This window comes from Mesoplodon mirus (assembly GCF_964341445.2).
Source record: "Mesoplodon mirus genome assembly, chromosome: 3".
In the NCBI taxonomy this organism is placed as follows: Eukaryota; Metazoa; Chordata; class Mammalia; order Artiodactyla; family Ziphiidae; genus Mesoplodon; species Mesoplodon mirus.
Genome location: NC_138978.1, coordinates 71,438,256 through 71,705,372, shown reverse-complemented (window position 1 = coordinate 71,705,372; position 267,117 = coordinate 71,438,256). Strand labels below are relative to the sequence as shown.

At 37.4% G+C, this 267,117-nt stretch overlaps 6 protein-coding genes across 28 annotated transcripts; 1 reads left to right on the top strand and 5 right to left on the bottom strand.

The window, feature by feature from the left end:
* Window positions 1-29,781: 29,781 nt before the first annotated feature.
* Window positions 29,782-40,692, bottom strand: DNAJB4 (DnaJ heat shock protein family (Hsp40) member B4). The gene is made up of 3 exons (XM_082613681.1): window positions 40,224-40,692; window positions 32,364-32,932; window positions 29,782-30,985 (listed from the first exon to the last, which is right to left on the bottom strand). Exons 1-3 carry the CDS (start codon window positions 40,432-40,434, stop codon window positions 30,752-30,754), a joined length of 1,014 nt encoding a protein of 337 aa, XP_082469807.1. The 5' UTR covers window positions 40,435-40,692; the 3' UTR covers window positions 29,782-30,751.
* Window positions 40,693-68,147: 27,455 nt separating this feature from the next.
* On the top strand, window positions 68,148-102,458 carry FUBP1 (far upstream element binding protein 1). Of its 16 annotated transcripts, none has more exons than XM_082614264.1 (22): window positions 68,148-68,378; window positions 74,646-74,736; window positions 75,562-75,624; window positions 76,430-76,468; window positions 77,440-77,479; window positions 78,025-78,074; window positions 78,162-78,233; window positions 78,358-78,415; window positions 80,059-80,221; window positions 80,321-80,419; window positions 80,544-80,645; window positions 80,892-80,994; window positions 81,093-81,193; window positions 81,576-81,717; window positions 82,336-82,496; window positions 85,321-85,472; window positions 85,558-85,637; window positions 88,954-89,082; window positions 91,086-91,160; window positions 97,037-97,096; window positions 97,177-97,322; window positions 97,708-98,100. In XM_082614264.1, exons 1-22 carry the CDS (start codon window positions 68,259-68,261, stop codon window positions 97,714-97,716), a joined length of 2,055 nt encoding a protein of 684 aa, XP_082470390.1. In that variant the 5' UTR covers window positions 68,148-68,258; the 3' UTR covers window positions 97,717-98,100. The 16 variants fall into 16 exon arrangements, with proteins under 16 accessions (XP_082470390.1, XP_082470388.1, XP_082470389.1 ...); XM_082614262.1 differs by having other exon boundaries at window positions 88,954-89,091; XM_082614263.1 differs by having other exon boundaries at window positions 78,022-78,074.
* A 100-nt stretch (window positions 102,459-102,558) lies between these two features.
* On the bottom strand, window positions 102,559-161,536 carry NEXN (nexilin F-actin binding protein). Of its 3 annotated transcripts, none has more exons than XM_082614251.1 (12): window positions 160,909-161,536; window positions 136,601-136,679; window positions 134,701-134,779; window positions 134,467-134,615; window positions 129,060-129,101; window positions 127,445-127,642; window positions 127,175-127,351; window positions 124,383-124,571; window positions 119,659-119,859; window positions 110,137-110,358; window positions 104,204-104,389; window positions 102,559-103,943 (listed from the first exon to the last, which is right to left on the bottom strand). In XM_082614251.1, exons 1-12 carry the CDS (start codon window positions 161,085-161,087, stop codon window positions 103,575-103,577), a joined length of 2,070 nt encoding a protein of 689 aa, XP_082470377.1. In that variant the 5' UTR covers window positions 161,088-161,536; the 3' UTR covers window positions 102,559-103,574. The 3 variants fall into 3 exon arrangements, with proteins under 3 accessions (XP_082470377.1, XP_082470379.1, XP_082470378.1); XM_082614253.1 differs by having other exon boundaries at window positions 160,905-161,028; XM_082614252.1 differs by lacking the exons at window positions 129,060-129,101; window positions 160,909-161,536.
* Window positions 157,412-160,897, bottom strand: LOC309800243 (uncharacterized protein). The gene is made up of 2 exons (XM_082614270.1): window positions 160,142-160,897; window positions 157,412-158,335 (listed from the first exon to the last, which is right to left on the bottom strand). Exon 1 carries the CDS (start codon window positions 160,830-160,832, stop codon window positions 160,518-160,520), a length of 315 nt encoding a protein of 104 aa, XP_082470396.1. The 5' UTR covers window positions 160,833-160,897; the 3' UTR covers window positions 157,412-158,335; window positions 160,142-160,517.
* A 9,353-nt stretch (window positions 161,537-170,889) lies between the features above and the next one.
* Window positions 170,890-266,138, bottom strand: MIGA1 (mitoguardin 1). 6 transcript variants are annotated; one of them, XM_082615676.1, is made up of 16 exons: window positions 266,118-266,138; window positions 262,774-262,887; window positions 232,527-232,704; window positions 230,935-231,071; window positions 228,970-229,096; window positions 225,242-225,375; window positions 224,375-224,498; window positions 197,056-197,156; window positions 184,594-184,712; window positions 184,248-184,335; window positions 183,125-183,211; window positions 181,614-181,712; window positions 178,523-178,657; window positions 177,375-177,428; window positions 174,347-174,463; window positions 170,890-172,602 (listed from the first exon to the last, which is right to left on the bottom strand). In XM_082615676.1, the coding sequence occupies exons 2-16, from the start codon at window positions 262,870-262,872 to the stop codon at window positions 172,384-172,386; spliced, it is 1,818 nt and encodes a 605-aa protein (XP_082471802.1). In that variant the 5' UTR covers window positions 262,873-262,887; window positions 266,118-266,138; the 3' UTR covers window positions 170,890-172,383. The 6 variants fall into 6 exon arrangements, with proteins under 6 accessions (XP_082471802.1, XP_082471800.1, XP_082471801.1 ...); XM_082615674.1 differs by lacking the exon at window positions 266,118-266,138 and adding an exon at window positions 265,834-266,084; XM_082615675.1 differs by lacking the exon at window positions 266,118-266,138 and adding an exon at window positions 265,834-266,084 and having other exon boundaries at window positions 184,263-184,335.
* LOC309801458 (2-iminobutanoate/2-iminopropanoate deaminase-like) lies at window positions 250,227-250,723 on the bottom strand (the record flags this gene model as incomplete). The annotated part of the gene is made up of 1 exon (XM_082616306.1): window positions 250,227-250,723. Exon 1 carries the CDS (start codon window positions 250,656-250,658, stop codon window positions 250,227-250,229), a length of 432 nt encoding a protein of 143 aa, XP_082472432.1. The 5' UTR covers window positions 250,659-250,723.
* Window positions 266,139-267,117: the final 979 nt, after the last annotated feature.

Here is a 267,117-nt window from a genome sequence, read left to right as displayed (position 1 = left end):
ATCTCACAGTTAGATTTTAAAACTTAGTCATGAATCATGTGTTATAATATAAAACTCACTAGTTCATAAGTAACAATTGGAATAAGTTAAGTTTACTCGTTTGAGTTTAAAAAGGCCTTCCCCACCCCCCCTTTTATTCTCAGTCTCAGGAACTGAAGATGGTCTAGATAAGACATGAATTTCTAAGAGCCCTAGTAGAACATTTACATCTCAAGACACAGAGAGAGAAATGCAAGCTTCTCCTAGAAGGACTTTCCCTTAGGATCAGAATTCTGAAAGGATATTTTATCAAGTTGGCTTTCTTGAACTTAACTGCATATGCAATGAAAGAGCCCCAGCTTGGCCATTTTGGAGGCAAGATTTCCTTTAATTCCCAATTAAGTTGGTGCTTGTAAGTATAAGTTTTGTATATACATAACCTGGATTGGGTGTTAGTTGGAGGCTGGATTTCTTTCTTTTTTTTTAAATTTAATTTTATTATTATTTTTTATACAGCAGGTTCTTCTTAGTTATCTATTTTATACATATTAGTATATATATGTCAATCCCAATTTCCCAGTTCATCCCACCACCACCACCCTTGCCCCTGCTTTTCCCTCTTGGTGTCCATATGTTTGTTCTCTACATCTGTGTCTCTATTTCTGCCTTGCAAACCGGTTCATCTGTACCATTTTTCTAGATTCCACATATATGCATTAATATATGATATTTCTTTTTCTCTTTCTGACTTACTTCACTCTGTATGACAGTCTCTAGGTCCATCCACATCTCTACAAATGACCCAATTTTGTTCCTTTTTAAGGCTGAGTAATATTCCATTGTATATATGTACCACAACTTCTTTATCCATTCGTCTGTTGATGGGCATTTAGGTTGCTTCCATGACCTGGCTATTGTAAATAGTGCTGCAATGAATATTGCAGTGCATGTGTCTTCTTGAATTATGGTTTTCTCAGGGTATATGCCCAGTAGTGGGATTGCTGGGTCATATGGTAATTCTATTTTTAGTTTTTTTAAGGAAACTCCATACTGTTCTCCATAGTGGCTGTATCAATTTACATTCCCACCAACAGTGCAAGAGGGTTCCCTTTTCTCCACACCCTATCTAGCATTTGTTGTTTGTAGATTTTCTGATGATGCCCATTCCAACCAGTGTGAGGTGATACCTCATTGTAGTTTTGATTTGCATTTCTCTAATAATTAGTGATATTGAGCAGCTTTTCATGTGCCTCTTGGCCATCTGTACATCTTCTTTGGAGAAATGTCTATTTAGGTCTTCTGCCCATTTTTGGATTGGGTTGTTTTTTTTTTAATATTGAGCTGCATGAGCTGTTTATATATTTTGGAGATTAATCCTTTGTCCATTGATTAGTTAGCAAATATTTTCCCCCATTCTGAGGGCTGTTTTTTTGTTTTGTTTATTGTTTTCTTTGCTGTGCAAAAGCTTTTAAGTTTCATTAGGTCCCATTTGTTTATTTTTGTTTTTATTTCCATTTCCCTAGGAGGTGGGTCAAAAATATCTTGCTGTGGGCCTCCCTGGTGGCGCAGTGGTTGGGAGTCCGCCTGCCGATGCAGGGGATACGGGTTCGTGCCCCGGTCTGGGAGGATCCCATATGCCGCGGAGCGGCTGGGCCCGTGAGCCATGGCCGCTGGGCCTGCGCGTCCGGAGCCTGTGCTCCGCAACGGGAGAGGCCGCAGCAGTGAGAGGCCCGCATACCGCAAAAAGAAAAAAAAAAAAAGAAAAAAAAAAATATCTTGCTGTGATTTATGTCAAAGAGTGTTCTTCCTATGTTTTCCTCTAAGGGTTTTATACTGTCTGGTCTTACATTTAGGTCTGTAATCCATTTTGAGTTTATTTTTGTGTATGGTGTTAGGGAGTGTTCTAATTTCATTCTTTTACATGCAGCTGTCCAGTTTTCCCAGCACCACTTATTGAAGAGACTGTCTTTTCTCCATTTCCTTGCCTCCTTTGTCATAGATTAGTTGACCATAGGTGCGTGGGTTTACCTCTGGGCTTTCTATCCTGTTCCATTGATCTATATTTCTGTTTTTTGTGCCAGTACCATATTGTCTTGATTACTGTAGCTTTGTAGTATAGTCTGAAGTCAGGGAGTCTGATTCCTCCAGCTCCGTTTTTTTCCCTCAAGATTGCTTTGGCTGGAGGCTGGCTTTCTAATGCCCTTCTTTTAGGAATGGTGTTAGGCCAGCCTCCCACCTAATCACCCAGTCCAGACCACTCAGTGTCTTTCAACTGAGCAAATCCCTGTATCTTTCAACTGGAGAGCCAGGTACCTGTTATATAGCTCTAAACAAAACTTAGGCTCATCAACCAACAATTAGGAGAGCCAAGAACCAAAAGAGGCTTACTCAAATTCTTCTGGGCTCACCAAGGAGGCAGACAAGCACAAGAGGCCCTTCTGGTACCAAGGATCCAGATCCACATAAAGTTCAGGCAAAGGAGAGAAGTCTGCCCTGAGTCCCTTAGTGGTCACCAAAACTGTCAACTGAAATAAAAATACACAAAATGAGAGCTCTGAGTTTCAGTTTTACTGGGGGACTTACTGAGGACTACAGCCCAGGAGACAGCCTCTTGGAAAGCTCTGAGTAACTGCTCAGAAAAGGTAAGGGGGAAGGTCAGTATCTATGTGATTTTGACAAAGGGGGTACCTGCAACTAAACACGCATCTCAGTAGAAGGTTGCTGCTAGTCATGAGGAACAGATATCTTCATTAATGGTTTTGGGGCTTTTCCAACTATGGGAAGATGCAAGAATCCAGGTTCATAGAAAATTCTCCTGAAAATATCTAACTATCTGAAAGCCTATTCTGCCAGTTTTCCCAGAGCACAGAATACCTCACTCCTGATCTCTCCCCTGGCCTCCTTTCAGGATGCTAAAGTTCAGCAGCTGCAGCAGCTAATAACTCAATCCTTGTAGAGCCGAATGGCAATCAACCTTCATTAGTTAGCACTTCCTTACCTCTCCACATCTTTGCTAACTGCTACTCTGTAGGAACTTTGTTCTGCAAGGAAGGCATTTTTCCTTGGCCATCTTGTCTTCTTACCCTACATGCTCTCCCTGAGTGACCATATCTATTCTTCTGGTTTCAGCAGATGTTTTTGACCTCCAAATTTGTATCTACAACTCCATCTACCAGAAGAGGAATGTACTGTAGGAAACTAAAATTGAGATTGTACAAGTTCATCCTTTCTCCTGAAAAATACCTTTTTTTTCCTCCTGATTTCAGTAAACAGGGTCACATACTCAGCGGCCCAGACCAGACATATTTGAGTCATCATACCAAGCTTTTTTATTTTCCCTCACCTCTCATATCAATTGGGTCCTGAAAATCCATGTTTTCCTAATTAAGTTTAGCAGAATTACAGGGGGAGACGAAGAGAGTCTATTAATTCCTTAGGATAACTTAACATTTTTTGTGTTTATATTTCTATAACTTAAGAAATTAATATAAACATATTATGATTCATAGTCTGGTTCATACTCCCTCAAAATGGAATATTGTTACAGGATCTCAAGGCTTGAATTTACCTTTGTACTTATGGTTGTTATAGCACCAAATAGCATTACCTTGTCTTGAGCTAATGAAAAAAGATTAGAGAAAACCTAGTAAACAGTATAAATAATGCATTCCCATCAAGTGAAATAATGTCACAATATATTGCCTGAGTAAAAAGCTTACTGAAATTTGATTAAAGAAAAGTAAGAAGAGAAGTGAGTCATCGTGGGGTATACGGCAGATACATTATCAATATCTACATGTGATGTATGAGGGATTAGTACAAGGGAACACAATAGGGTGTGAAGTTAAGAAAAACTTCAAAGATAAGAATCCTTTTAAGCTGTATCAAATAAAATATCAAATAAACAGGGCAAAATATTGGCATAGTGTGGGAGTTTGAATTCTATAGCCCTTCTTTCTTTCTTTTCATATTTATTTTTTTTATTATCATTTAGTTTTGGCTGCGTTGGGTCTTTGTTGCTGCATGCGGGCTTTCTCTAGTTGTGGCAAGCGGGGGCTACTCTTTGTTGTGGTGCACAGGTTTCTCATTGCGGTGGCTTCTCTTATTGTGGAGCACGGGCACTAGGTACACAGCTTCAGTAGTTGTGGTACACAGGCTTAGTTGCTCCACAGCATGTGGGATCTTCCCAGACCAGGGCTTGAACCTGTGTCCCCTGCACTGGCAGGCAGATTCTTAACCACTGTGCCACCAGGGAAGCCCTCTATAGCCTTTCAATTCCGTTTAATTTCTAAATCCTATTTTTCTTTGCCTAGAGAGTGGAAGTTTCCCTTAAGGCCTACATCAAGTTCACCTTTACCGTAAAATCTCACTTAAGGGTGCTATATGTCAATTATATCTCAATAAAACTGGAAGAAAAGAAAATATCACTTGAGGGACCATAGTAACAGAAGGAAATAGATGGTAATCTCAAATTAAGAATATATGGTGATGGTTTAATAAAAGGAATGGACAGGTAGCAGTCAGGGTATACTCATAACATATAGTATAATATAGTATAATACCCCAGAGCCCTTTCTATTCCCAAGTCCAAAGAAATGAGGAATTAGGAAATTCTGTAGAGAGAACCACCTTAAGAGGAGCTGTGACATTTGCTTGAAGAAACAGGTAACCAAAGGCAATCTAGAAGGAAAGCAGCTAGGGAAATGAATAGCCTGACCTAATATTACCCTTAGACCTGAGCAAAGGGAGCACCTACTCCAGCCCTCCTTCAGCTGCACAAAATCCTACAAGATATGGAGTCCACAGGGTCAAGGAGCATGGTAACCCAGAACTCATGCCCTCCATTCTAGACCATGCTCTGGATACACAGGATCCTGGGTTTCCCTGCTCAAGTGGCCCCAAGTCTGGTTCCAAAAACTGCTTAGGCTTTCCCAGGGTCAAGGCAGGTCAGCACCTGATGTGCACAACTGTATGCCTGGGGGGTGGCCCAGGAGCAGCTCTTTGCCACAATAAGAGGTGAGGGAAGGGGTGGGGGGAGCACAGAGCAGAGCTGGGTAGGAGAAGAATAAGGTTGGCTTCAGGCAGAGACCTGTTTCTCCCCATGTCCCTACATTCCTCTGTGTAACTCTGATAATCTGGAGACCTCAAATTTTGAACCTGGCCTTTCAGATCATTATTAAAATATATTCGTCAAAATAGGAGGCTAGAACATATATTATTTGACAGTTTGTTTTTAAGCGATTAGTTTTCAGTAGTTAAGATATGGTAACTGGGCCTCCATGTGTACTCTTGCCCCACATCTCACACATGTGCCTACCCTGACTTCATTCTCCTCCCCAGGACACCTGCCTAAATGCAACCTTGAACCAAACCAGATGTCAGAGGGAAGAGAGTGTCTGTTGATATTGTCCAGGCTGCAGATGTCTCCAGGAAAAATTGGAAAAGATGAAGTTTGTGTCTAGAGAGGTTGGCATACCAGCCCACCTAATCCCATCTATTGTACCAGAAATATTTCTCTGCAGCAGAGTTCTGAATTTACATATATGCTGACTTTTTTCACATATGGTAAATTGTCTACCCAACCACACAGTTCTGTGAAGTTAGAGAACATGTTTCATATTCCTCTTTGGTACCCTCTCCAGATTCTCAAGTAGTGTTATATATGTAATATATATCAGTAAATATCATTGGATAAAATAAACTGATCTTTGTTCCTACCTAAGACAAATGAATTAACTACAATTAATCAAAAATATTGCCTGGGGCTTCCCTGGTGGCGCAGTGGTTCAGAATCCACCTGCCAATGCAGGGACATGGGTTCGAGCCCTGGTCTGGGAAGATCCCACTGCCATGGAGCAACTAAGCCCGTGTGCCACAACTACTGAACCTGCGCTCTAGAGCCTGCAAGCCACTAATGAAGCCTGCGCGCCTAGAGCTTGTGCTCCACAAGAGAAGCCACCGCAATGAGAAGCCCCTCACACCACAATGAAGAGTAGCCCCCGCTCGCCACAACTAGAGAAAGCCCGCACACAGCAAAGAGGACCCAAGGCAGCCATAAATAAATAAATAAATGAATAAATAATTTTAAATATATATATATTGTCTTTGCTTTACATCTAGGCGTAGAGTTCAACCCAGTTATCAATCTACAGTACTTCCACTCAGTAGCATTTTGTGTTGCTACAGCCTAAAAGTATCAACTATAAAATCAAGTATGAGTTGTCATAAAAAAAAAATTCTAGGATTAAATTAATATAACTTTATATGCCTGCCAAAAGCAATAATATTACCTTGTTTGTAAGAAAACATGTAGTCAACAAATGCATCATAAGACAAATTTACTAACTTGTTTTTCCCAGCAAATATAGCCTCTAATAACATGTAACATTAGTAGTTCTGAAGAAACACACACTGCCCACCCCACTCAACACCATTTCCCTCCCCCACACCAGTTATGTATGTATCCAGTAAGCAAATACTTGGGAGAAAATAAACACAGGATTTGTTAAACCATAGGCAGTTTTCCCTGGAACTAAAGATAGCATGTTTCATAGTTGCATGGCAACAATGAACGACTGAAGGTGACAAGTAGGCAAGGAAACAACCCTTATTTAGCTGAAATTCAGATAAATACTTTTAGGAATAATTGGAAATAAAGAACTGGAAAATGCGAAGAGGAAAAGGAGGTGAAGTGATATAGTAGGAAGAATAAGATAATAATATGTAGTTGTTTGCTGAGCACCTACTGTGTGTCTGGCATAGTGTTCACTATGTTACATGCATTGTCTCATCCATCGATACTTGGAGGAAACCCTCTGGCTTGGAATCCAACTTACTCTGCATCTCTAAGGTTATGGTAAATAAAACAGTAAAGAAACAATAATAGATGTGAACAGTAAACTAATTTAACATAAGTCCTTCTATAATAATATAAGTATGAAAAAGCTGCATGGGATTTAGAAAGTCTCATTCAAAAGTCACATATTTTAATCATTCGAGAACTGTATTCAGAACTGAAAATAGTAATTAGTTGGCATATAAGCCCTTGATGACTCTTCAGAGTTGGGCAAATAATTTCCTTTATATAGAATCCAAAATAGTATTTAGAGTAAAACAAATATTCTCGATAAAATCAATAACTAAGTAACCTTTGAAGATAACCATTATAGTGATTTGAAGGTCAGGATGTAGCAAAGGCTAAAAAAATGTAATTTCTCTAAGGAAAAATATCTCACATAAGAGTAGAAATAGTGGAGCAATTATATTACATATCAAAAATATGAAATCTGGGGTTGCTTCCATTTGCTGGGAGAAAAGGTGACAGATTGTCAGCACCTGATTAGTGGTGATGAGATAATTGTCTCCAACTGTTCCATTTTTAATTTCAAATACATGCAAATAATAGGTTCTGAAACAGGGCCAAATATTTTTCAGTTTGTTCCTCGGTTTTATTGGAAAAATTATACAGTAATAGTTATCCAAAAATATTTTGCCACATTTGATAATTAAAATTAGAATACTGAACTTACCCAGAAAGTTTTAAAACTAAGAATTTTATCTGAAAACTAATCAGTATAATATAACCTCTGTCATTTAACATAATATAATACAGGTTTTGCTGTAATTTTAGCAGAGACAGGGCTGAAGTTTTTATCTGCCAAGCAGAATGCAGAGACTGTTGATTTACATGACATACATATAAATTCAAAACCCAAATGGAATTTTTTTTTTTTTTTTTTTTTTTTTTTTTTTTTTTTTTTTTTTGTGGTACGCGGGCCTCTCACTGTTGTGGCCTCTCCCGTTGTGGAGCACAGGCTCCAGACGCACAGGCTCAGCGGCCATGGTTCACGGGTCCAGCCGCTCCACGGCACGTGGGATCTTCCCAGATCGGGGCACGAACCCGCGTCCCCTGCATCGGCAGGCGGACTCTCAACCACTGCGCCACCAGGGAAGCCCCCAAATGGAATTTTTAAGTGGGCATACTGCTTTCCATTTTCAAGAGTCAAGTAAACAAATGGAAATGATGAGTTTATATATTTTAAAAAAGGAAAAAATCAGCCATAAGGGAATGTTACACAGCGATGGTACTATTTTCCATACTTGCCACAACTGTTATAAATCAGGGAAACTGTTCAGGATACCGATTAAGTGCATGAGTATTGGATTAAGTGACCTGATTCAAGTCATCAAGACATTATATAATAGTAATTGACTATGATTTGGAACAAATCTTTTAATCTCTTGGCTAATTTTTCATACTTGAAGGTATTTACTTTTTTTTTTTTTTGGCCTCAAAGCGTACAGGATCTTAGTTCCGCCACACCCGCTCCCTCTGCATTGGAAGCACGGAATCTTAACCAATGGACTGCCAGGGAAGTCCCTGAAGATATTTACTTCTTATGGATACTGTGAAGGTTACATGAAATAACATGTAGATCAGGTGGCATAACACCTAGCACATAGTAAGGGATTAAGGAATATTCGTTATTACTGCATAATAGATAATCATAACGAAAATGAATGACATGCTGTAATGTTCTATAGTATTTTCTGAATCAAGTATGTGTTCTATGTTTGATAAGCTTTCATATGGAATATTTCATTGTACTCAAACTTTGAAAATAGGCTATCTGAACATGATATATATTTAATTATTCAAAATAATGAATCAGACTATTTTATTCCAAATATTTTGGATGAATAAAAGTTGGTTTAAATAGTGAATATAAATTATAAGAGAAATCTTAAGAAAAAACACTTTCAATCCAATCATTTTAAAATATAATAGGAAATTTCAACAGTTTAATTATGCTTATTATTACATGTTTATCTGCTCATTAAATCAAATCCTGAAGTACATTTATTTGGCAAATGAGTATTGCGAGTTATAAAATAAACTGGAAAATTATCAAACAACCTGTCTTCATGATTCATTGTATTTAATATTTCTTTAATTCAGAATAGTCTATTTCTAAATTATTTCAATTTATTGTGTTTCAAAGACATGTTGCATTATCTGCCTCCTTGGACATTTTTCTTAAATACAAATATTAACAAATAAATTCCACAAGATATCTATTTAACTTATTCAGCATAAATTCAGTCCAACATGTATTGAGAAATTGTTTTGTAAAAGGCCTGACCTAAATGTTGGGAAAGAAAAGTCTATTTTCAGGAAGACCCAGTCTAATGAGGAAGAGTTATGTAATTGTGAATTATACAAGGCAGATTATAATGAGCTCTGCAAGGAAATAAGCAGAATGAGGGAAAGATTGATTCTGATCAAAGAGATTAGGAATATCTCATATTTTAGGTAGATCTCGATTTTGACAGAAGATGGGATTAGAATGGTATAAGAACTACATGAGGAGAAAACCTGAGGGGATTTCTTTCTGCACAGGCCAAATATTAGATGTGAATGGCTTATGTTATATATGTGCCTAAGTTTGGAATAAATGTATAAAACTGAAAAAGCAGGTGAATACTAGATGATAAATGATCTTGAATACTAGGAAGAAGTTTGAATTTTATTTTGTAAGCAATTGATGATAACCAATGATGTGATTAATGCAGAACACCAGACCAGCAATAAGGATACCTGGTCCAAGTTCTACTGCCACTTAGCTCACGTGCACGTCATTCATCAACTCTGGGCGTCAGTTTCCTCACTTGCATTTTAAAAAACAAAACTGAGAGTTGAACTGAATCATCTCAGATTCCTTTAAATACAAAAGTAATGTAATTCTGGTGAGTTCCCTGGTGGTCTAGTGGTTAGGATTTGGCACTTTCACTGATGGGGCCCGAAACTGGGCCACTGGTTGGGGAACTGAAATCCCATTAGCAGTGAGGCGCGGCCAAAAAAAAGTAATATAATTCTATGATTCAATATAAAACTATGGGACTACTTTAACTTTTTATCATTCTGTATAATTTACAAGCTGAAGATGGATTATTCCTATTTAAATAGAAAATAGAAAAATTTAAATCATATCATCCTCATGGTTGTTAAATGATGATTCAATTTTGCTGAAATCTGGCTCTAAATCTATAACAAATAAACATTTTCTTTCTGGAAATTAAATAAAATATATTCTAGCACAGGGAACTATACTCAATATTTTGTAATAACCTACAAGGGAAGAGAAGCTTAAAATATATATACATATATATATATATATATATATATATATATGTATAACTGAATCACTTTGCTGTACACTTGAAACTAACACAACATTGTAAATCAACTATACTTCAATTAAATAAATGAAGACATAAATACATAAATAAAATAAATTCCCCCAAAGAAAGTTTATCTCATCTTCTGCCATTATAGCACTTTCTTCTCTGCCAGGATCTCAAATGCTTTGAAAAAATACAGACTGCCATAAAAATTCAAAGCAAAATATTTAGGCACAGTATCTGTCATTTAATAAATATCTGTGAAATTATTTTCTCTTTCCTTCCTATTTCTATTATTAACTTTAACTCAAGACCTCAAAATTTCTTAACACAATCATTGGATCGTCTTGCAATTGGTCTCATTTGTCTTGTGCTGTATCTTTCCTACATTTGCCATACTTCTGTGAGTGATCTTAGTAAACTTAAATCTAATTGTGTTGCTTCCCTGTATAAAATTGCTTACAGCAGTAGTTCTCAAAGTGTGGTCCCCAGACCAGCACCATAAGCATCACTCACAAACTTTTTATAAGTGCAGGTTCTCAGGTCCCACCGCAAACCTATGGTCCATGTTTTAACAAGCTCTCCAGGTGACTCTGATGTACCCTAAATTTGGGGATAACTGGCTTGTAGGATAAAAATGTACCTTAGGCTAGGATACATCCAGCACCAGTTCCTCATGTATTCCCCGGCCTCTCTCCCAAATCACACCCTATATTTTAGCCTTGCCATTATTTTATCTGGCCATTCCTTAAATACTATTATACTTCCTTTTGCTCACTGTACTCCTGGAAAGCATTTTCCCAACATGGTAGCCTGATAGCCCCCTGCTCACTTTTCACAATTCTGCTGAAGTGTATCTGAAGTATTGTAGCAGATATAGATATTATATGGAACTTCTGATAAGCCCCAATAAGAGAATTAGAATGCAAAGCCCTAGGATTGTGCAGTAAGGGCATACTTTCTAATGCCAACAACCATTCTCTCTTTGAAAAGCAGCTCCTGACTTGCTGATGGGTGCTGGTAGAGACTCATCACCTGATGGAGGGACACCAAGTGATTACACAAGCTGAGCTGCTCCTCATGAAGTGAATGTTACTTGGTCAACCAAATCATACAGTCGAAACATGCACTCCATTATTTTTTTTTTGTTTTTTGTTTTTGTTTGTTTTTTTATTTTATTTATTTATTTTTTTTCTTTTTTTTTCATGCACTCCATTATTAATGGAAATAATAGAATAATGCATTCCATTAAATAGAAATGATATGGCAACACTGGGGCCAAGTAAAAACCACTTAGAAAGGGGGAAAAAACACAGGCCTGGATCTGCACAGTATTGCTGGCACCAGCCAGAAATGGAAAGCTATTGCATGACATCCCACTTGGGGTGGGCCTGAAACACATGGTGAAGGGAAATCCCCCCAATATGCAGAACTTTGGGCTGTTCACTTGATGGTCCACTTTGCATGGAAAGAAAAATGCCCTGGTATCTATTTACTTTGGCCACATTCCCCCAGGTACTCCAGCTGATATGTAAATTAACAAAGGGAATGGGTGAGTTTAAAGTCATGTGAAGAGCCCAAGGGCACAGAACTTCAGGCACTGCCTAAGCACTATTGATCATTCTGGTTTGCTGCTTATCCATTAAGCAACTTCTTTGTCAGAGTATTACCTTTAAGTCCTTAGTGAGAAGCACAATGGGAGAAGTAATTCAATAGTACAAGGATTTTAAAGGAAAGGTGGAGGAGGAATAAATATCCAAGGCCTACCAGTCAGTCTACATTCATTTTCATCACCACCTCAACAACGAGGCTTTGCATTGCCCTGATAATACTCTACAGTTATCAGCATCTGAAACCTGGACTGTTGCATCCATTTTCAGAAGTGAAGCTGGGACTTCCATGGTGGCGCAGTGGTTAAGAATCCGCCTGCCGGGGCTTCCCTGGTGGCGCGGTGATTAAGAATCCACCTGCCAAAGCAGGGGACACAGCTTCGAGCCCTAGTCCAGGAAGATCCCACATGCCGCGGAGCAACTAAGCCTGTGTGCCACAACTACTGAGCCTGCGTTCTAGAGCCTGTGAGCCACATCTACTGAGCCAGCATGCTGCAACTACTGAAGCCTGAGCACCTAGAGCCCATGCTCCGCAACAAGAGAAGCCACCTCAATGAGAAGCCTGCGCACCACAATGAAGAGTAGCCCCTGCTCGCCGCAACTAGAGAAAGCCAGTGTGCAGCAACGAAGACCCAAAATGGCCAAAAATAAAAAAATATATAATAAATAAATTTATAAAAAAAAGAATCCACCTGCCAATTCAGGGGACATGGGTTTGAGCCGGGTCTGGGAAGATCCCACATGCTGCGGAGCAACTAAGCCAATGAGCCACAACTACTGAGCCCCAGTGCCACAACTACTGAAGCCCACGTGCCTAGAGCCTGTGCTCGCAACAAGAGAAGCCACTGCAATAAGAAGCCCACACAACGCAATGAAGAGTAGCCCCAGCTAGCTGCAACTAGAGAAAGCCCACGCACAGCAACAAAGACCCAACGCAGCCCAAAAATAAATAAATAAATAAATGTATTTTAAAAAAAGTGAAGCTGCAAGTAATATCTATTACAAGGTAATGCAGGAGAAAGATAAGTGCAGACTTAAGCTTTTCTCCAACTAGTCCTTTCACTGCTGCCTCACCAGCCTGCCACCCATCAATCCTGACAACCTAGTTCAAGACAGTTCAAACTCCATAGGGTTCCTCTTATTTCCACCTCGTTCTGTAGTTTCTCTAGGGTTGATTATCAGAGAGGGAGCTTGCAGCTCCTGCTGTTATCCTATCTTAGCCAGGGACTAGAAACTCTCAAATTCTCATGAATGCAATACCTGGCATATAGTTTGCTCTTAAATGTTTAATTACTACTGAATGAATAAATCCTGGCACTAAGGCCTGAAACTAGAATTCTAAGTTCATTTCCAGTTGAAAATATGCTATGATTAATAATAACTAATATTTATTATTGAGCCAAACATGATATAGGTGCTTATTTCTTTAATGAAGTAATGCATGCAATAGATGAAACAACTATGATTTCCTTTTGTGTTCTGAGAGGGAACTAAGAAAAAGAAGCATAACGTAAGCCTTCTGCACCCACAGGTTCCACACCCACGAATGGAAAATATTCAAAAAAAAATTCCAGAAAGTTCCAAAGATCAAAACTTGAATTTGCTAAGCTCTGGCAACTATTTACATAGCATTTACATTGTATTTACAACTATTTGCATAGCATTTACATTGTATTAGGTATTAAAAATAATCTAGAGATGATCTAAAGCACAGCGGAGGATATGCTTAGGTTATATGCAAACACTACACAATTTTATATAAGGGACTTGAGCATCCCCAGATTTTGGTATCCATGGGGATCCTGGAACCAATCCCCCATGGGCTATACTTTTTTACAATAATAACGTAAAACTTAAATGTTCACTATGTGTGATGGTTAACTTTGTGTCCACTTGACTGGGCTAAGGGATGCCAAGATAGCTGATAAAACATTATTCCTGTGTGTGTCTGTAAGGGAATTTCTGGAAGAGATTAGCATTTGATTCAGTAGACTGAGTAAAGAGATCTGCCCTCATCAATGTGGGTAAGAATTATCCATATCCAATCTTAACCAATCATTGAGGGCAATCAAGGGAACTAAAAGGGAAAGAAACGGCAAATCACACTCTCTCTTCTTGGGCTGACACATCCATCTTTTCCTACCCTGGGACGTTGGAGCTCCTCATTTGAGGGCCTTCATACTCTGGACTACTCCAGGGGCCTCTGATTCTCAGGCTTTTGGACTTGGACTGAATTATACCACTGAATTTCCTAATTCTCCAGCTGGCCTATGGCAGACTGTGGGACTTCTCAGTTTCCATAACTGCATGAGCCAATTCCTACAATAAATCTCCTCATATATATATATATATATATATATATATATATATATATATACCAATACAGATATATATCCTATTGGTTCTGTTTCTCTGGAGAATCCTAATTCATACACTAGGCATTATGATTAACCTAATAGAGCTAATATCTTCCACATAAATTTAGTCAACTAGTACCTTGACATTTTTTCCTAGGAAAAAGAAGAAACTTTAGTTTTTCTGAAAATGTATTTTCATGAATTTGGTGTGTGGTTTTTTTGTCTTTTTGTTTGTTTGTTTGTTTTATTATATATTTATTTATTATGTATTTATTTTGGCTGCACCTGGCCTTAGCTGTGGCACTCAGGCTCTTCGTTGCGGCATGCAGACTTCTTAGTTGCAGCCTGCAGACTTCTTAGTTGAGGCATGTGGTCTCGTAGTTGTGGCATGGATACGGGATCTAGTTCCCTGATCAGGGATCAAACCCAGGCCACCTGCATTAGGAGAGTGGAGTCTTACCCATGGACAACAATGGAAGTCCCTAAAATTGTAAATTATGCATATACAAACAGCACCTAATGCAAATTAATTTTCTAATAATTTCCAATATTTTTTTTTTTTTTTTTTTTTGCGGTACACGGGCCTCTCACTGTTGTGGCCTCTCCCATTGCGGAGCACAGGCTCCAGACGCGCAGGCTCAGTGGCCATGGCTCACGGGCCTAGCCGCTCCGTGGCATGTGGGATCTTCCCGGACTGGGGCATGAACCCATTTCCCCTGCATCGGCAGGCGGACTCTCAACCAGTGTGCCACCAGGGAAGCCCTCTAGGTATTTTTTGATTTCCTCTTTGATTTCTTCAGTGATCTCTTGGTTATTCAGTAGTGCATTGTTTAGCCTCCATGTGTTTGTATTTTTTATAGATTTTTTCCTGTAACTGATATCTAGTCTCATAGTGTTGTAGTCGGAATAGATACTTGATATGATTTCCATTTTCTTAAATTTCTTAAATTTATCAAGGCTTGATATCTTGACCCAAGATATCACCTATCCTGGAGAATGTTCCACGAGCACTTGAGAAGAAAATGTTTTCTGTTGTTTTTGGATGGAATGTCCTATAATTATCAATTAAGTCCATCTTGTTTAATGTATCATTTAAAGCTTGTGTTTCCTTATTTATTTTCATTTTGGATGATCTGTCCATTGGTGAAAGTGGGGTGTTAAAGTCCCCTACTACGATTGTGTTACTGTCGATTTCCCTTTTAATGGCTGTTAGTATTTGCCTTATGTATTGAGGTGCTCCTATGTTGGGTGCATAAATATTTCCAATTGTTATATCTTCTTGGATTGGTCCCTTGATCATTATGTAGTGTCCTTCTTTGTCTCTTATAATAGTCTTTATTTTAAAGCCTATTTTGTCTGATATGAGAATTGCTACTCCAGCTTCCTTTTGATTTCCATTTGCATGGAATATCTTTTTCCATCCCCTCACTTTCAGTCTGTATGTGTCCCTAGGTCTGAAGTGGGTCTCTTATAGAGAGCATATATACGGGTCTTGTTTTTGTATCCATTCAGCCAGTCTATGTCTTTTGGTTGGAGCACTTAATCCATCTGCATTTAAGGTAGTTATCGATATGTATGTTCCTATTACCATTTTCTTAATTGTTTGTTATTGTAGGTCTTTTCCTTCTCTTGTGTTTCCTGCTTTAGAGAAGTTCCTTTAGCATTTGTTGTAAAGCTGGTATGGTGGTGCTGAATTCTGTTAGCTTTTGCTTGTCTGTAAAGGTTTTAATTTCTCTGTCAAATCTGAATGAGATCCTTGCTGGGTAGAGTAATCATGGTTGTAGGTATTTTCCTTTCATCATTTTAAATATGTCCTGCCTCTCCCTTCTAGCTTGCAGAGTTTCTGCTGAAAGATCAGCTGTTAACCTGATGGGGATTCCCTTGTATATTATTTGTTGTTTTACCCTTGCTGCTTTTAATATTTTTTCTTTGTATTTAATTTTTGGTACTTTGATTAATATGTCTTGGCATGTTTCTCCTTGGATTTATCTTGTATGGGACTCTCTGTGCTTCCTGGATTTGATTGACTATTTCCTTTCCCATATTAGGGAAGTTTTCAACTATAATCTCTTCAAATATTTTCTCAGTCCCTTTCTTTTTCTCTTCTTCTTCTGGGACCCCTATAATTCGAATGTTGGTGCATTTAATGTTGTCCCAGAGGTCTCTGAGACTGTCCTCAATTCTTTTCATTCTTTTTTCCTTATTCTGCTCTGCAGCAGTTATTTCCACTATTTTATCTTCCAGGTCACTTATCTGTTCTTCTGCCTCAGTTATTCTGCTCTTGATTCCTTCTGGAGAATTTTTAATTTCATTTATTGTGTTGTTCATCATTGTTTGCTTGAGCTTTAATTCTTCTAGGTGCTTGTTAAACATTTCTTGTATTTTCTCCATTCTACTTCCAAGATTTTGAATCATCTTTACTATCATTACTCTGAATTCTTTTTCAGGTAGACTGCCTATTTCCTCTTCATTTTTTTGTTCTGGTGGGGTTTTTCCTTGCTCCTTCATCTGCTGTGTTTCTCTGTCTCCTCATTTTGCTTAACTTACTGTTATTGGGGTCTCCTTTTCACAGGCTGCAGTTTTGTAGTTCCCGTTGTTTTTGGTGTCTGCCCCCAGTGGGTAAGATTGGTTCAGTGTGTTGTGTAGGCTTCCTGGTGGAGGGGACTGGTGCCTGTGTTCTAGTGGATGAGGCTGGATCTTGTCTTTCTGGTGGGCAGGTCCACATCTGGTCATGTGTTTTGGGGTGTCAGTAACCTTATTATGATTTTAGGCAGCCTCTCTGCTAATGGGTAGGGTTGTGCTCCTGTCTTGCTAGTTGTTTGGCATAGGGTGTCCAGCACTGTAGCTTGCTGGTCATTGAATGGAGCTGGGTCTTAGCGTTGAGATGGAGATCTCTGGCAGAGCTTTTGCCGTTTGATATTACATGGAGCCAGGAGGTCTCTGGTGGACCAATGTCTTGAACTTGGTTCTCCCACCTCAGAGGCACAGGCCTGACACCCAGCCGGAGCACTAAGACCCTGGCAGCCACACGGCTCAGAAGAAAAGGGAGGAAAAAAAGGAAGAAAGAACGAAAAAATTAAATAAAATAATGTTATTAAAATAAAAAATAGGGCTTCCCTGGTGGCGCAGTGGTTGAAAGTCAGTCTGCCGATGCAGGGGGCATGGGTTCGTGCCTCGGTCCGGGAAGATCCCATATGCCGTGTAGCAGCTAGGTCCATGAGCCGTGGCCGCTGAGCCTGTGAGTCCGGAGCCTGTGCTCCACAACGGGAGAGACCACAACAGTGAGATGCCCGCGTACCGCAAAATAAATAAATAAATAAATAAATAAATAAATAAATAAATAAATAAATAAATAAATAAAATTATTAAAAAGAAAGAAGAGAGCAACCAAACCAAAAAACAAATCCACCTATGATAACAAGCACTAAAAACTATACAAAAACAAAAACAGAGAGCCAGAACCCTAGCACTAATGGTAAAAGTAAAGCTACGGAGACAAAATCACAAAAAGAATCATACACATACACACTCACAAAAAGAGAAGAACAAAAAATATACCTATATCTATATATATATAGAAAAGGAAGAGAGCAACCCAATCAATAAATCTACCAATGACAATAAACTCTAAATACTAAACTAAGATAAACATAAAAGCAGAAACAAATTAGATGCAGAAAGCAAATGCCATGTCTATAGTTGCTCCCAAAGTCCACACCTTCAATTTTGTGATGATTCGTTGTCTATTCAGGTATTCCAGAGATGCAGAGTACTTCAAGTTTATTGTGAAGATTTAATCCACTGCTCCTGAGGCTGCTGGGAGAGATCTCCCTTTCTTTTCTTTGTTCGCACAGCTCCTGGGGTTCAACTTTGGATTTGGCCCCGCCTCTGCACGTAGGTCCCCTGAGGGCATCTGTTCCTGCCCAGAAAGGACGGGGTTAAAGTAGCAGCTGATTAGGGGGCTCTGGCTCACTCAGGCTGGGGGGAGGGAGGGCTATGGAATGTGGGGTAGGCTGTGGCGGCCGAGGCCAGCATGATGCTGCAACAGCCTGAGGCGCCGTGTGTTCTCCTGGGGAAGTTGTCCCTGGATCACAGGACCCTGGCAGTGGCAGGCTGCACAGGCTCCCGGGAGGGGAGGTGTTGATAGTGATCTGTGCTTGCACACAGGCTTCTTGGTGGTTGCAGCAGCAGCCTTAGTGTTTCATGCCCGTCTCGGGGGTCTGCACTGATAGCCGCAGCTCGCGCCCGTCTCTGGAGCTCGTTCAGGCAGCGTTCTGAATCCCTTCTCCTCGCGCACTCGGAAACAATGGTCTCTTGCCTCTTAGGCAGCTCCAGAGTTTTTCCCGGACTCCCTCCCGGCTAGCCCTGGTGCACTAGCACCCTTCCGGCTTTGTTCACGCAGCCAACCCCAGTCCTCTCCCTGGGATCTGACCTCCAAACCCCGAGCCTCAGCTCCCAGCCCCCACCCGTCCCAGAGGGTGAGCAGACAAGCCTCTCGGGCTCGTGAGTGCTGGTCAGCACCGATCCTCTGTGCAGGAATCTCTCTGCTTTGCCCTCTGTACCCCTGTTGCTGCGTCCTCCTCCGTGGCTCTGAAGCTTCCCCGCCGCCACCCCCTGTCTCCTCCAGTGAAGGGGCTTCCTAGTGTGTGGAAACCTTTCCTCTTCACAGTTCCCTCCCACTGGTGCAGGTCCCGTCCCTCTTCTTTTGTCTCTGGTTTTTCTTTTTTCTTTTGCCCTACCCAGGTAAGTGGGGAGTTTCTTGCCTTTTGGGAAGTCTGAGGTCTTCTGCGAGCGTTCAGTAGGTGTTCTGTAGGAGTTGTTCCACATGTAGATGTATTTCTGATGTATTTATGGGGAGGAAGTGATCTCCATGTGTTACTCCTCCGCCAACTTGAAGATCTCTCCTCTTTAAAACTTTTGATTGTAAATCTTTTCTTTACTTTTTTTTTTATTTTTAAGAGGTAAGAATTTCAATTTACAAGAATATGCAGGAATGTTTTCTACTATATATAAATCAGCAGCCTGAGAGCTATAGAACCATATGTCCTTTAAACTCTTCATTTGAAAAACTTCAGTCAAAGATAAATTTTTAGTTTAACATAACTTAAAATGTCTAAGTAAACTTTTCTTTTAATATCATCCTGTCAATACCTAGTATTCTTTATACACTGTCATATTCTATTAGGAAGCAATAAGTATTCTCCATTTACAAATAGGTAAAACAAGCCTGAAAAGAAATTTGATTGAGGCTCTATAGCTCTGAAAGCCAGGATCAGAGGTCAACATTTGACACCTTCTAGTTCCATTTTCTTTCTTTGACATTATCTTCTGCATTTTTGGTGTGAAATAGGAAACATAATATTGACACTATTTGAAAATTAGGAAGTAAATCTTAATTAAATGTATTTTTCTTGTTTTCAGTAAAGGTTCCCATCTCAGGACTTTAGTAATTGCTATTCTTTTTCCTTAAATGCTCTCCTACCAGGTCATGGACAGCTGCCCCCTTTGCATCATTGAGGTCAAAGTGCAGATGTCACTCTTCCCAAAGAGACGTTCTTTGAATGCTCTACCTAAAAAGTAGCACTCTTCTTTCCCTACCCATTATCATTTTTTTCTTAATGCTTATCATCATCCAAAAAAATACATTATTCTTTAACTTTTTAAAAATGTTCTGTGATTAGAACATAAGGTTTTTAGTGGTAGGACTGTATCCCAACACCTACAACAGTGATATACACTCAGTACGCTCAGTAAATACTTGTTTAATGACTAAATGAAGGTTTTTAAAATAAAATTATAAATTTTATTTTGATACCTTGACATTTTTTAAATAAAAGCAATGTGTGAAAATTAAATCTTTTGTTAGAACCCATGAGGTCAAATTTTTTTTTTTTTAAAAAGGTAATCATAGGCTCCAGCTCAGGCTGGGCCGGGGCTCCAGACATGAATGCTCACTGGATGCCCCCACCCTACACCCTCTTTCCTGCTGCTCCCTCTGCCCCACCTCTCCTTCCCTCCCTCCCTCCAGCTCTTCAAGTTCCCTGTTGCCTGAACCCAGAGCTGAAATCTGATGGAACCACCACAATGTTCACTCCTAGACTCCTGGTTTTCCAGAAGATGAAATACCCAAGTGGCATTGCTGATCAACTGAGGCAAGGAAGGTCTGTTGAATAACGTGATACTGAGACAATTGGTTATCTGGATGGAAATAGTGAAACTGGGGGCCTGCCTCATACCATACAGAAAAAGTATATCTAGGTGGATTAAAATTTTTTAAATGAGGGCTTCCCTGGTGGCGCAGTGGTTGAGAGTCCGCCTGCCGATGCAGGGGACGTGGGTTCAGGCCCCGGTCCGGGAAGATCCCACATGTCGTGGAGCGGCTGGGCCTGTGAGCCATGGCCGCTGAGCCTGCGCGTCCGGAGCCTGTGCTCCGCAGCGGGAGAGGCCACAACAGTGAGAGGCCCGCGTACCGCAAAAAAAAAAAAAAAAAAATTTTTAAATGAGATTTTTTAAAACCCTGAAAACTCTTAGAAAATATAAAAGAATATCTTTTGGACTTCAGGGTAGGTAAAGATTTCTGAAGACACGAAAGTCCAAATCATAAAAGAAAAGATTGAGAAACCAGATTAAATTAAAAATTAAGAGTTTCTATTCACCAAAAAATGCCATGAAGAAAACAGAGGACAAGCCACAAACTTGAAGGATATATTTGAAACACATTTAGCCAACAAGTAATTAATATCCAGAATATAAAGAACTACAATAAGAAGTAACCCAATAGAAAATGTAAAAGACAGGGATAATGATTTCACTAAAGAGAGAATACAAATGAGCAATAAGCATGTGAAAAGCTGCTCACTTGCTGGTAATCAAGGAAATACAAAACAAGAGCACAATGAGATGCTGGTTTTATATTCAGTATATAAGAGATCTGACAATACAATTTTAACTACTTTGGAGAACAGAAATTATGTGAGCTTGGACACGTCCTAAGACATGTGGCTCTTTACCCTAGAGAAATCTGTGCACATGTGTGCCAAGGGCAATGGACAACAATTTTCTCAGCATCATTATTCATGGTAAGCCAGACCCGAAGACAACCCAAATATCCATCCTTGGTAGGTGGTGTGTGCTCATACAATGGAATAGTATCCTGCAATAAAAACGAACTCCAGTTCCAGGAAACAATATGGATAAATCTCATAGACATATTAAGCAACAGGCAAAACACAAAAGAAAGTAAGAATCCCACCATGTAACGCTGAAAAACTGACAAACCAACTATATTGTTAGAATGAAGAGGAAAGTATACAGAAAGCCAGAAAAAGATTATTGTAAAATCAGGTCACTGGTTACCTATAAGGGAGGGAAGGAAGAGGTTAAAGTTGGAAAGGGCACACACAGTGTTTTGGGGTCCTAGCAATGTTAGAATTCTAGACTTGGTAGGAAAAACAAGTCAGGCTCTACGTTCCCTAGAAGGTAGCACACTGCTCACACTCCCTGGGGGAGACTTACCCACATGGCCACACCTAATTGCAAGGGAGGCTGGGAAGTGTAGTCCATCTGTCTGTGTCCACTGCTGCCATTCCCAGGTCCAGAAGAGCACCTGGCATCTGAGTAGTTACCAGTCAAAATGTGTTGAATGAATACTGGCTGTGAGACTTTGGACAAGTAAATCAACCTCTGAAGACATTTGTCCCCTCTCTTGTTTAATACAATGTGACTTTAAACAGGGGTCATTAGAAAACAACTTTATGTCTATAAATGTAGCATGTGCTCCTTGAAGAAAAAAAATTTTTTAATTTAAAAATTAAAATGAAAGCAACAGGGGCCTCCCTGGTGGCGCAGTGGTTGAGAGTCCGCCTGCCGATGCAGGGGATACGGGTTCGTGCCCCGGTCTGGGAGGATCCCATATGCCGCGGAGCGGCTGGGCCCGTGAGCCATGGCCGCTGGGCCTGCGCATCCGGAGCCTGTGCTCCGCAACGGGAGAGGCCACAACAGTGAGAGGCCCGCATACCGCAAAAAAAGAAAAAAAAAAAAAAAATGAAAGCAACAGGGGCTTCCCTGGTGGCGCAGTGGTTGAGAGTCCGCCTGCCGATGCAGGGGACACGGGTTCGTGCCCCGGTCCGGGAAGATCCCACATGCCGCGGAGTGGCTGGGCCCGTGAGTCATGGCCGCTGAGCCTGCGCATCCAGAGCCTGTGCTCCGCAATGGGAGAGGCCACAGCAGTGAGAGGCCCGCGTACCGCCAAAAAAAAAAAAAAAAAATTATCTGCCCAAGGTTACAAATGTTAGTTATTGATAAAACCGGATGCCTAATAGTATTCTTCCCACCAACATTTTGCTTTCCTTCATTAGTGGATCATATTTTAAACAGACCACCCTCTAGTGTTATATTATTATGTACTTTATTTCAGCTTTCAGAAGTAAGCAAAAAAATTACTCATTAAAAAAATAAAGGCATATCCATTTTCCTTCTCCAAAAACATTTTTAAAACACATCATTACTAGCTTAGGCATTTTAATAATTCCACTAATATGAACAACTAATGCATATTACAGGCCTTCCCTGGTGGTGCAGTGGTTAAGAATCTGCCTGCCAATACAGCGGACACAGGTTCGAGCCCTGTTCCAGGAAGATTCCACATGCCACAGAGCAACTAAGCCTGTGAGCCACAACTACTAACCCATGTGCCTAGAGCCCATGCTCACAACAAGAGAAGCCACTGCAATGAGAAGCCTGCACACCGAAACGAAGAGTAGCCCCTGCTTGCCGCAACTAGAGAAAGCCTGTGCACAGCATCCAAGACCCAACACAGCCAAAAATTAATTAATTAATTAATTAATTAATTAATTAATTAATAATAAAAAACATATTACAAGCAACTTACCTATCACCCTTTCAAGAAGGTTTTTTTAATCTGTTAGGATTTAAACTTTATGAGGCTCTGGTATGAGACAGTAATGTGCTGCTCCACAGTCCTACTCCCCAGTGAAACTGGTGAAAATTACTTTTTAAAACAACTATTTCAAGTCTCTAGAGGGAGGGACTTCCCTGGTGGTCCAGTGGGTAAGACTCCAAGCTCGCAATTCAGGGGACCTGTGTTCAATCCCTGGTTGGGGAACTAGATCCTGCATGCATGCAACTAAGAGTCCAAATGCCACAACTAAGTCCCGGCGCAGCAAAAATAAATAAATAAAATATTTTAAAAATAAATAAAATCTCTAGAGGGAATTCCCCTGCAGTCCAGTGGTTAGGACTCTGCACTTTCACTGCCAAGGGCCCAAGTTCAATCCCTGGTCAGGGAACCAGATCCCGCATGCTGCAACTAAAGATCCTGCGTGCTGCAGCTAAGACCTGGCTCAGCCAAATAAATAAATAAATAAATTTTAAAAAAGAAAGAAAGAAAGAAAAGCTACTAAAATTTTGTAAGAATAGTGAGAACCTGTGGTATTTGAACAAAGACCCACACTATCCCTCCCCCTTCCAACTCAGTGAGATGGAAACTCCACTCCAGATGGGCACAGCCAGGAGTATCCCGTTCCTCCAGTGGGAGGAATTATAACCCAGTCAGAGGGTTATCTTCCTGGGAAGGCAGGACATCAGTATTTCTCATCCTGTCCCATTACCTGTGGCTGAGGCTAAGTTCTGGGTGAGTGTGAGGGAGAGTTGGGGGATCCCTCCTTCTACTCCCACATTAGGATGGAGGATCTACCTTGGGAGCAGCACAGCTGAGGACACTGGAGCCCTCAGGGCTCTTATACTGGTTCATGGGGCAGAGTTTCCATGCTTGGAGAGACAAGCTGAGGAAACCTGGTGTCACTCTCAAATTGCCCCCCACCCAGCAGCACTAAGCTCCTAAAGCAGGAGTGTCACTCAGAAAGATCGGCAACATTGTTCCTACCTGCCAGCACTAGTTTGACTGAGAGAGGAAAGAGATAAGTGGGCGGAGCCCTCCTGGGGTGAGAACAAATCTCAAACAAAATTTCAGAACTATCCTTTCAAAGGAATCTAATTTGATCAGTTTGTGGAGCAATTTATGGCCCAAGGGCTGTTGTTGAAAACAATAGAGTATCAATCAGCAATTAGTGTAGCTTAACAGCAGGGTGTGGTCAGGGAAGGAGACAAAGAAAGCCTTATTAAAATCACTGTCATCCCAGGGTGACTGAGCATACTCAAGGCTGCATCCTCTGAAGAGCAACACCAGAGGCTTCCCATCACAGGGGGTAAATAGACTTTACTAAATTATTCAGCCAGTCACTAAAAATGTAAATAACAAGTCCTAAAGAAGGTGGGGACCAGTACCTAGAGTTGCTCTATTATTGGAAATGCTTAATATAAAAAAATAAATAAATAATAAGACATACAACGAAACAAAATATGACCCCTACACCAGGAAGTAAGAAGGCACAAGAACTGCATGTGAAGCAACCAGATGTTGGATTTAAAAACTTCAAAGTAGACAATATAAATATGTTCAAAGAACAAAAGGAATCCATGATTAATTACAGAAGATATGATGACCATGTCTCATCAAATAGAGAATGTCAATACAGAGAAATTATGAAAAAGAACCAAGTGGAAACTCTAGAGCTGAAACAACAATAACTGAAATAATCAACTCACTAGAGGAGCTCAACAGTAGATGTCAACTGGCAGGAGAAGAAAATTAGCAAACTTGAAGACAGACTGATGAAGTTTATGCAATTCAATAGAATAGAGAGAATGAAGAATCAATAGAGAGAAAAAAGAGTGAAGGAAAATGAACAGAGCCTTGGAGAAATGTGGAACACCATTAAATGCCTCAATATATGCAAAACTGGAGTACCAAAAGGAGAGGAGAGAAAGAAAGGAGAAGAAAAAATATTTAAAGAAATAATGGCTGGGGACTTCCCTGGCGGTCCAGTGGTTAAGACTTTGCCTTCCAATGCAGGGAGTGCGGGTTTGATCCCTGGTTGGGGAGCTAAGATCCTACATGCCTCGTGGCCAAAAAACCAAAACATAAAACAGAAACAATATTGTAACAAATTCAATAAAGACTTTAAAAATGGTCCACATCAAAAAAAAAAATCTTAAAAAAAGAAAGAATGAAAGGAAGGAAGGAAGGAAGGAAGGAAGGCTGGAAACTTCCCAAATTTATTGAAAAACATTAGTCTGTATATCCACAAAGGTCAACAAACTCCACACAGGATAAGTATGGAGATCCATAGACATCATAGTAAAAATACTGATGGCCAATGACAAGAGAAACTCTTGAATGCAGCAAGAGATAAACTACTCATCACTTACAAAAGAACCCCAATAAAATCAGCTTACTTATAACTGGAAATAAGGGAGACCAGAGACAATGGGATAAGATGTTAAAAGTGCTCCAAGAAAAGGATCTGTCAACCAAGAATCCTGTATCCAGCAAAGCTACCTTTCAAAAAATGAAGGCAAAATAAAGACATTCTCAGATAAACAAAACTGAGAGAATTTGTTGATAGCAGACCCACATTACAAGAAATACTAACAGAAGATCTTCAGGCTGAAAGCAAGTGGCCGAAGACAGTAACTCAAATCCACATGAACAAAAAGCCCTGGCAGAGGTAATTATGTAATTATAAAACACAATGCAAATCCTATTTCCTCTCCTTTCTTTCTCTTAACTGATTTAGAAAGCAATTGTATAAAACAACATACATATAACGTGTTGACCATAATATATAGAAATGTAGTATATTTGCCAACGACAACACAAAGGAGATGAGTGAGAACAATGCTGTATTGGAGAAATTACAAATACTAAACCAGTCTTGCACTCCTAGAAAAAAATCCCACTTGGTCATCATGTATACCTTCTACAAACTTAATGAGAATAAACGTATATAAGCCGGCAACTAATTTTTAAATAATACTAAGGCCCCATTATCAGTTAAGTGTTCCAGTTTTAACTTCTGAAAAATTTCCTTAAAGATTTATGAGTCAAATATTTTGGAAAAAGAGGCATAAAATGTTTAACTAGCCCTATTGTATAATTACTACTCTGAAGTGGGCTGTGCCAATTTTCTAGGTTGTCTTAATAAGTAAGGGAGTGTAATTTATAAAAGCCAGAGTAAAATATAATTTCCCCAGTTGAGAGAGGTATGTTTCTGAAAGCATTCGGTAGGAACACAATTAGCTGAGGAATTTCGGTTGTTATAGGAAAAAAAAAAAGTTTTAGGCAGAACAACCTTAAGAAGTCAGATTTTTCTTTTTCTTTTTCGGATTTGAGACTTTAAAATCCAAACTTGAAAATACCGGGGTTACTTTCTTTTCTAGTTTATGCTTCCTCCCCCAGCTCTGTCCCACCCTCGCCAAAGGCAAAGCAAGGTTATTACACACACACACACACACACACACACACACACACACACACTCCCAATACAGATGCAGGGGCAGAGGCTGATCCGGGCTGTGTGGGTCACACCTGGGCACCTGCTGGCCACCCTGCGGTTTGTAACTGACCTTCTGTCCTTAACAACCCGCAAACAGGAAATCTCTGGATGGTTTCAAACTCCACTCCCCCGCCCCGCCCCGCCATAAACACCACAGAACGGGAACAACTTGCTGGAAGTTAGAAGCTTGTTCAGAAGCAATCCAACTCAAAGAAAGTTTCTGAAGAAACGGACAAAAATAATCAAAACCCGCCCCCCCACAACTGAAGCTAGCCCACGGAAGAATAGACTCTCAGAAACCCCTGCCTGGGGCATACGCGTTTCCAACCCAATTGTCATCTTAGTCAAGCGGTTTTTAGATTATCGCTTTTTCGGGACTCTGACCTGGGGACGCCGGGGTTGGTAGCCCAGCCGCAGTGGCCAGGCCCTCTGAGAAGGCCCAGCGCCCCGCCCTCCCTTCCGGCCGGTGGGTCGGCCCGGCCGGCCTGAGCCAGGCTGAGGCGCTGGGGAGCGCGGGCCTGGGCGCTGCCCCGGGAGAGCCCGTGAGTGCGCGGGATGGGGTGGGTGAGGAAGTGGGGATCCCACGCACCGAAGGGCACGAAGAGCCCGGGGATGCGAGAGGAGAGGCCCGGGCGATGGGGTCGCCTGAGGTTGCGGTGGGGGTAGGTGGTCGGCGCGTGTGTTCCTGGTTGTGGGGTGGGGAACTCAACCGGAGGGACGGGGCTGGGGGGCGCGGGAGGTGGGTGGGCCCGGAGCTGGCACCCAGTCCTACAGGAGGCTGAGGAGGGGGGCGCGCAGGGCTGGGGAGAGCGGGGCCCCCCTGTCGGGGCTGGGGGCCGCACAGCCCTCGGGTGGGCTTCGCCCGGAAGTCAGCGTTTATGCTCACTAAAATGAAGGCTGCACGAAGTAAAAAAAAGTAATAGTCTTTAACAAGGAATAAATATGGCTTGCCAGTCCCTGCTTCCTAGAAACTTTTCAGGGTCGCTCATTCTCACAGCTTCAGTAAGATGCTTGAAAATTTATTTTTCCTTTGTTAGACACAACAGGTATATGAAGAAAGGCAATTAAGAAAAAAAGAAGCCTAGCCTCATTCCAAATGTTTCATATTTTTCAGAATTCTCAGTTAATCCCATCTCTTGAACCCCTTCATTCCCAGTCCCAGGGATGCAAAATATATACTTCTGATTAAAATATTGGGCAACCTTTAACCTATTAAACGTAACTAAATATTTCCCAAGCTCTTCTCTGATACAGATCTCCTGTTATAATTTAGTGTCACAGCAGTACTTCTGGTCCAGATTTTTTGTCTTCATCTCAGTGCCACCCCTCTAACAGAAACAGGAGTGGATTTCTTTGCCTCTGGTTTTCTCATGCTTAAGGTTGCATCCAAAATTTCTCATTTTCCTCTGTCATTCACTTTACTCTCCTTTTCTTTTCCCAAATCTCCAGTTTCCTCTTTATAAGAATGGCTTAAGAACTACATTCACATAAACCAAAATTCTAACAGCTACAGAGATGATGTACCAATCAAATTTTAGTTGTAGGAAAGGTAGGTAAACATGTTTATCAATTAGCTTACTGAGATCCACAGTACTTCAAAACTATCCAGGTATCCAAGAACCTGGTTGAATTTAAAGAGAACATTTTAAAATCAAAAGTATCTTCATAACTTAAGTAAATAAGAAAACTTTAAAACTCTTACATTAAGTCAAATTCAGTAAATAAAAATTGGGCACTTACTACAAACTAAGGCATTATTCGATATTGATATACTGAAAGACATGAAAAATATTGATATACTGTTTTTCTATAGCAATGCAAATTAATTTTACTACTAGAAGAATGATTCTGTACTTAAAAAAATACTTTTTAATCCAAAGGTTATCCATCTATCTAATCTACAAATCATTTATTTAACTTGGGAGAAAATGCTTAATCAAGGAAATTACAATAAATGACAGTGGGTTTAAAATAGAAACCACACCTACCACTCTCACTGATGCTTTTCAGCTCTTATCTCTTTAGGTGAGAAAATTTCTATGATGTTCGTACTTCCCTAAGGAGTTTTAAATGTCACTCAGAGAAAAGTTATAAAGGAATCATTTATGAATTAGATGAAATAATATGCATGATTAGCTGAATTCTCTGGTATTTTCAAGCATTTTCCACTTGCAACTAAAATATATGGTTATTCCCAACAATTTTACTCTTAGGTATATACCCAAGAGAATTGAAAAATTATGTACACAAAAACTTGTACAGAAATGTTCATAGTGGCATTATTCATAATAGCCAAAAAGTGGAAATAACCTAAATGCCCATCAACTAATGAATGGATAAACAGAAGGTGGTATATCCATACAATGGAATATTATTCTGCCATAAAGAAAGGAACAAAGTACTGATACATGATGCAATATGGATGTACCCTGAAAACATTATGCTAAGTGAAAGAAGCCAAAAAAAAAAAAAAAAAGAGCCAAACATTGTTTGATCCCATTTATAGGAAATGTCCAGAATAGATAAATCCATAGGGAGAGAAAGTAGATTAGTGTTTGCCAGGGGCCGGAGGAATGCGAAGTGAGTGCTAATGGTTATTCAGTTTCTTTCTGGGGTGATAAAAATGTTCTGGAATTAGAAAGTGGTTGCACAACTCTGTGAATATACTAAAACCACTGGATTGTACACTTTAAAAGGGTAAACTTTTTAGCAGGTGAATTATATCTCAATAAAGTGGTAAAGTATGTGGTGATTAAAACCTAAGTATTGAATTTCTAAAAGAAGACAATATTCTGCTGAAAGGTGATAGGGTCCAATATACCTTGTATACCAATCATCCTGAAAATCACTTTTGAACCAAAAACATTGGTTCAAAATATCATTCTCACTATAGCTATAAAACAGAAAACAGAATAACTTTTTTGTAGTTGTTGTGGTACACGGGCCTCTCACTGCTGTGGCCTCTCCCGCCGTGGAGCACAGGCTCCGGACGTGCAGGCCCAGCGGCCATGGCTCACGGGCCCAGCCGCTCCACGGCGTGTGGGATCCTCCCGGACCGGGGCACGAAGCCGTGTCCCCTACATCGGCAGGCGGACTTTCAACCACTGCGCCACCAGGGAAGCCCCAGAATAACTTTTTAAACGTAAATATATTTAAAAAATTAAAACACCTAAGAATGCAATCTATACATATGAAAAAGTAAAACACTTATATGCATAACAAGTAGTAGCAACATCATTCATAAGCAGCAGTTAGTGTTTATTTTCCCCATATTTTGGTTTAACACCATAGTGGTAGTTTATTCTTTTTAGGGAAATTGCATATGGTACATATAGCATATTATGAGTAAGTTATAGAAGGCTGTGTAATTGGAAAATTAATTCCAAGTAACAATATTTCCTCTAAAAACACATTTATTATCAAACAAATTATTTTTAACTAGTGGACAATAAAATGTACCTATAATTTATTAAGTCCAAGATATATAGTCAACTTGCATAAAATTATATATGGCATTTTAAAAACAACCTATTTCTAAAATATCAGTAATTCAGGCCAATTGGGATTTCCACAGGAGATAAATTGCCATTAATATCCTTTTTATGAAGAAAAGGTCTGCCTTAAGAACATTACAACTATGTTATTAAGAAATGCTACAGCATACTTTAAAAATAAAAATGGTGAAATATATGTATTAGGATATCCTTTTATGGGTACCAGCCCTATAGCAGCATTTCATATGGTGACTTTAATCTAGTTAACCAGATTTCCAAGTGACTTGGGTTTTTATTTTCTAGAAATACCTATCACATGTATAGTTTCGTTAAGGATTTAAATTTCCATTATAAATGAGAACCTATCATACTGATAATGTAAAGATATAAGAAATAAAGTACTTGGATAACCTAGTACTTTATTAGAAATATATCTACTAACTCCACAGAAACAAATTTTACATGTAAGCAAAATACTAAAATTTTCTGATTCGGGAGAAATGAAATAAAATACAGTGAATGGTTTTCTCTCCTTCTCTAACTGTAAAAATCCCTTTTGCCTTTTTATTTGACCCGTCTCTATTCATGCAATTTAATGAACCCTCGAAATAATTTACATGTCTTTATACAGAATTCACATCTACATCAGTAAATGGCGAGTCCTTTTATATTTTCAGTGCCTTATCAAAATATGGGTAACACAGTTTTTCATTCTATGAGGCAGGAAGATGTTTCCTAAGTACTTCTTTGGATGATGAGGATATAGTATCTGGGAAGGACACCTCAAATTCTATTAGAAGGTCACCACGTTGCTCAGGATTTTTTGGAAACGGTAGCCCATATCCGATAATTCTTCGCCTCATTCCAGGTTTCACAATATCATTTATTGTCATAGGTATGGTTCTTCCATCCATTGTTGGCACATTAAATGAGCAGCCACACAATGCCTAAAATGGACCAAATAAAATTAACAAACTTCAACACGTAAAAGTCTAATCAAAAATATTACCAGCTGTAAAGGACGATACCTCTAAGGCAAATTTTTAACCTCCAAAAGAATATCAATAATTATAAGACTTTTTCCACATTAGAAAGTCCCCTCAGGACACATATAATCAGACATTTTACAAAAGAAGGAAAGGAGAAGGGGAAGGAAAAGAAAAGGAAAAATGGAGGACAGAATGTCTTTCACATTGCCCTGGAATGAAATGGATTATTTGAGGCTGCTATTACAACATTCAAGATGCAGGGATGGAATGGGAGAAGAGAAGAGGGAGAAATTCAGGACTAGAAAGAATAAGATAGGAGCAACTACAAACTTCTCTGGAGGGAAAATGTTAGGACAAGAAATATACTAATTGTTTTAGTCAATAAATATTTACTGAGTACCTACTATATGCCATATATTCCTGTTAGAGGCTGAGCATATAGGGACCATGCACACAGACCCTACCTCAAGGAACGCACAAAGAATTCAGAAGCAAACTAGTAATTATAATACAGTATAAAGTTGGCACAGAAGTATGTGCAGAAGTCTTTTGTGAGAGAAAGGGCACCCAACCTACCCCCTTAGCTTCAGGGGGTAAGTTTGGGGTAAGCATTGGACCAGTAGCAGGTGTTGAGGTAGAGTGAGGAACAGCAGTGTTCCACAGAGTACAGCTCAGACAATGACACAGAGGTATACAAGATAATAATACATCAAGCTTAGGGAAATGCATATACATTGAGGGTTAGAAATCAGATTAAAAACAACCTTTTAAGATAAAGAGTTTAGACATTATGGTAGATGCTATGTGGAGTCATTTAAGAATTTTAAGCAGGGAACTGATATGGCCTTATTTGCAGGATTACAATCCAATTTGAGAAATAGTGCCTAAAAATAGAACAAATACGAACTAATGTATTAAAGCAGTACCCTCATAAATTATTTCGTCTTTTAATACTTTTTTTGTTATATAATTATTAACCCAAGTTAACAATTTTGGAAAAATCCTATACATGGACTAAGGTGATGAGATTACAGTGCAGATCTCATAAACCATACCCGTAAAAAACAGAGTAGAGTTAATCCAGACTAGGCCTCATAGTATATAATTCACTTAAAATTGTGATTTAAGTTGTTAGTATAAATAACTAAACTTAGAAAGTATAATCTTATCCATAAATGAGGTATAGTAGTGGTACTACCTCAGAAGGTTCTTATGATAATTTTAAAAATAATGTGTAGTAAACATAAAATTAATGTTAGCTATTATTTAGATAAATGCCCTAAGATCACATGCATAATTCTGTTTGGTTTCAGAATCCTATGTCCTACCAACTTACCTCTCGTAAGCTAATTCTAGCAGTATAAATTATATTTGATCCATCCCTTTTGAATTTTGGGTGATCTTTATCTTTAATGACAAAAACAATGTCTGCTGGAATACTAGTTGGTGTTTCATCTCCTTCCCTTGGAAAAGTAATTTTGGTACCTTCTTTCCACCCTTTTTTTATCTCGATAGTAAGAATTTTGTCCTCAGTTCTATAACTCCTTCCATCAGGGTTTAACCTTTTTCGAGAAATCTTCATCCGTTTGGTACAACCACTATATATTTCTTCAAGTGATACTCTAAGTTCATGAATAACTGGAGGATCTTGTTTGAGGCGGGATGGCCCCACAGAATTCCTGTCTCTTGGATATCCATTCATGCTGAATCCAAAGGCGCTAAAAGGATCTCCATCTACTTCCATTTCATCAGAATCTCTACCACCACCCATCCGTCTTCCAAAGAAAATTTCAAAGGGGTTGGAACCTCCGAAAAATGCTGCAAATGTGGCATGAGGATCGCCATGAAAGGTGTACCGGAAGGTACCTCCTTGTCCATCAGTACCTCCTGCTCCTCCTTTCAACCCTAAATGAAGAGATAAGCATGATTAGAAAAATGCTTACAACTCTTGAACGTTAAACTTTCAACAACTGTATTACTAATAAATTTTGGCTAACTTAGGTTGCTATTTATTAATATTGGCCAGAAATTTCATTATAACTGAATACAGAACTGCTACATAACTTCCAGTCATTCCACCCTAAGTTAACTTTTTATCTTTCAAATTCTTCTTCCAAACCCCATCTTTTTTTTTTAAACTGTTTTTTTTAAACTTCATTGGTTTATTTATTTATTTATTTATTTATTTTTATTTATTTTTGGCTGCGTTGGGTCTTTGCTGCTGCAGGCGGGCCCTCTCTAGTTGCAGCGAGTGTGGGCTACTTTTCATTGCCATGGCTTCTCTTGTTGCGGAGCACAGGCTCCAGAGCGCAGGCTCAGTAGTTGTGGTGCACGGGCCCAGCTGCTCCGTGGCATGTGGGATCTTCCCGGACCGGGGCACGAACCCGTGTCCCCTGCAACGGCAGGCGGACTCTCAACCACTGCGCTACCAGGGAAGCCCCAAACCCCATCTTTAATGATAATTTATTCCTGAGTCTTCGTTCCACAGGTAAAAAGAAAATAAATAAAAATCGGGAAGCTCTTATCTCATAAGCTACTGGTTTGATAACCTAAAGTATATAAATTTAAGTTTTTAAAAGATGTCATTCAAGGGGTGGGGGAGGGAAGAATTGGGAATTCTGGATTAGCAGATACAAACTAGTATATATAGGATGGATAAACAACAAGGTCCTACTGTATAGCACAGGGAACTGTATTCAATATCCTGTGATAAGCCATAATGGAAAAGAATATAAAAAAGAATATATATATATAACTGAATTACTTTGCTGTATAGCAGAAATTAACACAACATTGTAAATCAACTATACTTCAATAAAATAGAAAAATAATGATAAAAAATAAAAGATGTCAATTGAAAGGTCTTCAGTTATCAATGCAAAATACGTAACCTAAATCTTTGAGTACCATTATAATCAGTGAGCACAAATCAATAATATAAAATACCGTATTTATACTAACTATCTGTATTTCAGATCACCTTTCACTGTTTAAGAATTAAATAGAACTCATTTGTGGCAGAAAGGGAAAAAATTCTAATAACAGAAAACCCTATGAAACAAAATTTTAGACACTAAAATTGTTATCCTATCCTAGATAACGAAATTCTTTATCAAGGCATACCATGTGATAGCATTAATTTCAACAGCATGTGAAAAGACTGAAATCATAAGCTGTGAACTCTTTTGACATGTAAGGCCTTTGGGCTGGTTATTTCTGTCTATTATGGACAACCTGCTTCAGACCCCAAGATAGTGACCCTTTGATCCTCTTTTTTAAGCTCAACTAAGTAATAAGTAGCTCACAAGAGATTACATATTTGAAGTAGCATTTTCTACTACATAATGAAGGAAGATTCTACTAAAACCCACAGAACAACAGTATAGTGATCTTTTAAGGGATCAATACTGACAAGGATTTATATCATTACAGTATCAGCAAAGTTTCTGAATGAGCCTTATGGGCATTCCTGACCAAGGAAACAAGCAGGAAAAGAATACAAAAATTATGAAACTGTAAAAAAAAATTCAAGAGAATTAAACTAAGAGATTCCAATATATTCAAGCAGTGACCAACTTGAGGGCAAGAAATATATTTTATTCATTTTTGCATTGCTCATGCATACAGGTCTGAAAATGACAGGCGCTCATGTTTATTTATTTATTTAAATTTATTTATTTATTTATTTTTGGCTGTGTTGGGTCTTCGTTTCTGTGCGAGGGCTTTCTCTAGTTGCGGTGAACGGGGGCCACTCTTCATCGGGTGCGCGGGCCTCTCACTATCGCGGCCTCTCTTGTTGTGGAGCACAGGCTCCAGATGCGCAGGCTCAGTAGTTGTGGCTCACGGGCCGGCCCAGTTGCTCCACGGCATGTGGGATCCCCCCAGACCAGGGCTCAAACTCGTGCCCCCCGCATTGGTAGGCAGACTCTCAACCACCGCGCCACCAGGGAAGCCCCGCTCATGTTTATTGAATAAAGGGAATGAACTAATTCTTAAAGTCTCCGAAAAGAAACTTTAAAATGTCTTTTGAGTGCCAAGATATTTCAGAAAAGGCAGAAGCAAAAACAATATAAAGTATAATCACACATACACATATATGAGAAATTTAATAATAAAAAATTCTACTGAAGTCACTCAGCATGATTTCACAGAGTTTTACGTGTCTTATTCTATTTGGCAACTTCCACTAAAAGGTATACATGTACTCTACTTCATCCAACAGTGTCAGCTGATTTTTAAATTTTTACCTTCATCCGTGAATAGAAATCTGGAGACACAAAAAGAAATCTAACAATTTGAAAATTGTCAGTATATGTATTGAATGATATATCCAAATAGCACTCAGGGATATGCCTTGTAGAATCAGAATGACAAGTACAAGCAGGACAAGAACTTTTAACACCCAGCTCATCCAAAACTTCTTTTTATAAATTTTAGTGGTATAGTTATAACTCCAAATGTTAAAAAAAGCTAGTGGCAGATTTTTTTAAATGATATATATATATATATATATATCATATAACTCAAGGTCATTACCAATGTGATTAAACCAATGCTAAATTATTTCAATCACTTCATCTTTCATCCCACAAATAGAGTATAATAATTTAAGAGTTAGTAAAGTAAATTGAGTGAATTAGCCTGCTCAATCTAACCCTCTACAAGACAAAATCTAAATGTTTTGGACCTATAATGGATTCATGAAAAGAAAGAATAACATTTTAAGTTATTACACCATGGGTTTGGCTTTTCTCTAAAAGCCCTTCCTTCCTCTGCCAAAAATGGTAACTCAATCAGGATTACAGAGTCCCTGAGAAGATTCACACACAGTCTGAAGTGACGTTTATCAAAGCTAACAGCCAACAAATGCAGCTTTGACACTAAACAGTCGACTACGTATCCTCTATGACTGAGAAAAATCCTACCAAAATTCGCACCAATACAACATGAATTATTGTGCAAGTATCACTTGCATTGTCCGGCACTTGAATTGTAACAAGCCTGTCATCAACTACACAGTCAACTCTTTACTACATACATTCTGACTGCTCATGGAAAATTTTAATATTCAGCTAGATTCCCTCTGCTATCCAAATTTTTTTCTAGACACCATCATCACTCGTGTGAGCAAGAAATGCACCCCAGAGTCAACATTTACCTATGCTGTACCGACAGCTATTATTTAAAAAAACAACCAATCAACCAATTTGCAATCCAGAAACAATTATGTGTCTGGGATACTATCCATAACAATGATATCCATTAGTTAGTTGATTAAAAGTTTATCAAAAGAAGCAGCATTGGAGAATAATTAGGATTTCAAAAAAAAAATTATAGGACTTTAAAAACTTTCTTTAAGGAGATCTAATATGTAAAAACCCAGATTTATAAAAATACTTACAGAGTTAACTAGCATAATGAAATTCTTTAGACAGCTTTGATTCATAAAAATATAATTTACTCACTTTTAAAAATATATAGTAAATAAAAAGATTCAGTTGATTATATAAAGAATAGAAGCTGCAAGCTAGTATAAAGATTAATATACTAAACACAAATTTGATCATATAAATACTACCTTTCAGTATTTAAGTTATTGAGTAAAACATAAACAATAAAAAAAGGCATAAGGAAAAAGAAATGTTAGAAAACGAGACTACTATGAAAATGTGTTATTGAAAATCTTTTTTTTTTTTTTTAAGTCTTTTAATATAAACTTCTGTTGACATCATGGAACAATTCAGAACTAAACCTAAAACTTTAGGGGAGAGACTGGATCAAAATCCAATTTTCAATTTCTGTAGTTCTATGTTTTTTGTTTCAAATGATTCAACTATGGAGAAACGTCTCCATATGGAAAATAGTTTTATTTATTACATACAATGAAATTAACCCATTGTAAATATACAGTAGTTTTAGTGAAGCTGTAGAATTGTGCAGCCATCACTACAATCCAGTTATAAAACATTTCCATCAACCCAAAGAGTTCTTTCATTTCTATTCGTAGTTAACCCCTGCTCCCACCTCTAGCCCTAGGCAACCACTGATCTGCTATCTTTCTCTATAAATCTTCCTTATCCATGCATTTCATACAAATGGAGTAACAGAATATGTAGTCATTTACATCTGACTTTTTTAGCATAGTTCATGAGGTTATTTCATTTAGTAACATGTTTCATTAAATCAGTCCTTTTAATTGCTAAGTAGTATTTGTGTGTGTGTGTATATATACATATACAACACACTTTATCCATTCACTAAAAGATGATACTTTCGGATTTTTTCATTTGGAGCCATCACAAATGGTGCTGCTGTGAACACTCACGTACATGTCTTTCTATGGACCTACATTTTCATTTCTCTTTTACAGATTCCTAGGAGTGGAAATGCTGGGTCATACGATAATTTCAAAACATCTCTATTTTTATCCAACCTTTAAAAAACCCAGAATTTAAAACTGTAGATATTAGAGGGGCTTCCCTGGTGGCTCACTGGTTAGGAGTCCGCCTGCCAACGCAGGGGACACGGGTTCAATCCCTGGTCCGGGAATATCCCACATGCCGCGGAGCAACTAAGCCCGTGCGCCACAAATACTGAGCCTGTGCTCTGGAGCCCACGAGCCACAACCACTGAGCCCATGCGCCACAACTACTGAAGCCCGCACGCCTAGAGCTCGTGCTCCGCAACAAGAGAAGCCACCGCAGTGAGAAGCCTGAGCACTGCAACAAAGAGTAGCCCCTCCTCGCCGTAACTAGAGAAAGCCCGTGAGCAGCAACAAAGACCCAACACAACCAAATCAATCAATCAATCAATCAATCAAATTAAAAAAAAAACCACAACCAAGTAGATATTAAAAAATTTAAAAAAATAAAATTGTGGATATTAGAGATTTTCAAAACACAAATATACTGTGGGATCACTGGTTCTGTTAGGTCCTAAATATATAAATTAGCATGTTCAACTCATACAATTCTCAGTTCACGGTTCCTTATTTCCACAGTCTCAGGCCTTGCAAAAGAAAGCAATAATTGGGGGAAAAAAGTATATCAGGTAAATTAGTAATGGCCCCACAGTCCTAAAATTATTGTTATGTTACTTCTAGAGAAACACATAGGGCTGTGGAACCAGGCCTGCAGGCACAAACAGATCAATGACAGGCAAAGACACAAAAATATTTTCCCACATTTTAACAGTATACGTAATGAGGTATTTTAAATAAAGGATAACTAAATATAATACTTTTCTGTAAAGGAAGATAATTTCTAAAACATAATCGAATAACTTTCATTTAACTGTATTTTAAAGTAACATAACTAGAGAATGATATTTCTGAATAATATATTTCAATGCTTTAAAAAACTTATTCTTCCCTTACTATTACCTCTATTGCTTATATCAATTACCTGAGTCAAGAACAAAAAAAAGATTTGGGGTACACAGATGATCCTGTTTTAGTTTTTTTTTTAATTCACTCACTGATGATGCTCAGTAAAAATCAAACTGGAGAAATATCACCCAAGAAAAACACTATTAAGAGGTAATATTAAGCCAAGAAAAATGTATCATTTGGTGACTTGAAAATTCTGCAAATATCCTTAGTAAACACTGAATCTTATGGTTTAGTTATAGACAGATTTGAGCTATTTGTGAGATGGGGATTAAATCAGTGGATATTTGCTTTTTCATGGGAATTTATTGTGTTACTCCATGTTTGTAGATTTCTTTACAAAATTACAAAATAACTTCTTCAGAAAGAGTAGTATATGGTTAGTAGTATCTCAGAATCCTGCTTAGGTTTTGAGAAGAACCAAATCATAGTATTTTGAGTAGTATGGCCATAAGGAACCAATAGGATAACTGCCCACTATTTGCTTTTTTCAGTAATTACTTTGTAAGAACCTGACACTGCAGGTCCTCATCACACCAAAACTGGCAGCAGAAACTGCAATTTGGGGCAACTCAGATCAAAAACAAACAACAACAACAAAAAACCCTCTGCACAATCACCCTGCTTATCTAAATTTAACTCAAAATAAGCAGTCACTACTTCACTATACTTTAGGATATATTTCTAATTAGGAAAATTTAACATTAAATGCAATTAAGGAAGCAAAAAAACCCGAAAAAAGTTTTCATAACTACAATGATTTTAAAAAGAACATCTGGGGAGAAAAATTAGTAATAAAACAACTTAGTCCTGATATAAAACGCTGAAAATCCCAGAACCTGTAGAAATTAAAGTGTTTTGTTAAATTAGCAATTTAAAATAGTCTTACTTTATAGCTACATTTATATGGAGATGATGGACAAACACTTTAAAATCCAGAATAATAAAAGGATAATCTTCAATTATTCCCATTTACTGTATTCAACTAGTTTCTGATCTCACAATCCAAGAAACAAAAGTGTGGCAGGGAGAGGAAAGGGAAGTTATCATGCCTTCCTCTATACCTAGATAGTAAAATTTTAAAAGAAATAATGTTACCTTAAAGTAAATCAATAATTGTTCTAACTAGGTGGCCATTTTAGGTCAAAAAATTGTATTTCTGAGATCTCATTTTCTTGGCACACAATTACTGTTTACAATTAAGCTAAAAACTTGTTCTGGTATTTTATGACATCAGGAAAATTCTTTCCTCTCCAGGCAGAATGCCAAAAACAACTACAGCTAAATGCCTGGGCCTTCGGCTTCTCAGAGAGACAATTCTGTCCTGTTTAATTTAAACTAGCTTTGCCATAAGAAAGGCAAAAAACTTCTTTTGTTTTCGTGAATAAAATATAAACTAACCAGAATTTGAACTGCCAATCTTAAGATTTTAAATGACTAAAGAATCTTTATTGGTTCTGACAGAAAATTCATTAGAAAATAAAACAGGTTGCATAAGACTTTTGACACAATTTCTTAATGAGTATGGGAATTTAAGGTTTCTTTTCAAATATAATGTTAACATTATAAATCTAATGGTAGAATATACATATTACAAAATGTCAAGATCCAAAAAAAGGCAAACAAATACATTTCATTCATAGCTATGTAACATTCATTCATATGATCAGAGATGAAATCTTGTTTTCATCCATTATTTGCCTTTCTACTTTTGAAATGTCAGAGAATTTAATTTAATAACCAGAAGGCTGAGAGAGAAAAAAGAGAGACAGAGCTGGAGAAACAGAAAGATGTACACTGAATACTTACCTTCCTCCCCAAACTGATCATATATTTCTCTCTTTTTAGGATCACTCAATACTTCATAAGCTTCTGCGACCTCTTTAAATTTTTCCTCTGCCTGAGGAGATTTGTTCTTGTCCGGATGAAATCTGAGGGCTTGTTTTCGGTAAGCTTTTTTAATATCTTCATCTGAAGCTCCTTTTTCAATTCCCAAAATGCAATAATAGTCTTTCCCCATTTCGAATGCCTTGAAATGAACTTAGATTCCCTTTGTGAAAGAAAACAGCGTCCCCAGTCTTAGCAATACAATGATTCTAAGAAAAATAAACCAAGCTGGGTATTTTAAAAGTTAAAGCAAATCAGCAATTCAGCTTCGCTGTCTTAAGGCAGCAAGCAGACAGTGTCTCTGTATTTAATTCCTTCCCCAACAGCTCACTTACAGATAAATATACACTACACAGGAGACGGCCTCCTTCTAGATCCTCCCATTTTCACTACGTGTCTCTGTACTTTCTAGAACAGCAAATGCTACAGGACGTCACTTCCCCAGCTGCCTCTAGTCAAAGTATTGAGCTAGGTTTTCTCCTCCTCCACGATTAACTATTCATTTTCCTTCTGGCTCTACCATTTTTATGTCCTTTTTAAGAGGCCAAGTGGATTAAGAAACCTATATTTCAGCACAGAATGTCCTAACTACACATTTATTTACTCCATTCTAGGTAAAAAAACAACAATAAAATCATTATAGCCATTAAGTATCTTACCATTAAAATAAGTTAAAGTTATTATACAAATAAAAATACTTATTTTAGGTATATTAATTTCAACTTTAAGTTATTCAAATGTAAGATATACAATACTAAAATATGGTTTGTTTAAATTAAAATTGTCAAATAATTTGTGTCATTTTCAAAATTCCTAGGGTCTATCAATCAGAAATGCCAGGAATTTGGCATTGTAAAATTCTACATATCATAAATAGCAAAAGCAAGGTTTTAAAGTCAGTAAAGGACTTAAATATGACTTTAGCTGATGATTTTAACTTTTTTTTTGTAGTATACAAGAGTTAATAGTTCAGGCAAACTAATAACTTCTGAAAGCTTCATATCTGATTTTAGTTACTTCAACTAAAACAGAATGAGATCTGCCCTCCCCACTCCTAGGGTCACTATTTAAAGAATTTTTGTTCTGCTTCAGGAAAGATAGGAGAAAGTATCAGGTTACAGATGGTAAAAACTCATGTTTCTTTTAAGACTTTAACTGGATCAGCTTAAAATCTGGATATGCTATTTATGAGGCATAATATGAGAGATATTTTTTCTTTTAAAAACACATTTTCCTGGGCTTCCCTGGTGGCCCTGTGGTTGAGAGTCCACCTGCCGATGCAGGGGACACGGGTTCGTGCCCCGGCCCGGGAGGATCCCACATGCTGCGGAGCAGCTGGGCCCGTGAGCCATGGCCGCTGAGCCTGCGCGTCCGGAGCCTGTGCTCCGCAACAGGAGAGGCTACAACAGTGAGAGGCCCGCGTACCGCAAAAAAAAAAAAAAAAACCCTGAAAGTATATAACTAGTCATTCAACTGATACCATCTTCACCTTCTACTTTGGCTTTATTCACAGACAATAAAAAAGTAAGTTTTATTTCTTCAATTCACAAATCATTTCTCAGTTTACAATAAAATTAGTACAGAGAAAGACAGTAAGCCTTCTAGAGTCTCAGAAGAAATTACTATTAAAATTTAGATCATCACTGCAATACTTGAATACAAATGATTTCTAATAGTTTACCGATGTTCCTGCTGAAAACTTTTTCTGTCAATATTTAGTTCTTAACTCGGTACATTCAGAACTGAAATTTCTCATTTAGTATTAATATTAGTAAATTATGACTTCCATTCCCTGATACTTCTTATCCAAGAATAAGCCAACTGAGGCTCTTTTATACCTTGTTAACAGTGCTTGAGATATTTGAATAGTGGTTATAAAATCTGCTAAGGTGCATCAGGGAATATTGACAGTGTAGTAGGTAAAAGCATAGACGTTGGAGACAGACTGCCTGTATTAGAATCCTGGCAACACCACTTACTAGTTTTGTGGCCTTGGACTTAACCGTTCTGTGCCTCAGTTTCTTTATCTGTCCAATGGGATTAACATTAATACCTACTTTGCAGGGCTGTTATGAGGATTAAATGAGATAAATGTGTGATGCACTTAAATGTGGATAGTGCAGTCCATGCAAGTGTTAGCTACTGTAATGATAACAATGATTTCATCATATGAACTAGAAGAATTTTTTCCTGGAAAAATGATTACTATACCGTATGTATAACAAAATGCCCTTATTTACAAGCACACACATCCACTCACAGAAAAGCTATCCAACTAAGAAGAATTGGCTTTTTCCAAATATTCCGGTTATTTTCTACTTACTCATATTGACTCTCTGTTAAATTTAGAATCATTAAGACATCCTATAGGTAGCATCCATTGTATTCAAATGCAGTGTATTTCAAATACCGTAACCAAGACAGTGTGGTATTGGTGAAAGAACTATTGTTCTTTGAAACAATATTGTTCTTGAAAGGCAAAAAGGTCAATAAAACAGAATAGGGAGCCTAGAAATAGATTCATATAAGTATAGTTAACTGATCTTTGACAAAGGAATGAAGGCAATATAATAGAGAAAAAAATGTTCCAAACAGTGTTTGAACAACTGGACATCCACTTGCAAAGAAATGAATCTAGATACAGACTTTATACCCTTCACAAAAATTAACTCAAAATGGATCACAGACATAAACGTAAAATGCAAATGATAAAACTCCTAGCACATAGGAAAAAATCTAGATGACCTTGGGTTTGGCAATGTTTTTAAAATATGATACCAAAGGAACAATTCATGAAAGAAAGAATTCATAAGCTGGATTTCATTAAAATAACAATTTTCTGTTGACAAAGACACTGTCAAAAGAATGAAAAGGCAAGCCACAGACTGGAAGAAAATATTTCAAAAGACATATCTGGTAAAGGACTGTTATCCAAAATACATAAAGAACTCCTAAAACTCAACAATAAGAAAACAAACAACTCAGTTAAAAAATGGGTTAACATTTTTTAGACCTTAACAGACACCTCACCAAAAAAGATATACAGATGGCAAATAAGCATATGAAAAGATGCTCCATAATGTATATCATCAGGGAAATCCATATTAAAACAATAAGATACCATAACACACTTACTAGAATGGCCAAAATCCAGAACACTGGCAATACCAAATGCTGGCGTAGAACAACAGGAACTCTCTTTCATTGATGACAGGAATGTCTTCCACTTTGGAAGACAGTTTGGTGATTTCTTACAAAAAATACATCCATCATGTGGTCTGGTAATCGTGCTTCTTGGTATTTACACAAAGGAGTTGAAAACCAATATCCACACAAAAACCTGCACATGAATGTTTATAGCAGCTTTATTCATAATTGCCAAAACTTGGAAGCAACCAAGATGTCCTTCAGTAGGTGACTAGATAAACTGTGGTAAAATCCCATTCAGGCAATGGAACACTATTCAGCGCTAAACAGAAATGAGTTTAAAAAATAATAAATTTAAAAACAATAAAAAGAAATGAGCTATCAAGCCATATAAAAACATGGAGGAGGGGCTTCCCTGGTGGCGCAGTGGTTGAGAGTCCGCCTGCTGATGCAGGGGACACGGGTTCGTGCCCCGGTCTGGGAGGATCCCACATGCCGCGGAGTGGCTGGGCCTGTGAGCCATGGCCGCTGAGCCTGCGCGTCCGGAGCCTGTGCTCCGCAACGGGAGAGGCCACAGCTGTGAGAGGCCCGCGTACCGCAAAAAAAAAAAAAAAAAAAAAAAAAAAACATGGAGGAAACTTAAACGCATATTACTAAGTGAAAGAAGCCAGTCTGAAAAGGCTACATATTATGTAACATTTTGGAAAAGGCAAAACTATGGAGACAATAAAAAGATCAGTGGTTGCCAGGGGTTAGTGGGAAGGGAAGGATAAATAGGTGGAGTACAGAGGATTTTAAGGTAGTGAAACTACTCAGTATAATACTGAATGGTAGGCAAATGTCATTATATATTTGTCCAAACCCATAGAATGTACAACACCAAGAGTGAAACCTAATGTAAATTACGGACTCTGGGTGATAATAATGTATAAGTTCATCTTTCCATCTAGTGGGAGATGTTGATAATGGGGGGGGCTATGCATGTGTAGAAGCAGGAGGTTTATGGGAAATCTTTGTACCTTCCACTCAGTTGTGCTGTGAACATAAAACTGATCGAAAAAATAAAGCCTATTTGTCAATTTAAAAATAAATGGATAGGGCCTCCCTGGTGGCGCAGTGGTTGAGAGTCCGCCTGCCGATGCAGGGGATACGGGTTCGTGCCCCGGTCTGGGAGGATCCCATATGCCGCGGAGCGGCTGGGCCCGTGAGCCATGGCCGCTGAGCCTGTGCGTCCGGAGCCTGTGCTCCGCAACGGGAGAGGCCACAACAGTGAGAGGCCCGTGTACAGAAAAAAAAAAAAATAAATAAAAAATAAATGGATAAAAAGTTGTGCTTATATTTTAAAAATATATATCTTTGATTTGAGAGTCAGAAAATCCCTCCAGCCTTGATTTCTGTTGCTGCCTCATATACCTCAATCATACTACATTACTTGAAAGATGCCTAGGGAAAACTATTATTTATCACTGAATCTTCAATTCCTACTAGTGGACTAGCATAAAGGGGCTACAAATGTCTAAAGTATAAGTTAAATAATAAATAAAGACCTGAGAATTTCCATGCTTGGTTCCTAATCTCAGCTCTGCCATTTAGTAGGTAATTTAGGCAAATCATTTAATTTCTTTGAATTCCTATCTCACAAATGTTATTGTGAGAATCAAATAATACATGCATGAAATTTAGTGCATGAAAGCACTAAAATTTATATAATGACATATACATATAAGTTGTTTTCATTATTTTAAGCTATACAAACTATTCTGCCACCACTTGGAGGTCTATTGACCAATCATCTCTCTTTACTGAGGAAATTTTACTTGGTATAAAGCATTAGAGTAACTACCAGAATCACCCCCAAAGGACTCAGGCATCCTCTAAGATCATGCCCCTTGCCATGTTCCCTTTTCAGACCTTTATCACTGAATTTTAGTCTCTTAGTATTAAAAAAATAACTGTGGGGCTTCCCTGGTGGCGCAGTGGTTGAGAGTCCGCCTGCCGATGCAGGGGACACGGGTTCGTGCCCCAGTCTGGGAAGATCCCACATGCCGCGGAGCAGCTGGCCCTGTGAGCCATGGCCACTGAGCCTGCGCATCCGGAGCCTGTGCTCCGCAACGGGAGAGGCCACAACAGTGAGAGGCCCGCGTACCGCAAAAATAAATAAGTAAGTAAATAACTGTGCTATGTCTTCTCTGTAATAATAAGTTATATATTAGTTTACAGTTTATCAAACACTTCCGTATGCTTTCTCATATGTAATCTATATATATGCACACACATCTGATATTGAAAGTAGTGATAAGATTTCAAAGAGCTTTTCAATGGCTAGCAATTTAATAGTGAGTTAAGATATTTTTTGTTAAATTTTTTCCTTTAATTTACTTATTTATTTTTTGGCTGTGTTGGGTCTTTGTTGCAGAGTGCAGGCTTTCTCTAGTTGCGGCAAGCGGGGGCTACTCTTCGTTGCGGTGTGTGGGCTTCTCATTGTGGTGGCTTCTCTTGTTGTGGAGCACAGGCTCTAGGCACACGTACTTGAGTAGTTGTGGCACGCGAGTGCAGTAGTTATGGCTCATGGGCTCTAGAGCTCAGGCTCAGTAGCTGCGGCGCACGGGCTTAGCTGCTCCGCGGCATGTGGAATCTTCCTGGACCAGGGGTTGAACCTGTGTCCCCTGCACTGGCAGGCAGATTCTTAACTATTGCACCACCAGGGAAGCCCGAGTTAAGATATTTTAAACAATACTTAAATAGACATTGTTCCAATATTAACATAAGGAGTACTACCAGGCTGGTGCCCTAATATTTGGCCTGCGTTTTAGATAATACCTAAATAATTACATATAATCAAACTATGGCCATCTAATAATAGAATATATTTTACCTCTACATTTTATACTTTCCTAAAACTCCTTCCAGCACTGAGGAATCATTATCATAGATTTCTTATAGCAAATTGCTTGACTGCTAGTTTGGAACTTAGATTCTATATTCTCTTTCCTGTGGAAAGGCTTCAAATTTTGAGCATAAGTTATAAAACCTAAAAATTTTGTCATGGTTACAAATGCAACTTTAACTTTAGGGAAAAAAATTAAAAATTTTTGAAAAGATTCATTTCTTACTCCATCCACGTTACAAAACAGAAAAAGCAAACTTAAAAGGCAAGTGTCTTTAAGTCATTAAATGCCATCTACTTAAAATTAAACTGTTCTGGAAACCCTGTCTTTTTTCTTAACTATAAATGTCTTTCTTTGGGTAATTACAGTAATTTGGACTTGAATTTGGAATTAGGCAGTCAATAATAGCACGTGAGTGCCCATTTTATAGTATCTGATGGGTTCTACAAAACTTGTTTTAAAAGATGGCTATGACCATAGGGAACATTCTCCATTAAAGTATCTCAATCATTCAGCAAATGTTTACTGAGTGCATACTATGTGCTATAAACTAGACAGAAAACATCCTTGCTCTCATTCAACTCATATTCTGGTGGGAGAAGACAACCAATAAACAAGTTAAATAAGAAATAATAAAATTTCAGATAATTTGAAGTACCTTAAAGAAAAATTTTAAATGTTACTAAGACAGAGATGGAAAGTGGCTACTTTAGCCAGGGTGGTCAGGGAAGCCCTCTCTTTTTAGCTCCCTTTTAAAAATTATACTAAAAATTTGGCACTAGGGTAGGTAGTTATTTTGGCTAGAGGAAAAGAAGAAAGTCTGGGTATCATACTTTAAAAAATATAATGCTTTCAGAAAAGCAAATGGGCCAGTAAGGAGTTCTTAATGACCTCTTTGATTCTATTATCAAGAAGAGATGTATTCAGCTCTCATCATTTTTTCCATTTATTCCCATTCCCCATGTACAAATCTGTACATATCCCTTCAAATCTATAGCTGACAATCAAATTAGTTTGATACAAAGACAGTAAACAATTAAAGGCCAAATAGGTGTTGTGTAACTATTATAGGAGTAAAGGGACCATTGAGGCAGAGAAGAAAGAGCATCAAACTTGGAATGAGAGGATTTGGTTCCAGTATTCTTAGTTTTGCTACTCAGCATTTATACAAAATTCTGGAAAAATCAGGCATTATTCCCTTATTCTCCAAAATGAATAACATCATCCACCTCATTAGATTGACATATAGAATGAGACAATATGGAAAGGGCTTTACGAAAAGTAAAATACTATACAAATGTTAATTAAATGCTCATTTTGGGCAGAGTGGTGGGGATGGGAAAGGTTTCAGAAAAAAAAAAAGTGAGGATCTTGAAAGATTGATACAATTTAGAAAGAGAGGAAGGGGGAGGGTTTGTGATTTGGACCAAGAACTCAAAGCCCAGAAGCAAAAACAGCAAAAAGAATGGTCAGATTAAATCGTATGATTTAGGAAGGCTCACTGTAGGAAGCTGACAGATAAAAGTTATGGTCAGATTGCTGAAAGTTTTGAATGTCATTTTTTTACTTAATGACTGCTCGTTCATGTTCTTCAAAAAGTGCTAATTAGTTAGGTCTTTGAAATAAACTTTATTCAAAAGCTTGCTTCATTTCTTAAGTGCCAATTTACTTTGAAGCTAGTGAAATTACTTTTTTAGTTGTCTTAGTAAGCTAGTGAAATTAATTCTCTTATTAAGGTAAAAAATTTCACTAATATTTGTAAGCTTCCAAGAGCACCAGTAAAAGATGTCAAACTAACCTAAAAAGTTGATAGGAAGAGCTTTATCAATCATAATTCGCCTTGGAATACTGTCTATACTGCCTAAATTTCCCAGTACTTTAATCACTATAGTTATATTAGTAATTCCCAAGTTTTCAAGTTTTGATTCTGTGTTATTGCTTTTTTTTTCTTGTGCCAGTCTTCTAACTCTGTGTATTTTTTTTAATTTTTATTTATTTAATTATTTAAAATTTTTGGTGTACTTCAAATTTATTTATTTATTTAAGGCTGCGTTGGGTCTTCGTTGCTGCACACGGGCTTTCTCTAGTTGTGGTGAGCGGGGGCTACTCTTTGTTGCGGTGCACAGGCTTTTCACTGCAGTGGCTTCTCTTGTTGCGGAGCACAGGCTCTAGGTGTGCAGGCTTCAGTAGTTGTGGCACGCAGGCTCAGTAGTTGTGGCACACAGGCTTAGTTGCTCCACGGCATGTGGGATCTTCCCAGACCAGGGCTTGAACCTGTGTCCCCTGCATTGGTAGGTGGATTCTTAACCACTGAACCACCAGGGAAGTCCTTCACTGCTTGATTTTACAATACTTTTCCTGGCACAAAGCACTATAATAGAATTTACACATTCAATTTGACCAACTTAACAGTATTTACCAAGAAAAAGATTTAAAATAATATTAAAACAAATTTTTAAAGTACACGCCTTTAAAAAAAGTAGGTAAAATAAAACTGCTTTAATCATTTTATAAAAAATACTAGAGTTATCTGGAGATACTCATGCATAAGAAATATTTTCTCCTTTTTAAAAAAGCATTTCCTTTTTGGGGAGTGTAGAACTGATTTTATTCCGTGGTGATATTAAAAAGTTTCCTAATAAAATAGCCCAATAATAACTTGCCCTTCTTTCTAACTCTCTTTTATAAGAAGTCACTGAAAAGCTTACCACAGGACTAATGAATATACAGTGAGCTAATGTCATACTTTCCTAACGTTTTAGAATTAAAGTGTTCTGGGACTTCCCTGGTGGTCCAGTGGTTGGGACTCCGCACTTCTACTGCAGGGGGTGTGGGTTCAATCCCTGTTGGGGGAACTGGGATCCTGCATGCCGCGCAGGGTGCCCCCCACCAAATTTTTTTTAATTAAAAAAAAAAGAATTAAAGTGTTCTGTACAATATTTTTCAATATTGAATCAGAAAGCCAAAAGAAACTATAGAGTTTCTAGGTCACCTTAAATGGGTGTTGTAAATTGATATTTGATTATGTTGAAAGATCACATAACTTAGAGCAGTGCTGTCCAGCAGCGAGCTACAAATAAAGTGAGCTACAAATGCAAGCCACATATGTTACTGAAACATTTTTATAATCCACATTTTAATAAAAGAAACATGAAATTTTAATAATGTATATATTTAACTCAATAAATCTAAGATATCATACACTGCAACATGTAGTCAATAAAAAATTATCAATAAGATATATTTTACAATTCTTTTTTTGTACTAAGTCTTCAGAATCCAGTGTGAATTTTACACTTACACAACATCTCAGTTCAGACAGCCACATTTCAGGCACTTACCTTCATGTGGCTAGTGACTACTGTATTAGACAGTGTAGATCTAGAGGTTCCTTCCAATTCCCAGTGCTATGATCCAACTTTTCAGGAACCTTAACCTATAAACTTAAGTATATCACACATACACATCTCTGACATGAACATTTAGGGAAAACAGAATCTTAACAGATGAATATTAAAGAAAAGTTCATTTCTGGGAATTCCCTGGTGGTCCAGTAGTTCAGACTCCACGCTTAGGTAACTAAGATCCCACAAGCCACGCTGCATGGCCAAAAATAAAATAAAATTTAAAAAAAGTTCATTTTTACTCATAAAATAGTATTCCAGTGCTGACTTCAGCTGTACATATAATTGGCATAGTACCGAGATTAGTATGGCCCCTGCCCAAGGATAACATGCAAATTCGTGAAGCATTTTATATTTTTTAAAAAGACAGAGGGAATTCCCTGGTAGTCCAGTGGTTAGGGCTCCAAGCTCTCACTGCTGAGGGCCCAGGTTCAATCTCTGGTTGGGGAAGTAGGATCCCACAAGTTGCGGGGCGTGGCTAAAAAAAAAAAGATAAATATGTGAGGTGATGGATGTGTCAATTAGAGGGGAGAAGTCCTTTCACAATGTATACATATATCAAAATTTCACAATGTATACTTTAAATATCTTACAATATTGTCAATTATATCTCAGTAAAGTTGAAAAACAAAACATCCCATTTTTCATCTGCAAAAAAAGGACTTTTTGTGAGGACTTTTTCAAAGTAATACTTTACTTTTAGGGTAAAGTAGTGGGGATGGTTCTATTTACACATGCTCACTCAGTATATGCTTTCACAGTGTTGAAAGTAAAAGCAACACTGGGAAATGAGGAATTTATGCGATTTTCACTTTATTCTTTTCTAAAGTTTCTCCTCTCACAAGTAACTAGGGAAGGCATCAGAATCACCTGGAAAACTTAACTGGCTGGCCAGAGAGGAGAGCACTCTGTGGCCAAAGTGAAACCAACAGCTTCTCAGGGTAAGACAAGTAGTAGAGGGGAAAAAAATGATTGATTGTAGCCCAGAGGTAAAGCAGGAAAGGAGAGGCTAAGCTGCTGTTTCGCCAAACTGTTCGGCTCTTAGGCAAGACTGCAATAAACTGATTATCTCGCAAGTCTGTTTAGCTCTCCAACTGTTTACAACTCAATAATATGATTTATTTATTTATTTATTTTGGTCGTGCTGCACGGCATGCAGAACTTCCCCAACCAGGGATCGAACCATGCCCCCTGGAAGTCTTAACCACTGGACCACCAGGGAAGTCCCTAAAATGATTTATTTTAAATTTAAATCAGTACCTAACCTTAAGTATGAAATATCTTTATAATATGTTGCACCTGTGAAGGCATAAATAATTAAACCTCTGCTACAGTGGAGACTAAAATATGATACAAAGACTTTATTGCTACCTATCAAATATTAAGTATTAGGACATGTATAAAATAAGCCAACCTGTTGTATAGTTAGTATCCACCAACTGCTATAAAATTAGGCCATCGACTGCCTAACTCCAAATACAATGAGCCCAAAGTACTGTAATTGCTTAAAGGAGGACATTTATAGGTAAAAGAAAAAGTAGGATTTCAAGAATAACTTAATTTTAACTGGATGGGTTTTAATGTTTGAGTTTTTAATATTTTAAAATATAGCCTTTTTATTATTAGGCTAAATCAGCAAGTAAAGGCAACAGTTACTGAGATCAAAACAGTCTAAGTCATGATCCCTTCCCATACAATATAAACATAAAATAGTACCTATTGTCTATTGCTGCTTTCCCCATACAGTGGCAGAGTTGAGTAGTTGTAGCAGAGACTGTGTGGCCCACAAAGCCTAAAAATTTTATTGTTTGGCCCTTAAGAGAAAATGTTTGCCAACCCCTGCTTTATACAAATTATCCTTTAACTGGAGGGAGAGGGCAGGCTAAAGCAGCAGTGAACACAATAAAATTTTGTTATATCTAGCAAATTAAAAAAAAAAACAGTTTTCACTGTAAACACTTAAGCTTATAAAACATCAGCCTGGCTGATGGTAAAATAAAACTTGTAAACTAAAATTCTCAACCTGGGCATGTTCACTAAGGGGAATATATTAGAAAACTTAGGGTAGTGAAGTGAGATGTTTATCAAAACAGGGGCATGCTGTCTCAGTATCTCCATTTTTTTTTTTTTTTTTGCTGTACGCCGGGCCTCTCACTGTTGTGGCCTCTCCCGTTGCAGAGCACAGGCTCCGGACGCGCAGGTTCAGTGGCCACGGCTCACGGGCCTAGCTGCTCCGCGGCATGTGGGATCTTCCCGGACCGGGGCACGAACCCGTGTCCCCTGCATCGGCAGGCGGACTCTCAACCACTGCGCCACCAGGGAAGCCCAGCATCTCCATTTTTGATGAGACCTAAACCCCCCCACACCCCTTAGTGTGACACTAATGGACACTCAAGTTTGGAAACTACTGATTTAGACACAACTCAGAGTTTTTATTAGCTTGAGAGAAAACAATTTGCTTTCCTCTTAAATCAAAAGGATAAATTTTGTAAATGGAGGGTAAAAGGGTTTCAATTTTTATTTTAACTACAATTTTAGAAAACCACATACTGCAAATGTAAAGAATGTAAAGAACGGATCTTAGTACCTTGTAGGAATCTAGACGGTCATTCCAATTAAAATTAGTCTTGCTTTTTTATTGCCATTGCAAAGATAGAAAAACACAGTGCTCAGAGTGTAGCTGGAACATTGGCACCCCATATATGTTAATAGAATAAAAGTCTCCATATCAATATAGTGATTAATATTAATGCCATTGAGCTGAGTCATGCAGTTTTTAAATTATATTTGCCTATCCCCAATTTCTCATTTGAATCTAATAGAACTAATCATACCTCTATATTGTTCAGCTTGACCATCTAACTCATCACTCCTGGCCATAAATGACTTTGGCTGGTTCCCAAAGTCAAATTTATCCTGTCTCATTATTTAACATATTTATATTCTATAAAGTTATGTGAATGCTGAATTAGCAAATATTGAATCATTGCCCCTGAGGGAAATGCTGGGTTAAGTCAACTCATGAACACATAACCTTGTTTCCCGTGTATTTCTGTAATGAAGACACTTTATTTATTATAACACTGAACTCATGGTCAAATAGTAGTGTAACTCCTAACTGAATGAAGCTTATCTAACACATGTATTCCCTCCATAAGGCACATCACAGACTTCTTGTGCTTAGGAACGTCAGACAGCACTTCAGCACCACATTCAAACATCCCTTTAAACAGTAAAATCACCAAAAAAAAAAGGCAGGAAAATGCAAAAAAATGCAAAAATGCACTAAATAGACTACAAAGACTTGTTAATGAGAGCTGATATAAGAAGGCTAAGCACTGCCTTGTTGGATATCAGCTGGGAACATAAGACAAATTTTTTTTGCTGCTCTGCTCATGCACATGCAAATGGCCAATAAAGCACCCTGATTTCAGGGTTACAAATAAATTTTAGTGAGTGGGCAAATCTGAAAGTAAAGAACTGGTGAATATTAAGGATCAACTGTATGATGATGTACTACTACTGATAATCTAAATTAATTATGATCATTTAAAATATTATTTTTAAGCAACAGCAAAATGAAAACTACACAGTCACCCAAAGTAATGTCTTTAAAGTAATATTTCTTTGGTATGTATAAATTGAGTGGGGTGTGTTTGTATGTGTGTATTTCCCTCTTCCCCACTCCATACTCAGCTTAGTACTACTTGGAGACTCAGTCTCTAACTGGGCAAATCTGATCCCAACTTGGGTTAGGTTCCGCTGACCACAAGTTCCCACATTTTTCTCGGTATCTCTACCACTTATCACAACTACATAACCATCTGTTTTCTTATGCCCTACTCACTGGGTTGTAGCCTCCCTACAACCCAGTTTTTTGTTTTTTGGGGTTTTTTCTTTTTTTAGAACATTTTCCTAGTATAAGGCCTTGTTATACATTGCTGTTCAATTAACTTTTACTAAGCGAATAATTCAATGAAATGAGAAATTACAAGGACCTAAAGTATGATGACTATGATATAAAAAGACAAATGGGCAAATTTAATAGAGGTAGAATACATACAATTTGCCAACCAACTTTATGTGGGGGATTTGGAAGAATTTTAGATTGCCCTGGTTTCTTCTTCTTCTTCGTTTTTTTGGTGTTTTTTTTTTTTTTTTTTTTTTGCGGTACGCGGGCCTTCTCACCGCTGTGGCCTCTCCCGGTGCGAAGCACAGGCTCCGGACCCGCAGGCTCAGCGGCCATGGCCCACGGACCCAGCCGCCCCGCGGCACGTGGGATCTTCCCGGATCGGGGCACGGACCCACGTCCCCTGAATTGGCAGGCGGACTCTCAACCACTGCGCCACCAGGGAAGCCCCTTCGTTTTTTTTTTTTTTTTGGCCATGTGGCTTGCGAGATCTTCCCCGACCAGGGACTGAACCCAGGCCACATCAGTGAAAGCCTGGAATCCTAACCATTAGGCCAAAGGTATGCAGAGTTGTGCTACTAATTAAAGTATAGAATATAGGAAGAGTACATTTGAAGAAAAGATGAGTTCCATTTAGTTTCCTATAACCTCTTCACCTATGCTACTTTATTTTTTTAAAAAAATATTTATTTGGTTGTGCCGGGTCTTAGTTGTGGCATGCGAACTCTTAACTGTGACATGCATGTGGGATCTAGTTCCTTGACCAGGGATCAAACCCGGGCCCCTTGCACTGGGAGTGCGGAGTCTTAACCACTGTGCCACCAAGGAAGACCCTATGCTACTTCTATACTTGGAAAATTTTATTGCTTGATAAAACTACATTCCTAATTACTACCTGTGTTGGAATAACTTGTTCCAACTATAATGTAAGATCATACAGGGCAAGGTTTATTTACTTTTTGACTCCTAAAAACCTAGCACAACAATATCAATTGAATTGAATGTGGGTGAAGACGTCCAGGAGACAGTTGGATATTCTAAACTAGGGCTTAGGAAAGAAGTCTTAGCTGGAGATAAAGATTTAGAAAAGATCATAACACAGGTGTTATTTTAAAGGGTAGAAGAATAATTTTTAAAAGAATCAAAGACAGAACTTTGGGATACCAGCATTTAGGGGGCACATCAATCAAGAGGAAAAAATGAAAAACACTAAGAAGGAACAATCAGAGATCAACCAGGTGAGAATGGTATGGCAGACACTATTGATTATGAACCACAAAGCCATTCCTAACTTCTTTCTGGATAACAGATACCTAGTTTCTTCCAGAATAGAGTAATGAACTCAAGGAAGGTCAGTGCCTCCGCCAGCCCCTGGGGAATGACTCATGGTTAGTTTAAGTCAATCATAGTAATCACATTTCCTTTTGCCAGTGACTGGTGTAGGGGTGGCCGATGAGATGTAAGGGAAATGCTCTGGGGAACTCTGGGGGAGACTGTCTTCTCCATAAAGAGATACCTACCCCAGAGAAACCCCAGCACTGCCTTTCTGCTTTGGGATGATTAAACTATGGTGCTTGCTATCTTACAATCCTGAAGGTAAACATCTGTGACACAGTGAGAATGCCAGAGTACAAAGAAAGCAAGAGCCTGGGTCCTTGATAGTGTTGTTGCATCCCTTAATCAATATTAGAACCATCTATCATTGGTCTTATTGTTAAAGAAATTCTGTTACTTGGAGCTGAAAACATCTTGATATCACTGGTGTCCCAAAACGAAAAGGAGTACAGTGTTTCATGAAGGATATAGGAAAGTCAAGAAGGGTGATAGAAAAGTACCCACTAGAGTGAGAATGATTTTTGTTTCAGTAGTAATAGCTAATCATAGTAAGCACTCAAACATTAACTATGTGCCAGCATTATTCTAAAACTTAATACATATAACCTCATTTAGTCTTTCACAACAATCCTATGATGTAGATGGAATTGTGGGCAATGAAAGCAAAAGCCAGAATCCAGTGAATTGAACAATAAGAGAGATATGAAAATGGAATAGTAAATTTCAGCTTTTAAAGAAAGTCATCTGAGGGAAGAAGAGAGAGTTGTAATAAAGTAGGGATAAAGAAGGTTTTAAGATGGTCAAGTCAGGGACATCCCTGGTGGCGCAGTGGTTAAAAATCTGCTTGCCGATGCAGGGGACATGGGTTCGATCCCTGGTCTGGGAAGATCCCACATGCCACAGAGCAACTAAGCCCGTGTGCCACAACTACTGAGCCTGCACTCTAGAGCCTGTGAGCCACAACTGCTGAGCCCACAGGCCCTGTAACCTGCATGCCACAACTACTGAGCACACGCACTGCAACTACTGAAGCCCGTGCTCTGTAACAAGAGAAGCCACCACAATGAGAAGCCTGCACACCACAATGAAGAGTAGCCCCCCGCTCGCTGCAGCTAGAGAAAGCCCACGTGCAGCAACAAAGACCCAATGCAGCCAAAAATAAATAAATAAAAATTTTAAAAAAAAGATGGTCAAGAGAGGAAAAAATAGAGAGAAAAATGAGATATATAAAAATACATAAGAAAGGAAATAATTGCTTAATTAAGGTCTCAGAGGAAATAGGAGGGTTTGGTGCCAAGATTGGAAATAGATGAAATTTGAACAAAATTAGAAGTAGGGCTCTGAGATTAAGACAAAATAAATAAGGAAAAAATTATAAATTTGAAGGCAAGAGGACTAGGAAGACTAAAAAGTTTATAGATGCTATCAATCCTCTTAAAATTTTTTAAAAAGGACATCTGCAACTAAGGAGTTGAGAATAAAAGTAGGGCATTTGACACAGAATGGTAATGGTTTGACATAGTAGTTAAGTGAACTAGGAAGGAAACTAATCAGAAACAAGTAAAGGATTACTAAATCTCACTGAGGACCCAGCCAAAACCAGAAACCATGATAAGATGAGTCAATATTCATTTTATTCATTTCTTCATAAGGTGGGAAGGTGAGAAGCCACTGGAGAGTTTTATGCAGAAAAATGATGGGATTACTTTGGCATCTGGAGTAGAGAAGCATCGTAGGCAAGGATGGAAGACTAATTAAGAATGTATTGCAATAATAGTTCAGGTGATTTGGACCGTGATGTAGTAGTGGAGGTCCTACTTTATTTTAAAGGTAGAGTCAATAGGATCTTCTGATGAATCAGATGTGGAATGTGAGAGAAATCAGTAATGACTTCAAGGTTTTTCAGCTTCAGCAAGCTAAAAGAACAGAATTGCTATTTACTAAAATAGGAAGACAGAAGAGCTACAGGAGGAAATTGGAGAGTTCAATATTGGACATATTAAGTTTAAGACGCCAGTTAAGCTTATAAATGGTAATGTCTAATAGGCATTTGGATGAGTTTGGAATTCATAGAGGCAGTACAGAGGGAAGACAAAATATCAGTAGAGGTGAACTTTAAAACCACAAGACTAAAGGAGAGTATACTAGAGTGAATGTAGACAGAAAAAAAAAGGGTCCAAGGAGAGAGTCCTAAGATTTACAAATATAGTAGTAACGATAACTATTACTAATAAGGTAAGGCCTCTCAGCCTCAGGAGATGAATCTTAATTATTCAAAACCAAGTATGATACTTGCTCGAGTAAGCCAGTGTGATTCAGCTCTGAGCAGCACAAGGTTAATCCAATGAGCAACCAGAGGAAGGAGGTAGTAGTGTTTCCTTGTTTTTAAAGGGAAGACTTTCTTTTTCCACTTTACAATCATGCCTGCATAACACTGGGAACTGTGGCAACCATTATGCAATCATTAGGGGCACTAAGCCACATGCTGAGGATGGCAGAGGGCAAAGATGAAAAAAATATGGATACCTCATGTATTGTTGAGCTGCTAAATCAACCAGCCCTAGAGTGACTCTGCACCTGGACTTTTTAGTTATTATTTAATAAGGGTTTTCATTACTTATAGGCAATTGTATCTGGTTACCATAATCTCATTTAATTTTCATAACAGTGCTTAGAGCACAAAGAACAAAATGACTCAAAACAGATTAAACATGGCCAGCTTAAATAACTTGGCACATAGGTAGCAAATGGTAAATTGAAGCTTAACTGACTCCAAAGTCTATCTTAAGTGGTTTAGAGTAGATTTAAAGAGTGGACATAACTGAAAGACAAAGGGGAATGGGAGTTGAGAATTCTTGAAGTGACTGGCAAATAAGGCCAGGAAGTAACAGAGATTGAAAAAAAAGAGAAGTGTCAAAAGACTAGAAGAACAGAAGGAATACATTAGTAAACAGACGATTAAAATAATAAGAGGTTTTCTTGAGAGAATACTGGAATTGAAGATTTTTGTTGTTTGAGTAGTCTGGATGAAGACTAGATGTAGGCTGTAGCTATGAGTAGGGAGGAAATTGCATTTTCAGTGGTCAAGGATTGATTTATTAATATTTACTAGCATCTATTATGTGACACATTATTTTATGCACTTAAGATACAGTGGTGACTAAAATAGACCCTGTGGAGCTCACACTACGGTGTGAAAAACTGACAACAAACAAGTAAACAACTAGAACTTTGGTGTGTACGGAGTTTGGGGCCAGCATAATCAGAGGCACTCAGTGGTATCTGATTTTTGATGAAGTTCCCTGGTTGTAGCCGGGCTAGCAACTGAGGCCTTTACTCATAAAGTTACACATAGAACATTTTACTCAGGGTTACAAACAGAACACAAGAACTGAATGACAATTAGGATGACAAGGACTGGCAGCTATGTAATTATTTCAAATAATTTTACATACTCACACTAGGAAATAAATGTTTAAATGAATGAGTGGTCTGATTAAGCTTCTGCCATTCCAACTCTTCAACCCATTGCTTAATAAATTACAGACTATCCTTTTTTATTTCTTCAAAGAATTTTTTTTTTGGCCACACCAGGCAGCTTGTGGGATCCTAGTTCCCTGACCAGGGATCGAACCCAAGCCCTTGGCAGTGAAAGCGCTGAGTCCTAACCAATGGACCGCCAGGGAATTCGCTAACCTTTTTTAGAGTGATGCAAATTACGATCTGAAAACAAATATAGAGTCTTTCCAAAGTGATTCATGGTTTCATTCAACATTCACTCACTAGAATAAGGTCCATGAGGATAAGGGTGTTTGTCTATTTTGTTCACTACTGTATATCTAACACCTAGAACAATGCCCAGCATTTTCACTGAACTGAATAAATGAATAGATTAATAAGCATCCACTAGATGCCAGGTAGTATATTCATCTCAAAAGTAAATAAGGCAGTTCCTAACTGGTCTGCAGGGCAGAAATGGAGACACAGATGTAGAGAACAAACGTGTGGACACCAAGTGGGGAGAGTGGCAGAGGGGATGGTGGCAGTGGGATGAATTGGGAGATTGGGATTGACATATATACACTAATATGTATAAAACGGACAACTAATAAGAGCCTGCTGTATAAACAAATAAAATTCAAAAGTTAAAAAAAAAAGTAAATAAGGCAGTTCCTGCACTTAAAAAAGAGTGTACCATTTAAAGACTAACTAAAATAAAATCTCTTGATCTTCATTTATATCAAAGTACAGTTTAAAAAGCAAGGTTGTTAAGAATCTAAAAGTAATACCTCTTCTGGATAAAAGGAATTTATTGTAGACTTCATATGCTTTTATACAGCTTTTTTTTTAATTTATTATTTTTTGGCAGCATTGGGTCTTAGTGGCTGCACGCGGGCTTTCTCTAGTTGAGACAAGCGGGGGGGCTACTCTTCATTGTGGTGTGCGGGCTTCTCATTGCGGTGGCTTCTCTTGTTGCGGAGCACAGGCTCTAGGTGCGCGGGCTCAGTAGTTGTGGCTCTCGGGCTCTATAACGCAGGCTCAGCAGTTGTGGCTCACGGGCTTAGTTGCTCCGCAGCATGTGGAATCTTCCGGACCTGGGATCGAACCCGTGTCCCCTGCATTGGCAGGCGGATTCTTAACCATTGTGCCACTAGGGAAGTCCCGATATGCTTTTAAATTTAGAAAATAAACTACCATGCTATCTTGAAAATTTATAGTATTTGTATTATTAGGTACTATAATTAGATAATCTGTTATGAAGAATATTATGGTTAAGTCACAGGAAAATAGTAATTTCAGATACTTTAAAAATTTTTATTCCTTCTTTTCCTTCTCAAGTCCTTTCAAATACACTCTTTTAAAAATGAAGTGAGAATATCAGTTAATATGAAGCAACATAAAAGAACAAACAATCAGAAGGCAAATTCCAAAGAGATCATTGCTATAAATAGACATGGAAATGTCAGGACAGAGAAGCAAAGTTCCACTAAAAACAACAACAAAATTGTATGCCAAGTGAGTTTTATATCTCACACCCACCTATCTTCAGTTAAGGATTTCATCGGCAAAGATCCTCCATCTTCTAGTAATCTATCTCAAAAACTAAATGTGAGTAAAGGCAGAGGTCCTGATTTAAAAAATCAAGCTGTTTCTGGTTGTGCGCAGTTTTCTTCCCCTTGAACCTAAGAAGCAGAAAACCTCCATCTGAAACTTAACCCAATCACTGCTGCTTCAAAAAGAACTTATTTCATGAAATAAAGAGCACTGGACTAGGAATCTAGTCTTGGCTCTAGTCTTGCAATTCATCTTGTCACTTTGTACATACCACTCAAGCAATCTGGGTCACAGTTTCCTCCATAAAATGAAAGAAATGGACTAGACGATCCTAAAAGTCTTTCCAAGATCTTAGGAAAAGTTCGAGTGAAGCTACTCTTCTGTGCCACCTAGCCTCGAAGGCCCCCAACATTCGTAACCACATATTCAACAATTTGTTTTTAGCTCTAGCTTTGCAGCAAAATAAGTATGATTACATATAAAACTCAATTCAATATTTATCAGGCTTCTACCAAAAGAAAAGCACTAAGCCATACTGGGCCAGCCGAAGAGTGAAAGCCAGTCCTTGACCACAGCCCTCTCTTACACAGAGGGGAAATGGGAAAGGACAAGATCTTTGTATTCAGAACATTTGCTACAGTCTAGCTGGGGAGACAAATTTTAATTCAGCTTAATTATGCAAATACTTATTAAATACTTTTTGCATAAAGAGTCAGTTTTCAAACTTTGATGAGCATAATTATCTAAGATGCTTTTCTTTTTGGCCATGCCCCATGGCTTGCGGGATCTTAGTTCCCCAACCAGGGATGGAACCTAGGCCCCTGGCAGTGAGCGTGCCTAGTCCTAACCACTGGACCACCAGGGAATTCCCCTAAGACACATTTAAAAAAACGTAATTTCCCATAAAAATGATTCACTACATCCAGGTGGGGCCCAGGTATCCACATTTTTAAAAGCACCCCCAGATGATGCTGGTGGCCCTGTTCAATTAACATTGCCATTAGCCTAGATCAACAAAAAGTTGATAGGTTCAAAAACAGAAAATGTTTCTAGAGCTTGAGTTCTCAAGACTATATGCCCATAACAACTAGAGAACAAACTGCAAGGCATTAAAAATAAGCAAAAATCTGATGGAGCATATAGACTTTGTATTTCAGTGGTTCTCAAGCGTGGGCTGCACTTTAAAAAAATCAACTGAGGGGGACTTCCCTGGAGGTCCAGCGGTTAAGACTCTGCACTCCCAATGCAGGGGGCCCAGGTTCAATCCCTGGTCAGGGAACTAGATCCCACATGCATGCCGCAATGAAGATCCCACATGCCGCAGCTAAGATCCAGCACAGCTAAATTAAATAAACAAATAAAATCAACATAGGAAGTTTTTACAGATACAGATATAGACCAGTTAAATCAGAGTTGCTGGGAGTGGTAGTTGTGGCTCAGCTTTCACATTTTAAAAAAATCTCCCTGTAACAAATGCAGACAACCATTAAATTAAGGGCAAAATCACTGGAATTGGTTAGTCAGGTTAAGTTTCATGAAAAAAGATGATTTTTTATCAGACTCTTTACTTGGCTAAAAATTTAATGAAAAAGATAAATGTAACAGAAGAAGTGAAAGGAACTGATGTATAAATAAATGATCTAAGTAGGGGAGGAACAAATAAAGATGCTTTTGACCACAAAATAAAGGGAGACTAAGAACAGTAAATATATGAATTTTTTTTAGACATTTTGGTTTTGAGGCAACATACAAATAAGTCTTAGAGGTAACTGCAGACACGAGTTTGGAAACGCATTTAGGGAGTAAGTATAGGACCAATTTAATGTAAATTATGAAACCATACATATATATATTCTGCAGTTTCATCAAATATGATATTCTACAGCATTATATTCCAGCTTTATTACAAATTATTGAAATACATGCTATAGAACTAGCTAAAAATCACTCAAGAACTGAGTGGTAAAGGCCACTTTGAGACAGATGTTTTGAGTCCCAGATATTTGACCTAGCAACATCCCTAAAGTAATGGGAAGCTGGGAGTGTTATGGCTTCCCAGCAGGCAGCTCTAAACTTTTCTCACTGAATACTGATATTCAATTTTCTGTATATTCTATGATGCTACATTCTGTCTCCTATGATCCCAAAGGACAGATCCTGCTTATAGACAGGATGCCAACAGATGTGTGCAATTAGCCAAACACTCTATATATATTCAAAGAGGTCCTTTGTATGATACAGAAAGGATATTCACTCTCACTAGATTTGAAGGACCCTGTAAAGTTGGAAATGGTACTTCAGCAAACCCCACCCTTCTCCCTCATGTCTTCCACCTTCAATGAAGAGGTCCTCAAGGGCAGAGAAAATTTATTATATTTTCACAAAGAACCTTTGTCTCAAGCATTAATTGTTCTAAAAGATTAAACTATAAAGATTTTCCTCAGAATTCTCAGAAGAGTCTAATCTAAAAACTCCTGATATGCTTCTTTTAGCAGATGGGTTATTTTGTAGAGGAATACAGTATGCAGACAAACAGTACAAACATTATCACAGGGGCTGTGTGGTTTAATATAGGGGAAAAATTAAAATTAATCAATCCTATCCTTGTCTTGAGAAGTCTTACAATCTAGTTAGTGATGTGTACTACAAACACGTAAACCCTCTGAACAATGTATTTGAAAAATAACACTAATCATCATCGAATATACAGGTATATATGTATATATACACACACACCATAAAGCACTATATACTTTAGTAAGGCATATTACTAATCCACCCAGTGCAATTAGCAATACAGAAAAACAAGCTTCTATAATGTTATACAACACACGGGTTCTTTAAATTTTGTAAGTAATCTACTTTTATTACCTTACATTAAAAGCTGCCTTCCCATGAAGAATTTTAGCCTAAGTCTTGATAAAAACTAATGCAAATATTTTAAACATCCAAGTAAGAAATACCAAATTGTGACTCATACCCTAGAAATTACAAAGAGATACATTTCATAGATTTTTAATAGATTCTTCCATTCTTTCAAGTCAGGCTGCCTAGGTTCAAATCTCAGCTCTAACATTTACTAACATGTGACCTTGGGCAAGTTCGCTATCTCATCTGTACCCCGGCAAAATGGAGATTTTAATAGCGCCTATCTCATAAAGCCAATGTGAGGATAAATGAATTAAATACATGTAAAGCACTTACAGTGCCCAGTATATAGCACTTTAGAGTGTGCTATGCAGTAAAGACACAGAAAAAGACATAGCCCTTACTGTCATGAACCTTATAATCTAGTGGGAATTCTAAACAATAAATGATATTATGGTATTATTACCATGATATGGTACATAAATACATATAGGAATCCCTAAATTTGATCGTTCTGGACAGGTTTTCTGGAAAAATGGAAAATTTTCAACAGGCAACAGTGAAATGGAAGGGGTGAGGAGTGTTCCTGACCAAGAGAAAGATATGTGCAAAGGCCCAAGGGCTCTACAGTTATGAATAGGTGGGAATGACAAGGATGGCAAACAGCTGGATTTATGGCAAATCAATGGTCATGAGCAATATCCTAGAGGATTTGTCAGTGCTCTAACAGCCTTTCAATCAGGACATACTATTAAATCTGACATCCAAATCAGAGAAGAAATTTCTAATAACTGAGGGTGAGATGATACTATGGTGACTTCTGAAAGAGAAAAGACAGAAATCATGGTGTAAAAACATAAGACTTTTTTATTATCCTTTACTTTTCAAAAACAGATTAAACTGCTGTCTCTGGTATGCTGGTAAAAGGAAGTTATGTGACTTACCAAAGGGCACATGGGTCAGACTTGAATCTAGATCCTCTGGGACCAAGTCCAGAGTTCTTTTCACTACATGGGGCTGCGTCCAGTTTCAGACACTAGTCAAACTGTTGTTCTCCACAAAGTTCTCTAGTTACATTTGTGTTAACAACTTTGTCCTTTATAATGCAAGTACTGATAGTTCTTGCTTCCATTCACACAGTCTGAAACAGAATCCTACAAACTCAATCAGAAAGGATACAAAAGTCATTAAGACCAATGACCAACATTAATGATCAAATACCCTAAAACAACATCCTGGACCACTTACTTTGAACTAACTGGCCACTTTCCTCCTCACATTTAACCTGAATCTGTTGTGACTGTGCACTGAGAAAATACAGGCCTGGTTCAAATGACACACAGAATACAGCATAAATTTATCAGCTCCTTTTGGCTAAGGGTTGTTAGCAGGTAGGTGATAGATATAAAGATGAGGCAGGAAGTCTGTACAATTTTGCCACTCTAAAATGCCTATCCAAAGAGCTATAATGGACTGTTTTTCTCCAATAGCTATAAAACAAGAATCTGTTAATATTCCACACAGATTTAACTAATCCAACAGTGGAAAGTTATGCTGAGAAAGAATCAGTCATTTGGTAACCAATAAATCAGAAGGTAAAATGAAGAATGTTGCCAGTATATTTAATAGCCCAACTTGTACTATCTTTACTAATCTTTTCATTCTGTTATTTGATAAATCTAAATGCCCCAGCTAGACTCTTATAAGCTTAAAAACATTGACTTTTGCTTCATCCTGAGAATGAAATATGGAATACTAATTTCTATGATAAGACAGTGACTATAAAATAGAATTCAGCTGAAAATTTAGCCAATCTCTCAAAGCACAATAAACCAGTTTTAGATTAGCTATGATACATCCACTTTTAAGAGGATTTACATTGCAAAGGGAAATGCATTTAGTCAAGAAAAGTCTGATTTCATCAGTTATAATGAAATTATCTAGAGTAACCAGCAAACTACAAATGGCTTTGAGAAGACTGAGTGGACTCAGAACTAATTCATATATAACCAAATCAAAAGTCACTGATTATAGTTTTCCTACAATTCAGTTGCTGTTACAGGATCCTGGGTTTACCAAAACTACCATTTGAACATAGTGTTTAATCCAAAAAATTTATAGAAGTGGAGTACCATGGATTATCCTTTCCTAATTATGAAATACCAGAAGCCAAATTCTATGTTTAATAAAGCCAATTTCCATTTGATAGCACTTTCCAGTTTCTGAAGAGCTCACAGAGATACCTCATTTGAGGATACCAACACAGGTTATGATCATTATGTAGATGAGAAATCTGAGACACAGAGTCTAAGTTCACTTGACCAAGGTCACAAAATCAACTAAAATGTAGAGATGGATTTTTTTTGACATTCATTCATTCAACAAATATCTAGAATGCTAAGACTATGTGTTAGGGACTAGTCAGTGGTAGAGACAGACAAGGTCCTTTCTCTCCAGCAGTTTACAATCTAATGGAAGACAGACAATAAACAAGTAAACACATACGACATAATTTCCGATAAATTCTATAAAGAGAGCATGGTAATTGGAGAGTGATTGCAGAATGGCACAACAGAGGTCAGAGATGGTCTAGGGAGATGACATCTGAACTGAGGCCCAAATGATGAGGACAAATCATCCATGTGAAGGTCTAGAAGAACATCTGAATCAGGCAGAGGAAAATGCAAGCATAAAGCCCTAGAGGCAGGAATCTCCTTGGACAGTAAGGTGGCTCAAATGGAATGAGGAGCAGAAGTGTTTAGATAGTAGCCTGATTACATGGCGCCCTTAGGCCATTCCAGGAGATGGGATTTAAAGTGCAACAGGAGAGAAGACTAGGTGAGATGATCTCATTTATGTTTTAAAGAAAGCTTTTAAGCTGCTATATGAAGAAACAATTGTAATACATTCAAGTAGAGGCACCCTTGAGCTTCAAGAGTACTGGTAATGGTCTACTTTTTGGAGAACATTCCTGGAAAGGATACATGGGTGCTTGTTACATTTGAAACATTACATACATACATTATATACTTCGCTGTACAAAGTTTTATAATTTTTAAAAGTAAATTGTAAACATGTAAGGGTGGAAGCAGAAAAAACAACTAGAATGCTACTGTAACAGCCCAAGACTGAGGTGATGGTTAACTCAGGAGTAGTGGAGATGAAAAGTAGTGGAATGTGGAATATACCTCTGAAGTAATGTAAATAGGTCTTCTTGATGGAAAAATCAGGGGTTAGCAATCAAGGCTGACCAGTGATTCTCACTGTGGCGTGATTTTGCCTCCCGGGGGACATCTGCAATCTCTGGAGACATTTTTGGTTGTCATAATTGGTGTGGGGGTTCTCGTATTGGTACAGGTGCTACTGGCATCTATGGGTAGAGGCCAAGGACGCTGCTAAACATACTACAATGCACAGTAGTGCTATAAAATAAAAAATTACCTGGCCATAAAGTGTCAATAGTGCTAAGGTTGAGAAATCCTAATCTTGACTGATTCCAAATGGTTCCCATCCTAGAATACCCGTACTTCCAGGGGACTCTACCAAAAAAATAGAAATGGAGGTCTTTACTTATTTTCAATGTTTAGAGATAACTAAAATTGTGGTATACATGAAACAAAGTTTATTTCTTTGGAGGTAAATTATATCACTCTGTGACTAACACTATGTTGATCAGGACTAACTGGTATATGTCTAATTAATAAAATATGAAAAAATCAACTACTGACTAATAAATGCCATTTATTGGACAGACTTTCTCAAAGCACAGCTGAAGAAATCCTATTTAGCAATACCACCCAACACTGCTTATACAGTTTTTCTTTTTACCAGTTATGCTTAAATCTGTAGTCCAACATATTCACTGCTTTTTCAAATACAAATTCCCCCCCCCACCACCAAATCATGGCTATGCACACTGAAGGACATAATCAGAGCTGTAAATGGATAAAATGGTAGGAAAAGCTAATTATGGGAAAATGATGGCCCACTTGTACCTGTGTGCATGTAACTGTTATCAGACTTACTTTGGGCCTTGAGCAAGTGGATACATTAATTTCAGGTATAAGTAAGACTGCAGCACACGTTTCTCTTAATTACTCTAAGACTAGCAATGGGAAAAGTACTCTTTGAGACCTAACTCACTAAACACAAAATACCAAAGTTGGTAAAGTTCATTTTGCTTCATTTTTTGTTATCTAAAGGGAAAGAATTTGGGGGAAAAATAAAATCACTGTGATCGACTCCTAAAGCATTCTAATGGGTCTGAAACTACTACCACTAATGCCACGATATGCTCCAGAAAGAAATTACCTGGTAACTGAAGTAGATAACAAAAAACAAAATAATCAATATCATCATCATCTAGTCCTGGGATGACAATACAAAACATCAGAGTTCTCACAGGTTGCGGCTGAGGGAAACTATTTCGAAGAAGCCACAAAGCCAATTTTGGTCAAGAAATGGACGCTGTTTCTTATCTATAAGGATCTCAATAAAACTGGCCATGGATACATACGATACTAGGTTACTGAGTGTGGCTAAAACTGAATTTTAGGAACAATTACATTTTTTAAAAGGTAAAGAAAAAGGCAGTCATATTGTCACAGCCTCATCCAAACAATTTACACAAAAACTTCGAAATCAGCCCGAGAACTAAGGCCTCCGGCCTAAATTCATCCCCACTTGTGACAAAACTCAAACTGACAATCTAGAAGTAAAATGCAGGGACACTTTACTACCCTTAAAATCATGCCGCGTCCCCGCTATGCCGGGCGAACGTTTTCGGGAGCATCACCGCGCGGCGGCCAAAGCGCGCGTCTCCCAGATGCCCTCCCGGTGGCACGCTCTAGACACTGTTGCGCCGCCGTTACGCCTATCGACGTCCCCCACTTCCCCATTGGTACACAGAATGACCCTCGGCGGAAAATTCACCCATTCTACCTCCCTGAGGCGGCGACCGATAAGAAACTACTCCTTTCCTCCAGCCTTTCAAAAATTCAAGCAGACGGCGGCCAGCTCACCAGTCTTATCCACTAACCCAGAGGGATAACTGCACCACCTCAACCCACGAACGCACATAGAGGAGGCGCCAATAGAAACCCCATTCTCGCGAACTCTAAAGACAATTCTCGCGATATCTCGCTGTCTGTCTTTTTTTTCAGCCCCACCTCCACACCAGCGCGTTGCTTCAAAACATCGCGAGATTTTCTTCTTTCAGTCTCCGCCCCTCTACGGCACGATGGTCGCACAAGAATGTGATACAGCCTCGACGGCCGCCATTTTCTTTCTTTCTTAGCAGTTGGCTGAGAGGTCCCTGCGAAGAAGCGGTAGCGGCCACTGTAGAGTAGGCATGGCAGATTATTCAACAGTGCCTCCACCCTCCTCTGGCTCAGCTGGTGGTGGAGGCGGCGGCGGTGGTGGTGGAGGAGTTAACGATGCTTTCAAAGATGCGCTGCAGAGAGCCCGACAGGTAAGTCAGGACCGCGCGGCGAGACCCCGACAGCTCACGGTAATTGGCCGCTGGCTGAGTAGGCCGCTACTTCTTCGCGCATGAGGAAGAGGAAAGAAGTGCCCTTCCGCCCTCTGAAATGTGACGAGACTCACGTTTCCCCGCGTTAGTAATACCGAATGGAGGCTGGAACTCGGTTTTGTGTTCTTGGTGTCTAAGCCACTTTGAACCCCAACGTGTGCTACGCGAAGATGGCTTTAGATTTTTCTCCCGTTTCTGCGGTACTCGCGCTTTTTTCTCCAAGGTGTTAGCATTTCCTTTTCCTCGGAGTGAACATCCTCTTCCATGGGGTAAAGCGCGCGTAGTTTTTACACAATAGTATGGAAGCTTCTAGTAATGAGTTTGGGAAAGGACTAGGGTCTGTCCGCAGGACTGTCATTAAAGCAGTCTTTAGAGCTTCCAATCCGTTTGAGCTCTCCCGCAATTAATCTTTCGCTACCATACACTTTCACACCTTCAAGGAAGAGATTAGAGGAGAGCACTCGTATTCCGGGTTGGAATCCCTTTTCAGGGCGGGATTTACGCGTGTTCTACGGTTCCTTCCCTCTTCTCAAAATGGCTTCAGGGCCATTATACCCTAAGTTTCAATTTGAATCTGCCTCTCAGTTCAGAGTCGTAAACTGACCAGACCTCTTTGTATTACGTAGGTGCGTACATTTGCCCTCAAGGCACCACTTTCCCAAACAAAAGCTGTAAAAAAAAAAAAAAAAGTTATATTTCAGGATTTTATTTGAACTTTATCTTTATTAGATAGTCCCTTAATGTAATTTTAAAACGTGTGATGTTGGTATGGACTTGTGTCTAAGTAAAAGTAAGAATCATATTCTCGTTATGACACGATGCGAGCTAGATGCTAGACATTTTTAGAGTACAGTGTTAAGCTCATGGTAATCAGAATCCAGTTTTGTGGTATGTTTTGATTACATTAGGAGTTAACTTATTTTTCACTCCCCGGTTGGATTAAAGGATCATTTGAGTCAAAATCCATAAAATCTGTAGTGATGTAGCAAAGCGCTCATATTTTTATAATGTGAAAACATTATTTTAAAAAATGTACCTGTACTTGTTTTTAATCAGAAATTTTCCAAGGAGTCAACAGAAGGTCATCATTAACCCTAATTCTGCGATTTATTCACCTAATTCTTATTTACTGCTTCTGAACATGTTTAGAATAGTGACTGAAACATTTATATAATGACAGGAACTCTGTTAGAAGGGTTTTATTAGATTGGATTGGAAGACTCACCTGAATTATTTTATTCAATCAGCATATTGAATTAATTTGTGACACACACTGTACATAAATACTGGAGCCTTTTAAATGTGTTAATTGGGTTTCTGCCTTCTAGGAAGCTATGATGGTCAAGGAACCAAAGACAAAAGAATAGAAGTATCTGATTAACGCTTTCAAACAGTAGACAAAATATGGGCACTGTTCATTCATCCATTTGTTCTGTAAACATTTTAGAGTTCTATGACTCAGGTACTGTACATAACACCAGGGATTGGGGTACTTAACTGCCAAAGTAAAGGACTGATATTTTAAGCAAGACATTAAAGAATGAGTGAGAGTTTGACCAGTGGAGAAAGAAGCAGCATGTGCAAAGGTATGGGGGTTTTGGGGATGACAAGAACCTAAGAGTGAAGTCACTGGAGGATAGGGTTGGGTGGGGGAAGGAGGGTGGAAAATGAGGTGAGAAAAGGTACAGGTGGATACAACTTCTGAAGACAATTTTCTTATTTAGACTGCTTTTTTAAGTATAGAAATTGTCCTCAAACTATGAATTTCTTGTCCTCTATTTATATGCCAATAGCTGCCCCAGTGCCCTTTCTGTAATATAATTTACAAGTGTCTTTGCTGTAATTAGATTGTTTCTACAGAATTGATCTTAAATCTGAGATTCTCATATTTAGCATTTGAGTTGAATTGCCCCTTCTGGTTACATTTGAGAATGCCTCCGTATATTGGTTGTAGAGCTGCTTTTCTGATTATGTAAGTGGAGTATAGGGAAAAGTGCTTGGGCTGAAGGGACAAATTAGGTTAATCCCTGAAATACTTTTTTCCTTATCTATATTAAATGGATACTGAATTATATTTCCGAAATCTCCATCTAACCTTAAGTTTCTTTTCTTTGTCTAGAGTATTGTGCTGTGTTCTTTGGAAGGAAGAGGTATAAGAACAGCTTCTTGCCTTCAAAGAGCTGCATACTGCTTGGGAAGCTATTGGCATTTCAGCTGGATAGTTCTTTGTTATGCAGGAAAGCAGAACAAATGATTAGGATCCCTGGTCCCTATCTAGTAAATGCTAGTAGCATTTACTCTAGCTGATTGTTGCCATCAGGCAATTGAGGCCGAGTTGCTCAGTCTTTTTTTCCAGAGAATTCTAGTAGCTTATTTTTTTACTGTGAAATTTCCAGATTTTTATAATATTCTGTGAGCTAAATCTAGCACAGGGGCACCAGACTGCTTCTCTAGTTTAGGGTTTCCAACCTGTGTACTTTAGAAATTTATATTTGGGTATTTCAAACTGTAACTGCAGAGGGTGATGTTGAAACTCTTTGATTAGATCTTTAGTGATCACACTGATAACAAGTTCTGTCTTTGAAACACTGGAAAGTTGAGATATATCTATCTACTTTTTTCCCCTTAAGGTTATATGAAGATAGAAGTGAATCAGAGACTGAGACTAAGTATAGTGGTAGATAACAGGTTATGCAAGAATATCAATCCTCATCACTTCCCCTCTAAAAAACTATTAAATTAGTCGTTAAGTACTCAATTCTTGAAATCTCTTTCTTGATAATTGTGAAAGTAATTCAGACTGTATTATGTTTGAATGCAATGAAAAATTTATAAAATAGAACTGTTGACTTTTTACTTACCATTAATCTCTTCAGTGAAAACTAGCATTTGAGTGTGTGCGGGGTGGGAGGGGGTTGTTTGGTTGTTTTTGTTTTTCTAACACATTTTGAGATGGGATAGCAAAGCTTGATTATGATAATAAGCAAAGATTTCTGGGCTGTAAAGAGGGGACAATGCTTAATAAAGTGGTGGGCTAGTAGTATTTCTAGCCTCTTCACATTTCTGGTGCATAGGAATTGAATCCATTAGGACCTTGCCCATAGTAGGTACTCATTATTTATTGAATTGAACCAACAGATATCTTTAATGAATTAAAGCAGTAATGAAATTTTGTTCTGAAAATAATTATGTTCTTTCAAAGTGTATATCTTTGGCCAGTACAACTAAAAACCTGTTACATTTTTTAAATTGAATATTTGAAGTCTTGTGAACCTGCTTTATAGTTGAATTAAAGTGTGCTGATTTGTTTATAGTAACTGGCAATTTATATGCTACATATTAGGCTCTGTGCTAAGCATATTTATATTAATTCATTTAATTCTCACAACTATTCTACAGGGTAAGTGTAGAAACTATTTATCTCTTTTGTACACAGAAGATGAATGAGGCACAAAATGCTTAAGAAAATTTGGCAAGGACACAAAGCAGTAAAACCAGAATTACCACTGACCCCAAATCACGGTTGGACCCCAAAGCCTAAGGAAGCATGTAGACTGAAAATTAGGAGATAGTCATTTTGGGCATTTAGGTAATTACTTCTGAAAATCAGCTTTTTGTGTGTTGTTGTTTGTGGTTTTGTTCTTGTCGTTTTAACCTCTAAAATCAGGTGGTATGACTGAATAATCTCAAATTTCCTTTCAACTCCAAAATTCTTGGATTCTAGGAATAATTGATGAAGAAAGGTGGAAAATGCTAAAACATTGAAAGCACAAAAAATATTTACTCATTTGAGAAGCAGGGAGGGTCCAAATGGAAAGCTTGAATTTTTATTGTAAATTGAAAATGAAAGAAGTTACCTACACTTAATTCTACTAGTCTCATAAGAATTTTATATAGTTAGAGATTGGATTTTAGGAATTACTGTTTCTCTTAAATTCTGTGAAGTGACCTAGGAAGTTTATGTTTTCTATTGATCTTGGAGAATTGATTAAATCTGTGTTGGTATTTTTTCTAAAAGTTCTTCTCTAATGTTTTCGTATTGGTTCTGAATTTTTGAGATGGTGTTAACTGGTTCTTCTGAGTGAACTAAGGATCAATTTTATTTTCAGTTGGATATTTTTAGAACTATTCAGTGGATAGGGAGGTATAAATAAATATCCTTTTTCTGTGCAGAAGTTCCTTGGAGTTCAAGGAGTGCTGCTTTGCAAACTCAGTGTTTATAAAAGCTAACTGCAGAAGGTATTACCAGCCTAAACCATTTTCTTTCATTAGTATTAACTCTTTCCTTGGACCAGAAATACTTTCCTCATAACATCAATGCCTAGGAGTATGTTAAATTTCCAAAGGAACAGTTCAAATGCTGATTGCTTTAAAGCTGAAGGGTGGAAAAGCAGTTCTCAGGTGTGATGAGGAAAACTTTCAGGAAAGAAATAAGATTTTAATTAGATCAAAGATTCGAATAAGCTTTTGAGAAAGTGAAAGATGATTAAGATAGGTTAGAGTGACCAAAGCTATAAAGTCAGGAAATATATAATTGTATACCTTTTTTGTTGAGCATTTTTATATTTAATCCTAATATGCTTTGTGGTGGGTGTTTTCATTTACAGATGAGAAAAGGGAAACCTAGGAATCCTAGGAAATACATTTGGTATATGGGAACTGTTATATGTTTAGGACTTAAGTGATACATATTGGATTCAAGTTGTTGGATATGCTTATCCTTTCCAGTTTTCTAATTATAATGAAGCTTGAGGCACTTGGTTTAGTTCCACATCAACACCCTTTTAGAAGAATTCCAGTCACCAAAAGTTTCATTTTCTGTTTAATTTTTATCATGGATAATTTCAAGCATAGTCAGAATTGAAAGAATAACGTGATGAACTCTAATGAGCCCATCACCCATCTTTGGTGATTACCACTTGTAGTAACTGCCAAGGAGGTGTGTAGAAATTGGGACTTCTCCAACGTTGACTTACTGTGTAACATTGTTAAGTTACCTCTTGAGATTTTTTTCAATTGTAAAATGGATATCTATTTCACTAAGTACTCTACCTCATAGAATTGTTGTGATGATTCAGTGACAAAATGAGTATAAAACATTTATTTTAATACAGAGTTTGGCCTTTTGCTGGCACTCAGCAATTTTAGTTCCATTTCCCTTTTCATAGAAAAATGCAGTAAATAACCCCTGGTTGTGCCCCACTTATGACTTGAGGCTGGTGTTTCTTATACGATGTTTGCCCCACTCTAAAAGTTAAAAGTCTCTAACAATGAAATGAGTTGTGGTTCTATAACAGAGGCTTCCTTAGACGTACAACTTCCCAGGCTTCCTCCACACCTCCTCGTTCCCTTAGAAAAAGATTGTCCAGGGCTCCCCTGGTGGCGCAGTGGTTGAGAGTCCGCCTGCCAATGCAGGGGACACGGGTTTGTGCCCCGGTCCGGGAAGATCCCACATGCCGCGGAGCCCGGGAAGATCCCACATGCCGCGGAGCGGCTAGGCCCGTGAGCCATGGCCGCTGAGCCTGTGCGTCCGGAGCCTGTGCTCCGCAACGGGAGAGGCCACAGCAGTGAGAGGCCCGCGTATAGCAAAAAAAAAAAGATTGTCCAATAGAAGTATAATGCAAGTTACATGTTTTGTTTAACCCAACATATCTAAAATATTACCATTTAAACGTGTTCAATATAAAAATTTTTGAGACGCTTTACATTCTTTATATTTGTTCCAAGGTTTCGCTATCTGGTATGCATTTTACACTTGAAGTACATCTCAATTTGGACTAGACATGAAATACTCAGTAACCAAATATGGCTAGCATTTTACCTTATTAGACAGCACAGCCTTAGCATGTTCACATTCTCCCTATACCAACACATAGAGAGTCATGGGAGAGAGACATGGAGAAGATAGAATTAGGATCCATATTTTTCCTCAACTTTTTTCCCAACTTTTTCCTCAAAGTTATTTGGTCAGTCTTCTAAAGATTCTTAATTGATTACTTCTTTGTTCTTATAGAGATATATCAGAAACAATTCCAGATGATGATTATTTGTTAACTCTCCGAAGTTATTAATGATAGTAATAAATTGAACTGTAATTTTAATTTGTCTATCAAATTAATTTTCTTATGTGATAGATATTAGCATATATTAGGAAATAATGTAGTTACGATGCTATCTTTAATAACGGTGTGTTTTTTGTTTTTTAAGATTGCAGCAAAAATTGGAGGTGATGCTGGTACATCACTGAATTCAAATGACTATGGTTATGGGGGACAGAAAAGACCTTTGGAAGATGGAGGTAAGTTATAGCCATAAATATTTTAAATTGTTTTACACAGAGTTTAGTTGAAGTGATTTTCAGTATTTTTCAAATGTTCTTTTTTTGAAACATTGCTTTTATCATAAGGTTCCTAAAATTGTAAGGGTTATATTGGACTCAAAAGGAGAGGGGGGAAAAGAGACCTAGACAAGGTAGGTAAAATTTGAGTTAACCAGCCAGTTTTGTCTTACTAGAGAACATCATTTTCCCTCTTTTAGGATTGTGCCAGATTGATAGTTTGCACAGACGACTTGTTAATGTACTGAAGAAAACAAAAATACAAAATGTTTAGGAAACATTTCATGGGTTTTTCTCATCATACATGAATTAATCTGAGATGCTGTATTCTCATTACTTTGTTATTTCAGATTTCACTTTAAAGGTTGAAGTTGCTATAGTTTGCTACTTTAGTGTGTTGCAGGTTATACCATTGTTTGTTTGTTTTAGTACCTTGTTTTGTGTTTCAGGTTTAACTCAAAATGTGGCTTAAAACAGTAGATAAACAGTGCCTTGTATTTTTTAAAAACATAATTGTTGAACCTTCTGAACTTAGAAGTCTGCACATATTTTTTGTTTTAGATTTGATGTATGAATTTCGATACATTTTCTTTTTGCCCTTTTTTTTTTTAAAGGAGGATTCTGAATGAGCGTATAGAATGTATTTGTAGCTTTTGACCAGGAGTACTTGGTTTCCTTTTATTTAAGTGTCTTTCACATTTATAGTGAGGTTTTAATATACAAAAAAAATGAGCTAATGATGCTTCAGATGTTGTATGTAATGTATTCTTTTTATTTTATGTGTAGATGGCTCTTGGACAAGTCCGAGCAGTACAACACACTGGGAGGGAATGCCCTCTCCTTTTAAAGGCAGGAATTTTTATTTATTACCTGTGTTCAGTATGTAAACGTGAAATAAACCAGTGGATTCTTAAATGGACACAAATATTTCTTGGATTATGTGTCTGAATTTTTGTTGCACAACATTCTGATGTTTAATCATTTAAGTTTGAAGGGGGGAGGAGAACGTAGTACTTTGAGCTGTAGGTTGCCTATTCTAAGGTACGCATTGTATTCATGTGTGTAAAGGATGTAGATAAAGATGAAGTCATGTAGTTGTTTGAGTTTCTTTTGAAGTTTATGCTGTGAAATGTTTGGTTAGGAACAGTAGAACAGTTTAGATTGAGATTGCCTTGTAATGTGATTTTTTACTTATTTTGCATAGCTTTGTGTTCACTGTCAGATACACTCAACTTTTGATATGTCAAATTTTCACATTTTGATAGGTTTTTTTTCCTTCCAATCTTCAGTTCCTACAGTGGGAAGCATCATTAGACTTTAGCATGTGATGTTTTGCTAAGTAACGGACTAAATACTTTGTCTTGTATCATTCTAAAGTGCTTAACATACATTAAGGTCAGTGATTTGATTCAGTAAAAAAGAATTTTTTTTAATGTCTGTGCATCTTTTAAACATGAAGAGAATGAAAGAAATGCCGTTTTCTTTTGATCACTAAGTGTTTGGGTTGAGTTTTGGCAGTTTTGGTTCAAATGATAAACCATACCCTCAGCTATTTCAGTAAATGTTTATATTGGTATTCTTGATTGGGCATGGGGGAGCTAAGTCTTATGTTTGTACTTATTGGCAAAAAATTAAAAGACTCTTAATTTTGCAGATCAGCCAGATGCTAAGAAAGTTGCTCCTCAAAATGACTGTAAGTATTTATTTTAAATTGGGTTAAAAGTTAAAGTAACTGTGGATTTTAATATTAGGGCTTTGTTCCAATGTTTTGTTGGGTATCTTTGAAGTTAGTTGAAGGCCATAAATTATCTTTTTGTATGAATTTATTTGTAAAAATATACCTCCTATCTCCCACTTCAATTATGGCCATGTATCAATATAATTTAAGATTTAGTTGCTAAGTCATTTTACATGTTCAATTTATTTTATAGCTCTGTTTTTGAAGTACAGTTGTTATATATTTCATTATGGTTTATCATTGGATATTGAATGTAGTTCTTTGTACTATGTAGTAAGAACTCATTGTTTATCCATTCTGTACATATTAGCTTACATCTGCTAACCCCAGCCTCCCACTCCATCCCTCCCCCAGCCCAGCACCACCCCCCACTACCATAAGTCTGTTCTCTGTCCACTAGTCTGTTTCTGTTTCATAGGTAGAATCATTTGTGTCAAATTTTAGATTCCACATATAAGTGATATCATATATTTGTCTTTCTCTTTCTGACTTAGTATGGATATCTAGTTGCATCCATGTTGTTGCAAATGGCATTATTTCATTCCTTTTTATGGCTGAGTAGTATTCCATTGTATATACGTACCACATCTTTATCCATTCATCTGTCAGTGGACGTTTAGGTCATTTCCATGTCTTGGCTATTGTCAATAGTGCTGCTATGAACATAGGGGTTATAGCTCCATTTCTTAATCTTTGCTTATGCTGCTTGAAAAAGGACAGTTTTTTTTCTGTGCTATTGCCAATAATGTCTGCCATTTCACTGAGTTTCTTGCCCACTCTCAGTGTTAAGTATTCTGCATAAAATTTTGTGCTCTTCAGGGTGTTGTCTGTGTGTCAGGGAAAGATTTTAGAATTGCTTAAAATGATTATATTGTTAAATATATGTCAATTAAATTAAATTCTCACTTTATTTAATTTTTTGGTAGCTTTCGGAACACAGTTACCACCGATGCATCAGCAGCAAAGGTATAGTCAAATAAAAGCTTTTCAAAGAGCATTTTGCAAGTTTTAGTTGAACTGTATGTGAAACACAGCCAAGTTAGTATATAGTGAATATGTGTCTGCTTTTTTTTTTTTTTTTTTTTTTGGTATATATAGTTCATTTCCCTTGACGCAAATAGGTGATAGCAAATGATCTGTTTTCTTGAGTGAGATACGTTTGTAATTTGAAAGGATGGGTGGAACTAGCCACACTTTAGAAGAACTAAGCTGAATTAAAATAACTGTTAAAATGATATCTCCTGAACTGCACCCCAACTCCTTTTTGTTCGTGCCTTCAGACTGTTCCATCCACGATACCTTCCTCACTTGATGTGTATGACCTTGATTAAGATACTGGGTTTAACTACTCAGGCCCCATATTTTGACTTTCGAGTATTTTAAGTATGTGCCTGGAAATCTAGTTTAAGCTATTAGGAGCCATTAGATTCCCATTTTTATGTTTACCTTTTATTTGTAAACAAATTATCTTTCTTTGAAGGAAAATGTTGGTTTCTGTTATTTCTTAGCAGGTCTGTAATGACAGAAGAATACAAAGTTCCAGATGGGATGGTTGGATTTAGTAAGTAATTTTTTGAAAGCTATGAAAAAACATAATCAAAACATACTTTAAAATCTTTCAGCAAATAATTTTCTTTTTTCTTACTAGTAATTGGCAGAGGAGGTGAACAGATCTCACGCATACAACAGGAATCTGGATGCAAAATACAGATAGCTCCTGGTAATGTTATTCTCTTGCTATTATTTTCAAAGTGACAAGAAAACTAGCATTTTTAAAGTTGCTAGTGAAAATGATGCTGTTAACGTTTTCTTGGCCTAAGATTTTTGTTTGTTTTTAATTGTAGACAGTGGTGGCCTTCCAGAAAGGTCTTGTATGTTAACTGGAACCCCTGAGTCTGTCCAGTAAGTACAAAAATCATGTTCCAGCCCTTCCTTCCTACTGAAGGATATTGTCCCTGCAGTTGAACTGACTTTCTCCTGCGCTATTCCTTTTCCCCTTAGAAAATTTCTAACAGCATATAAACATGCTTGAAAATCCCTCTAAACAGAAAACCATCCCTAAACCCCACATTTCTAATTCTCTGCTCTCTTTTACCAAAAAAACTCCGTAAAAGTTGGTAGCTCTGCTTGAATCTTCAGCCTTGATTTCTTTCCCTAAATTCCAGATTCATATCCAGCTGCTTAGTATACTCTCCAATTGAATGTCTACTAGACAGCTTTAAATGTTAAACTTCAAATTGTTAAAAACAGAATCATTGTTTTCCAGCCCATGCTTTTTCTTTTACTCAATCTAGTTTATCTCATTTTAGTGTATGAAAACTCTGTTTTAATACTTTATCTTTCTCTAAAGTCTCATTTATCCATAAGCATTTTTTCCTTCCTAGTTATTTGGAATTCAGCCTCTTCTTGCCACCTTCTATACTGTCACCTTATCTATGACTCCATTTGCCTATATTACCACAATGTGTCTCCATTCTTTTTAGCCTTGTCTAATTATAGTATAGCCATACCGATCCTTTTAAAATATGAATCAATTCATATCACTACTTTGCTCAAAGATCCTCTAATGCTTTCCCATTTAGAGTAGAAGTCGGTGTCGTTATTATGGCTTGGCTTACCTGCCACCTTTCTCACTTCATATTTTACCATTCTTCCAACTCACTCTGTTCTAGCCCCATTTAGCCTCTTTTCTATTTTTTCAGCACACCAAGCGTGCTTCTCATTAGAGTCCTTTGCACTTTCTGTTTCTTCTCCCTGGAACATTTTTCCCCAGATATTTTCACAGTCACTCCCCTACTTCCTTCAGGTCTTGGTTCAAATGTCTCCTTATCAGTAAGGTCATTCATCTTTCTTTTTTTTTTTTTTTTTTTTGCCCTGCTGTGCGGCTTCTGGGATCCTAGTTCCCCGACCAGGGATCGAACTTGAGTCTGCTTCAGTGGAAGTGCAGAGTCTTAACCACTGGACTGCCAGGGAATTGTTCATTCATCTATTTTGCATAAAATAGCATCCCTTCACATACATACACACAACCTGTCCTCCTTATCTTGTTTTGGTTTTCTTTATAGCACTTAACAAATGATATGTTGTTTCTTTAACCTGCTATTTTTACTTATTTAATGAAGTTAAGCCATGCCAGCAAGGACCTTGTCTTTTTATTTCACTGCTGTAACCCCATTACCTAGAATAGTACCTGGCATATAGTTGACATTTCTTAAGTATTTGTTGAGTGAACAAATAAATTTTAACATGTGAGTAACCAAAGTAAAGGTTTAAAAAGTAAACACATTGTTTAATTTTTGGAAGAATGAGCTTTATTCTGAGATAACTTTAGAAGTAGGGTGTGTCTTCTCGGAAATTTTGGACTACTCTCAAAAATATTGATTATATATTGATACCTAGAAAATTTATTGTGTGGTTTCAGTCTTTGACACTCATGGCATTTTCTTTTAATTGTTAAAATTTAGCTTTAGGCCACCTTATCCTGAATTGGGATGGGAGGAGTACCTGATTATATTATTTTGTATTGGCTATTAATTTGTTAACAGATCAGCAAAACGGTTACTGGACCAGATTGTTGAAAAAGGAAGACCAGCCCCTGGCTTCCACCATGGTGATGGTCCAGGAAATGCGGTTCAAGAAATCATGATTCCAGCTAGCAAAGCAGGATTAGTCATTGGAAAGGGGGGAGAGACTATTAAACAACTTCAGGTATTACTATGTTTGTAAAATGATTACTTTTTGTCTGTTTTGAAGCCTGTTTTCTTCCTCTCCCCTTTTGTTAATACATCTGATTTCTGTGATTAACAGGAACGGGCTGGAGTTAAAATGGTTATGATCCAAGATGGACCTCAGAACACTGGTGCTGACAAACCTCTTAGGATTACAGGGGACCCATACAAAGTTCAAGTAAACTTAAGTTTATATTTTACAAAGAGGGATTTGGGGTGGATGGCAGAGGGGGAACACATGCATGAATAATTACAGTGTTTTGAGACACGATTCCTAAATTGGGTAATTTTTTCTACTTCAGCAAGCCAAGGAAATGGTGTTAGAATTAATTCGTGATCAAGGTGGCTTCAGAGAAGTTCGAAATGAGTATGGGTCAAGAATAGGAGGAAATGAAGGAATAGATGTAAGTAAAAATACCAGTTTAGAAGTGGTTGAATGCTAGCCCATAAAATAAGGTTTTTCCTGTTTTGTTTTACATAGCCTTCTCTAATATTGTACTGTCTTTCCCCCCCACTTTCTATCTTAGAATACAGAATGTGTACTTTGTATCTTGCCATCCTCTTTGATATAAATATAGTACTTCTATGGTTTGGGGCAGATTAATTTTTCAGGAAATGGCTTTCCTAATTCTTAGTCCTCTCTGCGTAAGGTCCCCATTCCAAGATTTGCTGTTGGCATCGTAATAGGAAGAAATGGAGAGATGATTAAAAAAATACAAAATGATGCTGGTGTTCGAATTCAGTTTAAGCCAGGTGAGTACATATATTTATTTTCTAAACGTTGGTGGCAGTTACTTTTGACACTGATTAATTTAATGCTAAATTAATCCAGTTTGTTCCTTTGTTTAAAGATGACGGAACGACACCAGATAGAATAGCACAAATAACAGGACCTCCAGACCGATGTCAACATGCTGCAGAAATTATTACAGACCTTCTTCGAAGTGTTCAGGTTTGATAGAATGTTAAATTTTCATTGTTTTGTTTTGTTTTCATTTAAAAAATACTTTTCCTTCATTAAATGTGAAAGTCCCCCTCCATATTTTTTTTGTCCGAATCTTTTTGCTGATACTTTATTAATAGCTAGAAAGTTTAAATTGCTTTAAGGTAAACATTTTGGAGCAGGATGGCAGCTACATAAGTGCACTGCTTTATTCACCACGGCATAAAAGGAATAAATGGTGGTGGACATTTCTTGATTATTTGGGCCAAGTTGTGTCCCAACTTCTCTAAACTTCTCATTTAGGAAAGTGAAAGTTAAGGGAAATAGATGTGTAATAATTTTACTGTGGAAAGAAGAGCATATTTCTGACTTTGTCTTTCCCCTCTTTTAGGCTGGTAATCCTGGTGGACCTGGACCTGGTGGTCGAGGAAGAGGTAGAGGTCAAGGCAACTGGAACATGGGACCACCTGGTGGACTACAGGAATTTAATTTCATTGTACCGACTGGGAAAACTGGATTAATAATAGGAAAAGGCAATGTATTTAAAACTATTAATGTGTGGTTAATAATTTAACGGTTCTGTTGCTGTTGTAAATGAGTAGCAATAATTTTCTTCTGACTGTGTTTTAGTAGAAAAGTGTTCTTATGCTGATAGTAACACCTAAAGCCTAAATGAAGGGCTTTATATGTACTTAAATCAAGAGTGGGATTTGAATCACGTTGGCTTCTAGAGAAGGGAACCAACAGTATAATTATCAGTGTAAGAAATTTTTCTTCTGACCTAGAAAGTGGTTAATGTTTTTGTTTATTTTGCTGTTTCCTGGCATGTTTTTAAATTTTTGAATTTTTAAATCATTGTGTTAGTTTATATATACATTGCTTAGAAAAGCAATTTCTTTGAAGCAAATACTTTGATGTTATAATTCATTTTAAGGTTGGGTGCAGACATACTAAGTTATGTCTTAAAACTTAAATGTTTGAAATGCTTCGTATAATTTGATTTAAAGTGTAGAATAAATGGAAACTCCTAGGAGAATATTGGTAAATGGGATACTGTTCATATCTTCCTTCTTAATTGTGACCAGTTTATTTTGAATAGCTCCTCTTGTATCCTTTGAATCTTTAGAGAAATTACTGTGCTTTGATTTTAGGAGGCGAAACCATAAAAAGCATAAGCCAACAGTCTGGTGCAAGAATAGAACTTCAGAGAAATCCTCCACCTAATGCAGATCCTAATATGAAGTTATTTACAATTCGTGGCACTCCACAGCAAATAGACTATGCTCGGCAACTCATAGAAGAAAAGATTGGTGTGAGTATGCTGTAAACTTCCAACTGGGGCTTCCCTGGTGGCGCAGTGGTTGAGAGTCTGCCTCCCGGTGTGGGGGACATGGGTTTGTGCCCCGGTCCAGGAGGATCCCGCGTGCCGCGGAGCGGCTGGGCCTGTGAGCCATGGCTGCTGGGCCTGCGCATCCGGAGCCTGTGCTCCACAACGGGAGGGGCTGCAGCAGTGAGAGACCCGTGTACCGCAAAAAAAAAAAAAAAAAAAAAGATAAACTTCCAATTGATACCACAGATCCTGTTAGTTAAATAAGACATTAATTCATATGTTCCTGTAAGTGCTGTACAGAAAAATGTTAATTTCTACTCTAAAATTATAGGTCTGGTTACATAATAGAAACATACAATATAGAAGAGATTTTCCAGCAATGAAAATAACCCAGTTAATACACAGTTACAGGTGTTCAGAACCTTGTACTTGAGGGTGGGTAAATAAGAGGATAGCATTACTTGAGTTATGGTATTAGGGCTGGTGGAAGATTGTGGAATATACCTGAAGGAGACAGTTAACAGTAAGTCACTATTTATTAAGGGCTTGCTTATCCAACTTTGGTGAAGCAAAGGTGAATCCGATGCCTGCCCCCTCAGTAAAGTAGAAATCTATAAATCCTAATTCTTAGACTGGCTGACAGTCGTCTGGGGAGTTTTAAAATGTCGACCGCTTGGGTGCTTTACACCTTGACACATATAACATACACAGTTCTGATTCAGATTGTCTGCAATAGGAGCCAGCATCTAATTTTGGAAGGATGTTCCAGGTGATTCTGATGCATGATCAAATTTGGAAATAGTGCTTTACTGTGTTTCTTTTATTTTACTATGAAGAATTAACGTGAAGGAGCATCTTAAATTATTAATAATAATTAGAGTATCTTAGGAAAGTTCTTCTTGATGTTTGCCATGCTGTGAATGGGGTGTTTCTCTCTGCTTGGAAAAACAAAAATAGATATACAAAAGACACTTCAGAATACCTTATAGGGACTTCCCTGGTGGCTCAGTGGTTAAGAATCCACCTGCCAATGCAGGGGACACGGGTTTGATCCCTGGTCCGGGAGGTTCCCACGTGCCGCAGAGCAACTAAGCCCGTGTGCCACAACTACTGAGTCTGCTCTCTAGAGCCTGTGAGCCATAACTACTGAGCCCACGTGCCACAACTACTGAAGCCCGTACGCCTAGAGCCCATGCTCCGCAACAAGAGAAACCGCCGCAGTGAGGAGCCTGCATACCACAATGAAGAGTAGCCCCTGCTCACGGCAGCTAGAGAAAGCCCTCGTGTAGTAACGAAGACCCAACGCAACAAAGATAGATAGATAGGTATGTAGGTAGGTAGGATAGTTAGATAGATAGATTTATTTTTTTAAAAAGAATACTTTATAAAAATATACACAAACATAAGGTCTGTGGTATGGAGAATAAGTATAATTGTTCAAAAAAATGAAGAAAATAATTGTTGGACTCAGTAATGGCAGGAATTGATGCCAGAAAAATGAATAGTGCATCTTGGTTTTGGATTTTGCTATCATTATGCATGGATCGGCATTGCTTCTGGATTGATGGACAGACTAGATACGTTGTTCAAGAGAAGCTCTTAAGAAGAACTTGGACTCTTGAGTCAGGCTATTTGGATTCAGAATACTCTGGATCATTTACTGACTGTGTGACCTTGGGGGAAGATATTTACACTCTTCTTTGCCTCTTTTTCATCTGAAAGTGATGATAATCATACCTACCTTTTAGGGTTATAGGGATTAAATGTTTGAAGTATGTGTGTTTATCACTTAAAAGAGTGCCTGGCACAAAGCCCTGTAAAAATGTTGCTACCTTTTTTCAGTAATCCTTTTTTTTTTTTTACTATTTGGAAAGGAAAGGTTATGTATAATTGAAGTGAGGGATAATGACAGCAGTTTGAGACTTAAAGAGACAGGTTATTATGAAAGTCTTGAAGTTTGGCTTTATTGTAGTGAGAAAATTGATAACCATATATAGATTAAGCATTTTTGTCCAAGTTGTCACATGGTGAGTATTAACTGCATGAAAGGAATATTTTATTTGAGAACAGTTAAATCTAGTGGTCCTTACAAGTTGGATTATCAAAGAAGAATCAACTAAGCATTATTAATTACGATGTGGCATGAAATGGATACGAAATATCCTGATTTGCTAAATCAATTAAAAAGGGAATCTTCATGGTATTCAGAAAATTATGATAAAGGGTAAGGGAGGAAATAAATTATTTATTGAAATGGGGCTCAGTGACAGGAAGGCTGTGAGAAGGACTGGTTTGTTGAGTGAGAACTTGTTACATTATTGGGGAAGTATTCAATAGCCAGTTCACGATATGAGACCTAAGCAATTTGAGGACTGTATTGTCAGCATGGTTCTCTGATTACAATGTTAAGTGAATAGATGTAGAGTAGATGCAGAGAAAGAAGAGCTAGAGGTAAGAACTTGATATTTGATAAGCTTCCATGATTAAGATGATAAAGGGCTAGTAAAAGTAAAAATCGTGCAAGGAAAGGGAAATAATGGAAAAGGGAATAGCCTGAAAAGAATAGAAGGTAAAGTTAATGTTTCAGTTCTTTGCTAATGCTGTTGATTTTAATTAATTTTACATGCCTCATTAATATGGTAAGAGTTCAGAAGTTTTGCAACATGAGTGAAGAAATGAAGGAAAATCATAAATTTTAGATTGCTTGTGGTTAGGTAAAAGGGTAGAAATAGAAGGTTATTTGGCCTTTGAAATGTTTAACCATTACTGTCTTTCTGATTTTTGTTTGTCTTTTGCTTTTTTGCAGGGCCCAGTAAATCCTTTAGGGCCACCTGTACCCCATGGGCCCCATGGTGTCCCAGGCCCCCATGGGCCTCCTGGGCCCCCTGGGCCTGGAACTCCAATGGGACCATATAACCCTGCACCTTATAATCCGGGACCACCTGGCCCTGCTCCTCAGTAAGTTTTAAGTTTGGTTCTAGGTTTTTCCTCAAAGATTCTAGATTTTGGGAAACTATTTTAAAATTGATTTCTGTGTTTTCAGTGGTCCTCCAGCCCCTTATGCTCCCCAGGGGTGGGGAAATGCATATCCACATTGGCAGCAACAGGCCCCTCCAGATCCAGGTAAAAGATGCTTATCATTTGGGTGTAATCTGTGTTTTTGTTTGCCACTCCTGTTATAGTTATACATTTTCTAGTGTTGATTCTACATTGTGTGCATTTTCTGCACTTGTTTCACTCCTTCAGCAGAAGTGTTAGGTTCTGGTTCTACTACAGTGTATAAGACTTGTGAGTATGGTCTGTTTTCGTAGGTCTTTCTCTACCTGCATTTGGTTTTCTCTACTTTAGAAGAGAAAGTAGAAAGTATAACAATGCTAAAAGCCAAAAGTATGGGAAGAAGTACAGTGTCTTAGGTTTTAGATGCTAGTGTCATCAGATGTATGTTAATTGTGACATTATCCATGAAAGAATAGTGTACATTTATTTATAAAATTGTGTGAGAGTCAGTTGGAGTGTTTAATCCTTGGGCATTAAACTTCCAAATTCTCAAATAAGATATGTAAGTTGCCTATTTTAGTATTCCTGATATAACTTCACATTAGTAAAAAGCAGGCCTGTATTAAATATCTGCATGTTGGAACTCTCAGATTAATTTAGTTAAATATTCTCTCTGTTCAGATGTGATTTGTATCTGTTACATTTTATTCTATCCTTGAATCTTTTCCCACCCTGTCGTTTTCTTTCCATCACGGTCAAAGAGCATTCATTGAAACCAGTAACTTTTATAAATGATCCTTTTTTTTTCCCTCACCTACTACATACCTCTTAGGCCTCTTTCACTGGAGTAGTTTCAAGGAAGGTACTGAACTAAGGATTCCTTTTCACACTAGTATACTTATTTTTTAGTTTTTGGTTTTTTTGTGTGTGTGGTACGCGGGCCTCTCACTGTTGTGGCCTCTCACGTTGCGGAGCGCAGGCTCCGGACGCGCAGGCTCCGCGGCCATGGCTCACGGGCCTAGCTGCTCCTCGGCATGCGGGATCTTCCCAGACCGGGGCACAAACCCGTGTCCCCTGCATTGGCAGGCGGACTCTCAACCACTGTGCCACCAGGGAAGCCCTATACTTATTTTTTTTAAAACTAAAATAATTTAAATGAAATTGTTTTAGTGAATTTTATTAAACATTTCTGGAGTTAAGGGTGGCCCTGTATTATAACATACCTTAATTTCATAGGAGATATGCTCTTTGGAACATGATGATACAACATGACAGTTACCAAATAACCACAACTGCCACACATTCAAGAAACTAAACTGTGTGCGCTAAGGCCTGAGTATGCAGCAATGAATTTACATTCTGTAGAAATGCGTACTTAAAATGTTAGCAATACTGTGCTAGAAGGACTTAAGAAGGGTCAAATATAATTTATTGTATAATAGTGTTTAAAGAATGGAAGGATTTTTCTTTCCCTCTTGTAAGCTAATTGGTATGGTGTTATTAAGCAGAAGAATCCCACCACTGAAGAGACTGAGAAAATTAAGGGGCAGATTTATATTGGGTAACTTGGATCTGCAGGATTGCACCTATTTGGATGCTCTGTTTGGGTAGGTAGTATGATTGAGAGGAATGATGGTAATAAGAACTGGTCTCTGTTTCACAGTCTCATTTTCCCACTTGGGGTAGTGGTGAAGTCATCAATGAAAGAATTGGTTAATGAATGTGGCTTTCAGCAACGCCTTTGGGAAAGAAATAACCCGTTTTGCCAAAAAATAACAGCTAGGGTTAGATATTGCTTATATGTAAAAACCAAAATGAAATTGTTTCATTACTTTGTATTAAACATCCTGGTATTTAAATGTGGCCCTATATTGGCAGTAAAGTCTGTATTCTCTGAATTAAAATCTGTTTCTATAAAAAAATTACTGGGTTGTTAAAGATTTATGTAGTAGTCACATACTTAGAGTGAAACAGACTTGAATGAGTCCTAGTCATAACTTACAAATTACGGGATAGTAAGCAAGTTTTGAACCTCTCTAAATCTGTTTTCTTATCTATAAAATGATAAGTAAATGAATGAGTATAATAATGAATGAATTTAGTAAGTTCTCAGTACGTATTAGTTATATGTAATTATGAGACTGGTTTTCATATATGGTCTACACATTTTAAGAGTGTAAGTATCAATTCCTAAAAGTCTGTTTTATCTCAGTTTCTCTCTCTAGACATGCTGTGACATATTTGTATTAATTACTATACAGGTAATGATACTATATATTGGGACACAGGTATTAATTTAGAAACTTACGGAGAGTGGCATAATGCCTTATAATTGTATCACCTTAGACATTGGATCACTCTGGGAATCTTTACCCTTTTTTTCCTCAAACATCACTAACCTTTGTTTTATTAGGCAGCTGAGAATTGCTGCCCATTTGGGATGAAGGCTAAATAGATTACATATAGATATAGAATCTGGTTAAGGAAATTACATCTTTCTTCAGGATATAAACTAACAAAGATATACCTGTAGTATCATATGATACACCCAGTATAAAAGACAGAATCAGTAAGAGGATTTCTGTTTCTGACTGAGAAGTCTCAAACTTTTAATGCATCAGTTGATTTTTATGAAGAATGAGTGAGGGACAGTCAAGTGCAGAGGAAACATAACATGGTGAAACGCCCAAATATGAGCATGATGACTTTTGAAAAGTACAACCAATTTACTGTGGCGGAACTTGAGTGTTGGAAAAATGTTGACAGCAGGGAGAGGAGGCTGGAAGGGAAAGTATAAGCGAGGGTATCCAAATATCTTGTTAAATATGTTGAATGATATTCTGTACTTAAAAGCTTTAATAGTCCCTAAAGACTCCAGGAAATAAATGAAGAATTTCAAATACGGCAGTGACATCAAGTTTATCTTTTAGGATAATCACTGAAATATGATGAGATGAAATATGGCGAATCTGTTTCTTTTTCCAAGGTTTTTAAGTTGTCTCTTTATTGAAAACAAGATAGGACAGAGTTCATAGTTGTAAAATAATTCTTTCTTGTACAGGTTAGTCCCTGGAATTCCTTTCCTTTAGTCATCTGCCACATAAAACTGTTGTGCTTGAGGCAAAACTGGTTTAGAAAAAGAAGGGCACAGGATGGTTTGAGACAAAGCATTGGATTTGGAACCAAAAGATCTTTATTCGTATCCCAACTCTGCCAGTCACTAGTTTTCTAGGAACTAGGAAAGTTACTTAATCTCTGAGCCTAAGTTTTCTATAATAAAAGCTAATGATGACAGTAAAAATAATAGAAGAATTTGAAAGTGTCCACTTACTGTTTTTTAATGTCCAGTTAATTTGGGGGTCTATATATTTGCTAGAGAGGTGTGTGTGTGATTGATTGATATGGACTTTGGATACAAATATAGAACTTGTGTTTATTCTAGCTAAAACAGGAACAGATCCAAATTCAGCAGCTTGGGCTGCTTATTATGCTCACTATTATCAACAACAAGCACAGCCACCGCCTGCAGCTCCTGCCGGTGCACCAACTACAACCCAGACCAATGGACAAGGTAACTATGGTAATTAAAGAATTTATTTTCTATGTGGAAGTGAAAACCTGTGTTTGGAATTATATATAAAGTGCATTGGTGTATTACCCCCAAATTTATAATATTATTTAGTTACAGCTTCAGTAAGCAGCCTTTGCTTTTTAAAAACAAGTTACTTTCAAATAACTGCAAACTTTCATAAAAGTTGTAAGATACATTACCAAGAACATCCAGATAATCTAGCTGTTGATGTTTATCTTCCCCATTTGATCCATTACCCTATCACATGTGTTCATATCCATTATCATTAGTCTTTTTCAGAACCATTAAGACCAGGCTGTAGACATAATGCCCCATTACCCTTAAATACTCCTTCCTGTATTTCTCCAAAAATAACCATCACAGAGCACTCCTTAATCAACGTTGATACATCTTACTATCCCAAGGCATAGCCGTTACTGAGATTTCACCAATTGTTCCAACAGCTTCTCATCAATCAAGAATAATTCCTGTCTTTTTCTTTCAAAAGAGTACAGACCTTTTGTGAGATGTTTAGGTCCCTTCAACCTTTTCTTATGAAGATGAGGTCACAGTCAGGGTTCCTGCTTACATTATGGCAAGAATACATCAGAAATGAATGCTTTTCTCTTAGTGCATTACAGTAGGGGTCGTATAATGTGGACCTGTTTTATCCCCAGAGGTGGTAACCATGGTCACTTAGTCATGTTGATGTCTGCCAAGATTCTATACCATAAAATCACCATTTTTCTCTTCGAAATTAATACTGTCTGGAGAGTTATACTGAGATTATACCACTATTCTTTTCTTTTTTTGGAGGGGGGCAGGACAAACAGGATAAATTTATTCTCATTTTTCCTTAAAATAAAGATACAGTAGAAGTTTTACAATTCAGTTTGATTAGATGTGATTTATAATCTTAACATTTTTTTAAAAACAAATGATAGCAGAAACAAAGAACTAGTACAAATTATAAAACTACTAGAGCAAAGAGAAAACTACCTTTCTGATCAAAACATGTACCACAGCTAAACTTCCTTAGAAAACTTGCTAGGATTTCTAAGCTAAACTTTCTTAGGATTCTATTCCTTAGTGAAGGCCTTAGCCTTCATTGATAATAGCTGCCTGATTCAAATATGATTAATTTCTCCTTTCGTCATTCATTCTGCATTTATTAGGTGGTATTTTACTATGGAAGAGGTTTCCTTTTTCTTTCTGTTTATTTCTCTATGTCAGTATGGATTCCTGTTTTACTCAGTAAGTTATATTTTTAACTTAACCAGATTGTCCTAGATTTGGCCAGTCAGGAGTAGCTTCAAGATGGCTCCTGTATCCTTTTGACATGCCTGTCATTCTTTAAGCACTTCCCTACCTTCTTGCACAATAAGATGCTTATATTGTGCTTTTTGAGCTCCAGCCCTTGAATCAGCCATTTTTCCAATGATCCCTGATTTCTTTTAGTAGATGATGATATTTAGAAACTTAACAGTTGTGTTCATTGCTGCTGAGGTGTTAACTGCTACTAGCTCCTTTCAGTGTACAGAGCTAGGAAATGAATTTACGTACATGTATACCTACATACATATAAAAAATACATAAATATCCATATGTGTATGTATTTTTAAAACTGTACATTCATATCACCTGCAATTCCATTCCAGGGTTTCAAAGTTCTTCTTTCTAGCTTTTCCCACTTTCCATGCTTATAAATGGTGAAAGACCTGGTATCGTCAGTGTGTTTTATTTGACCAATGAATTTACTTATATGCTCAGTGTAACTACTCTTCTAAATAAATAGACCATCTTCTCTGTACACTATCTCTGTACTCCCAGAGTCCTGTGTCTTTGGCACCAGCAAGGATGCCACTATCACACAGCACTTCTCTCCTACCCTCATTCTCCATGACAGGCTACTCCCAACTCCTCTACACAAAAAACAGAAGGAAAGGGCCAAAATTGCTTTTTAAAAACCTTAATCATAATTTTTTATGTTTTTCTTAAATAAGGAGATCAGCAGAATCCAGCTCCAGCTGGACAGGTTGATTATACCAAGGCTTGGGAAGAGTACTACAAGAAAATGGGTATGTTCTACATTTCTTTTTTTATACATTTTATTAAACTGAAACATTTAGTAAATATCACACTAAAAGGTTGAAGATTTTATTTTGATAAAAAGCCTGTTCTGTGTTTTTATTACCTTGGACTTCTTTCATCCGATAACTTTTAAAATCTTGAGGTATAGAACTGTTGAACAAGAATGCATTCCAAAATCACTGAACTTTCAGAGGTATCATGGTCATTACAAATAATAATTGTTAAATTTGTGGTTAAGAAATCTTTTTATTTCTGAGTGCATTTGTCAGCCATTTACTAATTGAAACTAAAAGTTTCCCCACTGGCACATAGGACATTGAATATTACCTATACTTTTGTCAAAGATAAGTTACATGTCAGTAACCTAAATGGCACCGGTTAAATTATAGAGCACCAAGCAAAAATTGGTTGCGTGTAATATTTGTGCTGCAAAGTAACAGATAAGAAGTAACCTACAGGGCTTCCCTGGTGGCGCAGTGGTTGAGAGACCGCCTGCCGATGCAGGGGACATGGGTTCGTGCCCCGGTCCGGGAAGATCCCACATGCCGCGGAGTGGCTGGGCCCGTGAGCCATGGCCGCTGACCCTGCACGTCCGGAGCCTGTGCTCCGCAACGGGAGAGGCCACAACGGTGAGAGGCCCGCATACCACAAAAAAAAAAAAAAAAAAAAGTAACAGAGGAAGTTAATTACTTAAATAACATTTGCATTATGAAAAAGGAAAAACAGTCACCTAGAAGGGCTGTTTTCATTCAGTAAATGTAGAGCATATACTATATGCCAAGCATAGGAATAGATACTGAGAATGTGACTGTGGGCATAACACCTAGGAGCCCTGCCCTTCTGGTTATTATATTCTAATGGAGAGTACAGTTGTCATTCAAGTACTTTGCAAATATATTATTGCAAACTGCTGTGAATGAAAACTGTACAGTGGTCCCCCACTTTTACATGGGGGATATGTTTCAAGTCCCCTCCCCACCATGGATTCCTGAAAGTGCGGATAGTACTGAACCCTATATGTACTGTACTTTTTACCTATAAGTACATAACTATGATAAAGTTTATGAGTTAGGTACAGTAAGAGAGTAACAACATTAATAAATAGAACAGTTATAACAGTATATTGAATGAAAGCTACATGAATGTGATCTCTCTCTCAAAATACCTCGTACAAATGTAATGCCTTTTCCATCTTAACTAAGCAGATAATCACATACCGTAGCTGTAACCTGCATTTTGAGGTGGGACAGCAAAACTTGGATGAATTTCTTTTTCCTCTTCCACAATTTCATGGAAGATTTGTTCTTACTATAAATCTTAGCAACCTCAGTCAGCATACGATTTTTTTCTTTCCTTATTAAATGGAGAACTTTTAACCTTTTCACTTACAGGAAAAGGCTTCTCTTTGTCATATCCAAATTGCCAGCATCACTATTCTTGCACTTCAGGGCCATTATTAGGTAAAATAAGGGTTACTCAGACACATAAGCACTGCAGTACCAGGACAGTCAATCTTATAAGCAAGATGGCTGCTGAGTGACTAATGTGGGATATGCTAGACAAAGGGACAGTATGAGATTTCATCATGCTCCTCAGGATGGTGCACAATCTAAAACTTACGAATTGTTCATTTAATATTTTCAGGCCACGGTTGACCACAGGTCACTTCACTGCAGAAAGCAAAACCGTGGATGGAGTTCTTTCTGTTCACTGACACTTAGATGTGCACACTGCAAAACAGGTCACACAACTACAAAGTGGTGGAACCAGACTTTGAACTCTTAAGAGGGTCTAAGTCCCAAGCCTGTCTCCTGAATTTGCATTTTTCAGGAACCATTTCAAACTTGATGTTGTACTTCCGGACAGACCAGGTTTTTTTCAGATGCTTATTCTCATTCATTCAAAATTAACACACTTACACCATAGCCAGTTGTCACAAACAGAAGCTAATAAGATAAACTTGCTCATCCTTCACTGATACAGAAAGTATCTATAGGTGATAGTTTTGTCATAAGATACAGTCTACTTGTGATTCTCAACGTAAATTTCAGTGTTCTATGCCATAACACCATGTTAGAAGATCCTCCTAACCCCCACCTTCTTTTCACTTGAATGTTTTTCTGTAGCAGCACAATGATAAGCTATTAATTTTATGAGCAAAGTGAACTGGTTGAGTGATTTCCCCCTTACTTGTAAATCTTAAATAATGTTAGGTTGTCAGGTCTTTAATGATAGCTACAAGGTCCATATATTTCTCCTGTATGTCTTTTTTTGTTTTTTGTTTTGTAAAGGATTGATTGCTTAACTACTTTGATTTCTTCTAGATGCGTTGCTTGTCCTTAAGATCTTTTTAGGATAACTACAAATAAGAAACCTTAAAGCATCAAAGTAATCATTTCAATCTTTTGATGTTTTTAAATGGAAGGGAAAGAAAGGGGTAATAAAATATCAGGGAGAGAGAAAGATCTTTATCTCTAAGTCAAACTCCCTTATTTGGAAATATTGAGTTTTACTCTTCTAAGTGGCATAGGTAGGATTTCCTAGGACTCTGGATGTCCTGGTTTCTTTTTTTTTTTTCCTTTTTGTGTATCGCAGTTTTTGGGTTTGCTATTCCCATGAGGTTTGTTCCCCCCCCCCACACACGCACACTATTTTATTTTTACAAGAGATAAATTGACACCAAGCATCGTAAATGGATAACCACAACAAAAGCAACAATGATTACAATTATGAAACACGCTCATACTATGTCATAATATTGACATTCAGTCCAGTAAGGATGTCCTGATTTCTAATCCAGTGTCCTCGTCACCAAACTAGGGAGACTGTCTCAGCTTTTGAAGCCATTTCAGCTTTTTCTGTTAAAAACAGAAAATTCCCACTAACACTGTAGATCTGTCAGTTTGCTTATTAATAAAAGTCTGTTGAGGGCTTCCCTGGTGGTGCAGTGGTTGAGAGTCTGCCTGCCGATGCAGGGGACACAGGTTCGTGCCCCGGTCCAGGAAGATCCCACATGCTGCGGAGCGGCTGGGCCCGTGAGCCGTGGCCACTGAGCCTGTGCGTCCAGAGCCTGTGCTCTGCAACGGGAGAGGCCACAACAGTGAGAGGCCCGTGTACCGCAAAAAAAAAAAAAAAAAAAAAAGTCTGTTGAAACATGAGTTTTTTAATTAGTTTTGTTTTCTGAAACAATTGTAAATTGCGTAGATTAGCATGAAGAGAACTTAAGAGAGAAATTCTTAAAGATGAGATTCTGGAGGGTTAAAGACGGAAACTTTAAGGAATTCATATCGCTGTCCTATACGGAATGACGGCAGTCTGGATGTGGGTGCTTTTGAAGCTAGAATGAAGGGAACTTTTGTAAAAAAGTAAACACCCTAAAGAGAAATAGGTTTCAAAATAGAGACAGAGGCAGTTTCTGTTTGGAGGAAAGTAAATGAAGGCATTTTGGGATAAGTTTGACTTGAGGCGGAGTCCCTTTTAATGTTAAGCACTGATATGGTGGACTCTGAACCCTTAGCATATGGCCTAAAAGAGCCAGGCGAGAGTGGTTGTGGGAAAGATGCAGGTGTATGGAGAAATAACTGAGGGTAAAATCAAGCAAGGCTGTCTCTTGGGCTGTAATAGAATGTTACATATGAACTCTAGGACAAGTCTTATCTCTTGAATGAAATTAAGACTTTATATACATTGTAAAGTTACATGTAAATGTTAAGTATTGTTCTACTAAATTATCTCATATCAAAACAGTTTTTGAACTGAGGAGAATAAAGGGAACAAGTTAAGGACATGGCTTTCCAAAGGGCGAGAGGCTAGGGGAAGAGCCAAAACATAAATAGATTAGATAGGAACAGTTCTTTCCCTGCTTTCACCTGGGCAAAAAGAATGACATTTGCTCTTCACATAGGAGTGGAATGAGATTTTCTATGGACGCTTTCAAGATTGGAATGTCAAATGTTGATGACTTACTTAACCAACTGTTTATTTTTCTTAGAGTCTAACATGTTTACTTTTAGCTTTCCACAGGGATATTTGAGTTTGGGATGGGGGGTGTTTTTCAGGAAACATTTGAGTTTGATGAATTTTCTTGATATGTCTCCCTGATATTGTTATTTTTTGCCTCTAAAATATGAGTATCTCTTAACAATGAGGTTTAGTTCCACTTGTAAACCTGAAGTGGAAATTGTTGCTGTCTTAAATAAGTTTGGCCTCAAGTCAGCAAGTTTTCAAGTGTGCAGTTTGTAAGAAAATGTTGTATGGTTTTATTACTATTGGTACCAAGATATTTGGCAGTTGTCTAAATACTGAAACTGGTTTTAGATTTACTTGAATTGCGTCTCCTCATAAGATCAAAATGTTAGACTCACTTTCTCTTTGAAAAGAGTATGGAAAACAAAAGTGTGAGAATTTTGTTTACAGTATATGGGATTTCTCTGTGCTGTTGCCCATATAAGTAGGGGGGAGTTTCTTGCATTTTTTTAAGTTAGTCATAAATCTGAAATTTTTATTTACTCAGTTGCTTTTATTCTTTGGCCAATTTTGTGATGGTGAATAGACCACTTTCTAAAACTATAAAGTTGCCTTGTTGGCAACATCTAACAAACATAAAAACAGCTTTCTGCCAGTATTTTTTGTCTAGCTGTAATAATTTCATAAAGTCAGATAAGTTACAAACTAAATAAAATTTTTTCAAATAAAGGAGTTAAATAGGGAAACTCAAGTTCTCTTTCTCTCCAACTTTTGGTTTCAAATTTTTTTATACCTTCAGAAAATTGGAAAAATAGTACAGCAAGCACCCATGTTTATATTTCCTATCCAGATTGACCATTTTCAAAAAGTTTGCGACATGTACTTTGTATGTATACTTTTTTTGGTGCCTGAGCCAATTCAAAGTAAGTTGCCAACTGTTGCTCTAAATAAATTTTCAGTAATATCAACATATTTAAGTTTCCCTGGTTGTCAGAAAAAATGTCTTTTGTAGCTATTTGTGTGTTGGGGAGGACTTGTTTTTATTTTGTTTTTTAAATCCAGAGACCATTCAAGGTTCATGCATCGCATTTGAGTATGTCTCTTTAGTCTCTTAATTCCAGAAAGTCACCTAGAAGAACGTGCTTGTGCAAGCTGTTGAGCTTTGTGTTTCATTGATTTTGCTTTTTACAACCTCTTCAGTAGTGATTATTATTTATGTCCTTCATCAAGTTATTTTTAATAAAATTGTGTTGTAATTTGGACACAGCATATAAAAGCTTTAAATGTCATATTAAAAGATATCTTGAAGATTAGTGTTTATACATGTAGTTTATAGGTTACTTATCAGGAAACAAAAATGTTGGCCAGATCTTAAAATAATGCAGTCTTTAAATAATAGCTTTTAGGTGGGTTTTTTTTTTTCTCAAAACATGTTTTTTCTTTTTCTCCATTGAAGATTTACATTTTATTTAAAATTTGTAGTGTAACAAATCCAAATGGATAAGAAAACAAACAAAAAAAAATAGTGGCCCATCCATTCCTCCCAGCATCACCACTGGTGAACCGTGGACTGCTGTTCCATACTGAATTTAGAACATTAATTCTGTAATTGAATTGAGATTATGCCTAAATGTTTACCTATCTTAGTTAAAACTATGTGGATGGCTTTGTTTTTTATTAATAGTGATGGTCTAGAACTAAAAGTTCTGATTAGTATAAGGCAAAAAGAAAATAAAAGAGCATTTAGATTTTTTTTTTTAATTACAGAGTAGTTTTCTGACACTAGTGAATATTTAAAATAAAACAGGAGCAATTCTGACCCTCTGTGCTTTTGTCTTTATAACCTGTACTTACAGTGGATATAATTTTGTATTAAAATTTAGGGGGTTTTTTTTAGGTCAACAAGGGCAGACACAAGATTATTCAAAGGCTTGGGAGGAATATTACAAGAAGCAAGGTATTGTTTTTATTAGAACTGAGATTCTTTGGGGCTTTTAGTTGTGGTTACAGCAACAAAGTTGTTTTGTTTTCTCAAAGGTCAAGCAGTTCCTGCACCTACTGGTGCTCCACCAGGTGGTCAGCCAGATTATAGTGCAGCCTGGGCTGAGTACTATAGACAACAAGCAGCCTACTACGCCCAGACAAGTCCCCAGGGAATGCCACAGCATCCTCCAGCACCTCAGGTATAATAAATTTGCTAATGTGTTGATTTCAACTCCAGTCCTGTTCTCTGCATGTTTACTGTTGTCTGGGATTATGTTTGCCTTTTAAATTTTTATCAGGCAAAGTATAAAGTATAAAGTATATACTGTGCTATATTGTTTGGGTTTTTTGTTTGTTTGTTTGTTTTTTACAATGCTTTCTGGCATCTGAGTGCTAGATATCTCTATAATGCCTTTGATTTTAAAAATAAATTTTTTTCCCCCAGGGATTTGCAAATCATGCAAGAAGCCACCACCATTTATATTAACCAGTTTTTCTTTCTTAAAGGATTCACTCCTGAGTTAGCTCCATTTAAAGGATTTTCTTTAACTTTTTGTGTATTTCTTATGTATCTCTTCTGCACAGGGCCAATAATAAGAAGTGGACAATACAGTATTTGCTTCATTGTGTGGGGGAAAAAAACCTTTGTTAAATATATGGATGCAGACGGCTTGATGAAGATCTTAATTTTGTTTTTGGTTTAAAATAGTGTTTTTTCTTTCTTTCTTTCTTTCTTTTTTTTCTTTTTTTTTTGAAAATGTACAAAATATCTATCACTACTGATAGGAGGTTAATATTTCTGTGTAGAAATGAAAATTGGTTTGTTTTTAGTATTTAGTGTAGATGTACACATTCCAGCAAATGTATTTGCAACTATTATGTGGTCAATGCTTTGTGATATAAATGTACTTTTTTCAATGTATACTTTCACTTTTAAAATGCCTGTTTTGTGCTTTACAATAAATGATATGAAACCTCCTGTGTCGGTAAGTTGGATATGTGGGTATTTAAAGGATTCATAATTTCTTAGCAATGATAAATTAAGATACATATACACAAATATATAAGCTTTCCCCATGAAATATTAATTTGAGTTTTTAAACACTGGCATGTTTTTTCCCCCTTGCAGTATAGTAGTAGGTTGGAGGATCTTTTCCATTTATTGTATTTGGCTGTTTCAGCACAAGTAATCCTGATATCTTCATTTTTTTCCCCTTCTGTTTGATTAAAAACTGCATGTGTGTACAGTGATCTTTTGGCATACTTCCATTGCATTAACAGTGAAATTTCCTTTTATACATGACCACTGTTTCAGACCTGTACTGCTGCTATAACAGTTAACCTTTCTGTTTTTAATTTGATAATTACTTGATTTCCAAGACTGTTTCAGCATAACTAATTTTAAACAGTTTTCAGATAGTGAATATGAGTAGTCTATAATAAGAACAGTTTTTTCATGTAAAGCAGCTCTTGCAAATGTATACAATATTAGAGTGTTTCTTTCTAAATTTAGGGTAGAAAAAGTAGTAGTGTGCAAAAAGTATAGCTACAGTGCATCTGCCATTGAAACATTATTGGGGTATGAAAATGTTCAAGCTTTTTTTTTCTTTTTTTCTTTTTTTTCTTTTTGCAGTATAGATAAGCTTTGTTTTGTAAATGCACAAGTCCAATCATTGAATCAACTTAATTTTTTTATGTACTTGAAATCATTTTATTACTCTATAACACTCATGCTGAAGTTCTGATATTTTGTTGAAATCCATTGTTTTACTCTTTGCATATTTGTTGGCTCTTTGCATATTAATATATTAGACTACATGCAAATACAGTCTGTCTTGCCATTGTCTGTTGAAGTGCAGGTTTGATCCAGCCAGTATAGAACTAGCTCTGTAGGGGTGAGGAGGACTGTGCTGTGTATCATCCTTGATTGTGTTCCTTCAAGGAGCATTGCACTGTAAGTACATCAGAATGACAAATTGATGAACTGCAACAGTATCTTTTTGTCAATGTTCCACATAATGCAAATGCCATACTTTGTGTGAATATTATGTTGGAATACAGTGCTTATATCTTGGAAAACCATAACTGCTTCTTAATTTAACATAGAATAATTCATAGGTCTGTATTTTTTTTTAAAGTGAGCTTAATGGGTAAGTATTTTTGATATGCTTTAGCTATAGCTAAAGAAAACTGATCATTAACAAAGTTGAATAGTATTACTCATCGGTGCTCCTAAAATATATTGTTTTTCAGTGTAAAACATGCATATCTTATATATTAATATGAAAGACTTGAAATGTATCAGACAGAGTGGTTTTCAGTTTGCAAATATTAAGCAATGTAGTGGTTTTAACACCATTTCCTAAATATATATACTAGTTCTTTCATTGGTGGGGGAGCACCATTTGCTGTTCTGAATATACTATAAAGAAAAGATGTGCAAGGACATAAATGTTGAGATTATTTATAGGGTAGAAAATAGCAGTATAGTTAGTTCATTGTAGATGTTTTGAAATGTTTTTTGACTGTTTTATAGAACCTAGAGTGACTTCCCTTACCCTTATTTAGATATGGATATGTAGTTCTAGCTTCAAGTTTAATAGTTAAGGAGTTATCTGTTATCTTTAAGAGTAGGGTATTGATGTGAACAGTTTCAGTATTTTGCATGATACTGTTTTATAGATGAACTTTTAGGAAAGTGGTACATTTATTAATTGAACTGAAGAGATAGTTCAGTTGGATTCAATATCATAACTCACAAATTGGAGGCTGTTGATTTTGATTCATTTAAGGTTTAAAATCTTTATTAATTGCAAACAGTGCAATTATTTATACTTCACAGTGCCTTCCCAGACCTTCCACCTTAGGTTCTGCTGCAAAAAGCAACAGGTAAGCACAACCTAAGGACATATATAAATAAATATTTCAGTACATTAATGTTGTCCCTGTGAGGGTTTTGTGGTTGTGTATTCAAAAGCAATCTGCTACTGCTTCCCCAAAGTGTATTTTGTTATTTATGCTACCATTTCAGTGGAAAGTCTTTAAGTTGTTCAAACAACTGTTTACATTTCTGGGTAATGTTTTTTATTTTAATTTTTTAAATTAAAATGGGAAAAAATGATGAGTAGATTGCTGCTGTAATTAAACTACATCCGAACTTTTCCCAAATATAGAAGAATTGTTAAAATTTTAAAAAGGACAATTACATAGCTTTCAAGATTTAGGAAATCATTTGGTCAGAAACTTCAACAGCCTTCACAATCTGTTTATGATTGACAAGACATTTTCTTTGCCCTCCAAAGCTATGGAGTCTTTATTTTTTTTCTTATTCTTGAACTGTAGTAATTCAGTAAGGACGTTATGGGTCAAGAGTTTCATTATGACTTTTTTTTTAGACAATTCAGTTTTCATAACTTTTTTATATACACTGAAAAAGGAAAAAATTATAAGAAATACTGGCAGTATGTTTTGGTAAAGGCATGTGCATCAGTGAAATGTTAACTGTATAGCAAATAACCTTTCATAATCTGTATAGCAACCAATATTTTTCTGGTTTATAATACTTTAATAACTGACGCTGCATTTATTTTATTTTTTGCCAGTTTAAAATGTTTGTGTGTTCTTATAGATGATTTTAACTGGTACATATTTTGAGTTAAGATGAATGTATTAAAGCAGCATCATATCAGTTTTGTTTATTCGATTTCTAAAATGTGCTGATCCTTTTAAAACTCCTGCTTATCTTTGCAACAAAGAAAAATATTCAAAAATACTGCCTTCATTTTCACACACAGTGCTGAAGATGCTGCAAGCACCAAATCATAGCTCATAAAATCAGGTCCTGAGATAGTTACCCATAAGAGGAATCCTTTGAGTGTATGCCATTGGTGAGCCGATGAGCATGGACCATAGAAGGGCTCAATGTAGAAGGTAAAATTGGCAAATCATAATTGAGAAAAATGAAATGTTTTCCCATACATAATATATGGTATAGGGTGTAATGTACCTGCTTTGATCACTTTTCATTTTAAAGTGCTATTCACTTGATCTTAAATGTTCCATGAACTGTTAAATTTTGAAAGTTATGTAGTTATTGCACCACATTTATGTGTGTGTATGTGTGTTTTAATAGTCAATGATAGGTATGTTAAGATTGATATTAAGGAGCTCTTTGAACCTTAAGAGCCTGTCAAGTTTTGGTTAGTTGTAGTTTGCATTTTTATAAAAGAAAATACATATGAATGCTGATAGATATTGGGGCATTGTTTCTGTCTCATGAGAATTTTTTTTATTCATTATCATAAGCCTTCACTGATACTGCAAGCATTTTTTAAATGGCGCTAATCTTAACCTTGAAATAAATGGAAAGCAGAACAGGTGAGCCAGTTGATTTGAATGCAATGGATGTTAGGAGTGGTAGAAAGAATGTTTAGCTTGAAATTGATTTATTTTATTTAGCACTTAAACTTGACAATGTGTTTTTGTTTTTAAGATTTCTTAGTGTGGTAGTACTTAGAATTTTTATGGTTTGATGTTTCTTTTAGAAATGGGAAGTATACTTTTATTTTTTATTAATGAAAATGGTTTTAATACTAAAACGAGTGGTTTAATACTAGTTGTTTATGAGCATTGTAAAATACATCCTTAGACAGATACCTTAGTAGTTAATGTACAGGAGTGGGTTTGGAGAGGAGTAAACAGTACCTTAAGAGGGAAATAGAAATGTATTCAAAGTGATAACATTTGTTTGAATACTCTGCCAGGAGAACCACTTCTACCTGCAAAGTTATGTTGTCTAGAATAAGGTTGTAGAAATTACTAATTAATGAAGATGTCTTTATTTTCTGAAAATTCTGCCTCACTTTAAAATGTATTTTAACAATACCTAGTTAAAGGTAATTTTGACTCTGAAAATAACCTTATTTTTTGTTTAGTCACTTGAGTTTTCTTGCCACAGTAAACTTTTGAGGGATTTTTTTAAATTGGTGCTTTTAGGAAAGCAAATAAGTCCCAGGATTTTATTTTCTTCAGTGATACCCCTATAGAAACTCTTAAATGTATTTGCACATATATATATATTTTTTCTTATGCATGCTCAATGCATTTTCGTCCTGAGAAAAGTGTTCTCTACAGAAACTACCCGTGTAAAAAGAAGATTGGCTTAAAATGGCTACTGTGATGGGAACAGTGTCTTAGGGAGATGCAGCTTGGACTTGAGGTAAATTGAATACTTTACAAACCGTGGTTTAGAGTTTGCTTTAATACCATTGTATGTAAAAGGGTACATGATTGCTGTAATTTTGTATTGATTATGGTTTCCTCAATAAAAAAATAAATGTACATTGGTGAATATTATAAGGGAATGTTCGTCTCTTTTCTAAAATACTGAAAGACTTTTTTTTAAATACAGAAGTGACTTTATTATGGGTTTACATTGTAAAATAAAATTGTCTTCCAGACAATTAAAATATAAAACAACTTGATTAGTACATGGTTGCTAATTATTTACAAACTCACTTTAAAAACTCAAAATTGAAGATTGTGCCATTTTCCCCTAAATCTAATTCTAGATCTTGAAATCTTTCATTATGTTGAAATTGTTTTCTCCTGCATGAACTATTAATACAAAGTTTTCTCATTAAAATATAATTTGTTCAGGCAAGGTCACAACATAAATTTGCTTTATAAGCTTGAATATATATCACACACATTTGAAAAGTACATTTGATATTCTCAGCACTCAGAACTCTGTATTAGGCAGTGGTTTCCATCAGATTTGCTCTAGCAGTTGTTTCTTAAAAGTCTTTAATTTTTTTGTTTTCTCCACACAGAGGGAGAAATGACACCCCTACCCCCTCATATCTCTGCTTCAGAAAGACTCTGAAACTACAACAACCAAAATGATAAACTACTGAGGGAAAAAGCCCACTCAAATTGATAGGTTCCAAATTCCTTAACTCAGCTATTTCAGACTAATTTTAGGTGTGAATAGCTCATAAGTGGTATTCTTTCATGCAAAATATGTCTGATTTATGATTTTTTAAACATAATTGCTGTAAATATGGGAAATACGCAGCCTTTGTATAGGTTCTGATAGAAATAATTGAGTAAATTTCCCACCTGGCCTTATTAAATTACACACTAACGTATACTGCGTAATGTGAATCTGGTGCTCATTTGAAAAGGAAGGAGGTACTTTTCAGACAAGCTTGTGTTGTGAAGACTGTTGGGGAAAGGAATGAGAAGTCAGCATAGTGGCACTTCCAGTTTCCTTTTCTGGCCCCGCCACAGAAAGGATGGATGCAGTAAGAAAGTCGGAGAGAGAGGGTGTGTTCCAGGGAGAGGGAAGGGGACCTAGTAGTCGTCAGCTAAAAAAGAGAGAAGAAAAGTGATTTTCTTTTTTAAAGGAAAACATTTTTAAATAGAATAAAAGTTCTAGATTCAAAGAGTGATTAATTCTTACTTTCAATGGTAAGAATGCAGGTACTAGCTGCAGAGCCTTTATTGTTCACTGCTTTACACATATATTCTCCTTCATCTTCTGGGAAAGTTTCTGGTAAATAAAGACAGTAAGTTTCTCCTCTTTCAATATATTGATAGTCTTCTCCATCCTGCAATATTTCTCCTTCAAACCACCATGTAATTTCTGGTTTGGGTTCTCCTGTTACTTTAACAGTAAATCTAACTGGCTCACTGTCTACAACCGATGTGTTTTTTAGAGGCTTCTTAAACCACGGAGCTCCTGATCTGGTTTGTTCTTCATCTTCAATGGTGGAGCCATTCATGTTGCTACCCTCTTCTTCTTCCTCCTCTTCTCTTTTCTATAATAAAATAAGGGCATTCAAGTTGGCATTTATACTATAGTACTATTTTCAGGACAGTGGTTTCATAATAGAATTTGGAGGTAAATATATTTTTCCCCCCAAAGTAAAAAACATGTAAGTATGCTTACTACAAAGTATTTTATAAAACATTTCAGTTACTTGAAAACTATTAAAATGTTTTTTTAATACCTCCTCATAAAACTTCATTGTTTTTAAAAGGTCATCTTTGGAAAATAAAGGAAATGTAAGCCTGGTACCTTTTGTAGTGCTGCATCAATTTCCTTTTGTTCAAACTGCATGCGTAATAACTTTTGCTCTTCAATTCTTCTTTGTTCTTCTTCTTCTCTTGCCTTAGCCATTCGTTCAAATCTAGCTTTCATATTCACTTTATGAGTAAATGGAGCCTCACTTTTTTTTGCAGGCTTGATATCAACATCTTCTTCCTTTACAAAAATGGGCCAAGAATAAGAATTGTTTTCTAAAAACCAACAAGAACTGAGATGTTAATAGTTCTGAAGATGTCTAGGCACAAAATAATTAACATGTTTGGTTATGCCTATTTGCCACACTGCAGACATGGAGATTTCCCCAATTTGGGAAAGATGAAAGTTTCATTTGTGAACTATTTTCTTAACTGCTGGAATCCTTTTCTCCCCGTGTAAAGATCATACATTATCTCTGGAGTCCTGGTGTATTTATTTGCCCAACCAAATCTCAGTGCTTGTTGATAGTAACAGAAAAGGGTGAGGATATGATACATTGTTAACAATTATTAAAATACTTCCTTCTCGTTAGAGTCTCCATATCACTCTTCACCCTACTACATAATACCGAAATGTAATTTCTGTTATTTCCCACTTCATGATTTCCTTCCTCACTCTTCTTTGTTAATAAGATGAATTCCATTCAACAAATAATGTATTGATGGGCAATGGCAAAGAATGTTTGCAGGTAGAACAAACAGGAAGACAGCTATTGAAAGAGGCAATGGCTGGAACTTGGGGAAATCGTTGAGGTGAAGTATGGTTCTGAGTCAGTCTGTTTAGGGGTGAGAGCTGGAAGCCATGAAAATAAGGGGGTAATTTAAGAGCAGGAGAATTTAAACTGTCAAGTAGTGTGAGTCTGTAAAACCAGTTTGGTGATGATGAGATCACTCGCCTTTTGAGGGCAGTTTTAGTAGAGTGGGGTCTTATGGGTACAGTTAATCCATGGTTTGAAAAGTTGTAGTCGACTCTTGGTTTCTAAACTACTTAGACTCTTGTGGGTCTATCTGGAAATCCCACCACTTATATTTCACTGTACTATGAGGAAATTGCTTCCAGGTACCACGTGCAACCAATAAAGGAAATTGTGAAACAAGCTGTAAAATAACTGCCTGTATAAGAAAAATCTTGGTTCATCAATGTTTTACATTAGTTTGAGGTGTTGCACCACAGCTCCAATGAATGTAGAAGGAGGAGTTAAAAGTAAGTTGGATAGTTTTTCTGGTTCTCCTGAATCAAGTTTTTATTTGATACTGGAAAGTGCTAGAACATCAGGCACAACCAGAGACCTAATGGGTAAATTCTATTGTTAACGCCATTATTTAACCTTCAGTGGATAAACATAAAGCCTGACTACCATTATTGTTAACGAACGGTGTTGATATGATTGTTTATTATTATATTTAAAAGATAGGGTAAAAAGTACATGTTAAACAATGGTTTGCTTGCTTAACAAGCAAAGTATTAAACTGCAGTTTTAATCTCAGCAGGCTTTTCTGAGACTTACATGGAAAGAAAAATGGACCTCTTTGTTCAGACTTTAAACAGTTAGTGTTATTCTTTGCTTACAGAATAAATCCTCAGGATATTTCGGCAGGTACAATAACTGCTATTCTGACTGAATCCCTCCTGGTTAATAACTTGCCTTCTGGATTTTTGGATAAAAGTTTGTGTGAATTCATAACTGTTACTCATTTAGTTACCTCAAACCTGCCTTTAGAAAATAATCATTAAAAGGATCCATCATGGGCTTCCCTGGTGGCGCAGTGGTTGAGAGTCCGCCTGCCGATGCGGGGGACACGGGTTCGTGCCCCGGTCCGGGAAGATCCCACATGCCGCGGAGCGGCTGGCCCCGTGAGCCATGGCCGCTGAGCCTGCGCGTCCGGACGCAACAGGAGAGGCCACAACAGTGAGAGGCCCGCGTACTAAGAAAAAAAAAAAAAAAGGGATTCATCATGGGCTTCCCTGGTGGCGCAGTGGTTGAGAGTCTGCCTGCCGATGCGGGGGACACGGGTTCGTGCCCCGGTCCGGGAAGATCCCACATGCCACGGAGCGGCTGGGCCCGTGAGCCATGGCCACTGGGCCTGCGCGTCCGGAGCCTGTGCTCCACAACGGGAGAGGCCACAACAGTGAGAGGCCTGCATACCGCAAAAAAAAAAAAAAAGATTCATCATAAGTTAACTGGGAGAAAGTTCATGAACAGTCAGTTATTGAGTACAGTTGCCTTTTCTTGAATCCCTGAAAAGCCAGGTTAAGAGAGTCACGTTATAAATGGAATGATCTTTGTTCTAGAGTCTAGGTGCATTCTTAGCAGGGCACTGATACTCCCAGCATGTGGATATTACAGGCAACCCAAATAGGCAATGAATTTGGGATAAAAATGCAAGGAATGGTTTTGGAGTGCACCTTATTGTAAAATCTAGATAGAATGTCAAACACACTAAGGCAATTAAGTGGTTTACGTACCAAATGTTGGTACAGGTTAAGGGCTACAGGAGCTGGGATGGAATTCTTAGGTAAGATTACATGAATGAGTTAGGCCTTGTAAGGTGTCTGGAACATAAAGAGAAGGTATTTTCTAAAGGAGGAAAACAAATATATGATTAGATGGGAGGGGAAGATCCTACTCTGGAAGCTGATTATACTCTGCCAAAACTATGCTAACACAGGATCTCAGTGACCCTTAATCTAGATGGTTATGATAGGAGGAATGTCAGATTCTACAAATTCTAAATTGAGGAAACTCAATTTAGGACATCCTCATGGATTACAGAAGATCAGCCAGGTCCTAATCTCATATCCTTTTATACAAGAGTCAGTAATAGCATTAAAACAAGAAGCCACCTACCTCATTTATTTTACCTACAAATTTTATAGGACTAGGTATCACTGAGGTTTCACTATCTTAAAAAAAACAAACAAACATGCATGCTTATTTAAATTCTTTACCTTCTGTGATTTGTCTCTGAAGGATCAACTGATCTTGTGGCCCATCCGTCCATTTAATGTTGGTGTTCTCCAGGGTTTTATCATTCGCCTTCCAACTATTAACTCTCAAGATGGCTTTATCTACATCTATTCTTTGAAACAATCTGTAGCTCCTGCCTCTTCCCTGAGCCCAGTACCTGTGTTTCAGACTGCCATTACCTTTCCAAATATAGCTCAAACTTCACAGGTCCAAAACACTTTATTCACCCATCCCTCATCTCCTGACCTCCTGAATTCTCTGTAGCATCATCTAGTTTCCCTGGTAATCTTGAAGCAATGTTAGGCTTCTCAGCAACCACCTGCCTGTAACTCAGTTTTGTTAAATTTGGGTCAATTTTTCTCCCTTGCCCCCAACTTCATGACCATCTTCCAGTTTATCCTCCATGATCCCAGGATTCTGTAAACATAAGCCTTTTATTACTCTGTCTTAAAACTGATTATTTTGGGCTTCCCTGGTGGCGCAGTGGTTAAGAATCAGCCTGCCAATGCAGGGGACACGGGTTTGAGCCCTGGTCCGGGTTTGAGCCCTGGTCTGGGAAGATCCCACATGCCGCGGAGCAACTAAGCCCATGTGCCACAGCCAGTGAGCCTGCGCTCTAGAGCCCGCGAGCCACAACTACTGAGCATGCGTGCCACGAAGACCATGCTCTGCAACAAGAGAAGCCACCGCAATGAGAAACCCACGCACTGCAACGAAGAGTAGCTCTCATTCGCCGCAACTAGAGAAAGCCCGCGCGCAGCAACAAAGACCCAATGCAGCCCCCAAAATCCCTGATTATCAACATTGTTCCCGGATTATAGTGTCCACAAGGTTAAAAAGGCCCTTCAGCTAGCGGCAACCTAGTTTTACAACTTTTTATCCTATCACCTATTATTATATGAACCTTTCCTTTGAACCTATTTTCCACTTAGCCAGATAAAGTTTTACAGCCTTCGTGTTAACTCACATTGTCCTTCCAATCTGGAATGCTTTCCCTTTTTAACTGAAACTTCTATTCAACCTTCACATTCAGCTAAAATGTCGTTTTCTCAGCCCTGTTAAACATCTCCTAGGAATACTGATTCCATACTACTTGATCCCATAACACTAAATACATAACTATCTTAGCACTTGATGACAATTTTAATTGTTTTCATACATTTCATTAGGCTGGATTTCTTGAAGGCATATTATATTCACTTTTATGTACCCAAAACTTAACATAGGGCTTCCCTGGTGGCGCTGTGGTTGAGGGTCCGCCTGCCGATGGAGGGGACACGGGTTCGTGCCCCGGTCTGGGAAGATCCCACATGCCGCGGAGTGGCTAGGCCCGTGAGCCATGGCCGCTGAGCCTGCACGTCCGGAGCCTGTGCTCCGCAACGGGAGAGGCCATAACAGTGAGAGGCCCACGTACAGAAAAAAACAAAAAACAAAAAACATAGGGCCCAACATAGAAGATATTAAAAATAGCAATGGCATTAGTTTTTAGCTGTGACAAAATGGTTTATAACCCAGTCCCTAAGTCCTTATGTTATTGTGTATGTTGCACTAAGTTCAGATGCATATCAATTTAATTGATATCTGGATGTTCTACAGCATCTCCATTTGTGTAGCTTGTGACCTCTCTTCCTACCAAACTCCTATGTTCCCCTATTACCTAGTATACCCAGTCACTTTGATTCCTCTCCACCACCATTCCCAAGCTAAGTGTTGCCAATTTTGTATCCTACATACTTATCAGTCCTCTCCATTCCAGTTCTGGTTCAAATCTTCATGTTTTCTCTGACCACCCTGTACAAAATTATACCACATACTCTATAGTCTTTTACCCTGCTTTGTTAATCTCCATAGCTTTCATTTACTACCCAATCATTGTTTTCCATCCCCTGTCTCCTGCCCCACACCTGTTAGATTCTAAACACCATATGAGCAAGGACTGCAGGTTTATTCACCAATGTAGTCCCAGTGTCCAGAACAGTCCCCGGAACATAGTAGGCTTTCAAATAATTTTTTAATGCATAAATCTAAAGCCATCTTTAGCTTCAGCATGATCTTGCGATAAAGATGCCTATTTGATAATATCATTCCATGTTTTAAAAATACCTTCATTGCACCCCAATAGAACAAAGTTCCTTAACATGGCATCTAAGATGGGTCATCTTGCCTGTGCTTGCGTCTTCATCATCTTTCGCTGTGCTTGCACTCTACTTGTCTCAGTAATAATGAATTGCTTATAGTCCTGGAATTTGCCCATAGTTTCATCATTCTTTTTATTCACCAATCTCCTCTGAAGGCCCTCCTAAATTCCCATACCTGTTTTATAGTTAAATATATGATGAAAATCAATTTTTAGAAGAATATATGTTAAATATAACATAAAATGGCAATTTTGACAGAACAAGTTTTCCAGATCTTATTTAAACCAATATTCATAATCATGGAACTAGTCCTTAAGCTGGAAGGGACATTATAGGTCATCTAGTGAGTGCCTCCTTATTTTACATATGGAGGTACTTCAAATTCATGTCACCTGAATTCTGATTTAGGCTCTGCCAACTGAATGGTTGGCATGACTTTGAACATATCATATAGGCTTTGTTGGCCTCATTTTTAAGAAAGTATGTATGAATAATCTCTGGAGTTTAATATACACTGGTTCTACTGATTCAAAGTAAAACTTGTGCCAATAAATATTTCTAAGCTATTTTTGCTAAAGTGAACGATTTGATGTTCACTGTAGGCTTTAATTCTTATAAAAGTCATTTTGGAACAATGCTAGAGTAGGGAAATCTTTCAAAGTCTCTTAAGATCTTAATGTGCTTTTGCTATTTAAGTTCCCAGATTATTATATACACTGATGGTTAACTATAAATTCCAACACTTATTTCAAAGTCAGTGTTATTTCTGTTAAGTTCATCATCATTACTGAACTATAACTGTTAAATATAAAACAGTATACCTCATGAAAGTTTTCTGCTTCTCGCTCTTTAATTTCAAGATCAATTGCTCTTCTTCTTGCTCGTTCTTCTTCTATCTTTTTCTGTATTTGTTTTTCAGACAATTGTCCAATTTTTTCAAACTTGCTTTTTAGATTTTTAGCTTGAATAGAACCACTCCTTTTCAATTTGATTAATTCTTCATATTCCCTACTCAGTTCAAAGGTTTCATTTTCTTCTTCTTCCTTCAAAAAAATTAAGATTTTTATATATTAAATACCAGAAAATTAGTTTGTACAACAAACCATCCAGAAAGTTCACTATTTCTTATGTGCAGCCAAAACTAAATGTTAAATAACTTCCTCCCTAAACACAGTGCCTAAATTTACTAATTAAAAGTAGTGCTACAAATTTAAGACTGTAGATAACATCTTATTTCATTTAAAATGCTATTTAATTAGGGACTATGGCTCAAAACCTCATTAACATTCCATTATAACCTGCTAAAAGTAAAATATATATGTTAAGATTAGCTTTTACTAGGAATTGTAGGAAGACCTTTGTTTAGGGGAAGGTAAAGAAAATTCAAAAAATACTGGGCTAGGAATCAATAGTTCTGACTCTGATACTGTGTGGCCTTTTGCCTGGTCACTTAGTCCATTGGACATGATTTTTTCATCTCTATATAGAGCCACAGTATCTCTAAAATTGCTCCTGCCTTTGATTTGATGATAGTCAAAGTTAAATATTACTCTTAATAACTCAACTGAATTAAGCATTTCTACAGATATAGTCTGGTAAAATCCCTACATTTTGCTACATATCACTTGTATTCTCAATTTTATATTCTGCCAAGAAAGATGAGTCGACAAAAATTGGGTTCCAATTCTTTATACAATTTTATCTTGAATACCTTTTATTCAGGTTCCTTTCCCTTGTCTTTCCCTTTTCTTTGTATACTTCTTACACTAAACCCTAATGGAGTGGTAGAATATTGCAGTTATTCCTGGTACACTTCTCCTGGGGAAGACCTAGAGTTCTAGGCAGAGAAAAAAAAAAGGTGGGACTGGACAGGGTGGGGTGCGGGAAGAGTCACAGTGGATGATGTTGACATGAGGCTTAATTTCTTGGTTCAACAAAGGGAAAAAAGAAAGTTTATTCCTTTATACTACCTCCACTTTTTGGTCTATGTGGGTGAAAATGGGCAACTCCTAAAATACCAGAAATTAACAAAATTATCAAATTATCAAATTAACAAAATTAACAAATTATCACATCATATCACAATGGTTCCCACATCACTCTGATCAAAATTAATGGTTGAACTAATCAGTTATGATCTATGTAATCTTGGAATTGGCATTCTACTTGTTTGAAAACTCCCAGACATAGTGGAGTGAGTCACTTAGTAGCACCAGAATGTCAGACAATTACACCCTGCCATATATGAATTAGATTACTTCTCAATAGTATTACTAAAATATATTCTAATTTACTTTGTTTTTCTAGACAGACAATTCATTTTCAGCTTCCTTTATAAAATAAATGCTATTACATTTTTTAAAAATTCTGAGGGTACACCTTGCAGTATTTTTCTACAGCATATTCATTATATTTTCTTATTAACTATATATTTATGCAGCATTTATAGTCTCTTGGCTGACCTGAGCAAGGAAGTAAATATCCCCACAGTCCCATTGCTCCAACCCATGACAAGGAGGCAACTTCTAAGAGATTGCAACCTCTGTGAAGGAACCCCACTCGGTTCCTAGATCAGGAGTTGGCAAGGGGCCCCCACCAAGTCACCTACCAAACATGCCATATCACTGCCAATCCTACTTAGGCTGGGAAAGCCACTGCTCGCCTCACCCCAAGTAATGGGGTTGTGCACTCATCCCAGACACTGCTGTTCGTGTTGCTGCTAGGGCCCCCTGCCCAGCCAGAGGCCAAGGGTGACAGTGGAATGCTGGCCTCTTCCCTCACCCTCCCCACTTGTGCCTATGTAACTGGTTGGCCATCCAGATGGAGGGAAGCAGTGTTCAGGGTTAGGAAGGTGAAGGTTAGACAGGGTCCTAGGACATCAGGAGGTAGGAAGAGGGTTGCTGAGAGCCCACCATGAGGAAGCACGGAGATGTCACGTGGAGTGGGTGAGCCAAGGCTCCGAGACTCTGGTGCAGGCTCCACTGTCCAACCAACTTTCAATTACAACACACACAAGTTCAAAGATAAACTTATTTAAAATTTCAAAGGCAACCTCAGAGCACTAAATCCTGTGTCCCTTCTGAGCATGGCGTCCTGTGAGGGCACAAGTTGCTTGTTCATGAAGCTGGCCCTGTACAGTCTATAGGTATGTATGTGTATATATGTATTTTTTAAATTATTTATTTTGGCTGTGTTGGGTCTTTGTTGCTGTGTGAGGGCCTTCTCTAGTTGTGGCGAGCAGGGGCTGCTCTTCGTTGCGGTGTGTGGGCTTCTCATTGCGGTGGCTTCTCTTGTTGTGGAGCACAGGATCTAGGCACGCGGGCTTCAGTAGTTGTGGCTTGCAGGCTCTAGAGCGCAGGCTCAGTAGTTGTGGCACACAGGCTTAGTTGCTCCACAGCATGTGGGATCTTCCCAGACCAGGGCTCGAACCCGTGTCCCCTGCATTGGCAGGCTGATTCTTAACCACTACACCACCAGGGAAGTCCCTATATACGTATTTTTAAAATTCATTTCAATGCTGGTGAAACCATGCTAAGGTATTTAATAGTATCAAAATTCTATCTTAGAATAATTTAATAAAATACAGGCATAACTTGGAGATATTGGGAATTCAATTCCAGACCACTGTAATAAAGTGAATATCTTAATAAAGTGAGTCACATGAATTTTTTGGTTTCCCAGTGCATATAAAAGTTATGTTTACACTATACTGTAGTCTATTAAGTGTGCAATAGCATTATGTCTAAAAAAATAATGTACATACCTTAACTTTAAAATATTGCTAAAAATTGCTAACCATCACCTGAGCCTTCAGTGAGTTGTAATCTTTCTGCTGTTGGACAGTCTTGCCTCAGTGTTGATGGCTGCTGACTGATCAGGGTGTTAATTGCTGAGGCTGCGGCGGCTGTGACAGTTTCTTAAAATAAGACAACAATGAAGTTTGCTGCATCAATTGACTCTTTCTTTTGTGAACGATGTCTCTGTAGCTTGCAATGCTCTTTGATAGCATTGTACCCGCTGTAGAATTTCTTTCAAAATTGGAGTCAGTCTTCTAAAACTCTGCTTAATGGTACCTGGAATGTTGACTCCTTTCCAGAAGGTTTTTAATTGATTTTGTCCATATCCATTGGAGGAATCACGATCTATGGCAGCTATAGCCTTAGAAAACGTATTTCTTCAATAATAAGACATGAAAGTAGAAATTACTTCTTGATCCATGGGCTGCAGAATGGATTCTGTGCTAGCAGGCATGAAAACAACATTAATATCGTCACAACTCTCCATCAGAGCTCTTGGGTGATCAGGCGCACTATTTATTTTTTAACATATTTATTGGAGTATAACTGCTTTACAATGGTGTGTTAGTTTCTGCTTTATAACAAAGTGAATTAGCTATACATATATGTACATCCCCATATCTCCTCCCTCCTGCGTCTCCCTCCCACCATCCCTATCTGACCCCTCTAGGTGGTCACAAAGCACCGAGCTGATCACCCTGTGCTATGCAGTTCCTTCCCACTAGCTATCTACTTTACATTTGGCAGTATATATAAGTCCATGCCACTCTCTCACTTCGTCCCAGCTTACCCTTCCCCCTCCCCAAGTCCTCAAGTCCATTCTCTACGTCTGCGTCTTTATTCCTGTCCTGCCTGTAAGTTCTTCATAACCATTTTTTTTAGATTCCATATATATGTGTTAACATATGGTATTTGTTTTTCTCTCTCTGACTTACTTCACTCTGTATGACAGACTCTAGGTCCATCCACTTCATTACAAATAACTCAATTTCGTTTCTTTTTATGGCTGAGTAATATTCCATTGTATATATGTGCCACATCTTCTTTATCCATTCACCTGTCGATGGACACTTAGGTTGCTTCCATGTCCTGGCTAATGTAAATAGAGCTGCAATGAACATTATGGTACATGACTATTTTTGAATTATGGTTTTCTTGGGATATATGCACAGTAGTGGGATTGCTGGGTCGTAAGTTAGTTCTATTTTTAGTTTTTTAAGGAACCTCCATACTGTTCTCCATAGTGGCTGTACCAATTCACATTCCCATCAACAGTGCAAGAGGGTTCCCTTTTCTCCACACCCTCTCCAGCATTTATTGTTTGTAGATTTTTTGATGATGGCCATTCTGACCGGTGTGAGGTGATACCTCATTGTAGTTTTGATTTGCATTTCTCTAATGATTAGTGATGTTGAGCATTCTTTCATGTGTTTGTTGGCAATCTGTATATCTTCTTTGGAGAAATGTCTATTTATGTCTTCTGGCCATTTTTGGATTGGGTTGATTGTTTTTTTGATATTGAGCTGGATGAGCTGCTTGTAAATTTTGGAGATTAATCCTTTGTCTGTTGCTTCGTTTGCAAATATTTTCTCCCATTCTGAGGGTTGTCTTTTTGTCTTGTTTATAGTTTCCTTTGCTGTGCAAAAGATTTTAAGTTTCATTAGGTCCCATTTGTTTATTTTTGTTTTTATTTCCATTTCTCTAGGAAGTGGGGCAAAAAGGATCTTGCTGTGATTTATATCATAGAGTGTTCTGCCTATGTTTTCCTCTAAGAGTTTTATAGTATCTGGCCTTACATTTAGGTCTTTAATCCATTTTGAGCTTATTTTTGTGTATGGTGTTAAGGAGTGTTCTAATTTCATTCTTTTACATGTAGCTATCCAGTTTTCCCAGACCGCTTATTGAAGAGGCTGTCTTTTTTCTCCATTGTGTATTCTTGACTCCTTTATCAAAAATAAGGTGACCATATGTGCGTGGGTTTATCTCTAGGCTTTCTATCCTGTTCCATTGATCTATATTTCTGTTTTTGTGCTAGTACCGTACTGTCTTGATTACTGTAGCTTTGTAGTATAGTCTGAAGTCAGGGAGCCTGATTCCTCCAGTTCTGTTTTTCTTTCTCAAGATTGCTTTGTCTATTCGGGGTCTTTTGTGTTACCATACAAATTGTGAAATTATTTGTTCTAGTTCTGTGACAAATGCCATTGGTAGTTTGATAGGGACTGCATTGAATCTGTAGATTCCTTTGGGTAGTATAGTCCTTTTCACAATGTTGATTCTTCCAATCCAAGAACATGGTATATCTCTCCATCTATTTGTATCATCTTTAATTTCTTTAATCAGTGTCTTATAGTTTTCTGCATACAGATCTTTTGTCTCCTTAGGTAGGTTTATTCCTAGGTATTTTATTCTTTTTGCTGGAATGGTAAATGGGAGTGTTTCCTTAATTTCTGTTTCAGATTTTTCATCATTAGTGTATAGGAATGCAAGAGATTTCTGTGCATTAATTTTGTATCCTGCTACTTTACCAAATTCATTGATTAGCTCTAGTAGTTTTCTGGTAGCATCTTTAAGATTCTCTATGTTTAGCATCATGTCATCTGCAGTGACAGGTTTACTTCTTCTTTTCTGATTTGGATTCCTTTTATTTCTTTTTCTTCTCTGATTGCTGTGGCTAAAACTTCCAAAACTATGTTGAATAACAGTGGTGAGAGTGGGAAACCTTGTCTTGTTCCTGATCTTAGTGGAAATGGTTTCAGTTTTTCACCATTGAGAACGATGTTGGCTGTGGGTTTGTCATATGTGGCCTTTATTATGTTGAGATAAGTTCCCTCTATGCCTACTTTCTGGAGGGTTCTTATCATAAACAGGTGTTGAATTTTGTTGAAAGCTTTTTCTGCATCTATAGAGATGATCATATGGTTTTTATTCTTCAATTTGTTAGTATGGTGTATCACATTGATTGATTTGCATATATTGAAGAATCCTTGCATTCCTGGGATAAACCCCACTTGATCATGGTGTATGATCCTTTTAATGTGCTGTTGGATTCTGTTTGCTAGTATTTTGTTGAGGAGTTTTGCATCTATGTTCATCAGTGATATTGGCTTGTAGTTTTCTTTCTTTGTGACATCTTTGTCTGGTTTTGGTATCAGGGTGATAGTGGTCTTGTAGAATGAGTTTGGGAGTGTTCCTCCCTCTGCTATATTTTGGAAGAGTTTGAGAAGGATAGGTGTTAGCTCTTCTCTAAATGTTTGATAGAATTTGCCTGTGAAGCCATTTGGTCCTGGGCTTTTGTTTGTTTGAAGATTTTTAATCACAGTCTCAATTTCAGTTCTTGTGATTGGTCTGTTTATATTCTCTATTTCTTCCTGGTTCAGTCTCGGCAGGTTGTGCTTTTCTAAGAATTTGTCCATTTCTTCCAGGTAGTCCATTTTATTGGCATAGAGTTGCTTGTAGTAATCTCTCATGATCCTTTGTATTTCTGCAGTGTCATTTGTTACATCTCATTTTTCATTTCTAATTCTATTGATTTGAGTCTTTTCCCTTTTTTTCTTGATGAATCTGGCTAATGGCTTATTAATTTTGTTTATTTTCTCAAAGAACCAGCTTTTAGTTTTATTGATCTTTGCTATTGTTTCCTTCATTTATTTCTGATCTGATCTTTGTGATTTCTTTCCTTCTGCTAACTTTGGGGGTTTTTTCTTCTTTCTCTAATTGCATTAGGTGTAAGGTTAGGTTGTTTATTTGAGATGTTTCTTGTTTCTTAAGGTAGGCTTCTATTGCTATAAACTCCCTCTTTAAACTGCTTTTGCTGCATCCCATAGGATTTGGGTCGTCGGCTTTCATTGTCATTTGTTTCTAGGTATTCTTTGATATCCTCTTTGATTTCTTCAGTGATCTCTTGGTTATTAAGTAGTGTATTGTTTAGCCTTCATGTGTTTGTATTTTTTACAGATTTTTTCCTCTAATTGATATCTAGTCTCATAGTGTTGTGGTCGGAATAGATACTTGATACGATTTCAATTTTCTTAAATTTACCAAGGCTTGATTTGTGACCCAAGATATGATCTATCCTGGAGACTGTTCCATGAGCACTTGAGAAGAAAGTGTATTCTGTTGTTTTTGGATGGAATGTCCTATAAATATCAATTAAGTCCATCTTGTTTAATGTATCATTTAAAGCTTGTGTTTCCTTATTTATTTTCATTTTGGATGATCTGTCCATTGGTGAAAGTGGGGTGTTAAAGTCCCCTACTATGATTGTGTTACTGTCGATTTCCCCTTTTATCGCTGTTAGCGTTTGCCTTATGTATTGAGGTGCTCCTATGTTGGGTGCCTAAATATTTACAATTGTTATATCTCCTTCTTGGATTGATCCCTTGATCATTATGTAGTGTCCTTCATTGTCTCTTGTAATAGTCTTTATTTTAAAGTTTATTTTGTCTGATATGAGAATTGCTACTCCAGCTTCCTTTTGATTTCCATTTGCATGGAATACCTTTTTCCATCCCCTCACTTTCAGTCTGTATGCGTCCTTAGGTCTGAAGTAGGTCTCTTGTAGACAGCATATATATGGGTCTTGTTTTTTTATCCATTTAGCCAGTCTGTGTCTTTTGGTTGGAGCATTTAATCCATTTACAGTTAAGGTAATTATCGATATATATGTTCCTATTACCATTTTCTTAATTATTTTGAGTTTGTTATTGTATGTCTTTTCCTTCTCTTGTGTCTCCTGCCTAGAGAAGTTTCTTTCAGGTGCGCTATTAATGAGCAGTAATATTTTAAAGGAATCTTTTTTCCTGAGCTGTAGGTCTTAACAGTGGGCTTTAAATATTCAGTAAACCAGGTTGTGAATAGATTGCTTTATCTAGGTTCTCTTTTCCATTTATAGAGCACTGGCAAAGTAGATTTAGCAGAATTCTTAAGGACCCTACGATTTTCAGAATGGTAAGTAAGCATTGGCTTTAACTTAAAGTCACCTGCTATGTTTTACCCCATAACAAGAGAGTCAACCTGTCTTTTGAAGCTTTGAAGCCAGGCATTGACTTCTCCTCTCTAGCTAAAAAAGTCCTAGATGGCATCTTCTTCCAATACAAGCCTGTCTGTCTACATTGGAAATCTATTGTTTAGTGTAGCCACCTTCATTTTGACTATCTTAGATCTTTTGCATAACTTATGCAGCCTCTACAACAGCACTTGCTGTTTCACCTTGCACTTCTACATTACGGAGACAGCTTCTTTCCTTAAACTTCAAGAAGCAACCTCTGGTAGCTTCAGACTTTTCTTCTGCAGCTTCCTCATCTCTCAGTCGTCATAGAATTGAAGAGAGTTAGGGCCTTGCTCTGGAGTAGGCTTTGACTTAAGGGAATGTTGTGGCTTATGTGACCTATCCAGACCACTAAAACTTTTTCCACATCGACAGTAAGGCTCTTCCACTTTCTTATCATTTGTGTGTTCACTGGAGGAGCACTTTTAATTTCCTTCAAGAACTTTTCCTTTGCATTCACATCTTGGCTAATGGTTTGGCACAAGAGGCCTAGATTTTGGCCTATCTGTCTCAGCTTTTGACGTTCCTTCCTCACTAAGCTTAATCTTGCTAGCTTAATTTAAAGTGAGACAAATCGCTTCTTGACCAAGTGTAAAGTGAGAGATGTGCGACTCTTACTTTCACTTAAACACTCAGAGACCATTAATTGGCCTAATTTCAATACTGTTGTGTAAGGGAACAGGTAGGCCTGAAGAGAGGGAAAGAGATGGGCAAACAGCCAGTCAGTGAAGCAGTCAGAACATAGACACTTATCGATTATGTTTACCATCTTATATGGGAGCAGTCTGTGGTACCCCCAAACAACTACAATAGTAACAATGAAGATCACTGATCACAGATCCCCATAACAAATATAATAATAATGAAAAAGTTTGAAATATTGAGAGAATTACCAAAACGTGACACAGAGACACAAAGTGAGCAAATGCTGTTGGAAAAATGGTGGCAACAGACTTGCTCCATGCAGGGTTGCCACAGACCTTCAATTTGTAAAAAGTGCAGTACCTGTGAAGTGCAATAAAGTGAAGCACAATGAAATGCAGTATGCCTGTAAAATTATTCAAAGACTTGCCAAACTGATATTCCTATTAACATCCATGGTACTCTTATAGTTTTTTCTTATTTTGATTACCAGTTTAATTCTGTTTCAAGGAAAATAAGTATAAATGGGTATATTAAGTACTCTAGAGTGACAGTTCTCAATCATGGTGTAATCTCACACAATTGTGAGGTATATAGGAAGAAATATTTACTTACGTACTACAGTAATATCTCAGTCACTTGGAATCTTATATATTTTTCAAACTAGCAAGAAGGAGTAGAGTTATAGCAGGCTGGAAAGGTACACTCAACTATGCTGAAACTTGTACCAAATGCCTCATAGGAGTGTCCTTTATGTGAATAATAATACTTAGAAAGTTATTGTAAGGTAATGCATGTGAAATACTGAGATTAATAAATATTTGTGGAATAAAAATGGACATTTCTTAAAGTCTTACCTCTCCCATTTCTTGTCTCAGTTGTTCAAATTCCTGTTTTTCCATCTCTAGCTTATGCTTCCGTTCCTCCTCTGTTCGTCGTCTTTCTTCTTCCATTTTTTGTTTTAATAATTCTTCAAAATTAATTTCTAGTTTTCCCGGTGTAAGAGGAGATTCTTGCGAGATTGTTTTATACATCTCTGGGGAGTCATCATCTACTACCTATTTAAAATAATTCTTTTATCACTCTTGACAGAATTATACATACTACAAAGGGAATATTTCTTGAATAGAAAGGTTTCACATTGAACTAAAAACCAAAAATTCTCTTTAAAAGTATAAAACAATAAACAAGAAGGAATTATTAGAAACTGTAAGACTAAAGTATTTTGCAGTAACAGAGAAAATGGTGACCATAAAGTCTCCATTCCAGTGAACACAAATAAATACTTTGACTTTATACTATGAGTAATTTGAATTAGACATTAAGATGTTCTAACAAAACTTTTTTTAATTAAAAAAATTAAAAAGATGTTCTAATATTGGGAAAACGTTTTAATTGGATTAAAATGCACCTCCATTCTGGTAATTAAAGTAGAACATTTCAGTTAAATCATGGTTTTTACCTGAATGAATTAGATATCATGACCCCTTCATAATCAGGCAAAAATCAGTTAATGCTGTGATTTATTGTGCTGATTTATTTACTGTCAGGGTAATTAAAAATAAATAATAATAGTTAATACTTATAGCTGCCAGGTACAATTCTAAGCACTTTATGTGTATTGACTTATTTTTCTGTAACCCTGTGAAGTAGGTGTTATTAATATCCCCATTTTATAGATGAGGAAACTGAGGCACTAAAAAGTAACTTGTCCAAAGTCAACACAAATACTATGTGGAAAAGGTGAAATTCCAAACTTTAAAAGTCTTTCTAATAAAATTATAAATAACTATTTAGACTACCTTTTTATAATTTCATGAATTACATGTCTAACTGCCATTTAGTTATGACCCTGGGCAAGTTAAATAGCCTCTCTAAATCTGAGTTTCCTTATCTGTGACAACTTTCATAGAGTTGTCATGAGAATTACATAAAGTTTGGAAACACTTTTCAGTGTGTCTGACACTATGGTAAGCTCCCAAATAGCAGTTTTATTATTACAATATCATTCCCTGTATATAGGCAATCTCTAAATTGCAAATAGAAACTCTGCTTTTAAATCACTGACTTGGAGTACATTTTGCCATGAAAAGCAATGACCTAATTCTAACCCCTGAAAGTATATACATAAACCTCTCACTTGAATTGTGTCCCTGTGGCTGAACTAGACACAGGAATAAGAGAGGTACAGGGTAATTATTATTTGTTCCAAGTTTTATATATGACAGGCTTTACCACAGAACCAGTTCAACTTAGAAATAATGTTTATATGGTCTTAAAATCCACAGATTGCCAAAAAATTTTTTATTAATATATGAGTTAACTGAGCAATAATATGAACTGACAATACTTGGCCCTAGATAAGAAAACAACATAAATGAAGGAAAAAGTTTCTCTTTCCTTCCCTGATATAGAAATGTCTTTAGGAAACCAGAGTTTTGGTTTAATGCCATTTTCCTTCCCTGCACTTTTTCCACTAGTGAGTCATTACAAAACGGCAGATTTGGCCTAAAAATCTGCTCCCAGGACTAGATTTCCTGATCTTCACAGCTACTTCTTATCTACCACTTCTGAGCCAGCTGATTCTCCAGAAACTAAGTGCTTTCAGAATGTTTGTAGGGTTTCTGTGTAGAAACCATTTGTGAATCAAGGATTACCTAATAAGACAGTATTAATATCACTTATTCCAATTTAGCCATAAAAAAGAACAAAATAATGCCATTTGCAGCAACATGGATGTAACTACAGATTATCATACTAAGTGAAGTCAGAAAGAGAAAGACAAATACCATATGATATCTCTTATATGTGGAATCTAAAATATGGCTCAAATGAACCTATCTACAAAACAGACTCACAGACATAGAGAACAGACTTGTGGTTGCCAAGGGGGAGGGGGTGGGGGAAGGGAAGGACTGGGAGTGTGGGATTAGCAGATGTGAACTATTATATATAGGACGGATAAACAACAAGGTCCTACTGTATAGCACAGGGAACTATATTCAATACCCTGTGATAAGCCATAATGGAAAGGAATATTAAAAAGAAGAATGTATAAATGTGTATAACTGAGTCACTATGCTGTACAGCAGAGATTGGCACAGCATTGTAAATCAACTCTACTTCAACAAAAAATAATAAAATAAAATAAATCACTTATTCCACAAGCATTTACAGGAAGTTTGTTACACTAGAATGCATTGTGCCGTGTGCTTTTCTTTTCCTAAGTCCAAGCACCGTCTTTTTCCTTTCTTTTGGCTGCATTGGGTCTTCATTGCTGTGCGCGGGCATTCTCTAGTTGTGGTGAGCAGGGGCTACTCTTTGTTGCGGTGAGCGGGCTACTCATTGCAGTGGCTCCTCCTGTTGTGGAGCATGGACTCTAGGCACGTGGGCTTCCTTAGTTGCAGCACGTGGGCTCAGTAGTTGACGCACGCGGGCCCTAGAGTGCGCGGACTTCATTGAAGTCCCGTGCCATGTGCTTGATGTGGTCTCAGCCTCACTGAGTGAGGAAGATGGCCATAAGCCACAACAATACAGCACTAGTGCTGTGCTAGGGGAGCACTAAATGCTCTAAGAATACATGAAAGGAACACCTTTCTGGAACTTGTATTATCAGGAAAGGCTTCCAGAGGAAATGGAATATATGAATAGGAGATAGCTCAGCACAGGGAAAAGAGAGAGACACGTTTCATATAGCATTTATGAAGTTCCAGAGATGAGAGCATAGCATTTTGAAGAAATGGAAAGAAATTTAGTATGTCTGGAACAAACATGGCAGATTAAGGAAGAATCAAGAGGGACTTTCCTGGTGGCGCAGTGGTTAAGAATCTGCCTGCTGATGCAGGGGACAGGGGTTCGAGCCCTGGTCCGGGAAGATCCCACATGCCATGGAGCAACTAAGCCCGTGAGCTGCTTAGTTGCTCTAGAGCCTGCGCTCTAGAGCCTGAGAGCCACAACTACTGAAGCCCGTGTGCCTAGAGCCCGTGCTCCGCAACAAGAGAAGCCACCGCAATGAGAAGCCCACACACTGCAACAAAGAGTAGCCCCCACTCGCCGCAACTAGAAAAAGCCCACATGTAGCAACAAAGACCCAATGCAGCCAAAAATAAATAAATAAATACATTTATTTTTTTTTTAAAAAAGGAAGAATCAAGAAATGAAACTGGAGAAAATACTACGGCAAGGTTATAAAGAAATTTATTTTAAAATTTTAGTGTTTGGATTTTTGTTTTAAGGGATGTGGAAAATTTTTAAGCAAAATAGTAACATAATCAAATTTACTTTTTTTTTTTTTTTTAAGAAAGGCCACTTCTGGCTTTATAGGAAAAGAATGGATTATAGGCAAGAAAGCAAATTAATTAGGAGTTGGCCTGAGGCAAGGGATAACAGTGACCTGCATTATAGTAGTGGTAGTGGGAAATGGGGGAAAACTGATCAATTTTTAGAGTGATATAGGAAATGAGACAGTGAATGACTGGATGTGAGGCATGAATGAGAGGTGGAAGTGCTTAAGGCTCTCAGGTTTCTGATTTGAGCATCTGGGTGGGTGATGGAGCCAAATAAACACTTGGATATATCTGTCTGAAGCTCACCCAGACACAGGAAGAAAACCAAGTCATGATATCATTGAAGCCAATTAAAATGTTTCAGGAAGGGGATGCAGCGTTCACGTGTCAACTTACTTAAAAATAAAGTTTCTCAGGTAACTGTACAGTTAACAAACATTAAAATGGTATAGAGGCTTCCCTGGATTCTGTGGTTAAGAATCCGCCTGCCAATGCAAGGGACACGGGTTTGATCCCTGTTCTGGGAAGATCCCACATGCCGTGGAGCAACTAATCCCATGTGCCACAACTACTGAGCCTGCGCTCTAGAGCCCGCGAGTGACAACTGAAGCCCACGCACCTAGAGCCCGTGCTCCACAACAAGAGAAGCCACCGCAGTGAGAAGCCCGTGTAGAGTAGCCCCTGATCTCCACAACTAGAGAAAGCTCGTGCACAGCAACGAAGACCCAACGCAGCCAAAATAAATAAATAAAAATTTAAAAAATGGTATAAGAAGTATAACTTTGTAACAGAGTTAAGTTTAGTAGCAATATCCAGAGTGATGGTAAGCATTTTGGAGAGTTAACTAATTGTGATTAAATGGCTTTGATCATTTAATATATCCCAGATGGGATGGATACTGGAAAGAAAGGAGGAAAGGAAGGAAGGAGTGAGGGAGGGAAGGAGGAAATGTGGAAAGGAGAAGAGAATGGAGAGGAGGGAAGGAAAGGTGGGGGTAGGAACCCCCCTCCCTCCTCGCTTAGATACTTAGTTCTGGAAAACATGCCTTCCCAGAGAAGGACGATAACATACACTCCTCTATGCTAGGCATAGCAATTTAATCAGAACCTTCTCAACACTATAATGAAGCAAACACCTTTAACTGACAGTGTTATGCCATAGGAGACTTTAATAACTTATATGTCATCCCTACTTTTGGCATATAAGTTCAGAAATAATAGGGTATTCCCCAAAGTTGAATGATTCTCATAACATACTGAATCCCAATGGCCTTCTCCAGTCATATTCTGTCTTACCATGCTTCTCCTTGCTTCAGCAAATGCCTTCTTTTCTTCCTCTATTCTTCTTCTGGCTTCTTCTTCTGCTTTCCTTTTTTCATCTTCTCTCCTTTGTCTTTCTATTTCTTCAAAACTGAGTTTGAGTTTACCAGGGCGGTACCCTTTAAAAATGGTTTCTGTGTCTTGGTTTTCCTCCTCTTCATTTACCTAACCAAGAAACAACTCACTACTAAGAACTGGGATTCATCAAAGACAGGAATGAATTATAAATCAAAAGGCACAGACTCAGCCACCTTACACAGAAATGTTTCTTTGTTCTAGTATTCTTGACCAAAATCCCCTTCCTTTATAATGTCTCATATGATTTAAAAAATCAAATTTGGAAAAATTCCAAATAAAGATGTACCCAAGTTAAATAAAACTTCTCAAGCAAGTCAAATTTTTAAATGGATAAGATTAATTGTTTAAAATTCTTAAGGAATCATTTAAAAGTTTTATTAAACATTAACTCTCCCAGAACAAACATAAAACATGTGTGTGGACCTACTAGAGAAAGGACTTGAGGACACAGGGAGGGGGAAGGGTAAGCTGGGACGAAGTGAGAGAGTGGCATGGACATATATACACTATCAAACATTAAATAGATAGCTAGTGGGAAGCAGGCACATAGCACAGGGTGATCAGCTCGGTGCTTTGTGACCACCTGGAGGGGTGGGATGGGGGGCTGGGAGGGAGGGAGACACAAGAGGGAAGAGATATGGGAACATATATTTATGTATAACTGATTCACTTTGTTATAAAGCAGAAACTAACACACCATTGTAAAGCAATTATACTCCAATAAAGATGTTAAAATAAATAAATAAATAAATAAATAAAAGTAACACCAACACACAGATGTGGGTCTTACTCAGTTTAAGATATGGAACGTTTCCAGTACTCTTGAAGGTCCTCGTGTATCCTTCAAGAGCCCATCCACCTTTTGCTGGCTTTTCAGAGGAAACTAATATGCTTAATTTTGTGTTTGTTATTCTTTTGCTTTGTTTGAATATGTAAAAATTTGTTCAGTGTTGCAGCTTTTGAATTTTACATATAAGAAATTATACTGTATGTGGTCCTATTGACTTGCAGTTTTGCTGAATCTTGTAGTTTTTTTTAGATTTATCTGTGTTGATGGGGCTACCTGTAGTTAATTATTTTCTATTGCTGTATAGTATTTCATTGATTAAAAATTCTACAATTTATCTTCTAAAAAAAAAAAGTGTGTGTGTGTCTGTGTGTGTGTACTTAAATTGAGGTTCAAGTATACACACACTGAGTCTCTTACATAATAAAAGACAGTTCTCATTCTGTAATTTTCATGGATTTTTTTTTTACTATGAACTATGGTTATTAAATGGATAAAACATTATCTGGAAATATTTTATATACAATTCAAATTTTATGATTTTATAATTAAAATTCTAATGTAATGCTAATTAAATTAATTAAATACTCATTGAAATTTATGATTTGATTAATTAATGATATTTCTATGTCTCTTCACTAAATTGACCGCCAGTGATATCTAAAATGTGTAGGTATTATCCAACTGTAACTACCCAAAATATTGGGTTGGCCAAAAAGTTTGTTTGGGTTTTTCCATAACGTTTTACGGAAAAACCTGAAAGAAATTTGGCCAACCCAATAACAACATTTTCAAACAAACATCTAGAAAATTAAAATTTTGGAGATATAGACCTCAGAACATCATTAATGAAAGCTGATCAAGAAAGTCTGAAAGTTTAAAAAATTACATATATTCCGTTCTTAAATTCTTGCAATGAGATTTGGAATCAATGTTTTCTTATTTCAATTTTATTTCTTGTTGTTAAATCTGTTGCTATAATAATAGCAGTTAACATTTTTAAAGCACTTATTGGGAATTCCCTGGCGATTTAGTGGTTGGGACTCCGTGCTTCCATTGCAGGGAGCATGGGTTCAATCCCTGGTCAGGGAACTAAGATCCCAAAAGCTGTGCTGCGAGGTCAAAAAAAATAATAATAAAAAGATAAAAATACATAATAAATAAATAAATAAATAAATAAAGCACTTATTATATGCCAAACACTACTCTAACTGCTTTCTATATTAACTCATTCAATGATTTAAGAAGTAGGCACAGTTATTTTCACCATTTTACAAATGAGGAAACTAAGATGTAGAGAGGTTCAATAACTTGTCCATGGGTACACAATAAAGGTTAGATATCTGAATCCAGACAGTCTGGCTCCAAAATCCATGCTCTTAAGCACTTAGATTATATACATTACACACATATATATATCTCTCTATATATTCAGTATATATATATACTGACACTAAGTGTACAATTATGATTAGATTTGAAAGTGCGCTGCGCCATGCTATTAAACACATTGCAGGCTGAGCTAACAGATGAAGAGAAATCAGATTTGTTGAATAATTATTTTGTATGTTTACAACAATTTATAAAAATAAAAATTTAAGGCATATTAGGTAAAATATCCCAAAATGAAAACTAGAAAATAATATAAATGCATGTTATATATGGAATATGTATACAGTTTTAAAATCAGACCCTTGTATATAGAAAATCTCCTTAAATATATAGCAATGAACCTTATCTAAAGCCAGCTACCTCCCTTAATATTAAATGTTTTATATATAACATTTATATAACATATACATATAATATATAATTTGTATAATATATAAATGTTATGTATCATAATATAATTATGTATTGTAATATCATATATAAATGTTACATATATATCAGTTTGTTTTACCATTTGCCGCCTTGCTTCTTCAAAAGCACGCCTCTCTTCTTCTAAACGTTTTCTTGCTTCCTCCTCAGCTTGCTTCCTTCGGTTTTCTTGTCTTTGTCTTTCCAATTCTTCAAAAGTCAGTTTCAATTTTCCAGGAGAAAGTGACTCTTTTTTTGCCTCACTTTCCAGTTCATCGTCCTAAGAAAACATAACGAAAACCTGTTAATCGTAAAGGGATATGCTGCTAACCAACTTAACTGCTTTTATTTGTTCTTTATTTAAAAAAATTACCATGACCAATGAAAGACACTTTGCTTCCTTGAGAGACCGACGTTGTTCTTCATATCTTATTCTTTTATCTTCTTCATACTTGATCCTTTCCTTTTCTTCTTGTTCTTTTTCTAGATCTTCAAAATTCTTTTTTATTTTTCCAGATGTTTTGTGTGATTTGACAGGTACCACTGTTACAAGCAGTGAATCATCTCCTTCCTAATTTATAAAATAGATAATTAGCATATTTCTTCCTAATCAAAATTTAGGTTTCATGGGACTTCCATCATTGGTGAATTTCATTACATTGCCATCAATGTTATGAAAAACAAAAATTAATATTTTTTACAGATTTCTATTAAATAGCTCTTTCTCTGAATTCATTGTACATGATGAGTTTATCTTTTTTTTTTTTTTTTTTTTTTTTTTTTTTTTTGCTGTACGCGGGCCTCTCACTGCTGTGGCCTCTCCCGTTGCGGAGCACAGGCTCCGGACACACAGGCTCCGCGGCCATGGCTCGCGGGCCCAGCCGCTCCGCGGCATGTGGGATCTTCCGGGATCGGGGCACGAACCCGTGTCCCCTGCATCGGCAGGCGGACTCTCAACCACTGCGCCACCAGGGAAGCCCGAGTTTATCTTTTTGAAATCCACTGCTGACAGGGTTCAAGAAGCATCTTTTTTCCTAGAAGATGGTGTTAATACAGCTGTTTGGATAAAATTGCGTGAAATCATCTGAATTTCACTATCCGTGCACTCATCCCACAAAAGGTAATGTGCATGTGAGCATACTCTAAATCAATTTGATGGTGGATGGCTTCAGTTTAAACACACAAGAAAGGTTTCTGTGTTTGATTTTTCTCTCCATGCAAGTTTTTAAATATTTAATAAAACTAACATTTTAGCAAGGAAAAAACCCCAGTATTTCCAAGTGATTTAGAAAACATTTATATTATGGACAAAACTCTTTGGCCTTTGGTCCTATTCAAATACTCTTAAACTTGTTTTTAAAATCCATTTTAATTAGTTCTATTACATCACCTGTTATTGCCTTTGAACTTTTTTCAAAAACAAAGTGAAGAACTGTAATATGTAACACATGCCTCCTAAAATAAAACTGCTTCCAATTTATGTGGCTGTAGTTTTAGGCACACCATCAAATTGATTGATCTTTAACTTTCTCTGTTAGATAAAAAGAGATAACTAAAATTTTTGTGGTTTGAACATTCCTTCATGGTAATAGGTACTGTACTCTCTGCTAGTATGTGATAAGCAAAACAATCAGGAACTCTGAGGAAAGAAGACAAATGATGAAAAGAAAACTGCCTATTTCAAATGTTAGCTTTCAACAATCTCAACTATTAGTAACAGTTCAAGAAATATACAGCCTTGGCAGAGTATCTCAAACCGAGACTTGTGTCTCTAACCATGAAAGCAAAAACATACTTTTCTTTAAAAACACTAAGCTATAGCGTTTGAAAGTGCAAAAGTATGATCTTGCTTTGCAAAATATTTTTGTCCTTTTTGTTGTTGTTGCTATATTTATAATAAAAAAAACTCTTAATTTTTTTAATTGAAAGATTATTTGTGAATCAGATAATTTTAGGTGAATGTTTCATTAAAGGAAATGTCCATTTACCTCTGATGCTGATTCAGTTCCCGTATTGTTTATGTCCTCAATCTATTGAATAAGAATTTTATATCATTACATTACATCAGATTTCTGCTTTTTGCTTTAAACATACAACTGAAAAGTATTCGTTGTGATTTATGGTAAATTTCAAAATTTAGAATTCTGAAGTATTTTATGTTGCTCCAAATTAGCCAATTATGTCCTTTTAAATAGAGATTAAACTTTATATTAATTTTTGCATTTTGATATCAATATCTAGGGAACAACATATTAAGAAAAATTTAAAATAAAGCCTACCTTTGTAATTCTGGAATTTGAATAATGGACCAAACTCTTACAATCTGGCTGTGAGCTTACAACCAGCAGTTATTAACGTTTCTGTAGCAATTTAAACGGAGCTACAGAAACATTTCTCCATTCTCTCTCTGCCACAGTGAAAGGAAAACCTATCATTAGCAATCAAATAATCATCATGACTATATTTTATAATATAAATAGATGGCAAAAATATAACTGACACAATAATAAAGTGCAGTAAAAGGTGTAGGCTTTCACATGGCTAGTTTAGAAGGGAAAATAATTCTGGAAATCATAATTGTTTACTCTATATTTTGACAGATCTAGGTAGGAAAGGCCCTCATTCAAAAAGAGGGAGCTCAATTTAGCCATTAAGATTAGCTTGAGGGGCAGGCTAATGTACAATACATAACAGAGTGAGAAATGACAGAAAGGTGATTTAAATAACACAGTGTTTGAGATCTCAGGAAAAGGAAACATAAGCAACAGGAAAATGGAAAAAGTTAGAAAGTAAAAATTCAGATTGTTTATTATTTTAATTTGATTTTTAACACCAGTGAAAGAGCTGGAAGTAGTTTGTTCCTCACTCAGTCTAAGGGAATTCTGCTGTACCTTGTCTCATACTAGGAATTGGGCTGGCTAACTCCCTGTTCTCTCATCATCCCACTTTTCTATATTCTCTGTCAAGAAGAAATAATACATATTATTAAGATACCAAATTTCTTGAAAAAGAAATTATTCTGAACAAATCATTTATTAAAAATAAAACTATTTTGTATCTTAATAGTTTATTTTATTTTATTTTATTATTATTATTATTTTTTTATGGTACACGGGCCTCTCACTGTTGTGGCCTCTCCCATTGCGGAGCACAGGCTCCAGATGCGCAGGCTCAGTGGCCATGGCTCATGGGCCCAGCCGCTCCGTGGCATGTGGGATCTTCCTGGACCGGGGCACAAACCCTCATCCCCTGCATCGGCAGGCAGACTCTCAACCACTGCGCCACCAGGGAAGCCCTTAATAGTTTATTTTAAATAGCTTTGTTCAGAATAATTTGCTTTGTTACAGAATTATTTACTACACTGATTTGTTGTGTAGATGATGAAGGTTTTATTGAATGATAAATGATACTATGAAAAATTTTCATGAATCTGTAATAAAATAATTACAGGGCTTCCCTGGTGGCGCAGTGGTTGAGAGTCCGCCTGCCGATGCAGGGGACACGGGTTCGTGCCCCGATCCCGGAAGATCCCACATGCCGCGGAGCGGCTGGGCCCGCGAGCCATGGCCGCGGAGCCTGTGTGTCCGGAGCCTGTGCTCCGCAACGGGAGAGGCCACAGCAGTGAGAGGCCCGCGTACAGAAAAAAAAAAAAAAAAAAAAAAATTACAAAATTATTTCCCTTCAAAAGAGTGCTAACAATTCCTCTACAAATCATGTTAATCTCAATAAAAATTCTAGGAGATATGGTGAGAAGCGAGACATTGAGAGCATAGGGAAGAAAAATTCTAAATTTTTTAACTCCAAATTTCTTTTTCTTGCTGCTACAGCCTTCTTAGATTTTTATTAGCTTACAGTAGAAAATAAACTATATTTAGAATAGTTTTTCTTTGTTTGGTTGGGTGTTTTTTTGTTTTTATTTTTGCTTTATTCTTTGCTCATTTTAAACCATTATCAAAACAACAAAAGATAGAATTTTTTTTCCATTGGGTTTCAACAAACAAAGAAAAAGATGAATTTGCCTAAGTGGCCATGGTCTCAGTATATTCATAGAGAACTAAGATATTCAGTTCATTTATAGTGCTAGCTTTCAGAAGCTACTATTGAAGATCTGCTTCCCAATGATTTCTTTTGATTTATGGAAAGAAAACTCCTTTTGCTCCTTCCCAAATCAACTTCCTTTCTCCCCTTTCTTTTCAACATCTCAATCTCCCACCAATAACTTCTTTTTTTCTAAGTTGTTACACATTAACCTTGTCTATCAAAATATCCTCAAAGATAACCAGATTATACCAAATTAAGATTCTCCTCCCAATTTTTTTTTTTCTTGCGGTACGCGGGCCTCTCACTGCTGTGGCCTCTCCCGTTGCGGAGCACAGGCTCCGGACGCGCAGGCTCAGCGGCCATGGCTCAGGGGCCCAGCCGCTCCGCAGCATGTGGGATCTTCCCGGACCGGGGCACGAACCCGTGTCCCCTGCATCGGCATGCGGACTCTCAACCACTGCGCCACCAGGGAAGCCCGAAGTATGCCTATTTTTAATTCATCATAATATCCTAGAATCTCAGAACTGGTAATTATCTTAAATGTCACTCAGCTACCTGTCTGATTCAGGAATCCTTTCTATAGCGTTCTTGAATATGGACTTATACAAGAGGATTTTTCAAACAAACATTAAGACTCTTCTTGACTATGTCATGCCTTACTTCTTATATTCAAAGTTATATTAAATTTTATTAGATTTGAGTGGAAAATGTATCTAATTAGGTTTTAAAATTAGACTTCCCATATTTGCAAGATGAAATTACTATTAATAGTTTATATTGCTCTACCTACATATTCTCAAATAATTTAATAGGCTAAAAATTTTATTAACCAAGATTCTCTCGCACCCTGCCATGTAGTATCTAGGGTTACTAAAGAAAGTAGTTCTTTTTTCTTCCATCTCTCTCTGAGTATCCTATGTCTTCATCATATTCAAATTCACCTCAACACACACATTTCTTCTTTTTGAAACCACTGCCATATTCAGTTCTTGGGGTGGTAGTGTAATCAGTGCTTTTTGGAAAAGGGCACAAGACTTAAAAGAGGTAGACGAACCCCATGTGCATACTCACCATTTCCTGCCAAACAAACACGATATACTTTAATTATATATTTTATTACCTTATTTTACAGTTTGCATTATAAATATAATTACATGTAGTGATATATTTTATATATAACCTAAAATATTGATTTATTATATATTGTATTCCCTTATTATAATAAGGGAACTCCCTCCTTATAATTGTATTCCCTTGTGAAATTTCATTTCTTTTTTTAAAAAATTAATTATTTATTTTTAGCTGCATTGGGTCTTCATTGCTGTGTGCAGGCTTTCTCTAGTTGTGGCGAGTGGGGGGCTACTCTTCATCGTGGTATGAGGGACTTCTCACTGCGGTGGCTTCTCTTTGTTGCAGAGCACAGGCTCTAGGCATGTGGGCTTCAGTAGTTGTGGCTCGTGGGCTCTAGAGCGCAGGCTCAGTAGCTGTGGGCATGGGCTTAGTTGCTCTGTGGCATGTGGGATCTTCCTGGACCAGGACTCGAACCTGTGTCCCCTGCACTAGCAGGCAGATCCTTAACCACTGCACCACCAGGGAAGTTTGAAATTTCATTTCAAAATGAATACTAATCTTTGATGACTGGAGGTGGCAGAGGTAAAGTACACCAACCTTCAGACAAAGAGATACAAAGTAATAAAATACAGGAAATTCCAATTCTTTTCTGTAATTCAACCGGCATATGACATTATTTGTCACCATATAAATGGCTGTTTGTGCCATAAAAGTGGTTATTTGCAAAGTCAGGGTAAATGAATTTCTTTGATATGCAAATATAGCATATGCTTTGCCTTCTTTGTCACTTAAAAATTTTTTCTTTGTTTGTTTGGGTTTTTTTTCGGCTGCACTGAGTGGCTTGCAGGATCTTACTTCTCTGACCAAGGATCCAACCCTGGCCCCGGCAGTGAAAGCGCCAAGTCCTAACCACTGGACCGCCAGGGAATTCCCTGTCACGTTTTTTAAAGAAAAGTAGTAGAAACTGAAAGAAGCATAGCAAATAGATTTAAGGCACTTAAAGAGTAGGCAAAAAAGAGCCAAGTACAATCTCACAATAAAAACGGTTATGAAAGACAATATACCGTGAAGATGATGTTAGGATAGTTGTTAAAATACTGATGACAGAAGGAGGAGAAACTAAAATGATTTCATGACATTTTATCTATATGTATCATTATTTAGGTGAAACATTTATTTATAGCCCACCTACTTTGTACCAGGCACTGTACTAAGTGCTTTGCATTTATTAACTCATATAATCTTATTAAAAATGCTAGGAGATAGATACCATTATTGTCTCGTTAAGCTCAATAAATTGATCATCTCTTTTGATCCTACAGTGTAGACAAGGTTAAAGTACATAAGCAATATAACTGTCTTCTGTGTCTTTTTTCTATGTCTCTATGACTACAGATCGTTTATAATATAAAACGAATATCAATATATTAAAGAACTTTTTGTGAATTGACCAGTTCTTTACTTGATAAAATGTAATTATGACTATTAGAATTTCAAGTTTCTATGTCATTACACTCATGAATCATTTGGAGACATCAGCTTTTTCTGGAAATTAGATCAGATTCTTGAGTATTTTAAAATACTTACCAGCTTCTTAGTTCTCATGCTCTGAGAAGAAAATATATGGGAATTCTAAGTTCATTAAGAGACTATATAAAATCATAGTAATAATGTTTTTCTCCCTCTAATTTGTCCTCTGTGGCTATGGGCAACAGTAATGGCTATACGACGGAAATGACTGTCACACATTTCTCCCTTCTACTACCATCCCCAACTTAAAAAACAAAGCTAAGCTAGCTAATAATACCATTATTGAATAAAATGTGACTTGAATTTGTTTCAAATAATTGAGTAGGAAGATATCCTAATTAAGCTTGTGTTTGATAATAACCAGCAAGTATTTTTTGATTGCTATTAAAAGACCAGCATTTTGTTATATGCTTGTGGATAGTTTATGTGTGAACTTGCCTTATATCTTTGTAAAATTCTCTAATGTGTCAAGACAAATAAGGAATGTGGACATTGTAAGGAATGCAGAGAGAATGATAAGATGGTATATAACAAAAGTCATCTCAGTATTCAACCTTGAAATAGGCATATTCTGCCCTTATCCTTCTAGGCATTTGATATTAAATATTTGTGCTTAAGATCTTATTTCCATGTTAGCTACTATTTAATAGGTTTCTGTTATATTAAAATATTTTGATTAGGCAGCATACTGATTAGTTTTACTCTATACAATTAGTTTCTGAAGCAAATACCAACTTAATATCTAGTGTATACCTGCTCAGCCCTTTTTGCTAATTCACGTTGTATCTTCCTCTTTTCTAACATATCTTGCTCAATTCTGCGTTTTCGTTCCTCTTCTGTTCTCTTCCTTTGTTCCTCTTGTCTTTGTTTCTCCATTTCAGCAAATCTACCTTTAACAGTTCCTAAGAATATATGAAACATGTTTGATATTTTGCTATGCTTCCTTTTTTGCAATTTTATTTACAATTTGCCCCTCAAGTGTCTTACCTGTTAGCTTTGGGACATAAGCCTTTTCTACTTTAGAAGATACCTCTTCCTCATCATCAGAAGCAAGCATTTCTTTAATCTAGATGGTTAAATAAATTAATATGAACATATCCAAACTTTAGACTAGATCATATTATATGCAGAGTTTGCAGTTAGCTTATAAACACAGAAAATATTAAATATAGTTAATATGAAATGTAGTTAATGTGAATAACAAATAAAATGTAAAAGATGAAAATGAATATTTACATGAGAATAAAATAAAATAAAATAACCTCCTGCTTTTTCCTGTTCCATTCTCTCTCTCTAATATATTGTTCTTTTCTTCTTTGCTTTTCGTTTCTAGATCTCCTTTGATTTCTTTCTTCCCTGGCTCTTTGCATGGCTTCAAACTTATCCTTTACATCACCCTTGCCAAGTTTTGGCACATAGGTTTTTGGTACAGGTTTAGATGAAGAAAGCAGAAGCTTCATTAGAAGAAAATAAAGAGAAGAAAGTTAAAAAAATAAGAAAGGAAGAAATTAGGTAAAGATAGATCAGAATAAGCAATATAAGAAATATTTATTGAAACAGACTATAGATAGAAATGAATTTGAAACCTTTATTTGTATAATCGGAATCTGATTAGATACTTTCTAAAGTCTAAGTATGAAAAATGAAATTACAGAAAATATGAGAGTAAAAATGTTATTAATATATAGCAAAGAAGTCCCATTTTGTAGGTATGTTCCACTGAAGCTGAAGACTAGCAAAATATAAAAATTGAAGACTGGATTCCAATTTAAAACAACATGTATTTTATTGTCCTATTTCATTACATTAAAGATTCAGATTTTACATCTCTTGCTTAAAAGATACCAAGACTAATTTTAATAAATTACATGAAGTTGAAAACAAAGCAAAAAGTTTAAAACTAATTCACATAAGCCTAATTCTTGCTTGTTTCCATATCTAATATCAGCAAAACTGAAGGCCTTTACTTCTCATTTGTGGCTGAGGTGAGCCAAGGTCTTTGTGCACAAGCAGTGATTTTTGTTGTTACTACTGCTATACTGCCCATCTAGAACTTCTTTAAACCCAAGTTGAAAATATGTAAGAATGCTGTATCATTCCAAGTAGGATGTGCCCTAAGAGGAAAATTCCCAAATGACAAAAGAGCTTTCCAAAGAAGGAGGAATCTGTTAAAAGACTAGAGAAGTGATTTTCCTCCATCTGAAACCAGGAAAGCAAATTATTTTCATCTTTTTGAAAATTAAACTGATCTCTAAAAGAAGTTTCAGAAAATAAAACTTCATTGCCTCAGAACACCAAACCCTTTCTTCTAGTGATAATGGCAAATTGCTTAATTAATCTGTGCCATACCCAGCCCCTATTTTATTTTCTACTTATGGTGCCATTGGCCATTTTAAGGTTTTTTAAAGTTTATAATTTTGGGGTGTCAGCAACTGATTTCTTCTTATTACAACTCTCAGTAACAACAGCCAAGAACCAGAAAAAGGCCTAAGATAAGTTTAATTGCAGCTGCTAGAAGTAGCTAAGAAGGATCCTCACCTGAGAGTGAATTATCTCTTTCTCCTTAAAGTATATACATCAATTGTTTTTTTAATACTGAAAACATAACTTCTAAAATTTATCAAGATATTAAAATCTACTCAAGATGCTAGCCATCACATCCACTTCACTATCACTCACAAAACTTAATAATCATGCTTCCTAGATAAGAATCCAAACGAAAATACTGGGCCCAAGACCAGCCTGTGAATTTTACCTCTTCTTATGTTTTACATCTTGACACTATGTCACTATGAACTTCTGTGAATGACCTTTCCACCAGTTGCCCTTTTCAGCAATTCTACAGTCAACCCTATGATTCCCCTATTTTTTAACTTTTAAGACTTACCTCAGCCTTTTGGGAAATATCATTCATGTTTGCTCTATGCGGTCTTGGGGTGATTATGAAGCTTTGTAATTTTTTGCACCTGAAAAAAATATATTAGTATTGAATAAGAATTTTGATGCCTTAATTTTTTAATATGCTGTGTATTTTTTAAAGAGAAATAGCATGTTAATTGCCCCTCAAAAAATAATGACATCATCCAAGCAAGTAATAAATTATAATAACCCTCAGCTTCTTTTCCCAAGATTCAGGGTATAGAAGGTACAAGGCGCAAGGTGTTAAAAGATTCTTGTAAGTTTACAGCCCAGAATAACTTAGTGAATGTATCAAGTACCCTTGCAAAAAAATTGTATTCTGCAGTTATTGGATGTATTATTCTATAATTATCAATGGGGCCAAGGTGGTTGATTGTGTTATTTAGGTCTTCTATGTCTTTACTAAAAAAAATTTTTTTTGGCCTAGTTCTATCAGTCTTAAACTATATGGAATTTTCTACTCCTTTATTATTTTATTTATTTTTGGCTGTGTCCGGTCTTAGTTGAGGCACGTGGGATCTTCGTTGAGGCATGAGGGATCTTTTTGTGGCAGCGCGGGCTCTTCATTGTGGTGTGTGGGTTTTCTCTTCTCTAGTTGTGGCACGCAGGCTCCAGGGGACATGGGCTCTGTAGTTGTGGCGTGTGGGTTCCAGAGCACGTGGGCTCTGTAGTTTGCAGCACGTGGGCTCTAGTTGAGGCACACGAGCTCAGTAGTTGTGGTGCACAGACTTAGTTGCCCTGTGGCATGTGGGATCTTAGTTCCCTGACCAGGGATCAAACCCACATCTCCTGCATTGTAAGGCGGATTGTTTACCACTGGACCACCAGGGAAGTCCCTGTCTATTCCTTTAATTCTGTCATTCTTGTTTTATGCAATTTCAAACTTTTTAAAATGCATATGTTATGACTATAATATCTTCTTCTTGAATTGGCTCTTTCATCAGTATGAAATTTCCCTCTTCTTATCTCATTGTATTGAATTTATCTGTTATTAAAATGGCCACACCAACTTTCTTTATTGCATGGTGTATAATTTTCTAGCCATTTACTTTCAACCTATTTATCCCTTTATATGTAAAGCACATCTCTTGGACACAGCATATAATTGGATGTTACATTTTTAAAAATTCAATTCTGATAATACCTTTTAATTGTAGTGTTTAGCCCATTAACATTTAAGGTAACTATGTATATGAATGGACTTAAGCCTACCATTTTACTATTTGTTTATTGTTTGCCCCTCTTTTTTTGCTCCTCTATTATTCTTTTTCTGCCTACTTCTGTATTAATTGAATAATTTTTAGAATTTTATCTATTGGCTTTAAACTTTTAATTAAAAAAATTTTAAGGTATAATAGACATACAATAAGTTATACTTTTTGAAAGTGCACAATTTGATAAGTTCTGACATATGTATATACCCATGACACCATCACCACAATCATGATATAAATAAATAAATAAATAAATAAATAAATAAATAAATAAATAATTATACGGGGACTTCTCTGGTGGTCCAGTGGTAAAGAATCTTCCTTCCAATGCAGGGGATGCGGGTTTGATCCCTGGTTGGGAACTAAGATCTCACATGCCGTGGGGCAACTAATCCTGTGTGCCACAGTTACTGAGCTCACCCGCCTCAACTAGAGCCCATGTGCTGCAAACTACAGAGCCCACGTGCTCTGGAGCCCAAGCGCCACAACTAGAGAAGAGAAAACTCTCATGCCACAACTAGAGAGAAGCCCGTGCACTGCAAGAAGATCCCATGTGCCACAACTAAGACTAGATGCAGCCATAAAAATTAAATAAATAAATAAACAAATAAATAAATGAAATATTTAAAAAAATATATGTATATGTAGGGATTCCCTGGCGGTCCAGTGGTTAGGACTTGGTGCTTTCACTGCTGTAGTCTGGCTTCAATCCCTGGTTGGGGAACTAAGATCCCTCAAGCCATGCAGCATGGCCAAATAAAAAAAGATATGAATATACACATTACACCCAAAAGTGTTCTCAGACCCCCTTTAACCTCCCTTTTCTTCTAGCCTTTCCCACCTCCATCCCTAGGCAGATATGCTTTCTGTCACTGTAGATTAGTTTAAATTTGCTATAAATGGAATCATACAAGTATATACTCTATTGTTTGGCTTCTTTCACCATGCATAATTATTTTGAGATTCATCCATGTTGTTGCATATAACAATAGTTCATTTCTTTTTATTACTGAATTTTATTCCGTTGTATGAATATACCAGAGTTAACCACTGTTAATCATTCATCTGTGGATGGACATTCAGGTTGTTTCCACTTACTATTACAAATATAGCTGGTATTGGGCTTCCCTGGTGGTGCAGTGGTTGAGAATCTGCCTGCCAATTCAGGGGACATGGGTTCAAGCCCTGGTCTGGGAAGATCCCACATGCCATGGAGCAACTAAGCCCATGTGCCGCAACTACTGAGCCTTCACTCTAGAGCCCATGAGCCACAACAAGAGAAACCACCACAGTGAGAAGCCTGCACACTGCAGTGAAGAATAGCTCCCGCTCCCGGCAACTAAAGAAAGCCCACGCACAGCAACGAAGACCCAGTGCAGCCAAAATTAAATAAATAAATTAATTTTAAAAATAATAAAAAAATAGTCTCCTTATAAAAAAAAACAAATAAGCTGGTATGAATATTCACGTACAAGTCTTTCTGTGGACATATGCTTTTTTATTTCTCCTGGGTAAATAAATAAAGTATAATGGCTAGGCCTTATGGTAAATGTATGTTTAACTTTTTAAGAAACTGCCAAGCTGTTTTCCAAGTGGTTGTACCATCTTATCTTCCCACCAATAGTGTACAAGAGCTATACTTTCTCTACATCTTGATCAACACTTGGTATCATCTTCTTAATTTTAGACATTCTAAATGTGTGTAGTGACATCATATTATGGTCTTAACATTTCCCTAATACCTAATGATATTTAACATCTTTTCATACGTTTCTTTTCTATCTGTAAATATTCTTTGGTGAAGGTATTTGTTTAAATCTTTTGCCCATTTTATTACTTGGTTGTTTATTTTCCCATTATTAAGTTTTGAGAGTACTTTGTATATTCTAGGTACAAGATGTATATCAGATGTATGAATAGGAAAGATTTTTCTCCCACTCTTTGGCTTCTCTTTTATTTTTTTTAATTTTATTTTATTTTATATTTTTTGGTCGTGCGGCACAGCTTGCGGGACCTTAGTTCTCTGAGCAGGGATTGAAGCCAGGCCACGGCAGTGAAAGCACAGAGTCCTAACCACTGGACTGCCAAGGAATTCCGTGTCTTTTCATTTTCTTAAAGGTGTCTTTTGAAGAGCAGAAGTTCTTCATTTTTATAAAGTCCATTTTATCAATTTTTTTCTTTTATGGAATGTGCTTTTGGGGTTGTACTGGCACAAAGAACCCAAAGAGAATTTATCCTACATTTTCTTCTACAAGTTTTATAGTTTTAGGTTTTGCATTTAGGTCTTTGATCCATTTTCAGTTAAGTTTTGTATATGGTGCAAGATCTTTCTTTTTTTTTTGTATTTTTTCAGGGCCATTTATTGAAAAACTTATCTGGGCTTTGCTGGTGGCTTAGTGGTTAAGAATCCGCCTGCAGGGGATTCTTGGGGACATGGGTTCGAGCCCTGGACCAGGAAGATCCCACATGCCACGGAGCAACTAAGCCCGTGCACCACAACTACTGAGCCCGCATTCTAGAGCCCATGAGCCACAACCACTGAGCCCGTGAGCCACAACTACTGAAGCCCACACGCCTAGAGCCGGCGTGCCACAAGAAGAGAAGCCACTGCAATGACCAGCCTGCACACTGCGATGAAGAGTAGCCCCCGCTCGCCACAACTAGAGAAAGCCCTCTCGCAGCAACAGACCCAACACAGCCAAAAATAAATAAATAAAATAAATTTATAAAATAAAAAAAAAGAAAAAGCATACCCTTTCTCCACTGAAATGCCTTTGTACCTTTGTCAAAAATCAATTGACCATATACATATGTGGGTCTATTTTTGGACCCTCCATTCTGTTCCATCAATTTATCTGTCTCTCTTGATGCCAATATTACGTTTGTTTGTTTGTTTTTAACTATAGTCACCATGCCACAATTTTTTTTTCTTGGTCATGCCATGGGGCATGTAGGATCTTAGTTCCCAACCAGGGATCAAACCCGTGGCCCCTGCATTGGGAGCGTGGAGTCCTAACCACTGGACCACCAGGGAAGTCCCTGATTAGTGTACTATATAATAAGACCTGAAAAGGGTGGTGTAGGGAATTCCCTGGTGGTCCAGTGGTTAGGACTCCACGCTTCTGCTGCTGGGGCTTGGGTTCGATCCCTGGGCAGGGAAATAAGATACTGCAAGCCGTGCAGCATGGCCAAAAAAAAAAAAAAAAAAAAAAATTAAAAGTAAAAGAAAAGGGTAGTGTAACTCTGACCCTTCTTTTTCAAACTTGTTTTGGCTATTTTAAGTCCTTTGTATTCACATACAAATTTTAGAATCAGATTGTCAATTTCTGTAAAAACGCCTGCTGTGATATTCATTGGGATTGTGTTGAAAACTGTAGATGGATTTGAGGAGAATTCACATCTTAATAATGTTGAGTCTTTTGATCTATGAACACAGTATATCTCTTGATTCAGTTACATCTTCTACAATTTTTTCTCAGACATGTTTTATAGTTTTCACTGTGCAGGTCTTCCACATCTTCTGTGAGATTTATCTCTAAATAATTTCATGTTTATTGATGCTATTGTAAATGCTGCTTTTTACATTTCAATTGATGATTGTTTGTTGCTAGTATATAGAAATACAACTTTTTTTTTTTTTTTTTGGCTGTGTTGGGTCTTCATTGCTGCGCACGGAAGAATTTCTCTATTCGCGGCGAGCAGGGGCTACTCTTTGTTGTGGTGCGCAGGCTTCTCATTGCAGTGGCTTCTCTTGTTGCGGAGCATGGGCTGTAGGTGCGGGCTTCAGTAGTTGTGGTGTATGGGCTTAGTTGCCTCGCGGTATGTGGGATCTTCCCAGACCAGGGATCGAACCTGTGTCCCCTGCATTGGCAGGCAGATTCTTAACAACTACGCCACCAGGAAAGTCCAGAATTTATTTTTGTATTCTGATCCTATATCCTGTTACCCTGCTGAAGTAATTTATTACTTTATTGTAGATTCCATCAGATTTTCCACATAGATGATTATATCATCTGTGAACACAGTTCTAACTTTTACTTTCCAATCTGGATGTCTTTTATTTCTTTTTCTGGCTTGATTGTACTAGCTAGACTGTTCAGTACAATGTGAAATAGAAGCAGTGAAAGGAACCAACAAGGACCTGCTGTATAACACAGGGAACTCTGCTCAATATTCTGTAATAAGCTAAATGGGAAAAGAATTTGAAAAATAGAGGTATGTATATGTACAACTGAATCACTTTGCTGTACACCTGAAACCAACACAAAATTGTAAATCAACTATAGTCCAGTATTTTAAAAAAAAAGAAGAAGAAGTAGTGAGGACAGACATTTTTGCCTTGTTCCTGATCTTAGGGGGAAAATGTTCGGTCTTTTACCATTAAGTATGATTTTTAACTATAGATTTTTCTTAGATGCTCTATATCAGATTAAGTTATTTTCTATTCCTATTGTGGTGGAGTAATTTCAGGAACGGAAGTTGTATTTAATTTAATGCCTTTTCTATGTCTATGAAGTAATCATATGATTTTAATTTTCATTATGGTGAATTACATTAATTTTCAAATGTTAAATAGACTTCATTTTTTTAATGTAAGTTTGTTTATTATTATTATTGTTATTTTATTTATTAATTTATTTATTTGGTTGCGTCCGGTCTTAGTTGCAGTAGGCGTGCTCCTTAGTTGAGGCTCCCAGATTCCTTACTTGCGGCTGGTGGGCTCCTTAGTTGCAGCTTGCAAGCTCCACAGTTGCAGCTCGCCAGCTCCTTAACTGTGGCATGTGAACTCTTAGTTGCAGCAGGCATGTGGGATCTAGTTACCCAACCAGGGATCGAACCTGGGTCCCTTGCATTGGGAGCGCAGAGTCTTAACCACTGCACCACCAGGGAAGTCCCTTAAATAGACTTTATATTCTTAGGATAAATTTCATTTCGTCATGATGCATTATTCTTTCAACATACTGATAACTCAGTTGGATAAAATTTTGTTAAGAAGTTGTGCATCCATGTTTATAAGGCATATTAGTCTGCAGTTTTATTTTCTTGTAATGTCTGCTTTTGTTAACAGAGTAATACTGCTCTCATAGAATGAGTTAGGAAGTATTTCTTCTTCTTTAGTTTTCTGTAAGAGTTCATGCAGACTTGGTATTATTTTTTCCTTAAGTGTTTGCAAGAACTTCCCAGTGAAGCCATCTATGGCTAAACTTTTCTTTGAGGGAGGAGACAATATGATAAGAGTGGGTTGGACAAGATTCCATGTAATTATTAACAAGATCCTAACTTTGGTTGTTTAGTGGGTCTGTGGGTGCTTATTACATTATTAACAATAATTACCTAATAAAAGGAGGTCATGCATGAATGAGAGTATCATTAACCAAGGTTTGAGTAATCTATGTGCCTGAGATAAAAATAACAAGCAGCTCTAGTTCTGTTCTCTTACCTGAGCCACTGTATCATATCTAGAGTTACCTATTAGATATTTCTTCTTGTATAACTAACAAAACCTAGTCTTCATTCTCATAGCTTCTCAAGCTTTAGAGTTATTTATGATACATCCTTCTTCTATATCTCCTAAATTTTAATAGATTGTCATGATTTGTGAATGTTATTTTCAAATTTGCTCTTATATATTACTTGACTATTTTCACTGCCCTCATACTAAAACAAGCCTTCATCACCTCACATTTTGATTACTACAATTTGATAATCAGACCTAAATCTAAATTCCAACTCTGCTGCTTCCTAGTTAGGATTAGATATCTCAAGAATAATACCTACCATTAGTGGGTATCAATAAGTTTGATTAATTTCATTATTCAGTCTCCTTCACCACAATTTACCCTTTTCCATAAAAACCAACATTTCCCTGCTAGTGAGCACATTAACATATTATTTGTGCAATTTAAAAGAGTAATACCACAGGGTATGATGAAAATTTGAGCATCTCACATGGGATTATAGGGACTGATCATTTTAGCTGAATTAATTGGCCAGAGGGAATTTCAGGAAGCCTTTTTTTCCTGGTGAAATAAAAGAAGATTGTGTGGCTTGGTGATAGTGAAGAATTAGCCTGTCAAGAGTAATCCTGGAGAATACACGGATCAGCTAGCCCTCGTCATCTAATTTTTAAAAAATCTTCAAATTATACCTTGACTTATTTATAGATTCAGAATAAAATGAGATTGATTTTTTAAAATTTAGTATGAGCAAAACCACTTAAAATAGTTTTTTAAATGTAATTTCAGGGACTTCCCTGGTGGCCCAGAGGCTAAGACTCTGCACTCCCAATGCAGGGGGCCTGGGTTTGATCCCCGGTCAGGGAACTAGATCCCACATGCTGCAACTAAGAGTTTGCATGCCGCAACTAAAGATCCCACAACCCACAACTAAAAACGATCCCGCATACCGCAAGGAAGATCCAGCACGTGGCAACGAATATCCCACGTGCCACAACTAAGACCTGGCACAGTCAAGTAAATAAATATTTTTGAAAAAAAAATTTTTAATGTCATTTCAGTATTCTGAGCTCTCTTTTTGAAAATCTGGGAAAATTTGAATAGTACTAACTTTAACATTTTTGGTTAAAATATAAGCAAGTTATCCTTTGCTGACAGTTTGCTCTGTTCTGCATTTTGAGTATAAAAAAATTGTAGCAAAATAAGTTTATTAGCTTTTTGCATCATAGGACTGTCTTTTAAGGTGTAGATTGAAGACCCAGAGGACCCATATCTCTTACATAGTTTTATGTTGAAGAAGAAAATTCAGAATCAACAGATAAATATTTGTAGGATTTATAGATAATTTTTAAAAGGCATGACTCTGCCTGGTAGAACAACAGCATGTTTCCATTGCTAACTCAGTTGTCCTTCTGTGCTAAACCAGGTTAAAGGTATAACTTTGACTACATTTGGTTTATTAACTTCACAGGAAAGAACTCTGTGCCACAGTCATTGATGTATTGCCTTATCGAAACCCACTATCTCACTAATAAATCCTTTGATCACAATATGAATAATTTATGATGATAATAATCCTAGCTAATATTTATTGAGCCTTTACTATGTGCTAGGTAATGTGTCAACTGGTTAACAAGCACTATTTCATTTATTTCCCACAATAACCCTTTAAAGTAAATACTACCATAAAACCTTCTCTCAAAAAACTTTCCAAGCTCAGTAATTTAAAATTTCTTAAAATATTAATATGAGAACAATGTCTCAGAGTTTATGTAATAGAATTTGAAAAAAAAAACTGAGTCTCTGAAAAGTCAAGTAACTTGTCAAAGACCACACAACTAATGAGTGGTGGACATAGGATTGAAACAGGCAGTGTGACTACTGAGTCTGCATTCTTACTCACTGTATTATGCTGATGCCAAGAAAGCAGCACAATTGTTTTGTATGGGAATACCAACCAGCTTATAAGCTTTTACCTACTTATGTAATCAACATAGCCTTTAATCCAATTATTTGAGAACCACAATTCTGAGCAGTAGAAATATGTTGGAAGCTAAAAAGACATTACTAACAGTATTCTCTACATTTAGTGAATTTGTAATATTTAGCTGGCAACTGGCAGCAGAACATGGTGCTGGATAAGTGAGAAGCAGGTATTTTGCCCTATGTGAGCAGCACAGAGTTTTTATTTAAGTAGTTTATTTCCTTTTAAAGTGATACATGCTAGCAGTTATTCTCTTAGAATTACTTGGAGTTAATTAAGCAAAACACACAGTGAGGTTATTAAAGGATTCCCAGGTACTGAATGAAATGCTGCTATCTCAGCTGGTTGTGGTTTAGAATTCATTTAGTAAACTCATTCATGTATGATAAAGTTAGGGACTGTTCGGTCTCTGATTTTGAAAGTGCCTAAGTCAGCAACATGCAAGCAGCACTCCTATTGCTGTAACTAATGACAGTGAAGAAGCCAGTAACAATATTCACATGTATCTTATTCTCTTGATTAAGGAACACAATGATATATCTCATCATTCTGCTAAATTGCCGAGAGTACAAAAGGCTTCTGAATCTCTAATCTAAGAGAACATTATTTAACAGTGTATTCCTAGGGTAACCAAATTCACTTTTATTTGTTTAGTGACTGTGAGAATTTTGGTTTTATGAAGGCTTTTTAAAGTATTAATTGACTTCAACAAAGTCATGACAAAGACTCTGTGAAACGTTTAAAAACTAGTTGAATGTCACACATTTTAGTGAATCTCAACACTAAACCATAAACCCATAAAAGAAATTCCTGTGAAAGGGAGTCATAGACAGTGAACTTTAGTCAAGGAATGGAGTCATAATGCACTCTAAACTGCAGCTGAAAATGCTTCAGTTTCCTTAAATCCTCTCCTTTTTGCCTCCTAGTACCCTCTCTCCATCCTAACTCCACAATGTCCTAAATACTCATGCCCTTCCTGCCAGGAGGGCACCGTCACCTTCAACTCTGCCCAAACTACCTCCTTCTTTTCTATCAGCCAACTAGGGACCATGCCGTGGACTAAGCTGCTCAATATGTATCAATAAATGATCATAATTACATGTGGTGGAATGTGTATTATGAAATTAAAATTTCGGAACAAATGACATATACAGGTTTGAACTTGTCATAACTTTTCATAACTTCTCTCATACAAAAATGTACAAACCTGTGTATTTTTAAATTTGATAAAAGATTCGTACAAATATAATTTGAAATCTTCCAAAATATTCTCCTAGAACTTTTGCTGCTTAAGGACCTTCGTAGAATTTAGAATTATAAATATATCCAAATGATACTTTCTCAGTTAATTGTTGACGTTTCTAACACAATAAGACAATGATGGTGGGAATTCCCTGGCTGTCCAGTGGTTAGAACTCGGCACTTTCACTGACCTGAGCCTGGGTTCGATCCCTGGTTGGGGAACTAAGATCCTGTAAGCCGTGCAGCGTGGCCAAAACAAAAACAAAAACAAAAGACAATGATTATGGAAGAAGTACTGGAGTTAGAGCCAGAAAACTTGGATGAGGTCATTTATTAGATGTATGGTCCTGGGCAAGCCAGTTAACTTCTATGAACTTCAGTTTTACATGTAAATTAGGCATAATAATACTTTTCTCATATTAAATAAAATGGACAGTTCCTGCCTTCTGAACCTCATTGCTACATCTGACACTCTCAGTCACTCCTTCATTCTTTTTTTTTAACCAAATTTATTTATTATTTATTTATTTATTTATTTTTGTCTGTGTTGGGTCTTCATTGTTGCATGCAGGCTTTCCCTAGTTGTGGCGAGCGGGGGCTACTCTTCGTTATGGTGCGCGGGCTTCTCACTGTGGTGGCTTCTCTTGTTGTGGAGCACGGGTTCTAGGTGAGCAGGCTTCAGTAGTTGTGGCTGGCAGGCTCAGCAGTTGTGGCTCGCAGGCTCTACACTGCAGGCTCAGTAGTTGTGGCGCACATGTTTAGTTGCTCTGCAGCATGTGGGATCTTCCCGGACCAGCGCTCGAACCCATGTCCCCTGCATTGGCAGGCGGATTCTTAACCATTGCACCACCAGGGAAGCCCCATTCTATTTTTTAAATATTTATCTTCTTTTGGCTGCGTTAGGTCTTAGTTGCAGTATGCGGGGTCTTCGTTGCAGCATGCAGGATCTTTCGTTGTGATGCAGGCTCTTTGTTGTGGTGCACAGGTTTTTCTCTCTCTAGTTGTGGTACGGGGGCTCCAGAGCGCATGGGCTCTGTAGTTTGTGGCACGTGGGCTCTCTCACTGAGGTGCGCAAGCTCAGTAGTTGTGGCATGCGGGCTTAGTTGCCCCGTGGCATGTGGGATCTTAGTTCCCCAACCAGGGGTCTGGGATCAAACCCACGTCCCCTGCATTGGAAGGCGGATTCTTTACCACTGGACCACCAGGGAAGTCCCACTCTTTCATTTTTGAAATCCTTCTCATGAGCCTTCACTTGGCGCATGACACCAGTTCTCTCCCTGTTCATGTCTCTGACCATTCCTTCTCTGCTCCTCTGAGGGCTTCTTTGCCTCTCTACACTTCTTCAGTGTTGTCTGCCCCCACGTTTCAGTCTTTGCCCTTTTCTTCTGACTCTACACTTTTTCTTCAGTGAGTTAATACACTTTGGTCGTTTAAATTACCTCTCTGATCTCATCTCTCTCCATACCTCCCTCCATCACCCATACTGAAATACTGGCACACCTGAGCCTTCACACAGCTAGCTCCCCAGCCTGATGTTCTACTCATTCTCTTATTCTCTTAGCTAACTCCTACTCATCCTTTAGTTCTTAGATAAACTGTCACTTTTCTCCAGGAAGCCTTCCTTGCCTCCACGAGACTGGGTTAGGTGCTTTTCCTGTGTGTGTTTCTGTAGCACCCCCATGCTTACCCTAACTGTGGCATTTACCACGATATATGGTAATAAAGAACTTTCTTGACCACCTCCTCTACCAGAAAGTGAGCTTTCTGAGAGTAGAGACTGTATTTTATACACCACTGTATCCACAGTATTTAGCATGTACCTGGTACATCGAAGACATATATAATAATTTTTTACTGAATAAGTAAATCCTGCCAACTTCAAGAGGAGGGACTTTATAAACAGTTAAGGATTGTTGGGATATAATGTATGACTCTCACTATGATTATCATTATGCCAGACTACAATATAAATAGAACACACCGTTCATTACAAAAATATTTATTAAGCATCTATTATGTGCCAGGCATTCTGCCAGGCATTGAGCAATGCAACACTGAATAGACAGATGCTCTCCCTATTCTCATGTTATTAACAGTCTCTTGGCCAAAACTCTGAACAAAAGCCTTGGAACAGGATTTTTAATGGTTCAGTCTGCCTTGCTATCTGTAGACACCAGTATGGTTCTAACACTGTACTTGATACAGAATTGAAAACCAGCACACACCATACCCCAAACTTCCCGTTAGATGCCTAAGGTCAATGACTTCCATTCTCGGTCTACATTCTGCAATACTCTTAATTCCCCCCAGACTTTCATCTGTACATCTGGTAGACTTTATGCTCCTTTCCCACAATACAGAGGATTTGTTCCTTTCTAGTGCCTAGCTCCATGCTTGTTAAATAATAAATTATAATTTAAAATAAATCCCAAAAGCCATCATGGAAAGGTTTTCAATATCCATGTAGTAATCATCAAAACCAGGAACTCTAAAAGATTCCATTCCTCTGACTCAACTTTTATTCCCTTAATAAACTGTCAATACTACATTTTAAAATATGCTATCGAACACTTAACAAAAGATTTTCAAATTAATGTTTTGGAAACAGATTCTCAAATTCCAAATACCCGTTCAATCTTTGATCATTTTATCAATTCCTCCCACTTTCATGCTTTTTTACATATATTATTAGTCAACATTTCACCTACTAGTCTATAAACTCATGTGGAATTTGCTGCTTTATTTAGCACAGAGGTCCCAGGCCCTCCTTCAATTTCACATAATAATCCTTACTAGATATACTCATATATATTTATTATTCATATGGATCATTATTTTGATTAATAACTTACAAAATGAGAAGCTATAAAATTCAAAGTATTCACTTTAATAGTTTTCTCTCCTTCAGAATGCTGATAAACATTTCTGAATTATTAAAACTTTTCAATAGGTACCAGAATCCAATGTGGTGAGCACATAAAGTTACCTCAGTTGCTATAGGAAAGCTTTTTTAATGCAGTCTCTTCAAAGTTCTTAACTGGTACATATTATCAGAATAATGATTTTTTTATACTTCTTCATTGGAGCATAATTACTTTACAATGTTGCGTTAGCCTCTGCTGTACAAAAGAGTGAATCAGCTATATGTATACATATATCCCCTCCCTCTTGGACTTCCCTCCCACCCTCCCTACCCCACCCCTCTAGGTCATCACAAAGCACCAGCTGATGTCCCTGTGCTATGCGGCTGCTTCCCACTAGCTATCTATTTTACATTTGGTAGTGTATATATGTCAGTTCTACTCTCTCACTTCGTCCCAGCCTCCCCTTTCCCCACTGTGTCCTCAAGTCCGTTCTCTATGTCTGTGTCTCTATTCCTGCCCTGCCACTAGGTCCATCAGTACCATTTTTCTAGATACCATGTATATGTGTTAGCATACGGTATTTGTTTTTCTGACTTACTTCACTCTGTATGACAGACTCTAGGTCCATCCAACCCACTACAAATAATTCAATTTCCTTCCTTTTTATGGCTAATATTCCATTGTATATATGTGCCACATCTTCTTTATCCATTCATCTGTTGATGGACATTTAGGTTGCTTCCACATCCTGGCTATTGTAAATAGCGCTGCAATGAACACTGTGGTACTTGTATCTTTTTGAATTATGGTTTTCTCAGGGTATATGCCCAGTAGTAGAATTTCTGGGTCATATGGTAATTCTTTTTTTAGTTTTTTAAGGAATCTCCATACTGTTCTCCATAGTGACAATATCAATTTACATTCCCACCAACAGTGCAAGAGGGTTCCATTTTCTCCACGCCCTCTCCAGCATTTACTGTTTGTTGATTTTTTGATGATGGCCATTCTGACTGGTGTGAGGTGATACCTCATTGTAGTTTTGATTTGCATTTTTCTAATGATTAGTGATGCTGAGCATCTTTTCATGTGTTTGTTGGCAATCTGTATATCTTCTTTGGAGAAATGTCTATTAGGTCTTCTGCCCATTTTTGGATTGGGTTTTTTTTTTTATATTGAGCTGCATGTATATTTTGGAGATTAATCCTTTGTCAGTTGCTTCATTTGCAAATCAGAATAATGATTTTAAGTACACATTACATATTAGTAAAATGAAGTTTTCTTTTTCTTTCTTTTTCTTTTTTTTGCCTCACCACGTGGCATTGGGGATCTTAGCTCCCCAACACCAGGGATCGAAGCCACACCCCTGCAGTGGAAGTGCAGAGTCTTAACCACTGGACTGCCAGGGAAGTCCCTAAAATGAGGTTTTAAAAGTTCGAGAGTAACTTCTAGCCATGATTCTTTTGATTTCTAATAAGGTAACAGCTTGCCATTCTTTCTACCTTCATCAACTCGGCTACTGCCTTCTCTACTGCTCTGTGCTCCTTAACTCTGGTCTGTCACTCAGCTCTGAGGATATAAACTGCACAGTGTATCATGCACCAGAACCGAAATTCTTACCTGGGCTTGTCAGGCCCTTTTGCAGGTTCCCTTAGCCTCTCTGATTTACCTTGTCTCCTTCCATTCCTTCAACCTCCCACCTCAACAAATACATTCAATGCCTGTTTCCATCTCCAAGACTATTCTTAAGCCACTTCTTTCCCAATGAAGTATTTTCCCAAACTAACAATAAATAGAAATGGTGATTTTCTGCACTCCAACCTAAGCATGGATTTTTTTTCCTTCAGTCTCTGACATCTCAAAATGTGCTTAGATTTTCTAGATATACTAGATTTTTTAGTTGCTAGATGTACCTGGCATAAATTTAAATATTTTATATTAAACATCTTAGATGTATCAGTCTAATCTATCTTCTTTAATTTTTTATTATTTCATGCATATATAAAATTAGAGCAACTCATATCATAGACCCCCATACACCCACCACAAAGCTTCAACAATTATCAGCTTTTTCCATTGTCTTCAACAACGCAAAGTCTGTTTCTTACAGCCTGCCCAATGCCTATTTCAGCACAGCGCACAGCACTTTACAGACGCTTTAAGCCCTGCTGCAGTGGCACCCACCACATTCTAGGCACTGCACAGGACCTCCTCCTAGCCCTCAGAATTATGCCCAGGATCAAACCCCGCAACTCTCACCTTTTATTCTCTCGTGGGAAGACTTTAAAGTAACCACTCAAAGAAAATTGGCAAGTTCTCATTTGGTGAAATCATTAATGAAATGAAGTTACATATATCAATAAAATGTAAGAATTTTTTATAGGGGCAGGACAGGAATAAAGACGCAGATGTAGAGAATGGATTTGAGGACACGGGGAGGGGGAAGGGTAAGCTGGGATGAAGTGAGAGAGTGGCATGGACATATATACACTACCAAATGTAAAATAGATAGCTAGTGGGAAGCAGCCGCATAGCACAGGGAGATCAGCTCGGTGCTCTGTGACCACCTAGAGGGGTGGGATAGGGAGGGTGGGAGGGAGGGAGACACAAGAGGGAGGGGATGTGGGGATATATGTATACGTACAGCTGATTCACTTTGTTGTACAGCAGAAACTAACACACCATTGTAAAGCAATTATACTCCAATAAAGATGTTAAAAAAAAAAAGTAAGAATTTTTTTTAAGTTACAGTAATTAGAGGAAAGACCTGGTGTCTCTACACTAATTAAGGAGAAGCGTGGAAAATAACAACTGATCCCTATTATGTACCATATACTAGGTGGTTTGCATGTTATTTCTTAAATTCAGAGGTGATGAGTATGATAGAACTAAGAATAAATGGGAAATGAAGAAATTTGCTAAAATGAATAAATATGTATTTATTATTAATTCAAGAAACATTTATTAAACATCTTTCTACAATGTGCTAGACAGTATAAGGCACTACATATACAAAGATGAATATAGAATAAAATATGTCTTTTCATGGAGCTCATAGACCACATGGGATGAAAGATAATTACCAAGAAAGTATAAAAAGGCCTAATGTCTGAGCCTATTATTGAGGAGCCCAGAAAGCTTTTGATTATATAGATTATATCTATAGATATATAATGTATTGAACATTAAAACAGAATTTCCAAATATATATTTATTAAGTCATTTGAAATAAGAAGCCCATTATACATCAACATAAACACATTTTATGAAAAAAACTACTTTCCAAAATAAAAGTAATTAGAAAAGTGACATTGTTTTACATTTTTTTAAATTATTATTATTTTTTTTTGCGGTACATGGGCCTCTCACTGCTGCGGCCTCTCCCACTGCAGGGCACAGGCTCCGGACGCGCAGGCCCAGCGGCCATGGCTCACGGGCCCAGCTGCTCCGCGGCATGCGGGATCCTCCCGGACCGGGGCACAAACCCGTGTCCCCTGCATCGGCAGGCGGACTCCCAACCACTGTGCCACCAGGGAAGCCCTGTTTTACATTTTTGAATATCTCTTTAATATCTGGCTTAATAAAAGACAGGTATATTCTCATATCTGCTTTTGCATTCAAACTATCGTGATATGTTGTTTTGACTGAAGTATATAAAGAAAACATGGCCTCATACAGATATGTTTTTAGGAAAGGAAGGACCTCATGGGTCCTTGAAGGGTCTTGGGGACTCCCAAGGATTCTAAAACCACATTCTGAGATTTGCTGAATTATAGGAAAGAATATTCTATCAAATCATGTCAGTTCTAATTCTAAAAATAAAGTAGTAGACTGAGCACTCCCTTACTGTATTTTAGAACACTAAATGAGGCTTAGTTTAACAACTTAATTCCTATACTCAGTAACATAAATGCCAAAAGATTTATATCTGGAATCTCACACACTTTTCTTAATCTAGTATTAAGTAACTTTTCTTCTGTTTGGGCAGGCAGATGTAATGTCTTTAGCCACCTTAAAGGGGCAGCAGCAACACAACAATTAGGCCTCACTGTACTTTTCTAAGTGTCTAAGATCTCAAGCAAGCCAGTCAAATTGTTATCAAGAATAAGACAAAACACTGACCAAAGGATAAGGTTGAACATGTGGTTCATCAACAAAAGCTTGGTCATAATAAAGGTATGATGAAGGGATTTAATAATGCCATTCCAGCATATTAAGCATTCAATGTCTTCTTAAATGAAGACAAGTATCCATCATAGGTTTCAGAAGGAATACTGCAATATTACTATAGCCTGTCCATGATTTATCAAGAATGCATTTTTTTCAAACTTGACAGATTAGGTCTGTATTTACAAACACAGTATTTTTGTGAGGAGAACCTACTGTGTACCAGACATTATGCCTGGTGATGGTATACAAAATGTAGGCGACAGCTTTTGAAATCAATTAGCTTTGTTAGGAAAAACAGATGGTACCACAACCAATTATAAAACAAAGTAATAAGTGCTATAACAGCAGGATATACTGGGCTACAGAATTATGGAAAATTCATGGAAAGACTATGGTTGGTTAAGGAGGGGGCTGGGGTGAGGGCAGATGACACAGAGAGAGATGGTGACATTTGATTTAGACCTTGAAGGATAAGTAGGATTTCGCAATGTAGAAAAGAGAGTAAGGGCATCCAGGCAAAGTAGCAACACGAACAAAAACACCAAGGCCTGATAGCCCAGTACAAATTGGGGGAGCTATAAGTTGTCCAGAGAATCTATGGTAAAACTGGAGAGACAGACTGGGCACAGAATAGGAAGATTCCTAAATGCCATATTTAGAAACAGTTTAGACTTGATCTTATAGTCAACGGGGAGCCAGCAAAGGATTTTTTTAAAGTAGGAATGTGACTTAATAAGATATGTATTCTAGAAAGAAAAAAAAAGAGACTGAGAACAGTGTAGAAAACTGGAATAAAATGGGGAAAGACTACAGGGAGGACAAGTAGAATGATCTTGGCAAGAGAAGATAAGGGGCCTGAATTAAGATAGCAGCATTAGGAATGAAACGTTGGAAAAGACATTTCAGAAGTATAATTGACATGACATGGTGACCCATTCATTCATTTATTTAACAAGTGTTTATTAAGCTCCTACTACATGCCAGGGACTATCCTAGGCTGTGGACAGATGAAAGTGAACAAAAAGACAAAGTCCCTTCCTCCAGGGAAGGGGGTTGTACTGGGGGCATTACTGCAAAAATTTTAACCAATTAGATTTGGAGGGTAGAGGTGAGGAGAGGAATACTGTCAAGAATTAGTTCAGGGACTTCCCTCGTGGTCTGGTGTTAAGGAGTCCACCTTACAGTGCAGGGGACACGGGTTCGATCCCTGGTCAGAGAACCGAGATCCCACATGCTGCGGAGCAACTAAGCCTGCGCACCACAACTCCTGAGCTCGTGTGCCTCCACTAGAGCCTGTGTGCCACAAACTACAGAGCGCACACACTCTGGAGTCCACACCGCAACCAGAGAGAGAAAACGCACACACCACAACTAGAGAGAAGCCCGTGTGCTGCAAGGAAGATCCGCGTGCCACAGCTGGGACCCGATGCAGCAAAAATAAATAAATAAATAAATAAATAAATAAATAAATAAATAAATAAATAATAAATCTTTTAAAAAAAAGAATTAGTTCAAGTTTCTTAGTTTGAGTTAATGGGTGGACAGGGTTACCATTAAAAGCATGTTTAAGGGGTAAAAAATTGAGTTCAGTTTTGAACAGGTTTTACTACCCGTCAGAATTACATATGGGGTCTGGTTATATTTGTGCTAAGAATTATGGACTTTTAGAGCTCATTCGCTAAAGACCTTAAAGATCACTTAGTCCAACCTGTTCATTTACCATATGAAAACATGGGAGGCTCAAAAAGATTCAGTGACCAATCCAAGGCTGCAAACTATTCAGCAGAAGAAGAAGGAACTAGACTCCAAGTTTCTTGACTTCTAGTCAACTACTCTTTCACTCCGTCATTCTCCATTTTTACCTAAAAGTACATGAAGTATATGTATATGAATTGTATATATGTATACATACACAATATACTAATATTGGTATCAGCTGGCATAGCAATAAATGAGATAACCTTCAGAAAGTCTTTGAAAATGACTTAATGGCCTGATAAAATATGTTTCAAAAATAGTATATACTTTTGAGCTGTTATAATTTCCAGGTTGAATATTAAGGTATAAAGCTCAAGCTGTGAAATAATATGTAAGTCTCATAGAGGAATATAATAGTAAGTATAACAGATGGTCTTAAAATATGCATGTTAATGTTCCTGTTCTAGAATTTCATTGGACCTATGTTTGACCTCTAAATTTTCTAAATTTAATTACTTTACTTGACTTTTTTTGATACGCAATTAAAATATTTCAAGATAGCAAGTAATGCAGGAATCAAGAAAAGAATTTTAAATCATAGCTAGCTATCATTTACAATAACTATTTCATTGTGTTAATGTATTATCTCTTTTCTCAAGGAGAACAGAACTGTCAAGAAAGTGACAGCTTTAAATCTGCATTTCATTAAACTCAAGTAAATTCTTTGTCTCAACTTTTAAGAAGGTTTTAGACAGAACCCTTACCTATACACTAGAAGTAAATGTTAAAACCTACCTCTTTACAGTCTTTGGAACAAACAACATTATTTTGAGCTTCATAAAATGTGAGCCTAAATTTTTTTAAAATTTATTTTAATTGATTTATTATTTTTGGCTGTGTTGGGTCTTCATTGCTGCACGTATGCGCTTTCTCTAGTTGCGGCAAGTGGGGGCTACTCTTGGTTGCAGTGTGCGGGCTTCTCATTGCAGTGGCTTCTCTTGTTGTGGAGCATGGGCTCTAGAGCACGTGGGTGGGCTTCAGTAGATGCGGCACTTGGGCTCAGTAGTTGTGGCTCGTGGGCTCTAGAGTGCAGGCTCAGTAGTTGTGGCGCGTAGGCTTAGTTGCTCCGCGGCATGTGGGATCTTACCAGACCAGGGCTCGAACCCATGTCCCCTGCATTGGCAGGCGGATTCTTAACCACTGCACCAGCAGGGAAGCCCCTAAATTTTTATAATTTTGCACTTGTACAAGAACTATAAACTTAAATATTATGTAACCTTATTACATGTAATGAAGGTTGTAACCTTATACTCTAAAAATTATATTACAAAACATCATGAACCTCATCACAGCTCAAAAATATGAAACTAGATCCTATTTTACCTATTTAAAATAGTGAGTTTTTTTCTCCTACCAATATATAATTCCTCACTTATAACCAAGAATCTTATTTTCAACCTGTCTTGACATGCTTCTGTATTAATATATAATACTTTGCCCTCAGATGACTGTGTGTAACATTTTCAAAAGAGCATTCACCATACTATGAGTCCCTGAAAGGTAAGAACTGTGCTCTAGTTGGTTCTTTATCTTTTGCGTCTCACATAACAACTAGGACACAGTACAAACTCGATTCATATTTGAGCTAGTGAACAAATAACAAAGAGGAGGAAAACTGTCTGATCCAAAATCAGCCTAAATGAAACTTATGAATGATACCTCTAAAAGGAGGGCTGATGATGAGGATGCATGAATGAATGAATGAATGAACAAATGCACAAATAAATAAAATTATAGAAAGTAAAATAAAATGGAGTGAGTTTACGTTAAACTAGATATCATGAAAAACCAGAAATTGGGCTTTAAGGATGTTGTCTTCCCAAGTAATTTCTGGAGGATACTGGGCCTCCTCACCCCCTCTTCAAGTGGAAGATGGCCGTTCAATGAAGGACACAGCTGGGAATGGGAAGACCCAGGCCACTGGCTCCAAACAAGTGGGTGGGGCCGTGAGGTGGAAGAATAGTAGTTAACTCCACTTTATGAACAATGTCTAAGGGTCGCAAAAACTCTCCTAAACACTTAAGATGGGGAAGGAGTAGGATTATTTAAGAGTTCCTAGGAAAGATTTCTTTCCCAGAGATATCTCCCCTATGCTTTCTAAAGTCCCACCAGTTAAAATATTTTTAGTTCTCAATACATGGTTCCTTTCAGCTCAATGGACACTAGCAATTAGTGCCAATGAAAGTTAACCTTTCCTTCCCATTCCCATGATCAGATTATTTAAGAGAAGGACTGCTAACCAAAATATATATTCAACATTTAACGTCCAGGTTCCTAATGCCAAGTCCAGCAGACTTTCCATCATATCATGGCTTCAGACCTGCCCTAATATTGATACTTAGATCAGAGGCCTGCATATTCAAGTGTCTATGGTCAGGTAATATACGTCCATGTTATGTAGTATAATTGACAGGTAATATAAATGAGTGATGACTAATTGTCAGACAGTAAGGGATGGTGGAGACTATGTCAAAAGAAGAGTGTGTACCCTATCTGAGGAGGGAGCCACTACTTAGTTCCAGGGTACTCTTGCTATGCAGAAATGTGGACCCAGTTTTGCCAAGATCTTCCAGTTTTTCAAGAGAGGCTGAAAATCCATATTTTAATGTAAAATGTACAATTTTTAAGCATGTCTATGGCTGAAAGTGGCTTTTTGGCTCCCAATTTGTGGCCCTTGATCTAAATGAACAAGCATCATTGAGAAAATGCAAAGAGACAAAGGGGAGGCCTATTTTGGCCAGAAAGAGGGAGGCAGAGTCAAAGGGAGAAAAGGGCAGGAAAGAGGCACAGAAAGGAAGGTGGAAGTCAAATTTCACCAAACTCAAAACCTGGCCTAGGGACCCCAAACTATCTGTCTTCTAATCTGAGAACAAAAAGGAAGAGATGAAGAAAGAAAAAAAAAAGAGGAGAAGGGAGAAAAAGAACCAACTCTTGAACACTTACTAGATGGCAGATGCTGTATCAGATGCTTTCACATATGCACTTTCATTGAGATATGGCAATGCGAGAAAAAACATCCTATGCATGGGGAAAAGAGGGAACTATATCAAAATACTAACTGTTTATGTGTCAGATGATGAGAGCACCCTTTTCAGTTCCCCACAATTTTTAACCATAAATATAATATGGTTGTATTAACTTTATAATAAAAAACAAATTTGACTGAAAGTTAAATAAATAAGTTGGATTTCTGGGTAAAAATCCACCCATCCTAGAGTGTAGAAAGTATACTACCATTAAGTCAAGCCAAACTATGTGCTGAGCATTTAAATAGAAAAAGAAAATACAACAACTCTAAGTGTATATAGATATGTAATCTTGCAATTATAAAACCAGAAGAAAGAGAACATGAAAGAAACTATACAGGTGATGTAGACCACAGGCAGATTAAATAAGAATAGAGATATGTGAAATTGTTAAGAATGCTGTAGGTCATTCTCCTTCTTAATTATAAAGTTGACTACTAAGATGTTTTGTGTGTGTGGCCTACAAACATACAATGTACTAAGTCCTCTCTTCTATAAAATCTTTCAGACACCTGCCCATCTGTTACATACTTTTCTACATTTACTACATTGTATTCTTTCTTTTAGGCATGCATTTTTATTTGAACAATACTTTTATTTGCCTTTAGGGTGTTTCAAAGGTAACAGTAGGTTTTCTTTTTTTTTCCTAAATGAAGTAGTCTCTCATTTCAGGCCACTTGGGTTCTAAGCAATCTAAATTCCCAATTAATCTCTTCCAAATATACATATCCAGTTTTCATTCTGTTCACAAATGAAACCCTAACCCAAATACCTCAAATGTAATTTCAGGGGAAAAATACTGTTCAAAAACCTAGATAATGCATTCCTTCGCTGGTGCTAAATATAGTCATCTCAAGATGACATACATTTTGACAATGATCAGTCTTACATATCAAAGTTTCAAAAATAGCACAGATTCCATTTTCAATGAGTAGGAAAAATTGCTATTCACTACATTTCAGCTTAAAATGGATTTAAAAGTGTGACTCTTTCATGAAAATGGAAATTACATCAATACTGTATCAACGTAAACTGGATTTAAAAGAATTTTGTTGTGGTTTTTGCTTAGGGCTCTTTAAGGGAGACAAAATACAGAACTGCCCACATTTTTCTTTCAAGTATTCCCATCCAGAATATAAAATATCTTCAAAAATAGGGGGCTAATAGCTGTGAGAAAGAATCTGACTTAACTACATTAAGTAATCAAAGTTCACTTATACTAAATATACCTCCTCCAAAAAAACCCTGTCCCTCAATTTGGTTGATAATGCACTTTTCCACCCTACCGGGCTTCAAAACTCAAAAGAATTTCAGAGACTTATGTGTATTCTGAGTTTTCTTATGGCAACAATTTAACCTGTAAAAGGATTGGCGGAGAATAATGTGGTTCACTCAATGACGGGTGACTAAGATGGTATAAATACCTAAGTTTATATAATCATGCTACCCAACACATAGTTATGCTGTGACTCGAAGGCCAATGGGCCCATGCATGAATTCATTAACAAAATTAAGTTGGTGAATGATGCTCCCGTTGCTTTGCTCACGGAACTAATTTCTTTCTTATTATGGCTTAACTTCTTTTCTTTACCTGCCTCCAGCCCAAGGACAGACATTTTGTTAGGGCATATCCTTATGCTATTTTTATCTTGTTCTCGTTCTATCCTCCCTCTCTGTCTCTCTCTCCCACTCTCTCTTCATCCCACCCCCCTTTCCAACTCTCTTCGTTCGCATTATGGACCTTAAATTAAATAAATATGAAATGAAGATCTTGAAGCCACTGCGATAATCAACTAACCTCTCAACTAGGTTATTTTCTTTATAAACGCCATTAATAATAATTTTTTAGCATTTGTAGAGCTTTGCAGAGTTTACAAACAGTTGGAATGCCTCGGCGTTTTCAAAAAGCATACAGAGAAGGGAGGTCTCGAGAGGTGACTACATCATTCACTCCAACTTCCAGCTCTAGTTGCACAACTCCCAACATCCGACATCGGTTAGAATCACGAAAAACTAGTCTGGAGGGAGGGGGCAGATGATGGGCTGTTAAATCACATTTCAGTCCCCAGCCTCCACAAGGACCGATCAGGAATGACTTCTCTTAAAAACAACAGGCACTGCCGGCGGAGACGGAGACCGCGCCGGGGGCACGTGGTGGGGGACGACACGGCACTTTACCTGCCGGGACCCCTGGGACAGAGCAAGGGGACCGGCACCCCCTCCACCGCCGTAGGGCTCACTCCCTGCAGGACCGAGAAAGCTCCCGAAACTGCACAGACAGGGCGCAAGCCGAGCTGAAGCTGCGGAGCCGGGCAAGGAAATCGTGGCCAGGAGCCCGAGGCCGGTGACCACGGAGGGACAGCCAGGCCGACCTCGGTCCGCCCTCCGCCGAGCCCGCGGAAGCGGCTCCGAGGGCCGTTTCGCTCGCGCCGGGGGACCAGCGCGTCGCCACAGCTGGATGGAGCCGGGCCAGGAGCCGGGGCGCGCATCCCCGCCGCCCCGGGGGAGCCAACGGCTCCGTCTCGGCCGCCCCCTCCCCACGTCCCCCCGACTCCTCTCACCCGCCTCGAGCCGGCGACACGCGAAGGTCCGGGGTGCGCGCTGGCAGGCTCTGGGCGCCGGGGTGTGGTCAGGGGTCCTGGCGCTCCGGCCGCCTCCGCTCCAGCCGCTACGAGCCCTCTGGCCGCCGCCGGCTCCAGCAGCAAGTTTCCATAAAAGTCCTGGTGTGCAGCCTGTTCCCGCATTCCAGGCGGGCCCTACGCCGGCTGCAGCTGTTCCAAAACACGAGGCCAGTTCCCCCAACCCCCCGCCTCCGCCGTGTGGCCCGGAGAGGGGTGGAGAGTCCAGGAGGAAGGCGGGCGAGGGGGGCGGTGGCTGCCAACTTTCCGCCGGGACCTGCGGGTCGCCCGGCTCTGGGTCCCTGCGCTGACCCCCTCCCTGCGGGTCCCCCTCCACTTCGCGGCGGGGTCCGGGGAAGGCAGGCTGCCTCCCTTGTGGGAAATGGTTGCTACCGGAATGGGATTCAGAAACAGGCGGCGGCTGACTCGCCGCGACCCGCAGCCGCTTTGCGCTGGGCCCGCTTCTCAGCTGCCCTACCGGTCCTGGTGTCTAAGAAGCCGAAGCACTGCCTTATCTTCATCCAGAGCGTCGACCCTTGGCCAACCTTCCTTTTACTGTTGAGAGCACAGGGCAGCAGACTGGGGACCACTTCATTTGTTGCTCTCCTTTTCTTGGTTCTGGTCTTCAACTCCAAAGAGAATGGCTGATAGAGAAAAGTGGAAGAAAGAGGGGGGAGGGGGCGGGGAGGAGGAGGCATAAAAATAAATAATATTTATATAATCTTCCAACTTTCCTTAATTGAAGGCAAATCATCTCTGGTCTTTCTAAACCTACATTAAGGCATCTTGCGAATATTAGCACCACAGAACTTCTCAATCTGGACCACCAGACTGCCAATTAAATCCATCAGACAACCTACATTAAAACCTGAAATACTAATCCAGCGGCGACATTTTCCTGGTGGGGAGATCTTCAGTTCTTCACTGCATGCATAAAATGAATATAAATTTAATGAATGAGTGAATGAATTAACAAAATCGAACTAGCATCCACACAGATAAGCCAGGGACAACCACCTCCAATTTCCAGCCCTGGGCACAGTGGTGCTCAGGTTATATTTTAAGGGATTTTGAAAAGGCCTTCTCGTCTTAACTAAAACTTTCCTTCTCCATCCCATCCCCATACACTATTTACTCGGGATGGAAATTCTTTTCAGAGGTATAAACCATTCATTCTTCAATTAGAGAAAAGTTCTAGATTGGTAATTAAAACAGCTATTTAAACTTACTCTAATACAGATTAGCATGGCCTGGATGATCTACCTTGTTCCCTTGCACCCATCAATACCATCACCCTAACCTTCTTCAGTTCATGGAATTTTCCGTGGTCATTCTGGCTGCAGGGCCTTTGCATAAGCTATTCCCTCTGCATGAAATTCTTTCCCTGGACTCTTCACCTACCTAACTTCAACGTATGCTTTTGCTGTCTGCTTATATGTTGCTCTCTCAGAGAAGCCTTCCTTTTACCCCAATCTTTATCAGTCCCCCCATTATAAATTCTCACTCCACCCTTTTCTTCCTTACACTTACCAAGTTATAATTAACACATTTATATTTATGACAAAGTCTTAAATGATCCACTCAGATTCACCAGATACAATAAAGCTCTTCATTCTTCCTATAAACTCTGCTAGCTACCCACAGCATGCAAGGCCTACCTCTTCTCCCCTCAATTCATCATTCATTCATTCAACAAATATTCAGTTCTAGATACTTAGGTCAGCAGTCACAAAACAAATAAAAAGCCCTGCCATCATGGGACATACATTTTAGTGGAAGAGGGCAGCCAGTAAGCAAATAAACAACTAAGTGATATGCATTAGAGGTAAACCAGAGCAGAAAAGTAGGGAATGCTGGGAACGGAGTGGGAGAAAAGTGGTCCAGAAGGAGGTGTAAAAGCCCCAGGAAGGATCCTATCTGACATGTTCTAGGAAGAGCAAGAAGGCTTCTGTGGGTGAAGCTGAGTAGGCAAAAGGGGAAATAATACTGAGTGGAGTGGGGCAGGAGATAGACTGTGAGAAACCTTTTTTACATTGTAAGGACTTTGGCTTTTACTCTGAGTAAGATGGGTGGCCACTGGTGGACTGTGAACAAAGCAGTGACATAATCTGACATATTTTTAACATGTTCACTCTGGCCAATGTGCTGCAAACACACTAAATGAAGCAGGAAGACCAATTAGGAGGCTTCCAAAATAATCAGGATGACAGGTAATGGGAGTTTGGACCAAGATGATAGCTCTGAAGGTAGTGAGAAATGCTTGGCGTATTTTTTTTCTTGGTACCTTTTAAAAAGTGGAACTGGTGTATAAGAATGCCACAGATTTCTGTTCATTAATTTTGTATCCTGCTACTTTACCAAATTCATTGATCAGCTCTAGTAGTTTTCTGGTAGCATCTTTAGGATTCTCTATGTATAGTATCAAGTCATCTGCAAACAGTGAAAGCTTTACTTCTTCTTTTCCGATTTGGATTCCTTTTATTTCTTTTTCTTCTCTGATTGCTGTGGCTAAAACTTCCAAAACTATGTTGAATAACAGTGGTGAGAGTGGGCAACCTTGGCTTGTTCCTGATCTTAGTGGAAATGGTTTCAGTTTTTCACCATTGAGGATGATGTTGGCTGTGGGTTTGTCATATATGGCCTTTATTATGTTGAGGAAAGTTCCCTCTATGCCTACTTTCTGCAGGGTTTTTATCATAAATGGGTGTTGAATTTTGTCAAAAGCTTTCTCTGCATCTATTGGGATAAGCATTTGGTTTTTCTCCTTCAATTTGTTAATATGGTGCATCACGTTGATTGATTTGCGTATATTGCAGAATCCTTGCATTCCTGGAATAAACCCCACTTGATCATGGTGTATGATCTTTTTAATATGCTGTTGGATTCTGTTTGCTAGTATTTTGTTGAGGATTTTTGCATCTATGTTCATCAGTGATATTGGCCTGTAGTTTTCTTTCTTTGTGACATCTTTGTCTGGTTTTGGTATCAGGGTGATGGTGGCCTTGTAGAATGAGTTTGGGAGTGTTCCTCCCTCTGCTATATTTTGGAAGAGTTTGAGAAGGACAGGTGTTAGCTCTTCTCTAGATGTTTGATAGAATTTGCCTGTGAAGCCATCTGGTCCTGGGCTTTTGTTTGTTGGAAGATTTTTAATCACAGTTTCAATTTAGTGCTTGTGATTGGTCTGTTCATATTTTCTATTTCTTCCTGGTTCAGTCTCGGCAGGTTGTGCATTTCTAAGAATTTGTCGATTTCTTCCAGGTTGTCCATTTTATTGGCATAGAGTTGCTTGTAGTAATCTCTCATGGCATTCTTATACACTAGTGATGAAAAATCTGAAAGTGAAATCAAGAAAACACTCCCATTTACCAATGCAACAAAAAGAATAAAATATCTGGGAATAAACCTACCTAAGGAGACAAAAGACCTGTATGCAGAAAATTATAAGACACTAATGAAAGAAATTAAAGATGATACAAATAGATGGAGAGATATACCATGTTCTTGGATTGCAAGAATCAACATTGTGAAAATGACTTTACTACCCAAAGCAATCTACAGATTCAATGCAATCCCTATCAAACTACCACTGGCATTTTTCACAGAACTAGAACAAAAAATTTCACAATTTGTAGGGAAACACAAAAGACCCCGAATAACCAAAGCAAATTGAGAACGAAAAATGGAGCTGGAGGAATCAGGCTCCCTGACTTCAGACTATACTACAAAGCTACAGTAATCAAGACAGTGTGGTACTGGCGCAAAAACAGAAAGATAGATCAATGGAACAGGATAGAAGATAAACCCATGCACATATGGTCACCTTATCTTTGATAAAGGAGGCAAGAATATACAGTGGAGAAAAGACAGCCTCTTCAATAAGTGGTGCTGGGTAAACTGGACAGCTACATGTAAAAGTATGAAATTAGAACACTAACACCATACACAAAAATAAACTCAAAATGGATTAAAGACCTAAATGTAAGGCCAGACACTATCAAACTCTTAGAGGAAAACATAGGCAGAACACTCTATGACATAAATCACAGCAAGATACTTTTTGACCCACCTCGTAGAGAAATGGAAATAAAACCAAAAATAAACAAATGGGACCTAATGAAACTTCAAAGCTTTTGCACAGCAAAGGAAACCATAAACAAGAGCAAAAGGCAACCCTCAAAATGGGAGAAACTATTTGCAAATGAAGCAACTGACAAAGGATTAATTTCCAAAATTTACAAACAGCTCAATAACAAAAAAACAAACAACCCAATCCAAAAATGGGCAGAAGACCTGAATAGACATTTCTCCAAAGAAGATATACAGACTGCCAACAAACATATTAAAGAATGCTCAACATCATTAATCATTAGAGAAATGCAAATCAAAACTACAATGAGATATCATCTCACACCAGTCAGAATGGCCATCATCAAAAAATCTAGAAACAAAAAATGCTGGAGAGGGTGTGGAGAAAAGGGAACCCTCTTGCACTGTTGGTGGGAATGTAAATTGATACAGCCACTATGGAGAACAGTATGGAGGTTCCTTAAAAAACTACAAACAGAACTACCATACAACCCAGCAATCCCACTACTGGGCATATACCCAAAGAAAACCATAATTCAAAAAGAGTCATGTACCAAAATGTTCATTGCAGCTCTATTTACAATAGCCAGGACATGGAAGCAACCTAAGTGTCCATCAACAGATGAATGGATAAAGAAAATGTGGCACATATATACAATGGAATATTACTCAGCCATAAAAAGAAATGAAACTGAGTTATTTGTAGTGAGGTGGATGGACCTAGAGTCTGTCATACAGAGTGAAGTCAGAAAGAGAAAAACAAATACCGCATGCTAACACATATATATGGAATCTAAGAAGAAAAAAAAAAAAGGTCATGAAGAACCTAGGGGTAAGATGGGAATAAAGACACAGGCCTACTAGAGAATGGAGTTGAGGATATGGGGAGGGGGAAGGGTAAGCTGTGACAAAGTGAGAGAGTGGCATGGACATATATACACTACCAAACGTAAAATAGCTAGCTAGTGGGAAGCAGCCGCATAGCACAGGGAGATCAGCTCGGTGCTTTGTGACCACCTAGAGGGGTGGGATAGGGAGGGTGGGGGGGAGGGAGACGAAGAGGGAAGAGATATGGGAGCATATGTATATGTATAACTGATTCACTTTGTTATAAAGCAGAAACTAACACACCATTGTAAAGCAATTATACTCCAATAAAGATGTTAAAAAAAAAAAAGTGGAACTGGTAGGATTTTGGCAACAGATTGAGTGTGAGATGTGAGGAAAAGAAGTTTTGGGCCTGAGGAACTGGAAAAATGTTTTCATTTACCGGGATGAGAAAGATGGGGAGGAGGTTTAGGCTGGTGTGGTCAGGAGCTCCGTTTTGGACATGCTAAGTTTGAGAAGACTATTAGAAATCCAAGATTTGTCTATCTGTGTAAACATTCCTTGTATATTTATCATGAATCGATTAGATTTGTTCTCACTCTTGATTACATCAGTTGCATGTTACTGAAATTACACAAACATTACAAAAAGGAAGAAATACAAAAACAAAAATGAACAGTTAATAGTTTTTATAAAAGCTAAGTTGAATGCTTTGAAGACGTAATAAAAGCAAATAGCTTATAAACATTACCATCAAGCTAGGTGTGGGGAAGACAAATGTAAAAGATTGGGTAGAAAATTATGAAAACCTAGGGGGATTTGGGACTCATTGCTTTTCATGTAACTTTTTCTCCTTTAAATAAGGGAAACTGGAAAACCCAGATGATGATTTTGAGGTATAGTTTCTACAACAAAGACGTCTCAGAATACCCAGTAGATCCATACTCCTAGTAAAGGCCTTCACCCTACCTCAAAATATTGGTCCAAGAATGTGCACATATTCATTTAAAATTAAAATGTCTACATTATCTATATACAATTTATTATGATTCCCTGGTGTGATATCCAGGCACCAAGATAACCCCAAATGATCCCGCCTCCTAGTCTTTCCACCCTTGTGTAATCTCCTCCCACATTGTGTCAGCGCTGGTCTGTGTGACTAATAGAATATGGTACAAGTGATGGTATGTCCTGTTCAAGTCTAGGTTATAAAAGATACTGTGTCTTTTGCCTTGATATCTCTTGGATTACTCACTCTGGGGAAAGCCAGCTGTTGTATTTTAAAGATACTCAGGCAGCTCTGTTAAGAGGCCCACGTGGCCAGGACCTAAGTCCCCCTGACAACAGCCATGTGAGTGAGCAAATCTTGGAAGCAAATCTTCCAGCCCTAGTCAAACCTTCAGATGACTGCAGTCTCAGGACAGACCCTAAAACCCTGGACCACTAGAACCAGCCGTTCCTAAATTCCCAACCCTCAGAAACTATGGGAGATAATGTTCGTTGTTTAAAGCGGCTAAATTTGGGGATAATTTTTTATGCAGCAATAGATAACAAATGCACCCGCTTTAACCTACTTTTAAAAAAATTATCCATCTGCTACCACATTAAGCACTCAGTCCTTTTTAAAGTCCCTGGGCCTATTCTCTCACAGTGCTATTAAATAAAAGAATTAGCAAAATTCTAGAAGTCACATATTTCAGGTGCTTTCAAATGTCGAAGTTCTTCTCTATATTTAAGTATTATGGTATTATTTCAAATAGCAAATTACAAAAGTTCTGTAATTTCCTATATATAAGTATACTTTGTGAAAGCCTTTTGTGACACACATAGAGACAGTTAAAAGCAAAACGTTGAGGTGGTATTTGATATACCAGTTGCTTTGCTGTGGCTTTTAAGTACAGAATAAAAAGCATCATAGAAGGAAGGTTTGCTTTTTTTTTTTTTTCCTGTACTGGAATTCAGTCCTTTCCTGCCCAAACGATAAAGGTTACTTAGGGGGTTTTCACTGTTCAAAGGTAGAAAAAAACAAAAAAAGAACCTCATCAGACAAAAGAGCTGAGCAGCCTGATCAAAGATGTCAGTAGCATGAGGAGAGACAGAGATTAAAAGAGAAGTGGCAGGGTAAAGTATTACAGAATACAGAGTGTAGGAAGAAACACTACATAAAAAATAGAAGTCAAAAGCAAGAACAGTAGAAAAGACAGCTGGATAAACCAAGTGAGTTTATAACAATTTCCAGCAAAGCTCTATAAAGAGTGTAACAATAGGACACTGAGACTCTTGTAGAGAAGTATTTGAGACAAACATAAAAATTCGGAGAGACATGTTTAAAGGGCAAAATATTAAGTTCATGTAGCAGGGTCAAAGAGGACGGCATGAGACAACAGGAGGATAGCAGATGACAAAGAAAACAGAAGATGAGACTGAGACATGGATCAGGTTTCCCATTCCATCTCCAACCCTATATCCTTGCTAGGAAAAACTTTAACTCATATTTGTATGGTTCGTTTATTAAGTAATATACTTAAGTTTATGTTTAGTTTAACAGTCTAAAAATATAACTATACACATTTATCTATACTGTACAGGTTTATTCTAAAATAAACCTCTTCATCAAAAAGTCCCAAATCGAGAATACTGTTTTTATAACGAGATAAACCCTTCTCACCATCCGGTGTCTTCAGTGGTATCCAGGCAGCATCCCTCTCCTTGAATAAATGTATCTGAACCAAGAAGTGGTGGGCAAGGGGCATGTCTGAATAGGGAAGGATGCACGTACATCAATAAGATAAATTTATATTGTGTTTGATGGCAATTTTAACCAAAACACTTTAAATTATTAATAAAAAACCACAAGTACTTTGCCTTTATTGATCACAAAACTGTTTTCTCTCCCAGTTAGTACATAAAGAAAACATACTTTTACACTTGATTTCAATATTTCTGCAGCGTTCTGTATTCTCCATGCCTGTATATGTGGTCTTATGGAGACTGAAAGCTCCCATAAGGTAGGTAAGGGTTTGCTGAGACAAGTGTGACCTTGCAAATACATATAAGCATTGTATAAAATATTCAATACATCAGCAAGATGTACCATCACTTTTTTATTTGGCAGAAGTAGAAATACATCCATGTTACAGTGCTTATTTTGGCTAAAGAGCCAGTGCTATTTTTTTCTGCTACTGTAGTGTTTCACTTTTACATAAATTAATAAGTGCAGTCCTTACATATAGGAAATAGACACATTTACTGATATCAGCCAAGTAAAGCTAATACACGGTTGTTCTCCAACTAAGCAAAACAATAACATAATATAATCATTAGGAACAAAGAAAGGATGCTCTTATTTCCATTAATCACAGACTATACAAATTCTTAAGTCTCACATACAGAGGTATTTCTAATTTGATTAATCCAAGCAAAAATAATATTTTTTTAAATTCAGCCTAATTCTTATAACCACTTTGAAATATATATTCCAAATAATTTCCTAATATGTGTTCATATTAAAATAAAAGCAAATTATGTTATGAACATAATTTAAAATTTCTAATTATGTAAGGTCACAGAGAAATATGTTAAATGTTACTTTGGCATTCCTATCTCACAGGTTTAAAGGAATGATAAAGAATTCTTTTGTAATGCAAATAATCACTCCCTAGATAATCATTTAAGTGGAAAATATTACATCTTAAGGCAAGAAAAAGTTTGTAAATATTTTTTATAAAGTCAGTTAATTCAACAAATTAATAGAATCACAATAAATATATACAAATAAAAAATTCTTTATGAGAAGGAAAAAGTTCTTTGGAGCTGACTATAACACTATGAAAAACTTGCCTTCTTTTTAAAAAGAATCTCATTTTGACATTTAATAAACATATCACAATCCTCCAAGAATAAATAACTAGCCTTTTAGTTGAACAAAGACGTAGAGAAACCAAAATAGAAAAAAAAAATCATCAAATATAAATTACCTGAACACTTATCTTTTTTCTTCCAGAAAACAGGAGGAAAAAAAATCCATTTTCTTATGATTAATTCAAGGTCCTCTTATAATTCACATAGGGAAGCAGATGGTAGAACTCACGGTGGCAAAGGCAATATTCTGATAATACTACCATGAAGAAGTGTTAAATAGGGTTTTATCCTAAAAGGCTCTGGACTAATTTACTTTTTATTTTTTAAAACTGCTTTTATCTATTTAACCCAATTTCAAGGCAAACTGAAATTGGAACATACGCCTCAAGTACTCTTCAGTGGTCAGAAACATTTTTAAGAGCTGTTTCTTTAGAAAGGTCAAGTTTCTTCCCTTATAATAGAGAGGGTTTTTTCTATACCTATTACCTTTAAAGTCTATTTGGTCATTCTTGTCTCTTGAGTCAAAGGCCACATAGAAACCCTCTTACTAAGGTAGTAGCTTCTGAACTGACCAGAAACTAATCAACCTCAAGCACTGAATTTGACAAAACAACCTCTTAAATATGGGCAATTTCTTTTTTTTTTTTTTTAAGGTGAAGTGTAAAAGAAAAAACACCTTCTGGAAAGCCATTCATCTTATCTGATGAAATAAATTTCCCAGAGTTGTTTCATGTACTAGCAGCATTATTAAATAGTGCAATTCTTCAAAACAGATTTTAAACAATATCCTCCTCAAATAAAAAAATAATTAAGTTTACTTATAGCTTTGTTTATAAAACCACAGCTTAAAACATTCAGCCCCCCAAACAGGAAAATTAACATAAGCAATAACTATCTTGCTTATACAATGATGGGAATAGGTGTGTGCACACGTGTGTGTGTGTGTGAATCATTCAAGGCCAGTGGTACCTCAACAAGAAACCAAAATACAGGATACAAATTAAAAAGTAAAATATTACATAATGGAATTTTTAGCTTTGATACCTCTAAAGATACTCCTCCATCAACAATAAGAATTATGAACAGCCAAGTGTTAAATTAAGAATATATGTAATATGTGTAAGAAAAGTCAAGGAACTATATACTCAAAAAATATTAGAGCGATATTTCATATTGTTTAATGTTGTAACCTACACATTATGGAACACAGTACATGCAAACAGCATAAAGGTTCTGAATGTCCTATTTTTTAACTAATATTACATAAATGTGGCACATATATAAACTTAAAACATTACAAGATTATGCTTCTTTCCCCACTTTTCATTTTCTATTCATTCATCAGAAACTAGGCACTTTAAAAATGCATTTAAAAAAAAATTTTAGATCCTTCTGGATAACTCACTCCTAAAATGAATAAAGCCCACTTTAGGAGCAAAGTCAACAAATCCAATCCATTGTTTTACTCAGACAGCCACTCTAAATAAATGGCATATGATTTACACACAAAATTAGTACAACTCTGAAAGTATCTAATATACTCTGAAGAACCTTATTCATGTGAACAACCCACTTGTTCATATATCTATCATAAAGGACAGGAAACATACTTCCATACCATTAAAAAATATTTTGTTCTATATTCGGGGGAAAAACCTTCAAGACCTCCCTAAGATTCAAAGTATCAATGAATAACTTAAAAATATGGTTATAATATGACAAATTCTGTGTGCTAAGTTCTCTGTAGAAACAACTAAAAGCCAGTTTTGCATAAGGAGAAAGAAGAAATGATATTACTGTATCAAGATTAATACCCTAGGATGTTGGGAGATAGTCTCAAAACTACATGGAAAAATTTCAATTGCCTGTCATAGTTAATAAATGTTACATTTTAAATCAATATTCATTAAAGGGAAATGTTCTAATCTATACCAAGATAAAAGAAATTTCTTCAGTCTCTCTATTGTAACATAGGACCAACTGTAATGTATTTTGGAAACTTCAGTAAATCTAATATAAACTTGTAATTTGTAAACTTCTCACCGGCAATTCATTTAAATGTTCTGTAATGATACCTGGCTATTACAATTTCTTTGATTCAAATACTTAAGCAAATGCACAAGCAATAACATAAGCAGTATGTATTAAACACCACTACCGCCTAAACTTGATTAAACAACAAATAACTTTACAATTAAAAATACATTTTCAGGCAAAGTTAACTTTGTTGACACTAGGAGTAATATATTCTTGCATGTGTGGGCCATAAAAGTCTTGGCTAAAGTATATATATTCCAGGTGCAAAGCATAAAAACAGCTTTTGAGAATGAAACTGGACATTTCAGACAGCTTCAAGACAATAAATCAATTAACTCCCAAGTACTGGTTTCAATTCAAGCAGTATTTCTGTAAAATATACATTTCACAAAGATTGTTACCTAAAGATTAAAAAAAAGCACTTTGGATACACTACATGGGGATTCAATGACAGAACTTCTGTGTAAGTACAGTACAATCACTCATTCTTTACTAGGTTTTTTTTCCTCCCTGAGTCCATATCCACCAATTCTGTGTAATATATGTTACAAAATCAATAGTTACCTAAAATATTTCATAGCACACTGAAATTGTCTGATTTTTATGGTACTTATTGTACTTTGGCTTCTAATAGGCCACTGGGCATAACATGACTGTGACTACTTATACAGCTACTTGTATGCCTCAGTGCATCGGCTCCAAGATAGGCCATTAAAAGTTCAGTGCGGCGAATAAGCAACTGCATGAGGTCTTCAGCCAAAGTCTCTATACTGGAATAGCGCACCTTCTCAAAATCAAAAATGTCTTTGAGAAAGAAAAGAACTTGATTCTGGAAAATGAACACAAAACAAATGGGCACTTATTAGACCAAAATTATATTAAAACTAAATAGTTACTAATATTGTAACAAACATTGAATTAGGGGTCAGTTCCACTACTAATTTCAAATCTCAATAGAAAAGGAACCTTGAACAAGTGATTAAACCTTTTTGGGGAGTCTCATTTTCTTTTTCTGTAAAATAAGGGATAATTACTACTTGTCATTTTTACTACTCAGAGCTGATGTAATGATTAAAAAAAAAAATCTCGGGAGGGTGGGAGGGAGATGCAAGAGGGAGGAGATATGGGGACATATGTTTATGTATAGCTGATGCACTTTGTTATACAGCAGAAACTAACATGCCATTGTAAAGCAATTATACTCCAATAAAGATGTTAAAAAAAAAATCTCTGGGAAATGCTGGTAAATACTAAAGCACTGTATAAACCTAAGGGGCTACTATTAGTCCTCTCCCAATAATTGAAGTTTTCATTGTTACCTATGAGCACTGGTACTACTTTAAGACAGAAAAGTAAACTATTTCCAATAATTATAACTTGTAAGTTTCAAATGTTTATTTTTCTGTACCAAAAATGACTTAAGACATGTGAAAAATAAAAATAATTTCAGGTCTCAAATCAGTGGAAGATCGTGAAGGATATCACTTCAGTAACTTAATACTTACGCTGAAACCCATTTTAAGCAACTTGTATACTACTAAGTAAGTCTCAGGTTGTTATGCCATGATGGAAAACAAAGTAATTCCAAAGAACAAAAAAAACAGGAATATTTAATTTCTATCCTACAGAAATCAACTGTTAAGAAGTCCTAAGAAGGCACAGTTCATAGATTTCATTGGATTTTATATCTGGAAGGGTCACTGGCAATCAACCTGTATGGTCCCCTCATTTTATGAAGAGAAGGAGGACAAAGCATGATTTGCCCACAATTAATGAGTGCTCATTAATGGCATACTTAATTCCCAGTCCAAACTTTTCCCTCTAAACACATACCTTACACTTGAGAGGTCAAGTAAATTAATCAAAAATGGAGTTTTCAATGACAGTAAAATAAAAAATGTCCTTAAACCATTTACATAAATGCTACATTAATGGCACATAAACAAAATAATTTAATTTTTTAAGTGAAGGGTATAGAGAAACATCCAAAGTTTCAAACATCAAAAACTTTAAAATTCATACTTGATTATGTTTACTCTTATTTGCCTCTTGAAACTCAACCTAAATGCAGGACTATTAAATAGTGAGACTTTTCTTGGCACTGTGCCAGGCAGAAATTTCTGCAACTTGTGTTTTGGTAAATTTAAACTGCTGACTTTGGAGTACAATTTTAAACTCCCACCTTACGTCTCATAGCTGGGATTTTATCATTCACATTATCTTTAACTAGAACTTATTTCTAAATTGCCACATGTGCAATAAAGACAGATATTATTTGTTTTACAGATTTCAGAAGTGTCCAGGCATGCAGAACTGTCTATAGCAATTTGTTTAACACTGTAACACATATGAGAACATGTACACATTACAGAAGGAACTGATAAGGTGAATGGACTTGTTGAATCTTCTCCAGGATAAAACATCAAATCTATGTAATACTGTTTAACTGGCATGGGTGACTTTTATAATCTTACATTTAAGTAACATTCTTCTACAAAACCAAAACCAAACAGAATAAAACTTTATCCGTTTTTCAGTTTAGAGAAAAGAAATGATTCAATGACTGAACATACCTTAAAGAAGCAACATAAATCATAGAGAGAATTTCTAGGACCCAAAAAACCCCAGGCTAGGACAGGGCTGATGTGCTCACAAATGGCATAAAAATGGGCAAAAAATCCATCTGGGATCTGTTACGAAGTAAAGGAGAATCAAGTTATTTTAACCTTCTTGCATTTGCTTGCTATCCATCATATGACCAGCTCTTTTTGAGGACAGACGAAGGGTAAATGATAAGCTAGCCTAATAAGACAGTTAGTACACTTAACAAGTAACTGTTAGAGTCACAGAATGCTTTAAGTAGATTTCATATCCTAGCCAACAGTCTCAATTTGCTGAAAACATTATTTCTTAAAGGCATTTTTACCTCATAAAAAAGCAATCACAGTGCTGTAACCAAGCAATAACAAGAACGTTACAATGTTCCATAGCAGTATAATTTTTAGGATGAATGAGACTACCATGGTTTTAGCTAGTTCAGTAGAATTTAAGAAATTCTACTCAATCACTTAATTAGATTATCTGAAAAAAGACTAAAATGAATTTTTAATTGATTAAGCACAAAAATATGCTTACTAGAATCCTAACTTTTAGTTAAGGAACCAGATATTATTGAAGCATTTAATTATGCAATGCACCTTCTTGTGAAATAGTAATACATACAGTTGTGATTTAGGAAACTCTCTAAGTTTATTAATAACTTTCTAAATTTCCTTTGTTAAATAACATCCTGTGAGATTTTGTCATAGCATCTACTGGGGATAAGTATGCCTTAAGATCCTGTCTCTTGGAGGAGTTATCTTCTATTTTACAGGCTCCAAGACATCTTTTAAACCTCAAATTAAAAGCATATTATAACAGCAGTTACCATTTAATGAGTACCCACTATATACCAGATAATATGCTAGGTTCTATTTAATTTAATAAAACGTTCCTGAAAAATTAGGTCATGTTAATATCATTTTAATATGTAAAAAGTGAGACTTCAGAGGGGTTAAAAAACCTATCCTGGGCTTTCCTCGTGGCGCAGTGGTTGAGAGTCTGCCTGCCGATGCAGGGGACGCGGATTCGTGCCCCAGTCCGGGAGGATCCCACATGCTGCGGAGCGGCTGGGCCCGTGAGCCATGGCCACTGGGCCTGCGCGTCTGGAGCCTGTGCTCCGCAACGGGAGAGGCCACAACAGTGAGAGGCCCGCGTACCAGGAAAAAAAAAACCAAAAAAAAAACCTATCCTAACTCACATACAGCTAGTTAGTAAAGGCCAAAAAGTTATCATGGATACACGGACTGTAGTCTAAGAGATGTTCTGCATATATTAAAATTCTAAATCCCATACTTATATTAACTATACATATTAACTATAATAGGAATTCAGACAGGTAAGAAGTTAGCATAGGCTGAAGTAGAAGAGTCATGCTTCACCAAGGAATAACGTGAACTGAAACAGTAGGTAAGATTTATTTAAGTAGACAGGATAGAGTATGACATTCCAGGATAGGAAATAGTTCCCCAAGACGTAAGATATATAGCTATCTGCGGATACAGGAAAAATATTAGTCCAAGGCATGAGATTTATACTAAGAAAGAAATACGGTTAGGTATATTGATAATAATATTACTATCATTATTATTATGGAAACTACTACTTATTAAACTCTTTTTTATATTTACTCTTAATTTTTTTTTTTTTTTTTTTTTTGCGATACGCGGGCCTCTCACTGCTGTGGCCTCTCCCGTTGCGGAGCACAGGCTCCGGATGCGCAGGCCCAGAGGCCATGGCCCATGGGCCCAGCAGCTCCGCAGCATGTGGGATCCTCCCGGACCGGGGCACGAACCCGTGTCCCCTGCATCGGCAGGCGGACTCTAAACCACTGCGCCACCAGGGAAGCCCTACTCTTAATTTTATGTTTTATCTCATTTCATCTTTACAGAGGCTCTATGAGGTAGGTATTAACTTCATTTTGCAAACAGGAAAACTGAAGGTCAGCTGAAAGTAACTTGCCTATGATCATAACAGCTAGTGCGAAAATCAAACCTAAGTCTACAAGTCTGTTCCCCAGCCCTAAACCAGTGCTTCTCAGATGTTAGAGTTTCTAATCATTTGGGGAGCTTGCTTAAAACACAGGGTCTTTAGAGTCATTTTTTATACAATTTTTAAAGGTTACATTCCATTTACAGTTATTACAAAATACTGGCTATATTCCCCATGTTGTACAATACAACCCTGTACAACATCTTTGAAACAAGAATTACACAAATATATGGTTTCCAGAATTATTTTTAACAAGCACCTTCTGCAGATGCTGTGAGAACTATGCTCCAGAAACACTGCACTTGGCAATACGATCTCAAAGGTATAAGGCTCAGACTTAGAAATATGGACATGACAAAATATTGTAGGTCAGTGGGCAAATGATAATAAAATAATAATAACCTACAGGTGCATAATGCGTTGTGTCAAGCACTGTTCTAAGACACTACATTTAATCCTCAAAAAAACCCATGAGGTAGAAACTATGCTCTTCTTTAGAGATGAGAAAACTAAGGCATAGAGAGGTCAAGACTTGCCTGAGGTCATAGCTAGTAGGTGGCATCTGAACTCAGGCAGCCTCACCCCAGAGTCCATCCTCCTTTACCACAGGAGTGTATGTGACAGCAGTGTGTGGTGGGTGAGATAGCCTGGAGGGTGTGGAGCTTGCGAGCAGGATACGACTTTAAGATGTTTTATGGTAGGCGCTCTCAGTTGAATAAAGCAGCTAATCAATCATCATCTCTCAACTGGATTACATGAAGTGGAATCCACTATGCTAAACAATTTTTTTAATCTTAAAATATCATTAAGTGAAAAAACAAAAAAAAAGTCTATTAGCGCTGTTTGCAACTTCAAAAACAGAGAAGGCAACCCAGTGCCAAGAGATCACTCATCTAGCTTGAGGGACAGTGCTTATGAGCTGCCATCCCCCGCTGAGAACTGACTCACAAGTTTCTTTGACAGGAGCTTCAAATTACTTTACACAGAACCCCAAGACATAATGAATTTTACCTTCATCTGTTGCCTTTTCTGTTTCAACACTGACCAACAACTTGAAGCCACAGCCTAAACATATACAGAGGAGAAAAAGCAAGATTTAAATTTATAACTATATAAACTTTCCATTTAGAAAAGAGTGACTTTTATTAGAAATTCAAAGTTTAAAGATCTAAAATATTTAAAACATTAACTAAAAAGAAATAGTCCATGTTCCTTCTATTGTTTGTAAATATCACTGAAAAGATGTTTATAAATTTTAAAATTAAATACAAAGCCACTAAAAGAAAAAGGGTGGACTCTGGTGACAAGGAACTTGGTAATTATAGTTCAAGTAATATTTTTTTCTTCAAGAATAGTAGTGCTGGAAATAGCTGTGAGTTGAGCCAACAGTCTTATTCAAATAAAGAACTAAGAAACAAAACCATAATGACAGGGACAAAAACACCCAAGTGGATCCTGAAGGAATCTGACCCTACTCTGGCATGACCCCACTTCGATCAACGTCACTGTCCCAAATCAGTTACAGAAATGGAGACATGTATCTTTTATGGTTAAAACATACTTTGAAGGAAAAGCATTATAATATATATATATCTTTTTCCTCCAAAAATACATATGTCGTCTTTTCACTGAAATTGCTATATTTGTTTAGTCATAAAGCCATTTCAGTTACAGATAATTTTTTGTTAGGTCTGAGCTAGTTTGAAACCCAAGTGTTTTTTGAGATCTGAAGAAATACTGGGTCCTCCAGGTCAAGGCAGGGACTGACAGAAGAGCCAAAAGGAAAATTTCATCTTCAGATGTTATATATCATGCACATCTGATCCCAATATCAAAGGATGAGCTCAGTTTCCATAACAGTCGTTCTACAGGCAGACACATATATATAAATCTTATTCATCTTCCTATTTTTTAAAAAATATTTATTTATTTGGCTGCACTGGGTCTTAGTTGCAGCACGCGGGATCTTTTAGTTGCGGCATGAGAACTCTTAGTTGCAGCATGCAGGATCTAGTTCCCTGACCAGGGATCGAACCTGGGCCCCCTGCATTGCGAGTGCGTTGTCTTAACTGCTGAACCACCAGGGAAGTCCCCATCTTCCCAATTCTGACTAATTTTCATCAAATTTAAATGGTTGAGAAAGGTAAACCACCACTTACGGTTTCTTTGAAGGAGGAGTTTAGCCAGCGATTATTTACTACATTCTGTATGGATGTGGGTGGGTTTTCTAAATCTTCAAAGGAATCCATTAATATAAAATCCAAAACAACATCATAAAAATTTAGATTTTTCACCTGCATTAAATTATAAGTTAAAACAGAAATTATTACTACATAGAGCTGAAATGAAGTCTGAGCCAGGGCTTCATACTGATACATTACAACAGCAGTACATTTTAGTTGAATCAGATTATATCTCTGACAAAAACAGAGGAAGAAGAGAGACAACTATGAGAACAACTCACCACCAGAAATTATAATTCACATGATAGCTGTTCCCTCCTAGATCCTATCAGGTAAAATTAATCTCTTCCTCCACTCTGTTCTAGGAGTCCTTTGTTCATGCTTTTATTGGGTTGGCCAGAAAGTTTGTTTGGGTTTTTCCATAAGTTGTTAAGGAAAAACCCGAATGAACTTTTTGGCCCACCTTATGGTATCCACAATGCTCATTCTGTTGTCATTTAGTTACTGGTATATCTGCCTGTCTTCCCCACCACATCATGAACCTCTCACTCTTTCATTCATTCATGCAAATTGTATTGTACCAGGTGCTGAGACTTCTACAGTAAGCAAACTATATGCTTAGAGGTTAGTGGGGAAAAGACAGCAATAAATAATTCCACAAATACACAATTAAAACTGTGATAAGCACAGTAAAGGAAAAAGTACACAGTACTATGAAAGCTTATGATGGAGCTTCTAATCTAGACTGGGTGTCAGTGAGGGCTTTTTTCAAGGAGTGAGGCAAGCCAAGTACATGAAATACCTTGTCAAAGACTTGAAGGTAAGAAAGAACTCAGTGATGTTGAGCCAAAGAGTATCACTGAAAGTGTGTCGCAGCTCTCTACAGCACGGAGGCGAGTGCCTAAAGACAGGAGGAGGGGCCAGCTCCTGCACAGTTTATGGCCCATGTTAATGACTTTGGATTTTATCCTCACAGTATTTTGGGGGGTAGTGGTGGAGGGGAGATGGATGATCAGATGTTCCTTTTTAATCTTTGGTACCTCATGAATCTATTTCACTTTTTTTCCAGTTTCAGTGAGACATAATTGACATATAGCACTGTAAAAGTTTAAGGTGTACAGTATAATCATTTGACTCACATACATCATGAAATGATGACCACAGTAAGTTTAGTGAACACCATCATCTCACAGAGATACAACACGAAAGAATTAGAAAAAAAAATTGTTTTCCTTGTGATGAGAACTCAGGATTTACTCTCTTAATGACTTTCATATTTATACAGCAGTGTTCATTATCTTTAATGTGTTGTACATTACATCCGTAGTACTTATTTATCTTATAAGTGGAAGTTTGTACTTTTTGACCACCTTCATCCAATTCCCCTTCCCCTGACCCCCTGCCTATGGTAGCCACAAATCTGATCTCCTTTTCTATGATTATGTTTGTTTGTTTGTTTTTGAAGTATAATTGACCTACACTATGTTAGTTCCTGGTATACAACACAGTGATTCAATGTTTCCATGCATTTCAAAATCATCAACATGATAAGTCTAGTCTAGGTATTACATAGTTACTGACTATATTCCCCACACAGTACATTTCATACCTGTGACTCACTTATTTTATACCTGAAAGTTTGTACCTCTTAAATCTCCCTCACCTATTTCTTCACCTCCCTCCATCCCCCTCCCATCTGGCAATTACCTGTCTGTATCTATGACTCTATTTCTGTTTAGTTAAGTTTGTTCATTTGTTTTGTTTTTTAGATTCCACATGTGAGTGAAATCATACAGTATTTGTCTTTCTCTGCCTGACTTATTTCACTTAGCATAATACCCTCTAGGTCCACCCACGTTGTCACAAATGAGAAGATTTCATTTTTTTTTTAATGGCTGAGTAATATTCAGATTTGTATTGTTCAAGACCGTTTTGGCAGAAATGTGGAGAGCAGAACAGAGAGGAGGAAGAGTGAATGCAAGGAGGGGAGGAGCAGGCAAGAAATTCGGGAATGCAAAACCCTGGGGTAGTCCAGGGAAAAACAACAGTTACTCAGACTACCACAGGGCCAGCAGCAACAGAGAAAAGTTGCAGAAACTGAAAGATATATAGGTGTTAAACTGACAAAACTTAGAGATGAATATGATAAAGTAGGCGAGGACCAGTGACGTGTAAAGGATGAGTCCCAGGTTTTGGGCCTGCGCAACTGAATGGATGGAATTCCTTCACTGAGTGAGGGAACACCAGAGAAGGAAAGATTGTGCCTCCGTGTTTCTGCACCTACTCTTTTCTCTGCCTAGAAAGCCTTTCAGCCCCTTGCAAACTCATTCTTTTAGCTTCCATAACAACAAAATATTCCAGGCTCATCATGTGCTTTCTCTAACCCAGTGCAGAAATCAGCCATTTTTCCAAGAAGTCCTAGTTCCTCTTAGTGGAGAGTGGTACTTAGAAGTTAAAATCTGTGTGCTACAAATAATTTCTTTTGAGGTGTTTCTGCTCCCAGACCCTCTCAGTGAATAGAGCTAGGAAGTTTATGTGTGTTTATGTATATGCAAACCTTTCTATTTATTTCCCTATCTATCTATCTATATCTATCTATCTATATTGTAAACTATGAATTCACACTGACAGCTCCAATTCCAATCCTAGCTTTTTTATACCTCCCTTCTCTGACAGTGAGCTATCTGGCTCTGATCATTCTTAATATATTTGTTTGTTTGATCCTGTGTATGCAGCCAATTCCCTGGCCCCACTGAGCTGCCACTGTCCTACCTGAAACCATCCTTGCACAGGCTACCATTACCACCCTGCTGGGGCCTGCTCATTGACTTCTGGATGGAAGAGAGGGAGAGAAGGAATGAAGGGCTTCCTAAAAAATAGTATTTTCACCTGCTGCCTCGATGTATAAAGACTGTGGTTGCTCTTGTTTCTGACTCTGTCGTAGCCATCGTCACACAATTGGTTTTACTGTCATTTAACAAGGACAAGGAAACAGTGGCCTCAAATTACGTAAATATTATGAGTAAATAACTAAGGGGGACAACTATTATAAAAAATTTGAACTTACTCCTCTAGCAGCAAGTTCCATTTCAGTACTATCCCAGTGATCAGTCTGCTCTAAAAAATAGATCATTTCATCAAAAACTTCTTCAAACTTCTTCGGATTCTGTAGAAGAAAACACACTTTAATCCTAAGCCCGACTTTATAACAAGGCTCAAGCCTACAAAGTAAATAAGTTACTCTTCAAATAAGTTTGTTAGATCTTCATTCTATTAGGTAACTGAATTAAAACGCACTTTCAAGGGATGCCATATTCATTTGATTTAATATTTTGTTAGTCCAACATTTTGCAGAAGCCAAGAGTAAGAATGTAAGTAAAATGTTATAAGCAAACTGCTTACTACTCAAATATGTGTGCTTATTTAGGTCAGTCCTTAAGATGAAAACTCGGTTACAGCAGATACTATGTGATGCTTTTGATGCAGTTCTATTCCTTTTGGAGGAACTCTAGTTCAAATCAGTGGGTTTATCTGCCTTGGGAAGGCCAAGAAAAGCAACATAAGATTTACACTGGGTTTATTGTCTTTTTAGTGGTAGCAACTTGATAGGCAGAACAAGCTATTGTGTTGTTTTAATTTTAATTTCTTTGACTATAATGCTATGGAACTTTTTCATAAAATCATTAAACATTCTGTTTCTTGTTAAAAAAAAAGATTTACATTGGAATTGCAAGTAGTTAATATCACCCTAAATTTATGTTGTATTTTTTAAAAATTTGCTTTCCCATTTATCATTTATTTAATCATCGTAAGAACTCTCTGAAATAGGGTACCATAAATAAAATTCTATTCTACAAATGAGGAAACTGAGGTTCAAAGGGACGGGGTCTGAAAACCAGGTGTTCAAAGGGCTCAGAGGAAGTCTGGTTTTTGTTTTTTCCCTCATCATCTGGACACAATCTCCATAAAGGAAAGTGGTTCCTCATAGTCTTCATAAAGTTCTTGCCATTGCTTCTGCCTCTGTCAGTCCCATGAAGATGAGTAAGAGGCAGCTCAATTTGTATTTCCAGATTTCTGAGATCTATACTACTTCCTGGAACCTTCTTACTGAACAGGATTGAGGGACGTAAGAGAAGAGGTATTAGAAATAAAAATAGTGGTGGCTGTAGTAGCAGATCTAATGATAATTCTTACCATGATAGTCACAAGTTTTATGGCTAATTGAGAATAATTTATCAACTTGATCAAAACAGTGTGAACCTTATACAAAGAAAATAAATGAACCCAAGTAGAAATCAATGCTCTTTGGGTTACTTATTTATTTATTTTTTGGCCATGCCATGTGGCATGAGGGATCTTAGTTCCCCAACCAGGGATCAAACCCATGGCCCCTGCAGTGGTAGTGTGGATTCTTCACCACTGGACTGCCAGGGAAGTCCCTGGGTTATTTATTTTCAATATGTGAACCTTTGTAACTATCTACAAAAACATTTTCTTCTATTAAAAGTTTAATGCATCTTAATCTTCAGCTCAACTGAAATAACAACAATAAAAAACCTGCCAACAAAACAAGTTTACCTTTCGTGCTTTTACAATTAATGCTGATAAAATTTTCCTCCCACTTTCAGCAAGGAATATCCTGTTGGCTGTTTCTGAAAGAATTACCTGAAAAATATCCATCCCCAAACAAAGAAAAAAGAGACCTATAATTAATTTGAATGGACATTTGACTTTATAGAGTATCTATGCATAAATAACTCAAATACAGTCAATACATGGTATGTGAATCTATTTCAGCAGGCAGACCACAGAGAAGGTCCTAAGTTACTAAAATATAAATAGCTCTTGAGGGCTTCCGTGGTGGCGCAGTGGTTAAGAATCTGCCTGCCAATGCAGGGGACACGGGTTTGAGCCCTGGTCCGGGAAGATCCCACATGCCGCAGAGCAACTAGGCCCAAGCGCCACAGCTTACTAAGCCTGCGCTCTAGAGCCCGCGAGCCACAACTACAGAAGCCCATGCACCTAGAGCCCATACTTCACAACAAGAGAAGCCACTGCAGTGGGAAGCCTGCGCACCGCAAAGAAGAGTAGCCCCTACTCGCCGCAACTAGAGAAAGCCCGCGCACAGCAACGAAGACCCAATGCAGCCAAAAATAAATAAATAAATAAAACAAAAATTTTTTTAAATACTTTAAAAAAATAGCTCTTGAACATATAATAAAAAAGATTAAAGGGAGATAAATATGAATTTAAATTCTGCTCAATTTCATATTAGAAAATCCAAAATAAATATTATACAACTCCAAAACATAGAAAAATAAAGATAATTTTGTTGTTAAATGACCTTATTTCATTTTAGGAAATCGATGATTTCACATCTGATTCAAATAAAAACATTCTAGAACACATACTAATTGATAGTAAGAAAAAGGATCTATATTTTAAGCAGCAATTTATACACATACATCTTTAGCGTCAAAATATTCTAGTCTGACAAAATGTGGTAGACCCAGGAAGTTATAGCAGAGGATGACAAATGGAGACAAATGAAGGGAAACAGCAGGCAGGGAAAATAAACTTAGCAGACTTTTTATTTGCCAATAGGAATAAGGATAATAAAGAGCAAAGGGCTGTCCTGTTTATATGCAGCTGGACTCTATGGCATGAGGGTGGGGATGAGTGGCTGGGTGAAGTCACTTACTGTTAAAAAAAATACCTGAAAAGCCTGTCGAATACAGTGAAGTTTGGCAAGAAAATCACTGTCTCCTAGGCACTCCAACATTTCAGTTCTAAGTAATAAACAGGGGAGACAACTGTTAAAGTGCATTTAGGATCAAGCCTACTACAGATTTGGACTCGAACAAGGCTTAACCTCGGGACCTTAATTAAAAAAAACACATGTCTTTTCAGTACTGACAAAACATGTAAAAATAATTCTTTTTGAGCCTAAAAACATATTTTCCCCTATTCTAATAAATATTTTTAACAAATATCAGACAAACATAGCAATAGCATCTTAATATTTTTTATAAACATAAGCAAGATACCTAAGCACTCTTGAGTAAATTTTTCCTTCTTCAACTAAATGCATGGCCTCTTCGTAAAAAGGGCAGTGGCAAAGAGATTCCAGACTGTAGATATGCTGTACTTCTTTGTGTTCTGCAAGCTAAGAATACAGTGGGTTAAAACAGACTACACTGATACGAGAAGAAAAACTATAAAAAATAGAAAATAGGATCTTGCTAATATTAAAATATACTCAATTTTATTAAAATGTGAAAATAATTCAGTAAGATTTTACAGCTAGTAAAGATGTGAATTCATTTTATTTCAATTCAGTTGTAAAAAAAGAGTAAAACTTTATAACAAGCTTAGTTAATTCTGAATCCAACTACAGTTCACCAACAAGAAAAACTGATGATGAAGCCTTGAAAAAAAAGAGAATTTTATCATCCAAAGAATGCTTAAAAGTATTATAACTCATGATTGTAAATGAAGTAAAGTTTTCTATAAAAACACTGTAATAATCTCAATTTGGCTAATTCTAGGGAATTTTTTTTTATATGTAGCTTCGACTAACCTTTGTATAACTGAAGAATAGTCATGTACATATGGCTAGCATAAAAACTCTACAAATGAAATTCCAGCCTTCTGATAGTTCATTAAAAAACAACAAATTTGTTGTACAGCAGAAACTAACACAACACTGTAAAGCAATTATACTCCAATAAAGATGCGAAAAAAAAGAAAATGATGACAAAAAAGAAAAAACACTGCAAACACTATAGAGTTGCCAGCTAAGCAGGAAAACTCTGGAGTGATTTTATTTTTCAATACCAGGTGATCCATTTAAATGGGACGCTGTAGAGGTTTTTTGTTTGTTTTTAATAACAGCTTTACTGAGAGATAATTCACATACCATAAAATTCACCTATTTAAGTGTACAATTCAGTGGCTTTTTGGTATATTCACTGGGTTGTACAATCAGCACCACGTTCTAATTTCAGAATATTTTTACTATGCCAACAAGAAACCCTCTGTCCATCAGCAGTCGCTCCCCATGCCCCTTTCTCTCTAGGCCCTGGAAACCAATAATCTTTCAGTGTCTATGGAATTTCCCACTCTGGAAACTTCACATAAATTGAATCAAGTAATATGCAGCATTCTGTGTTTGGCTTTTTTCACATAGCATAATGTTTCCAAGGTTCATCTATAACGCAGCATATATCAGTACTTCATTCTTTTTTATGGCTGAATTGTAGGGATATACCACATTTTGTTTATCCTTTCCTCAACTGATAGACTTGTGGGTTGTTCCCACTTTTGATAAACATGAATAAGAAAGACTGCTTTGAACATTTATGTACAAGTCTTTTATGTTTTCAATTCCCTTGAGTATATACCTAAAAATGGAAGTGTCAGATGGTAACTCTATGTTTAACTTTTTGAGGAAACTGTTTTGCAAAGTGGCTGCACCATTTTCCATTCCCACTAGCAATGTATGATGATTTAAATCTTTTCACACCTCTGCCAACAATTGTTATTGTCCATCTTTTTTTATTATAGCCACCCTAGTGGGCGTGAAGTGGTTTAAATTTCTCTAATGACTAATGATGTGGAACATCTTTTATCTCCTTATTGGCCCTTGTATATCTTCTTTGGAAAAATGTCTGTTCAAATACTTGGCCCATTTTTAAATTGGGTTATTTGTCTATTTATTGTTGGGTTGTAACAGTTCTTTATATATTCTGGATATAAGACCTTTGTCAGATACATGATTTTCAAATATTTTCTCCCATTCTACTGTCTTTTCACTTTCTTGGTGTCCTTTAAAGCACAAAAGTTTCTACTTTTGATAAATGCAAATTAATTGTTTGTTTTCTTTTGTCCGCCTTAACTTTTTCTTTTGTGCAGAGCATCAAGGTTGGCCAGAGGTGAGAGGTTAGGGACTTCTAAGGTCTTTCCTGGACACATGCATAGCCCTGCACATGCTTATGGCCATCTAGATTCTCAGAAATACGCTGGAGCTTTTCAAAGCTCCCTATAAACATCTCATTGCCCAATTTTTCCTTTTAAAAATTGGGCAGTGAGGCAGCTCCAGTGTTAAACAATTACCACTGATATTTTTCAACTAAGGCTCTAGGGATAGAAATTTTGCACAGAGCAAGCTCTAAGTCAGGTCAAATAAAGACAAGTCCTAAGAATGGAGCTCTGCAAGGAGCTGCCATACAAGCCAAATAGTGACGATTCTCTAGTGATGGGACTTTTGGGAAGCTCCAAAGCCATTAAGTTTCTTCCAGTGGCTGCTGAGCCCCTGATTTTCAGTTACCATAGTTAGTTATGAAGCTGTTGGTTTTCAAGACTCCTGTGGAGAGAGGGCTAGAAATAAAACAAGTTAAAATTTTACAAAGTTTACTGTTCTCATGGAGGTTCAGCTATTTTCCTTGAATAAATCCTCCTTGAATTTTTACAAATGTTTAATTTTCAGAGTTCTGAAAATTTTGATTTTTGACAATTTTTGCCAGTGTTTCCATTGTTTCTGTGGAGGAGATCTTTGGAAGTTTTTGCTCTACTATCCCAGAAGTGTTTCTCCATGCTGTAGTTCTGGCACTTCATATGCACCCATGCTGGGCTAAATGCTTTAACTTGATGATCTCATTTCTTTACAACCACTCATAAAGTAGGTACTATTACTATCCACCTTTTATAGGTAAAGAAACAGAGATTTAGATTAGCAGGAACTTGCCCCAAGGCCCACTACTAAATGGTAGAACTTAAAACCAGGCATTCATTCCAGAGCTTATATGTACTTTTAAATATCAAACTATACGTACTCTCCTATCAGCCTTATCCAAAAATCCAAAGGAGAATAAGTTTACACATCAGCATTATTTAGGACAGTATATATATATATGTCTATTAGTCCAGAGGCAAAAAAAAAAAAAGTAAACAAAATGACAATACCTGCCATTATATACTGTCTGCTTTAAGTAATATTTCCCGCATGTTTTAAGGAAGATATATTATGCTAAAGGCAAAGTGTATTTGAGGTTAAAAAAAAGCTAACAGTTTAAAAAATTAGAGTGGAAATTCTTTAGATATTAAATAATTTAAAGTTTTGTACCACTGTCAAAACAATAGGATCTATGTACACCTACCAGCAGAGAAAAATTCTAAGGAGGAAATTGGGGCTCCAATTAAACTCTCTACATAAAATAATTTATACTAATAAGAAGTGAACTAATCCAACAATGAGGGATTCCAAGATCAAGTCTTGATTTTTTAGTCTATCTTGTTTATTTGTTGGTTTGGCTGAGGTGATCGTTTAAGTCTCTTAAAACAAGCCTGCAGCTGTGAAAATACATCATATTGAAGATTTGACACTGGCTAACATTATCATCAATTCTTCATAAGAGACAATGACAACTCAGAAACAATAATTTAAATAATGTCTTAAGGGCTTCCCTGGTGGCACAGCGGATAAGAATCCGCCTGCCAATGCAGGGGGCACGGGTTCGATCCCTGTTCCAGGAAGATCCCACATGCTGCGGAGCAACTAAGTCTGTGCGTCACAACTACTGAGCCTGCACTCTGGAGCCCATGAGCCACAACCACTGAGCCCACGTGCTGCAACTACTGAAGCCCGCACACCTAGAGCCCGTGCTCCACAACAAGAGAAGCCACCACAACGAGAAGTCTGCGCACCACAACGAAGAGTTGCCCCGCTCGCCACAACTAAAGAAAGCCCGCGCACAGCAGCAAGACCCAACGCAGCCAAAAAAGTAAAAATAAAATTAAATCTTAAAAAAAAAAAGTCTTAAGTTTTTTAAAGCAAAAAGCAAATCACTAAGATGATGGCTTTAATTCTAATTTTAGCATGTATCTTAGAGGAAGAATTTTTTTGACAAAATTCCCAAAAACTTTTTAAAAGGTTTCAGAAAAAGATTAACATTTTACTAGAGCTGTTACTTCAGAAGCAGTCAGAAACACAGTTTAATCCCTGCAAAACATGCAATTTACCATGAAAAAGGGTTCTTTTTCTTTGCTGGCTGAAACTTGAAACGTCCTTTATTTCTAAATTATTTAACATCCCAAATTACTTCCCCCTTGCCCTCCATGAGATGCAAGAGGGACTATGTCTTATCCTCTTTGACAAGCAATGACTTTGCTGAATGTGAAGTAGTATTTTTAAAAGCCTTAATATTTTTTAAAGCCTCTGAACAACCATGAAAGAAATGTCCAAAGTTCCCAAACTATTATAAGCTGGGGCATAATAGGCTAAGTTCAATTTTAATACAGACTATTTTTTACATTTACATTTTCCTTTCAAAATAATCACGTAAAATTACAAATAGGACTTACAGTTAAAGAAAGCGGGCTGATTGTATCTCCTATGTCACTAATAGAAAAGAAATAAAAAAGGAAATAAACCCACAATAACCACCTTCTAAAATGGCCCTCATTATGATTCTCTCTTCCTGGTACTTCATGCCTCATCCCATGTTGAAGAGGGCTGACCTGTGTAACCAATAACATATAGAAATAATGGAGTGTGATTTCTGAGGCTAGAACATAACAGTCACTGCTTCTGTCTCACTCTCTCTTGGGGAAACCAGGTGCCACGTTGTGAACAGGCTCCAGCAGTCTTATTGAAAAGTCCATAAAACCGTAAAAACTTAGGTTTTCTACCAACAGGGAGCACCAACATGCCATTCATGTAAGTGATCTTGGGGCAGATTCTCCAGCTCCAGTTAACCTTCAGATGACTGTAGCCCCAGCCAACATACTTGACTACAACTTCACAAAAGACCTCAAGCCAGAACCACTTCCAAATTCTTGACCCTCAGAACAATGAGATAACATATATTTGCTATTGTTATTATTGTATGGGAAATAACTGGGGGAGTGGGCAGGCGTCCAGTCTCAGAATTTCTGGAATCACTTCTTTGTGCTGGCAACCTCCGTGACCTTGAGCATGCTGAACTCGCAGTCTTGATCAGGGGCCAGTCTCCCCCACTGTGACAATGTCACCAATCTGGATGCCCCTGAAGCAGGGGGACAGGTCCATGGACATATTCTTATGTATTTCTGGATGTAGTGGAGGTAGTCTCAGCAGACAACAATAGTCCTCTGCATCTTCATCTTGGTCACCACACCAGATAGGATCTGCCCTCAGATGGAGACATTACCAATAAAGGGACATTTCTTGTCAATGTAGGTGCCCTCGATGGCCTTCCGGCTGCCTTGAAGCCCAGGCCAATGTTCTTGTATTGTGGGAGCTTCTCCTCGACACTTTCTCCAAGCAGGACCCTCTTTTTATTTTGAAAGATGGTATCTGCTGCCTTTGGTAGGGAGGCTCAGTCTAGGAGTCACTCCTTATCTAATATATGCGGCTTCACAATTAAATACCAAAACGATGGGCTCCTTAGACTAGCCCTAGGATTTAGTTCTCACAGGACTAACCCTAAGGCCCAAGAGCTCCAGAAAACCACCCCATAAGACTTGGATTTTAAGAAGGTGACTCCTAAAATGCTTGTGCCTCTATTAAACTCCAAGTGTGGAACCCCCAGGACTTAGAAGGCTCTAATCTAGATTAACACAAAGACACATGCCCTCTACTTGATTTAATCCCTAGGAAATTGAGGACTCTGGCAATTAACTCCCAAACTGGGGCATGTGGTCCACTTTTTAGCACACACTTCTGAGACCCAGGACAGGACCTACAGCCTTGGCACCAGCCCCCAGCCCACACCTGAATTCTACTGGTTTTAGGACAGTAAATTGTGGGTAATTTATTACATAGCAACAGATAACTAATATAACAGTGGAAATAATACTAAGAGCAAAAGGAAGACACACAGATTTCCAAACACTGGAAAGCAAATGGAAGTGTGTGGACAGATGAAAGAGATGAGGAAGCCATAGTCCAGAGTAAGTTCAAGAGGGGATACAGTCAAAGAGGAGACATTTGCTAAGCAGAGCCTCAAAGAGAACCAGGCTCACAGTGAGCAGGTATGAGGGCAGGACTGAAGAAGAGGGATTGAAAATAGTAGTTTAAATGACAGTCTGTCCAAACAACTGTAGTTGTCCTATATCTTATTCTACTCTCTGCCCCAGAAAAAAAGAATTTGCAACCAGAGAACATTTCTCTTTAAAAATTACTTGAACGGGGGCCTCCCTGGTGGCGCAGTGGTTAAGAACCTGCCTGCCAACGCAGGGGACACAGGTTCGAGCTCTGGTCTGGGAAGATGCCGTGGAGCAACTAAGCCCATGCGCAACAATTTCTGAGCCTGTGCTCTAGTGCCCGCGAGCTACAAGTACTGAGCCCAAGTGCCACAACTACTGAAGCCCACATGCCTAGAGCCCGTGCTCCGCAACAAGAGAAGCTACCGCAATGAGAAGCCCGTGCACCACAACGAAGATTAGCTTCCGCTCACTGCAACTAGAGAAAGCCCTCGCGTAGCAACGAAGACCCAATGCAGCCAAAAATAAATAAATAAAATAAACTTATTAAAAAAAAAATTACTTGAACGGAAACTCCCTGGCAGTCCAGTGGTTAGGACTCCATGCTTTCACTGCCAAGGGCCTGGGTTCAATCCCTGGTCAGGGAACTAAGATCTCACAAGCTGCGTGGTGCAGCCAAAAAACAAACAAACAAAAATTACTTGAACTACCTGGGGAAAGTAAGTCTGCTAGGGTGAGTGATGGGTCCCCCAGAGTAAGGCCCTCTTCATTCTGCACCCAGGTGTGCCCTGACTATTAGGCTCTTTACAGACCATTCATCCTAAAGAAAAGCCTGCCAATCAGCAACCTCAAAGAAGTCAACTGAGCCCAGTTATCCTTCCTGTTCACCTATTCAAGGAAGAAACAAACAGAAAACAATGCTCTAAACCTCCACAATCTACCTAAGGAAATCAGTTCAGTCACCAGCTAAGCTTTCAAATTTAAAAGGAAAACCACTGGCACAAGAATGAAAGCCCAAGATAAAAGAGACAAATTGACCCCAGAGGAAGTAAGATAATTCTGGATTGCTAAAAACAAGTGCTATCAAGTCAGAGAGGTACAGAAAAAGCTTTCCAAGCTTCCTTTTAGACTATGAGTATAGGTATCTGAATTATAAGAAATAAAATTTTTTCTCTTTAAAGAGCACCCTAAAATTTATATATTAAACATGCACACAGTGCAGAGTGGTAATTCTAAGAAAAACTAAATTTACAGCTAAAAACGCTCTCTCTGCAATATTAGTTTCTACCTATCAAATGACAATCTCTTTAACAGATGGGAGAGTTAGGAGAGTACTCAATGCAGTCGTACCCTAACATTAAAAAGACTTTTCAGAACTTGAAAATTAAGCTAAGTGAAAGAACATCAAACACAAAAGATCATATATTGTGTGATTCTATTTGTATGAAATGTCCAGGATAGGCAAATTCATAGAAACAGAAGGTATAGGAGTAAGTGCCAATGGCGATTAGGCAGAGAAAAGGGAGCGATGACCAATAGGGAGGAGTTTCTTTTGGGGGTGATAAAAATGTTCTAGAATTACAAAGTTTGCACACCTCTGAATATACTAAAAAACACTGAATTGTATACTTTAAAACTGAATTTTATAGTATGTGAATTATATCTCAATAAAGCTATTATTTTAAAAAAAGACTTTTCAGAGAAAAAGGGCTCTGGTTCCAAACCAATGTTTGGCAAAGCTTATACAGGAAAATTTTGTAATCACTTTCACAAATGATGACCAACCTTAGAGAAAAGCCTATGCCAGGACTTGTTCTAATCTAAATAGGTGAAAACTCTTTCTGATAATTCTGAATAAAGCTTTCAAATGATCACACTGTTTAACTTCATAAGGAGTTCTGGTCTTATTTTCTTAATAACTTTCTGCATTAAGCAGTTTTTCTTAAGTGCTTGGCATACAGTAAATGCTATTAAAAACAATTTAACAAACATTTCTTAGTACGCAATTTATCTTGGAACATTCACATTCTGAGATCATACATTTATACCCTAGAAGCATTCCTAGGGTTTCTCAGATAGTGAGCCCTTCTTGTGGTATTCATGCATTTTGTTTTCCATAAGATTTTTTTTAGTTTATCAAAGTTTTGTTAACTTAAACCACAAATTTAAAGTGACTACAATGAATACTTGGCAAAATATTTTTTAAGGTTGCATATTATAAAGAAACTTTAGAGCAATTTGCTCTAAAGGTATATTGTTCTTCACAGTGGGAAAAATGCAAAGTGACTTGCAATTCTCTTTACAAACCATTTAGGACATAAGTGTCTACAGCAAGAAAGATAAAAAGCATTTGACAAAATAAAACATCCTTTTATGATAAAAATTCTCAACAAATTGGCATAGAAGGAATGCACCTCAACATAATAAAGGCCACATATGACAAGCCCACAGCTAACGTCATATTCAACAGTGAAAGGTCGAAAACTCTTTCTCTAAGATCAGGAACAAGACAAGGGTGCCCACTCTCACCAATCCTATTTAACATAGCACTGTTAAGTTCTAGCCAGAGCAATTAGGCAAGAGACACAAAGAAAAGACAGTCAAATCAGAAAGAAGTAAAATTGCCTCTGTTTTTACATGATATGATCTTATACACAGAAAGATCCTAAAGACTTCACCAAAAAACTATTAGAACTAATAAACAAATTCAGTAAAGTTGCAGGATACAAAAATCAATATACAAAAATCAGTTCCATTTCTATGCCCTAAAACAAACTATCAAAAAGAGAAAATAAGAAAAGCCCATTTACAATAGCATCAAAAAAGTAAAACACTTAGGAATAAATTTAACCGAGGAAATGAAAAATCTGTAGAGTGAAAACTATAATATTTTGATGAAGAAACTGAAGAAGACACGAATAAATGAAAAGATACTCATGTTCATGGATCAGAAGAATATTGTTAAAATGTCCATACTACCTAGAGCCATTAGAGATTCATTGCAATCCCTATCAAAATTCCAATCGAATTTTCCACAGAAACAGAAAAAAAAAATCCTAAAATTTGTGTGGAACCACAAAAGACCCCAACTAGCCAGAGCAATCCTAAGAAAGAACAAAACTGGAGGTATTTTACTTCCTGATTTCATACAATAATACAAAGCTGAAGTAATCACACAGTATCATACTAGTACAAAAATAGACATAGACCAATGGAACAGAACCAAGAGCCCAGAAATAACCCTTGCATATAAAGTCAACCAATATTTGACAAAGGGGCCAAGAATATTCAGTGGGGAAAGGACTCTTCAATAAATGGTAGCGGGAAAACTGAATAACCACATGCAGAAAGACACTGGAATCCTATTTTACACCACTCACAAAAATTAACTCAAAATGAATTAAAGACATAAACATAAGACCTGAAACCATAAAACTCCTAAAAAAAAAAATAGGGAGAAAAAGCTCCTTGACATTTGTCTTGACAACAGTTTTTTGGATATGACACCCAAAGCACAAGCAACAAGGCAAAAATAAACAAGTGGGATTGAATTAAACTAAAACGCTTCTGTACAGAAAAAGAAACAATCAACAAAATGAAAAGGCAACCTACAGAATGGGAAAAAATATTTGCAAACCATCTATCTGATAAGGGGTTAATATTCAGAGGGCCTGAATAGACATTTTTCCAAAGAAGACACAAATGGCCAACAGGTACATTAAAAGGTGTTAAACATCACTAATCATTAGGGAAATGTAAATCAAAACTATAATGAAACATCACCTCAAACAGAATAGCTATCAGCAAAAAGACAAGAGATAACAAATGCTGGCGAGGATGTGGAGAAAAGGAAACCCTGGTGCATGGTTGGTAGAAATGTAAACTGGTACAGCTACTATGGAAAACAATATGGATGTTCCTGAAAAAATTAAAAATATAATTCAGCAATCCTACTTCTTTTCTGGGTATATACCAAAAAATATAATTCAGGGCTTCCCTGGTGGTGTAGTGGTTAAGAATCCGCCTGCCAATGCAGGTGACACGGGTTTGAGCCCTGGTCCGGGAAGATCCCACATGCTGCAGAGCAACTAAGCCTGTGCACCACAACTACTGAGCCTGTGCTCTAGAGCCCACGAGCCACAACTACTGAGCCTGCATGCCACAACTACTAAAGCCCGTGCGCCTAGAGCCTGTGCTCCGCAACAAGAGAAGCCACTGCAATGAGAAGCCCAAGCACCTCAACAAAGAGTAGCCCCCACTCGCTGCAACCACAGAAAAGCCCGCATGCAGCAATGAAGACCCAATGCAGCCAAAAATAAAATTAAATAAATAAAATAAAATAAAAAAATTTAAAAAATATATATGTATATAATTCAGCAATCCTACTGCTTTTTGGGTATATATAAAAAAAAATGAAATCACTATCTTGAGATATCTACATTCCCATGTTCACTGCAGCACTATTCACAATAGCCAAGAAATGGAAACAAGTCAAGTGTCCATCAATGGATGAATGGATAGAGAAGATGTGGTATACATATATTTATATATATTCAATGGAATATTATTCATCCATAAGAAAGAAATCCTGCCATTTGCAACAATATGTATGGGGCAGGGCCTTGAAGGCATTATGTTACGTGAAGTCAGACAGAGAAAGATAAATACAGTTCACCCTTCAACAATGTGGTGGTTAGGGGCGCTGACCCCCCATGTGGTTGAAAATAGTCATCCCTTGGTTTCCTCAAAGGACTGGTTCCAGGACCTGCCTCAGACACCAAAATCCTCAGATGCTCAAGTCCTATTGTTGGCCCTTAGTATTCGCAGTTTCACATCCTCGGATTCAACCAACTGCAGATAATGCAGTATGTATTTATTGAAAAAAACCCACGTATAAATGCACCTACACAGTTCAAACCTATGCAGTTCCAGGGTCAACTGTACTGTATGTTATCACGTACATGTGGGATCTAAAAAAGCCAAACTCATAGAAACAGAGATTTAGAATGGTGAGTGCCAGGAACTGGGGGTGGGAAAAATGGGGAGATGCTGGTCGAAGGGTACAAACGTCCAGTCAGAAGATGAATAAGTTCTGGGGATCTAATGTACAGCATGGTGACCCCAGTTAACAATACTACATTATATGCTTGAAAGTTACTAAGAGAGTAGATCTTAAACGTTCCCACCACAAAGAAAAAAAGGTAGTCATGTGAGGTGCTGGAGGTGTTAACTAACCTCACTGTGTTCATTATTCCACAATATATGTGTATCAAATCATCACTTTGTACAGCTTAAACTTACACAAAGTTATATGTCAACTATATCTCAATAAAGCTAGAAAAAACAGAAAGATAACCCTGTCTATATAGAATAGTAAAAAGAAGAGGAAATAGCTTCTTCACAAAACAAGTAGATATGTTCTGTGTGTTGCAAACTTACAAGTATAAAAATGTAAGGAAAAAGATGAACAATTCAGGAGATGATACTGTAAGCAATAGCTAAAATATACATATACAGAAAAATCTTGAGACGATGAAAGATTATGGTCAGTACAGCTTTAAAAAAGGCAGAATCAAGGTTTAGGGTACAGGGTGTTGGAACACCTAAAGCTTTCCACACTCGAGCTTGAATTCACACATCAATTACAGCTGTGTGATACTATCGATATGAAAAAGGACAGCATTAGTATCCAAAATCTACCATAAAAATGAAATAATTCTAAGACAAAATTGGCCATATGTGATTTTTTAAAGCTGTTTCAAGTAGAAAAAGATGACCACTTTGCAATCTTCTCTTTGGATAAAAAATTTAAATCTCAGTGGAAAACAAATTACCCATAAATCTGTAATTCAGTGATCACCACTCCTTACACATTAGTGTATTTATATCTAGTCTTCTTTTCCTCAGCCTAAATACTTACATAATATACCACATACATGCTTTTCTTTGTTACAAAATTATAAGCATACTCTCTCTATAAAACCTACATACTACTGTTTTCGCTTAACATATGTTCCCATGTCATTAAAAATTATTGGAAACATGTTTATGGCAATATAATACTTCAAATTATGGATGTTCCATAATTTGGCATTAGACTGTTTTCAGGTTTTCATTATTATTAAAAATGCTACAGTGAATATTTTTATATATAAATCTTTGAATCCGATCATTTCCTTGGAAAAAATATCTAGAGGTATGATCTCTCAGCTAAAGAATCTGAATATGTTTAAGACACTTGATATAAGGTTAATTGCTTTCCATTGAGACACTTATATGCCTCACCCATAATCCACAGTGTATGAAAGTGCTTATCTAAAGTTTGTGTTTACATGTCTACCTCTCTAAAGAGACTCTAAGCTCCTGTGGGAACTTATATTCATGGTATATTCATCTGTGTATCCCAGTATCTTATCATCTTTGTATCTATCTACAGAGTTGATACTAAATAAATGGCTACTGCACTGAATTACAGCACAATGGCAAAACTGTATTCTCCACCTAAAAAGAATAAGAAATCCTCATTAGGAACATACATGTCCTACCTCTGCTGCTGAAGCAAAAGAATCGGTTGATGTGACACTCAAGGTGTCTCTCAGGCCAAAGTCATCCATATTCCCCTTCATGGTGATATCTGTATCTTTATCTTAAAAGAAAAGGTGAAAAGTTCAGAAATTGACATTCCTTGTCATTGCCATATTTCATATTCTATGGTTGTTCTTTTTCTTTTTTTGTTTAAACATCAGTCTTTATGTAGAATTCTGGAATCTAAAAGGAAAACAATACAGATCAATGGGATATAATCTGACAAGACTCTCCAAGTGCTTCAAACTGATTCTGAACACTGTCAAGAAGAGGAGAAAGTACTATAAAGGAGACATGTTTATTTTTCAAAGATATTAAACTATTTCAGATTTTAAAAGCTTTTGAGTAAATAATAACTTAAACTGGTATATAATAACTGGAGTTGGATTATCTACCAGCTATCAGCATATACCACAGATAGTTTGAAACAGAGCAATTTAAGTTGCCCAAATCGGGATAACTGGTAGGTTCATTCAAATTAAATGAATTATGCGCATAAAATGTTGTCTGGCCAGTCACTTGTGATAAACTGACCAATTAAAATAATTCAGGAAGATATCTTCAGTCTCTAAGGTCTACTTTAAAACACTGAAAGGCCCAAAATGATCTGGTTTAGGTCCCTGATGTTTATTCTGCTTACTTGATGATCAAATATAACTGCCCCAATTATTTTATTTTTATTTATTTATTTTTTGGCCACACTGTGGCAGCTTGTGGGTCTTAGTTCCCCAACCAGGGATTGAAACTGGGCCCCTGGCAGTGAGGGCACAGCGTCTAACCACTGGACAGCCAGGGAATTCCTCCCCAATGATTTAAAGTGTTGAAAAATTTTAAAGGCATTTGTAAACGGCTAATATGACCATACCAAAACAGGCTACCTATTACCAATACAAAGCATTCTGAACGTCCATGTCAATATCTTCACACGCTATCATCAGGAATCTAACTGTTAACATGACATTTTCATTGGTACAGCTACTATGGAGAACAGTACGGAGGTTCCTTAAAAAACTAAAAATAGAGCTACCATATGATCTTGCAATCCATTCCTGGGCATATATATGGAGAAAAACATGGTCCGAAAGGATACATGCACCCCAATGTTCATTGTAACACTGTTTACAATAGCCAAGACATGGAAGCAACGTAAATATCCATCAACAGAGGAACGGATAAAGAAGATGTGGTACATATATACAACGGAATCTTATTCAGCCATAAAAAAGAACGAAATAATGCCATTTGCAGCAACATGGATGGACCTAGAGGCTGTCATACTAAGTGAAGTAACTCAGAGAAAGATAAATATCTTAATGATATGGCTTATATGTGGAATCTAAAAAGAAATGATACAAATGAACTTGTTTACAAAACAGAAACAGACTCACAGACTTAGAGAAGGAACTTATGGGTACCAGGGAGGAAGGGTGGAGGGAAGGGATAGTTAGGGAGTTTGGGATTGACATGCACACACTGCTGTAGTTAAAATGGATAACCAACAAGGACCTACTGATTGGCACAGGGAACTCTGCTCAACATTATGTAACAACCTAAATGGGAAAAGAATTTGAAAAAGAATAGATACATATACATACATATATATATATATATATATATATATATATATATATATATAACTGAATCACTTTACTGTTTATAGTTTTTTAACTAACACAATATTATTAATCAACTATACTCCAATATAAAATAAAAAGTTTAAACAAATTACATTTTCAAACAAATTCAGTACTCGCTTATAGATGTGACTACATTGTAGCAAGCAACTGATACTCTTCAAATTCTATCACAAGTACGAAAAAAGCAAAGAACAAAATATATACGGATTTTTATTTTTATTTTCAATCTGCTTAATTTGTCAGATACTTAATCTTGTTTGAAAAGAAATTGTAAATCTCTTTGGCTTTCATTAATCCAAGTTTCTATTCCATCATTTTTTTCCAAAATAAAGGTCATTACCTTTACCATAAATGTTCCAAATCCTGTTTACAACCCCCAAGTACCAGAAAAGAGACCTTTTGTGATGCTCTACAGGAAGTGTAAAGTTTTAAAAAATCCAAACCATTAATTTAGTTGAAACTCAAAAGTTTTGCCATTTGTATTCCAATCTCTAAGCCAAGCAGAAGAGCGAACTGGGACAAGGTTTATTCCTATTAAGTATCAAAAATAACCATACGCATAGCATATTTTTTTCTACTTTATATTTGGTGGGACCATAGTTGACATTTTAACCATTTATCTTCCAAATTTAAGTTATAATTGTTTTCAAATGAAGCTTACATCAATCCTTTTAAAATACCTAACTTGTCAGTTCAAAATCCTACTACTAAATGACTATTAACTGAACAAAATCTGAGGTTAAATTATTCTATTTTCAAAAATAAAAGTTCTTTTAGGAATTTAAAATTTTTCCATCAAACTTGAGAACAAAACAACATAATCGTTTTATACTTATAAACAGCTATAAAACTGGTATTTTGAGGCACTCATGTATCCAGAAAAATTCCCAGTATTCTCTTTTCAGTGCACATATGACCTTTGAAAATACATACACAAACTCTGAGGAATCAATTATTTACAAAATTAAATCAGCATTCATAACTTTCAAACCTTTATCTTCTTAATTATTTTCCATCGTTGGTATTAATTCTGCAAAAAAAAAAATCACAGTACAACCTTCATTATGCCAAAGCACGTTTAAAGTGGGATTAAGTTACAAGTCAACTAAGTTAAATCTTGGTTCCATATGCCTTTTGCTATTTTCGGAGTAGAACACAGACGTTTATCTTATGTCACTTTACCTTTCAGGCATTACCCAGGAGCTGTTAAAAGTCTGTTTTACTTCACTCAACAGTAACCAGCCATTCAATGTCATCCAGATCAGCTACCATGGTTGTATTTTATTTTTTTTTAATCTAACAAAGAAAAGTGGCTCAGAGGAACTGTAAAGTCTTACTCATTAAACCCAACTTCATAAGCCACAGACCATATCTCTCATTTCAGTAATTGTTATGATTCCTGGAATGACAACTTAATAATTTTGAAGAGAAATAATACATCTGTTTTTTAGATAAGCCAATAAAAAGTATAAAGAAAGAATATTGGGCAATATTTAACTGCTTTTGTGCAGTTTTAAAATTTACATACTTAAACTTTTAATTTTTCTTTTCTTTTTTTTTAAGTTTTGCCTGCGTTGGGTCTTCGTTTCTGCGCACGGGTTTTCCCTAGTTGCAGTGAGCGGGGGCTACTCATTGTTGCGGTGTGTGGGCTTCTCATTGCGGTGGCTTCTGTTGCGGAGCACAGGCTCTAGGCACGCGGGCTTTAGTAGCTGTGGCACGTGGGCTCAGTAGGTGTGCCTTGCGGGCTCTAGAGCGCAGGCTCAGTAGTTGTGGCGCATGGGCTTAGTTGCTCTGAGGCATGTGGGATCTTCCCGGACCAGGGCTCAAACCCGTGTCCCCTGCATTGGCAGGTGGATTTCTAACTACTGTGCCACCAGGGAAGCCCTGCCAAATGTATTCTTTACTCAAGTTTTCGGTTTCTCTTGAATCTTCTCCAACATATAAATTTCTCTCCTTCTGTTCCCTTGCCCCATGCTACCCAGGAACACATACTGTTTTATAATATGCAGCTCAAGTACTATCTAACCCCTGCATGCATTCTCCTCCAAAAACTACCTAATTTGTTGCTTCTATGTAACGCAGTACAAAAAAGATGTTAAAACCATGGGCTTTGGAGCCAGACAGCTTAGATTCAAAGTCTGACCCTGCTACTTTTTAGCTGTGTAACCTTGGGTAAGTCTCTTATCTTCTCCATTCCTCAGTGTTCTCAACTGTAAAATCGGAATAAAATCTACCACACAGGGTTGTGTGAGAATTAAACAAGTTAATACAGTCAGCCCTCCGTAACTACAGGTTCCACATCAGAGGAGCCAACCAACCACAGATGGGGGGGAAAATCCAGAATATTCCAAAAAGCAAAGCTTGAATGTGTTGTGTGCCAGGAACTATTACATAGCACTAACATTGTATTTGCAACTATTTACGTAATATTTACATTGTACTAGGTATTATAAGTAATCTAGAGATGATTTAAAGTATATGGGAGGATGTGCATAGGTTATATTCAAATACTACAACATTTTATATAAGGGACTTGAGCATCCACGGATTTTGGTATCCATGGGGAGTAGGGATGACTGTATATGTAAAGTAAGCACTGGATAAATGTTAGCTATTCATATTATTATGCAAAAGATAAGGACATACCATTTAATACACTCTCTGAATCTTTATTTAATTACTGCCTGAATATGCAACCTGTCTGTCCAGCTGGACTGAAACAACTTGAATGGATGAACTTTCTCTTTTTTTTCCTCTTTCCTTTTTCTTTCATTTTTTCTTTTTTCTGATGGTTCCTAAAGTTCTCAGTACAGCATTGAACACAATGTAAACTTAATTATTCGTTCACATAAACTAAATAAAACTTGTTATTATAGACTGACCATTCTCAACACATGAAAAATCCCTATTTTAAAACCTCTCATGTATTTCCCCTGGGTCATTTTGCCTGTTCTATGACTTTAACTTGTTTTAAGAGCACTGTTAAAATTCTTATGTTTCTAAAATCCAACCCTAAATTAATTAAACTTATGATGCTATAAACGTGAAATATTCAGCTTAAGCCCCTTAAGGACTCATCATTAACCTTAGAAGTGCCTAAAAGAAAGCTTTCCACATAATTGGACGATTAAATATAAAAAAATGCTCCATGCGTTGCCTCATTGGCTCTCAGTGGGGCAGCTTTTTTTTTTCCTAACCTTCTTAAATAGTAAATCTAACATTTTTAAGAACATTTTTTTACATGTCTCAATCATCCAGAGCTTTTAAAACATTCATGCATAGACATAAACTATGTTCTTTGGAAGAACACTGAAAGTATACTGCTTACTTTTAACTAAACAGTCATATATTTTAGGCCGAAAATCTGACTGGGTTCAAGTCTTCCTCCTTCTTTAACAATCTCATAATTCACATATTACTTAAGTTTTTTCCAAAGCAGAATTTGCTTGAAAGTTATACAAAGAAAAAGAAAAAACTAGAGGACACTTCAGCTCTGGAACTTGGAACCTCAAGCCTGGATCTATTTCTTTAAACCAAACCAAGTGGGTTTTCTGCATGTCTCATTTTTGCCATGCCCAGGCATATTCTATTTTCTGTCACTTAGAAGGCATCAGGTCTATTTTAACTTCAGCAGATTCTAGTGGAGATTCCAAAGATGCCACTCTTCTTTTCAAATCCAGGCTGTCCACTGTGGATTTTATAACACCAACAAGAAGAGGAAGCCTGCCAAATGTCTCAATGTCATCTGACTTCTATGTCACCAGCTATTCTCCAGATGATTTTTAGCAGTTTAAATATGACATGGAACCTTATCTTTTTTATGGTTTTATTAAAAATGGAAAAGGTCCTGCTGCTGACAAGTTATTTTCCAGAATCTGCTATAATCTGTTAAAATAATTAAGAAATCTAGAAAATTACTGCTGTTCTTTGTTTATCCTGTATGACTATGTGCTCCTTCCACACTGTGGATAATTTTTTACTCTCATTTACTTTAATACTACAGAAAAATTTGAGAGAAAAAACCGAACTGGAATACAAAAACCAAAAACAACATAGGGGAGAGGGAATTGGGTGAAGGTAGTCAAAGGTACAAACTTCCAGGTATGTAATGTAAAACATGATAAATATAATTTGCACTACTGGAAGTTACATATGAAAGTTGTTAGGAGAGTGAATCCTGGGACCTCCCTGGTGGTCCAGTGGTAAAGAATCCACTTTACAATGCAGGGCACATGGTTTCGATCCCTGGTCAGGGAACTAAGATCCCACATACCGCAGGGCAACTAAGCCTGTGCCACAACTACTGAGCTTGCGCGCCTCAACTAGACAGCCTGCGTGCTGCACACCACAGAGCTAAGGCGTTCTCAACTCCACATGCCACAGCTACAGACCCCATGTGCTCTGGACCCCGCACACCACAACTAGAGACAGAAAAACCCGCACACCACAACAAGAGAGAAGCCCGTGCACTGCAACGAAAGATCCTGCATGCCTCAACGAAGATCCTGCGTGCTGCAACTGAGACGCAATGCAGACAAAAAATAAATAAATAATAAATAAGTCTAAAAAAGAGAGAGTAAATCCTAAGAGTTCACATCACAATAAAAAAAATTTTTTCCCTATTTCTTTTTTTGTATTGCCTATTTCACCATTTTATTTTTTTACGTATTTTTTTATATATCAGGTTCTTATTAGTTATCTATTTTATACATATTAGTGTATATATGTCAATCCCAATCTCCCAATTCATCCCACAACAACCACCCCGATCCCCGCTTCCCCTCTTGGTGTCCATATGTTTGTTCTCTACATCTGTGTCTCTATTTCTGCCTTGCAAACTGGTTCATCTGTACCATTTTTTTAGATTCAACATATACATGTTAATATACGATATTTGTTTTTCTCTTTCTGACTTACTACACTCTGTATGACAGACTGTAGGTCCATTCACGTCTCTACAAACAACCCAATTTTGTTCCTTTTTATGGCTGAGTAATATTCCATTATATATATGTACCACATCTTCTTTAACCATTTGTCTATCGATGGGCATTTAGGTTGCTCCCATGATCTGGTTATTGTAAATAGTGCTGCAATGAACATTGGGGTGCATGTGTCCTTTTGAATTATGGTTTTCTCTGGGTATATGCCCCATAGTGGGATTGCTGGGTCACATGGTAGTTCTATTTTTAGTTTTTTAATGAACCTCCATACTGTTCTCCAGAGTATCAATTTACATTCCCACCAACCCTGCAAGAGGGTTCCCTTTTCTCCACACCCTCTCCAGCATTTGTTGTTTGTAGATTTTCTGATGATGCCCATTCTAACAGGTGTGAGGTGATACCTCATTGTAGTTTTGATTTGCATTCTCTAATAATTAGTGATGTTCAGGAGCTTTTCACATGCCTCTTGGCCATCTGTATGTCTTCTTTGAAGAAATGTCTATTTAGGTCTTCAGCCCATTTTCTGATTGGCTTGTTTGTTTTTTAAATATTGAGCTGCATGAGCTGTTTATGTATTTTGAAGATTAATCCTTTGTCTGTTGATTCGTTTGCAAATATTTTCTCCCATTCTGAGGGTTGTCTTCTTGTCTTGTTTATGGTTTCCTTTGCTGTGCAAAAGCTTTGAAGTTTCATTAGGTCCCATTTGTTTTTATTTCCATTACTCGAGGAGGTGGGTCAAAAAAGATCTTGCTGTGGTTTATGTCAAAGAGTGTTCTTCCTATGTTTTCCTCTAAGAGTTTGTCTGCTCTTACATTTGGGTCTTTAATCCATTTTGAGTTTAGTGTATGGTGTTAGGAAGTGTTCTAGTTTCATTCTTCTACATGTAGTTGTCCAGTTTTCCCAGCACCACTTATTGAAGAGGTTGTCTTTTCTCCATTGTATATCCTTGCCTCCTTTGTCATAGATTAGTTGACCATAGGTGCGTGGGTTTATCTCTGGGCTTTCTATCCTGTTTCACTGATCTATATTTCTGTTTTTGTGCCAGTACCATATTGTCTTGATTACTGTAGTTTTGTAGTACAGTCTTAAGTCAGGGAGTCTGATTCCTCCAGCTCCGTTTTTTTCCCTAAAGATTGCTTTGGCTATTCAGGGTCTTTTGTGTCTCCATACAAATTTTAAGATTTCTTTGTTCTAGTTTTGTAAAAAATGCCACTGGTAATTTGATAGGGATTACATTGAATCTGTAGATTTCTTTGGGTAGAACAGTCATTTTCACAATATCGATTCTTCCAATCCAAGAACATGGTATATCTCTCCATCTGTTTGTGTCATCTTTGATTTCTTTCAACAGTGTCTTATAGTTTTCTGAGTACAGGTCTTTTACCTCCTTAGGTAGGTTTATTCCTAGGTATTTTATTCTTTTCTTTGTGAATGGGATTGTTTCCTTAATTTCTCTTTAGATCTTTTGTTGTTACTGTATAGGAATGCAAGAGATTTCTGTGCATTAATTTTGTATCCTGCAACTTTACCAAATTCACTGATTAGCTGTAGTAGTTTTCTCGTGGCATCTTTAGGATTATCCATGTATAGTATCATGTCATCTCCAAACAGTGATAGTTTTACTGCTTCTTTTCCAATTTGTATTCCTTTTATTTCTTTTTCTTCTCTGATTGCCATGGCTAGGACTTCCAAAACTACGTTGAATAACAGTGGACAGAGTGGACATTCTTCTCTTGTTCTTGATCTTAGAGGAAATGCTTCCAGTTTTTCACCATTGAGAATGATGTTTGTTGTGGGTTTGTCACATATGGCCTTTATTATGTGGAGGTAGGTTCCCTCTATGCCCACTTTCTGGAGAGTTTTTATCATAAATGGGTGTTGAATTTTGTCAAAAGCTTTTTCTGCATCTATTGAGATGATCATATGGTTTTGATTCTTTGTCAGTATGGTGTATCACATTGATTGATTTGTGTATATTGAAGAATCCTTGCATCCCTGGGATAAATCCCACTTGATCATGGTATATGATCTTTTTAATTTGTTGGATTCCGTTTGCTAGTATTTTGTTGAGGATTTTTGCATCTATATTCATCAGTGGCATTGGTCTGTAATTTTCTTTTTTTGTAGTATTTTTGTCTGGTTTTGGTATCAGGGTGATGGTAGCCTCATAGAATGAGTTTGGGAGTGTTTCTTCCTCTGCAATTTTTTGGAAGAGTTTGAGAAGGATGGGTGTTAGCTCTTCTCTAGGATAGAGTTCACCTGTGAAGCCATGTGTTTCTCGACTTTTGTTTGTTAGAAGATTTTTTTTCCCAGTACGTGGGCCACTCACTGTTGTGGCCTCTCCCGTTGCGGAGCACAGGCTCCGGACGTGCAGGCTCAGCAGCCATGGCTCACGGGCCCAGCTGCTCCGTGGCATGCGGGATCTTCCCGGACCAGGGCATGAACCCGTGTCCGCTGCATCGGCAGGTGGACTCTCAACCACTGTGCCACCAGGGAAGCCCCGTTAGAAGATTTTTAATCACAGTTTCAATTTCATTACTTTTGACTGCTCTGTTCATATTTTCTGTTTCTTCCTAGTTCAGTCTTGGAAGGTTATGCCTTTCTAAAAATTTGTCCATTTCTTCCAGGTTGTCCATTTTATTGGCATAGAGTTGCTTTTAGTAGTCTCTCATGATGCACTGTATTTCTGTGGTGTCCATTTTAACTTCTCCTTTTTCATTTCTAATTTTATTGATTTGAGCCCTCTCCCTCTTTTTCTTCATGAGGCTGGCTAAAGGATTATCAATTTTGTTCACCTTCTCAGAGAACCAGCTTTTAGTTTCATTGATCTTTCCTGTTTTCTTTGTTTCTATTTCATTTATTTCTGCTCTAATATTTATCATTTCTTTCCTTCTACTAACTTTAGGTTTTGTTTGTTCTTCTTTCTTTAGTTCCTTTAGGTGTAAGTTTAGATTGTTTATTTGAGATTTTTCTTGTTTCTTGAGGTAGGACTGTATTGCTATAAACTTCCCTCTTAAAACTGCTTTTGCAGGATCCCATAGGTTTTGGATCATCGTGTTTTGTCATTTGTCTCTAGGTGTTTTTTGATTTCCTCCTTGATTTCTTCAGTGATCTCTTGGTTATCTAGTAATATATTGTTTAGCCTCCATGTGTTTGTGTTTTTTATGTTTATTTTCCTGTAATTATTTCTAATCTCATAGCGTTGTGGTTAGAAAAGATGCTTGATATGATTTCAATTTTCTTAACTTTACCAAGGCTTGTATTGTGACCCAAGATGTGATCTATCCTGGAAAATGTTCCGTGTGCACTTGAGAAGAAAGTGTATTCTGTTGTTTTTGGATGGAATGTCCTATAAATATCAATTAAGTCCATCTGGTTTAATGTATCATTTAAAGCTTGTGTTTCCTTATTTATTTTCATTTTGGATGATCTGTCCATTGGTAAAAGTGGGGTGTTAAAGTCCCCTACTATGATTGTGTTACTGTCGATTTCCCCTTTTATGGCTGTTACCATTTGCCTTATGTACTGAGGTTATCTAAGAGGCTTGTGCAAGCTTCCTGATGGGAGGGACTGGTGGTGGGTTGAGCTGACTGTTGCTCTGGTGGGTAGAGCTCAGTAAAACTTTAATCTGCTTGTCTGCTGATGGGTGGGGCTGGGTTCCCTCCCTGTTGGGTGTTTGGCCTGAGGCGACCCAGCACTGGAGCCTACAGGCCCTTTGGTGGGGCTTATGGCAGACTCTGGGAGGGCTCACAGCAAGGAGTACTTCCCAGAACTTCTGCTGTCAGTGTCCTTGTCCCCACAGTGAGCCACCACCACCCTGTCTCTGCAGGAGACCCTCCAACACTAGCAGGTAGGTCTGGCTCAGTCTCCTATGGGGTCACTCCTCCTTCCCCTGGGTCCCGATGTGCACACTACTTTGTGTGTGCCCTCCAAGAGTGGAGTCTCTGTTTCCCCCAGACCTGTCGAAGCCCTGCAACCTAATCCCGTTAGCCTTCAAAGTCTGATTCTCTGGGAATTCCTCCTCCTGTTGCTGGATCCCCAGGTTCAGAAGCCCGACATGGGGCTCAGAACCTTCATTCCAGTGGGTGGACTTCTGTGGTATAAGTGTTCTCCAGTTTGTGAGTCACCCAACCAGCAGTTATGGGATTTGATTTTATTGTGATTGTGCCCCTCCTTCCATCTCATTGTGGTTTCTCCTTTGTCTGTGGATGTGGGGTGTCTTTTTTGCTAAGTTCCAGTGTGCTCCTGTTGATGACCGTTCAGCAGTTAGCTGTGATTCCAGCCCTCTTGCAAGAGGGAGTGAGTGCACGTCCTTCTACTTGCCATCTTGAACCAATCTCCTTTTCCTATTTCTTTAATTTTGTATCTATATGAGACAATGGATGTTCACTAAACTTATTGCGGTGATCATTTCATGACGTATGTAAGTCAAATTATTATGCTGTACACCGTAAACTTACACAGTGCTACATGTCAATTAAAATAAAACTGGAATCAAGAAACCCATAATTTCAGAAAGTGAAAGAACTGAGTGCGCTAACAGATGATATTTTCTTGATTTTTCCCTCAATGTACCTTAATATTGAAAAGGGCAGCAATGAAATCCACTGGAGCAAAAGAAAGGCTATCTGATCAATTCTTGATGTGTTATAACTTACACAGTTTTGCCTATGTGAAACAGTACATGCACAAAACAGCCTGATACTATGTCCCTACTCAAAATAATAGTTCCACATCAGTTGTCGGTGGCTTTCCCTGTTTATCAAAGCTTCTTATATGCCATGATTGGCCAACATAACAACTGTGATTCCTAACTGGGAAATACAGCTGCCAATGCAAAACAAGTAATAGAAGGAAAGAGAAAGGAGTAACAGCACTTTATACCTTTTTTAGGAGAAGAAAGAAGTAACTGGTTTACCCAAAGGGCAAAAAGTAATTAAGGGTAGGTCTGCAGTTATGGAGACTTTAATGGGGACACTAGAACCACTGGTCACTCTGTACATTACGCAAAGGCCCCTGGCTGACGGGACAAGTGGGGGCAGAACTCCAGCCCACATCTTAGGCCTACATCTTCCTGGAAGAAGTTGAACCTTTTTCTTATCACAAATGTGCCCTTCCCAAGAGGCTACATGGGCCTTTATCTAAATAAAACAAAGGCCTTGGATGGGCTAGTGCAGGTCCTGTACTTAGAAATCCAAGTGGATAAGATATAACTTGAATACAAAAAAGGAAAAGGCAAGAAGCAGGAATTTCCCTTGTGTGTGCCACCCCAGCAATTTTCATTATACTGCTTTCATCTCTGAACTGATTTTGACTTGCATATATAACACCACTTACACTTCATTTTGTAGTTTTGTTTAACACTTTGAAATTAAGACTATGAGCCTTAATGCGTGAGAGAAAATTACAGGGCAAATTTCTCACATGTTCTGCAATTTGCAGTCTGTATATTTAGAGGTCTGAGTATACAAGTTAGGCCTGTAATTCACGTCATTCCCTAAAAATAAACCCTCAGGGAGTTTATCCTCTGACCACAGTGATTCTGCAGGAAAGGAAAAGGACAAGGTCGTAGAGTGTCAACTCTGGGCTGTCTGACATTTGACATAAGATGATAGGGTGAGGTTATTTCCTCTTGCTGCTGAGCTCTTTCAATATCGCTAAATGTTCTATCTGGCTCCTTACCAAAAGAGAAGAAAATCGTCTCTCTAGTGGTCGGGAGGTCCCACTTTACAGCTTTTCCTGTTCTCTGCCAGAGAATTTGTGCAGTCAGTACTAGGCTGGAAAAATCTCTAATTTCCCCTGAAATCCTAGGCATAAGTAAGCAGAAAGAAAGATGGATAAAATATTTAAACTGTACCAGTCAATGTTTCCACAATCTCCTGCAAACAAGTAAATTTGATTATAACTTCTTATAATTCTCAGTGGCTCCCTGTTGCCTAAAGGTATAAAACAAAGAACTTCAAGATTTATCTCCTGCCCACCTTTTTAGATTCATTTCCCTATATACATTGTGTTCCCAAGACATATCAAACAACTTATAGTTCCCTGAGCAGGCTCCACTCTACACCTTGATCCGTGTTATTCCCTGCACTGGGAATGCTCTTTTCTCACGCTCCTGGTGGACTGTCTTTCTTCAAGTGTCACACTTTTCTTTGTGTGACACCTCCACAGCACATTCTAAACACATTATTACAGCACTTACTTCACTGTACTATAAAATTTTTTAATGCCTATCTCCAAAACTAGATTCTGGGTTGCCTAAAAGCCAGAGTGAAATCTTCTTCATTCTTGTCTCTCCAGTGCCTTATACCGTGTTTGACATATACCAGGAAAGCAAATGTTTGCTAAATAAATATTCCAGACCTAAGATTCTGAGTTCATTCTGTTCAAAAAATAGATTATAAAGAGGCCTAAACACATATCTGAAATATGCAAAGCGATGCTGGTAAGCTACAAAAATTCCTGGTTTGTTTTTAAGGGCTAAATTTGTTCCTACACATCATTATAAAAGAATTTCAAAGTCCTTTGCTTCAGCCAAAAAAACAACATTTATCAAACTTATGGCTTCAGAGTTGCCTGCTAACATGGTTATTGCAAACACATACTATTCTTTACAGAATATGTAAGCATACAACAACATGGATACAACTAGAGGTTATCACACTAAGTGAAGCAAGTCAGAAAGAGAAAGACAAATATCATACGATATCACTTATATGTGGAATCTAAAATATGACACAAATGAACCTATCTATGAAACAGAAAGAGAATCACAGATACAGAGAACAGACTGGTGGTTGCCAAGGGGGCAGAGGGTGGGAGAGGGATGGATTGGGAGTTTGGGATTAGCAGATGCAAACTGGTATATATAGAATGGATAAACTACTGTATAGCACAGGGAACTATATTCAATATCCTATGATAAACCATAATGGAAAAGAATATGAAAAAGAATCTATATATATATATATGTATAACTGAATCACTTTGCTGTACAGAAGTAATTAACACAACACTGTAAATCAACTATACTTCTATTTTAAAAAAGAGAGAAAATAGGGGCCTCCCTGGTGGCGCAAGTGGTTGAGAGTCCGCCTGCCGATGCAGGGGATACGGGTTCGTGCCCCGGTCTGGGAGGATCCCATATGCCGCGGAGCGGCTGGGCCCGTGAGCCATGGCCGCTGGGCCTGCGCATCCGGAGCCTGTGCTCCGCAACGGGGGAGGCCACAACAGTGAGAGGCCCGCATACCGCAAAAAGAAAAAAAAAAAAAAAAAAAAAAAAAAAAAAAAAGAGAGAAAATATAAGCATACAAACTACAAAGCCCAATTAATTTTAAAAGAAATCTGAAGTATAGATTAAACTTTATCTGTTGTAAACCATATCAACTAAATAATATGCCCAAGAAATTGTAAGCAAGCTTCATTTGTCATTAATCAGGTTTATTTTTACACTGGTATTAAATTCAGCAATCTGGTCCTGCCCTAATAATCTAACCAAAGTGAGTAAAAAATAATCTTAATTCCTGAATGCACTGTTACAGAAATAAACTACCAAACTATGTAATGACGTATACTCTGCATGATATGATGATAAGAAAAGTCTCCTAAAATATAACACCATTCCTTGGTGTTAGTTGTTGTGACCAACTAAAGTCTAATTTTTTCCAAAATAATTCAAATAACATAAATTTCTGTTTAATATGAAAAATATATATACTTTTATTGTGTAATATTTGATATGTACAAAAACTATATATAGGGGCTTCCCTGGTGGCGCAGTGGTTGAGAGTCTGCCTGCCGATGCAGGGGACACGGGTTTGTGCCACGGTCCGGGAAGATCCCACATGCCACGGAGCGGCTGGACCCATGAGCCATGGCCGCTGAGCCTGCGTGTCCGGAGCCTGTGCTCCACAATGGGAGAGGCCACAACAGTGAGAGGCCCGCGTACCGCAAAAAAAAAACCCAAAAAACTATATATAACATAGGTGCATATTTTGAATCAAAATACTAAAACAAACATTTGTGAATCTACTACTCATTTACAGCCACTTTTCTTTTCTTTTTCTTTTTCTTTTTTTGGCTGCACCATGTGCCTTGCTTCCCGATCAGGTATCAAACCCAGGGCCCCAGCAGTGGAAGCACAGAGTCCTAATCACTGGACCGCCAGGGAATTCCCTACAGCCACTTTTCAACATTTACAAAATTATTTACTTATTAAGGAAAAAATAATATAATCATGCAGAAGACACTACTGTAAATATCATCTCCTTACCTGATACTCATGAATCTCCAAATGAATTTCATAGATATTCAGCAAAAACAGCAGCAGATAACCAAAGATAACCACATGTCCCAAACCCTTATCTTAGGCTCTTAAACAGACTGAGGGCACTTCAGTTGGGAAGTATGGGAAAGAATGGAGGTGGGAACGAAAAGTTAGAAGAAGGATCTTCTGCTTTGTAGAGGGAGCTTAAGCTCTGAGTTTTACAAAATAGCTCAGTATTGAGGTTTATACTAATCTACATGGTATTCTAACTGCTTCCTAAAAGTCTTAATCGGCCAATCAGACTATAAGTAACCTGAAAACAGGCATTTTAGTCCTTATTTCATCTGCACGTCATCACATATAAGGCATACAATAAACAGTTAAATAAATATTTGCAAGGTGACTTTTAAGCTTTAATTCGCTTTAGCAGTATTCACGAGTCCCTACATCAACACTCTTGTACCTAACTGGGAGCCTACAGCAATAGGGGCACAGTCTTTGATTCTGTGTAGTTGGCCAGCTAACTCATGGTCCTCCTTTCTACACAGCTCTCTTCAGAGGCAAAAAGACTCTAAGAATCTATCCAGAGCAGTAAGATGGGGGAAAAAAAGAAGGAAAGAAAAGAACGCATAAAGGTCGGAAAAAAGCATAAGGGTTGGAAAGAAAGAAAGAAAAATAAACAGGTTATCATTCATAGATACATGGTCTAGATAAAAATTCCAAAAGAACCTATGACAGGGACTTCCCTGGTGGTCCAGTGGGTAAGACTCCATATGCTCCCAATGCAGGGACCCCAGGTTCAATCCCTGGTTGGGGACTAGATCCTGTATGCATGCCGCAACTGAGAGTCCGCATGCTGCAACTAAGAAGTCCACATGCTGCAACTAAGAAGTCTGCATGATGCAACTAACAGTCTGCATGCCGCAACTAAGAAGTCCGCAGGCCACAACTAAAGATCCCATGTGCAGCAACGAAGATCCCACGTGCCACAACTAAGACCCGGCGCAACCAAATCAGTCAATCAATCAATCAATATTATTAAAAAAAAAGAACCTATGACAAATTACTGGTGGTAGAACTAAGAGTTAATAAGGTTGTTGATAATATTCAAATGTAAATATCAACAACATTTTAGATACCAGCAATAAAAAATTAGAAAATAAATTTAGAAAAGATACCGTGTACAATGACAACAAAACTATACGGGACCTAGGAATGAAGATATATAAGACCTCTATGGAGAAAACTATAAAAAACTATGAAAGACATAAAAGACTTAAGTAAATGAAGAGCCACATCATGTTTGTAGATGGAAACATTAATATTATGAAGATATAAATTCTCCCACAAGCTGACCTAAATATGCAAAGCAATAATCAAAATCCCAAGAGGGGCTTTCATGAAACTTGACAAGTTGTCCTAAACTTCACATGGAAAAGCAAAGGGCTAAAAAGAGCCAAAGCAATCACAGTGGGGACTTCCCCTGTGGTGCAGTGGTTAAGAATCCGCCTGCCAATGCAGGAGACTCGGGTTCAATCCCTGGTCCGGGAAGATCCCACATGTGGCAGAGCAACTAAGCCCATGCACCACAACTATAGAGCCTGCACTCTAGAGCCCACGGGCCACAACTACTGAGCCTGTATGCTGCAACTACTGAAGCCTGTGCGCCTAGAGCCCATGCTCCGCAACAAGAGAAGCCACCTCAATGAGAAGCCTACATAATGCAACAGACCCAATGCAGCCCAAAATAAATTAATTAAAATTAAAGAACTTAAAAAAAAAAGAACACAGTGAATGGACTCACCCCATCAGGTGTCAAGACTCATTATAAAATTTTATAAAGCTACAGTAATTAAGACACTAGAAACCAACGCAGAAACAGACAAAACAAAACAGAGAGTCCAGAAAAGACACACATATAAAACAACTTGACATATGACAGGGGGCATTTCAAATTAGTAAGAACAGGATACATCATTCAGTGAATGGTACTGAGGCAACTAGTTATCCAAATGTTTTTTTTTTTTGGTTAAAAAAAGAGTAATAATATACATTTAAAAAATCAGCTCCTGACTGCTTCCACAACAGGCAGAAGCAAATGATTCAAAGCATGTTGAATTATACAAAGGAAGAGCATCAGCAAAGAAATGGCAAAAGAAAAACACTGAAAATTTACTAAAAACCTGGAGTTGATTATAAAACTAAAATCTTAGAGAAAAATTTCAGTTTTGGAAGAGAGCTAGTCTGGCTGGAATATACGCGAAACAGTAAAACAAATAGGTCAGAAAAGTGGTCTGAGAACCTGGGAGTGACAAGTGAGAGCTCTGCATCACGAAGATAACTACAGAAACAAGGTACAGATTTACCAGTGGGGAGAGAGACTGGAGGTAGGAACCTTATTAGGGGATTATTAAATCCCAGCAAAATACAATGAGGGTGCAGAGAAAGGGGAACGAACGACAGCTCTATTATGGAGGCAGAATTGACAGAACTTACTAGATTACTGGATGTGCTGGCAAGGAGTATATCCACTATCATTTTTTGTTTTCCTCCTATGCATATGGCAAGACCAAGGATCAAGTAAAGTAAAAAATCTTAGCTATATCTGAAATAAATACTTCCACAAAGTATTTGTCCTTCAGATGGCAGTTTTCTTTTCTAATGCAGAGAAAAAGTAGATTTATAAAGAGCATCTTTTTTTACTTTCCCAAATAACTTTGAACATGGCTTAAATACCTTATTTCAGGAAATGAAACCTGTTACTACTAAAATATGAGAAAAATAAATTTCCAGAAACAAATAAATGCTGTCTGGAGCATAACTGAACAATATCACTGTAAAACAAGTTATGAACATGTGATAGCATCTACCTGTAACCACGTGTTTTTTTTTAAAATAAGAGCCTATTCAAAAAAATTTATTCAGAGAACTAATTACAATGAAATAAAATTTCCAACAGTATCAGAAAGAACACACACTTTGAAAAGATACCACATGTAACATAAAAGTCCAGAGTATTGGAAATGAGTTCATTTCTGCCACAACCAACAACATGATTGAACCGAAAGTGCAATAATTAAAAGAACAACCAGGACACAAAATTCATATTTTAAGATTAATCTTCTAACAGGTTAAGAAAGAGTCAAATGTGGGCTTCCCTGGTGGCGCAGTGGTTGGGAGTCCACCTGCCAATGCGGGGGACACGGGTTCGAGCCCTGGTCTGGGAAGATCCCACATGCCACGGAGCAACAAACCCCTGCGCCACAACTACTGACCCTGCACTCTAGAGCCCGCGAGCCACAACTACTGAGGCCGTGTGCCACAGCTACTGAAGCCTGCACGCCTAGAGCCAAAAATAAATAAATAAATTATAAACAGACGCCCTCTGGCGACCTACACGCAGAGGCGGGGCCAAATCCAAAGCTGAGACCCGGGAGCTGTGAGAACAAAGAAGAGAAAGGGAAATCTTTCCCAGCAGCCTCAGAAGCAGCGGATTAAAGCTCCACAATCAACCTGATGTACCCTGCATCTGTGGAATACATGAATAGACAGCGAATCATCCCAAATTGAGGAGGTGGGCTTTGAGAGCAAGATTTATGATTTTTTCCCCTTTTCCTCTTTTTGTGTGTATGTGTATGCTTCTGTGTGAGGTTTTGTCTGTACAGCTTTGCTTCCACCATTTGTCCTAGGATTCTGTCTGTCCTTTTTTTAAAAAAATTTTTTTTCTTAATAATTATTTTTTATTTTAATAACTTTATTTTATTCTATCTTACTTTATTTTACTTTATCTTCTTTCTTTCTTTCTTTCTTTCCTTCCTTCCCTCCTTTAGACAACAAATCATAAATAAATTAATTAAAAAAAAGAAAGAGTCAAATGTATAAATTGGACAGGAATACATACAGGGATGATAAGTCAATGGCATATCATCTTATTGCCTGTTTCATAGGGCAAATATGATCAAATACTGGAAATTACATAGGAGTCAAACTAAAAGAAGAACTTCAAAGAAAATGATAAGTACACAATTCAGGAGAGTGTCTGCCACTTGAGTGGACAGAGTGATATGAGTGGGAGATCGGTTAGGTGGATTCTATGGTGATAAACCATGTATTTTTAAAACAATCTTAGAACAGGCCTCATAAAAATGCCAGAATATATATGAATGGATAACAAGTGTTACCATATACCTATGCTAAAATACGATATACATGTTATCTCATTTCATCTTCACAATTCTATGAAGCTGATCCTAATATAGTCCTCCAGCTTACAGATGAAGAATATGAGTCTAAGAAAGGTCAAGGCTTGCTTAGGTTTCATAGCTAGTAAAAGTGGTAGAGCCAGTATTTGAACCCATGTTTGTTTAACTCCAAAGCCCATGTTCTTAACCACTAAGCTATACTGTTTACAACTGAAAACGTATTGCAGTCTTTTGGTTGAGTCTTCAAAAATTATCAGTACGATAACAAAATTATCATTTAACAATTATAATTTAACAACTATCTGAAAAACAAACTACAAATAAATGTAACACTTCTACATGCTGTTAGCTAGAAGAAATTGCACACAAATGGAAATGTACAGTAATATTATTTCAAGTCTCTGTGCATACCCTCCTAATTCTGTCTCACTCTGAGTTACAGTAGCAGGTGTATACGAAACACGCCAGAAAAAAAGTGGTGACCTAAACTTAACTCCCAGTGCTACGAACAGCACAGAAGGGTAGTTATGAGTCACAGGCGTCCCACATGCAGATAAAATGTGCTGCCCTCTAGTGACTTCAACACCTTGCATTTAACAGTAAGTGGTCTCTTGTAAGTGAAGGGAAATGATTTTTTTTTTAATTAGAGAACTAAAATCTTTATTTTATTTAATTATCAGAAGAATAGAACAAATAACTTTTGTTTAAGCTAGAAGTAAACTTTGTGGTGTGTAAGAGCAAATACAGAACTATACCCAATAATGATTCATTAATTCATAATGATTAAGGAAATATCAGTACAGAACATGACAAAGGTGAATTAGAGAACACAGGGTGGTTACATTTTATACAAGGAATTCATGCCTTAAAACGTAATTCAAACCCTGCCTAATTCAAAGCTACTTTGCTATAGGAATAAATGTAAAGAAATGCTGACATACAACTACTGTACTGTATTTCTTTTCTCAAGCAGAGTTTCAAAGCACAATAAAGACTATAATACGGTCTGTTTTTAAGAATGTTTTAAAAACACTAAGTATTTGTAGTAAAGCTTTTTGTATCACTATCACTTCCTTCCCAGATATCAAAAATATTTCCTATTTCAACACAGATGATAACTTGGCTTAGGGGTGCATTAGAGTTGTGATTTTAGAGCCAGGTTGCCAGAGGTTTTTTTCATTTTTTAAATAAAAGGGCTCCTGCTTCAATTCCGCTCTTTTATTTTCTTAGCATTAGTTCCAATATTTCCAGGATGCTCTGTACTAAATTAACAGCAGGAGTGTCAGCAGTTATTTGAGCTTCTTTATCACATTTAATTTAATGACCACTTGGGTGATTATATTATAGAATATAAAAAACATTCTAAAGTTAACAATAAAAGTAAAATTAACAGCACAATAATCATCAAAACCATTTGTAGAAGTTCCCATGCATGTAACCAACAGTATGGTTCACTGGATATTGACATAGCATACTCAGTATTTCTGGTTACCAGCTAAAGTGGCACCACCTTGGGTAAACACAATTTGTAATTCACCATGTCCATGAGCTTTGAAACTAAGAGATTCTTAATGAATTAAAAAAATTTTTTTTGACATTTGCATTATTTAAAATTTTTAGTATGAAGTGTTATTTTGCACTTTTTCAAATCACAAAAAATTACTTACTTAAAATTAGCTTAACAGAATCACACTGTATTTTTAACAGCTTTATTGAAGTATAATTTACAAACCATAAAACTTCCCCATTTTAAGTGTACAATTCAATGAATTTTAGTAAATGTATAGAGTTGTGCAACTATCACCACAATCCAGTGTTAGAATCATACATTTTTTAAACCGTTATTAACTTCACCTACCTAAACTAACCAAATAACTCACAACACTGACAAGTCAAAAGTATTTTTGGATCTGCTAAAGAGGATCGATATAATTTACTTTCAACAAATACACTGTTATCAAAAAAGAAAAACTCTAAGACAATTTTAAACATACTAAAAGAATCATGCTGAGGAGGATTTAAACTGTCCTCCTATAATCCACAATGTTAACTTGGCAAACTACTTACTACTTACTATAAACAGTACAAATGAATGTAAAATTAAGTAGAGCCCCCGTTTATATTTTGAATTCCAAAATTAGAGAAATAAGTTTTGCTGAGGCTCTTATACTCAATAAAACCTGACACATGTGCCTTTCAAAACTAAAATGATTTATTTATTTGCGAGTGTAAAACCAGCCATGAATACTTGATGGCAAATACCTATCTGCAAAACAGCTCAGCAATGACAATATTTCCAAATAATGTGAATTGATATTAAATCTTTTTCAAAAAAATTTCATATAATATTTTCTTAAATTAACTAGTTAAGTACATAAGTACAAACATACTTTGGCATGATATATAATAAAGTATCCCATGATTTCTTTATGATCAAGATGAAAAAAATATGAAAGTAGAAACAGTTGAATTTATAGCTTATTGCACAAGTTGCTAAGGCTACTTGGAAGTCATGCCTCAGATCTTTGACTCTGGCCCTGTCCACTTTAAAATATGGTATTGTGATATAATAAGTAATATATATTTATCATGGTTCCTGGCACAGAGCTTCTAAAATTCTTGAAATTTCCTGAGTGATAGGGGTGAGAAGAGTATCTTTTGCTATTCATAATAAGCCCCTTTCAACTATACCTGAGTTTATGTTGATGAGGTGACTCTTGGAGGATGGGGGATGGTTGCCAAAGGAACAAACCCTCTGATTAGAAAGTTGGAACTTTCAACTCCAACCCTGACCCCTGAAGGGAGAGAGGCTGGGGATTAAGTTAATCACCAATAGCCAATGATTCAATCAATCATGCCTACATAATGGAATCTCCATAAGAACACTAAACTGTAGGGTTTAGAGAGCTCCACGTTGGTGAACACAACCCGGTGCCGGGAGAATGTTGTGTCTGGAGGGGGTATGAAAGTTCTACACCCATTCCCCATACAATGCCCTATGCACCTCTTCCATTTGACTGTTGCTAAGTTATATCTTTCATAATTAACCAGTAATAGTAAGAAAAGTGTTTCCTGGAATTCTGTGAGCCATTCTAGTAAATTATGAAGCCCAAGGAGGGAGTGGTGGGAACCTCTGATTTACAGACAGTTGGTCAGAAGCATGGGAGGCCTGGATTTGCGATTGGCATATGAGGGGGGGCAGCCTTGTGAGATGAGCCCTTTACCTGTGGAGTCAGTTAACGCTGGGTAATTAGTATTTGAAGTGAATTAAATTGCAGGATACCCAGTTGGTGTCCAAAGAGAACCGGAGAATTGCTTGGTGTGGAAAATCCACTCATTTGGTGTCAGAAATTGTTAAGTAGAGGGAAATAAGTTTTCCTTTAAGCATTTTTTGTTAATGGTTTCAATGAGAGCACTGATGACGAAATAGACCAAACTGAACAAACTAGAAAGTGACAGAAAGCTAAAAGGGATGTCAAATCAAAATCTAAAACTATTTTAATTCAGAATGATGACTGAGAAATGACAATTTAGTAGGAATAATAAACATAACATCTAAACCTTGGGTCCAAAAACACAACTGTACAGGAACAAATCAAGGAAGATGTGGCTTAATAATAACATCTAACAGTAACAACAAAGAACTTAAAAGTTTTAGTTAACCATTAGCTCTACATTAGCAATGTTACAAGTTAATGTAGTCCTTAGGCTCTGTAATTATAATGTCCAGAATTTCTAGTTCAAGATGACAGAGCACAAGCATCTACTTCTCCAGACTTCCCTGGTGGTCCAGTGGTTAAGACTCCACGTTCTTAACTCAATGCAGGGGGCCCAGGTTCGGCCCCTAGTTGGGGAACTAAGATCCCACATACCACAACTAAGCCCACACGCCACAACTAATGAGCCCGCACGCTGCAACTAGAGAAATCCTCGCACTGCAATTAGAGAAGCCTGTGTGCCGCAATGAAGACCCAGCACAGCCAAAATAAATAAATAAAATTAAAAAAAAAAAAGCATCTACTTCTCCTTCCTAAAGCCCCATTAAAAATGACAGGAAGAGGGAATTCCCTGGTGGTTCAGTGGTTAGGACTCCGCACTTTCACTGCCGAGGGCATGGGTTCAATCAAGCCACGTGTAGTGGCCAAAAAAAAAAAAAAAAAAAGACAGGAAGAAAATAACTGCCTCACTGGAAAACACGGAAAAGGTATCACCAGACCAGAAATTTTAAAGAATACCTTGAAATTGGTCAATGTAGGATAAGGTAGGTCCTATCAAACCACAGCCTAATATCCTAGAGGTAAAAATGATGGTCTTCCTCAGAGAGTTCCAGAGAAGTTCCAAACTCCAACCTAATAAATATTGTTACCCTGTTCCCTAGACTTTTTATTTGTTAATATAATTCTCATAATTACTTTGTTAAATAGGTACTACATGCCCATTTTTCAGATGAAGAAGCTGAAGCTTAAACAAGTTACATAATCACACAGCTAATAAATGGTGAAGACAGAATTTGAACCCAGTTGGTTTGAATCTTGAGTTTGTATTTTTAGCTATTATGCAAATATAGGCCAAAAGGTAATCCACCAGAGTAACTCATTAAAGTGCTACACTAAATTCAGCTGGCACAGTTGGGCCCTCTCCCCCCATTCCCTCAGGTAAATACAGCAGTTCACATCTTCAGTTCCTGGATTAAATCTTGATAACTCCCTTCTATAAAACGCGTGAGGGACTTCCCTGGTGGTCCAGTAGTTAAGAATCTGCCTTCCAGTGCAGGGGATGTAGGTTCAATCCCTGGTTGGGGAACTAAGATCACACATGCCATGGGGTAACTAAGCCTGTGCACTCTAGAGCCTGCACGCCACAACTAGAGAGCCCATGTGCCACAGATACTGATCCCGCGCTCTGAAGGCCACGCGCCGCAACAAAAGATCCCACATGCTGCAGCGAAGATCCCGCGTGCTGCAACTAAGACCCGACGCAGCCAAATAAATAAATAAATAAATAAATATTTAAAAAAAATAAAATGCGCGAAGTCTGTCTAGACTGCCTAGAGGGCCTGAGAGAGGAGGAAAGATGCATGAGTTCATTGCAGATCCCCAGATAGATATGGAGGAAGAAAAAATTTAAAGGAAAGGAAGATCCACACTAAATAAATGATACCATCACCAGAAATAAGGTTCCTTACTTCCACAGCTGTGGGGATTCCAGACTACCTGCTCCAAGACATTTCTTGCAGGGAACTTTGCTACAAAGAGTTCACAGTCAATCCTACCATTCAAAGAACATGTCTGTCTTCTAAGTGGTGAGGCAATACAGCATGGTGGTTTATGGACTCCAAAGCCAGCCGCCTGGGCCCAAATCTAAGTTCTGTCACTTAATAGCTATGTAACTCTGGGGAAGTGATTTAATACCTCTGTACCTCTCTCCCCGTCTGAAAAATAAGGATAACTATACTTACCTCATAAAATTTGTAAGGATTAAGTGACATAATTTTTACTTAGAATTGTGCCTGACTCAGAGAAGAAACTATGGGCCTTAGCAAAGGTCCTGGAACATGGTGACATGCAAACAATGGTACCTGTCAAATATTAAGTCCAGGGGGAAAGGAGATAAATTAGATGACTGTTAAAAAATCTTCCAACCTTGAAAACCTATCAAATTCTTAGGAGAAAAAAAAAATTGATTTTATCAAATAAGACAAAGCAAATTCCAAAACAATAAAGTATTCACTGAAGTCAGTTCAATACTTGGTTTAAATTCACCCCTGAGCCTCTGAAGGTATTTGTTAACCTCTCTTTATTTATGACTACTAATTATAAGTTGCCTCTCATTAATATACATTAAATGTGTAAAATGAATTTGGATTTAGAGAATGAGGAGAGTTAACTGACTTCTAAGCAATTTTGATTAATATCAAATAACAGATATAACAGAACTACTTCCCTACTAGACTCCTGGCCATAGATTCAGCTCTTTGAATCCAGAAGTTCCAAAATGGAAACTTGCGATATAGAAGAACATCCAAATAATTCCCAAGAAGGAACAAAATATAACAGCTTCATGTCAACTGGAATCTCCAGGGCAATAACAGGCCAAGGCACTGCTAGGCTGCGGGGAAAAGCCAGCCAGCCTAGCAGCCACTGACAGCTCAGGTTAAGATAGGAACTTATTACAAACCTAAGCTAACCAAATGGATAGACTGATTATGAGTCCCACTCTAGAAATCCTACCCATTTAGAGTTCCAAATTAACAACAATTTCCTCAGAAACAACTTGAAGGCCCCAGAAATTAAGCCATTTGCCCAGGGGTCTTCTTGTCCAGATGCAATGTAAACCCAAAGCAGACCCTCTGGGCAATACCCAAAAAACCTTTATTACCTAATAAACTGAAGAAATCAGAGATGGATTCCACCAACCTCTATGGACAGTGTAGAAAAAAGAAACTTTGGGTATGCCAAACAGAACAAAATCTGAGATGCATATTAGAAGACTAACAAGTACAAGAACTACACATCTACATGATCTTTATCATGAGGCTAAACAAAAACTGCAAGCAGAAGATTAGAACAGTGAGGGCAAAGCCTCCATTCCTAGAATAAAAGGATAAAAGTCTCAGGTCCTCTTCCTCTTCCTTCCTTATATTTATAATTTTTTCCTACTTCTTTTTCTCTGTGGCTTTCCTTTCTACTTAACCACTTTGCTATCTCTTCTAGTTGTTCCATTCCCATTTTTACATTTGACTTCTTTTAAAATGCTTCTGCGGGGGGAGGAATTAGGAGATTGGGATTGACACATATACACTATTGATACTAAGTATAAAATAGATAACTAATGAGAACATACTGTACAGCACAGGGAACTCTACTTAATGCACTGGGATGACCTAAAGGGGAAGGAAATCCAAAACAGAGGGGATATATGTATAGCTGATTCATTTTTGCTGTACAGTAGAAACTAACACAACATTGTAAAGCAACTATACTCCAGTAAAAATTCATTTACAAAAATGCTTCTCTCTGTTCTTTTTCCTACCTACTATCATAAATGCCATTCTAATAAGTTACAAAAGAAATTGTGTAAAAAAATATATAAATAGAAACCTTTGACAAATTCTATTTGTTGACATGAATACTGTCTACTTTTCTTCTGGCCTGAATCTCCATGTCAAAATATTATACCTATGCCAAAAGCAGAGAAACTTTTAAAAAACTATTCATTCAAGTCTAATGAATAATTTTTGGTGACAGTAACAGTTTGAAAAAGCAAAGACCGAAATTAATGCAGAGGTTTCACATAACCCTCACTGTAACATATAGACAGAAATTCATAATTCTAATACAAGTGAAATCTTTTACCTAAATTCAAAATATATAAATATGTAAACATCTCAAAATGCAGCCACTTTCAGTACTTCATGTTCAGAAATAAATGTGGAAAAACTTAACAAGCCTTAACAATTTTTTCTTTATTAGAAAACAAAAATCCTCCTCAAATAAAAAATTTAAATTACTTTTAACAAAAAAAATATATAATGTAATTTTATTTTATTTCATTCTTTGGATGATTTACTGAAGTCAAGGAAGCTTTTTTTTGGCCGCGCTGGGCAGCTTCCAGGATCTCAGTTCACCAACCAGCCCAGGCCATCACAGCGAAAGCCCAGGATCCTAACCACTAAGCCACCAGGGAACTCCTGGAAGCAATTTTAATCATTCTTTCCTTGGAAGACTTCACTTAAGAAGTCTCTTCAAAGTTCTTTTTTCTTTAAAGTAGGAAACAAAGATAATGGTATATATTAACAACATATGTATTGACTATTTACATCAAAATGTAGCCTGCAACTGAAATTGGGTCAAGAAATAGAATCACTTAAAATACTTTAAATGTAAGTCATGAGCTACATGCCTGTTTCTGAGGTAGTGTCTCTCTCTCCCATTTTTATATTATTATTTTTTTCCTCCCTCTAACACTTTAACTGGGATTCTTTCACTTAGAATGTAATTTTAAAATAATGTTACAATCCTATCTATGGTAAGTACTTGAATTTATGTCAATAAGTTCACTTGAAGAGTTAAACTGAAAGAAAAAAACAATAAATATGATAGTACTCTTTTTCTCTTGGCTATTTTCTAAAAAGTATGTAACCATATTAATATATTTAAGCCAATGATTCCAAGAATAGAAAAGAAAAAAATCACACATTTCATAAAAACTATATAAAATAACCACCTTACCCATATCATTAGCAAGGGAATTAGGATCAGACGCCCCTAGAGTAGCTTCAAACTCCTCCTGGAGACGATATGCTCTTTGCAACAGAGCTTCAAGTTTATGGATAAATTCAGTACTAATAATATCCTATAAGGAGAGAAAAAGTACACACAGCAAATATTAGATTCTAATGTTAAAATTCTAAGAACTTTCCACTTTTAAATGAAAGGCAGAAAAGTGAGGGATATAAAAAAATACTGTTGGGGTGGTGAGAATACTGTGATAGAAGTCAGGAGGCCTGAGTTCTAGCTGTGCCTCAGATAAAATCATTTCCATTTCGTAATCTGTAAAATTAAGGAGTTGGACTAGATCTCAAAGTAAAGTTCTCAAAATAAGGTCCCTGAACCAACATCATCAGTATTACCTGGGAACTTGTTAGAATTGCAAATTAGAAATGAATTATAAACCCTAAAGGTGGGACCCCCGAATCTGTTTTTCAGCAAGCCTTTCAGAGGCTTCTGATGCATGCTCAAATTTGAGAATCACTAACCTAGATGAGTCTAGCTCTAACTCTGTGTGATTTTTATGTATATAATGGCACTTAATTAAACCCAAAGCACAAAACAGACTTTTAAAAATTCCTTTAGACATCATATCTGCTTAATTTTTTATTTTCTTGAACACTCAGGAAACAATGATGAATTGCAAATTTGGGGTTTAACAACTAACCGAACAGGAAACGCCCAGTAAGAAATATCCCCACACAATCCCAAGGAAGAAAAAAAAAAGTTCTATTAAATGCCACAGAAATCAAGTACACTGAATCAACATTAAAAATAGTTCAACTCTTCCAGTATTATGAAGACCACTCCCAAATAAATCATCCTTACATCTACACTTTCTTCTGCAATGGCATCTCCCGCACCCAATTTAATGGAACTACAGGCTTCGTCTTCAGCCTGTCTATTTCGAAAGGTTAGAGCTTGTTCCCATCGACGCAATGCCTCTTCAAACAATTCCATACCTAAAAATTGAGAACAGAACAATTTTATTTTATTTTTTTTCTGTCCGTGCCACATGGCTTGCAGGATCTTAGTTCCCCAACCAGGGACTGAACCCAGGCCCCTGCAGTGAAAGTACTGAGTCCTAACCACTGGACTGCCTGCGATTTCCCGAGAACAGAGCAATTTTATTAATTTTTAAAAGTTTTAAAATTTATTTGGTTGCATTGGGTCTTCGCTGCTGCACACGGGCTTTCTCTAGTTGCATCAAGTGGGGACTACTCTTTGTTGCGGTGCGCAGGCTTCTCATTGCAGTGGTTTCTCTTGCTGCAGAGCTCGGGCTTTAGGCGCGCTGGCTTCAGTAGTTGTGGCTTGTGGGCCCTAGAGCGCAGGCTCAGTAGTTGTGGTGCATGGGTTTAGTTGCTCCGCAGCATGTGGGATCTTCCCAGACCAGGGATCGAACCCACGTCCCCTGTATTGGCAGGCAGATTCTTAACCACTGCGCCACCAGGGAAGTCCCAAGAACAGAACAATTTTAAATAAGTGAAATCAATACCAAAATCATTTTCAGTCTAAAGTGTTTTTCATACAGTTAGCACCAATGGCACAGTGTGACTGTAATTTTGGCACTAAAGAATAAAATTTATGCTCACATCATTTCTTAGCAGAATTTTAACATCCCAATACATTCCAGGTCTACAGATGTAGTCAACCAACAATAAGAGAGAAATGACTGATATGTTTTCCCTTTTTAAAATATGTAACTCGGGCTTCCCTGGTGGCGCAGTGGTTGAGAGTCCGCCTGCCGATGCAGGGGACACGGGTTCGTGCCCCGGTCCGGGAAGATCCCACATGCCGCGGAGTGGCTGGGTCCGTGAGCCATGGCCGCTGAGCCTGCGCGTCCGGAGCCTGTGCTCCGCAACGGGAGAGGCCACAACAGTGAGAGGCCCGTGTACTGCAAAAAAAAAATAAAATAAAATAAAATAAAATAAAATAAAATATGTAACTCAAAGGTATACGGTGCTTGGAATTTTTCTAAAAAATATATCATGAATTCATCAGAAGTCCTAACAATAATGGCTAATTTTTATAGTCACATAACTATCTTTCAAAATATCCCAATAAATGAAAAAGAAAACTGATGGGCAAACAGAAGAAACTAGTTGATAAGAAACTATCAGGGGCTTCCCTGGTGGCGCAGTGGTTGAGAGTCTGCCTGCCGATGCAGGGGACACGGGTTCGTGCCCTGGTCCAGGAAGATCCCCCATGCCACAGAGCGGCTAGGCCCGTGAGCCATGGCCACTGAGCCTGCGCGTCTGGAGCCTGTGCTCTGCAACGGCAGAGGCCACAACAGTGAGAGGCCCGCGTACAGCAAAAAAAAAAAAAAGAAACTATCAGGTTTACAAAAGGTTCTCAGAAGGAGAGAGTAAAGCTAAGAAGAAAGATAACAGCACAGAGGTCCAGAATAAAGTCTTTTCTATCTTTTTTTCCACCAAAAGGTGTCTTAGACCACCCTGACACCAACTTGCTGATTTGGATGGATAAAGTGCTGGGCCAGAGTTAAAAATATACAAGAAGAACCAATAAAGGGTTACAATCTGAGTAGGAATTTCATATCCCTCCTTATAGAAAGCTTTTGTGGGAAAATAGGTGAATATGTACCTCTTTTTCTCAAATTTAAAAAAAAGGCTTACCAAAATAATTATGCACTTCAAACAAACCCAAAATATTTCAAAACCTCAATTTTTCTAGACACATAAAAGTAAAAGATCTTTAAAAGCTGCTTAAGAATCTGACCAAGTCATTCTGAAGATGTTTTTAAGATATGGTAGCTAGAGAATACCTGTCCTCTAAAATCATTTCTTCAGTTATATGGAGAACCTACAACTCTAAACAAACAAGATGTTCTTTAAATGAAATGTAGCCTTAAATTGTTTAATTTTCTGTAGCAAAGAATCATTGTCTGGATCTTCCTTCTAAAAAATTTATTCACTTAAAAGACTTCCTTTTTCCAAGCTATACAATTCTAATTCCTTCATCCTCCTCTCACTCCATCCACTCTCTATCCTTCTGATTATTTTGGCTAAATATAAGGAAGAATTATCTAACAGCAAAGTTGTCCAAAGATAAAAGTTACCTCTCAGGAAGTACTGTGTCTCACTTGACTGCAGAACGTGGCCCAAACTGTCACATATCAGCAGTTTTGTAACAGGAATTCAAACATGTTACCAATATTTTTTTATGTCATCAACACTGTGAAGGGAACTGAAACTATAGGTGGGAATTGAAACAATATCTCCTACCGATCCTAATTCTATGACACTGAGACTCCCTGTAGCTTCCCTAGTTTTACTCTATTTCTCTTCAATTCTAACTCTCAATATTCCTACAGAAGTGTTGAGTGTAGGTTTACTAGGCATAGTTAATCTAGAAACATAGTGAGCTTAATTCTCAGAAGACCTGGAAAAGGTGGCAGAAGAACTACTCCTATATCTTCCCCCCCCCCCGTGCAGGATTACCTACTGTGACATCATGGCGGATGATATAGTCCTTTTTTTTTTTTAACATCTTTATTGGAGTATAATTGCTTTACAGATGATATAGTCTTTAACTATTCTAGAGTGTGGGAATGCACGCAGGCACACACAGTCCTTCTGCCAACTCACTATCCCCTTACTACTCACTGGCCAAGGCCACATCAAGATTTTTTTGGTTTTGTTTGTAGTTAGTATGCATTTCCCTTAAAAGGAATATAGCCTGAAATAGAGTACAGAAGAATAGGGGAAAGGATTTGAAAATGCACTTGAATCTGATTTGGTGTTAAGGTCTCTGGTTCTCTTCCTGGGCTCCAGTGAGACTTTCTAGACATGCTCATGTTTGAGCTGTAAACACAGGCCTCTTTCTATCTAAAATCCTTTCTAGATATAGGAAGAATACAAATGATATCTAGATAAAAGACTATATAAAGTGGATTGTGATAGATTCATTAGATAAAAGTCAACAGATTAGGTTAGGTAAGTGTAATAGATTGAATAATAACCACCCAAAGATATCAGGCCCTAGTCTCTGGAACTTGTAAACGTTACCATATAAGAAAAAAGTATCTTTGCAGATGTGATTGAACTAAGAATCTTAACATGGGGAGATTATCCTAAATTATCTGGTGGGCTCTAGATCCAATCACAACCATCCTTATAAAAGAGAGGCAGAGGGAGATTTGATACACACAGTGAAGAGGAAGGAAGAGATTAGAGTCATGTGGCCACAAGCCTGAAGCCACCAGAAGCTGGAAGAGGCACAGAATGAATTCTCCTCCAAGCCTCCAGAGGGAGCATGGCCCAAATGCCACCTTGATTTCAGCCCAGTGATAATGATTTCAGACTTCAGGCCTCCAGAACTCTGAAAGAATATATTTCTATTGTTTTAAACCACCAAGTTTGTGGTAATTTTAACAGTAGCCTCAGGAGGCTAACACAACATGTTATGTTATGTAGACTAGAGTCAACAGATGAGAACATTTTAGAATTATGGTTGCTTCCCTTAGAACAATTCATCATTCTTCTGTTTCACATTAAATGTGAATACTGTATCTTAAAACTTCATTATGTTATTCCTACCCATCAAGTATAGGTTCTCAGGAGTGGTCACAGGAATATTAACAAGTTTAATATCATCTTCATCTGCTTTGTCCCAGGAATTAGAATTGCCACAAGCACAGCTATGACAAGAATTGACACTCTGGACCTAAAATTAAAATGGACAGAAGTTATTTCAAAATCTCTTTTGTAATAGTATTTAGCTATCTTTTATATTTATAAATTATTTATGTAAATCCAAATCCTGGTATAACAACCCATGGAATTTCTACCTGAAGAATTAAATCTGATTATATTCAGTCAAACTTAAGAGTCATAGGGCCCTAAGTATTCTGAACCCTTGTTTGCTCAAAAATATACAACTAGAACAATATTTTGAACATAAATCAGATATTTCCATCAAAAATCAAGGAGTTATTTTTATACTTTACTGTCATTAAGTATTTACTTATAAATGTTACCCACACCTACTTTGATTTGAGGGAGCTAGCTTATTTTCCTTTTAGAACTTATTACAATGCTGATTCTCTACTATGTAATAACGAAAATCAAAAAGCCTCTGTCATCTTCCCTTCTCTAGCAAGGTCCACTGAGCCAATCATTTCAGTCACCTCTATGCAAATGACTCTCAAATCTTGAACTTCAGTTCTGTCCTCTTTTGAGAAATCTAAGCCCACACTTCCACCTGCCTATTTGGTGACTCCACTTGGCTATTCTGTTGGCATCTCAAAATGACTATATCAAAAAAGAGCTCTGATTCTTCCCACAACAAAAACTCTTCCTCCTCCCAAGTTCACTAACAGTACTTTTATCTCCATAATTCCTCAAACTAGATAACAAGAAGTCTTCTCTAACTTCTCTTCCCACACCTCTCATATCCAGTTACCAAGTTTTGTGGACCCTGTTCCCTCCTTTTCCACTCCTGCTGTCATGACCCTCACTGAGGCGCTCATTAAGAGGCAGAAATCTGGGTTCACAGCCCCGGCAGTGGAATGACTAGGTCAGCTAAGGCACATATAGTAAAGTGATTCTAAAGACTTGTACTTATACTCTTACCATAAAACTCCTTTTCTCTAGTCAAGAACAGCTTCAACTTTCAGTTGAGAAAATTCAACACAGAGGTACCCCAGATTATAGAATGGGCATATACTTCATTATCCAGCTCAGTTTCACAGATGAATTGAGAGTCTGCATGCCTTTGATCTAGATGTTCCTACCACAGAATAGCTTTTAAAAATTTGGTATATTTTTAGGCATTTAAGAATGGGGCAGCTGTATATTCCAACAAAATACAGAAGCAAGGTATGGAACAGATTATGGTATTCTATAAAGTATTTTTTATTTTTTAGACTATTTTTTAAATGAATATACATGATGGTAGAGGCATATTCTCCCTGGAAGTATACACATAAGAAATTGTCAGTGTTCGTCTCTAAGGAGGGGAATTGAGAAGATCAGGAGCACATTTTTCACTGTTTGCTTTTTGCCTCTTCTTTATTTAGTAGGAAGTGCACATCCTACCTAATTTTTAAAATAATTTTTAAACTACATTAGATTTAAACAAATATTAACTTCATTTTTCACCTGTCAATCAATACTATATTAATGCTGTCAAGAAAGAGGTGAAGAACTCCACACTTGGCAGGTTCATCAAGTGATTTTTGTGACCTAGTACCATGTTTGCTGCATCTTCTAGCTTTCTGCAGAACATCTAGCTTTGAAGCAACACTTCCATACCAACATCATCCTCAGAGGACCCCATGGAACCACATCACTTAACTCAAAAAAACCTGGAACCAAGCTGGCTGAATATTTAGCAAAAGGATAATTTTACTTGCCTGAAGAAAATAGGATCAACCAGATTTCTTAAGCCTCTTTCCATACTAAGAGCTATCTATAACTGTATGACATTTAAACCAATAGATAACAATAGGTATATAAATAAAGTTAAAAGAAAAAACTAATAAAAATTTTTTCTTTACTTACAGAGGCCAAACTTTGTGCAGAACCTGAGTATTTACTGAAGAGTCCTCCATTAGCATAATTATAAGACTGAGATCCTTTGTCTTTGGCAGAACTTAAAGATAATGTCAAATTCTGTCTGCTACTGGAACAACTTGAACCTACCAAACAAACATATTAATATTAAAAGTATCAATAACTCCAATGATAAATTTCAGGTAAAATTTCAAAGTTTATATATTCATTCAGAGGACTCATTTTAAAACACATTTCCCTCAATTGTGTAAATTATTAAATGTATACCATTATTAAAATCTACAACTCTATATAATGTTTTTAACACTGCTAAAATCTGCTTCTGAAATGAAGATTAAAACATGCATCAATTACTCAAGGTGGTATTTGAATGGTCTACTGTAATCAGCATAAAAATACTGGCAACTATGAACCTTCAAATTATAAATTTAACAAAATATAAGAACTTCTTTCCTGAATTACCTCTAAACTTTATCCTTATCACATTATATTGTAATCAGTCTTTTATACGTCTGTCTCCCCTAACCATCTACGCATTCATCTAGGGCAGACACTGTGCCTTAGTTTATCTTAATGCAGCAGTTAAAACACTCCTCAATTCAAATCCTTGCACTTATTAGTTATATGAACTTGAGCAAGTCACTCAACTTTTCCATATCTCAATTTTCTTTAGGTATAAAATGGGAACAATAACATAGGATTATAGTCCTAATTCATAGGATTGTTATAAAGGTTAAATTAACACAGTGAATATATAGCATGTAGCACTGCACCCAAGGTCTAATAAAACATCAGTAAGTGAGAGGCATCATTATTGTTGTAATGTTCACTACACGTGGCACAAAATAGTCATTCATTCATTATTTGTTGGGCCAACAAATCACAAAATCATATGATAAATCAAATAATGAATTTAAAATAATTTAAAATTCAAAAATAAATCAGCATGCTCAAGAAATTATTTCTATTGATACAATTTGATAATATGTATCAGATCTCTAACAAAAATTATAGATCCTTTAAAGGCCAGCAATTCTACTTCTAGAACTTTATAAACTTAGGAAATAAACCAGACAAGTATATGCAAAGCAAGAAAAACAACCTAAAGAGAACAGGGAACTAGTTAAATAATTAGAGTACATTTGTACACTAAATACATATTAAAAATGATAGCACAGAGATATATTTATTGACATTTAAAGAAATTCTTATATAATGTTAAATATTTTAAAGGCAGGTTACAAAAGGTATGAATTTTACTTAAAATGCATAAATCATTTACTTGTACATAATATAAAATTTTATGTCTCAATATGATATTTAAGTGCAAATATAAATGGATAGATATATACCAAAGTATTAGCAGTATTTATTTCTGGGTAGCAGAATTTCAAGTGATTTTAATTTTTTCTGTTTGCTTGTCTGTATTTTCTAATCTTTCTAAAATTAATCTGTATTACTTGTGAGTTAAATATTAAGCAAGGAAATTTTAGAAACCAAAACACTGAAATCACTGTACTCCAGTAATGATTTACATAAAAAATTTCCTTTGCAGACTTAATTCAGCTATTTCTACATACCTTTGTCTGATGCTGCTCTTTTAGTGTATTCAAGTATGAGATGCTCTGGTTCCCATGGTAATATTTTTCCTTTCTTCTTTCCACGTCTTCTTTTAAAGTGACGGGCCAGAAAAATTACAGATACAACACTCACTGCAGTTACCACAAATAACTTTTTAGCTACTGGCGAAAATTTGATCTGGAAAAGATGCAATTAGATTGAAAAAAAGTCTTATTTGTTTGTTTAAAATCGACATAAGGACTAAAATTATTCTTAAGCTAATCTAGTTCTAAATACTACCAAGATATTATTTTACTCTTTCAATGACAACTAGCCCAATTTGAATTTTAAAGACAAACCCCAAAAATGTAGTAATTTATTATCCACTGCTCTGCATTTCTCAGATAAATAATAATGCCCCAAAAGTTACCAGGAGCACAAAATAATTCAATCCCATTAATATCTGTTGAACAACTAATGATTAATTCATGCAACTCAATCTTCTATCTGAATCACAGCAAGATTTTTAATTGCAGTAATGATTAAATCAGACTTTTTAAATGAACCAATTTTTTAAAACTATCTGGAAATGTGGGTAAACATAAATTAACTCAATTTATAAATATCATTTAAATAAGCCCTTTTATTCATGAATTAATCAACAAATATTTACTTAGCATCTTACAATATACCAGGACTGTGCTATGAAAATGAAAATTAAAATCTTAGTATAATTCTATTCAATAAGCATATATCAAATGTCTTTCATTTATCAAGAAGCACCAGGTATACAGAAGATACAGATCTTGCTTCCCTCAAGACTGTACTAATAGTAGAGACAAATATACAAATAATGTATTAGAAATAATTACAGTATAGTGTGATAAATACAGTAATATAAGTATGTACTAAGTACTAACATAAGAGCAAGAGATAATTAACTTTGTCTTGAGGGACAAACACTATTAATCACCTAAAATGCAAAAGAACTTTAAAATAAAGCTATAGGCTTGGGGATGCAGAAAGCTAGAAAGACTGTCACTTCCAACCTTCCAAAAACAAAAAAGCCAAATGACAAATTCTCAATTTTTTTGAACCCATCAGAATGCAGAAGTTGGAGGGTAATCAACTGGCCCCAAAACTAAGAAGACACAGGTTCTCACCCGGAGAGATAAGACATGAACACTGACATGCAGGAAGAAGGCATATCAGGATATCAGTAAGAAGAGTTCAGCTAGCATGGTTGGTAAATTGGTGGAGACTGAGAGAGTACTGGTAAAGGACGGTGAATCACCCTTCCCAGGGGAGCATGTGTGGTTCAAATATAAGGGTAATTCACACTTTTTGGACGTTTTTATCTTCATGAATTCCACCAAGTACGCATAGAAAAGACTGCAAGAGTCCTAAGAAAGTCTTCCTAATGGTGAACTGTGGAAGGGAAACAGGAACTTTTGTTGAGGGACATGAACTGCATCAGTACCCTTCTCTTTTGTCCCCCAAAAGGAACAAAAGCCTTAAACTGTGGGATGCAGTTTTAACTTTAGAGGGAAATTTATACCATTAAATGTTTATATTAAGAAAAAAAAGGGGGCTTCCCTGGTGGCGCAGTGGTTGAGAGTCCGCCTGCTGATGCAGCGGACACCGGTTTGTGCCCCGGTCCGGGAAGATCCCACATGTCACAGAGCGGCTGGGCCTGTGAGCCATGGCCGCTGAGCCTGTGCGTCCGGAGCCTGTGCTCTGCAACGGGAGAGGCCACAACAGTGAGAGGCCCGTGTACCGCAAAAAAAAAAAAAAAAGAAAAAAAAAGAAAAATCTGAGCTTTGACCTTAGGAAAAAAAGACCAAATCCAATCTAAAGCAAGCAGAAAATTAGGAAGTAATAAAGACTACACAGAAATCAATGAAATGGAAAACCAACTCAATAAAATCAAGAGTTGTTTGGGTTTTTTAATTTTTAATTTTTTATTGTTTTGCTGCGCTGCGCAGCTTGCAGGATCTTAGTTCCCTGACCAAGGATCAAACCCAGGCCCTGGACAGTGGAAGTTCAGAGTCCCAACCACGGGACCGCCAGGGAATTCCTGGTTTGGTTTTGTTTTGTTTTGTTTAATTTATTTTATTTATTTATTCTTGGCTGTGTTGGGTCTTCGTTGCTGTGCATGGGCTCTCTAGTTGCGGTGAGCAGGGGCTACTCTGCCTTGCGGTGCGCGAACTTCTCATTGCAATGGCTTCTCTTGTTGTGGAGCATGGGCTCTAGGCACACGGGCTTCAGCAGTTGTGGCATGTGGACTCAATAGTTGTGGCTCACGGGCTCTAGAGTGCAGGCTCAGCAGTTGTGGCACAAGGGCTTAGTTGCTCCGCGGCATGTGGGATCTTCCCAGACCAGGGCTTGAACCCATGTCCCCTGCATTGGCAGGCGGATTCTTAACCACTGTGCCAACAGGGAAGCCCTTAGGTTTTTTTTTAAATAAATAAAACTGATAAACCTCTAGTCAGTCTGATCAAAAAGAAAGGGAGAAAGAAAAGATACATATTACCAAAATCAGAAATGAAAGAAGGGCCACCACTACAAACCTCACAGATATGAAAAGGATAAAAAAATAATGATTACTATGAACAACTCTATGTCCATAAATTCAACAACTTAGATAAAACGGGCTAATTCCTTAAAAGAGAGAACCCATCAAATTTACTCAGGAAGGCGCTTCCCTGGTGGCACAGTGGTAGGAATCCGCCTGCCAATGCAGGCGACAAGGGTTCAATCCCTGGTCCGGGAAGATCCCACATGCCGCGGAGCAACTAAGCCCATGCCATAACTACTGAGCCTGTGCTCTAGAGCCCGTAAGCCACAACTACTGAGCCGGTGTGCCACAACTACTGAAGCCCATGCGCCTAGAGCCTGTGCTCTGCAACAAGGGAAGCCACCGCAATGAGAAGCCCGTGCACCGCAACAAAGAGTAGCCCCCAATCGCCACAACTAGAGAAAGCCCGTGCGCAGCAACGAAGACCCAATGCAGCCAAAAATAAATAAATTTGGAAAAAAAAATTTACTCAAGAAGAAATAGATAGCACGAATATTTAAATACCTACTAAAGAAACTGAATATGTAGTTAAAATCTTCTAACAAAGCAAATTATAAGCCAAATTCTACCAGATATTCAAGGAAGAAATATCAAATCCTACAAAGAGGGAACACTTCCCAATTTTTTACAAACCCAGCATTACTATTAACATCAAAACCAAAGACATTACAAAAACAAAAACAAACCTACAGACCAACATTGATAGATGCAGAAATCCTTCATAAAATATTAGCAAATCAAATCCAGCAATATATAAAAGGAATAATATATATGACCAAATGGTGTATATCCTAGGAATTCAAATCTGGTTCAACATTCAAAAACTAATCAATATACTTCAACATAATAACAAACTAAGGAAGAAAAGCCATAATATAATCTCAATATATTAAAAAAGAAGTATTAATATGAACTCATGTTTTGCTTTTTCTTTTTAATATATACAGATAGACAAAATCAGAAATACAGTTGTGTATAAATACACTGATCAGTATGCATTCACACATATCCTAGTTCTGTCTCCTAAGAGGGCCTAGAAATAGCAACATCCCAGTAGCAATGCACACACCTTGCATCCAGATCTTAGTTTCTAATTACCAGAGACTAAAGAGAACTAAATATGGAGACTAAAGAGAGCCAAAGATCCCCGGAAAAGTGGGTAATTCCAGGATTGAGGCAGAGAAAATACAAAATGAACATGGAGAGGAGAAAAAAAAAAGAGGGCATGTCAGGCATGTCAAAAGACACAGGAGCCAACCTGAAAGAGCTTCCAAAGCCAAATATGGAACAATCTGAACAATAAAATAAATAATAGTATTAGATTATAAACCAAAGAACAAAATAAATACCCAAAATGATATAAATCAATAATTGAATAAATTAAAAAAAGGGGAAGAAGGGACAACTCTCCCTTACAGAATAATTTTAAATAATGAGTGTAGAAGGAATGAAGGAAATAGAAAATCACCAATAAACGCTATGGTAATAACTGCTTAAGGCAAGATTCACTACTAAGTGCTAAAATTAGGGGACAGGGACTTCCCTGGTGGCACAGTATCTAAGAATCTGCCTGCCAATGCAGGGACATGGGTTCAATCCCCGGTCCAGGAAGATCCCTGGACATGCCACAGAGCAACTAAGCCCATGCACCAAAACCACTGAGCCTGCATGCAACAAGTACTGAGGTGCGCGTGCCACAACTACTGAAGCCCACGGGCCTAGAGCCCGAGCTCTGAAACGAGAAGTCACTGCAATGAGAAGCCTGTGCACCACAAAGAAGAGTAGCCCCTGCTCGCCGCAACTAGAGAAAACCTGCACACAGCCAACAAAGACCCAACGCAGCCAGAAATAAATAAATAAATAAATAAATAAATAAATAAATAAATAAATAAATAAAATTTATTAAAAAAATAAAATAAAATTAGGGGACAAAGGTTTAAGGAGAAACAATATATTTATTTGCATAGTCTCAAAGCACCTACCTCCAAATTTATTTACAAAGAGAAAAAACAGCGGAAAAACTTAAATCAAGTGATCAAGGTTAACATCACCTGTAAAAGACATATACACATCATCAAGTATCCCAATATAATGCACTGTGGTTTCGTGTCAAAAATGAATAATCTCAATGCAATCCTGAGAAAACATCAGACAAATTCAATTGAAGAACAGTCTATAAAATACCTAATTTGTACTCTTCAAAAAGTGTCAAGCATTAAAGGCAAGGAAAGATTGAAGGAACTGTCACAGATTAAAGAAGACTAAGGAGACTTAACAACTAAAAGCAATGTGGAAAAAGAAATGAAATTTAAGTAATTACATTAAAAAAAAATTGGCTTGGCCAAAAAGTTCGTTCGGTTTCCCCATAAGATTGCTCTAGTAGCACCTATCTCTTTAACTTCATGAGAAACAATTTTGTTAGACTGAATTGTGACAGCTGCCAATCAATGTTATACCACACAGGAAATAGCCGACATACTCAAAATATCCAAATCAAGTGCTGAAAATCATTTGCACCAGCTTGGTTATGTTAATCACTTTGATGTTTGGGTTCCACGTAAGTTAAGCGGAAAAAAACCTTCTCGACTGTATTTCCGCAGGCGAATCGCTACTTAAACATAACAAAAACGTTCCGTTTTTAAAACAAATTGTGATGGGTGATGAAAAGTGGATACTGTACAATAATGTGGAACAGAAGAGATCATGGGGCAAGTGAAATGAAACACCACCAAACACACCAAAGGCTCTTCTTGATCCAAAGAAGGTGATGCTGCGTATATGGTGGGATTGGAAGGGGGTTCTCTATTATGAGCTCCTTCCAGGAAACCAAACGATTAATTCCAACAAGTACTGCTCCCAGTTAGACCAACTGAAAGCAGCACTCAACGAAAAGCATCCAGAATTAGTCAACAGAAAACACAAAATCTTCCATCAGGATAACGCAAGACCGCATGTTTCTTTCATGACCAAGCAAAAGCCGTTACAGCTTGGCGGGAAGTTCTGATTCATCTACCGTATTCTCCAGACATTACACCTTCGGATTTCCATTTATTTTGGTCTTTACAAAATTCTCTAATGAAAAAATTTCACTTCCCTGGAAGACTGTAAAAGGCACCTGGAATGGTTCTTTGCTCAATAAGATAAAAAGTTTTGGCAAGATGGAATCATGAAGTTGCCTGAAAAATGGCAGAAGGTAGTGGAACAAAACGGTGAATATGTTGTTCAATAAAGTTCATGGTGAAAATGAAAAATGTGTCTTTTATTTTTACTCAAAAACCAAAGGAACTTTTTGGCCAACACAATAAATAAAGTCTACAGTTTTTAGTTAAGAATATTATGCCAATGTTAATTTCTTAGTTTTAGTGATTATACTAGAGTTATGATAGATGTATACATTAAGGAAAATTGGGTGAAGAGTATATGGAAATTCTCTGTACAATCTTTACAACTTTGATAAGTAAAATTCTTTCCAAAAAAAAAGAGATAAAGCTCTGACAGACCTTGTTAAGAGGATGAAAAAACATGCTACAGACTGGGAGAAAATACTGTTATTTGTAAGACACCTATCTGACAAAGGACTTGTTTACAGAATTCATGAAGAACTCTTGAAATTCAACAGTAAGAAAACAATCCAATTAGAAAACAGGCGAAGGACATGAAGAGACATTTCATTTCACAGAAGATGATACATGGATGGCATAGACACACACACACACACACACATACACACACAAAAAGATGTTCAACGTCATCAATCAATAGAGAAATGTTAATTAAATCTACTGTGACATATGACACACCTATTAGAACAGCTAAAAAAAATTTTTTTAGTGACAATATCAAATGCTGGTGAGGATATGAAGACTACTTCTCATATATAGTTGTTGGAAATTTAAAATGGGACAACCATTCTGGAAAATAATTTGGCAATTTCTTTAAAAACTAAACATCCACTTACCATATGACCCAGTAATCACATTCCTGAGCATATATCCCAGAAAAATAAAAACCTGTGCCCACACCAAACCTGTACACAAATGTTCATAGCAGCTTTATTTATAATAATCAAAACTGGAAACAGCCAAAATGTCCCTCAATAAATGAATGTTAACAAACTGGTAAATCCATATACAGACTACGGAATACCACAATAAAAAGGAACAAATAATTGAACCTCTCTGTACTATTTTTTCAACCTCCTGTGAATCTATAAGTACTTAAAGTTTTTAGAAAATAAAGCTGTATCAACACAGCTGCTAATCCCAGTTAATTCAAACCAATGAAAATTTGGAAGAATTTTATGATTGGGTTGTTTTCCTTCGCACAACTATTCAATTAAACTGAACTGGGAATTCCCTGGCAGTCCAGTGGTTAAGACTCCGTGATTTCGCTGCCGAGGGCCTTGGTTTGATCCCTGGTTGGGGAACTAAGATCCCACAAGCCATGCGGTGCAGCCAAAAATTAATAAATAAATAAAAATCTTTAAAGAACTGAATTGACCCATGGTACACAGTCTCTTGTCTTTAAATATCATTTTACACTAAAGGGTTTCTTGGAGAAGTGGCTGATTCCAGGTATGGGGCATGAAAAGTATGAGAGGAGCCTGTAACATCTTCTCATACCAGATAGCAAGGAGGCTGTCAACAGAGTTGTATCTAAAGCACAAACAGGCCAACTTGAATAGGCTCTCACTGGCCAAAATGAGTTCATTTGAGCATAAATAAGGATAAATAAAGTCATGGTCTAATATATCATATATAATTAAATCTGTGAGATCAAAATGATCTTTTTTTAAACCCTCCTTGATCAGCTCTGACGAATACTAAAGAAGCATCTCATTATTTTACAATCTGGTCAATAAAAAGGAAAGAAGCAATTATTCTGCCATTTCTATGCAAACTGCACCAAGGTACCCAAGTAGTGACAGAAAGTTTCTCTTCATTGATATATTTTATCTAATAAATTAAGAAGGAAATATAGAATGATGTCACCATTTTACGACCTCTTGAATTAGCAGATCCAATAATAATTATCAAAGACCGCCAACATCACAGAGTCAACCAGATATTATGTATTTCCTATAACTTAGCTTTAGCAACAAACAAACTGAATTTAATTGATACTCCAATCTAACTCAATTCATAGAAAAATACAGTGGAGAGAATATAATCAGGATTATCCTGTCACAATAAAGAACACGGTTTCTTCCACAGAGAAAATAAAAGCAAAGCAAAAACAAACAAACAAACAAAAATGGTATGGGCAAACTACAGATTAAAAGAGATCTAAGAGTTGACAGATACCTAAGAGATTTAAAAGATACCTCAATTCCATCAAACAAAACAAAAACAAACAAAAAATACTCATAGGACAACAGGAGAAATTAAACACTGACTGGATACTGATAGTATTAAGGAATTACTATTGTATGGAAGGATGTAATGTTATTGTGGTGGTTCTACTTTAAGAGGTGAGATATAAAATGAAACAGTTACAGATGAAATAATATGATGTATCGATCTGCCTCAAAAGAATCCAGTGAGGGGGCTTCCCTGGTGGCACAGTGGCTGAGAGTCTGCCTGCCAATGCAGGGGACACGGGTTCGTGCCCTGGTCCAGGAAGATCCCATATGCCACAGAGCGGCTGGGCCCGTAAGCCATGGCCACTGAGCCTGCGCGTCCAGAGCCTGTGCTCCGCAACGGGAGAGGCCACAACAGTGAGAGGCCCGCGTAAACGCAAAAAAAAAAAAAAAAAAAAAATAGAATCCAGTAAGGATGGAGGAGGAAATGGATATGAAAACAGAGAAAACAAGATAGGCTATGCAAACTCTACTCAATACTCTGTAATGACTTGTATGGAAAAGAATCTAAAGAAGAGTGGATATATGTATAGGTATAACTGATTCACTTTGCTGTATACCTGAAACTAATGCAACATTGTAAATCAACTATACTCCAATAAAAATTTTAAAAAAGAAAAAAAGAAAAATAAGATTGCCCATGCATTGCTATCTGTTGAGGCTGAGTGTCAGGTATATGGGGGTTCATTAAACTATTCGATTTTGTATATGCTTAAAATTTTCTATAATAAAACTGTGTAAAAATAAAAATTGAATTAACATAAACTTTAAACTATAATGTAATAATAGAATAAAAACAATTATTCATTACCATTTAAAACCACATGATCATCTGTGTAGAAAAACCCTATGAAACTTACAAAAAGCTATCAGAACTAATAACTGAGTTTAATAAAGCTATAAAATATAATATCAATATACAAAAGTCTATTTTCATATACTAGTAATAAATAACTGGAAATTGAAATTTCAAAAATACCATTTACAGTAGCATCATACAATATGAAATACTTAAGGATAAATCCGACAAAAGATGTGAAAGACATGTATCCTGAAAACTAGCAAACACTGCTGAGGTTCAAGAAAGAAAACCTAAATATTTGGAAAGACGTAACACATTTATAGGTTGAAAGACTCAAAGATGTCAACTGTCCCCAAATTGATCTATAGATTCAATAAAATCCCAATGACAATCCTAGCAAGATTTTTTTTTTTTGATAAAAACTGATACTTGATTTCTAAATTTCATATACAGGGAATTCCCTGGTTGTCCAATGGTTAGGACTCTGTGCTTTCACTGCTGAGGGCGCGGGTATAATCCCTGGTCAGGGAACTAAGATCCTACAAGACACACAGTGCCGCCAAAAAAATAAAATTCATATGGAAATGAAAAGGATCAAGAATAGTCCAAACAATTTTGAAAAAGAAAAACAAAGTTGGAAGACTAACCTTACTTGATTTTGAGACTTACTATAAAGCTACAGTAAACAAAACACTGTCGTGTTGACACAAAGAGACAAACAGATCAATGCAACAAGAGAGTACAGAAATAGACCCATACATATACAGATGACTGATTTTTGGCAAAGGTACAAAAAGGCAGTCCAGTGAAAAAAGAGTAGTCTTTTCAACAACTAGTGCCAGGGTGGGAGGGAGGCTCAAGAGGGAGGGGATGTGGGGATTACGTAAACGTATAGCTGATTCACTTTGTTATACAGCAGAAACTAACACAACAATGTAAAGCAATTATACTCAAATAAAGATATATAAAAAAAAACTAGTGCTGGAAAAAACAGAGCATCCATATGCAATAAAATGGAATTCCAATCTATGTTTCACACCATACACAACAAATAACTAATGGATCACAGACTTAAACACAAAACCTAAAACTGTAAAGGTTCCAGAAAAAGTATAGGAGGAAATCTTTGTGATCTTTGATTAGACAAATATTTCTTTGAGATGACACCAAAATCCTGACCCAGTTTTGTTAAAAAGTTGAAAAACTGGACTTCAGAATTTAAAACTAATGCTCTTTAAAAGGCACTGTTATTTGTTGGAAGATTTTAAATCACAGTCTCAATTTCAGTGCTTGTGATTGGTCTATTCATATTTTCTATTTCTTCCTGGTTCAGTCTTGGCAGGTTGTGCATTTCTAAGAATTTGTCCATTTCTCCCAGGTGGTCCATTTTATTGGCATAGAGTTGCTTGTAGTAATCTCTCATAATTTTTTGTATTTCTGCAGTGTCAGTTGTTGCTTCTCCTTTTTCATTTCTAATTCTATTGATTAGAGTCTTCTCCCTTTTTTTCTTGATGAGTCTGGTTAATGGTTTATCAATTTTGTTTATCTTCTCAAAGAACCAGCTTTTAGTTTTATTGATCTTTGCTATCGTTTCCTTCATTTCTTTTTTATTTATTTCTGATCTGATTTTTATGATTTCTTTCCTTCTGCTTACTTTGGGGTTTTTTTGTTCTTCCTTCTCTAATTGCTTTAGGTGCAAGGTTAGGTTGTTTATTTGAGATGTTTCCTGTTTCTTAAGGTAGGATTGTATTGCTAGAAACTTCCCTCTTAGAACTGCTTTTCCTGCATCCCATAGGTTTTGGGTCGTCGTGTCTCCATTGTCATTTGTTTCTAGGTATTTTTTGATTTCCTCTTTGATTTCTTCAGTGATCACTTCGTTATTAAGTAGTGTATTGTTTAGCCTCCAGGTTTGTATTTTTTACAGATCTTTTCCTGTAATTGATATCTAGTCTCATAGCATTGTGGTCGGAAAAGATACTTGATACAATTTCAATTTTCTTAAATTTACCAAGGCTTGGCTTCACAGGCGAATTCTATCAAACATTTAGAGAAGAGCTAACACCTATCCTTCTCAAACTCTTCCAAAATATAGCAGAGGGAGGAACATTCTCAAACTCATTCTACGAGGCCACCAAAACCAGACAAAGATGTCACAAAGAAAGAAAACTACAGGCCAATATCATTGATGAACATAGATACAAAAATCCTCAACAAAATAGTAGTAAACAGAATCCAACAGCACATTAAAAGGATCATACACCATGATCAAGTGGGTTTATTCCAGGAATGCAAGGATTCTTCGATATACGCAAATCAATCAACGTGATACACCATATTAACAAACTGAAGGAGAAAAACCATATGATCATCTCAATGGATGCAGCGAAAGCTTTGGACAAAATTCAACACCCATTTATGATAAAAACCCTGCAGAAAGTAGGCATAGAGGGAACTTTCCTCAACATAATAAAGGTTATATATGACAAACCCACAGCCAACATTGTCCTCAATGGTGAAAAACTGAAACCATTTCCACTAAGATCAGGAACAAGACAAGGTTGCCCACTCTCACCACTCTTATTCAACATAGTTTTGGAAGTTTTAGCCACAGCAATCAGAGAAGAAAAGGAAATAAAAGGAATCTAAATTGGAAAAGAAGAGTAAAGCTGTCACTGTTGGCAGATGACATGATACTATATATATAGAGAATCCCAAAGATGCTACCAGAAAACTACTAGAGCTAATCAATGAATTTGGTGAAGTAGCAGGATACTAAATTAATGCACAGAAATCTCTGGCATTCCTATACACTAATGATGAAAAATCTGAAAGTGAAATTAAGAAAACGCTCCCATTTACCACTGCAACAAAAAGAATAAAATATCTAGGAATAAACCTACCTAAGGAGACAAAAGACCTGTATGCAGAAAATTATAAGACACTGATGAAAGAAATTAAAGATGATACAAACAGATGGAGAGATATACCATGTTCTTGGATTGGAAGAACCAACATTGTGAAAATGACTCTACTACCCAAAGCAATCTACAGATTCAATGCAATCCCTATCAAACTACCACTGGCATTTTTCACAGAACTAGAACAAAAAAATTTCACAATTTGTATGGAAACACAAAAGACCCCGAATAGCTAAAGCAATCTTGGGAACGAAAAATGGAGCTGGAGGAATCAGGCTCCCTGACTTCAGACTATACTACAAAGCTACAGTAATCAAGACAGTATGGTACTGGCACAAAAACAGAAAGATAGATCAATGGAACAGGATAGAAAGCCCAGAGATAAACCCACGCACATATGGTCACCTTATCTTTGATAAAGGAGGCAGGAATGTACAGTGGAGAAAGGACAGTCTCTTCAATAAGTGGTGCTGGGAAAACTGGATAGGGACATGTAAAAGTATGAGATTAGTTCACTCCCTAACACCATACACAAAAATAAGCTCAAAATGGATTAAAGACCTAAATGTAAGGCCAGAAACTATCAAACTCTTAGAGGAAAACATAGGCAGAACACTCTATGACATGAATCACAGCAAGATCCTTTTTGACCCGCCTTCTAGAGAAATGGAAATAAAAACAAAAATAAACAAATGGGACCTAATGAAAGTTCAAAGCTTTTTCACAGCAAAGGAAACCATAAACAAGACCAAAAGACAACCCTCAGAATGGGAGAAAATATTCGCAAATGAAGCAACTGACAAAGGATTAATCTCCAAAATTTACAAGCAGCTCATGCAGCTCAATATTAAAAAAACATACAACCCAATCCAAAAATGGGCAGAAGACCTAAATAGACATTTCTCCAAAGAAGATATACAGATTGCCGACAAACACATGAAAGAATGCTCAACATGATTAATCATTACAGAAATGCAAATCAAAACTACAGTGAGATATCATCTCACACCAGTCAGAATGGCCATCATCAAAAAATGTAGAAACAATAAATGCTGGAGAGGGTGTGGAGAAAAGGGAACCCTTTTACACTGTTGGTGGGAATGTTAAGTTGATACAGCCACTATGGAAAACAGTATGGAGGTTCCTTAAAAAACTACAAATAGAACTACCATATGACCCAGCAATCCCACTACTGGGCATATACCCTGAGAAAACCATAATTCAAAAAGAGTCATGTACCAAATTGTTCATTGCAGCTCTATTTACAATAGCCAGGACATGGAAGCAACCTAAGTGTCCATTATCAGATGAATGGATAAAGAAGATGTGGCACATATATACAATGGAATATTACTCAGCCATAAAAAGAAACGAAATTGAGTTATTTGTAGTGAGGTGGATGGACCTAGAGTCTAAGTGGATGTCATACAGAGTGAAGTAAGTCAGAAAGAGAAAAACAAATACCATATGCTAACACATATATATGGAATCTAAGGAAAAAAAAATAAGGTCATGAAGAACCTAGGGGTAAGACGGGAATAAAGACACAGACCTACTAGAGAATGGACTTGAGGATATGGGGAGGGGGAAAGGTAAGCTGTGACAAAGTGAGAGTGGCATGGACATATATACACTACCAAATGTAAAATAGACAGCTAGCAGGAAGCAGCCGCAATGCACAGGGAGATCAGCTCGGTGCTTTGTGACCACCTAGAGAGGTGGCATAGGGAGGGTGGGAGGCAGGGAGACGCAAGAGGGAAGAGATATGGGAACATATGTATATGTATAACTGACTCAGTTTGTTAAAAAGCAGAAACTAACACACCATTGTAAAGCAATTATACTCCAATAGATGTTAAAAAAAAGAAACAAAAAAATAATAATAAAAATAAAAAATAAAAGGCACTGTTAATGAAAAGACAATCCACGAATTAGGAGAAAATAGCTGCCAATCATGTATCTAACAAAGGAACTGCATCTAGGGTATATAAAGAATTCTCCAAACATAATAAGAAAACAAAAAACCCAATTTAAAAATGGGCAAAATATGGAGATATATGTGTATGTATAGCTGATTCACTTTGTTATAAAGCAGAAACTAACAAACCATTGTAAAGCAATTATACTCCAATAAAGATGTTAAAAATAAATAAATAAATGTAAAAACATGGGCAAAAGCTTTGGACACATCAACAAAGAAAATAAACAGATAGCAAATAAGCACATGAAAGCACATTCAACACTACTCGTCATTAGGGAAATGCAAATTAAAACCACAATGAGATTCCACCACACACCTATTTTAGAATGGCAAAAATTTAAAAAACTGGCAATACCAATGGTATAACCACTTTGGAAGAAGTCTCGCATTTCCTTAAAAAATTAAACATATACCTACTTTTGCTTCAGTCATTCCTCTCCTAAGTATTTACCCAAGGAAGTGAAACCATATGTTCATACAAAGACTAGTACAGAAATTTCTTAGCAGCTTTATTTATAATTAAAAAAAAAAAAAGACAAAACAGGGCACCCAAAAGTCCATCGCAGGTGAATAGCTGAACAAACTGTGGTATATCCATACAATGGAATACTGTTCAGTAATAAAAAAAGAACTGACTACTGATACATGCAACAACATGCATATATTTCAAAATAATTAGGTTGAGTGAAAAAAAGCCAGACAAAAGGAAGTACATACTGTATGATTCCATTTATACAAAATTCTAGAAAATGCAAACTAATCTATAGTGACAAAAAGCAGATCAGTGCTTGCCTGGGTAAAAGTGGCAGAGGGGAGCTGGACAGGAAGATGCAAAGACAGAGATTACAAAAGGGAATGATAGACTTTTAGAGATCATAGCTATGTTTATTACCCTGACTGTGGCAAGGATTTCACAGGCATATACACATATATGTTAAAACTTAAATTGCATTCTTTAAACACGTATAGTTTAATGTGTGTCAATTTTACCTCAATAAAGCTGTTTTTTAAAAATAACATCTTCGGGACTTCCCTGGTGGTGCAGTGCTTAAGAACCCGCCTGCCAACGCAGGCGACACGGGTTCAAGCCCTGGTCTGGGAAGATCCCACATGCCATGGAGCGACTAAGCCCGTTCACCACAACTACTGAGCCTGCGCTCTAAAACCCGCAAGCCACAACTATTGAAGCCCGCGTGCCACAACTACTGAAGACCATGCATCTAGAGCCCGTGCTCCGCAACAAGAGGAGCCACTGCAATGAGAAGCTCGCATGCCACAACGAAGAGTAGCCCTTGCTCGCCACAACTAGAGAAAGCCCGCGCACAGCAACAGACCCAATACAGCCAAAAATAAATAAAAAATAGATAAATTTTTAAAACTAAATGAATAAAAAAAAAATAACATCTTGGTTCTACACATAAATCCAAAATAATTGCTCATTTTCTGGTATACCAGAAATGATTTACTTCCACTTGTCATTAGTATTTGGCCTCAGCGACTGTGATCTAACAAAAACTTAAAACTATTCTTACTCTACTTTTCTTCCAAATCCATTTAAATTCTTCCAAAACTATCATGGAAAATTGGAACATTCCAGTGTTGCCTCAGATTTTTTCCCTTCGCAAACTAAGAATTATTCTCTTCAGTAATGTCTCCATACAGGAATTGCCAAATATTTGTTTCTTTCCATTTCTATGTTTTTCCCTCTGGAACCATAGCTCCAGTGTTCACTGCAACCAAATGAGACTCAGGGAAAACAAAACAGTTCCTGGAATTTGGATGTTAAACAACCAATAATAAATTCTAAAAAATAGCACTATTATTAAGAACACCTTACTTTTCATTATATTTTATGAACTGCCTTGACCTCATTACCCCCCCAAAAATGTTTCTTAGATCAAATATAAAAATTGGTATTTACTGGGTTTCCCTGGTGGCGCAGTGGCTGAAAGTCCACCTGCCGATGCAGGGGACAGAGGTTCGTGCCCCGGCCCGGGAAGATCCCACATGCCACAGAGCGGCTGGGCCCGTGAGCCATGGCCGCTGAGCCTGCGCGTCCGGAGCCTGTGCTCCGCAACGGGAGAGGCCACAACAGTGAGAGGTCCGCATACCGCAAAAAAAAAAAAAAAAAAAAAAATTAGTACTTACTGAACAAGCAAATGTAAGATAACAAAATTAAGACCTCAACTAAAGAAAATAATCTATTGGGAGTTCCCTGGTGGACTAGTGGTTAGGATGCGGCACTTTCACTGCTGTGGCCTAGTTTCAATCCCTCCTCAGGGAACTGAGATCCCATAAGCCATGTGGTGCAGCCAAAAAAAAAAGAGAAAGAAAAGGAAAGAAAGAAAATAATCTATTAGCACAGGCCCAGCCATAACTAAGTGATCACGTGTTCTTAAATTGTCAGTTCTGCTATATCTTAGGGCACTGAAGTTAGAGAACTATTAGGAGACATAAACACAAAATTAAAACTACTGTCAGAAATATAACATGCTTTTATTAATATGAATTCAAATACAATATAAATCAATTCACTTTTATTAAGATCCAAGTTCTGTGTGTATGTTAAATATTATTTTTGCATAAAAGACCCATTACAACTTACAGTCATAATCTCATGAAAAAAGAAACGTTTCCATGACAAAAATAAGGTAAATTTCCCAGGAAAAGATTTTTATCACAAGTAATCTAGATGACACAAGGTTTGAAAGTCTCTATTACTCCTGCCTATCACTTCTCATTTTGTTACTTCTTTCTTCCCCAGAGGAAAGTCAATTACTTCCTATTATCATTGCCTGGAACACTGAAAATACAGCATCTCTGGATCCCAAACTCTGAGGGGCTTTTCGAGGTGATACAGTTCCTTACCTCCAGACAAAATGGAAACCAGACACGTGTCCTATTCATTCAACATGAACTGAGTACCAACTTATGGGCCAAACACTGAGAATACAAAGAAAGGAATAAGACACTGTTCCTGGTGCTCAGATTTCACAGTCCTCCCCACTCCATAACCCGATGCCATTGTTTAAGATTCCTGTCAAGTTTCCCCCATCATCTAATGTTCTCTGGAGACAGAGAATAGCTATTTAGTCACACACAAGTCTCCTGCTCCAATAACCTATTTCCCTTTATTCAGCATGAAGTTCTAACTAGAACTAAGTTGATCTATTCCTCTAACACAGTACTTAACACACCTTTTTTTTTTTTTTCCGGCAGGGGGACTCTTAAGAGCGTTACTGAAGTTCTAAGCTCAATAATGCCAGGGATTATATCTAGATCTTGTTCACCACTTTATATCAACTGAAACAGAGTAGATACTCAATAAACATACTTTGAATGAATCTCTCTGATAACTTGAACACACCACATGTCATATGCTAACTGTGACCTCTGGACAAATGAGAATAATACCATCTTCCTCACAGGGTTGTTGTGAAAGGAGATAACATACGTAAAGTTATATCTGACACATGATACACATTCCAAAAATGTACGCACTTATTATTTTAATTTAAAAAATTTTTAAACACCTTATTTTGAAATTATTTTATTTATTTTTTAAATCTGCATGTTTTATTTCCATTAGAAAAATATTATCTATATAAAATTTGGTCCAGTTTCTTCTCCTTTACCTCTAACATTCAAACTTAAATAATTTTACTCAAGTAAAAGCAGAATCATGTATCTGACATGAAAACTAAATATTTCACATCATTAAATTAATAGTTTAACTGAATTAGGTGTGCTCTTATTTCTCAGGAATAGTAACTCATCTTTCCTACATGTTATTTCCCTTTACTTTTATTTTTCTGAGTAACTATGTAATGTGTAACATGTAATGAGTAACATATGTAACTATGTAATGTGTCTCTTTTCCCACATCCAGTAATATGAGTGTTATAGAAGTGTAATTTATAACTTCAGTAACTAGATTCATCATTAATCTTTAACTCATGTTCAATTCCCCTTATTATATGGTATTTCCATAATAACTTCAGATATTTCAGTCAACCTTACACTTTCCAACAGAGACTGTAAAAATTAAGACATTAATTTAAAAACATTATTAAAATTCCAGACTAAGTAACACTGGGCCCACTTAGAGTGATGCTGTCACAAGGTCCTTGGACAGCTACTGCTTCAATCTCAACACGGCCTCCTTTGGGCAAAGCAGCAACCTGGTAAGCAGCTCTTGCAGGAAAACGACTCTGGAAATATTGCTTGTAGATGTCATTGACAGTACTGAAGTCATTTATGTCAGACAGCAAAACAGGTGTTTTTACCACATTCGTGAAGTCACAGCCTGCTGCTTTCAGAATTTCACCCACATTTGGAAGAGCTTGTTTAGCCTCTTCTGCCACCCCTCCTGGCACAAGCTGTCCACTTGCAGGATCCATGCCTAGCTGTCCTGAAATGTAAATGGTCCTGTCGACTAACACAGCCTGACTGTAGGGACCAATGGCCGCTGGGGCTTTCGCGGTGCTTATCACCTTTCTGATCAAAGACAACATGGTTAATCCTTTTCCCTTGCCACCCCTCTGAGACAACTACCCTGTACACTGTTCCTACTCGCATCTCAAGGGTCTCTGAAATAATTTTAAATTTACAGAAAAGTTGCAAAGATAGTAGAGGAAGTTCCCATATCACTCAGTTTTTCTCTGATAGTAACATCTTACATAACCATAGTACTCTTGTCAAAACTGAGAAATTAACATTACAATATTAACTAAACTATAATCTTTATTCCGATTTTACCAGTTTTTCCACTAATGTTCTTTTTCTATTCTAAGGCCAACTCAAGATACCACACTACATTTAGACAGATTTTTATTTTTTAAGTGCTTAGTTAATTCTTAGTCTTTTCCACATAACACTCTGAATTGGGAGAATCAACAAAACTATTTAAAGCTATAGAACTGTCTGAACAAGAACTCTGAGCTTTTCCTTGGTCTTTTCTTGGCCCTTTGATGCTATCCAAACTATAGCCTACTCTCTTAGTACAGGGCCAACAAACTTTTTTGGTAAAGGACAGGTAAATTATTTTAGGCTTGTGGAACATACGGTCTCTATTGTAACCAATGAACACTGCTGTTGTAGCACAAAAACAGTCACAGATAATACATTAACAAATGAGCATGGCTGTGTTCCAATAAAACTTCACTTGTAAAAACAGGCAGCGGCCTGAATTTGGCCCATAGCCTGTAGGTTGCTGACCCACCTTAGTGCATTTCATAACATGGAATGAGTTTTGGATACTCAATACCATGACTGAGAGTAGAGGATGTATCCTTAAGTTTACTTGCAATGATTCTTTATATTATTTAAAAAAAAATATTCCATGGAACAATGTGGACAATAGTCCTGGCCTCAGAAATTATTCTTAGGATTGAAAAGCAGGTTGTATAGTAGAATCAGTGTGGGCAAAACACACAAAAATAACTGGCAAAAATCCCAAAGCTTTGGGGAGTGCAAAACAATACTATCCTTATGGAAGGAAATTTAGCAACATCTATCAAAATTTAAATACATTTACTCTTTGACTCAGAAATCCAAAATCTAAAAATTTATCCTATACCTGTACCTATGTGAATTGAAGTTTATCAAGCTTATTCGTTATAGCATTGTTTGTAATGAACAAGATCAGAAACAACCCAAATGTCCATATACAGAAACATCATGTAGCTGCAGGAATAAAAACAAAAACAAAAACAAAAACAAAAAACTACATATATTAATATGGAAAAAACTCCAGGAAATGTTTTAAGTATAAAAAAAGCAAGAACATAAGTAGTAACCTACCTTCTATAAGAAAGAGAAAATAAGAATATATAATTGCGACTTCCCTGGTGGCGCAGTGGTTAAGAATCCGCCTGCCAACGCAGGGGACGTGGGTTCGAGCCCTGGTCCAGGAAGATTCCACATGCTGCGGAGCAACTAAGCCTATGTGCCACAACTACAGAGCCTGCACTCTAGAGCCCATGAGCCACAACTACTGAGCCCGCGCTCCTAGGGCCTGTGCTCTGCAACAAGAGAAGCCACCACAATGAGAAGCCCATGCACAACGAAGAGTAGCCCCTGCTTGCTGCAACTGGAGAATGTCTGCACACAGCAATGAAGACCCAACGCAGCCATAAATAAATAAATATTTTTTAAAAAAACCAACAGAATATAGGACTTCCCTGGTGGTCCAGTGGTTAAGAATCCGCCTTCCACTTCCGGGTAAGATGGCGGAAGAGTAAGACGCGGAGATCACCTTCCTCCCCACGGATACACCAGAAATACAGCTACACGTGGAACAACTCCTACAGAACACCTACTGAACGCTGGCAGAAGACCCCAGACCTCCCAAAAGGCAAGAAACTCCCCACATACCTGGGTAGGGCAAAGCGGAGAGATTCCCGCACAGAGGATCGGTGCCGAGCGGCACTCACCAGCCCGAGAGGCTTGTCTGCTCGCCCGCCGGGGCACACAGTGCTGGAAGCTGAGGCTCGGGCTTCGGTCAGAGCGCAGGGAGAGGACTGGGGCTGGTGGCGAGAACTCAGCCTGAAGGGGGCTAATGTGCCACAGCTAGCCGGGAGGGAGTCCGGGAAAACTCTAGAGCTGCCGAAGAGGCAAGAGACTTTTTCTTCCCTCTTGGTTTCCTGGTGCGCGAGGAGAGGGGATTAAGAGCGCTGCTTAAAGGGGCTCCACGGACGGGCGCGAGTCGCGACTGAAAGCGCGGAGCCCAGTGACAGGCGTGGGACGCTGGGGCTGCTGCTGCCGCCGCCAAGAAGCCTGTGTGCGAGCGCAGGTCACTGCCCACACCGCCCTTCCGGGAGCCTGTGCAGCCCGCCACTGCCGGAGTCCCGGGATCCAGGGGCGGCTTCCCTGGGAGAACGCACGGTGCGCCTCGGGCTGGTGCAACGTCACGCCGACCTCTGCCGCTGCAGGCTCGCCCCGCACTCCGTGCCCCTCCCTCCCTCCTGGCCTGAGTGAGCCAGAGTCCCCGAAGAGGCTGCTCCTTTAACCCTGTCCTATCTGAGCGAAGAACAGACGCCCTCCGGCGACCTACACGCAGAGGCGGGGCCAAATCCAAAGCTGAGACCTAGGAGCTGTGAGAACAAAGAAGAGAAAGGGAAACCTCTCCCAGCAGCCTCAGAAGCAGCGGATTAAAGCTCCACAATCAACTTGATGTACCCTGCATCTGTGGAATACATGAATAGACAACACATCATCCCAAATTGAGGAGCCAGGAGTCAGTGCTGTGCCTCTGAGGTGGGAGAGCCAACTTCAGGACACTGGTCCACAAGAGACCTCCCAGCTCCACATAATATCAAACGGCGAAAATCTTCCAGAGATCTCCATCTCAACACCAGCACCCAGCTTCACTCAACGACCAGCAGGCTACAGTGCTGGACACCCTAAGCCAAGCAACTAGCAAGGCAGGAACACAACCCCACCCATTAGCAGAGAGGTGGCCTAAAATCATAAAAAGTCCACAGACACCCCAAAACACACCACCAGACGTGGACCTGCCCACCAGAAAGACAAGATCCAGCCTCATCCACCAGAACACAGGCACTAGTCCCCTCCACCAGGAAGCCTACACAACCCACTAAACCAACCTTAGCCACTGGGGACAGACACCAAAAACAACAGGAACTACGAACCTGCAGCCTGCAAAAAGGAGACCCCAAACACAGTAACATAAGCAAAATGAGAAGACAGAAAAACACACAGCAGGAGAAGGAGCAAGATAAAAACCCACCAGACCTAACAAATGAAGAGGTAATAGGCACTCTACCTGAAAAAGAATTCAGAATAATGATGGTAAAGATGATCCAAGATTCTATTTCCCAGATACAAAATCTCGGAAATAGAATAGACAAAATGCAAGAAACAGTTAACAAGGACCTAGAAGAACTAAAGATGAATCAAGCATCAATTAAAAACACAATACATGAAATAAAAAATACTCTAGATGGGATCAATAGCAGAATAACTGAGGCAGAAGAACGGATAAGTGAGGTGGAAGATAAAATAGTGGAAATAACTGCTGCAGAGCAAAATAAAGAAAAAAGAATGAAAAGAACAGAGGACAGTCTCAGAGACCTCTGGGACAACATTAAACGCACCAACATTCGAATTATAGGGGTTCCAGAAGAAGAAGAGAAAAAGAAAGGGACTGAGAAAATATTTGAAGAGATTATAGTTGAAAACTTCCCTAATATGGGAAAGGAAATAGTTAATCAAGTCCAGGAGGCACAGAGAGTCCCATACAGAATAAATCCAAGGAGAAATACGCCAAGACACATATTAATCAAACTGTCAAAAATTAAACACAAAGAAATCATATTAAAAGCAGCAAGGCAAAAACAACAAATAACACACAAGGGAATCCCCATCAGGATAACAGCTGATCTCTCAGCAGAAACTCTACAAGCCAGAAGGGAGTGGCAGGACATACTTAAAGTGATGAAGGAGAAAAACCTGCAACCAAGATTACTCTACCCAGCAAGGATCTCATTCAGATTTGATGGAGAAATTAAAACGTTTACAGACAAGCAAAAGCTGAGAGAGTTCAGCACCACCAAACCAGCTTTACAACAAATGCTAAAGGAACTTCTCTAGGCAAGAAACACAACAGAAGGAAAAGACCTACAATAATGAACCCAAAACAATTAAGAAAATGGGAATAGGAACATACATATCGATAATTACCTTAAATGTAAATGGACTAAATGCTCCCACCAAAAGACACAGAGTGGCTGAATGGATACAAAAACAAGACCCATCTATATGCTGTCTACAAGAGACCCACTTCAGACCTAGAGACACATACAGACTGAAAGTAAGGGGATGGAAAAAGATATTCCATGCAAATGGAAATGAAAAGAAAGCTGGAGTAGCAATTCTCATATCAGACAAAATAGACTTTAAAATAAGGACTACTAGAAGAGACAAAGAAGGACACTACATAATGATCAAGGGATCGATCCAAGAAGAAGATATAACAATTGTAAATATTTATGCACCCAACATAGGAGCCCCTCAATACATAAGGCAAATACTAACAGCCATAAAAGGAGAAATCGACAGTAACACACTCATAGTAGGGGACTTTAACACCCCACTTTCACCAATGGACAGATCATCCAAAATGAAAATAAATAAGGAAACACAAGCTTTAAATGATACATTAAACAAGATGGACTTAATTGATATTTATAGGACATTCCATCCAAAAACAACAGAATACACATTTTTCTCAAGTGCTCATGGAACATTCTCCAGGATAGATCATATCTTGGGTCACAAATCAAGCCTTGGTAAATTTAAGAAAATTGAAATTGTATCAAGTATCTTTTCTGACCACAATGCTATGAGACTAGATATCAATTACAGGAAAAGAGCTGTAAAAAATACAAACACATGGAGGCTAAACAATACACTACTTAATAACGAAGTGATCACTGAAGAAATCAAAGAGGAAATTAAAAAATACCTAGAAACAAATGACAATGGAGACACGACGACCCAAAACCTATGGGATGCAGCAAAAGCAGTGCTAAGAGGGAAGTTTATAGCAATACAATCCCACCTTAAGAAACAGGAAACATCTCGAATAAACAACCTAACCTTGCACCTAAAGCAATTAGAGAAAGAAGAACAAAAACATCCCAAAGTTAGCAGAAGGAAAGAAATCATAAAAATCAGATCAGAAATAAATGAAAAAGAAATGAAGGAAACGATAGCAAAGATCAATAAAACTAAAAGCTGGTTCTTTGAGAAGATAAACAAAATTGATAAACCATTAGCCAGACTCATCAAGAAAAAAAGGGAGAAGACTCAAATCAATAGAATTAGAAATGAAAAAGGAGAAGTAACAACTGACACTACAGAAATAAAAAAGATCATGAGAGATTACTATAAGCAACTCTATGCCAATAAAATGGACAACCTGGAAGAAATGGACAAATTCTTAGAAAAGCACAACCTGCCGAGACTGAATCAGGAAGAAATAGAAAATATGAACAGACCAATCACAAGCACTGAAATTGAAACTGTGATAAAAAATCTTCCAACAAACAAAAGCCCAGGACCAGATGGCTTCACAGGCGAATTCTATCAAGCATTTAGAGAAGAGCTAACACCTGTCCTTCTGAAACTCTTCCAAAATATAGCAGAGGGAGGAACACTCCCAAACTCATTCTACGAGGCCACCTTCACCTTGATACCAAAACCAGGCAAGGATGTCACAAAGAAAGAAAACTACAGGCCAATATCACTGATGAACATAGATGCAAAAATCCTCAACAAAATCCTAGCAAACAGAATCCAACAGCACATTAAAAGGATCATACACCATGATCAAGTGGGGTTTATTCCAGGAATGCAAGGATTCTTCAATATACGCAAATCAATCAACGTGATACACCATATTAACAAACTGAAGGAGAAAAACCATATGATCATCTCAATAGATGCAGAGAAAGCTTTCGACAAAATTCAACACCCATTTATGATAAAAACCCTGCAGAAAGTAGGCATAGAGGGAACTTTCCTCAACATAATAAAGGCCATATATGACAAACCCACAGCCAGCATTGTCCTCAATGGTGAAAAACTGAAACCATTTCCACTAAGATCAGGAACTAGACAAGGTTGCCCACTTTCACCACTCTTATTCAACCTAGTTTTGGAAGTTTTAGCCACAGCAATCAGAGAAGAAAAGGAAATAAAAGGAATCCAAATTGGAAAAGAAGAAGTAAAGCTGTCACTGTTTGCAGATGACATGATACTATACATAGAGAATCCTAAAGATGCTACCAGAAAACTACTAGAGTTAATCAATGAATTTGGTAAAGTTGCAGGATACAAAATTAATGCACAGAAATCTCTGGCATTCCTATATACTGATGATGAAAAATCTGAAAGAGAAATCAAGGAAACACTCCCATTTACCATTGCAACAAAAAGAATAAAATATCTAGGAATAAACCTACCTAAGGAGACAAAAGACCTGTATGCAGAAAATTATAAGACACTGATGAAAGAAATTAAAGATGATACAAATAGATGGAGAGATGTACCATGTTCTTGGATTGGAAGAATCAACATTGTGAAAATGACTCTACTACCCAAAGCAATCTACAGGTTCAATGCAATCCCTATCAAACTACCACTGGCATTTTTCACAGAACTAGAACAAAAAATTTCACAATATGTATGGAAACACAAAAGACCCCGAATAGCCAAAGCAATCTTGAGAACGAAAAATGGAGCTGGAGGAATCAGGCTCCCTGACTTCAGACTATACTACAAAGCTACAGTAATCAAGACAGTATGGTACTGGCACAAAAACAGAAAGATAGATCAATGGAACAGGATAGAAAGCCCAGAGTTAAACCCACGGACATATGGTCACCTTATCTTTGATAAAGGAGGCAGGAATGTACAGTGGAGAAAGGACAGTCTCTTCAATAAGTGGTGCTGGGAAAACTGGATAGGGACATGTAAAAGTATGAGATTAGATCATTCCCTAACACCATACACAAAAATAAGCTCAAAATGGATTAAAGACCTAAATGTAAGGCCAGACACTATCAAACTCTTAGAGGAAAACATAGGCAGAACACTCTATGACATAAATCACAGCAAGATCCTTTTTGACCCACCTCCTAGAGAAATGGAAATAAAGACAAAAATAAACACATGGGACCTAATGAAACTTAAAAGCTTTTGCACAGCAAAGGAAACCATAAACAAGACCAAAAGACAACCCTCAGAATGGGAGAAAATACTTGCAAATGAAGCAACTGACAAAGGATTAATCTCCAAAATTTATAAGCAGCTCATGCAGCTCAATAACAAAAAAACAAACAACCCAATCCAAAAATGGGCAGAAGACCTAAATAGACATTTCTCCACAGAAGATATACAGACTGCCAACAAACACATGAAAGGATGCTCAACATCTTTACTCATTAGAGAAATGCAAATCAAAACTACAATGAGATATCATCTCACACCAGTCAGAATGGCCATCATCAAAAAATCTAGAAACAATAAATGCTGGAGAGGGTGTGGAAAAAAGGGAACACTCTTGCACTGCTGGTGGGAATGTGAATTGGTACAGCCGCTATGGAGAACGGTATGGAGGTTCCTTAAAAAACTACAAATAGAACTACCATATGACCCAGCAATCCCACTACTGGGCATATACCCTGAGAAAACCATAATTCAAAAAGAGACATGTACCAAAATGTTCATAGCAGCCCTATTTACAATAGCCCGGAGATGGAAACAACCTAAGTGTCCATCATCGGATGAATGGATAAAGAAGATGTGGCACATATATACAATGGAATATTACTCAGCCATAAAAAGAAATGAAATTGAGCTATTTGTAATGAGGTGGATAGACCTAGAGTCTGTCATACAGAGTGAAGTAAGTCAGAAAGAGAAAGACAAATACTGTATGCTAACACATATATATGGAATTTAAGAAAAAAATATGTCATGAAGAACCTAGGGGTAAGACAGGAATAAAGACACAGACCTACTAGAGAATGGACTTGAGGATATGGGGAGGGGGAAGGGTAAGCTGTGACAAAGTGAAAGAGTGGCATGGACATATATACACTACCAAACGTGAGGTAAATAGCTAGTGGGAAGCCGCCGCATAGCACAGGGAGATCAGCTTGGTACTTTGTGACCGCCTGGAGGGGTGGGATAGGGAGGGTGGGAGGGAGACGCAAAAGGGAGGGGATATGGAAACATATGTATATGTATAACTGATTAAATTTGTTATAAAGCAAAAAAATAAAATAAAATAAAATTAAAAAAAAAAAAAAAAAAAAAGAATCCGCCTTCCAATGCAGGGGACCCGGGTTTGATCCCTGGTTGGGGACCTAAGATCCCACATGCCGTGGGGCAACTAAGCCTGTGCGTCAGAACTGCTGAGCCCGCATGCTCTGGAGCCCACACGCCACAACTAGAGAGAAGCCCACACGTGACAACTAAGACCCAACACAGCCGAAGAAAAGAAGGAAGGGAGGGAGGGAGGGAGGGAGGGAGGAAGGAAGGAAGGAAGGAAAATATAACTGCTTTTGCTGATATCTGAATAAAGAAACCTTGAAAGATATCCAAGTAATCTAGACGGTTACCTATAGAAGTGGGTAGGCATTGAGAGAAAACATCTCCATGTATGTATGTGTGTGTGTGTGTGTGTGTGTGTGTGTGTGTGTGTAGTTTTGGTTTTTGAACCATGTAAATGTATTAGCTATTCAAATAATAAATTTTAAAGAATAATATTACTTTAGAATCATTGTAAGGATTAAAGAGTTTGTAAATGTAACCAATATAAAATCTCTAACACACTGTTTTACACACAGTGGGTACTGTTGCTGGTCTTTTTAAATGTCATCCAAATGGTGTGATAACATAAACGAATAAAAGAATAAATACCAAACACTTAGACTCAATATTTTCATCTCTAGGAATCTACCTTAATAAAAATCTAAAAATTGGACAAAGGTTTAAATATAAATAATGAACTGCTGAAACAACCCAAAAACTCAAAAATAGAGAAATATTCAGTAAACTATAGTACACCTATACTTATAATGCATTTTTAATGACAGAGAAAATGCTCAAAATATACAACTTTATAATCTCAAATGAGGGGGACAGAGTGGTGAGGGTGGGGAGTGAGGGACTGGGAAGCAGAGAGATATATGCAGACATAAAAGACCTGAAGTACAGCCAATAAACTTTTACAGAGGGGTTGTTGGCAATTTTTATTTTCTCTTTAATTCTTTTCTGTATTTTTCAAATTTTCTTTTAATCATGTAATCCTAAAAAGGAAAAGAAAGAAAGAGAGAGAAAATGGATTTCGGGATCAAAGAAATGCAAGTTCAAATCTCATATTATATACCCAATTTTAGACAGTTAATTAAGTTGTTAAAAAGCTGCCAGATTTGTAAAATGGAGATGATACAGAAATTCCTGGGTTATTTTAAGGATTAGAGACATTATATGTAAAAATGACCTAACTAATGTCTTAAACATAGTGAATACTAACTAGTATTATTCTCATACATCTCATCTGTGTAACATCCTCGCCTATATAAAATTACACTAGGGGACTTCCCCAGTAGTCCAGTGGTTAAGACTCCACACTTCCACAGACCGGGGCGTGGATCCAATCTGCAGGGATCTAAGATGGGGGAACTAAGGTGGGGGAACTGGTTGGGAAACTAAGATCCCACATGCTGTGCGGCATGGTGAAAAAAAGAAAAAGAGAGAGAAAAATAAAATAAAGTTATACTATATTTTATCAATCTAAGGTACTATTCCTTTTAAGATGCAAGCAAGTTTTAGAAATGTTGAAATGTGAAAAATGATCATCCTAGATTTGATGAAATTCAGTGTTTAAGTTTAGTGAAATAAATGCTACTTTCCATACGTATCTTTTTATTTACTACAATGGAGTGTAAACTGCATTAGAAGCAGATATTAAAAATAACAGGAGGGACTTCCCTGGTGGCACAGTGGTTAAGAATCCACCTGCCAATGCAGGGGACACGAGTTCGAGCCCTGATCCGGGAAGATCCCACATGCCGCAGAGCAACTAAGCCCATGCGCCACAACTACTGAGCCTGCACTCTGGAGCCCACAAGGCACAACTACTGAGCCCGCGTGCCACAATTACTAAAGCCCATGCGCCTAGAGCCCATGCTCCGCAACAAGAGAAGCCACTACAATGAGAAGCCCACGCACTGCATCGAAGAGTAGTCCCTGCTCGCAGCAACTAGAGAACGCCCGTGTGCAGCAACAAAGACCCAACGCAGCCAAAAAAATAAATAAATAAAATTTATTTTAAAAATATATTTAAAAATGGGCTTCCCAGGTGGCGCAGTGGTTGAGAGTCCGCCTGCCGATGCAGGGGACATGGGTTCGTGCCCCGGTCCGGGAGGATCCCATATGCCACGGAGTGGCTGGGCCCATGAGCCATGGTCACTGAGCCTGCGCATCTGGAGCCTGTGCTCCACGGCGGGAGAGGCCACAGCAGTGAGAGGCCTACGTACGGCAAAAAAAAAAAAAAAATATATATATATATATATATACATATGTGTGTATATGTATATATATATATATATATATATATATATATATATAAAAGGATTGGGAATTCCCTGGCGGTCCAGTGCTTAGGACTCAGTGCTTTCACTGCTGGGGCCTGAGTTCAATCCCTGGTCGGGGAACTAGGATCCTGCAGGCCGTGCAGCTTCTACGTTTCTATATAAGAATGTATAGTAAGCACGTGAAAAGATGCTCATCATAACTAATTAAGCAAATGCAAATCAAAACCACGATGAGATACCAACTCACTACCATGAGAGTGGCTACTATTAAAAAAACAGAAAACAAGTGTTGGCAAGGATGTAAAGAAATTGGAACCCTCGCACAGTGCTGGTAGAAATAAAAAATGGTGCAAGCACTATCATAAACAGTATGGCAATTCCTCAAAAAATTAAAAACAGAATTACCATATGATGCAGAAATTTCACTTCTGGGTATATACCCAAAATAACTGAAAGCAGGAACCTGAATAGATACTTGTACAGTCATGTTCACAGCAGCATTATTCACAAAAGCCAAAAGGTAGAAGCAGCCCAAGTTCCAGCAATGAATGAATAAACAAAATGTGGTATATTCATAAAATCAAATGTTATCCAACTTGGGGAAAAAGAGGGAATTCTGACACATGCTACAACATGGATGAACCTTGAAAACATTTTGCTAAGTGAAGTAAGCCAGTCACAAAAAGGCAAATACTATGTAACTCCACTTATGAGGTACCTAGAGTAGTCAAATCAAATCCATAGAGACAGAATAGAGAATGGTGGTTGCCAGTAGCTTGTGGGAGCGGGAATAAAGAATTGCTGTTTAGTGGCTCCAGAGTTCCAGTTCTGCAAGATGAAAAGAGTTCTCAAGATTGGTTGCACAATAGTGTCAATGTACCTAATGCTACTGAACTGCACATTTAAAAATGGTTAAAATGGTAAATTATTCTTTTTTCTTTTTTTTGTGGTACGCGGGCCTCTCACTGTTGTGGCCTCTCCCGTTGCAGAGCACAGGCTCCAGACGCGCAGGCTCAGCAGCCATGGCTCACAGGCCTAGCCGCTCCGCGGCATGTGTGATCTTCCCAGACCGGGGCACGAACCCGTGTCCCCTGCATCGGCAGGCAGACTCTCAACCACTGCGCCACCAGGGAAGCCCTAAAATGGTAAATTTTATGTGACACATATTTTACCACAATAAAGTAAAGTTAAAATTAAAGGACTGTAATAGTGAGAACAAGCCTATTTGAATAACATAACTCTGAAAATAACTGTAATAGACTGTAAATTCACTTAAGGTAGGAAGATTTCTTTAAAGTAATGCAATCTCCTTTTAAGAGTTATGAATATGATAACAACAAAAAAAGTGACATAAATAAAAACCAAGTAAGTTTTAAACTACTTTAATAAACACTTTGAAGCATTTAAAACCCCAAATGAAATTTAAATACTGTAAACACAATACGCTCTGAGCAACAGACTTATTATTCAACTTCGTATTTCTTTTTTTTTTTTTTACCTGGCAGAGAGAATAGTACCAAGACAGAGGAAGATCAAACACTCTTAGTGCTGCTGTCCTCAGGGAAAACTGTGATTCACTTACTGTTTCTTCTGACATGACTCCTCTTCTAATCTTCAGTAAATGAAACAAAAAATATATTAGCCACAAAGATTTCCGGTTATTCTACAAATGAAAGATACAAATTGAAAATTTAACTCTTTTTAAACAGCTTTCTTTTTTGCACTTAATTAAACAGCTTTCCTTTTTGCACACTAACCTGAAGAAAATAACATTCTGAGCCAAATTTACTTGAGCTAAAAGTTTATTAATCACCAAAGTAACCAAAAAGAAAATGAGTTAGATTTCAATTTTGAGTTCAAGTAGTAAATTTTCCTTAGAAAACTGCAGGTTCTAGATTCTCTCTTTTCTGGTTAAATAAATGTTTCAGCTGTTAAATAGTAACTTAAAATATTTTTCTTCCCACTTATTTCCTTCCAATAACAGCATTGGGTGGGGGCAGGTACTGAAAGAAATCTGATTGGAATCTTGACTCTAGGGGCTAGAAATGAACCTCAGGTCTCACTGAACTTCAGAACTCATGCATTTATTCTCCTACTGTCCCGTTTTAGAAAATTTTTTATTTTATATTGTAATATAGTTGATCCTACTATCCCATTTTAAAGCTCTTGAAAGAAATGACATACATGCTATGAAATTTTAATATCGTTTTGAATGCCTATTTCTATTGAAACCAAAGAAAGAAACATCAGTTGTCCACAGAGAAGGCAGTCATCACTGAGCAAGGCCCTTAAAGGTAGCAGAACACTGACAGAAACATGATGGTTCAGGGTCTGGGTCTATGCTTTGTAGAGCCAGAAACTCAATTTTATCAGTGTACCCAGCTGGATACACACTAAACAAATTCACAGAGTACTGATATAAATTAGTTTACAAATTTGCTCATTTATAATAAGGAAATACACTATCTAGTGAAAGAATACCTTTATATGCTATCGAAACATACCCTTTCTGAAATAAGACATTGCAGGGAGTTGAATTAAGTATAAAAGGCTGTGTGGTGAGCACAAAATTAACGGACCCTGAGGAATATTTCATGCAGGCTGGGAAAGAGCCTGAGAACTGTTTCTGTTGTATAAGAGTAGGCTTCCCACTAGCCAGAATGTTTAGGCCTACCGAATTCAGTACTTCTTTCCTTGCAGAGTGCTATACAAACTACCAAAGAGAAAACAGAAACTAACAACAATCCCTCTATAAAAACTTATTTGCTATACTTTAAGTCCTTTATTTCTGCATATATCTCTGCTCTCTTTTTCTAAACTCTAGTAGACTAATCCCTTCCGTTAATAAGCCCCATTTTTTTTTCTTTCGGACAACTATCAAAACTACTGATTAAGTGGTAGTTTCCTTTCCGTTAATAAGCCCCATTTTTTTTTCTTTCGGACAACTATCAAAACTACTGATTAAGTAGTAGTTTCCTTTCACATCAAGCACAGTAATACTTCTTAAGGTGGGTTACTGCTACTGACCGTTTACCTTTTCCCTATTAGGGACACTCAAGGAGTATAAACTTAATTCCCCCTCACTCATATTCTAATTAGAATATTTCAGCTCAGTGTAATTAGTTCTAATTGAAGTACATTTATTCTAACCAACAAACTGTGATAGAGACATATTATTCAGAAATACAAAAGAAATCATGAAGAAACAGTTAAACAAGTGAAAAATAGTCTTCTGAGGAATGAGACTAGGGATGTAGGGAGGCTGGGCAGGGAACCACTGTTTTTCATTATAAGTGCTTCTGTAATATTTGATTGTTTAAGTGCCTACATGTACTACTTTTTTGAAATGTTACACAAAAAAAAGGAGGGGAAGCACATTTATCCCCCCCACCCCCAAAAAACCTGACAACTTCTTTTAGAGAAACATTTTTGGTAACGAAATAGATTCTGGATCATTAAAGTTATCTGTGCTATTGAATTAAAAATTTTTATTAAAAAAAGGTACTGAGAGTAATTCACCCAAAGTGATTTTCTCCATAACAAAGTTTCAGATTTTTAAGCAGAGGAGAAAGAAAATAAAGCAATCACTTCAATTTGCTGCAGAGGTTTTCTTAAAAGAATTCTGGGGCTTCCCTGGTGGCGCAGTGGTTGGAAGTCCGCCTGCCGATGCAGGGGACATGGGTTCGTGCCCTGGTCCGGGAAGATCCCACATGCCACAGAGCGGCTGGGCCCGTGAGCCGTGGCCGCTGAGCCCGTGCGTCCGGAGCCTGTGCTCCGCAACAGGAGAGGCCACAGCAGCGAGAGGCCTGCGTACCGCCAAAAAAAAAGAAAAGAATTCTGACAAATGTCTATTTTTGCATTCTAACCACCTCATTCCCTTTCATTTAAAATCACTGAGGAAGTGATTCCAAACTTAATCATTAATAATTGAATAGCTTTTAAAAACTGGTCACTTCAGTTGCTTTCATAAATATTAATTTAAAAAAACATGAAGGCAGTTTCATGATTATTCGAATTTCGAGAGGGGGGTCTAAAACATCACCAAAAATATTATACTCCGTAATATTACTCGCTTCTCTCCATTCTAACCACGAGAGAGTTAAAAATAAGTGTCATAAATAGAATTTGTTTCTTAAACACCCTAAAATTGGGTTTTATAATCCAAGCAAGAATGAAAGTCTGAAATATCCACAAAATTTTGATAATCTATACAACCGAGCTGAGAAGATACTTGAAACACAGCAAAAATGCTTACTTGCAATAATGATAAAATAATAATAAAGGTCTGTGCACGAGCAAGACCTTTTTGGAGTCCTCCCTCCAGAAAATAAAAGTTGAACAACTTTATTTACAGAAGGCCTCTAACGCCACAAACCTCCCGATGCTAAATTATTCTCGGAAAGCATCTTCAAGGAAAGGGTAATCTTCCTCATCCAAAAACCACTCCCCGCTCAAACCACTGACATTCTTGCAGGAATTTGTACCACACTAGTTGCCCCTCCCTCAGGCCTCCCTCACCCCCACCGCGCTCTCCTCTGCGGGCTTCCTTTTTCTTTACCAAGAGGACCAGGAAAGGGGCTCCCTCTCGGCTCATCCGCCCCGACCGACCCTCGCTCCGGCTCCAAGCGGCCGCCAGCCCACCCTGATTCAGCGGTCCCGGGAGGGCCTCCCTCCGGCTTTCTGTTCTTCCACCCGCACTCGGAGTCCAGAGGTCGCAGGCTGTCACTCTTGCCCGCCCAGCAGCCTCTACCCCGTGGCCACTGCTACCCCACCTGACCCTCCGCCCGCCTGCTCCACCCGCGTACCTGGCGCTCCAGCGTAAGTGTGCCTGCCCACGCCTACCTCCCCGCCGCAGCAAGCCGCAGGCTGACCCCAGGGGCGGAGTCCTTCCGGGGTCAGGAGTGGGAAGGTGGAGAGAAAGTCGCGGGGCCCTCCTAGCCTTTCAGCGTGATGGGGATACGTATGAAGCAGTTCCCGCCATTTTTGTTTAGGGTAGAGGCTCTCACCCTGCCAGATAGATATAAAATATAGAATGGAAGAATTGCATCCTCTTACAGTGCTATCAAGAGCTAGCATCCTAGTTCGTAACCATTTGAGGGCTCTAGGACCATACTATGAATCTGGTGAAAACTATGGGGCCTTTTCTCCATATGTCATTTAAATACAGTGTTAAAAAAATACACTCACATACTATTAAAAGAAAAAATAGTGCATGTGTTTGTGTGTGTGTGTGTGTGTGTGTGTGTGTATATATATGAGGTTAGATGCCCAAAACCAATCCACAGGTCCCAGATTAAGAACTACTATAGACGCTCAGCCCCCAAACAAATTAATGTTGAGGTATTCCAATCCTGTATTAATGATGAAGTTATTATTGATTTCAATTCCTCTTTAGCTTTTCTCCACGTTTCCTACTGAATTAGGCTACCAAATAATATGTGAATATGGTCAACTCTGAGGGGTTAGGCAATGTATTCACAGCTCCAAGTTTCTGTCTAATACACAGTAAACTAATGGGGTGGGAGGGAGAACAACAGAAAACAACATGCTGTTTCTATGTGCAGTCCTGAGCCAAAACATTCCGTCAGAACTACAGATTTTCAAATTCCAATTTCTGAGCATATTTGTGGTGAAAAGCCAAAATAATTTTGTAAGGATTGCTAAAATATGAGAGCACATGCTACTATTCCTATCTAAGAATCAAGAATGAACAGTCTTTTCTGGTAGTGTTCAAAATTCCCATTTAGTGAAATGGAAAATAGGGAGAATGGTAATGCCAGTGTCTGACGTTACCGGATGAATAATAATTAAAAATGCACAGACTGAGTTGTGTGTGAGAGTA

Coding starts and splice junctions, on each gene's coding strand:
- DNAJB4 (XM_082613681.1), bottom strand. CDS start 40,434: ATGGGGAAAGACTATTATTGCATTTTGGGAATTGAAAAAGGAGCTTCA. Junction 32,933..40,223: donor TGATCAGTTTGGGGAGGAAG/GTAAGTATTCAG, acceptor CTCTTCATTTAG/GGTTGAAAGGAGGAGCAGGA. Junction 30,986..32,363: donor CTAGAATTAGCTTACGAGAG/GTAAGTTGGTAG, acceptor GGTCCATTTTAG/GCATTGTGTGGCTGCTCATT.
- FUBP1 (XM_082614254.1), top strand. CDS start 68,259: ATGGCAGATTATTCAACAGTGCCTCCACCCTCCTCTGGCTCAGCTGGT. Junction 77,480..78,021: donor CCGATGCATCAGCAGCAAAG/GTATAGTCAAAT, acceptor GTTATTTCTTAG/CAGGTCTGTAATGACAGAAG. Junction 78,234..78,357: donor CAAAATACAGATAGCTCCTG/GTAATGTTATTC, acceptor TTTTAATTGTAG/ACAGTGGTGGCCTTCCAGAA.
- LOC309800243 (XM_082614270.1), bottom strand. CDS start 160,832: ATGCGCGCCCCGGCTCCTGGCCCGGCTCCATCCAGCTGTGGCGACGCG.
- NEXN (XM_082614251.1), bottom strand. CDS start 161,087: ATGCGGGAACAGGCTGCACACCAGGACTTTTATGGAAACTTGCTGCTG. Junction 127,352..127,444: donor AGTGTCTTTCATTGGTCATG/GTAATTTTTTTA, acceptor ATGTTTTCTTAG/GACGATGAACTGGAAAGTGA. Junction 119,860..124,382: donor CTGAAGCAAGGAGAAGCATG/GTAAGACAGAAT, acceptor TATTTTAAATAG/GTAGTAGATGATGACTCCCC.
- MIGA1 (XM_082615674.1), bottom strand. CDS start 265,869: ATGAGCCGAGAGGGAGCCCCTTTCCTGGTCCTCTTG. Junction 229,097..230,934: donor CTGCACAAAGTTTGGCCTCT/GTAAGTAAAGAA, acceptor TTTTAATTTTAG/GTCCAGAGTGTCAATTCTTG. Junction 174,464..177,374: donor AGAAAAGGCAACAGATGAAG/GTAAAATTCATT, acceptor ACTTCGTAACAG/ATCCCAGATGGATTTTTTGC.